Below are 206,238 nucleotides of genomic sequence, written 5' to 3'. Positions count from 1 at the left end.
TCTCCAAACAGCACAATGACACATGTCGCCCTTTAAACAGACAGACTGACTGAGGACAAGTTTGAAGAACCTGTGATGCAGATTAGAGACACACCGAAGTTTAACATGTCCCTATTGTCCAATCTTTTCTAGGGGAACCATCATTTCTGTCCAGGCCAGTTTCACTAGTTTTTTTTATTTTTATTTTTATTATTATTATTATTATTATATTGATCAACAATTCAAAAAGTGTCTGATTTTCATTGGTTATTTTTCATGACATTTTTATTTATTATTTCTGTTATTTCAGTGACCATTATTGATTTTTCTTTCATTACCAGAGGGGTACCAACAATTTTTAACATGCTTTGTATGTATGTTTTATACCCTCAATGTAATTTTTTTCAAAAGGTGTGATTGAGGGTTAGTATAAGACCACAGAGTAATATTAAGAAAGTACCGTTATTTTGAGTTGATCTGTAGTTGAATTTACAGTAAGCTAAAAATTAAAAAAGCTACTATTTGTAAGTCTGATTTGTGGCATTTGTGAAACCTGTTCCCCCTTCCCCTCATTTTTATTTTCACTTTCACACAGCAAAGCAGAAGAAAAGACTCTCTGGTAAAGAGGCCGGAGTTTGTTTTTCATGGCAAATGCACATTTTTACCCCGTGGCATGAGCACCTCTTCTAGTCTGCTCCAGTGTAAATGGAACAGCTCTGGTTTTACAGGCATTTTAAAAAATGAGTTTAAACTGAAGTAGGCCAGTAAACGGTAGTAACCGTAATCAGACAGCAGTAACGTGGATACATCTTGTGGTGATATGTGAGAATACAACATGGCCATGTTGACCAGCTAATTACAGACAATAGCTTTAAAGTTCAAGTGCACTGATACAGTTCAAACTCCATTTCTAGACTTAGACATACAGTTGATACTTGATATTGATTTCTATATCACGGTAATAATGCAAAATATGCTGTGTTTTAAACATGTCATTTTCAACCAAAATCATAATAATAATGTTGCTTATACCATGTGGTCTTATTGTTCTGATAGAGCTCAAGATCAGTATTGATTATTATCAATATTTGCTCAAAACAGTTCCCAGTTTGATAGTATTAGTTTTGATTAGTATCTGATTTTCAATACTTTTGACAACTCTACTATGGATACACATATGTTTTGTTTTTGTTTGTTTGTTGTTTTTTTCTCACATAAATTTCATTTAATAGGTAAAAAGTGTAACTTTTCCTTAAGGTTGTGGGGATATTATGTGTCCAGCAGTGATGGGCCTGACAGATGATTGGTGCACACTGAGGTTTGTGTGGAATCCAAAGATGAAGGGTCCAAATGAACCCAAACATAGTGACACAGACAGATTAAGACTTAGACAAATTTAATCTGTCGGTGTCACAAGGGAAATGACTTGGACACAGTAGCTCACATATCACAATATATTATAATAAAAAAGAGCAAAGGTTATAGATGCTAATAATAAATTCTAAATAAGTAGCACAACAGATACCAAAAGACATCATTATATAAATGGATATAATAAATAATATATGGATATATAAATGATGTCAAATAAGACATCATTATATAAATGGATATGTAAATGTAAAATAAAATAGAAAAATAAGTAATAAAAAATGTCTTTTAAAAAATCTCTCTATATAAGAGGTCATAAGGAAGCCTATAGGATCTAATATTACAGTTATTATACATCATACATACATGTTTTGGAATGTTATAAAAGCATAATATTTGTTCTTTAAATATTTGGTTGTATTGCATACAATACAATTTAAATCTGTCATAAAAAATAAATAAATAATCTGTCAGACAAAAGTATCAAATACAAATAAATATTTATTGCTAAACGTTTCTGTTTATCATTCACATATTGGTGAAGAATAAATAAATATAAATGTATAATCATAAAGGTAGCTGTGATACACTTTACATTTGGAGATCTGACATTATTTGCATGCATGTATTGTGACAACTGAATTCACTTTTCAAGTTCAAATACTCTAGAAAGTGCAAAGTATAAAAGTTTATGGAGCACTTATATTCAATATTCAGTGTTTTGACAAAAGAGTAATGTTTTTGATAAATAAGTTCAATCCAAAGTTGGCTTGGTGAAGTGAAAGGCATTTAATTCTTATCATTCAAGAAAACCCTGTAATATGGTACATGCTTAGAGACTTTTAGAGATTTGCTGTCCCCTGCTGGTCAAACCGTCACATTATTTGTGCTTATATGTACTATATTAAAGTACTTTGTACCACAACAAAAAGCTTAACCATTTGATGAAGTGTTTATGTTTTTGTAGCCACAAGAGTCTTATCTTTTGTGCAGGAAAGTTAAGAATTGATGTACTTGCTTGTATTTAACAGAATGAATTAAATAAGATGTTCTTGATCAAATTTGGTGTATCTAAATGCCGTGGTCAGAAATAGCAAAATAACTACAATAAAATCTATAGCCATATATTGATACACCCAGTCTCCTATTGAACATTAGACAATCCTACTGTACTGCATACAGAGATGTTACAACACTGTGGAGAGACACAAAGAAGTAAAAAAAAGCAGAAAAAGTTGATGATCAACCTGAAGTAGTTTTGTGTTTACTCTAGCTTTAGCCATGTCTCACAGCACCCACTTGGAACTTGGAATTACTAAATCCCTTTTTATCCTGGTGGTCAAAACGTGACATTATTTCTGTTTCAGCAGAATATCAAGTGTTTAGAAACGTTGTGGGTTTAACTATAGCCACACTCCTACCTTTTCTCTATAGATCTCTCTAATTAGGAAAAATAGCAGCACGGAAATGATATTGACAACACACTAAACAACATAATCAGACCTTTTACAAAAAAAAGACTATTTGTGCTGAGGAATTATGTTTTGTTGTTTTGTTGAATAATTTAAGTTTGGACTTTTAAAATTGACTTTTAAAATTTTAAAAGTCTTTCAAATTGACATTGAGCATTTCATTTGAAAGTAAGCATCAAACAAATGTTTTGGTTTTTTTTTTACATCCAGAGATAAAATTCTGTGTTGAGCATACAGGTAAAACAAGCAGCCTTATCCTCATTGTCTTTTAGAGTATTCAAGGTTGCCGACCCCGTCCTAAACAGAATTGGAAAAATATATTAACCCATATATGTGTGTATGTGTGTGTGTAATGTAATATAATATAATGTAATGTAATGTGTTGTAATGTAATATAATACAATATAATATAATATAATGTAATGTGTTCTAATGTGTTATGTTATGTTATGTTATATTATATTATATTATATTATATTATATTATATTATATATTATATATATATATATTATATTATATTACATTTCATATAATATGTTATTTATATCGGCCTGAACAAAGTCAGGGTTACTCAATGGTTGGGAAGTATGACAAAATAATCATGGCCATAAGGGCCTGTTACACACACTGCCATGGCTAGACAAAGGAAATAAGCCGTTTAGTCTGACTCTCTAAATTAACCAATTTATGAAAAGAATAGTTAAATATATTCACAAGCGGCAACGATTGGCCCTTGTACTCGCCTACGCTGCGCCCCGCAAACGCCGCGCCCCACAAACAGGCACGCTGTAAACACTGTGCCCCTCAAAACAGTCCTTCCAAGCAAATTTTTATAATTTTAAATAATTTTTTTTTGAAAAATCATACCTTCATCAACAGTTCAAAGATGGAATAACACAAGACATGATGAAATACATCCATTTATTGACATGATTTGCAGGTCTGTGAAATTTGGGAAATAATTTTTGTTCCATGTTTCATACATGGTCTGTTTAATAAAACATATGGAACTTTAGAACCAAAAATGGTACAGAAAAAAGGTCAACAGTTTCATAAACTAGAGTACATATGTATCTGTTCAATACATTTTTATATCAGATGCATTGACTTGAATTTTTGGCCTTGCTGTTTACTTCTGCTTGACCGGGCCCCAATATGCAAATGTTAAAAGTGCACTGTGCGGCTCCATCTGTGGCTCCATCTGCAACTTCAACTTGTACCACTTCTCTGTCTCTCTTCTCTCTCTCTCTGCCCGTTCTAACTCCATATGGTGAATTTCAGCATCAGTATATTCAGGTTCATAAAGATTTCCCCTTGGCTTTGTGGTAAAGGCAAAGTCTTTATTGTCTGTGTCATAATCAGACACGTTGTCGCTAACATTCCGAGCAGTAAACAAAGTGGACCAGGTGCGGCTGTCACCTGGCGGCCGCGCGCAGTGATAAGAACGGAGAGAAAATAGTGCCAAGCGCTTATGAGGTCTAACTTTTTTGAGGGTGATGGTTTTGTGATGCAAATGTATCACTCTTTTGAACACAGATTGTTTTGAGAAGAAAAACGCTTTATTTTAATGTCCCCAGCCAACTTGCCAGACTACTTTCGTCAGCACCAAAAACGGCCAGTATCTAGGCTCACTGGACGCTGTCGGGGGTAAGTCAATGTTGATGCACGACACTGCTCATGGGGATGCCATACAGATTCATGTCAAAAAACCCGAACTATCCCTTTAACCCATCAGCTGCTTGGGCACTATTAATCATCGCCGAACTCTCAGGATTCGTAATACCTTTAGTTTTGGTGATAGCTTGCACTTGTTTAACAGCTTGGAGTTTGTGGCATCCAGCGTCAGAAGCTATCCCAGACCGCAAGAATTCACAATTTGAAAGTCAAATCAAGTCAAATTTTTTGGGCCAAATGATTCTGTTCTCAATGGTCATAATGTTTTGGTTGACGGGTGTATCTGCCACATGTATGTGAAAATAATATGGGAATATTATATTTATTTTAAGCATGTATTTTGTTGTACTTTCTGCATACTGAGCTTTAGAATTGAGCCAATATCTGCACCACTAAAATCAACAGGAAAAATGGTAACTATGTACAAAACTCTGCTTTGAAAAAGTCACTGCTTTATTTATATGATTACAATTATTAAAATGTCTTATAGCTCAAAATGCTGGAGCTGTATGGTGCAGCTTGATCTGTTTCAGACTTCCTGTCTCTTTTTTGTAATACCCAACTACAGAACGTTTAATAATACATACACTTTTTTTATATTTGGTTTAAAAATACAAAATGAATCATTTTGAAAAAAAACCCTTTTGCTAATCAGGATCATACATGAGACAAAATGGGTTTAAACATCTCATTTCAAGAGCCTGTGATCAAACGAGGTGTTTAATTTTCAACCAAAAAGGCGAGAGTGTCAAAGTGTTACTAATGTTGCTGTCCCATATGGAAAAAAACAGGAAAAAAATATAAGAATTTACCACTGTCTTTGTAGTAAATCTTTATATAAGGTTCATATGTGTCATGTGGTTTACTCCTGAAAGTGTCCCCCTTTTACATTTTTCTCAAACAACTATATTATGAAAAACTAGTAAAGATAAAGTGAACATTTTGCATGACATTTACAGGTAATGTGCATGATAAACTACATTTTCTTTGTGTGTTCCATGTAATGTTTGTATTCTTTAATTATATGTTGTAGTTAAAAACACATGAAATCTGAGACAGAAGGAAGATTTAAGCCCAGGTTGCCCATGTGAAAGTCCAGTGCCTTACCAGTTGAACTAACCAGCTGCTGCCTGTAGAGGGAACTATAGCAGATGTTGAGGACAGTTACAAGTATCCTGGTATCCCATAAGTAAATGGCTCCTTGAAGAGGCAACAAGGAAAGGAGCTACAAGATTTTGCAGAGTAAAAATCATTTTACAGCCTGATGTTTGTTCACTGTGACATCAGTGGAAGAGTGTGTGTCTTATGTGTTTTAAGGTTGTAATGCAATATTTGCATTACTGTGTTTACACCCATGCTGCTCAACACACACACACACAAACACACACATATAAACACACACAAACACACATATAAAACACACACACACACACACAAACACACACATAAAACACACACACACACACATATATAAACACACACACAAACACACATATATAAACACACACACAAGCACACACATGCATACAAACACACACTCACACACACACACACACACTCAAACACACACACACATACAAACACACACACATACAAACAGAGTCAGGTTGTCCACCAATGATTAAAGTTTGAGTGAAATCGGCCAAAGTTTGTGCAAATTATCAGGCGTCGAAGTTGGATGGTGAGCCCCAAAAACGAACCCGAAATTTGCACCATTGCCACGGCAACACCGTTTGACCTTTTAAAAAGCTTTTAACAACTTTTAATGTCGCACTTGTACAGAATGATTCTGGTGAGTCTGGGTCAAACGCCCTAGGACGTGTTTGTTCAAGTACGAGGAGAAGAAATTGCACCTTCGACGCCAGGTTGCACGATCAATCCAATATGGTCAAATTCCTGTTGGTTGTCTAGCAACCCCGTAATATACTTTTTTGTTCCTATACCCATGATGCAGCTGTGTACCAAATTTGGTTTGGCTACGCCAAAGTTTTTGTTGGACGTCCTATTGGCGAGGGCAAATATTTGGCCTGTCGCCATGGCAACATGATGGGAAATGGCATGGGGTCGTCAATGATTTTTTTGATCGAGACCATGTCATGAATCTGTGTACCAAATTTTATATGTCTACGACAAAGTAATTTTTTGCACTACCACGAAATTTCCTTAGGGGGCGCTATTGCGTCATTTTGAGATTTTCTTATATAAATCTGTTCAGGGTCGGGGTGTGAACCCGCGATTAAAATTTGAGTGAAATCAGCCAAAGTTTATGCCAGAACTTGTAGATTTTACCAATAGAGAGTTTATGTCCATCGCTATGGCAACGCCATAAAAAATATGACATGGGTGTCATTGAATTTTGGATCAGGATGCCAAAATGGAATTTTGTGCAAACTTTCTAAAATTTTTGAACAACTATTTGGGAGGAAATGATTTTCTCCCAAATTAAATTTTGTTTCAATCTATAGGGGGCGCTAATGCGCCAAATTCATAATTTTCACATTAAGTAGCTTCAGGGCAGAGAGTTTAACAAATGTTTCAAATTTCATTGAAATCAGAGTTCGTTTGAGTGAATGGGAGCAATTTGTAAATCTCCAAAATTGTGTGCGTTTTTTGTAACTACACTGTTCAGAGACTGTAAGACGTGTGTGAACAATTTGGATAACTTTTGATGTTCCACCTCTTGAGATAATGTGGACCAAATTTGAGCTCGTTCAGAGGAATTCGTAAAAGCATACCAAAATTCAAGCCAATATTGCTGCCCCCTAGTGGAGCGCTCGGTGTTGCCGTAATAATATTTTTTCCTTGTCTTGACATGATCGACTTCTGTATCAAATTTTATGATTGTACATGCAACGTTTTTGTGTGTGTCATTCGTATTCCCTAATGCATTTTTGAGTCGTTTGGTGGCGCTGACGAGCCATTTTACTTATTTGTGGAAAATGGAAATAGCCAAAAGTCAGAGAAGCGGACGTTTTACCAGATGGCAAAATTTCAGGACTTTTTGTCATTGTTCAGTGGGTGAAAAATGGGTGAGTTGGTTAGGAAAAAAAAAAAAAGAAAGAAAGAATAATTTTCTGATACGAGAACAATGTTCCGCTTTTTTTTTGACTGATTGAATTAAAATATTTACTAAGAGATACATCATCGGCAGTAAAACATGACGTTATATATATATAAATAAATAAATAAATAAATATATATATATATATATATATATATATATATATATATATATATATATATATATATATATATATATATAAAAAATATAATGTGTTTCTCACCTTCCACGGTGGTTGGTCTCTCACCCTCATTGAGCTCGGGTCGTCTACCAGAGGCCTGGGAGCTTGAGAGTTCTGCGCAGTATCTTTGCTGTTCCCAGTACTGCACTTTTCTGGACTGAGATGTCCATTGTTTTTCCCGGTATCTGTTGTAGCCACTCTTCCAGTTTGGGGGTTACAGCCCCGAGTGTCCGATCACCACAGGCACCACTGATGCCTTTACTTTCCAGGCTCTCTCCAGCTCTTCCTTGAGCCCCTGGTATTTCTCTAGCTTCTCGTGTTCCTTTTTCCTGATATTACCATCGCTTGGTATTGCGATGTCAACCACCACGGCTCTGCTCTGTTTCTTGTCCACCACCACTATGTCTGGTTGGTTCGCCATCACCATTCTGTCAGTCTGTATCTGGAAGTCCCACAGGATCTTGGCTCGGTCATTCTCCACAACCTTTGGAGGTGTTTCCCACCTTGATCCTGGGGTTTCCAGCCCGTACTCTGCACAGATGTTTCTGTACACTATGCCCGCCACTTGGTTATGTCGCTCCATGTATGCTTTCCCTGCCAGCATCTTACACCCTGCAGTTATGTGCTGGACTGTCTCAGGAGCCTCTTTGCACAGTCTACACCGTGGGTCTTGTCTGGTGTGGTAGATCTGGGCCTCTATTGCTCGAGTGCCCAGGGCCAGCTCCTGAGCAGCCAGGATCAGTGCCTCTGTGCTGTCCTTCAGACCAGCCCTCTCAAGCCATTGGTAGGATTTCTTGATATCAGCCACTTCAGTTATGTTCCGGTGGTTCGCCCCATGTAGGGGTTTGTCCTGCCATGATGGTCCCTCCAGCACCTCTTCCTCTGGACCCCACTGTCTGAGACATTCTCTGAGCACCTCATCTGCCGGGGCCTTGTCCTTGATGTATTCAAGGAGCTTGGATGTTTCATCCTGGACAGTGGTTCCCACACTCACTAGTCCTATATATATATATATATATATATATATATATATATATATATATATATATATATATATATATATATATATATATATATATATATATATATATATATATATATATAGTAGTTTTGTTCGGTTTGAGAATTTTTTTTAACCTACGCCTTTTAGGTTAATAGATAAGATAATGGATTAATAATTAAATCGAATGCAATTGCGTGAATCTGGTTTGTAATCTTAATCTTAATCTTACTCTTTTTTTCAGGATTTAAAGTCTAATAAAACATTGTAGAGAAGACGGCGCGGTAACTCCTCCAGTATATGTTAAAAGTATGTAGCTGCAGTTCACGCGAGACCTTTAAATAGTTTCTGTTAGACACATCTCGCGAGGTTTGCTCAGCTGTTTGGTCTGTTTTTTTAAGAATTGATGCTAGTCGGTCAGCACGTGGGAAGGAGAGTGACTTTCCACAGTTTCTACGGGGACACGGATTGAAAAACTTGCGTATTGATATTATTTCACTGTTGCTTTCATCGTGGCGGCGCCGAGGACCTTAAAACCCCGTAAGTGATCTGATACCTGTGCGTAAAAAGTGCTGCATTTTGCACAGAGCAGAGAGAATACACATCGTGCTAGTGTGTAGCAGCAACATGGGTACACGGCGTGACTTCATTCAAACATTGAATTTCTGTCCTCACATCTTATAATACTTATACTTAACCCACACTGTAGCACTGCCATTTCACGCTGTTAACACTTGACGATATGCCGTGCTCTTGGCTTCGTGCAGCAAAGCCATGTCATTGAACCGTAAGCCCATACATCCAACTTTAGCTAACCCTAGTGACGTTGTGTAACTTACTAACCACGCGTAAAGCAAATCTCCACCAACAATTTACTACAGCTACTGGTAATCAGGAATGTCAGTTTGCGAGTGAATGCAGGCATCTGTGGGCATTTACTTGTTTATTTTTTTATATAGTTAGGCAGCACCGGCTAAGTGGCTAACGTGAAGGTCTGAGGCCCGTGTCATTACCCGATTCGCGCCAGACCTGCTGCTTTCTTCAACATACATTTGCAATCACAATAGCATCTTTTCCCTTGTGATAATGTAACGGAGGTGTACTTCATTATTCTGTCGAAACGGTACTGTTTAAAACGTGCGTCCCTGGGTGACCTAATGGGTAGCCTGGACATTAGCATTATCCTGCTACTTTTGTTTACCACGTTTCTTTGCATGGCTGCTTTAGTCATTGCAACCATTTTAAGGCAAAATGCAAATCACTCATACCTAGATTATACGTTTTTTGCAGTGACTTTATGATGTTTGTCCGAGCGTAGTAGCCATATCCAACATGGCAGAGTGTTTCACGCATGTGTAGTGCACTTTTTGAGGCAAATCGGGCAGCGACTCAAATTGGGCAATGACAGTCCGACAAGGAACGTCCTTTTAACCCCTCCACTGTTGCTATCGCCGCATACAACTACAAGCTGTATTTATGTGTGCTCAGAACATTTTCAAGATTAGTAGTTGCCTAATGAATAACCTTTTGCTGCTGTCTGTCTAGGGCATGAATAAATTCTTTTAAATAGCTATTAATTTCAGCATCTTTCCATGTATGTTGTTGAAGTGTGCCCAACTTGTAGCTCTGTAATTGTATACAGCCTTGTAATCTTGCTATGGACACAGGCTATCGCTGTTCAGAACTTAGACAAACTTTATTGATCCACAAGGGAAATGATTTGGACACAGTAGCTTGCACATCACAATATAATGTAATCAAAAAGAGAAAAAAAATAGAAACGGTAATAATCAATTCTAAATAAGTAGGAAAAAAGATGGCAAAAGGCGGGTGTCAAATAAGACACAATTAAATAACTGTATACAGTATGTGCAAGTCAAAATAAAATTAGGGTTAGGCAATATGGAGCAAAAAATATATCGATATATTTTGCTATATCTCGATATACGATATATATCTCAATATCTGTATGTATCAAATATGCCAAATTCCACAATGTCTTTTTTTTATTGAAGTGCCAGTGGTAGACGGTGCTTCTGCCACATTTAAGATTACAAAAAATCCCTAATTACATAAATAATAATTTAACTGTAAAATAAAAGAAACTAGAAAAGCACTCAGAGAGCACAGACCTCCGCCAAGGACTACCCCCATTTTTTATATAAATTGCGATAAAATCAGTCTTCTGGATCAGATCCGGATCAGCCTTTGGAATATGAAAGAGGATCCCAACATTTTTGGCCCCATTTACCACAATGTTAACTAAAATTTCAAAGTGATCCAGAATCCAGGATTTCTTCCGGATCACCCCCAAAATGAAATCAGTTCTTCCTTTTCACATTTCCAACAAATCCTGAAAATTTCATCAAAATCGGTCCATAACTTTTTGAGTTATGTTGCTAACAGACAAACAAACAAACAAAACACCGGCAAAAACATAACCTCCTTGGCGGAGGTAATAATACATATTTCCTTCTTTTCATTCATAAATAAAACAACTCAACTCAAGCTCATCTTTGCATTAACACTATTAACCGTACAATAACCATGAGGTCCTTTAGCAGAAGAAGCTCAGGAGGTTCATTATTTTAACAGATCCATGTTCCTCACCAGCGTCAGGAGCTGTGAGGTTTCCCACAATCCACTGCAGATCAAACCCAACGTTTCCAAACCATGGATCTATTAAAATAACTGCCTCGAGTTAATGTTGTGGTCACTCACTGGTACTACAGCAGAAAAAAATCCCATGGGCCGAGAGAAGATTTTTGTCATAGAGCGCAAAGTAATCACAAACTGCTCGTTTTCGGCTGACAGGGCACCTACAACTTTCAAAAATGTCGGATTTTGTGGCGTTTTTTACCTATTTTTAGATCATACACTTTTTCTCCTTCAGTTGTCTTAAAAACGCTTTATAATCATTCGCTTCGGCTACGCTCCGCTCCAGCTCTTCTCGCTCTGATTGGTCAAAGCGATCACGTGATACACGAGCCCGTGCGTTCGCGTGCGTTCTCGCGTGCGTTCGCAGGAGAAAAGCGCACTACTTGCGCATGCTCGGTCGGGCCACAGCCACCGGAAGTACCTAGTCGGGCTAGGCTGATCTGGAATCATGCGCCATTGAGCTCAGCCCATTGACTTGAATGGGTGACCATTTTGGAACCCCGGGGCTTGGTAAGAAGCTGTGAGGTTTCCCCACAATCCACTGCAGATCAAATCCAACGTTTCCAAACACTATTGTGCAAGTGACACAGCAGCAGATTATTCATTAAAATCTTCCACATAAATAAACTTTACATGACTAAACTTTCCAATATATAAAACATAACAACTATAGAGCCACATCAGCCCGTTTGAGATTATAATGTGTTTAATGCAGTTTTGTACACATGTCTTTACAGAAACGAAACTTAAAAGTGCATGACAAATTTGCATAAACTGTGCGTTTCTTGTGCCCTGATGCGGTTTAACTTCTGTCGGACTAAAGGACAGGACTCAGTGTTCATATGAGTGTTCTCTCTGTGACAGAGGATGTGCTGCTGATGGTTTTGTCTGTAAATGGTGGAAAAGGTTCGTGGTGCTAGAAGTTTTTCACTGGCACCAACTTTAAGCGTTCGCGGTGGTAGTGACGAGTGAATGAGACACAAGCAGTAAAATCAGGGAGGCAGAGGTGCGACAAAAGAGAAGGCAAACAAGCGAAGCAGCGAAACCAGAATTGAATATAAGCATTATATCAATATATACGATATGTCAGAATCCATATCGAGTTTAAAAAATATCTATATATATTTAAAATATCAAGATATCGCCCACCCCTAAATAAAATATAAAATCACAGCTTTAAACTCCCAACCAGGACTTAAATGTGCAAAAAATGATGAATGCTTAGTTAATTTTGTGTGCCATTTCTGTTGTCCACTTTTAATGTTCAGTGTTTGGCAAAATCAACTCTTGTGAGCTTTAAGCCATGATAAAATGTTGTAAATGTCATCCAAAAAAAAAAAAAACCTACATGGAGTTGTGTTTAGTTTCATTCACATGTTTTAGTGACCCTTTGTTATTACACTGTCTGTGCTCTCTTCCACCTTGTGATGTCATAAAGTGGTAGTTTTCAAATTAACACCTACTCTGTATTTGTTCAGTAGTTCAGTGGCAATTCCAGGGTTGAAATGATCCAAATCATTCTTTTGTCTACACGAATTTAAAAACACAGTGGATCACTTCCTGTATTACCACTTGACATCAAATGGTGGAACGTTTGAGAGAAGAACTAAATATACAGGTTTTGTGTATTAAATGTATGAATGAAGCGAAACACAAAGTCAGGTATGTTTTTGATGAGGTAACATAGATCAGTAAATAACAGAATATTAAAAGTAAGCCTAGTAATAGTCTACTGGATAATGCCATCCCAAGATGCACAGCTATAGCCTGTTGGCCACAAGTTCAAAAGTAACATTTACTACACGTTGTTATACTTATTTTCCACAATTATTATCATTTGTAACATGCTTTGTGTTCTACCTGTTATTTTAAGAACTATCAAAATCTCAAAGATATTGCTAAATATTGTGGTTGCACTTATTGTAGAGAGTGCTTTGCCACAAGTGGTTTGGGAGTAAAGGTATTACTTCATAGATTTGTCTTGAGTAATCTCATAGAGTACGTGAGTATACATTCATAACCATGTGTGAAGAGCTATGAGGTTGCTGGTTATGTGTGTAGTAGTAAGCTGCTTAGGTCGGCCGCCCTCAGGAGACTGGGACATGTAAATATTGCCACTCCCCTAACTGACTGAACTGCAAGGTCATAGTCTGCAAACTAACATTGAGGTCAATAATAAATGCACCAGTCAACGGCAAAGTTCATTGTTAAGGAGGGTTTTCCAGTCATTTAGCTGCATTTCACCTTGATCAAGGTGAATCTACACTGCACCAGTTGTAGTCGAACATGCATTGTATTTATTTAATATCTGCCAGTGCTACTGATACTTTGCAGCTGATGTCATCAACATTCCCAGGACATGTGAAGCTAACGTTAGGCTCTGCTCTGTCTGAAGCGCTCTTACTCAAGTTCGACTTTAATCTGAGCTTTGTTTTGACAGAATCTGACCATAAACAAGTGACTTAGTTGGAGCTACAACAGGTGATCAGATTTGGTACTGTTAAACATGTCTCTCACATAAAATTAGTCAGTTATTTTTTCAGTTATTCACTCTGACCTTTTTGTTGAAAATCAAAGACTTAAACAGAACCATGAGCGTCTCTACCGATCACATTCATCTCAGAATGTGCTGTTTAAATCCATTCTGTTTCTTGAGTTTTCAGTCAGTTTAAAAAGTGTCCAGTGTGTCTCATTGTTAACTGCTGAATATGCCACCATAGAGATACATGTAGAACACCCCCAGCGTGGATGTCACTGCAGAGTATCAATTTTTTCTTTTTAATTTGGCTGCAATACAAATGAGTTTACTGACTTGTCAAGGGACCCAGTGATGACATGTATTCAGGTGAAGTTTGAAGTGTTGATCCTTTGATGGCCAAGCAGTTAAACACTCCATATTTCATTCTTTCAGTCCCAAGTACATATAAATAACTGTTGGCTTTTATTTAGGACACCACTTTACTCTTGTTTTTACCTTCCATGCCAAAATAGATAAATTACCATGGGCAATTTGACATATCTTTTTATTTAGGTAGATCTTTATGCAGTCTTGTGGAAGGTCCACCACCTGCTTGTCTCAGTGGATACGTTGTTTTTCCTGGAATATCCTGGAATATTCCACATTATGGCATTACACTTGTTTGTTGTTGGGATTTAAGTAAAAAAAGTAACATCATGGAGAGAAGCAGGTGGCAGACCCTCCATCATTAAAGTACCTTTTAATAGAACCTGCACCGTTGATGTGACAGTGTGTTAATGTTGAGGAAATTCTATTCTCTGCAAGACATTTCTGAAGTATCTCTTTAAAATTTCTATTTTGTCCATATAATGGCTTTATCATTTATCAGGGTTTATCTGATAAAGCAACTGGATGCACCACCAGTATTTTCAAAGTTTGATGCTCTAGTTAGCACTTCCATTAACTAATCCCTTTTTTGTCGAGGATGCATAATTTTGTTGTATTCAAAAATATTTAAGCAGTTGCGCTCTTGCACTTAAAGGTGCACTATAATCTTTTAGTTGGGAGTCAGTCACCTGCTTGTTTCTATGGATATGTCATTGATCTGCCTGGAATGTTCCACAGTATGACATTAAGCTCAGCTCTACCTCACATTTGTTAAATTACATGTGGGTGTTGTTTGTTTGTTTTTTTTTTACCTAGGACAACAGGCATTCTGAGGTTACATCTCCACAGATGTGACCTGACTTGGTCTGGTTTGGTCTCCATGAAGACAGAAAGGTTATACCATACTGTGAAACAATCCAGACAAAGCAATAACATCTCCATTTGACAGACCCTCCATTAGAGAAGTTACACAATGCACCTTTTAAAGTAAAATAAACAGAACTTTGCTTTAGTAATTATGACACATTTTTATACCCCTGTCAAACATCACAGCCCATAGAATGAGAATTACTGGTACCTAAAAGTCAGATATCTGGTCAGGCATTGAAACGATTAACACTTATTCTGTGTTGGTGTTAAACAGAATTTTGAGTACAGACCACACAACCAGTTCACAATAACATGCAGTCGCCACATTACGCCATTATTTGCAACTTGTAAATCTGAGTTATTTATGTTATTTGGTTCATAATAATGGTCCATGATACGTACTGGACCATTTTATTCACGCGATGAAGGTGACTGACTCTTAACTGTAGCATTACGAAAAAGATAAATTTCAAATGAGTTGTTTTTTGTAATTTAAAAATGTTGAAACTGAAGATGTAGCTTGAAAGGTTTTGCATTTTTTTTCCTCACTTTGTTCTTATGTTCTTTTAAAGGTGCTCTGTGTAACTTGTCTTACTTGTCTTTTGGTAGATGTGCTTAGAATGTTCCACAGTATGCACCGTAAATTTAAGAATCTCCATGGAGACTTGCAAGACAAATTACAGGTTATATTTGTGGAGAGGTGACCCCACTCACAGTGAGAATACATGTTTTTTTAAGATGTTTTTGAGCCATAAATAATACCTGTAGTTGAATAAATGCAAGACAGATTAGTTTAATACCATACTATAAATAATTTAGCATTAAAATCACCATGGAAACAAAATAAGTAAAATAAAAGTTAAGTTAAAGTTAAATAAAAGTTACACAGTGCACGTTTAGGTTGCAATCAACAGTTGGACAGAAACTTTCTAATGCGTTCCTGTCTTATCCAGTTGTCGCTACATTGGTGTTCTCTTTCCCACTACTTTGGGAATGAGTCATCGCATTTATCCATTATTCAGAGCAGGCTGCGACCGCTTCCACACCAAAGCCACAAGTGTCCTCATTGGAGAGTTGAGACGACGCATTCGAGGATTAGAGGAAACGCTTTGGTGTCTTCTCGACCTTAAACTTCTCTTCTTATTATTTGCTCTGCTTACAAAAGTAAAGGAGGTGGGAATTTTTGGGCAGCTCACCAAATTATGAAACGGAAATCCATGCATTTGAAATCGCCTTTGGATTGTGTTGCCTAGGAACTAATGTCCCCTGAATATTTGTAATGTTTTTTTATTCAGTGTACTGAAAATATGAAGATTCAGGTTTTAATGGGTAGTTAGTGCACTATTTGCAACAACAAAGACCGTTAAATGAATTAAATGTTTTTATAATATACTTTTCTATTCCAGTAAGGGGATCATTTTAGCATTTTTGTGTTTTTCTCCGCTCCTTCATATGATTTTAGTTTCTCAATTTTGTATCCTTTACCAATACTAGATACTGTATTTTTCGGACTATAAGTCGCACCAGCCAAAAAATGCTTAATGAAGAAGAAAAAAACATATATAATAATATTATATGTCGCACTTTTTTGGAGGAACTTTATTTTATAAAATCAGACAACAGTAACCGACATTTCCTGTGTAAAGTGAAGTTGTAGTAAAAACAATAGAGAGAACAACAGACTGTTAACGTCACATATGAACAGTCTTCAGATAAACTATAACATAAACAACAGAACAGAACAAGTTTACCAAACTCTCCATCTCACTCCAAATCACTAAATCCATTCAAGTCTTCATCCTTGGTGTCACTTCTGAGCACCTCGACCTCCAGAGGTAAACAGAGCGTCGCTTCCTCTTCTGTGTCGCTGTTGTCAGATTCAGCATCAGTTCCAGTTAGAATTATTCGGGCTTTTCTGAATCCTGACAGGATGGTTTCGGTGTCACTGAAGTCTATCCAATGACTTCCAGGAACGTTGCATGGTGGACCCGCCCAGTTACTGTGAAGCTGTGTTCTCCATACCCACTTTGTCCTTCAAATTACGTTAACTTCTAAATCAGATGTTATGTCCTGACAGTTACTCTTTAAATTACTTTTAGTACTTTTCCCAAGTTGCTCTTGCTTGATTTATTTCATGGACCACTACTATATTACTTAAGTAATATTATTTTAAAGTAACATTACTCTTACTCAAGTATGTTTTTTTGGCTGCTCTGCTCACCTCAACCAACTATTCCAAAAATTTCATCCATCCCTAAAACTTTGTATAAAACTTAATTCATGTTATAATGTATTAAACATATTGGATAGATATAAATATGAAAACAACAATTTAAAATCACCCACAAAATTGTAGAAATATTGGTTTATTTGGTTGTTTTTATTCAACAGTTTTTGCATTTCATTTTAAAGAATCAACACTACTTGACATTCAAAATAACATTTCTGACATACGTTTACATATTTTGATCATCTGCGCACCTCTGTATGTTCTCGTGTTTTCTCTGTAGCATTAGTAGCAGCCATAGTGAGGACTGGCTGCCCTTTCCTCGGAGCGTAATGAAACCTCCCTGACAGAGTGTATAAATATATAGGAGGCCGTTTGTGTGAGCAGCTGCCAGTCTGAGCCGTGACTGGGCCCTCTCCTCAGTCACATGTGGTGCATACCTCCTAATGCTGCTCTGTAAGGAAAGGCATGCACCCGCAACCTTTTTTTAACACCAACTACTCGCCGACACAAAGTTCAGAGGGCACTGTCGCTCTAGTTGGCAAAGCTTCATTCAGAGTGCACGCCAGGCTTTGTTTTAATGTTAGTGATGAAGCTGAGACGTCTTACTCACTCGGTACTGTGACTGTTAGACTTTTTTACTACATACACGATCTAATCTGTTTTGATAACTTTCACACAACATGAGCAGATCACTGAATGGCTGCTGATAAGGGTAATAAAGATAAGTAGGAGAATTTGATAGTTTATAAATCTTAAGTTTATATTCAACTATAGTAATTGTTTTATACCAGAACTTAAATCATTAATCAGAACAATATTGCATTGTATAGTCAAATTATTTTTATTTGTATTTATTGTATTTATGGCATAATCTTAAACTGTTTATTAACACAGTTCTTATAAATTATGTGAAGGTTTTTAAAGCTGGAGTAGTACACTAAAGGTTTACGTAACATTGGAGTGGTGTATACTAGAGCCCGACCGATATATCGGTTGCACGATATTATCGGCCTATATTGGCACCTGGAGACATATCGGCTATCAAAAGATATGCTTGCTGATAGGGGCCGATATTTCACGTGGGCATGTGATACGTTGTTAAAAATCTTAGACTCTCTACATTCTGTTCATTTAATCCAATTTACAGACAGATAATTGTCCTAATATGTGGCTTCACATCAGTATTTATCTGCGGAGTCATTTGTCAGTGTCTGTGTCCATACTGTCCCTGAACACACCACATAGATCCAAACATTGAGATTATATTCTTTTTACGGACAATCGGTTTGAGTCTGGATTAAAAGGACATTTATTAGTGCAGACTTATGATTTGAGGAGGAGCCTGTATGAGCGGTGAGTGTTGGAAATATGTCGACTTTGAAGCTAGTTTTGGTCATTTGTTATGGGTTAGCTGCTGTAGCTCCCGCACATAAACAGACTGTTTTCTATTGGTCTATTGTAAAGTGACTATATTGGCTGTATATTTGTTACTGGACCTGCATTGATATGTAAATGAGCTGTGAATAGATGTGTGAATTATGACATTTGCACATATAATTAATTACCGCGGCGCACACACATTTACGGCTAAAGGCTAAGAGCGATTGTTTATTTACTAGTTATGGGTCGGTCGCGAACGAAATGACTCTTAAAGCCGGCTCTTTGAAGCGAACGATTAGAGCCTGCTCCTTATTGGGAGCCGTGTTTTCTCTTTCTCTCACTTTTTTTCTCTTCACGCCACGTGCAGACTCGTGGTTTGACAGCGGCAGCGGCTAAAAACGAAACTTTGAGAAATTTGCGTGTACATAGGATAAAAAAACAAGCATATTTGGCTGTTGTTAAGCATAAAATAAATAAACCAGGACTAATCTTGGGCACGAGATAGAGCCCGAGTCCCGACACTCAGTCCTGGTTCAGTTTTGGTTTAGTTCTGTTTAGTTCTGTTTTACATGTGGTCTAGATCTGTTTTAGTCCTGGTTTAGTCCCTTTTCAGTCCTGATTCAGTCCTGCTTTAGACCTGCTTGCAACAAAACAATCTGAAGAGCCGCTTGGGAGCCAGAAGAACCAGCAGCTTTTAGTGAGCCATGCCAAAAGAGCCGGTTCTCTAAAAAGAACTGGAATACCCATCACTAGTGTCTAGAATGTGATGTAAAAATGCCACTAGGTCAACCTACTGTCTGTAAATATGATGTAAAGAGGCAGAATAACAATAAATGTTGCCTAAATAAACCCAATTTAAAATCCACCAGAGCCAAACCTAAGTTTTTTTAAACAATTCAACATTTACAGTGAATTTTTACATCACTAAATATATTGGCGATTATATCGGCTATCGGCAGCTCCAACTACCATTATATCGGTTTCATATCGGCCACAGCAAAATCCATATCGGTCGGGCTCTAGTGTATACGTTTGTGACATTTTTAGTATTTGCATTCAGTATTTGTATTTTTCAATGAGAGAAGTGTAAAATAATCAGTGTATGTTTATAGTTTAAAGATCCTGTATTTGACAGAACAGATTGTAGGGAGCTTTTAGCATTGCTACCTCAAGCTGTTACCTCTTCAAAAACATACCCGGACACTAGTTTGCGTAATCCTTTATTAGTCTGTCTACGAAAACCAGCTCGAGCGTCCCCCTGGCTTGAAAGTCCCAGCTCAAGCGTCCCATTCTGTCAGCAGGAATGCCCCCCTTCTCTTGGGTGGCACACTGGTACCTGCTGTGCCCAGGAGAGGGGGGAGACATTCTCGCTGCCGCGTCACGCACTGTGATGTATAGAGTTAGAAAATTAGCAGTGCGAAGCAGTGCGACACAAGAAACTTAAAGCTACAGGATTTGTTAAAAAATCATTCAGAATCACTTTTAGGAAGGTCTGAACTATGAATTTCATTGAAATATGTAAGATAAAATCTTAAAATGGTTGCAGCACAGTTGAGACCATATCATTTTTGCATGTTTTTTTTTTTTTTTTAGTGTGTAGGAACAAATGTGTTGAGCTATATTGTAATTTGCGTGTGTACAATGTATATAATGAAAACAAACGTTTGTTTTTTTTATATATAGATTAACTTAGTTTCATAAAGGGTGCAATTCAGTATTTTCCAGCCAACAGGTCTTTCTAGCTGGTTCCCGTCCCATTCTGTTGGCAGGAACATCCCCCTCCTCCCTCCGGGCACCCCTTTCACAGGGGGACGAGGGGGGACGTTATCTCTGGCCTTTAGTCGACCGCGTCATGCACTGTGATGTATTGATTTACAAAATCTGCTTCACATTTCATTTTATTATCATGCTGAAGGGATCCAGACCAAATGTCTGGCCTTGTTTGTCATTTTACAGGTTTTCACATTTTTTCAGTGTGTAGTACCAATCCTCATTTACTCACAGAACTTTAATATGAAATCGCATTTAAAATATTTTTTTCTTCAAATCAGAATACTTGCTTATGCTCAACAATTCACATGACTTTACATCTTTAACTATGGATATAGCAGGAGTTTCTTCATGCTTAGGATGCTGTCAGGCTGTTGTTCCAGGATTTCAGATATATTGTAACTTGCATGTGTAATTAATACTATATATTTAATGATTTTTAATTTATATGTATATAGAACTTCATTAAGGGTATAATTCAGGGGGACCTTCCAGTTTGGGGACCTTCCAACTGATTTTCCGGTCTACATCTCCATAGGTCAATATTAACTGTTCCAACCTGTGATGTCATGTATGTAGTGTGTGTTAACAGTTATCAGCTACCTTTTACCTTTCTTTTCAGTTAAGACTGGCAATTCCAGGGCTGAAATTATCCCAGTGATTCTGGTGAAGGTGTATGGAGTGTTTTTGACAGAAGAACTCTGCCTAAATACATAGGATTTGTGTGTTAACAGTGTGATTGAAAATAGTTTAATATGGGCCTTTTCATTCTAAACACCCTCAAAAAAGCATAATGTCTTCCTTAATTAAAAATTCTCTCGTGATTCATGTTTTGTTCTTTACATTCATTGTCTAAATTTTTTTCGTCTCCTGTTTTTGCATTTCAGATTTAGCTGCTAGTGTCCTGTGGAAATGCCGCTGAGGTTTCGCTCGGTCGTGTCCTACACACTGCCCGGAGTCCTCGCCCTGATCGGCTGGTGGTGGTACATCTCCCGAAAGAAAGATCGAATTTTGGGCCACAGCGAACTCAATCAAACCTCTTCCGCCAGCCTCCGAACTTCGCCAACAGAGGGCAGCAACGGCGTGATCGAAAATGGCACCAACTCTCCCACAGAAGACACCGCAAGAGCCGACAGCCCTTTGCACACGACTGCAAAGAGACTGGATCACGATATTAACTCACACGCTCAAGACAATGGAGACGCAACATTAAGAGTAGAAGAAAACTTAGATTTAAAGGATGAGACGCGGGATGAAGCGTGCTCATCTGAATTGGACATTTGCGAATCAAAACAGGAAGTTGTTTTGTCCGCGCAGCTTACCAAAGTTACACATTTGGATCCCAGTATTTCAGAGGGAGAGAGGCCAGAACCGGAGGGCGGAGTCGCGGGGGTGTGCACAGTTAGTCCATTGCAAAGAGTGGTGCAGCAGATTGACATAGAAACGCCAATTTTGTTGCAGGATTTCCACCAAAATGTCCTAACAAGCACACCATCTTTGCTAGTATGCACAGCAGAAATGGAAGAATTTACCTGTGAGAAGGTAGATCAACAGCCAAAAGAAGTTGAGCCAGATTTGGAGCTCCTAGCAGCTGGTTTGATAACAGAAGTGATCTCTGCAGCGAAGCAAGAAGTCATGGCCGATGCTAGCTGTCCATTATTGGAAAGTACAAGAATTTGCTCACAAGAAATAGATAAAACAGAGCATGAGTTACTTTCAAGAACAAGCTCTGATGTCCAAAAATCCGAAGAGGGAATTTCGAATGGATGTGACACAGATATAGTTATGGACAGATCAAATTGTTCAGGGCAAGCAATGCCAAAAGTTGAAGGGGTTTTGGAGGAGGACTTGGCTTGTAGTACATGCTACTCAGAGGTCAGCAGTGAGGACTTCCACCCAGCAGATAATATCCAAGTGACTGATTTGTCTGCGCCAGAGGAGACGACGCAGATGGAGGTGCTGGGGGTAGATGGAGCCGAGCGGAGAGCCCTGAGTGAGGATGGCTCTGTGGAGGGAGTGTGTGACCTGAAGAGACTGAACGGGATGAGCCCGGGCAACGGAGCTCACGGCACGGACGCAGAAACGGACCAGTCCGGAGGAGAGGGTCAGTACTGCACAGTCTATATACACTGTACTCTAGTGCTGGTGCGGTATGGTGATAAAAACTTAATAGTGCTGATGTAAGATCTCGCAAGATCAAATTGCATCAGGATTGTGCACACATGGGAAAAATGATCTCATGAGATGCTTTTCCATGTGTTTACATGTTGATTGGACAAGAAAGGTTCAATGCTAGTCGGTGAACATTTTGAGAGTTAAATACATTTTAGTAGTACGAGCCAAAATTGAGAGGTGGACCACACAATTTTACAGGGCTGGGCAATTTTGCCTGAAATATTTTAATTTTTTTTTTTGCAATCTATAGAAAACAAGATAAAACCAGCTACTGCCTTAAACATTTAGCCCCAACTTTAAATTTGACATCACTGACTCTAATTCATCAGTGCTGTCTGGCTCTGTTCTACACTCTGGTCACTGTGATTGCAGTGAGCAGCCTTTCTCACATTTGCAATTTCCAATGCAAGAAAGAGGGGGAATGAAACTATATTTTTTCTAAACAAATCGTTTTGAGCTTCATATTGCATTAATCAATTGAACTGCTTCTATTGGCCAGCCCTACAATTATCACTGACGTCAAAAAGTAATTTAGTCTCATTCTCGTGGAATCTCATGTGTTGTCTCGTCATGATCTCCCTGTGAAAATCTGTCATACTGGTCATACTGTGATTCATTCTCTATTTAAGGCCATGGGGTGGGCATTATTCACAGAATCAGGATTGGAATGTTCTAAAATGTGTTTTTAAAGGAATGTGTTACCCATAAAAGGAACAGCAAAAGAAATACACTACTATTAAATTTTTTACACTACACATTTCTGATATTTTTGGTAGATTTATGCGTCATTAGAATAAAAAGATTATTTCCAGAACAATTACAGTATACATTTTTTGATTCATCTTCTGCATAGATATTTATTGCCGCTGCTCAAATACTTTATTCCCACTCACTTCTCTTATTTTCAATAGGACAGAAACTACTGGCCCCTTCTGGGAGTATGACATTATCACTTACTAGGGTGTAGAAACCACCAGTAGATACTTTGCACAGGCTGTTCTACATGCATCTCTATTGACAAAATGATCAACAGTTTTTCAAGAGCCTGTGATCAATACAATACTTGTGGTCCTGTTTAGGTGTGAGGGACACTGTGTTCAAATAAAGCTCAGATTAAGTCTAACTTGAGTAACAGAGCTTCTAACACAGTAGTGCTTACAGTTAGCATCACTTCATCAGGTGAGGTTGATGACATGAGCTGCAGAGTATCAAAGGGGAATAATGTATTGTAGTTGTTTGTCAGTCTAACTCCTGTTTGTGTCCACAGGCTCAGATGTGAACAGTATGGACTCTGTGGACAGCGGCTGCATCGGAGAGAGCAACCACAGCTCGTCCAGTTCAGAGGTCATCATCTGGGAAATCGAGGTGCCAAAGGTAAGGTCGACCTGATGCTCTGCCGTGTACGGTTTGATTGACAGCAGGGCGACAGTAGCTCAGTTGGTAGTGTTTGTCCATTGATCTGAAGGTTGGCAGTTTGAATCTCACTCTTGACATCATTGGTAGAGAGGTCAGATTCACTGACCCACAGGTTGGCAGTGCCACTTTAGCTCCCACAGATGAATGCTGTCGTCACAGAATGAATAGAAAGAATGCCTTTCATTGTCACTATACATACGTACAATCCACACTATATACATGCACAATGAGATTAAAAGCAACTCACCCTCCAGTGCAGATGTGCATGTAGGACACTTACAACCCAGTACAAAAAAGAATAAAGAAGAGAGTAAATAAATAGGAACGTAAGTACTAGTGCCTATTTGTGTCCTTGGGTAAGACACTTAACCCACCTCGTCCCCAGTGTCGGTGTACACTGGTGTATGAATGTGTGTGTGTGAATGAATGAGCGGTTCCTTGATGTAAAACACATTCACAAAGTAGGATCGATATAATTAAGAGTTAGACATTACATTATTGATCCCACTGGGAAGATTGATTTTTTGAATATCATCTGAGCTCTGGTTGTCTGGACTAAAGTTTTAGTAAAATGATTAAGGAGACAAATAATCTGTAAAAGTTCTACCTGTTAGTTACCTGAGCAATATAGAGTTAAAACATAATTCATTACAAATGAACAATCAAACACAACATATGTTATGTGCAGTGTTGGGAATAACGTCGTTTAAGTATAACAGCGTTACTAACTCCATTACTTGTGCCAATAATGAGTACGGTAATCCAACAAATGACTCTGTCCTCTGTAGTGTAACGGGGCTTGTTATTTTACTGTGAGTCTCAGCAGTGGTGACAGATCACACCGTCTCTCGTTTCATTCGGAGGTGGTGTGAAGTTTTTTTCCTTTGTTTTGGGCAGTAAACAAGGCTAAGATGATGGGGTAGAGATGGAGATTAGCTAAAAAAAGGGATTGATCGTAAATGTGACCAATCAGAAGCAGCGTCATGCAACCTTGAGATTTTCCTGACTTTTCATTGGTTTAGCACTGAAAAGCGCTGAAATACTGTTTTTAACACATTTGGCGAAATATACAGCACAAGATGATTTTATGGATTTACATGTTTTTAAGCAACTCTTTTGTGATGGGAGCACAAAGAGAGGACTACAGCAGGAGAGACGCGTGCGTTTGAAAGATGACAAATCACTAAAAAGATGTAAAAAATAGTGGACCCAGGGCCAGGTCTCTGTTCACGCTACTTATCGTAAGTGCTGCTCATCTCTGTTGAGCGGTTCTCTGGTTTTACAAGCTGATGAGTGGTGTTTGGTCAGAGTCATGCTGTGTGAGGGGACAGCTGTTTGCCCTTGTGCTTTTGTGACGGTACAGTTGTTGTCACTGTTGGGTGTGAGTCCATTTTGGTGCTTTTGATCTGTGTGGATGGGAAGAACTTAAAACACAGGCTCTGGGGGCACTTGGTGATTTGCAGACAGAATAAAGGCCGAATAGAGCTCATTTTTACTGTAAAAACTGCAAGAGGTGTATTTTGAGTTGTTTATGTTGGTCAGTGCAGTTACTAATGCAATTACTGTGGAGGAAAAGCAACAGGTACCAGGTAGGTTGTGTTAGGATAGAATTTTCCTTGCTACTTGCTGCATTGACACAGAAGACTTGAAAGCATTCAGTCTTTTATTTGGTTCTTGTCAATTGAGATCTGTATGCATCATGTTTAGTGCCGTATTTTCCGTTCTGTTAGACGCGCTCTTAAGCCTCCAGTCCCATTAAAAAACGACTGCGTGCCCCACAATCCAGAGCGCCCTATACACGAATCCACTCACGTGTCCCAGCACGACTTCAGTAAACTACAAAGCCGCACCACCCGCAGAACACACAAACACACACGCAGCAGACAACGACCACGCAGCCAAAAACACCAACAGACACACTCATCACTCCACGCCGACGAGGAACGGAACGGTGGAATGAACCGAAAAAGCGAGTGCAATGTGCCACTTCTAGACACAACTGAACAACTGAGTCACTGCGAACATGCCGACAATCCAGCGACAGACAACACCCTCCCTACACGCCACAACTGAACAAAGCCCAGAGTCACCGTGAACGCACCAAACAAACAAAACCACTCACCCATCACACTGTTGTGTTTCCTTTAAAGTCCGGTGCGGTTTATTTATGAAAAAGTTTGAAAATAGACCATTTAATGACAGTGTGTTTATAATCCAGAGCGTCTAACAGTGCGGAAAATACGGTACATTGGAAAGTGAGTGACTGGCTCATAGCAAGAAGCAAATGCAAACGACAATAAATTGAACCTTTACAATCTACTTCTCCTTCAAATCAGAAATAATGTAATTGAAGTGAATGGTCAGATTTAAAGGTGCTATATTGTGCAAAATTTTTATTTTTGAATGCTGTTACCCTCTCAGAAATGTACCTGGAGTTGTTTTGTTTCATTCACACGTTTGAATAATCCTGCATTATTAGTCTGTCTACATCGCCAAAGATCCAAATGCTCTTTTCCACCTTTTGATGTCATGAAGCAGTAGTTTTAAAGTTAACAGCTCCTAACAACACCTTTAGGTAAAAAAAAAGTTTGGTAATTCATCCAAATTATTCTATTGAAAGAGCCTGGAGTTTAAAATCACAATGAAATACCTGTATTACATCCACACATGACATCACAAGGTGGAACAGAGAGTTTTCAGTTTGAGAGAAGAGCTCAAATTTAATCTAATCTCTAGCGTTTGTGTGTTAACCATGTGTGAATGAAACAAAACACAACTCCAGGTCTGTTTTTCATGAGTAAACAACATTATAACATAGATTAGAAAATGGCATAATCTGGGCCTTTTTAAATGTCTGTACTGAGCCGTGTGTTCGTCTCTTGCAGCACCTGGTCGGACGGTTGATCGGGAAACAGGGCAGATACGTGAGTTTCCTGAAGCAGAGCTCTGGAGCAAAGATCTACATCTCCACTTTACCGTACACACAGGAGTTCCAGATCTGCCACATCGAGGGTCAGTGTCTGCTCTGGGCTCCTTTTACGAAGAAATATGTCGATGCGCCTACGTCTGTGTTCATAACGTACACCCACAGACTGTATAAAGAAGTGGGACGTCACCTATAGCGTTTGGCTCCAGTCAAATGAAGCTCATGAGGCTATTAATAGTATTAGGGCAAATTTGGAGCCATGTTGGGAATACAAATTGATTTGCAGATTAAATAGTGAAATAAAAACACAAGGATCATTTAGAGCAGTTTAATACAGACCAAAAGAGCAAAATGAGGAGCCTGACAGCAGAAGTTATGAAAAGAGGGTGACATTTTTCCAATACAAAAAGTTAGTCTCACTTCTTATTTTAAATGTGGCAGCTAGCAGGTTGGCTATGTTCATTTACAGTCTGGGTGTACGCATCACTGTTTTTTGTTTTGCTCCATTTTAACTTTAGATTAATATGGAAACAATATTTGAATAAACAAATAATAATGTTAGAATACTAATTCTTTCTTTTTTTTCAGGAACGCAGCAGCAGGTCGACAAAGCCTTAGCTCTGATCGGGAAAAAGTTTAAAGATTTGGACCTGACCAATCTGTATGCGCCTCCAGCTCCTCCTCCTCTCTCACTGCCCTCACTCCCCATGACCTCCTGGGTAACAACTTACATCTGTTTTTCTTGACATTTTAAGCTTTGATTGGTTAATTGTTTGTGTTGAGATGAGTGTTACTGCAGTACTGAACCATTTTGGAACAAAGTCTAATTTCAGTTTTTCTGACAGGTATTAAATTAGATTAGAGATAGTCCAATGAGATTCATTTGGTCTTCCGATACTTTGTTATTAGGTTCTTTTTTCAGACCTAGAGTTTAGTGTCATACCTGACAGTTTCGACTGCTCACTAGCGCTCTTCCTCAGAGTGGTCACGTGATGTTGCTGTGACATGTCTGGTCAGCTGATTTAAACAGGTTTTGGCGCTGTCTTCCTACTGGTGGAGGCAGCAACATCACATGACCACTCTGAGGAAGACGCTAGTGAGCTGTCGAAACTGTCAGGTATGAAACAAAACTAGGTCTGAAAAAAGAACCTAATAATATATAAATCTGAGATATATTCATGAAGTAGGAATCTGTTGAATTGCTCATTAAATTAAACTAGAGCCCTGCACTCAATGACGCAAAACACATTTTGAAAGTGCATTGTGCGTGCAGGCGGGAGCGGGACTGCACAGTGCGAGAGCGGGTGAGATGATAAACTGCAGTCCCGCAAACTTAATATGAGAGTAAAGTAAAATATACAAATGATTAATGTTTGTCTATCATACATCATTTGTGCTGGATATTTTATTTGGCATTAATAAAAACATTTTAAGCAGCCTAAACCTGTGGTCTAATCTCACGCCACATTTTAGACAATTCCTTTCTCCATGTTTGATAGAGATTAAAAAAACAAACGTCCCCATCTTGCAAGGATTTGCAGGTGGGAGCGGGAATGGAAAATTACAATTCTTTGTGGGCGTGGGTGGGAGCAGGACTGAAAATTTGTGTCCTGTGCAGACCTCTATTATAAACCGCTACACCCCTTTACTAGATTCCCATGCATTTCAGAACATGTTTGTAAAATTCTAAACTATGGGTACAACACGATTTTTCTATTAGACAGGTTCTTTGCAAAGGACATTCTAAATGATTTTGTGATTTGACAGTTGCACCAATTTAAAATTTCGTCATTTTGATTTGATAACGATTACAATTTTCTGTTCATAGCAATGATGAATGGAAGTCCATCATTTGGACAACTAATCTGACCAGCAAAATGAATCCTGGTGATATTTGTTATGATTGGGCCCAAGCCATCAGTGGTTTGAAGATTAGACCAATCACAGGGCAGCATTGTGGTTTGGGTGGAAACCGATGTGCCCAAACCTAAACAAACATGGGAACAAAAGGGGAATGAGTCTTTATAATTAACAATGATGGCTGTAATTTTAACCTGTTACTCCAGTGCAAGTTGCTGTTGAACCCAAACTTATTTTACTGAATTTTAAACCTCTTTAGTCCAGTGAGTTCCATTTTTCAGACTAAAGTTTAGATTGTTTTCCTACCTGACAGTTTAGGAGGAAAGACAAGAGGAAAAACACTAGTGAGTAGTCAGAACTGTCTCGTATGAACACAAATTAGACCTTGATCTGAAAAAAGTTTGCTCATTTTGTTGCCTTAGACTGTCCAAGCCACAACAAACAAGAGAAGAGTAGATGGGCTGTCCAGTAGTATTCAAACTCTAATATTAATGACTTCTATTCATTCTATTTTATTGTCTTCTCAGCTGCTGTTGCCAAGCGGAGTCTCGGTGGAGGTGATTGTGGTGAACATAGTCTCTGCTGGGCATGTGTTTGTTCAGCAGCACACTCACCCCACGTACCACGCCCTGAGGAGCCTCGACCAGCAGATGTTCCTGTGCTACTCTCAGCCTGGGACGCCCGCCCTGCCCTCACCCGCTGAAGGTAACTATGGCAACAGGACACTGACGGTTAAACGGTTTCGGGAAAAATGATCAATTTCCCAAATCCAAAGTCTGGTTGTTCAGATATCTATACTGGTATTGGCAAAAGGTCCATTGCAGCGCATTTTTCATGATGCTTGCGGCACCTAGATCAGGTTAAATACAGGCTGTGGAGGCTCTGTACGTACTTAAAACACACGAATAAAGACAGGAAAGACATTTGTGTTACCTCTGATACCTCCATTTAGTCTTTGGTGTGGATGCTGAACTTGATAGAATAACTGCGCTATAGAGAGAACAGCCAAGAGCTAAAACGACTTTGTTTATTCTGCATAATTAGCCATGTGCTCCGAGGAGTGTCTTTTTTTTTTTTTTTTTTTTTTTTTTTACAGGCGCCACTGTTGTTTTTATCCACACAGTGCAGTAGAAAGTGACAAAGTAAAGTAAAAGTGCTTAAATCATTATACATATGACTCTACTACTTTAGAAAAAGGGCTAAAATATTAAGGTTGTACCATAAATTCCACACTATAAGCCGCTACTCTCTTCTCACACTTTGAACCCTGCGTCTAATAAAACGATGCGGCTAATATATGGAGGGATTATTTGTTTGGCACATTGTCCATTCATGTATACAGTCTATGATTTGGTAACACAGTGGATACTCGCAGCCTGAGTGCAGAAAACGCCGCTGTCTGTGCGGTTACACATGGATCTAGGGTTCATATGAAGTTGCTACACTAGCTCGCAATATTGTCAGCGCACTCAGATTGTTTAAAAATTAAGTTATGATGCTAAATGAACATTAGTGAGGGGGATATGTCTTACCCGTATGTGTAAATTACGAGAAACTTCAAACTTCAGTAGCTGCACATTAGGGGTGGGCGATATCTCGATATTTTTAATATATCGAGATTTTTTTTTAACTCGATATGAATTCTGACATATCGTATATATCGATATAATGCTTATATTCAATTTTGATTTTGCCGCTTTGCTTGTTTGTCTTCTCTGTCGCCCGCGCGCCCTCGCCTCCCTGATTTTGTTCACTCGTGTCTCATTCACTTCTCACTATCTCCGCGAATGCCGAAAGTTGCTGCCAGTGAAAAGCTTCTAGCGCCACGAAACCTTTCCACCATTTACAGACAAGGCCACCAGCAGCACATCCTCACATTCCACCGAGTCATGTCCTTTAGTCCAAAAGAAGCTGAACCGCAAGAGCGGCACATGGAGTGCGCTGTTTATGCAAATTAGCCATGCGCTTTTTAAGTTTCGTTTCTGTAAAACATAAACAAGTCTGTGCAAAGCTGCAAAAAAATAAAAAAAATAACATAAAATAAAATGATAACACTATAATCTCAAACGGGCTGATGTGGCTCTTGAGTCGTTATGCTATATATCTTGTAAAGTTTAGTAATGTAAATTCTATTTATGCAGAAGATTTTAATAAATAATCTGCTGCAGTGTCACTTGTACAAAAGTGCTTGGAATCGTTGGGTTTGATCTGCAGTGGATTGTGGGAAACCTCAGAGCTCCTTACTGCTGGAACATGGATCTGTTAAAATAAGGAACATCCTGAGCTTCTTCTGCTGAAGGAGCTCACGGTTATGATTATGGTCTGGATAACAGAGTTTATGCAAAGATGAGCTTGAGTTGAGTTGTTTTATTTATGAATGAAAAGAAGGAAATATGTTTTATTTCTTTTATTTGACAGTTAAATTATTATTTATGTAATTAGGGGTTTTTGTAATCTTAAATGTTCCTATATGAACTGCCTACCTCTTACACTTTAATTTTTTAAAAAAGGACCTTGTGGAATTTGGCATATTTGTTTTTGCAGTTTTCCGTTTTAGGGGGTTATTTTTTCCTGTACAGATATCGAGATATATATCGTATATCGAGATATAGCAAAATATATCGAGATATACTTTTTTTGATCCATATCGCCCAGCCCTACTGCACATCCACTCATACATGATTGATAGAATTAACCCCACTCCTGAGAGAGTCTGAAGTCTGCTGAAATCCTCCAAGACACTGACATGATACAGACAGGATATAGGCTCTGTCTGCAGGAGACATGTGCAGTAGAGCACAGGGAGAGACAGGGTCGATGCGCCAAGGAAGATGCTCTTTTGATTGTGTTTTGAACAGTTATTTTACACTTCATACACACACCCTCCTCATGGTAAACACACAAAGAAATGCAGATGATGTAGATTTTAAGTTGATGGAAGAAGGAAACGGAGCTGCTGCACTTGAACTCGACATCAGTGGTGACAACAGCGTGACAAACTAACTCATTGCAAAAAGACGACAAAAACTTTCAGAGGCGATAAAAGCACATGACCCTAACTTAATAACATTCTTGAAGATGTGAACACCTGCGGCTTCTACTCAGGTTCGGCCTATACAGTATATGTGCAGTTTTAAAATTTTGTTAAAATGTAGTTGATGCTGCGAATATTCAGGTGCACTCAATAGTCTGCATTTTACTGTAGTAGAGTAATTTTTTAGTTTTTTTACTGTTACAAAATTTACTAGCCTTAGTCTACTTCTTCCCACTATGCAGTATCGGTATAGGCAAGTACACTAAAGCCAAGTAATGGTATCGGTCCCCAAAAAAATGGTATTGGAACAACACTAATCCAAACCTCTGAGTAGTTTTACTGTCCTCTGGTATTATGTAAAAGCAACAGTCTGGAGCTTTCGTCTATGTTCCCTGTTCTAAAAATGTGAAAATGTAACTTTCCCCATGTCCCACCCACAGCTCTGTACATAGTAGCATTTTTAAGGCCTCAGTTTATATAGAATATGTTAAAAAAATGTTAAAAGCGTAAGGGAAAATCCGCTGCTTGGTGCCTCTCAGTTTTACAGTTTTGAAAATGAAGTGATTGGACCTTTTTTGTATTGAACTAACAACAAGTACGAGGGGAAAAATAGAACCCTGTGTATTTTGTGTGTATTTTGCAGTGGGTGTGATCTGTGCCGCGCCGGCTGGAGAAGGCGCCTGGTGGAGAGCTCAGGTCATCACGTTTTTCAAAGAGTCAAACGAAGCCGAGATTCGATACGTCGACTACGGAGGATACGACCGCGTCAAGATTGACACACTGCGGCAAATCAGGTCTGAACCTACAGCACCGTCACGGCGTTTGTGTTCACCGCCGTTCAAGGTTGTCAGAAGTATCAAATCACTCATCGGTATTAAAACTAGTATCAAAACTACTCATTTGAGCAGGGATCAATACTAAAATAGGGATGGGACGAGATGTCTTGCCATAAGACTGTGCACACATATGAAAATTGATCTTGCGAGATTTAATCCTATTTCTTTACAGCTGAATTTGAGTTGAATGTATTTATTTGAATGTATTTATTTGGAGCATAAGCCCCTTGAGATGTCTTGCCATCTCGTTTTTGAACGGGTCCTCATAAATACAACAACAAAAGACAGATACAGTAGGGCAGACAGTAGGATACATAAATTCAATAAAGCATCAAAACAACAAAATCAACACAACCACAAACACACACACACACACACTTGACTGTTTGACATATAGTAAAACAAGTTTGATAATTACAACAAAATGAACAACAAAAATTCTACAAAATGATCAAAAACAATGACATGGGTTATGCAAATATTGAACCAGAGCATTTTTAAACGAAGGGACTGAAGTTAAAACACGAATCAATGAAGGAAGATTGTTCCAATTAGGAGCTTTATATTTAAATTTGTGTTTTCCTATTTGTTTTTTGACTCTTGGGACAACAAAAAATATCTGATCTGCGTTACGTAAACTGTAAGAGGATCTGAATGGAATTAAATATTGTTTGAGATATTCAGGAAAACTGAGATTAATGCATTTAAAGAAAAATAATAAGCAGTGAAGTTGACGTGGGGAGGACAGAGTGAGCCAGGACAGTTGGTGATACATCGTACAGTGGTGAGTTCTGAAGGGACAGTGGATAATGAATCTGCAGACTGTTATAGATAACACTGAGTGGTTGGAGAATAGAAGTTGTAGTATTTTGATAAATAATATCACTGGCAGGGGCATGAAATGGTTATGCCTCACTCAAGCTCTGGAGAGCTGCCTATGTTTGAGCAGCTGCAGCTAAAAGACTCCTCCACATAAAGACGTGTAGCTCATATTCAGACAGAGAACACTTTCAACTCTGTCCCAGTTTTTATTTCATCATTATATTAGTTGAAATTGGTCTCAAAATGTCAATATTATCATTTATCGCAATAAATTCTTGGTCAGTTAATCATCCAGCAAAATCTGTTATCGTTACAGGCCTAAGTATTGTATCTCCAAATCAATTCTGAAATGTTATTGTCATGACCACAGAATGTCTTGTATTATTGTGAAGAGGGACCCTATTGTGCTTGTTTTCTGTGTGAAGAGGCTTGTGCACTTTATACATCTGGTTTTACTTTATTCAGTGTAATATAATGAAATTTATGTCCATATGAAATACATCTCCATTGGGGAGTAATTTGAATGGATTAAGACAGCTTCTGCAGTTTTCCCATTGATTTAGTTAAGATTATGGTGGCACAAACAGTTTTTATTTGAATAATTTAATCTCATTCAATGTCATGTTTATATTACATCTTTAAGCACTCATTTTTGACCAGTATGGCCTCTTTTATAAGTTTATTATTACACAGTTTTATTATGCCAGTAGATATTAGTAGTCCAGGTCGTTTTTAGAATTCAATGGGAAACAAAATTACCAAAATCTGATGTACATTGACATAAACTTGACACTGACTATTTAGTTTGGGGCCCTCTGGTGGTGGATTTAATGCACAACATTCTCGTGTAACCTTAACTCTTTTCTTTCTCCAGATCTGACTTCGTAACACTACCATTTCAAGGTGCTGAAGTTTTGCTCGACAACATAGCACCACTTCCAGGTAAAAAGATTTTATCCGTGCGATTATTTTTTTTTTTCTGTGATTAAAATATTCAACTTTTAAAATGTGTTTCAGGAGAGGACCGTTTTTCAGCTGAAGCCACGACTGTGTTAGAGGAGCTGACCAGAGGAGTAGCACTTCTGGCACAGGTGAAGCGTTTATTCAGTATTAACTAAAACTAGAAGATTGAACCTCTCCGGGGGGCGTCATTTAGTCTGACGTGGGCGTGCTGACATGATCTATTTTGATTAAATGTTGTGGTGCTGAAAAGACTGTCAAGAAATGAATGGGAGCACACACCAGACTATCCCTCTAAAAAGAACAACAATTAATTAAAAGTCCTATATTATGATTTTTCTGATCTATGTTATAATGTTGTTTCCTTCTCAAAAACCTACCTGGAGTTTAATGGTTAAACGTGTGAATCAAACACATCAGACACGAGTTCTTCTCTCAAACTGAAGACGCTCTGTTCCACCTTGTGATGTCATGTGGTAATACAGCATGTGCATCATAGTGTTTTTAAACTCCACACACCTTCATTAGACTCATTTGAATCATTTCAGCCTTTGATTAGGTGAGTTTCAGCTGACATCATTGTTATTAAAAGCCCGCGTTGCATGCTGGGAAATATTTTGGTCAGAGGCAAGAAACACGACAGCGTCAAACACAGTGCGTAACCTCGTGTATTTATCCCCGATAATGGTAAATTCCTGCTGCCTTATCAGATGCACAAATAGAAGCACAGAAGAAAGAAAATGTCTTTTTCGTATTCTGAGTGAAAAGAACCGCTAACGGTGAATTAAACGACTTTCAAACATCCGCAGAGCAAACGTAGAAGATCCTAACAAACCGTGGACTCCAACAAGTTCAACAACACATCGAGACTCTTGGAGGTTTTCATCTTTTCTGCTGTGAATGGCCCAGGAGTTTCCACCAAGTCATTGTGGATATCACCCAAGTGAATATTTGTCCAGGTAGTTGGTGATTCTGACCAGAAATTTGGTTTGGTCCACCTTTTGTCAGGGTTGAAAAGGGTGTTTTTTTTCGTCTGTCGATGCTTATGACCAATTTCTGGTCAAATGGTCTTGGGTCCTCTGCCGTTAGAGTGGATAAATAATCGGGATCAATGCCCTTTACGTGCTTTCTCGCTCCGTCCGTCATGTTGAATTAGTGTTTCTTGCCGCCGACCAAAATAATTCCCAGCATGCAACGTGCGCTTTTGTCAACAATGAAACTCACCTATAGCCCATCTCTACTGAGCTATAGGTAAAAGGAGATGTTCAATTGCAAATGACCACTACATGACATCACAAGGTGGAGTAGAGCATTTTGAACTTTGGAGATATAGACAGACTAATAAGTAGAAAAGCAGTCAGAGAGCGCAGACCTCCGCCAAGGACTACCCCCATTTTTTATATAAATTGCGATAAAATCAGTCTTCTGGATCAGATCCGGATCAGCCTTTGGAATATGAAAGAGGATCCCATTGTCCATCCCTGAGTCAAATTTCATGGGGTTTGGTCAATAATTAACCGAGATATTGAGAAACCAAATTTTTGGCCCCATTTACCACAATGTTAACTAAAATTTCAAAGTGATCCAGAATCCAGGATTTCTTCCGGATCATCCCCAAAATGAAATCAGTTCTTCCTTTTCACATTTCCAACAAATCCTGAAAATTTCATCAAAATCGGTCCATAACTTTTTGAGTTATGTTGCTAAAAGACAAACAAACAGACAGACAACAAACAAACAGACAAACGCCAGCAAAAACATAACCTCCTTGGCGGAGGTAATAAAGGGTTATTGGTTGTGTAGTTGTCTGTATTTTCATTCACATATTATTTTTAAGAAGGTAACAACATTATAACATGTTCTAAAGCTCACAAGAGTCTTTCTGTAATATAGGACCTTTAAAGACAATTTATTGATAAATATAACTTTTTTACATTCAAGATATCAATAAGTTTGGCCCTCGGATTGATAATATGTATTTATTTTGGCCCATCGAAGAAAAAAAGTTTGGGCTCTACTGATTGAAACATTCACCAGGTCAGGATAACCGTATAAACTCCCACTGAAAATAAAATGAAACTGGTTTAATGCCATTTCCCGGTGATGTTTATTGTGTTGTCTGACCCAATTTCAATAAAAAAATTAGTTTTTAATTAAAATATTGATTAAATAAGTGATGGTTAGTGTTAAATTATGTCTTATTACACTGAATTCGTCACTTTGGGCACCCATGCACTAAACGAGAACATAATGCATTTGAACTAGGGCTTGATATCGTTAAGAAGTTGCCGATACGATACATACCTCGATACATAGGCCACAATACAATACATATCGCTATACAGTGAGCTTTCGTTTCGATACGATATAGTTCAATAAAAAATAAAGGCTAAATCATGGCTGTGATACCACTTCTTGTGCAAAGTTCATAAGAAACACAAACATTTGAATCATCAAAACAGTGAAAATGTCAAATTGGTCGCATCAATCAAAGACCTTTAATGTGGCCCTAAGCTGATTTTCTACTAAAATATTTTAATTATATTTTCTGTTAAAACATTGTTAATTTTCTGCGGCGCTTTTCATAGCAGCGTCTCGAGCGCCTCTGTACGTGGCCCCTCCCACCAGAGCAGCACAAATGAAGACTTGTCTCTTTCCAAACGCTCTTAAAGGACGATCGTTTTGACTGTTGACCGTGACACCCTCATCAGAAAAATGTCCAACATGAGAAAAGTGGAGCCGAGTGCAGGATTTTCCAAGAAAAATTTACTTCTTTCTATTTGCATACAAGTTAAAACTTTGTGTTGAAATTGCATTTTTCTTAGTTTCAGGTTGTTCATAATATTATAATATTTTGTAAAAGAAAGAGTTCATCAATTAAAAAAGATTTCTGTAATAGATTTGTGTTTCTCTGCACAAATATTTGAACTTATTGCTATTTTTTGAGGTATATATGTCATGAGTTTTCTGATCCGGCCCCTTTGGGATCAACGGCCCCCGGACCAAAATGAGTTTGACACTCCTTTGTTTACATTGTAAACAGACAACAAAACTGTAGCTCTGTAACTAAATAACTTAGTAAAATCTGCCAAAAAATATTGTTGGCAATATATTGATACAGCAGCCCACGATATCAATACTGTATCATCACATTAATGATATTTCGATATTTTTGCGCACCCCTAATTTGTAAGTTAATCTTTATTTATATAGTGCTTTCACAGACATATTCTGTCCCCAAAGATGCTTTACAGAGCATTATTCAGCATTATTCTTTCAGCATTATTCATTCACTCTATACCCTGGTGATGGTAAGCTTCTATTGTAGCCACAGCTGCCCTGGGGCACACTGACAGAAGCGTGGCTGCCATGCCACTCGACACCATCAGTCCCTCCGACCACCACCATCACTCACACACACCACTTTCATACTAGGCAATGTAGGTGAAGTGTCTTGCCTAAGGACACAATGATTGAATTGATTGTATTTAACTGATACTATTAGTACTGTGTACTAATTTGTACACAGTAACTTCCCAATATTTGTTTGAGCGAAGGGACAGATCACTTTTAGCTCTTACTTTGGTAGGTTGTTTGGTGCGTTCAAAAAAACCTGTAAAAATATTGGTCTATGAAATGTAAAAGGGAAAAATTACCTCAGTTTCTCTAATTCTGTATTCTGTCTGTAATTCTGATCATGTCATATAAATAAATGTCTGTGTTTAGGTTTCAAACTATGACACCAACACCGGGCTCCCACTGGTCCATTTGTGGAAGATGGGCGGAGATGAGGTACGCTTTTCTGCTTCAGCTGGTTTGTTGAAGCAGTTTGCAGTGGTCCAAACTTAATCCTCACTTACCTTGTGCATTCTTAATGTGATGAGTCAACATGATGATTTTAGAAGCACTTTTCACAACCAGAGCAGAGCATGCTAACGTGCACTTCCTGATTCTCTTAACAATAAAACTTTTTATGATTAAAGGACCCATATTACTTTATTTTTTGATCTGTTTCTTCATCAAAAACATACCAGGAGGCTGCTACCTGTACTGCTGCCTTTAAATAATCATGCAGTTTTTACAGTAAAGCTCTATTCTGCCTTTATTCTGTCTGCAAATCACCAAGTGCCCCCAGAGCCTGTGTTTTAATTTATTCCCATCCACACAGATCAAAAGCACCAAAATGGTCTTAGTCAGTCTGCATTTTCAAACATGCTTGGATGAAACAAAACACAACTCCATGACTGTTTTTGAACATTATAACATGACTAAAAGCTCACAAGAGTCCATTTTGCGTAATATATGATCTTATTTTGACCTGAAGAGCTGCAGATCTGTAGAGAAGAAAAACAAAAAGCAGGTGCAGTCCCTTCTTAGTTAAAATCTTCTTTCTTGTTTTCCAGGTAGTCTCTGTGAACCGCACACTGGCCGAGCGCAGGCTGGGCGTTTGGGTGGACAGCTTCTAAACTTGCATCAAATTTGGACCCACCTTAATTTTTTGCAACACCACTGGATCTACGAGGAGATATTTTTTTGTTTCATTTTCGTTTTTTTTTTCTTTCACCATTTTGCCCTGTATATCCTTAAAACTTCAAAATATTAAAGTAATTTGCGGGCATAACCTACAGCAACATGGCACTGCTTCAGTCTAAGCGAGACCTCCCGGGTTTACTGTACAAAAGGACTGAAGTAAGAGGAGGCACTTGTACATTTTTAAAAAGAAAAATCTATATTGTAATTAAATAAAGGTTCGCCAATATTTTTTCCTCCCCACATTTTTCGACAATAATTTTGCTATGGGCCCTTTGCATGTAGACTCAATCCTAATGCAAAGTCAAAGGAATTCCCCCATCCCATAAAATCATGTTTTTTTTTCTTCAACATTTCATACATTTTGAGTTTTAAAACAGCAGAACCACTTCTTTTTTTGAGCCTGTTTCATTCACAACTGACCCGGTAACGCCACTACACAATTCATTCAGGAAAAGACGGGCCACTGAAACCAACGTACATCGGGGCATTTTGCAGCTAAGAAGCAGGAAAATATGAAATTGCACTAACGGAAGGATGTTTTAAACTGCCAGAAAAATGAATTGTTAAGCTTGAAGTCACTCAAATCGACACACTCCCATTTATCGTGAATCGGACAAGGTTTTGTTCATACTTTAATTGCGTTACGTAATTTCTGATATGTATTGGTGAGCAAAAAATGAAATCTACTTCCATTTTCAACCATATTTTCTTTGTTACAGTGAAAACGAAAAAATTTTTTGATGTATAAAATGTATAAAATATTCCGATTTTATTCAAAGTTTGGCAATTATGAATTTGGTGACAAAAATCTAGACCAAAAAAAGGAAATATCAGGAATTAAAATCTTGTTACGGTGTGTGTTCGTGCATTGATTTCAGTTTTGCTTCAGTACTTATCGTCTAGAGAGCAAAAATAAAGAGATGATTTGCTTTTTGCTCACTTTTGCGTAACATCGCATCACAATGACGTAGGGATTGTTTTTGTTTTAAAGGTGCATTGTGTAACTTTTCTGGTGGAGGGACCTTCAAATGCTTTGTCTGGAATGTTTCACAGTATGACATTAAACCTTTTCGATCTTCATTATCATTAAGAAGGTGCCGATATGATACATACCTCAATACACAGGCCACGATACGATACATACCTTGATACAGTGTACTTTCGATTCGATACGATATTTCAAATCGATTTGATACGGTTCAGTAAAAAAGCACTAAATCGTGGTTGTGTTAATCGATACAGCATCATCACATCAAACGCTACGATATTTCTGCTCAACCTTATTCTTCATGAAGACCAAACTAGGCTAAGTTACAGGTCAGATCTGTGGAGAGGCGACCCATTCACAGTCAGAATGCCAGTTTTTCTAGGTATTTTTGAGCTATAAAACCACTTGAAATTGAATAAACGTAAAGTAGAGCTGCTTAATGTCACACTGTGGAACATTCCAGACAAAGCAATGACTTACAAATGGAAAAAAAGCAGGTTTCTAGCAAGCAAAAAGTTACACAGTGCACCTTTTTAAGTTACTGAAAAAGTCCCAGGATCTAAAAATATTCCAACAGCGCCAAAGTCCGGACAGAAACAATCCAATCCACCAATAACATTTTTTTTCCAATTTCTCTCGTATGTCTCCAAATTTTTCAATACTTTTTCAACATTTCAGCAAATTCCTCAGTCGGTTCAAGGTAAACGGGAGTAACGTCGGTGTCATTAAATGCGTTGATATTATGAACTGTAAAAGCCTGTGTTTTGTAACGTCATGGGTTTTTGGGCACACGTGTTGTGAGAAAACTGACTTGAAATATGTATAAAAGAATGGAAAACGCGCTCGGAGACGTCCTGAAGTCTTGAAGGAAGAATTAGCTCTTTAAAGACACTATCGCGTACAAACGAAAGGGGAAAATCTCTATACAATGTACATTGAAGGCTACTGTATTTGAAATAGACCTGCCACGACTCTAGACATAGACGTGCTATTTGGACACTTTAAAGACGCGCTGTGTAACTTTCCTTCTCGTCCTTGGAGCCGCTGTCGCTTCGCCTGGAATGTTCCGCGGTACGACGCCGAACCGCTCCACCTCCACGCAAAAAGCCGCAAACTGACAAGCTCGGCCACGCTACGAATTTTTTCAGTGTTTTTTCGAGCAATAAAAACTTTCGGTTAGATCCGTTTTAATGCGATACTTCGGAACATTCCAGGTGACACACTGACGCTAACATCTCTGTGGAGACGAGCAGGCGGCGCGAACCCGACCCCTAACGTTACATAGAGCGTCTTTTTTTGTCTTTAAAACCATATTTGACAACAGAGCTCACACTAAATCAATAATCTGCTGCTATCCCTTTAAAAAAAACAAAAAAAAACTATTTATTCAAATCAATTTCTCCATTTCGTGTTTTGAGTTTTTGATAGCCAGTCCCTCTTATCGGACGAACTGCACTGTGTGTCTTGTCACTGTAGTCTTCATTATCCTAAACTTTTCAAGGGATTATTTGACTGACATTTTTTACAGTTTCTATATCGACTTCATTTTTTAAAATAATCATCGTTACTCTATTAGCAATAAGGCAGCTTTTTTAGTTGAAGGACAGTCTCCAAAAATGCAAAGGGAACTTGGAAGTCGGGGGTCACTCAACAGCTCGTAAAATAACTGTTATTTACTGTCATTCTTACACAAAAACAATACAAAGCGTCAATACTTTAACTCAGGAACGGTTGGAAGGGTTCGGGGTACATTGTGTGCCTGTTCGGGCAAAAGAATAGGAACGGAAATGCTCGAGTCACACGGGATTTTTTTTTTTTTTTGGTTTACTGTATTTGAAGTCTGTAAGGAAGGGGCTATATGTACACTGTTGAAGAAATTGGAGTAAACGGTTTCAAAAGCGAAAGTGAAGCTCCGCCCACAACCACATTTCAAACGGAGCTGCTAAACTGGGCAATGGCTGCGAACTAAAAAGAGTGAAGGAGGAGGAGGGGAGGCGGGGTCCGGAGCTTTAATGAACATCGCGATCGATCTAACAGGTCGCACTTTAAGCTCCGCCCCCTCTGCCAGGTGTTTGCAATAGGCTCTGTTCACACTTGCGTCGCAAACTTGGAAGACGTTTGGAAATATGCAACGACAACTTCCTTTGGGCTCTGTTTGCGGAAGCAAGTAAAAATTCAAAAATGTCCCAGTTTTCTTCATTTCCACGTCATTGTAGCTTTCCGTTACGTTCGGCGAATCAACAGTTCCAACCGTATGTCAGTTTTCATCGTTTCCCCACTGACGCACAACTCCGAGCGCACTGGGTACATGCGATTAGAAAAGATGAGGCGCCGACTTCCAGATGATTCCAAACATCACGTACGTCTGCGGTCTTGATTTTACCACTGAGCACATTTACTTCAGTGGGTTTGATCAGCCAGTCAAGCCCAGAGTCGGGAACTACACCAGAAGTCGCCGTCGCGTGTTTCCGAACGACCTCCTGGCGTGAACAGAGCCTATAGACGCGTCAAGAATCTCGGACTTCCGGTCATTGCGCAATGCACACTGGGAAGGATTTTCTGAAAAAAGTGAGCATCAAACCGCCATGTTTGTTTTCCCAGTGGGATGAGTCTATTGACAAAGTCGATCTTTTCAAGTCTTTTGAACCATATCACTTTTGTTTCTGGTTCTGATATTGTCATATTTTAGTTTTGGGATTCAGACATTGTAATTATGTGGTTGTTGGATCCTAACAGCAGAAAACAGCTCAAGAAATTTGTTTGTGAACTCCATAACTGCAAAAGGGAACCAGATGTGTGTGACTGCAAACCTCTGTTCAAACTGTTTCTCTTCCCAACGGAATTGAAAAATAGTGAAAGGTGAAGGTGATGGGCGGGATTGATCCACAGGAAGAACCAGAAAGAAAACCTCTGACTACCTAAATCATCCTGAGTTTACAGCGAACAGTTAGTATGTGGAGCGACAGCAAAGCGGGATCCCGTTTGTTAATCGAGAAGTGCAGAAGACAAACAGACTGAGGTGCTCTTTCTTGTTCTTGTGGTTTTGCAGTCACACAGATCTGATTCCCTTTTGCTTTTATGGAGTTCGCAAACAAATTTCTCGAGCCGTTTTCCGCTATTAGGATCCAACACCCACACAATTAACGATGTCCGAATCCCGAAACTAAAATATGACAATATCAGAACCAGAAAGAAAAGTGATATGGTTCAAAAGACTTGAAAAGATCGACTTTATCAATAGACACATCCCACTGTAATACAATCCTTCCCAGTATGCATTGCGCAATGAGTCTGAGATTCTTGATGCGTCTATTAGAAACACCCGACTCTAACCTGGGCAGTCTTTTGTGATGTCACCTACTACGAATAGTCGCGTTTTTGACCAGAAAGCTGCAGATTTGCTCTAAAATTGCCAAAACTGACTTGGAACAGTAGATAATGCTTTTAAAACATAATTTGCACAGTTAAGTAGCTAAAACAAAGTGGATTTAGTGTTTAGTTCCTCTTTAAGTAAATAGGACCTTGTACAAAATACTACTGCATATATGTGTACATGAAATTATACAAACAAAATCAAATAATCTGAACTTGAATCAGTCCATAAAAATAAAATATAAACATTATTGTATAAGACATATTGTAATGTATTTTTAATTACCATTGACTACCATGAAATGACTCCCCCTCGCTTCTACATAGGTCATAATAAGCAGTAGCCTATTATGAAGTGACACAAATGCTTTCTGGTGATACATTTAATCACCAATTTCCAAATTTTCACTCCCAAATCGTGTATTTTACTGATCACAGGCGGTTAAAAAGCTGAAAATACATATAGCCCCTTTGAGTCATCAGTAGTGTGTTGTGATGGTGCTGGATTGGGAGAATTAGCCATAATAACTTTAATTTGCTGTTTTGCTTTTTTTTTTTTCAATGGGTTGTCTTCCCTCATTTTAATCACTGTATTATCTGTACTGCAGCCGCCACGATTCTTGTCTCTGATCATGTAGAGTTTGAGTTTTGTTCGAGTTTGTTAGAGATATTTATGGACGACCTGGTGTTTTAAGATTGCCTACGTAAAAATACTAAAGTTTGGTACTGGTTTGGAGTGACCGACAGATGAAAGAACCTAAGAATTGTTTCATTTACTTTACAAAAAAACAACATCTTTTGCTTAAATCAAATGGACGACGGTGCGACTTCAGCTCCCGCCGATGAATGCTGTCGTTGTGTCCTTGAGCAAGACACTTAACCCACATCACCCCCAGTGTCTGCGTACACCGGTGTGTGAATGTGTGCGTGACGGTTCATTGTTGTAAAGCTCTTCGAGGCTTGAATTTTGAAACGCGCTGTATAAAAATGACGGAGAGCAGAGGCCTAATATATTGTAACTATGAAGAGATTTATATTTATTAGGTTCTTTTTTCAGACCGAGAGTTTGTTTTCATACCTGACCGTTTGTTCTGCTCCCTGCACTCTTCCTCAGAGTCTCGTGATGTTGCCGTGACGCGTCCCCTCAGCTGATTTATACAGGTTTCGACAGCGTCTTCCTACCGGTGGAGGCAGAAAGCAGAACGGGAACAACACAAATCGGCAAAAGAGAAGCCCGTTCTGGACCGGAGGAAAACGAACACCGTCGCTGGATTAAAGAGGCGGGAGGTAGGAAGACGGCGCCAAAAACGTTATAAATCGGCCGAGCGACACGTCACAGCGGCATCACGCGACTCCGAGGAAGAGCACGGGGAGCAGTCGAAACTGTCAGGTATGAAAACAAACTCTCGGTCTGAAAAACGAAAGCAAGATTTACCGTTGTTGGAAGAAATACACAAGATAAAAACACAGAAACGCACCTTATCATTTCTTTCGAATCGACTCCACAAACTATCTCACGGCTTAAAGTCCCTTCAACTGGCAACAATCACGTCTTCGGGGTCCGCTTTCCGACGTTATCGCGAAGAACTTGTGCCAGTTTTTGTCTTATGTGGATAGGAATTAGAAAGATGAGCTGTAAACCACGTCAACAAATCTGCAATCTGGCAATTAAACAGCAAAGTCCAACAAAGTGAGATTTCCAAAAGTAAGAATATAGCTTTAATTACTTTTAAAATAATAATGTATAGGTATTTGTACATGAATCACAGGAAAAATCTAATCTCTAATATACATTTTTACTACCCCAGCCTGTCAGAGTATAGCTTTAATTACTTCTCAAATATCATATAGTTCAAAATCATAATCGCAATCAAGGTTACAAGAAAACAAATTCTTTTTTGTATTGCCTACCTCGAGTCGCAGTTAATCTTGTAATATTAATCCACAGAAACGGTCACAGATGAAGTGAATTTAAAGTACTGCCTGCTACTCCAAGCCTTTCATATAAAACTTTCACTTCAAGCCGCATCAGTCGTCCATAAATATCTTGAGAAACTCGTCCGGACTGAGTCAGTCTTCACAAATCGATTTCTTTCAGCTTTGGTTGCTGTAAATAGGACTTTTCTATTTCACTGGGCAGATTTCAAAGGGAACATTACTGCATCGGTTCGGTCCATATCGCCTCAACCGTCTAAAGCGGCGCCGAGTAACTTTTCGTTTTGGGGTCTGTCGCCCGCTCGTCGCTACGGAGACGTCGTCACTCTGCTTGGAATGTTCCACAGTGTGACGTTAAACAGCTCCGCTTTACGTTTATTCAATCACAGGTGGTTTTATCGCTCAAAACTACTCGGAAAAACAGACATTCTGACTGTGAGCGGCGTCGCCTCTCCGCAGATCTGACCTGTAACTCTGTCCATTTTGGTCTCTGTGGAATTACAAAGGTTTAATGCCATACTGTGGAACATTCCAGACAAAGCGGAGAGAAGCGTTTGACAGACTCTAACAGAAAAGTTACTCAAAGCACCTTTAAGTCTTTTTTTTTTTTCAATGTTTTTTTTTTTTTTTTTTTTTTCAAGCCTTTGGACTGAAATGACTGAAGTGTTGTTTGCATAGCTCTAGACAAGTCATCTGATGATTATTTAAATGTGTGTATTTTTCGTTGTTTTTTGCCCAAAAGCATATAACGACATGTACAGATCATATTTTGCTATAGGCTCATCTCTAAAGTTTGATTTCTTGATTGTACAGATCTATTAGGGAAGAATAAAAAGATATGGAAAGTAAAGTCGCGTGATTTAGTCATTTTTAAATATTTCCACTCACATTAGAGAAAAGACTAAAGGCTAAAACTGTCCCACTGCTCACAAAATATTTTCAAGCCATAGCATGTCATTTTTTTTGCCCAAAAAGGAAAAAAAAACAACCAGAACTACAGAAAAACGTAAGTACAATAGCAAAAAAAAGATAACTGTGTCCTGGCTAAAACCACAACCTCCTCCTAAAGAAAACTGGTGGGAAAGAGTTAAAGATGTGATGGAAATGGAAAGAGTAACAGCAAGACTGCGATTTAAAATGAAGGACTTTGAGGAGTTATGGGCACCGGTAATACAAGAAACAAGATAGTATGTATCCTACCTTTGGTGTGTGTATGGGTGTATGTGAGTGAGTGAATATGTGAATGTGTATGTGTGTTTATGAATTAATATTATTTTTATTTATTTTGGTGAGGGATCACTAATTAATGGAAATATGAAGTGTAAAAGCGATGTAGTGAAATATATGTATAAAAGAAATATATATAAATAAACCATATAAAAATTAAAAATAAAACCTACAAAAAAGCATGCATCCATAATGTGAGCAGGCTTGCATCTCCACTGACCTGACTTGCTTGTTTCCATGGAAATGTTGTTCCTTTGGTTATGATGCTGCCCCACCAAGGCAAAAGAGCTTAACTCTCCAGACTGAAACTGAGAAAAATAACTTCAATGTTTCTGTTTTGTCCAGACAAAAGTATAATGGGTGGAGCTCCTGAAATTTGACAACTTCCGGTAGTTGCTCTAATGAAGAAAAATTTGTATGTGAAAAATACTGAGCTCAAAATTGACCTTTTTATTATTTGTCAGTTCCTGTTTTCTGTCTTTGAATCATGAGCCAAAAATAAGTTTTCGTGCAAAGACAAAAGGCAGAAACTGATCATTATTTGCTTGATTTTCTCCAGACTTTCATCCATTATAAGAAAAACACCTCACCAAACGTGATTGAAATGATCTAGACGGCAGTAGCTCAGTTGGTAGAGCATTCGCCCACTGATCTGAAGGTTGACGGTTTGATTCCAGCTCTTGACATAAAAAAAAAACCAAAAACACATCACAGGTTGAGCGGTCAGATCCACTCACCCACAGGTTGGCTGGTGTGATTCCAGCTCCCACAGATGAATGCTGTCATTGTGTCCTTGGGCAAGACACTTAGCCCACCTTTCCCACAGTGTGTGTGTGAATGGGTGAGGGGTTCCTTGTTGTAAAGTGCTTTGAGTGCCTTGAAGGTGGAAAAGTGCGATAGAAAAATGTGACCATTTACCAAGAGTTTTGGATTTTCTGTTTAGTGTTGATCAGGATCGTGCGGCGACACTTCCACAGTGAAACAGTTTGACACAAGTTTAGTAGAGTGTGTACAGTATGAATAAATACACACAATACTTTTACATTAAAGATTATTGAAGTATAATTGAATACAAAGGTTTATTTATTGAATGTGTTCAGACTCTGTGTCAAAAAGAAGAAAACAAGAGGTTGGATTTGAAATTAAAATACGTTTATGAACTAAATCACAAACAAAACAAACACTGTTTCTGCTTTTTGTCTTTGCACGAAAACTTATTTTAGCTCATGATCCAAAGGCAGAGAACAGGAACTGACAAATAAGGGTCAAAGGTCAATTTTGAGGTCAGTATTTTTCACATTCAAATATTTCTTCATTATAACAACTACCAGAAGTTGTCACATTTTGGGAGTCCTGCCTTACTTACTTTTACTCTTACTTACTTTTACTCTTACTTTTACTCTTACTTACTTTTACTCCTGCTTACTTTGACTTTCACATATTCACATGATAAATACCCCCAAAATGACATGAACTCATTTTTGACTAAACATGATGTGACTGTGTTCTGCCTTTGTAGGGCAGCACAGTGTCTCCATGGAGAATGTTCCGAGCAAGTTTTTTATACACATTAAAAATAGACTTCATCTAAACAGTAACAACAAAACTAAACAGTGGGGAGAGGAATACAGACACAACTATGTCGTACAAAGTCGGGCCTTTAGTTTAGTTTTATTTATTTATTTATTGAGACGGGGACAGTTCACAATCTACATCACATGTGGCAAGTCCCACGGGCCACATCCAGAATCAGAATTTATTTGTCATTTCAGTATAAAAAATACACAGAAATGAAATACTGCACTCAGGTCCAGGTCAATAGCAGCATAGATAATTTTTAAAAATTTATTTCAGTCAGGTGTATTTTGACATTAATTCACAGTCATATTTAACATATACAGACCGAAAAGGTGTAGGCTGAAGCTTAATCTTATTCTGCCTTTACCCTTTATTCCTTTGTCAGAGCTTCATCTTAACACCAGTTCATCTTCATAAATACAGCAAGAGGAAACAAATCGGAAACAAAACAACAAAGTTCTACAACACAAACTAAGTCTCATATTTCATGTGTCTGTCCAGAGTTAAACATTTAAACTTCTATATAAAGTGAAAGAGTTTGGTGCACAGTTTTAGATTTTCTGTACATTTGTCCCACAGCTCCAGCTCTTTAACAGATTTACAAAATTTCATAATGTTTGTTCTAATTTTCTTTTTGATAAACATGGTCGTGCCTCTGAGCTTGTATTGGCTCTTTCGGATTTTGAACATGTTCTGCAATGATTTTGACAGGAGATTATTGTTTACTTTGACCATGATTTTTAGAGTATAAAGGTCGACTAAATCATAAATTTCAGAGTTTAAAGGTTTATAAATAAGGCCTTGGTTGGTTCATTATAAGTTGATAATGTGATTGCTCTTATTGCCTTTTTTTGCAGGTAAAGACTGGATTTGTATTAGTCTGATATGTATTGCCCCAAATCTCAATACCGTAGGTTATGAAGGGCATTACCAGCGAGTTGTATATAATAAAAAGACTGTTTTGATCTAGGATATATCTATATTTGTATATAATTGCGATTACTTTGGATAATTTATTTCAAATTTTATTTATGTGTGATTTCCAGTTTAAATTATGGTCAGTGTTGGGAAGGTGACTTTTAAAATGTATTCTCCTACAGATTACAGATTACATACCCCAAAATGTAGTTTGTAACAGAATCCATTAAATTACTTAAAGTGAGTAATGTAATCTGAATACTTTGGACTACTTGGTTTGCTGTAGAGAAGCAAAGACTAGGATGGTTTAGACCTGGTTTAGACCTGGTTTAGACCTGGTTTAGACCTGGTTTAGACCTGGTTTTAGTCCTGGTTTTAGTCCTGGTTTAGATCTAGTTTAGTTTCCCACAATGAGTGGAATTGCTGAGAAAAAAAAAAAAGGGGGATATAGCCCAAAATGTGAAAACAGGAAAATACCGCCGTGTAATCCATTTATTTCAACAAAGTAACTGTAATCCATTTACCACTCATTGAAACAGTAACTGTAACTGAATACAGTTACTCATAATCTGTACTCTGATTACGTAACTCCAGTACATGTAATCTGTTACTCCCCGACACTGATTATGGTCTATAGTTACTCCTAAAAAATTATTTTCAAAGACTCTTTCTAGTGGTGTATTATTGAGCATAATTTGTACATGATTTTGTACTTTTCGTAATAATAAGAATAAATAGTTAAATTATTGTATGTCAAATAGAGTCTTTAAAAAACACAGGACCCACCTGCCCCAGTTTTCTAAAGTGTGTTCCAAGTCAGTGGTGTTTTGTAAGGAGCATTAGTGTCTGGGCTTTCTGACAGAATTGATCTGTCTCACAACATCAGTATAAAAACTGTTCTGTAGTCTGGTGCTTCTGGCCTGTAGGTGGCGCAATCTTCTGCCTGATGGGAGAGCTGTAAAAAGTCCATGTGCTGGATGGTGGAGTCTTCCATGATGCTGTGGGCTTTTGTCCTGCACCTGCTGGTGTAAATGTGTTCAATGCAGGGCAGACTGCAGCCGCAGATGCACCAAGCCATTTTATGTGGCCCACAAGGGGTTAAAAGGTATATTTTATTATTATGTTGTGACTCTGTGCCACTACTACATCTCCCATGATGCACCGCAGCTGTTTCCCGTGAAGTGACGGCATCTCTCCCCAAAAATGTCCAAGAAAAGAAAAATTGATGCAGAAGTACGGCTATTTCGTGAATGTTACTGAAGGAGTAATGTGAATGTTTTAACTTAAACCTTTAAATCAAATTCAATCCACTTATTTCTACAGCACATTTCATAAACAAAACAGATAAAAACATGTCCAATAGAAATATAAAGTAAAGCTCTACTTAACTCTACTAGTCCTCATTAAGACAATAAAACTAGTCAAATCAAATAAGAGCAAGAATATAATAATAAAAAGGTAAAAAACATATAAATAAACCAAATGAATAAATATGAAATGAAAAATCAAATACAGACTTTTACAGTTTTGTAACAGACTGTATAATATTACAGTTACAGTTTCAGTCTTAACTTTACAACCAGCCCTTTGATGACAAACATGAACCAAATGTGGCCCTTGGTGAAAATGAGTTTGACACCCTGATCTACACAAACCTGAACAGGAGAGATGTTTGTATCAGGTTGTGGCGCCAGTGTTCATTTCCACCTGTCGTCTCCGGGCAGGTTGATGTTATAGTTCATGAATTAGAGACATTTTCTTTGTATGTTTTTATGACCAGAGCATCATAACAATACATGCATCAAAACTTAGACTTTCCGTCATTGCGCAATACATACTTGGAAGGATTTTCTGAAAAACTGTTATTATAGAATAGAAATAGTTACTTTTTGTGTTATATCTATGTATTTATGTTTGTTTTTTATTTATTTATGTTCTATGTATTACTATTATAAATATTCATTCATTCATTCAAAAAAAAAAGTGAGCATCAAGGTGAGCTGTTCTTTTCTAGTCTTTTGAACCATATCACTTTTGTTTCTGGTTCTGATATTGTCATATTTTAGTTTTGGGATTCAGACATTGTAATTGTGTGGTTGTTGGATCCTAACAGTGGAAAACGGCTCGAGAAACGAGCTTCGGAAGTTTGCGAACTCCATAAGTGCCAAAGTGAATCAGATGTGTGTGAATCTATGTGAAACGTCCGTTCAAACTGTTTCTCTTCCCAACAGAATTGGAAAAATAGTGAAAGGTGAAGGTGATGGACAAGATTGATCCACAGGAAGAACCAAAAAGGAAACATTTGACTGTCTAAGAAATCATAGTTTAGTCTTGGTTTAGTCCTGGTTTAGACCTGGTGTAGTCCTGGTTTAGACTTAGTTTAGTCCTGGTTTAGACCTGGTGTAGTCCTGGTTTAGACTTAGTTTAGTCCTGGTTTAGACCTGGTGTAGTCCTGGTTTAGTCCTGGTTTAGACCTGGTGTAGTCCTGGTTTAGTTCTGGTTTAGACTTAGTCCTGGTTTAGACCTGGTGTAGTCTTAGTTTAGTCTTAGTTTAGTCCTGGTTTAGACCTGGTTTAGTCCTGGTTTAGTTTAGTCTTAGTTTAGTCTTAGTTTAGTCCTGGTTTAGACCTGGTGTAGTCCTGGTTTAGACCTGATATAGTCCTGATTTAGACTTAGTTTAGTCCTGGTTTAGTTCTGATTTAGTCTTAGTTTAGTCCTGGTTTAGTCCTAGTTTAGTTCTGATTTAGTCTTAGTTTAGTCCTGGTTTAGATTAAATTTGTCAACAAATAGAGACACGTGGGACATTTCTTGTATAAAATTGGGACAAATCAGTGGTTTTGTATAAATGTGCTGGGACAGAGGACACAAGCTCAACACTGGGACTGTCCCGGGGAAACAGGGACGTCTGCTCACCTAAATGAAGAAGAAACTGATTTGATTTTTATTTTTTTATTTTTAAACCACAAATGTCACTTAAATAGACCTGTACATTTCATTTCAATGTTGACACTTTCACTCTCACTCCTCACAAATGTCGTAAATGTGTTTTCCAGCATTAAACCTCTAGTATTTTCTCTCTTTAAATGATGTCACTGCTTTTCATTCATGGAGCAATCCGTCTGAAGTGATCCAATCTGGGTTAAAAAGCTGCACAAAGCCCGACAGGAAGCGAGAGCAAGACGTCTTCGAAATAAAACCCCCTGAACACGCTGGAGTTTGTGCTGATTGAAGAGCGTCTCCTTTGTTTGTGTGTATGTAGGTCACGCTCTCCTTTGTCCAGTAAGCTGCTGCTGTGACATGCTCTGCCGCTATTGTCCCGCACTAAAGGGGATTTCCACTTTGCTCCTCACTACTGAACACCGTTTATACCTGAGCAGATGCAGCGTGGGGTCAGGTGATCTCACCGGCGGAGAAGATGTTTTCATTTTGGTCACGAAATCGAAGGAATGTCAATAAATTCAGACTTTTTTGGTGTCTTAATTAGGAATATGAATAAAACTAAAACTGAAACTTACGCCACAAACGGTCAACAGTAGACAGTGTTGGGGAGTAACAGATTACAAATTATAAGTAACTATACTCAGTTAGTTACTGTTTCAATGAGTGGTAATTGGATTACTGTTACTTTGTTGAAATAAATGGATTATACGATGGTATTTTCCTGTTTTCACATTTTGGGCTATATCCCTTTTTTTTTTTTTTCTCTCGGTAATTCCACTCATTGCCGGACACTAAACCAGATCTAAACCAGGACTAAAACCAGGTCTAAACCAGGACTAAAACCAGGTCTAAAACTAGGTCTAAAACAGGGTTTAACAGGACTAAACCAGGTCTAAATTAGGTCTAAACCAAGTCTAAATCAGGTCTAAACCAGGACTAAACCAGGTCTAAAACAGGGTTTAACAGGACTAAACCAGGTCTAAACCAGGACTAAACCAGGACTAAACCAGGTCTATAACGGGGTTTAACAGGACTAAACCAGGACTAAACCAGGTCTAAACCAGGATTTAACAGATCTAAAGCAGGACTACAGCAGGACTAAAACCAGGACTAAACTAGGTCTAAACCAGGTCTAAACCAGGTCTAAACCAGGACTAAACCAGGTCTAAACCAGGACTAAACTAGGTCTAAACCAGGACTAAACCAGGACTAAACCAGGATTAAAACAGGATTGAACAGGACTAAATCCTGCTGTGTGGACCGTGTCTCTTCTTCTATCAATAATATTTTTAATTTGGTTAAATAAAGTCTGGGCTTTTTATTTTCTTTTAACAGACAAAACTTCTTATGTGAAGATTTCCTCGTCTTTGTTTCTCTACAACAAATCAAGTAATCCAAAGTATTCAGATTACATTACTCACCTTAAGTAATTTAATGGATTCTGTTACAAACTACATTTTGGGATAAGTAATCTGTAATCTGTAGAGGATTACATTTTCAAAGTAACCTTCCCAACACTGACAGTAGAATTACAAAACGAAACATACACAAACCCTGGAAAAACTAAGTCATTTTTAGAAGATGTTTTTAGAAAACACAATGTCACGTTTCACTGTTTTGCAGATGACGATTAGAGCACAATCAAAGCTCTGCACTTCTGTCTCAGGGACACACAGATTTCCCTGAGCGCAAACTTCCTGAACTGAAACCTAAACAAACACAGTCAGAGACGTCAACCTGGTCCCATGAGGCGTCGATGGGTCAGTTCATCAGCACAGAAACAGTTTATGAGGAGTCCAGCCCATATCACATCATCATTATATCCACAATGTAATGTGTGTATGTGTACAGACCCATGAACATGTGTGTGATGTTGGTCACACATGACAATGTCTGTGTTTACTAGTGTGGAACCAAAATGTCATTGTTCATGAGTTGTGTGTGTGTTAGTTGTGGGACTGTATCAGTGTGTTGTTTATCACCAGAAAAACAAGAAATGAAAATTATTTTTGTTCCAATTAGAATTTTAACGGCTACACTGAAAGAGAAAGGAACTGTTCTAGAGAACTACATAGACCATGATCCTTTGGTGTTGTCAGTGCAGACGACATGAAGAAATAACTGTTATTAAACACTTTTTAAACTTGATTCTTCATATTATAACAGGACCAAAGGATTGTCAAGGCTTTTAAAAAGGAAAAAGTAGTGTAGAATTTGTCTCAAAATCTGGACTTTTAATTGTCAAAAATACTTAGTGTCTCTCATAATGTCTTCTTAAATTAATAATTAACATAAAAGACAGTTGTAAATGTTTTTAATCTGGGCTCTGATATCACTCACATGTGTCTTTTTCATGAGTGTTTTTCATTCGCCACATTTCGCGTGATTTTTTAAATATCTTGAGATATTCTGAAGTTCATCCCAGTTTCCTCATTAAAATCACATTATTCCATTTCACTTTTGCTTCCAGTTGCCTCCATTCTAGTTTGACCAAACGCCCTGTTTCCCCGGGACACTCCCAGTTTTGAGCCAGTGTCCCCTGTCCCAGCAGATTTATACAAAACCACTGATTTGTCCCAGTTTATACAGGAAATGTCCCACGTGTCTCTATTTTGGCCCAATCTGATCCCTGACAACAGTAAAGAGAAATATAAACTGTCATTTGTTTCAGTAAAATACATAAAAGCTGCTTAAAAACGACCAAAACACAAAGAAGATGTGACTTTACTGACTCACATGTTTGTCATGAATTGTGAGTGCAAAACATTTTTCTTTAATTACAATCTCATTTCACAATTTTATTATTACCAACCACCACAAACCGGGAGTGTCTCAGTTTTTGATGTTGAAATTTTGATCACTCTACTCCATTCCAGAACTTTGAATGTTTTTGTTTACACATTTTGAAGGAGTCTATATTTGTCATAAACTGTCTGACAGCAGCTCGGCTCCTCACTGGTTTAACAAACATCAACACATGACCCTGTTTTTCTTCCTTTCACTGGCTCCTGTGTGTTTTAGAATCGATTTGAAGATTTGAATGATCACTTTTAAAGCTCGTGTAGGTCTTACACCAAGTTACATTTTAGAACTTTTAACCCCGGTTGAGCCTCCCACAGCCGCAGATCCTCAGGCAGGTCACTGTGGCTGTTCCAAAATCCAGACTCCGAATGAAGCTGATGGAGCCTTTTCAGTTCAGATGCCTCGAATTTGGAACGACCTGCCTGAGGAGATAAGACTCACACCATCACTATCATCTTTGAAATCACTTTTTAAAACCCATTTTTATCAGTTGGCCTTGTTTTAACTGGTTTTAGCTTGATTTTATTTCTTGGCCTGCGGTCATGAGCTCTGGGTAATGACCAAAAGGACAAGATCGTGGATACAAGCACTCAAAATGAATTTCCTCCTCAGGGTGTCTGGGCGCTCCCTTAGAGAAAGGGTGATGAACTCAGTCACATGGGATGAGAGAATGGAGCCGCTGCTCCTCCACGTCAAGAGGAGCAGCTGAGGCTCGAGCATCTGTTCTGATGCCTCCTGGATGCCTCCCTGGGGAGGTGTTCCAGTCATGTCCCACCGGAAGGAGACCTGAGGGAGACCCTGGCCTGGGAACACCTTGGGGACCCCCCAGAAGAGCTGGAGAAAGTGTCGGGGGTGAAGGAAGTCTAGGAGTCCCTGCGTAGACTGCTGCCCCCGCAACCCAGCCCCAGATAAGAAGAAGAAAATGGATGGATAATTAATTGGATTGTTTACATCACTGTCTGTTTTTGTTTCTGTTTGCTGGTGTTGTATTGTTCATTGCTGCTTGTACAGCACTTTGTAAACCTTGTTTTTAAAAGTGCTTTATAAATAAAGATGTATTATTATTATCATCATTATTATTATTATTATGTAATTTAAAATACATACATATATATATATATATATATATATATATATATATATATATATATATATATATATATATATATATATATATATATATATTTATATTTTGTACCTGTGAGTGTGTGTTATTGTGAAGGGCTCGCTGGTCTGCGTCACTTCCGCTGCTCCATGGCCGCTGCTGTGCGCTCTCTCCCCGGACGCTGCTCCTCTGGCTCCCGTTATGATCCGATCTGCCCCCTGTCCCGCTGCCTTCTCCCGTCTCTGCAACGATCTGTGCACTTGACCCGCTTCATCGGACCTTTTCCCTCTCTTTTCGTGAGTAAAATCTACCAAAAACATCACTTAAAGGCGTTTGTTTTACTCCGACATCTGACAATAAGCGTATGTTTCTGTGCTCGCTCTGTAAACACCTCGACGGAAAAAGTACTGTTTCCCGTCACGTTTTTGCGCTCTACCTCGCTCTTTAAAGCTTTCCCCCAATGTTTTGCACGTTTCTTTCTTTGCATATGTTGTTTTGTCTGGACGTTGCCGCGATCCAGACATCACCGAGGCCCTTCTCAATCAGTGCCCGCTAGAGGAGCCCCATCTTCGGCTTGCAGTGGCTGGGTTAACCCCCTAAAGGCCGCGGCTCACCCAGGCCATCTGTCCCCAGTACCACAGACCCGTTTAGTCTCCCGGCTCCTCTCAACTCACATTTGCACTTAGATTTTCAGAGGTTTGTTTGGAGAAAAATGTAAAAGTTGTCAGTGGAATGAAGGAAAATGAGAGTGCACTGGTCAAAAGTCAAACAGGTCCAGTTTAATAGATATAATTAATTAATAATTCACATTGGGGAACAAGATAAGGTTCTGTTGATCTTGCACATTGTCTTTATCGAGAGATAAGGTGGTCGGTTCTGGTTTTATGTATTATATATGCAGTGTTGGGAAGGTGACTTTTAAAATGTAATCTCCTACAGATTACAGATTACATACACCAAAATGTAGTTTGTAACAGAATCCATTCAGTTACTTAAAGTGAGTAATGTAATCTGAATACTTTGGATTACTTGGTTTGCTGTAGAGAAGCAAAGACAAGGATATTGCAATATAAGATGTTTTGTCTTCTAAAAGAAAATAAAAAGCCCAGACTTAACCGTATTAAAAACATTATTGATAGAAGACGAGGAGACACGTCCACGCAGCAAATCCTGGTTTAGTCCTGGTTTAGTCCTGGTTTAGACCTGGTTTAGTCCTGGTTTAGTCCTGGTTTAGATCTGGTTTTAGTCCTGGTTTAGATCTGGTTTAGACCTGGTTTAGATCTGGTTTAGAGCTGGTTTTAGTCCTGGTTTAGATCTAGTTTAGTCCTGGTTTAGACCTGGTTTAGACCTGGTTTAGAGCTGGTTTTAGTCCTGGTTTAGATCTGGTTTAGACCTGGTTTAGTCCTGGTTTAAATCTAGTTTAGATCTAGTTTAGACCTGGGGATATAGCCCGAAATGTGAAAACAGGAACATACCGCCCTGTAATCCATTTATTTCAACAAAGTAACTGTAATCCAATTACCACTCATTGAAACAGTAACTGTAACTGAATACAGTTACTCATAATTTGTACTCTGATTACGTAACTCCAGTACATGTAATCTGTTACTCCCCAACACTGGTTATATGACTGATGAGTGTGGACTGGCACGTTTATGATGCTCTTCTGATCGAATTATAACCAAACTGTGTAATAACTCCATTTTCTATAAGCATTAAACTTTAGACATTTAATATGTGAGTGTAGGTGTTTGACTGATGGTTCATTTATGCAGATGAACGCAATGGAAAATTGTAATTTCAAAAGACTCCAGTTATTTTGGCAATATATTTGAAATGTCATAAACTTGGCCGCTCTGTGCCCCTAGATATGAGTCAAATGTGTTCAAATGAAATCTAGCTTTTACAGAGAACAGTTATTGCTGATTTATTCTTAATTATACACACTGGGCCTGATGTTCTGTTTATTTCTGTTATAATTTGGTGATTTGCTGATCAATATCAAAAAACAATATCTCGGTAAATTAAAATGACTTAAATTAAGAACATTTGACTTTATTTGATTCAACTTGACAAATGATCTGCCGATGGAGTGTGTTTTTCTTAATTCAAGCAACATTCGATTTTGTTTCTTATTCTAAGTGCAAAAAGTTGTTGTTTTTCTTATTTTAAGTGTAGCAACATGAATTTTCGTATTTTAAGTACAAAAAGTCTTATTCCACTGGCATTATTATTTTACTTGTCAAGTGAAATTTACTGAAGTCATGATGAAACTTTCTTAATTCAAGTCATCTTAACTTGATTAGATTTAGTTTTTTGCAATGTGGGTTGCCATTTTCAGTGTTTAAACCTAAAATCACTGTCTCCATGAATGATTGTTATTGTTAAATTATGTCTTATTACACTGAATTTGTCACTTTGGGCACCCATGCACTAGACAAGAAAATAATGCATTTGTACTAGCACTGGGTATCATTAAGAAGCTGCTGATACGATACATACCTCACTACATAGGCCACGATACGATACTTATCTCGATACAGTGCACTTTCGATTTGATACAATATATTTCAAATCGATTCGATACAGTTCGGTAAAAAATAAAGATTAAATCATGGCTGTGATAGTAAAAGTCGTTGTTAAACCACTTCTTGTGCAAAGTGAATAAGAAACACACCCATTTTACTCATCAAAAATGTCAAATGTGTTGCATAAACGAGTTTTCTTCCTTTGACTAAGCAACAAAACTATAGCTGTAACAAAATAATTGAGTAAAATATACAAAAAAACACTCTTAGCGATATGTCAGTATTTTGATATTTCTGCACACCTCTGTTCTGGAGGTTGTGAGCTTTCACATGAGGCATGGTCTGTCCATACACTGACTGTGAGACACGTGGATGTGTCTCTGTCTGCAGGTGAAGTCTCTGGTCACACAGGTTTGGTTCATTTTTTGTGAACTTGTGATTGTAGAAGCTGTTCTGAAGAAAGGGAAGAGTACAGGCTATAGTTTGGTTTTAAAGCTGAACTGATACCAGCACAAGTACAAATTATTTTTAATGTTTCAGTGTTAATAATTTATTCTTGTTTTGTTTTGTGTTACTATAAAATGTGCACTTAAATGTAGCACTCAACATGATCTATTGTATTATTGATAACGTTAATGTTAATATCATTGTTCAGAGGCTGGACGGACGTCCTTTTGATTCCTTTTGAAAACAGGCAAAACACTAGCCAGACTGGCACCACCTAGTGCCTCTGCTTCATTTCATTTCTCTCCAGCGACTAGGTCAGGAATCAAAATACACTAGACAAAAACCCCAGAAGTGCAAGTCCAGGCACCAGCCAATCAGCGAAGAGCCACATATTCAGTGTTGTCAACAATTCCCAAGATCGAGGATTTAAAGCCGGAACTAAGAAAATGTTGAATTTTGAATGGTTAATTTTATCAGTTTCTATTTAGGCCGTCAGTTATTATTTTCATTCTGAAAAACTGCTTCCTTACTGGGATTGGGCTTGCACCTCCACAAACCTGACTTGCTCCTGCTTGTCTCCATGGTAATGTTGTTTCTTTGGCTCTGATATTCCAGCATGGCATAAACTTATCTATCTCCAATGAAAAAGTTCCAAAGTATGGTTCAACTTTCTGTTTCCGTGGTATCGTGCAGGTCTTGTAGCCAGACTGGCGCCACCTAGTGCCTCTGCTCAGTTTCATTTCTCTCCAGCAACTAGATCAGAAATCAGAATCCACTAGACGGTTTGCGAAAACCCTGGAAGTGTCAGCAATGATTTCTGAGATTGAGGATTTAAAGCCGGAATAAAGAGAATGTTTGGTGAATTTTATCAAGAGGAAAGACGTTATTGTCCTTCTTCCTACAGGATTTAGGAAAAGTTTAATATACCAGTTAGTCCCGTTAGTGGTGCAATACATAAGTGACGACCAAATAACAGCAATTGGTTAAATGATAAAAAGTACTCGCCTACTGTCGAGTGAATGAATTCTAACACTGCGAGGTCAGACGGTTTCTAATAAGTGAAACTGGCTGATGAATCAGGCTAGCAAAACACAGGAAATTAAATTGTTGACAAGTTTTGGGTTTGAAGTGCAATGTGTCCTTCAACCAATCTAAATATTAGATATTTTTCAATGTGGAAAAAACATTTTTAAAATATTGCATAAAACAAGGAAGCTGAAACTCATGAATAAAATAAAATTGTGCTAAAACTGCCAGGAAATGATGCCACAACCAGGATCCCAAATTTCAGATCTGAAGATGTCATTTTTTATCTGGTTTCAGTTCAAGTGTTCCTCCATGTTTTTAAAGCCCACTTACCTTCACCAAACTCATTCTAATATTGCAGTGATAAAATTGCCTTCAGTCCTGGACTCTTGTAATCCTGCTTTTACTTTTCTCTCTTACTTTTTTAGCTTTGTGTTTTAAATGTGAAAGCTTTGCAAATGTGTTTCCTAAAATAACATGACTTAACTACTTCAAATGCGTCTATAATGTCATCTCCACACCGTCTTAAATCCATTCTTCTCCATCTTCTCTTCGTTCACTCATCAAACCAAATCCATGTGTGAATGTCCCTGGTGTGGGCCCCTCTGTGTCTGAACGCTGCCGTCTGATTGGCTGATCCACAGGAAGCGCTGCCTTTTGTGGAGGCCCATGGCAGGGTTCAAACCATTCATCTCAATCATAAAATATGAAGCAGCTTCAAGTGCATCTGGTAAAGTCTTTAAAATGACGAGCAACACGATCCCCGAGTTTACAGACGCCACACTGAACGCATTACAAACACACACACTACACACACACTACACACACACTACACACACTACACACACACTACACACACTACACACACACACTACACACACACTACACACACACTACACACACACACACTACACACACTACACACACTACACACACTACACACACACACACACTACACACACTACACACACTACACACACTACACACACTACACACACACACACATACACACACACACTACACACACACACACACACACACTACACACACTACACACACTACACACACTACACACACTATACACACACACTACACACACACACACACACACACTACACACACACACACACACTACACACACACTACACACACTACACACACACACACACACACTACACACACACTACACACACTACACACACTACACACACACACACACTACACACACACACACACTACACACACACTACACACACTACACACACACTACACACACTACACACACTACACACACTACACACACACACTACACACACACACACACACACTACACACACACTACACACACTACACACACTACACACACTACACACACACACACACTACACACACACACACACTACACACACTACACACACTACACACACACTACACACACTACACACACTACACACACACACACACTACACACACTACACACACACACACACTACACACACACACACACTACACACATACACACACACTATACACACACACACACACTATACACACACACACACACTACACACACACTACACACACTATACACACACTACACACACACACACACTACACACACACTACACACACTACACACACTACACACACTACACACACTACACACACTACACACACACACACACACACACACACACTACACACACTACACACACACACACTACACACACACACACACACACTACACACACTACACACACACACTATACACACACTACACACACACACTACACACACTACACACACTACACACACACTACACACACACACACACTACACACACTACACACACACACTACACACACACTACACACACTACACACACTACACACACACACACACTACACACACTACACACACTACACACACTACACACACTATACACACACTACACACACACACACTACACACACACACACACATACACTACACACACACACTACACACACTACACACACTACACACACACACACACACTATACACACACACACACACTATACACACACTATACACACACTATACACACACTACACACACATACACACACTATACACACACTACACACACTATACACACACACACTATACACACACACTATACACACACTATACACACACTACACACACACACACACTACACACACTATACACACACACTATACACACACTATACACACACACTATACACACACTACACACACTACACACACACTACACACACACTACACACACACTACACACACTATACACACACTATACACACACTACACACACTACATACACACACACACTATACACACACTATACACACACTACACACACTACACACACACACTACACACACTACTATACACACACTACACACACTACACACACACACACTACACACACACACTACACACACACTACACACACTACACACACTACACACACACTATACACACACTATACACTACACACACTACACACACTATACACACACTATACACACTACACACACTACACACACACTACACACACTACACACACTATACACACACTACACACACACTACACACACACTACACACACTACTACACACACTACACACACACACACACACTACACACACTATACACACACACTACACACACACACACACTACACACACACTATACACACACTACACACACTACACACACACACACACTACACACACTACACACACACTACACACACACTACACACACTACTATACACACACACACTATACACACACTATACACACACACTACACACACTACACACACACTATACACACACTACACTACACACACTATACACACACTACACACACACTATACACACACACACACTATACACACACACTATACACACACTATACACACACACACACACTATACACACACACACACACACACTACACACACTACACACACTACACACACTACACTACACACACTATACACACACTACACACACTACTACACACACTATACACACACTATACACACACACTACACACACTACACACACACACACTATACACACACTACACACACTACACACACACTACACACACACACACACTACACACACACACACACTACACACACACTACACACACACACACACTACACACACACACACTACACACACACTACACACACTACACACACATACACACACTATACACACACTACACACACTACACACACACTATACACACACTATACACACACTATACACACTACACACACTACACACTACACACACTACACACACACACACACTATACACACACTACACACACTACACACACACACTATACACACACACACTATACACACACTACACACACACTACATACACACACACTATACACACACACACTATACACACACACTATACACACACTACATACACACTACACACACTATACACACACTATACACACACTATACACACACACACTACACACACACTACACACACACACTACATACACACACTATACACACACTACACACACACTACACACACTACACACACACTATACACACACACATACTACACACACACTATACACACACACTACATACACACACACTATACACACTATACACACACTACACACACTACACACACACTATACACACACTATACACTACACACACACACACACACACACTACACACACACACTACACACACTACACACACACTACACACACTATACACACACTACACACACTACACACACTACTACACACACTACACACACACACACACACACACACTATACACACACTACACACACACTATACACACACTATACACACACTATACACACACACACACACTACACACACACACACACTACACACACACACTATACACACACTACACTACACACACACACACACTATACACACACACACACACACTACACACACACTACACACACTACACACACTATACACACACTACACACACTATACACACACACTATACACACACACACTACACACACACTACACACACTACACACACACTACACACACACTACACACTATACACACACTACACTACACACACACACACACTATACACACACACACTATACACACACTATATACACACTATACACACTACACACACACTACACACACACATACACACACACTACACACACTACACACACACACACTATACACACACTATACACACACTATACACACACTATACACACACACACTACACACACACTACACACACACTATACACACACACACTATACACACACACACACACACACTATACACACACACACTATACACACACTATACACACTATACACACACACTATACACACACTACTACACACACTACACACACTACTACACACACACACACTATACACACACACTACACACACACACACACACTACACACACACTATACACACACACTATACACACACTACACACACACTATATACACACACACTACACACACACACACACTATACACACACTACACACACTACACACACACTATACACACACTATACACACACTACACACACTACACACACACACTACACACACACTATACACACACACTACACACACACTACACACACACTATACACACTATATACACACACTATACACACACTATACAACACACACTATATACATTACACACACACTACACACACACTATATACACTACACACACTATACACAAACTATACACACACTATACGCACACTATACACACACTGGACCTGATTAAGACCGGACTGTGCCAGGACTGTGCCGGGACGATACCAGGACTATACCAGGACTATACCTGGTCCAGGACTCTACCTGGACTATGCTAGGTCCAGGACGATACCAGGACGATACCAGGACGATACCAGGACGATACCAGGACTATACCAGGACTCTACCAGGACGATACTAGGTCCAGGACGATAGGAGGACGATACCAGGACGATACCAGGACGATACCAGGACGATACCAGGACGATACCAGGACGATACCAGGACGATACCAGGACGATACCAGGACTATATCAGGTCCAGGACTATGGCAGCACCAGTGGTGGAAGAAGTACACAATTTTGTTACTTAAGTAAAAGTACAGATAAAAAAAGTATATCACATGAAAAACTCTTCTAAATAAAATCTATTTAAGTCAAGTCTTAAAGCGCCCGAATCAAAATTTTGTTCAGATTTTGAGATGAAATAAAGCTTCAATTGTAGCAATTTTCATTAAGATTTGTTCAGAATTTTGCTCAACAGAAACAATGAAATCAATGTGTTTATTTGTATATTTCTTGCAGTGGAGTAGAAAATAAAGTTACTTGCTCTCAAATGTAGTGACGTAAGAGTAATAAGTAGATTTTAAAGTGTATACTTAAATTCAAATCTTAGGTATCTGTACTTTAGTATAGTACTTGACTACTTTTACTTTGTTACATTCCACCACTGACCAGGACTATACAACCATAAATGAGCTCTAGATTATTAGTTTAATTGATCCATGAGGAGTTTAGATCGTGAAAGGCCTGTGAGTGAGATGTTTCCTAAATAATACCCAGATGAAGCTGAAGTAAAGTCACTTAAGGACATCCTGATGGAACAGATTTACAGACACACGGTGGTTTAATCAATAACACTGAACTTAAACATTTCCGGTGTCGTTTGTTTGTCATTCCTGATGTGTCTGACTCATCAAAACTCTTCTCTTCACTCCTGACCTGCTCTGGAGTCTATGGAGACAATGACTAAACTACACAGAGGAGGACGAAGCCAGACCAGGACCTGAACCAGGACCTCCCAAAGTCTAAAATGGGACTAAACAAGGTCCAGATCTGTTGTCTGTTTATATAAATGAACATAGCTGACCCACTAGGCGCTGCGTTCCAAATAGGAAGTGAGCATGGGCACGCTTTGGGTCCATCGACTCCAGCTCCACGTCACTTTGTATTGGAAAATAATAAAAAAAAGCTTCGCCCCTTTTTCTGTTCCTGCTGCTGTCAGGCTACTCACTTTGGTCTTAAATTGTTCATATTAACTCACTCTACATGATCCTGGGGTTTTTATTTTGCTTTTTTGTCCATAAATCATTTCCAATTCCTGACATTTTTCAATCCATTTAAAATATTTTTGATTTCATATTTCAAAACTCCATGTTTGTTTTTCATTTATCTTATTTATTTGCGTTTTTCAGTTTGTTCTATTATCATTTTTCCATTTGTTTATAATATTCTTATATCAGGTATACTCCTATTTTTTTTGTTATAGATCAGGTTCTGTTGCAGAAGTTGGGAGGAGTGTATGAGGGAGCAAGTCTGTGTGTGTGTCTGTATGTCTGTATGTGTGTGTGTGTGTGTCTGTGTGTGTCTGTATGTCTGTCTGTGTGTCTGTGTGTGTGTGTGTGTGTGTGTGTGTATGTATGTATGTATGTGTGTGTCTGTATGTTTTGTAATGTAAACCTGTAAGTTTTGTCTTCTGTCTAGGGATGGGCATTCGATGAAATTTTCTTAATCGATCGTCGGAAGAATTAACGATCGATTATCGATTAATCATTAACATTTTTATATTAAAATGATCATCATTATTATTACTATCTGCACTAATCTGCATAAATAAATTCAACTTTACGACATATAAACTGTAACGACTCTAGAGCCACATCAATCCGTTTGACATTATAATGTGTTTAATTCAGTTTTGCGCAACTCTCACAGAAACAAAACTTAAAACCACATCGCTAATTTGCATAAACTAAGCAAAGAAAAAAAATCAGCTCTTGTGCACTGATGCGGTTCAACTTCTGTTGGATTAAAAGACATGACTCAGGTGAATACAGGTTAGTGTGACCATATTTGCATTTGTCAAAACCAGGACAGCGTACGGGAGGTGGAGACTCGTCATCGACATTGCGCGACTCTCACCTGGTAAAACTTTTTTCCACTGGACACAGAAACATATGTTCCTGCTTTATACACTGTGCACATGGACTCACACTTGTCCCGAACGCAACGGAAAGCCTGGAATTTCTTGTACAAATCATCGTTAAATACACATTTGTGCTTTAGCACGTTACAGACTGACCCACTGTTTGTGTCTCGCTCCTTCTGATGCAGAGACACATGTACAGACCCTGTTTGGTCAAACTACACACAGCAACCTACATTCGGTTTGTCGATTAAAATTAACGTAATCGATGAAATTCTTAATGATCAATTATCGATTAATCGACTAATCATGCCCATCCCTACTTCTGTCTATTGTATTTTATTGTATTGTATTATATCGTGTATTACTGTTAAGTGTTTTTTGGACCTTCAAAAACCAGTTGGCACATCTCAAGGGGCATTCCAATAATAAAATAAAATAAAATAAAATATGGTACTCAGCTCCAAATTTGCCCTGTAACTGCAGCCTCGTGACGCTTCATTTGGCTGGAGCTGAACACTGAGTGTGACGTCACACTCCTGTAGTCCACTTCTTTACACACTTCTGGTCTAAACTACAACAAACATGTGCTGAACTCATCCGACGAATGGCTTTTTAAAAATCACAACAGGATAAATAGTCTCGATCAGCAAATCACAGACAGACAGCATTTATGTGACAGAGTGGGCCGTTTTTGTTTAATTTGTTTAATTTCTCATTAGTTATTTGTTACCATATCCTACGAATACACTTACGAGCATTGTTAGTTTTGTTTAATTATCTCATAACCCATTGTTCATTTAAATATGCTTTATTTGTTAATTCATTTATCCATTCATCATATTTACCTGCAACTCCACATGGTCATTTTTAAAGCCTTAGGAGGAGGTCGTGGCCTGGACCATGTAGAGGAGAACTGCTTTAAATTCTTTTGATTTTGATTTTAAAAGAGACTTAGGCCCATGTAAATAAATTCTAGCTTGGAACTGGAAAGGAACTGTTCCTCACCTGGGGAGGTACTTCTTACTGAGACGGGGTTATAAAAACAAGCAGGTGTTGTCAGTTGTGGAGACTTGTGTGCAGATGGGTGTAAGGTCTTGGTGCTTTGATTCAGTTTAAGTTAACTTTTTTTCTGTTTATTTGACCAGATTATTTGTACTTTATTTTACTCTACACTGGAAGTTTGTTTTAAATCAATTTCAGCCTGCTCTAAGACACCTTATTCTTGTTTTTACTCTGCCTCTACTCTGAACACGTCTGGCCGGCTTTCCCACGATTTATTACATCATTTCCTCTGGTCTCTTCTTAAAACCAAAAATAATCCAGAACATAAACAATATAGACTTGATTAATAACTTCCATTTAACAGAAAAAATAGGACTGAACTCTGCACCGAGCCACATCCTTTTACTCACTGTAGACTAGAGCTGTGCAGAAATATCAACATATCGATATATCTCCAAGAGTATTTTTTAGTGTATTTTACTAAATTATTTTGTTACAGCGCTACAGTTTGGTTGTTTGTTCAGAAGAAGGAAACTTCACATTTGACATTTTCACTGTTTTGGTGAGTTAAATGTTTGTGGTTTTACAAAGACTTTTGGTTAAATCATGGCTATGATACTTTTATTTTTTAATGAACTGCATCAAATCTAAATCTAAATCTTTAAAATATATCGTACTGTACTGAAAGTGCACTGTACTGAGATATGTATCGTATCGGCAAAGTCTTAATGATACCCAGCGCTAGGGGTGGGCGATATCTCAATATTTTAAATATATGGAGATATTTTTTTAACTCGATATGGATTCTGACATGTCGTATATATCGATATAATGCTTATATATACTTAAAGTTGGTGCCAGTGAAAAACTTCTAGCACCACAAACCTTTTCCACCATTTACAGACAAAACCATCAGCAGCACATCCTCTGTCACAGAGAGAACACTCATATGAACACTGAGTCCTGTCCTTTAGTCCGACAGAAGTTAAACCACATCAGGGCACAAGTTGTTTATGCAAATGAGTCATGCACTTTTAAGTTTTGTTTCTGTAAAACGTAAACACGTGCACAAAACTGCATTAAACACATGATAATGTCAAACGGGCTGATGTGGCTCTAGAGTCGTTATGTTTTATATGTTGTAAAGTTCAGTCATGTAAAGTTTATTTATGTAGAAGATTTTAATGAATAATCTGCTGCAGTGTCACTTGTACAATAGTGTTTGGAAACGTTGGGTTTTGATCTGCTGTGGATTGTGGGAAACATCACAGCTCCTGACGCTGGTGAGGAACATGGATCTGTTAAAATAATGAACCTCCTGAGCTTCCTCTGCTGAAGGAGCTCATGGTTATTGTACGGTTAACAGAGTTAATGCAAAGATGAGCTTGTGTTGAGTCGTTTTATTTATGAATGAAAAGAAGGAAATATGTATTATTTCTTTTATTTTACAGTTATATTATTATTTATGTCATTAGGAATTTTTTTATAATCTTAAATGTGGCAGAAGCCCCGTCTACCACTGTCACTTCAATGAAAAAAAAAAGACATTGTGGAATTGGCAGATTTGTTTTTGCAGTAGTTTTGGGGGGTTATTTTTCCTGTACAGATATTGAGATATATATCGTATATCGAGATATAGCAAAATATATGGAGATATATATTTTTTGCTCCACATCACCCAGTTCTACCCAGCGCTACTGTGAACGTCTCCATTCAAAGGACTTGATCATTGACTGAATGTTGATCTTGATTTAAATGTGATGAATCGTACGGCCGCGCTTCAGACTGATGCCAACCAGCCATTATCTCCATCTAATGAAACGTCACATTTTGTTATTGCTCGTTCCATATTTTCCATTAGAGCGTCAGTGTTAAAAATGCGTCGGGCCCTCGCGTACATCAGGACTCCCTCTCTGCTATTGTTTAAGCCGGGCCCATCTGCTCCTCCTGCTCCGGGTTATGATCCCTTTTCATTTCACGACCTCCATCTTGGACTATATCCAGATGTGGAAATCCAGACCCAGATCTGAGTCTGGTCTGACAGATGGACCCTCCGCTGTCACTGCAGGTTGAGTCGGGTTCAGGGGAGGTGGGAAAACACAGGATCACGACTGGACCGTGAATGAAAGAAAACATGAACATAGAACAGGGCTGCACAGTATACCCTAATAAAATCGAAAACGCAATTTGAGGGATTGTTTGCTTTTTTTTTTTTTTTTTGTATCTTTATTTTTTTTTCCCAATATTTTTTTAATACATTTTCAGACAATAAAAAAATTCACATGAACAATTGACCAAATTGTTAACACAGGTCAACATATAACCGAAAAAAATAAAATAAAAAATAACAATAGGGTCCGGTCAAGCAGAAGTAAACAACAAGGCCAAAAATTCAAGTTAATGCATCTGATATGAAAAATGTATTGAACAGATACATACGTACTCTAGTTTATGAAACTGTTGACCTTTTTTCTGGACCATTTTTGGTTCTAAAGTTTCATATGTTTTAAACAAACAGACCATGAATGAAACATGGAACAAAAATTATTTCCCAAATTTCAAAGATCCTGCAAATCATGTCAATAAATGGATGTATTTCATCATATCTTGTGTTATTCCATCTTTGAACTGTTGATGAAGGGACATGATTTTTCTAAAAAAATTTATTTAAAATGATAAAAATTTGCTTGGAAGGACTGACATATCTTATAGAAATAGTTTCCTTTCATTTTGAAGTAATATTAAAGTATTCAGAAGAAAAAAGCAACAAATGATAAAATCCTGCACCTTCTACTTGTTTGTACAATTTTCCCTCCGTTACTTTTCCCTCCGTTACCATGACCTTTCTTAATAAAAAATCTCATGAGTCAAAAAGTAAGAGGTTTTTCAACCTAATCTTGTACCATATGGTAGAAAACTATATGAAGTAAATATTCAAACCAGTTTGTTAAGGATATGGAAGTGAGAACCAAGAGTTATCACTGTTTGGATTTATTGCCCAAAAAGTGCTGCATATTTCATTCCCTCCGTTACCGACATGAGTTTTTTAATTTTTTGTCAACAACTTGAAAGAATATCACAGGTTTAACTTGACCCTGTTGGAGTGTAACTCTTTCCTACATTCTGATACTTTACTTATTTCAATAGTTCCTCTAGTTTCTGAATAAGAGACATTTGAATGTCAAAAATCTGCCCCTGTTTCCCTCCGTTACCACTTGACCAGACCCAATAATATTAACGATAACAAGCCAGTTCACACACTCACACACTCATACACACATACACACATACACACATACACACATACACATACACATACACATACACATTCACATATTCACTGAACAATATTTGCACAATACAATTTATCAATCGCAGGTAAGTCCGAGATTTATATTCAGTGATCATACGTACTTAAAAAGGTTAGAAAATAAATAAATAAATAGAAAAATAATAAAATATAAATTAATTGATACAAAAATTAAATAAAGTAAAATAGGTAAATAAAAAAAAATAATAATAATAACAACAACAACAATCACAACAATAATAAAAATTAAGTATTATCATTGGTATCATCATCACCACCAATGTTGAACAATAACAATATTATACATAATTTCTATTGTATCTTTTTTTTTAATTTTTATAAAAAATCAGGTTGTATCTGTAGTTTCGATCTCTGCAAACCTGTTCTGAAATGCATGGAAGTTCTTTGTTTTAGCTTTGTTTAAGTTCAGTTCATATTTCAGTCTCTCTGATGTTCATGCGGTTTTCGTCTTTACATTATAATTTGGCGTTTTGGTCGTAATGTTTTAAAAATCACGGTGTTTTTTTTTGTTTTGTTTTGCTTTTTTCCAAACTCTGCGGCCCTAGTCTGTAATCAGAGCCTGTTGATGTGTGGGGAAGTTTAGAATTCTCTGGTTGAATAATTGTGGCTTTCTGTGGAGTGTTATGCTCTGGTTCCAAGGTTAGTGGTTCAAATCTCGCTTCCAGCATCAAAAAAAAAAAACATGGTTGGTAGAATGGTTGGTAGACCCACTTGCCCGCAGGTTAGTGTTGGAGCTTAACTTCAGTGTGTGACTAATGTTGTGTCTTTTGGCCAGATGGTTTAAGTTTTTTTTTTTTTTATGGGACAAGGGTTAAAAAAGTTCAATGGGCCTCAGTCATGAATCTTTTCTTAGTTTAGTAGATTTTTTGTTCTTAAGAGCTCCTGACTCCTCCCAGATGAACATTTTCAGTTAAGAAAACAGTTTATTAATGCCAAAAAATGTTCATAAGAAGACCTTAAGTACAAATTTGGTCGTAAGAACGCTTCATGAATGAGGTGTGTCCTTAAAATCCATCTGAAATATTTACGATTTGAAGAAAAAATTGAATTGCGATTTTTGTGGCAGATGTTGCGATTTCATTTTCATCCACGATTTTTTTCAAATCAGGTTTCAGTGCACATGAACATTTTGCAAACATCGCAGAAACTTACATCATATCAGAGTCCTGCACCGGGTCCCGGCGCGATGACGACTGTCAAAAACCTGTCATCACTTCACTGGCATTATTTATTGAACAGAAGAAACATTGATTGAGATGGCGGACTTTTGCACCACATGTGGACTGAACCAGGACTGAACCAGGACGAAACCAGAACTGAACCTGGACGAAATCAGGTCTAAACCAGGACTACACCAGAACTGAACCAGGACTAAACCAGGACTAAACCAGAACTGAACCTGGACAAAATCTGGACGAAACCAGGACAAAATCAGGTCTACACCAGGACTGCACCAGAACAGAACCAGGACTAAACCAGGACTAAACCAGGACTAAACCAGGACTAAACCAGGACGAAACCAGGACGAAACCAGAACTGAACCAGGACGAAACCAGGTCTAAAGCAGGTCTAAACCAGGACTGAACCAGGTCTAAACCAGGTCTGAACCAGGTCTGAACCAGGTCTGAACCAGGTCTGAACCAGGACTGAACCAGGACTGAACCAGGTCTGAACCAGGACTGAATCAGGTCTAAGCCAGGACTAAAAATTAAGTGAACCAGGACTAAACCAGGACTAAACCAGTGTTTAATGCAGCTTTGACACATTTGTTTACGTTTTACAGAAACAAAACTTAAAACCGCGTGACTCATTTGCATAAACTATAAGCACTGAAAAAAAAAAACAGCTCTTAGCTCGTGGGCTGATGTGCTCAACCTCTGTCGGACTAAAGGACACGACTCAGTGGAATATGAGTGTTCTTTCTGTGACAGAGCGGTGTTGGTGATGCTGATGGTGAGTCTGTTCTGTGTTCAGCAGGAAGGCGGCATAAATGTGTGAAATAGTTGACAAAACAAAACCTGAGTCAGTTAGGAGCACTGCAAAAAACACGGCTGTGACACTCCCAAAATCGCGTTGTCTGACATTGGGATTTTCGGTCCAAAACAATAGATCGTTCAGTCCTCCATGTAACCTACTGGGACCATATCTAAGATTTTCCAGACTATATGTTGCTCCGGAGTATAGGTTGCACCAGCCAAAAAATGCACAATGAAGAAGAAAAAAAACATATATTAATCGCAGTTTTTTGGGGAAATGTATTTTTATAAAATCAGAGACCAGGAACTGACATTTCATGTTGACAGACAAATTATAGTAATAACAACAGAAAAGAGAACAACAGACTGAATAGACGTTTATATGTTAACGTAACATATTAACAGTTATTCAGATAATTTGTAGCATAAACAACAGAACATAAGTTTACCAAACTCATGATCTCACTCCAAATCACTAAATGCATTGAATTCTTCGTCCTCGGTGTCACTTCTGCGTGACCTCCGGAGATAAACCATAGATCCATGAGGTAAACAGAGCGCCGCTTCCTCTTCTGTGTCGCTGTCATCAGACTCGGCATCAGTTCCAGTTAGAATTATTTGGGCCTTTCTGAATCCCGACAGGATGGTTTCGGTGTCACTGAAGTCCAGACTTTGTTGATTCATCCAGTGACTTCCAGGAAAGTTACACAGTGCACCCTCCTTGTTACCGTGAAGCTGTGTTCACCATCTCTGCTTTCTGTCAGTCCCTCACAAGTTTCTCACTCACTCCCAACTTTCTCTCTGTTGCTCGATTACCGTTTTCGGCTGCAGATTTCACTATTTGCAGCAAGACAGCGGCTTTTTCTACAGGAGACATGCGCAGTAGAATGTGAAGTGACAGTGGTACAGGAGTAATAGATACTGACACACAAGCCAAAAGCGCCCTCTCAAGGCTGTCAGTCTGAAAATTTTAATATATAAGTTGCACTGGAATATAAGTTGCAGGAAACACTCAAACCATGAAAAAAAGTGCGATTTATAGTCCGAAAAATACAGTAACCAGATAAAAAAAAAAACTAGAACTAAACCAAGACTGAAGTGAGGTGGGTTTAAACCTGAATGAACTGCAGTTTCATCTCAGGGCCTTGAAGCCTCAGTGTAAATTTTGACCTACTTCCTCCGTTTCTGCCTCAGGAAACGGTTAATTAGCCTATTTTTACCATACGAGCAAACAAGAATAATAACCAACGATAGTGACTACTGTAGCTTCCTCGCATTGTCCCGACGAGTGTGCACCGTACTGCTGAAAAGAACTTGTAAAGTGACCCACATTTGTGAATAAAAAATAGAGCATTTTCCAGTCCTTTTACCCAAAATTGCTTTAAAATTGTATGCATTATTCCTTGACTGTTCACTCAGTGGTTGTAAGATACATTCTTACAACTTCATATGCTGGTGAAGTGTCTTGTTTATGTACACAATCCAGGTTCCAGGTCCAGGTCCGGCCCTGCTTGGCTTCAGAGACCTGACGAGAGCTTTGGAGGTTTGGCCACAGCATTTGAAACTGCAGCTCGATCATTTGCAAACCACACAATTTTATTTCGTCGGATCAAATTTCTTCCGCTGAAGTCTGGACTCCAACCCACACACTTTTACGGACGGAAGATTGGCTGTAGACGTCCATTAAAAACACCCGAGATCATCAGGGACCATTAGACAGGCGTGAATCTCAACATTTCTTCCACCTTTTACAAGTTCAACAAATGTAAATAAAGCAAAAACGCACTGCTATAAAACAAAGTACTTCAGTTTAACGTTGAAAATGATGTTCTATGGTCTAAGTAGGTAATCTGTAACCGGTGTCGGGGAGTAACAGATTACATGTACTGGAGTTACGTAATCAGAGTACAAATTATGAGGAACTGTATTCAGTTACAGTTACTGTTTCAATGAGCGGTAATTGGATTACAGTTACTTTATTGAAATAAATGGATTACATGGCGGTATGTTCATGTTTTTCACATTTTGGGCTAAACCAGGTCTAAACCAGGTCTAAAACCAGGTCTAAAAGCAGGACTAAAACCAGGACTAAACTAGGACCTAAACCAGGACTAAACCAGGACTAAAATAAGGACTAAAACAAGGACTAAACCAGGTCTAAACAATATGACACCTAACAGTAGGGTGGACATAATTTAAGGCAGCAGTGATCAAAATAATGATAAAATGATAAAAATCATTTCTCTATCGATAATATTTTTAATATAGTTAAGGAAAGACTGGACTTTTTCTTTTTCTTTTAGCACATAAAACATCTCATGTTTTTCCTCGTCTTTGCTTCTCTACAGTAAACAAAAGTCTGTTCATGGAGACTTGGGCTCAACAGATAATTTGAAGAAAACAAACAAGAATTTTCAGGATGTGGTTGTTACATTCATGTAGTTTTAAAAAGCCTGACAATATCATGTAATCCAAAGTATTCAGATTACTTTACTCACTTTAAGTAATTTAATGGATTATGTTACAAACTACATTTTGGAGTATGTAATCTGTAATCTGTAGGGGAATACATTTTAAAAGTCACCTTCCCAACAATGTCCGTAACAAGTCTATTCCTTCGTACTGACATCACGTTTGACATTTTGCGTACGTTGACAACACTAATAATAATAATACGTCCTCTGTATATGTCTCCAGTGTTAAGTTTGAGTGTTAAAGTGCAGTCCCTGAGAGCACAGCGAGGCCTGGATTGAGTTCTAATTTTAGCGCGTTCTTGGGTGCAGATTAATATGATGTTGTTGGGAAGATCTGGGCTGGACTGAAGCTGCTGCCTGCCCACGGTCACTAAAAGGCTTTCAAATGGAGCGCAGAAATAACCCGAGTTCAACCCAAACTGTCAACAACAAAGGTTCAAATATAGTTCTGTGCTCTAAAAACGTTCTAAAGCTGTTTTAGGTGTGTTTTTCTGTTTCTTTTTGCCTAATTATTCAAATCTGTATAGGGTTGTTAACGGGATTCATCGTGACTAATTCATTTTTTATATAATGAGGTAACAACTAATCTTTAAAGGTGCACTGTGTAACATTTGTAGAGGAGGGCTGCTTTGTCTACAATGTGTCATGTAAATAAAAGTAATTTACTTCTGAATAAAAATGAATTCCGCTTTAAAAACACCATGTAAACACTTAATTCCTTATGAAAATGATTAATCGAACTTAATTCTGAAGTAAGTGGGTGGTTTATTCCAAATTAATTTATTCCTCGATCATGTAAACGTTTATTCTTCTTAAAAATAATGTCGGTTGTTCGGCGCATGCTCGTTGGGTCCTATTATGGTATATTGACCCCCCGCTATGAAAATCTATATTTTATTAAAAAAGAACTTGAATTCTGTAGAAAAACTTTGAATATTAATACTATATCTGCAAATTAAAACATACTGACATATTTAAAAGTGTTTTTTGAAGAACTTAGATGCATTTTTTATGTGGATTATAACTTTTGAATGTTACAAATGACTTAGTTCTTTCAACATATTTTCGAGAGATAAGTAGTTATTAATGAGTTAGGTAATTAAAGTGATGTATAATGATTTGGAATCTTGTTAAAATAGACAGGGCTGATTAATTGAGTAGTTAAATAGAGGAAACCTATGACTGTAGTAATCTGACCCCCAATATATTTATTATAACACAACATGACTAAATTCAAGGTCGTTATTCTTACAAACCATTGCCTAAATTGACATTATGATTAAGGATTATCTGAAAATAACAAACTAAAAACCATAACAATGTAAAATACAATATAAAAAGTGACATATATGCACATATATGCAATTTTAACAATACATTTACAGAAAATACCAAGTCGTTCTCCATCAAAACATTCCTTAAAATACCTTAAAAAAAAGGGAATATGTAGCAATATATAATAAAAGTAAATGACATGAGAAATAATGATCAGATAAGTAACTACTAAAGAAAAAGTAAGGGGAGTCAAAATCCTATGGGGGGGGGGGCACTTTACTATCAAAATACTATCTCACACTGACTCCACCAGTCCTGGCTTTGGACTTTCATCCATGTCTCTTTGGATTTGTGAGCAGGATGTGGGATGTGGGAGTGGGCTGAGGTAGAACAGCCGTTGACTCAGTTTGTCTTCTTCCTCCTTCTCCGACACTCTTCCCTTCTCCTCCTCAGCTGACAGACGTGAAGTGTGATGAGACAGTTCTCCAGCTGCTGTGCAATTATCATCGTTACCACTCCGAAAAAAGTTTGGATCACGTTTGTGTCCGTGGAGTAACGACAAGATGCTAGAGACAGACGCTGAGAAGAATTAAATAAAGGCGATTTTCCCATGTAAACTGAATTATTATTTCCATGTAAACTCAAAGGAGAATATTTAAATTCTTTAATTTACAATAATTGACCCGACCCAGGACTCTGGGTCGGGTCACGTGGTCGCGTGCGGTGATCGCGGTGGCCCAACATCCACCGAGGTGGGCCTCTTAGTACCGTGGTGATTCATTTTTGCAGTTATTGCGACAGCCCTAGATGGATCCTCCACTAGGAAAGTTGCGTGATGCACCTTCAAGTTATATTTAAAGGTTGTATGGAGGATTTTATTTTATTTTTTTCAAATTGTCAATGAAAGTTTAAAATACCATTACAGACATGCAGCAGCCTTGTAATTATGATGACAAAAAAATAAAAAAGAATGAAAATCTATCAACTGTGGACGTAGTGAGGCCAGATAAACATCAGCCAATAGATAACAAGGCTACCTCATTTTCTATTGGCTGTTTGGTTGTCAATCAAATTCCCTACATTTCTAGCGTAACTGACTTGCCGGCGTGCGGGGATTATGTGGTTTATGCGGCGGTTCTTAGAGGCTTTTTCAAACTGTTGCTTCCTCGCAGTTTGCACAAAGTTTGTTGTGATGGAGGACGAGAATCCACGACCGGTTCGCCGCAAAAGAAAGTCAGTTTTTTTGGTTGCTGAAAGAAGAAGAGAAGGGGAAAAGGAGCAAAGCCAAACTGAGGTGATTCTTGGAGATTCCTTCCAGCGATTGCGTGAATGAAGCACACAAAGGGTCTAAAAACTGACGTGTCGGTCGCTAAATTATTTCTAGACAGGAAACTTCAACAGTAATTCTGAACGCGCACTGGCTGTAAACAAGTGTGATTTCTAGAGTAAAGAGGCGGGAGGAGATGTTTCTACTGAGGCAGCGGTGTAAGAGGAAGGTGGTGTCATGCATGCACAACATTTGAAACAGGACTGTCGCTGTATTTATTTTCCCTTAAAAAATCCTCTATACAACCTTTAATGTTTGACACTACAAAAAAGTTTGATTTGGTGATGAAAAATATTATTTCTATTTAGGTTGTCAGTTGGCATATTATTTTCATTCTGACATTCTGCTTCCTTACTGGGAGGGGGCTTGCACCTCCACAAACCTGACTTGCTCCTGCTTGTCTCCATGTTCTCTCAGCTATAATATTCCACCATGGCATAAAGTTTATCTGTCTGAAAGGAGAAAGTTGCAAAGTATGGTTTAACTTTCTGTTTCCATGGAATCGTGCAGGTCTTGTTCCACCTCCAGAAAGTTGCATACTGTGCCTTTAATCTCTAAGCACTCATTTAGAACAGTGTAGTCAAGTTTACACGTTTTTTATTTAATCTTTCCCTTTGTTTTCTCCACAGCTCCACATGATGCAGCGATGAAAACCCCGTCTCTTCTCTCCTCCTGGTGACTTCAGAACTCACCTTTATTCGTTGGATTATTCTCTTTCTCTCCTCCGTCACCGTCAGCCATGTTGGACTAAGAGAAACTGTCCGATCACTGTGGATAAAACACTCCAGTTTTTGGAATTCCCGCCTGGCATGTTACGATGATGAACTGAGAGCACACGCAGTCCACACCGAGAGAGCAGAGAGTGTTGAAGTGGAGAGTGTTGAAGTGAATTTTAACGTTTGTTTGGGCTTGGCGCTGGACCAAAGATGACCAGTCTGTTCAGGAGGAGCAGCAGCAATGGAGGGTCCAGAGGAGGAGCCCATCTCAACAACAGCCGGCCCAACAGACAGGTGAGACGAACCAAACGCCCCACACTCAACTCAAACATCAAGAAATGGAAGTGTCACTGCTATTTAAAGCTACGCTGTGTAACTTTTCTGGTATCTGGCGGAGGGTCTGAGCCTGGCCTAGTCGTCATGGTGATGTTTGTTTGGCTGGAATGCTCCACAGTATAAAATGTAACTATCTCCGTACGTTGGAAGATGGAGATGTTTAAAGCTATATTGTGGAACATTCTATTAAACAATAATTCCTCAGAAAAGTGCCTGTGACAAGTTTGACATCTCATTTTACTAAAACATGGTTAAGATCATTATATTTAAGATTTTACTAAACTTACTTTACTAAAGATTTGCATTTTTTCCCAGTTTGGTCATTTTTTTAGGTTTCAAATGAAATTTTCATACCGATTACCCAGTAACCATGTAGAACACTGAGACAAAACTCCTCTAATGTACACAGAAATGAATATTTGACAGATAAAATGATATGAAAGCCAAAAGACAAGGAAAAGGACAAGATATAAACAGCTGAAATGAGTTTTCCCTGGAGAAGTGTTCTGGGCATGTCCCTCTGGGAAGACCCAGGACACACTGGAGGGACTATGTCTCTCGACTGGCCTGGGAACGCCTCAGGGTCTCCCGGAGGAGCTGGACGAAGTGTCCAGAGTGAAGGAAGTCTGGGAGTTCGTGCTCAGACTGTTGCCCCCCAACGACCCAGATAAGATAAGCAGAAGAAATTTGGATGGATGATATGAAAGCAGTTTTATTTTGTTGAAATCATGTTTGAAGTAGAGAAAAATGTGTTTGAAATGCTGCATTCTGTTGAATGTTGTAGTGCAGGGGTGTCCAAACTTTTTTCATCAAGGGCCACATATGTAAACACAGATGAAGCAGAGGCCGATCGAGGGACGCAGACTGGAGCTCAAAACAGTGAATAATTAAAATTTGGGCATGTTTAACAGCATGTTTAATGTTTAGAATGAGCCATCAGACTTTATTCACGCTAAGATCCTTAAAACCCAAACACTAAATGTTAAATATCGGCTTTATTCAGGTAGATTTTCAAAAAACTTGCAGTAAAAAATACATTTTTAATTGATGCAAGGTCATTTGGGCCAATTCACCTGGAAGCCTGAGAGCCAAGGAAAATTTGTCTGAGGGCCGCATTTGGTCAGTTCTCCCGACATCTGTTGTAAATGCATTCCATTGCAACAGGCTGGAAAATAATGATGCCTGAGAAAGAGTTTAATGTTTATTTTGTTACCTTATGTAGTTTTTGTTAGCTCGTGTAGTTAACTTCAGGTATCACTAGCTCCTGCTAATAAATCGAGTCTGATAGGTAACGTTAACTGTCTGCGACTCAATAATGGCAGTTTGACTTTACATGTTCAGAAATCCATCCCACTCGGTCTGCACTACTGGCTTGAGTTTGTGTTTTGGAACTCTGATTTGATTGGCCGTTCTTTGCACTTTCTTGAGGTGGAAGTTGGTTTTACCCAAGTCCCGAATACAAGAAAATGCAGCATAACTAGTGCCATACTTTTGGACAGAATTCAATATTGTGATGTCATTAATATGGGATTTTAAACATTTTTCAACTTTTCTTAAACAAATTGTTTCTGGACTGGTTTAAAAGTATCATTTATATTTACAACACGTATTATCCCACAAATTAAATCCAAATTAGAGAATCGCCATATGCACATTAACACAAACATCACTAACCCTCCCTATTTACTCCCCCAAAATCTGAACTCTGCTTCAGACCGTTTTCTTTCACTGACAGAGGATTGGCTGTGGACCTCTCCGTTCAAAATCTGATCACTGAAGGTTTGACATTGATTTATAGGAAATGTTTGTCTGTGGGTTTTGTTGTTCATGCTTCTTGGCCAGGGACTCCCTTGAAAAAAGATCTTTGAAACTAAATGGGACTTTTGTGGTTAAATAAAGGTTAAAGAAAAGAAAATAAAGACTATAGACATGACTGAATCATAATATTAATTTAAATTTGATGGATTTCTCAGTTAGGCATGGGGCGATACAGTGTAAAAATGTTACAGTTGGGTCTGGTCAAGTGGTAATGGAGGGAAACGAGGGGCAGATTTTGTACATTCAAATGTCTCTTATTCAGAAACTAGAGGGACTATTGAAATAAGTAAAGTATCAGAATGTAGGAAAGAGTTACACTCCAACAGGGTCAAGTTAAACCTGTGAGATTCTTTCAAGTTGTTGACAAAAAATTTTAAAAACTCATGTCGGTAACGGAGGGAATGAAATATGCAGCACTTTTTGGGCAATAAATCCAAACAGTGATAACTCTTGGTTCTCACTTCCATATCCTTAACAAACTGGTTTGAATATTTGCTTCATATAGTTTTCTACCATATGGTACAAGATTAGGTTGAAAAACCTCTTACTTTTTGAGTAATGAGATTTTTTATTAAGAAAGGTCATGGTAACGGAGGGAAAAGTAACGGAGGGAAAATTGTACAAACAAGTAGAAGGTGCAGGATTTTACATCATTTGTCGCTTTTTTTCTTCCGAATACTTTAATATTACTTCAAAATGAAAGGAAACTATTTCTATAAAATATGTCAGTCCTTCCAAGCAAATTTTTATCATTTTAGATACTTTTTTTTTTGAAAAATCATGTCCCTTCATCAACAGTTCAAAGATGGAATAACACAAGATATGATGAAATACATCCATTTATTGACATGATTTTCAGGTCTTTGAAATTTGGGAAATAATTTTTGTTCCATGTTTCATACATGGTCTGTTTAAAAACATATGGAACTTTAGAACCAAAAATGGTACAGAAAAAAGGTCAACAGTTTTATAAACTAGAGTACATATGTATCTGTTCAATACATTTTTATATCAGATGAATTAACTTGAATTTTTGGCCTTGTTGTTTACTTCTGCTTGACCGGGCCCATATATGAATAATTATAATTTTAACTTTATTAATAGGCAGGGCTATCGACAGAAATTTGGAGACGTGGGGCAACAAGACTCAATGGGCCCCCTGTAATATAAATTAATAGGAAGAAGGTCTAATTCTGGGCCCCTAACACCCTGGGGCCCAAGACAATAGACCCTTTGAATAGGTTCCATATTTAAACAACTATTAAATTATTTATTTAGTTGTAAGTGAAAATAACAATGATCTAGAAAAAAAACGTGATGGAGAAGTCGCTTTTTTCTGCACATTCTGGTGAAAAAGGCGATTCTTTTTGTTGCTGTTCTCACAATTATATAAATGTCCCACAAATTATTAATGTTTACCCTTTTGATTATTGTTTATTGTCCCGTCCCTACTATACTCCATCATATTCCAGTGCAGTCTGAATGTGTGTTTTGTGTGTGTCCCAGGTGCGTCGTCTGGAGTTTAACCAGGCCATGGAGGACTTCAAGACCATGTTCCCCACCATGGACTACGAGGTGATTGAGTGCGTCCTCAGGTCCAACAACGGGGCCGTGGACGCCACCATCGACCAGCTGCTGCAGATGAGCCTGGACGGACAGGGCTCGGACGACAGCTCCGACTCCGACGACAGCATCCCGCAAGAGGTGAGTGCAGCAGGAGAGCGGGGGAGAATCTGCCTGACCAGGAGGGCTCGGTATCATGAAGAAGTCGCCGATACAATACATACCTCGGTACACAGGAATCTGTGTATCATTCGTTCATTCGTTTTTCAATATAAAACCAAAAATAAGAAAACGAAAAAACAACAGTTTTCTTCGTTATTTTTCTCCAAAACCAAAATGAAAAAATGGATAACTATTAGTTTTTTCAGTTTTTGATTTTGTGATTAAATGAAGAATGGAAAAAAACGGATAACGGCCGTTTCCCGTTTGCGTGACTTCCGTGACTGTGATGCTGAACTTTTGCACTGCATACGGACTGAACCAGGACTGATCCAGGTCCGGGACCAGGGCGGACTCCGAGCTTTGACTCCGAGCCTCAGCTTTGAGCTCCGGCCCTGCTGTGGGCTCTGACCCTCCGGTCTGGTCCCGGCCTGGTCTCAGTCTCAGTCCCGGTCTCAGTCTCGGTCTGGTCCCAGTCTGGTCCTGGTCTGGTCTCGGTCTCGGTCTGGTCCCAGTTTCAGTTCTGATCTCAGTCTCTGTCTGGTCCTGGTCTCAGTCCTGCTCTGGTCTGTTCCTGGACCTGGATCAGTCCTGGTTCAGTCCGTACGCGGTGCAAAATCCGGCATCGCAGTCACAGAAGTCACGTAAACGGGAAACGGCCGTTATCCGTTTTTTCCATTCTTCGTTTAAACACAAAATCGAAAACTGAAAAAACAAATCCTTATCTGTTTTTTCATTTTGGTTTTGGAAACAAATAATGAAGAATACAAATGTTTTTTTCGTTTTCTTATTTTTGGTTTTATATTGAAAAAACGAATGGACGAATGATACACGGATTCACAGGCCCTGATACGATACAAATCTCGATACTGTGCACTTTTGATTTAGAAAATGTGACATCATTTTGCAGGTCAATAATTTTGGCAGTTCTTGTTGAAATAACCTCAAATTTTCACAGAATGTATAGAAACAGATCAAGATTTTAATTTTAATTCATGTTTTATTCTTGTTTTGTTTTCAGGTTCAGCCGTTCACTCCCAAAGAGAAGTCATTTTGCATTTTGTAATCTTCTCACACACACTCACCCAAGACTGTGCAGCTTCAATACAAAATCTCAAAAAACTTCACCAACTGGCAAATTTGGGCTTGGGACCAAAAATGTAAAGCGGAAGGTTCTTATGCAGGACTAAAGGATTACATATAATATGTGTGTGAGCAGATTCAAAGACGCAAAACGACTTCTCTTTGGGAGTGAACGGCTCAACCTGAAAACACAACAAAAATAAAACACTAAATATAAAATCTTAATCATTTTCTAAACATTCTGTGAAGATTTGAGGTTATTTCAACAAGAATTGCCGAAATTATTGTCCTGTGAATTGACAAATTTTTTGGGACACCCTGTATTTGAAATTGATTCGATACTGTTCAGTAAAAAACAAAGGCTAAATCATGACTGTTATACTAGAAATTCAAAGTGAATATGAAAAACAGCTCTTTTAATTATCAAAACAGTGAATTGTAATTGAAAATTGTAGCGTTATTACAAAATAATTTACACAAATGTACAAAAAAATACTCTTGGCAATATATCGTCAAGCACTTTGCTGTTGTTGTTAGTTCAGAACTCTGCTGCGAGGCTTTTAACGGACCAAAAAACAAGACATAACTTCAGTTCTTATGTCTTTGCAAGTGGCTTCCTGTTCATTTTAGAGCTGATTTTAAGATTTTAAAAGCTTTGAATGTTCTGCCCCCACGTTTTCTCTCGGACCTCATCCAGCGCTCTGAGGTTCAAGGGCCAGTTCCAGTTCCACTTCCCCACAGTGGAGAGTTTTAAATCTCATCTTAAAACCCACTTTTACTCTCTGGCTTTTAACGCTGTGTGAGTTTTATTGCTTCTGTTTCTTTTATTGTTTTGCTTTATTGATTTAATTCCTTTATTCTTATGGGCCTATTTGTTTTTATTGTATTAAATTGTTGAGCATTTTTATTTTTCTTTGCGCAGCACTTTGGAAACTGTCTTTGTTTATAAAATACGCTATAGAAATAAAGTGGATTGGATCTAATTAAATGATAAGATTTATGGATATTTCAGTATTTTTGCACACTCACTACTGACCAGCCAAATCTTTTTACATTCTGTTTGAATTCAGAAGGGACTGGGACTGGACAATAGAGCGTGAAAAACCTCTGTCCAAACTTGAGACGATCCAACCACAGCCACTGATATAGACAGTGTTGGAGAGTAACAGATTACATGTGCCGGCATTACGTAATCAGAGTACAAATTATGAATAACTGTATTCAGTTACAGTTACTGTTTCAGTGAGTGGTAATTGCATTACTGTTACTTTGTTGAAATAAATGGATTACACAGAGGTTTTCACATTTTTGTCTATATCCCATTTTTTAATTTAATTTCTTTTTTTTATTTTGGTAATTCCACTCATTGCCAAAAACTCAAACAGAACGCGGCAATAAGAGCTGCGTAAACGTCTTGTTAACGTTGGTGGTGTCAGTCACACAGTGGACGAGGTCGAGGAGCCAGTAGAACAGAGGCAGCAGAGCACGGGTAAAAACACATTTGTGTCTTGGAAATTCAGACATCACTTTGTATTTAAAGAAGAGAGGGACGGGCGTGTGGTGGGCGTGGTACGCGGGGGGTACGCCGACCACCCACTTCTCCTGACATGAGATATAAAAAAATATATATATAAAATCACCTACAAGTTAAATGGCAAAGCGGAACTAATGGCAACGGTGAAAACAACCTGCATATGCTCATGAAATCTGCACTACTGTCCTATAGTGACCTGAGACATGAGGGCCATGTCTCAGGTACACACACAAACACACACAAACACACACAAACACACACAAACACCCACAAACACACACCTTCATCATCGTAGATCAACCTGAGAACGTGCAGACCAGCACCACGTGTGGATCATGTTTTCTTGCATACGCTGCATAGACCACGCTTCCTCCTGTGAGCCTCTAAACCAGGACAGACACCGGGACTAAACACTGGGACTAAACACCGGGACTAAACACCGGGACTAAACACCGGGACTAAACACCGGGACTAAACACCGGGACTAAACACCGGGACTAAACACCGGGACTAAACACCGGGACTAAACACCGGGACTAAACACCGGGACTAACACCGGGACTAAACACCGGGACTAAACACCGGGACAGACACCGGGACAGACACCGGGACAGACACCGGGACAGACACCGGGACAGACACCCGGACCGACACCGGGACTGACACCGGGACAGACACCGGGACAGACACCGGGACAGACACCGGGACAGACACCGGGACACCGGGACAGAACAATATGACACTAACAGTAGTGTGGACATAATTTAAAGCAGCAGTGATCTCATATACAAATCATTTCTCTATCAATAATATTTTTAATATGGTTAAGGAAAGACTGGACTTTTTCTTGTCTTTTAGCAGAGAAAACTTCTTATGTTCAGATCCTCGTCTTTGCTTCTCTACATCAAACAAAAGTCTGTTCATGGAGACTTGGGCTCAATTGGAAGAGAACAAACCATGAATTTTCAGGATGTGGTTGGTGCATTCATGTCGTTTTAAAAAGCATGACCATATCAAGTAATCCAAAATATTCAGATTACATTACTCACTTTAATTGATTTAATGGATTACATCACAAACTATATTTTGGGGTATGTAATCTGTAATCTGTACATTTTAAAAGTAACCTTCCCAACACTGCATATGGATCATGTGATTTGATGTTGTTATGTTGTTGTTTTTTTTCCATGTAGTGAACCAAATAGAAAGGCAAACACAAGGGTATAAAAATATTCTATAAAGTCAAAAACATAATTTAACAAAAATCCGGGCCCAACTGGGTTTAACTGAACAGAACAAAACTAACCTGACCAGACAAAGAACCGGGCTGTTCAAATACAGGAGGACAAACTAAAACTGAACTTTGAACATTATAGGTTGATTTGTCGAGAAGGTTAAATCATATTTTAACAGCAAAACACGTCTCAAATTCTCCCTTGAAACGAAAAGGGATTCCTGCTCAACTGGAAGTGCCACCACAGCGAACGTGCGGTTTAAAGGCAATAGCGGGTGGGGCACAATAATGTCATAATGTAGTTCTGGGAAAATAACTATGCATGTGTTTTTGTTTCATTTTCTAGCAATAAAAAGCTCTGTAACTGAACAAACTCTAGTTAATAAAAACATTTCCATTGACTTCCTTTTCAAAACTAGATCTGAGAGGCCCCACTTCTCCATAGTGGCTTTTCACTGTCACGAGCTGCAAACTTTACACGTCCTATATTACACAAAACTCTTTAAGACTCTTAAAAGTGAGCTTTGAGCCACGTTAGAATGCTGTTAGCTTCTCAAAAACAGACCTGGAGTTGTTTTGTTTCATTCACACATGTTTGAGTAACTCTTTATTATTAGTCTCAGCAATATAAACATCTGTGTGAATGGCCACGTTTACATAATGTTTTTTAATTCCGCATTAATTGTTCTGAATAAAATAGTTTGGAATTCAAATATTCTCCAAAATATTAATTCTGAATTGAATTTTTCCGCACTATTAGACGCTCTAGATTATAAGACGCACTGTCACTGAATGGTCTATTTTTGAACTTTTTTCACAAATAAACTGCACTGGACTTTAAAGGAAACCAACAGTGTGATGGGTGAGTGGTTTTGTTTGTTTGGTGCGTTCACAGTGACTCTGGGCTTTGTTCAGTTGTGGCGTGTATGGAGGGTGCTGTCTGGGACCAACGGATTGTCGGCGTGTTCACAGTGACTCAGTTGTTCAGTTGTGTCTAGAAGTGGAACATTGCACTCGCTTTTTTCGTTCTAGGGATGGGCATTCGATAAAATTTTCTTAATCGATAGTTGGGAGAATTAACGATCCATTATTGATTAATCATTAATGTTTTTATATTAAAATGATCATCATTATTATTACTATCTGCACTACTAATCTGCATAAATAAATTCAACTTTACGACATATAAACCGTAACCACTCTAGAGCCACATCAGCCCGTTTGAGATATAATGTGTTTAATGCAGCTTTGTGCAAGTCTCACAGAAACAAAACTTAAAACCACATGACTAATGCAGGTTAGTGTGACCGTATTTGCGTTTGTCAAAACCAGGACACCGTACGGGGGGAGGGAGGTGGAGACTCGTCATCGACATTGAGCGACTCTCACCTGGTAAAGCTTTTTCCCACTGGACACTGAAAGACATGTGCTGCTTTATACACTGTGCACATGGACTCACACTTGTCCCGACCAGAACGGAAAGTGTGGAATTTCTTGTACAAATCATCGTTAAATACACATTTGCACTTCGGCATGTTGCAGACTGACTGAGTCTAGGGAGCTACATGTACGGACCCCTGTTTGTCCCCGGACACGGACGTTTGGTCACCCTGCACTACGCACAGTGACCTACATTTGGTTTGTCGATTAAAATGAACGTAATCAATGAAATTCTTAATGATCAATTATCGATTAGTTTACTGAAGTCATACTGGGACACCCGAGTGGATTCATGTATAGGGCGCTCTGGATTGTGGGGCACGCGGTCATTTTTTGATGGGGTTGGAGGCTTAAGAGTGCGACATACAGTGCGGAAAATACGGTACATGGAAAACACGTTAAATTGCCTTTATTTAATTTCCCTTAGTGTCTGGGATTGGACAGAGACACCAACATATGTACCTCGACCGGAAGAAAACACACACTTCAGCTGCTACCGGCTTTTCTGTCATCTCGGTTTGTCGTTACGCCACGGACACAAACACAAACTTTTTCCGCAGTTGTTTTTATGATAATTGCGCAGCAGCTGCAGAATTCTCTCATCACACTTTACGTCTGTCAGCTGAGGAGGAGAAGGGAAGAGTGTCGGAGAAGGGAGGCTGCTCTACCTCAGCCCACTCCCGCATCCCGCTCACAAATTCAAAGAGACGTGGATGAAACTCCGAAGTCAGGACTGGTGGAGCCGGATCGTCCGGATCGCGTCAAAAGGGCGACACAACGAGCATGAACGACCGAATAGAATAAATATTTACATGATCGAGGAATAAATTAGCTCGACTTTAAAACTTTACTTCGGAATCAAGTTTAATTCCTAATAATCATTTTCATTAGGAGTTAAGTGTTTACATGGTCTTTTTAAAGCGTAATTAATTTTTATTCAGAATTTATTTATTTTTATTTGGAATTAAAGCTCTTAAATGTTAAACGTGGCAAATGAAGTATGACTGAAACAAGACAGAACTCCAGGAATGTTTTTGATGAGGAAGCAACATTATAACATAGACATAAAACATCATATTGGCCCTTTAATGTTTGTGTTTTTACTGTTGAAAATAGGCGTGTGACATTTTCGACTCTTGTATCTATGTATTTAAATAACTGCAAGTGAATACAGAGCGGTGGGACAGGTTTAAATAATAATTCTCTGTCTCTTACTGCCTGTGTCGAGCTCTGTACCAAAATAAAGCCGTCACGAGCTGCTCTAATTTTAGCTGCTTGGTTGTGACTGAGGTGCGTTTTGATTTCAGATCCTGGAGCGCACCCTGGAGCCGGACAGCTCGGACGAAGAGCCGCCCCCCGTTTACTCCCCCCCGGCCTACGACATGCACATCTACGACAGGAAGTACCCCGAGGCCCCGCCCACACCGCCGCCCAGGTGAGAAAACCCAATGCACCGGACCACGACGAATCAAGTCAGGACCAACGGAAGTCCTCCTCTGTTTGAAACTTTATCTAAAGGTGCATTGCGTAACTGTCAAATGCTGTTATTGCTTTGTTTGGAATGTTTCGCAGTATGGCATTAAAGCTTTCTCTCTTCATGGAGACCAAACCAGACCAAGTTACAGGTCAGATCTGTGGAGAGGTGACCCCGCTTACAGTCAGAATGCCTGTTTTACTAGTTTGTTTGAGCTATAAAACCACCTGTAATTGAATAAAACTAAGGTAAAGAGCTGTTTAATGCCGTACTGTGAAACATTCCAGGCAGAGTGATGACATATACATAGAAAAGTTACATAGTGCAGCTTTAAAGGGTGGACTACGTTGTGCCAGGAACTGTAAAAGGTTCCTACAGTGTGAAATGTGATCACAACGTTTTTGTTTTTTTTTTATTTATGCTTTTACCAGACCTTTGGCACCCCCCAGGTTCAAAAATCCAGCTCCAGAAATGCATCATACACACCGTATTTTTGTTAGTCGCTCCAAAGTATAAGTCGCACCATCCAAAAAATGCGTTATGAAGAAGAAAAAAACATATATAAGTCTCATTTTTTGGGGGACATTTTATAAAAAAAAAAAATCAGAGACCAAGACCTGACATTTCCTGTGTAAAGTCAAGTTGTAGTAAAAACAATAGAAGAGAGAACAACAGATGTTAACGTCACATATGAACAGTTCTTCAGATAAACTATAACATAAACAACAGAACAGAACAAGTTTAACCAAACTCTCCATCTCACTCCAAATCACTAAATCCATTCAATTCTTCATCCTCGGTGTCACTTCTGAGCAACTCGGCCTCGACCTCCAGAGGTAAACAGAGCATCGCTTCCTCTTCTGTGTCGCTGTCGTCAGACTCAGGATCAGTTCCATTTAGAATTATTCGGGTCTTTCTGAATCCCGACAGGATGGTTTCAGTGTCACTGAAGTCCAGACTTTGTCCATCCATCCAGTTACTACAGGAAAGTTTCATGGTGCATCCTCCCGGTGTCACAAGTTTCTCTCTCACTCCAAACTTTCTTTCTGCTGCTCGATTATCGTTTTCAGCTGCAGATTTCACTAAAGGCAGCAGGACAGAGGCTCTTTCTGCTGGAGACATGTGCAGTAGAGTGAAGTGACAGTGGTACAGGAGGAACAGGAGCAGCACATACTCACACACAAGACTAGAACCTCTCACCACTTAAGTGTCAACATTTTAATATATAAGTCTCACTGGAGTATAAGTCGCAGGAAACACCCAAACCATGAAAAAAAGTGTGATTTATAGTCTGAAAAATACGATAATTCCTTCTTGGGACGGTCCACTGTGGATTATTTGTACCGAAATCTGATCATAATAACCATTATGTACATAACAAATAACCAAAATATCACAATGTCTTTTCATCAAAAGTCTCACAGTAATATCGGCGGCCCTCATGATATATCAAATTACAAATCTCTTTGCTTAAATCAATAGTTATGGTGATCTTAAAATCTTTCTTTAATAAACTTGGTACACTAACAGCTAAAAAACAGCGGGAACTACATAGACCATGATCCTTTTGGTGACTGTATGAACTAATAACTGTTATTTAGCACTTTTGAATCTTAATTCTTCACATTATAAACAGGACCAAAGATTTTACAAGGCTTTTAAAAGTACATTTGTAACCCTCCACAAAATATCCCAATAAATATCGAACCGTGAACATATCGTATCTAGGGATTGTGATATCATTACACCCATAATAATTTTGTCATTATCAATAAGATTTAATTTTTTTGCAGGACCCATCAGTTGCAGTAAAGATGTAGCTTTGTTCTCATGTGGTACATATAGTTTCAGAGGGTTTCATCTGGACAACATTTTTAAATCCACATGTTTCGATTCTGCTCCACAAGTCATTTTTGATCTATATTTACTAGTCTAAGGAGCTACAATTTATTTTGGTTCATCAAAAAATACTGTCTGTAGTTTTGAATATCTTTAGTGTCTCTGTGCAAAGAAGAAAGAAGTATTACATTACAAGTACGAGCCTGTAGTAGAGACATCCCCTACAACTGTGATGACTCACGACAGCTCTGGGAAAAAAACACATTTCACAGACATTTTAATTAGATTTCGGGTTTATTCTTGTTTGCAGGACACAGTGTACTACCTGAATGACTTTTTACACCCATTTCTGTTGACTGTGTACTCTGTCAGTCATCCAGGTATGATTATAAAAAAAATAAATAAAAAAACAATTCTGTTACTGGACTCACCCTTATGTAACAGATAATACTCCTTACAACTGTACAGCAACTCACCCTTATGTAACAGATAATACTCCCTACAACTGTACAACCACTCACCCTTATGTAACAGATAATACTCCCTACAACTGTACAACAACTCACCCTTATGTCATAGATAATACTCCCTACAACTGTACAACAGCTCACCCTGATGTAACAGATAATACTCCCTACAACTGTACAACAATTCACCTTTATATAACAGATAATACTCCCTACAAGTGTACAACAACTCACCCTTATGTAACAGATAATACTCCCTACAACTGTACAACAACTCACCCTTATGTAACAGATAATACTCCCTACAACTGTACAGCAACTCACCCTTATGTCATAGATAATACTCCCTACAACTGTACAACAACTCACCTTTATGTCATAGATAATACTCCCTACAACTGTACAACAGCTCACCCTGATGTAACAGATAATACTCCCTACAACTGTACAACAACTCACCCTTATGTAACAGATAATACTCCCTACAACTGTACAACAATTCACCTTTATGTAACAGATAATACTCCCTACAACTGTATAACAACTCACCTTTATGTAACAGATAATACTCCCTACAACTGTACAACAATTCACCTTTATGTAACAGATAATACTCCCTACAAGTGTACAACAACTCACCTTTATGTAACAGATAATACTCCCTACAACTGTATAAGAACTCACCTTTATGTAACAGATAATACTCCCTACAACTGTACAACAATTCACCTTTATGTAACAGATAATACTCCCTACAACTGTACAACAACTCACCCTTATGTCATAGATAATACTCCCTACAAGTGTACAACAACTCACCCTTATGTCATAGGGAAAATACGGTACTTAGCTCAAATTGCTTTGTTCCACCTCGTGATGTCATGACGCTATAGTTTTTCAAGTGAACAGTTCCTTTTACGTTTTGTTCAGTAGAGATTGGAAATTCCAGTTCTGAAATTATCCAAATGATTTTAGTGAAGATTTAAGGAGTTTAAAAACACAGTCGAGCACTTCAACAAATTTGATCATAAAATGGCCTAATATGTGTTCTTTAAATCACTGTTTGTTGCAGGTTCGAAGCCCAGCCGCCTCCAGGTCACCAGAAAGTCCGGAGTTACAAAAATTGGAATCCTCCGTTACTCGGAAATCTCCCTGATGACTTCCTGAGAATCCTCCCGCAGCAGCTTGACAGCATCAAGGTAACTGCGTCTTGTGTCTGTACTTTTATGGGATAGACACTTGGCTCAATAAAACTGCAATCTCATTATTTTATGTTTTATTATGGCAACAACACAGCAAATTTAGTTAAAGCCGACTGTTATTAAAAGTGTCTGGTAAAGTCGCACAGTGTAACTTTTCTGGTGGGAGAGTGGAATATCGTATCGTGAAAGGTCTCACAATAATATCGGTCATCACAACATATCGAATAGGGCTGGGTATCGTTAAGAAGTTGCAGACACGATACATACCTCTATACATAAGCCAGGATATGATTTTTGTACTGTGAGCTTTTGACTCGATACGATGCAAGATATTTCAAACTGATTCATTATGTGCAATAAAAAATAAAGGCTAAATCATGGCTTTGTTAAACCACTTCTGCAAAAGTCATAGGAAACATGCCTATTTTAATCATCAAAACAGTGAAAATGTCAAATGTGTTGCATAATCGAGTTTCCTTCCTCTAAACAAGCTACAAAACTTTAGCTGTAAAAAAAATCATTTAGTAAAATATACCATAAAATAGGACTGGGCGATATGGAGCAAAAAATAGATCTCTGTATATTTTTCTACATCTTGATTTACGATATATATCTCGATATCTGTACAGGAAAAATAACCCCCCAAAACTACTGCAAAAACAAATGTGCCAAATTCCACAATGTCTTTTTTTTATTGAAGTGACAGTGGTAGACGGGGCTTCTGCCACATTTAAGATTACAAAAAATCCCTAATAACATAAATAATAATTTAACAGTAAAATAAAAGAAATAATACATATTTCCTTCTTTTCATTCATAAATAAAACAACTCAACTCAAGCTCATCTTTGCATTAACTCTGTTAACCGTACAATAACCATGAGCTCCTTCAGCAGAAGAAGCTCAGGAGGTTCATTATTTTAACAGATCCATGTTCCTCACCAGTGTCAGGAGCTGTGAGGTTTCCCACAATCCACTGCAGATCAAACCCAACGTTTCCAAACTCTGTTATACAAGTGACACTGCAGCAGATTATTCATTAAAATCTTCTACATAAATAAACTTTACATGACTGAACTTTACAACATATAAAACATAACGACTCTAGAGCCACATCAGCCCGTTTGACATTATCATGTGTTTAATGCAGTTTTGTACACGTGTTTACGTTTTACAGAAATGAAACTTAAAACCATATAATATGACTCATTTGCATAAACTGTGCGTTTCTTGTGCCCTGATGCGGTTTAACTTCTGTCGGACTAAAGGACAGGACTCAGTGTTCATATGAGTGTTCTCTCTGTGACAGAGGATGTGCTGCTGATGGTTTTGTCTGTAAATGGTGGAAAAGGTTTGTGGTGCTAGAAGTTTTTCACTGGCACCAACTTTAAGCGTTCGCGGTGGTAGTGACGAGTGAATGAGACACAAGCAGTAAAATCAGGGAGGCAGAGGTGCGACAAAAGAGAAGGCAAACAAGCGAAGCAGCGAAACCAGAATTGAATATAAGCATTATATCAATATATACGATATGTCAGAATCCATATCGAGTTTAAAAAATATCTCCATATATTTAAAATATCGAGATATCGCCCACCCCTACTATAAAATACTTTTGTTGATACATCGATACCGCAACCAATGATATTAATACTGTAAGCGATACGATATCTTGATATTTTTGCACACCCCTAATATCGAATTACAAGTCTCTTCGCTTAAATGAATAGTTAGATAGACTCCATTCACGCTTACGTCACAAACCAGGAAGACGTTTGGAAACATGAGATGACAACTTCCCGTGGGTTCTGTTCGCGGTAGTAAGTCTGACAAAATGTAGGAAAAATGAGAAAATGTCCCCGTTTTCTTCATCTCTGTGTCATTGTAGAGTTCTGTTTTGTTCAGAGAATCAACAATTCCAACCACACCTCAGCTTTTATCAGTTTCCCACTGACGCATAACTCGTTTAGACCCGGTTTAGATCCGGTTTAGTCCTGGTTTAGTCCTGGTTTAGACCTGGTTTTAGTCCTGGTTTAGTCCTGGTTTAGACCTGGTTTAGACCTGGTTTTAGTCCTGGTTTAGGCCTGGTTTAGTCCTGGTTTAGTCCTGGTTTAGACCTGGTTTTAGTCCTGGTTTAGATCTAGTTTAGACCTGGTTTTAGTCCTGATTTAGTCTTGGTTTAGACCTGGTTTAGTTTCCAGCAATGAGTGGAATTACCAAAAAAAAAAAAAAAAAAAAAAATTTTAAATAAAAATAATGTGAAAACAGGAAAATAGCGCCGTGTAATCCATTTATTTCAACAGAGTAACTGTAATCCAATTACCACTCACTGAAACAGTAACTGTAACTGAATACAGTTACTCATCATTTGTACTCTGATTACGTAACTCTAGTACATGTAATCTGTTACTCCCCAACACTGACAATAGTGGAACTTTTAAGCTCTCTTAGGTTCATTGTTAGTGCAAATTTCCTTGTGTATTGTAATAAATATCGCCCAGCCTGAACCCTAACTCTACATTTTGTCTTATTTCACAGAGTTCTCAGAGCAGCCTGTCGCAGCCCTCTTCCTCCTCCTCGTCCTCAGTGTCTTCAGCGGGGCAGTGGACGGCGCCCCCCGGCTCTGCGCCCGGTACCGCAGGCTCAAACGGACTCTCGGCTCACAGTACGGGGCCCTCTGAACAGGACAAGAAGCTGAAGCAGTACCTGGAAGACGAACGCATCGCGCTTTTCCTCCAAAACGAAGAGTTCATGAGGGAGCTGCAGAGGAACAGGGAGTTTCTCATTGCCTTAGAGCGAGGTACCGCACACATGTATTCATTTATTTACACTATTTTACTGTTCATTTGAAAAAGGCATGTACAGTTCTATGTAACATTTTGGGTTGGGGGTCTGTCACCTACTTGTTTCTATGGAGATGTCATTGCTCTGCCTGGAATGTTCCACAGTGTGACATTAATCATCTACCTTTGCATTTATTCAGTTACAGGTGATTTTATAGCTCAAAAATCCCTAGAAAAACAGACATTGACTGTGAGTGGGGTCGCCTCTCCACAGATCTGACCTGTAACTTGGTCTGGTTGTTCTAAATGAAGATATGAAGATGGAAAGGTTTAATGTCATACTGTGAAACATTCCAGACAAAGCAATAACATCTCCACAGAGAAAAGTATTTGACGGACCCTCCGCCAGAAAAGTTACACAGTGCACCTTTATGTGGTGATGTCTTTTCTGGGTCCAGTCAACTTCACAGCTGATTTCAATCTCTGTGTTTCCTTTATTCTTTAAACAAGAGACAATTGCCTTTCCAAAGCGTGCGTTTAACTACAAATTGTATCAAATATGTAATAATAAAAACAGAGTAAATTGTTCAATGTCCATTATTTTTAAACAGCTCATACACCTGAGACCCGGAAGTGACATCACAGTCTACAGTCCTAGTAATTTACTTCAGTTTTATATATATATATATATATATATATATATATATATATATATATATATATATATATATATATATATATATATATATATATATATATATATATATAATTTGAGAGAAGACTGAAAGACAATATAGAAACTGAACAGTTACCGTATGTACCAAAGATGTTAACATGTTAAAAACATTTTATCATAAATTATACTTTTAATTTAATTTGTCATTATTTATTTATTTATTTAAGCCCCATTACTTTTTTTGGTATTCTGATTCTAGCGACTTTGATATTTTACATCTTTACTCTTCACAATCTTCTGAAACAATTTGGTCTGGACCTAGTTTACTCATGGTGTGGATCTGTCTTGGTTTAGACCTGGTTTAGTCCTGGTTTGGACCTGGTTTGGACCTGGTTTAAACCTGGTTTAGTTCTGTTTAGTTGTGGTTTAGTTGTGATTTATTCCTCATTTGGACCTGGTTTAGTCCTGGTTTAGTCCTGGTTTAGACCTGGTTTAGTCCTGGTTTAGTCCTGGTTTAGTCCTGGTTTAGTCCTGGTTTAGTCCTGGTTTAGACCTGGTTTAGACCTGGTTTAGTCCTGGTTTAGTCCTGGTTTAGACCTGGTTTAGACCTGGTTTAGTCCTGGTTTAGTCCTGGTTTAGACCTGGTTTAGACCTGGTTTAGACCTTGTTATCTGTGCTGGCTTTTCTCAGTATGCGACTGGAGCTTTTGGAATATGATTTGCCCAAGAAAAGCCTGAGTGTGCAGTGTGTGTTCTTCCACACTCACATAAAACTGTTACTTATTTCCATCTTGGCATTTTTATTGAAGTCAAAGTTGATGGAATTACAGCTGCTCCTGAAATGACACGGTTGTAAAATAGATTCTTTCTTGGACAAACATATTCCCACTCTCATTTGTTGATGTTCTCTTCAGATATCGACACAAGCTTTGGTGTTTTTGATCTTTATGCGTTACAGAAATGTGTGTCTATCGCTCATACAGATCTGAACAGTTGACACCAAAGTTTTTTTCTCTCAGATTGTTTGGTGATATCAAACAAAAGAGCAACGCATTTGACCAGCACCTGTTTTCAGACGGTGGCACAAAACTTAAAGATACACTGTGTCACTTTTCTATTGGAGGATCCGCTACCTGCTTGTCTCCATAAAGATGTTACTGCTTTGGCTAGGATGGTCCCGATTATTGCATCAAACTAACATTTTCTTAGCGTTTATTTCTTTGCGTGTTTTTATCACCTTGAAAAAACTTCCGTTCTTACTATGAGCGGGATCGCCTCTCCACAGATCTGACCGATAACTTCTGCTGCTTCACTCTGCGGCGATCGATGTTTAAAGCCCAATCATAAAACGTCTTAAAATCAATTTGCGGACCTTCCATCAGAAAAATTACATCGTATAACTTTATTATATTATGTATTTTGATGTTAAAATTTCCATTATTTCCATTTTTTAGAAAGAATCTCTTAAAAATATGTCTCCTATGTGAACTCAGCAGAGATCGATCATGATGGTTTTTTTCAGTGTTATTTTCTCGCACTGAATCTCTAGAATAAAATATTTAGTTTCTCAACAAAATGCAAAGTGCAAAGATATCTAAATATCGATATATCGTATCATTTAAAGTGATGATACAGTATCGATATCATGGGTTGCTGTATCGATATATCTCCAAGAATATTTTTTGGTATATTTTACTAAATGATTTTGTTAAAGCGCTACAGTTTTGTTGCTTGTTTAGAGGAAGGAAACTCATTTATGTAACACATTTGACATTTTCACTGATTTGATTAGTTCTGATTAAAAAATTGCCGATACGATACATACCTTGATATGGGCCATGATACAATACTTTTTTCGATACAGTGAACTTTCTATTCAATAGATTTGATACAGTATATTTCAAATGGATTTGTTCAGTCAAAATAAAGGCAAAATCATGGCTGTGAAACTAAAAGTCTTTATAAATCCACTAAGTTTGTTTAACTTTAATGTGGAAAACACCATTCTACTGTTGTGGCAAAAACTGTATATCTCTTGAAGATAAATAATGAATCCATTTGCAAAGCCTGATGAGTTTTTGGAATATAGATCAAGGTTTATTCTTGTTACAGCAGATATGGACAGGGACTAGACCTGTTCTGTTTCTCTCCCACCGTATCTCTCTGTATCTCCCATGTCTCCCCAGAACATTTGAGCTCTGAGTATTTCTACAGAAATACAGTTACATACATGTCAAAGCAGAGTGACTTTGGTTTCAGAGGCTGGTGCTAAATGAACATACAGTTGATGATAACAAAGGGCTTCCTAAAGGAGGAGACAGTTGTGCCTGATGAACATTTACACATGTTCATGACTGGTCTGAGTTTCAGGTAGAAATCACATTCTTTTACACAAGACAGACTGAGAGAAATCTTTCCACAATCTACATTTCTATCACACTACTCAAAACAGTCAAAATGTCACAATTGTAGCACTTAAACAAAATAAGTAAAATATACCTAAAAATACTCTTGGCGTTATATATATATCGATACAGCAGCACACGATATCGATACTGTATCATCAAATTAAACAATACAATATATCAATATTTCAAGTTTTTTAAATAGATTTTTTTATATTGACTGTGTTTCATATTCACTTTACACAAGAAGTGGTTTAACAAAGACTTTTAGTATCACAGCCATGATTTAACCTTTATTTGTATTGAACCATTTCGAATCAATTTGAAATATATCGTATCGAATCAAAAGTGTGCTGTATCTAGATGTGTATCGTATCGGGGCCTATGTATCGTATCCGCAACTTCTTAATGATTCCCAGCCCTACAATAAAAACAACAACATATTATTCTTTACAAATATTATTCGGTCCATTGTTGAAAAGAAAAACTGGACACACAAAAAAAAAACAGAAAACCATACCAAACATTCATAAAGTTCATTCAGGAGTGTGAGTTTGTGCCCAGTGCTTTGTCAGAGCAGAAGTGTAACAGCATCATGAACTCATCTGAGGATTGGTCAACAAAAATGAACAACAATGTCTGTATGGATGTACGGCGACACTTTTTCCATTGGTTTATGTGTTTTTAGTTTTCAGTGTATTTGGTTATGTTTTGAAATCTCGGGAGTTGTTTGGTGTGTTTGTTTTTTTTGCCCCCTGCAGACAGCCCGGGTCAAATGCGCCTCTGTAGCCTCATCTCACGCCGCTGCTCATTTTGTGCTCTGTCTGTTTTAGATCGGTTGAAGTTTGAATCAAAGAAATCTCGGTCTCATTCATCTAGTGTGGACAGCTCAGGTAGAGACTCACCTGCCTCCTCTGCTGATGCTCCTGCTGATGATGCTTTGTCCCTGTCTGCACCTGTCTGTCCCTGTCTGTCCCTGTCTGTCCCTGTCTGTGGTTCAATTTCATTCAGTTTTTTAAAGAAGTTTGAGGGGTTTTGATGGGAGAGCTGTAACTAATCTGCTTTCTAAATATACACTATGTTGTATAAAATCTCTGTTTAACATGCATCTAAATGAAAATAATAGGACACAAATATGCAAACATTTGAATAAATACTACTACTAATTGAATAATTAAAAGGTTCATGTTACGCTATTTTCTGATCTATGTTATAATGTTTCCTCATCAAGAAACAGAGCTGGAGTTGTGTTTTGTTTCATTCAAGTCCTAGTGTATTTAGGAGTTCTCTCAAACAGAAAACACTCTTTTCCACCTTGTGACATCATCAGTGTTGGGAGTAACAGATTACATGTGCCGGCGTTACGTAATCAGAGAACAAATTATAAGTAACTGTATTCAGTTACAGTAACTGTTTCAGTGAGTGGTAACTGGATTACAGTTACTTTGTTGAAATAAATGGATTACACTGTGGTATTTTCTGTTTTCACATTTTGGGCTGTATCCCTTCTTTTTATTTTTTTTATTTCAGTAATTCCACTCATTGTCAGAAACCCAAACAGACCGTGCGCAATAAGAGCAACATAAACATCTTGTTAACGTTGGTGGTGTCAGTCTCACAATGGACGAGGTCGTTAATAATCGTCGTTGTCAATAATCTGATTCTGCATCATTTTGAGTAAAAAACATCAAATATTACCGAGTTTTACTGGGCTAGTGCCTTTATGTTTGTACTGAAAGTGATTTTTTTTTTTTTTAATGAACAATATGACACTAACAGTAGGTGGACATAATTTAAAGCAGCAGTGATCTCATATACAAATCATTTCTCTATCAATAATATTTTTAATATGGTTTATTAAAAACTGGACTTTTTCTTGTCTTTTAACAGACAAAACTTCTTATGTTCAGATCCTCGTCTTTGCTTCTCTACAACAAACAAAAGTCTGTTCATGGAGACTTGGGCTCAACAGACAATTTGAAGAGAACAAACATGAATTTTCAGGATGTGGTTGTTATATTCATGTAGTTTTAAAAAGCCTGACAATATCAAGTAATCCAAAGTATTCAGATTACGTTACTCACCTTAGGTACCTTAATGGATTATGTTACAAACTACATTTTGGAGTATGTCATCTGTAATCTGTAATCTGAGAATACATTTTAAAAGTCACCTTCCCAACACTGGACGTCATATAGTAATACAGGAAGCAGTGGTGGAGTTAGCAGTTTGGGGGCCCTAGGTGAACTTGAGTTTGGGGCCCTCACTATAATGCACTGTTTTTTGGGAGTGTTTTTTGTATGTATACACACATCTTTATTTGAATTAGAGTCGACTGGAAACTTATTAGTTAGGAAGCCTACTAGATAACCAGAACTGAAAGTAGTTTATTTTTTTGCTAGTACAATTACGTTTTTGTTTACATTCATTACATATGATTATGATTATCTTCAAATTAGGGTCAAGCTGACTCGTCCATTCTAACGTGAAAGGTGGATACTATTTTGATTGTGTTTTCTTGTTTAAAAGTAAAACTACTCTCATTTAATATGTCATATTGAGAGAAAATCTAATTGCTCTGAGGCCTCGGTCATTAGTGGCACTGAGGGCAATTGGTTGGGGGGCCCCTCCAGGTTCGGGGTCCTAGGTGGCCACCGACTGTTGCCTAATGTTAGCACCGCCTCTGACAGGAAGTGCTCCACTGTGTTTTTAAACTTCATACAACTTCACTAGAATCATTTGGCCCTGGAATTGCCAATCTTTACTGAACTAAAGGTAAAAGAATGAAACAAAACACAACTCCGGTTATGTTTTTGACAAGTAACAACATTTTAACATGGTTTAAAGTTCACAATAGTAAATTTTGCGTAATATAGGACCTTTGAGCATTTATATTACAGAAGTGAACATGAGTGTGTAGAGATTTTAATCCAGGCAATGATTATAAACATCCGCCCATTGATCAGAACTACAAATCTTTGCGTTTTGGGACAAACGCTCTACAACTGTGTCACTGTGTCACCTCTCATGATGCACAGACATCTCTATATGAATCACGTTGTACAGCTCTACTCCAAAACTCCCAAACCTTCTCTTTTTGTGTCTCGTTTAAAGTCCGTTTGTGTTTCCAGGGGAACATTACTCGGCTGCTTCGATGGAGGCCGTTTCCGACGACGCTCTCTTCAGGGACAAACTCAAACACATGGGCAAATGTAAGAACTCTTCATATTGCATAAATTGTATCATGCCATTTTCTGGCTTTGTCAACTACTTTAGACAGTCACCTCAGTATTTCCCAAAGCTGTGTCATTTCTAGTAGTGAATGAAGTACTTAGTTTTGCTACTTAATGAAAAGTACAGTTACAGGGGCCAAAAGTTTCTCAAGTAAAAGAATCACATGAAAAAATCAGATCAATTAAAAGTATTAAAGTACCTGTTTAAAAAGTAAAAGTGTTTTGCATAGATTTTTAGAACAATTGAAGGATGAAATGTAGTGAGTTTGATCAAGAATTCAGCTGATTTTAAGTGATTTAAGTATTTGCTCAAAGTTGGGACAGAAACTCAAATAAAATATGCTAAAAAAACATCTCAGCCACCTTAAAGTACTTTTTACTTTTCAGTCCAGATTTAAAACGTAGTGGAGTAGAAAGTACAGATACACGTTCTCAAATGTAGTGAAGTAAAAAGTATCCACTGCAAAATGTACTTAAGTAATGTACAGATACCTAAAATTTGTACTGAAGTATTGTACTTGTACTTTTATACTTAGTTACTTTCTAACACTGGTCATTTTTAAGCTTGTGGTTTATTTCATGTTGGATGGTACAGAAAAGTTATAATGAAATGCGGTTTTATTTGTTCTTAATAAAAACAAAATATAATTGACAAAAAAATCGTCAGAATCAGAATCTGCAATGTATAAAATAATGTATGTGTTTTAGGACGACTTAAAGGTGCACTGTGTAACTTTTTCGTTTGGGGTTTGTCACCTGCTTGTTTCTATGGATATATCATTGCTCAGTCTGGAATGTTCCACAGTGTGACATTAAACAGCTCTACTTTACATTTATTCAATTCCAGGTGGTTTTAGAGCTCTAAAATACCCGAAAAACCCACAGATCTGACCTGTAACTTCTGGTTTGGTCTCCATGAAGATAGAAATATTTAATGCCATACTGTGAAACATTCCAGACAAAGCAATAACATCTCCATGAAGAAAATTGTTTGATGGACCATCCACCAGAAAAGTTACACAATGCAGCTTTAAGTCTTGGCTTGGTCTGGAATAATGTCAATGAATCGAAAACATTGCTTTACTATTTTTATTAGAAGATAAACTTTATTCACATGGAGTTTTCTGTCCTCAGCGACCAGGAAGAAACTTTTCGAAATCGCCCGAACGTTTTCAGAAAAAACGAAGAGAAGAAAATCAAAACGGAGAGCGCTCCTGAAACACCACTCGTATCCTTTCACTGTTATTATACACCTCCTCTAACCTGACGCTTTTTTTTTTTTTTTTTTTTTGCTTTTACAACTTTGTTTATTAAGCATTTACCAGACTAACAGAGTGTATTTTATTGGAGGGTAACAAAGGACACTGCCCCCACCTCCCACCCACTGCCCCAACATCCCAAAACAAAATAAAAAAATCTAATTAAAATAATAAATACTACTATTACAACGACGACTACTACGACTACTACAACTACTACTACGACCACTAATACAGCTACTACTATGACTACTACAAAGACTATTACTACTACTACAGCTATGACTACTACTACTACAACCGCTACTACCACCACTACTACGACTGTGACTACGACTACTACGACTACTACGACTATGACGACTATGACTACTACTATGACCACTACTATGACCGCTACTTTGACTACGACTGCAACGACTACTACTACAACCACTACTTTGACTACCACGACGACTATGACTACTAATACGACTAAGACTACTATGACTATGACTACTACAACTACTACTACGACTACGGCTACTACTATGACCACTACTATGACTACGACTACTACAACTATGACTACTACTACTACTACTACTACTACTACTTCTACTACTACAATTACAACTACTACTACTACGACTATGACTACAACTGCTAATACAAGTACTAATACGACTACTAGTACGACTACTACGACGGCGACTACGACTACTAATACAAGTACTAATGCAAGTACTAATGCGAGTACTAATGAGAGTACTAGTACGACTACTACTACGACTACTACTACGTTTACAGCTACTACGACGACTACGACTACTAATACAAGTACTGATACGAGTATTAATGCGAGTACTAATACGACAACTAGTATGACTACTACTATGACTACTACTACGACTACGACTACTAATACGAGTATTAATGCGAGTACTAATAGGAGTACTAATACGACTACTAGTACAACTACTACTTCTACTACGGCTACTACGACTACTAATACTAGTACTAATATGACTACTAAATACGACTACTACTACTACTACTGCTGCTGCTTCTATACTACTACTACTTCTACTTCTACTACTACTACTACTACTGCCACCACCACCACCAATACTTCTACTACTTCCACTACCACTACTACCACTACTACTTAATATATGTATATGTATAAAAAATACAATAAAAAATAAAAGAGAGAAGTAGGAATGTGAAGGGAGAAGAGCTCATAAAGTTGAAGAGTTACATGGATGAAGAAGAAAAGGAGGAGAAGAGAGAATTATTCCCTATATTTCCCTCGTCCTCCAGATCCCGAGGAAGAGTTTAAGAGTTTACGTGCCGTGAAAAGGGCTCCCAGGTGAGAACCTCAGTTTTTCAAGCACTTCAGGCATGACAAGAGGGATGAGGGAGTTTCCAATTCTGTCAGATCAGCCTTCGGGCCAGTGAGGTGGTTAATGCTACGGCCCGTTGCAGTTTATAACCTGACTCATTTTGAACTTTGATTTGTTGAACGGCGATATTGAAACTTAACCGCTTCCGTTGTCAGACTGGGCACGGCCAACTCCACAGCAAACCTCCTCGACGATGTGGACTCCAACCCCTGTGGTGAGTCAGGTCTATTCAGATGGAGGAGGGGCCTATAGAACTCTGTGGGAGGTTCACAGTTTTTTGAAAGATGCATCCAAACTTGTGATCCGGACACGTTGACCCTTATTGTTATTTCTTTGGGAATGGCTCGACAAATTTGCCATATTAATCTTCAATTTTCAACAATCACATCTTTGGTGTTACATAAGGTCACCACTTTCTGAAGCTGTTGTGTTAAAATCATTTCCCTTTTTTTTTATTTGTGAGTACAGAGATATTAAGTGTAACTCTTTCCCCCTTGGACGCCTACTAGGAACAACCCATACATGTATTACTAGGGCGACCCATAGAGCGTAACTGCATCAAAGAAAACAGACTTCCACGAGTGATTAGAAATGATTTTCACACTCATGAACTTAATTGAAACACAGACATGTTTGGTATTTCTGGAAACCTTAGACTCTGAACTCTTCATTTCTGGATGTTTAAATGTGATTCAACTCATTTACAGGTTTATAACAGCTCACTGAAAATGAGAGTTTACCTGATCAGGTGCAAAAAACTAAAACTATATTCAGCATCTGATATATGCATGTTCTGAGTACTATATTTATAAAAAATCATTTAAAAATATATTTGTCAAAGTATTTAAACAGATTTCATATCACCAGATACAGTATAGCCAAGTGTACACCTGTTTATACCTGTTGTACACCTGTGTGGACCTACTTCGTTTTTTTCCATTTAACTTATTCAACTTATTGAACTTATTCAACTCATTTAGCTTATTATAATATAATAATACAATAATAAAACTCTTCCCCGTCAGTGGGTGTCCAGTATTTGTCATCTTGGTTACTTTCTCGTGCGCAGAGCTCCGCATAAACGTTTGTTTCTGTAGCAATTCATTCATCACATCTTGGAAAAAAGACTGAAATATTTCAAAGGACTCGCCTGAGCAACATCCAGATTTCAAGGCAGTTTTGGTTCATAATCAAGTATAAAGTCCCTGATATTTTGTTTTGATATCGCCGGACTCCACACAGACACATCAGCGGCATTCTCATCTTCGTAAGTTTCACTCTCTGAAAGTCCGTCGCTATCGCTGTTTTCCACTTTATAATCAACTTCATCATCATTTTAAATCTATAAAGTCACTTTCTCTAAACGTATCCATAAAACACGTCCGCTCCTCATTATTTCTAAAACTGTGCACCACAGCTCCGCAATCTTTCCATTGTACGTGTTTTGTGTTGTGTTTTTTTCCGGAAGCTACAATCGTCACTACTTCAATTAACTTTGGAAAAAATCTGTGAAAACATATCCTTGAATCCTACTGGTCAGTCTTGTGTGGGTTGTAGTGGCCCCCACCTATCACAGTCTCTGTTTACATGTGAAAAACCAAAACCGTTTCTAATGGTCGTCAAATCACGTCTTTAGTGAAACAGCGGAGGAGTCAAAACACGTCATTAAGGAAACAAGGAGGGTTGTCAAATGTTGTCTTCATGGGGGAAAGAGTTAAACCAGGTCAACAAATCTACAATCTGACATTTACACTTTTTTTCTGTAATTTGCCAACAACAGTTATTTTTAGATATTTTTTCAAACATTTGACACTTAGCCCATTTTATGAGATGCACTAATCACTCAAATTACATTTTTCTGCTGGAATGAAAAATAATTTGCAATAGAAGCTTTAATAAAACTGTAAATGTAAACATGTTTTATAATCTGTTTCTGTTTTGTCCCAGAAGAGGGCGCTCAATCAAGACGAGCTGCAACTCAGGAAGAGACAGAGCCACGCGCCGAGCCGGAATCATGGTAAACATACAAAAAACATTACAACTTAAACATGCACTATGTCACTTTCCTGTTGTAGACTCTGCCAGCTGCTTGTGTCCGTGGAAATGTTTTGTCTTACCTGGAATGTTCTGCAGTGTGGCATTAAATCACCATGAAAATAAGCACTTACTCATGTTTTGAAAATACTTTATTCTCCAAAAACAACATATAAAGTCATTCTGTCACAACGCAATTCTACTAATGACACTACTCGACATCAGATCAGGTTTGTGAAGTTGTAGTGTATGTACATTTGCATGTTTGAAAATGCACTTAAAGAGTAAAAAGAAAGTATTTAGCTGAGATTTTTAGAACAATTAAAGGATGAAATGTAGTGATTTTGATCAAGAATTTAGTTGATTTTAAATGATTCAATTGATTTCTAAATTTTTCTTGCTGGTTTTGTGTATTTGCTCAAATTTGGGACGGAACTCAAATCAAATGTGCTGAAAAGGTCTCAGCCATCTCGAAGCACTTTTTACTTTTCAGTCCAGATTTAAAATGTAGTGGAGTAGAAAGTACAGATACACGTTTTCAAGTGTAGTGAAGTAGAAGTAAAAACTATCCACTGTGAAATGTACTTAAAGAACAGATACCTAAAATTTGCACTTAAATATTGTACTTTTACTTTTATACTTTGTTACTTTCCACCATTGGTGATTTCTAAGCTTGTGGTCTGGAGCAAACTTCAGATATTTGGGAAAGAAAAGTGGTTGATTTTATGTTGGATGGCACAGATAGGGCTGTTGCGGTTAGGGAATTTCTCCTGTGGTGCGGTATAGCGGCTCAACAGCGCGATATGCAGTGATACCCCTCCCCCACCCCACATTCTCTAGAGTTATAATATTTCCAGCAGCTCTGAAAACTCTCTGATGATGCGCTTGTTGCGTAGATGCACATGTACCTTGTTTGTTGTGTGGATATAGCGTGTGTAGTGGGAGAAGTAACATTTGGCTTTGGACAGCTGCATCTCTCCAGCTCTCACTGTGGCAGCTCGGGTCAGAGTCCTGCGCCAGGTCGGGTCAGAGTCCTGCGCCAGGTCGGGTCAGAGTCCTGCGCCAGGTCGGGTCAGAGTCCTGCGCCAGGTCGGGTCAGAGTCCTGCGCCAGGTCGGGTCAGAGCCCTGCGCCAGCTCGGGTCAGAGTCCTGCGCCAGGTCGGGTCAGAGTCCTGCGCCAGGTCGGGTCAGAGCCCTGCGCCAGCTCGGGTCAGAGCCCTGCGCCAGGTCGGGTCAGTGTCCTGCGCCAGGTCGGGTACCTGCAGACTTAAGAGAGAAAGAACCCCGAGCATGTGGAGCAGGTCCGTAAAGTACGATCGGGCAATGGACACACATACCTCCGTGCACCAGTCCTTTCTCCTGCGGTCACCCGACGGTCTACACAGGAGTACCTTAGTCCTGGGTTAGTCCTGGGTTAGTCCTGGGTTAGTCCTGGGTTAGTCCTGGGTTAGTCCTGGGTTATCACGGGCACAGGCAGTAACAGGTTGAATGTTTACAGGTCTGGACGGGTGTGGGTCTCAAAAAATGGACCCGTGCAGGACTCTGGGTCGGGTCACGTTGGTCACGTGCGGTGATCGCGGTGGCCCATCATGCACTGCGGTGGGCCTCTTAGCACTGCAGTGATTCATTTTTGTGGTTATTGCGACAGCCCTAGTACAGTAAAGTCATAATGAAATGCATTTTCATATGTTCTTAGTAAAAACAAAATATAATTAACAAAACAGTCATCATGATCAGAATCAGAATCGATGTATAAAATAATGTATGTGTTTTGGGAAGACTTAAAGACGCACTGTGTAACTTTTTTGGTTGGGGGTCTGTCACCTGCTTGTTTCTGTTGAGATGTCGTTGCTGTGCCTGGAATGTTCCACAGTATGACATTAAGCGTATTAATTATAGTATTTTCAAAACCCATGTGTTGAAAATACTATATTCACCAAAAACAACATTTAAAATCATTCTATCACAACATGATTCTACTAATGACATTACTCGACGTCAAATCAGGTTTTTGAAGTTGTAGTGTATCGTTTTCTATCATCCCTTTGTATATTTATGGAAAACGGGGGACTTATGCTTGTGGACCGAGGTCTGAACTGAAATGGAAAAGATCTCTAGATTACTTCAACATGCACGGATGACGTCTAAAGCTTCAGGCACGTTCTTGATGAGGGAACAACGTTATAACGAGGTAGAACGCTCCAAAAAGTCAGACACAGATCACTGAATTGTTGGTGCTTCTTTCTGTGTTTAGAATCGCAGCTTTTGGGTTATTTGTTTTTGTTGAGGTGGAGTTTTGCTGATGTAACTTCCAGTGTTTTGTAACTTGCACAAAGTTCTCCTCAGATTCCTTCCAGCAGAACCACCCTTTCCTTCCATATAATGACTGCCCTGCCCCTCTGCACTCTGCAAAATATACCTACAGAAACTCAAACGTGTTCACGATACGGAGCTAGTTTTGGTCGTTTTTACAAGTTGAGGCAATTTCAAGTAGTTGGTGACATCACAAAAGACTGCCAGACAGGTGTTTCTGATACAAACACCTGGCTCTGGGGGCGGAGTCTGAAGTGTGGAGACCTGTTAGACCAGTCCCTCTGTTCCTTATGTGTGTAGACACATATTCCCTCAAAATTTCACTTTTCTGTCTCTTTTCAGATCTTCTTGCTTCAGCATATCAGCGTTATGGACTGACGCCGCGAGGATCCATCGGGCTGTGTCTGAATCCACTGCACAATCGCTGTTTCAAGGGGTTGGTCTCTATAAGGCCAAAAAAAGAGAATAGAAAAACCTAGAACAAAAATATTTACCGTATTTGGTCTTCTGATATTTTATGTTATTAGGGTCTTTTTTCAGACCTTGAGTTTTGTTTCGTACCTGACAGTTTGGACTGCTCACTAGCGTCTTCCTCAGAGTGGTCACGTGATGTTGCTGTGACTTGTCTGGTCAGCTGATTTAAACAGGTTTTGCAGTCTGACCTGCAGTCCGACTTCCTCAGGACAGTATCCCAGGTGTATGAGAGTAAAAAAGCCCCCTTGTCCCGGTTTATCGTCCCGTAGGCACGTTTCTATATTTCAATTGCCTCTTTAATCCAGCGGCGATGTTTGTTTTCCTCTGTCCCAATGATGTTTGATCCATCCCAGTCCATAATGTGGTTCTCTCTTTTACAGTGGTCAGAAATGGACGATTTGAGTTGTTCCTGTTCTGCTTTGTGTTTTGTTGCTCGTGTTTCGCCTTTGCTGTTTCCTTCTCGCGTTCTGTTCTATGTTCCTTTTTTCGTATGAAACAAAACTCTAACACATATTTACCGTATTTTCTGGACTATAAGTTGCACCAGCCAAAAAAATGCAAAATCAAGAAGAAAAAACATAAGTCGCACCGGACTATAAGTCACATTTTCGTAAAATCAGGGACCAAGAACAGACATTTCATCTTAAAAGTCAAGTTCTAGTAATAACAATAGAACAGAGAACAACAGACTGTTAACGTCACATAAATCACGCAAATCACTAAATTCGTTCAATTCTTCACTCTCGGGGTCACTTCTGAGTAGTCTCCACCAACTCAAGCTAAATCTCGCTTTTAGTTCGAGTTTCCTCCACTTTTCTCCAGTCCCTCACAAGTTTCACGCTCACTCCAAACTTTCTTTCTGCTGCTCGATTACCGTTTTCAGCTGGAGATTTCACTCCTTGCAGCAGGACAGAGTCTCTTTCTGCAGGAGACATGTGCAGTAGAGTGAGGTGACAGTGGTATAGGAGGAACAGGAGCATCAGATACTGACACACAAGACTAGAGCGCCCTCTTGTGGCCGTCAACGTGAAAATAATGAACACGTGAGATGATATACTCAGGTGGGTGTTTCCTGTGATTTACATTTTAATACAGAAGTCGCAGGACCACCCAAACCATGAAAAAAAGTGCAACTTATAGTTCGAAAAATACGGTAATAAAAAAATCCTTTTTCGTTTTTTCCTGTGGATTAGTACAGACAAAATTCTAGTGCGTTCTTTTAGACAGTGTAAAAGCCAGATGCCCTGTCTGACACTAAACATTTCCAAAGTAATGAATAAGCCACAGTTGCCCTGGGGCAGACTGACAGAAGCGTGGTTGCCAATTCTTCACACAGAATTTGGCTGGAGTTGCAAGTAATGTTCCCCCTCTAGCCATTTAGGTAACTGCTGTATCCGTTTGTTTCTGAGTAATAAAAAAGTTCAAAACTAGTTCGAAACTAAATATTTTATCTTCTGAATGGTGAAAAGTACTCAAAATGGCGCCTATAAACCTGTAACTGAACCGTGAAGTTGCGCGAGGTTCCAGATTTTGATTTTGATCACACATGAAACTTGAACACTTTACGCAAATAAGCTGTCTTTTTTTTTTCTAATTTTAGTGACAAAACCTTTCTCAAATTCACCATTGAAATGTTTGATAAACTTGTAACTGAAACCCATGATTTGGTTTACTGTGTGCATCCTTTCTATTTGTCTGACATAGGACTGGAACAGGAATTAAAGCAGACACCATTGAGCCCTGACATTCGAAAAACATTTGATTAATTAACTTAAATATGACATAATTCTACCCTTAAATAATTGAACAGCTTTACGATTGTGAGTGGATTCAGAAAACCACAACCTGCCCGATCGCACCGGACGGGACGTTTTCCAGGGGCGATCGGTTGACCCCCCTCCCCTCCTGAAGGTTATCCCCGGCAACGGACCACCAGCGTTACCGTGGCGACAGGCGACGATGTGCGTTGCCGTGGCGACAGACGGGAGCGGCGCCGCTTCCTGTCTCTCCGAAATCCTGATCCAAAACCAGCCAAATGAGTTGGGAGCGTGCAAGGACCGGACTGATCCCTGATGGGTATATAAACGATATCTCTGTACTATATTAGTCTGTTATATATGATTTTAATGTAAAGGAAACGCAGTATTACCAGTATTTCTTAGTAAAGGGTTCCTACATGTTTGTTTTGTAGTCCTGAGATTTGACCCTAGGAGGCCACTGTAGTTGTAAAAAGCAATAGACTGGTGTTTAGTTGAGATATACGGCAGAGAATGCAGCAGACAGACTGGAGGAACAGACACGAACTATTATATATAAAAAATAATAATAATTGAGGAAAATGTTACTTGAGATTTACTCAGTTAGGTTACCTTAAAGTACTACAATCTTGGAACTGAACCTGTGTCCCCAGAACCTAGTCCTGCTTTAGTCCTGCTTTAGTCCTGGTTTAGTTCCTGCTTTAGTCCTGGTTTAGTCCTGGTTTAAACCTGGTTTACCTGTAGTTTATATCTGGTTAAATCCTGAGTTATAGACTTGATGTAGTCCTCGTTTAGACCTAGTTTAGACCTGGTTTAAATCTGGTTAAATCCTGGGTTTAGTCCTGGTTTAGTCCTGGTTTAGTCCTGGTTTAGTCCTGGGTTTAGTCCTGGGTTAGTCCTGGGTTTAGTCCTGGGTTTAGTCCTGGGTTAGTCCTGGGTTTAGTCCTGGGTTAGTCTTCGGTTGTACCTACATTAGACCCATAGACTATACATACAGTGTATGGTTTGACCAGGTTTAGTCCCAGGTAGACCAGGTTTAGTCCTACTCTTGGAACTGAACCTGAGTCCCCCCGAGGACATGTACAAGTGTTTCAAATGAAAAACTCTAATCATCTACAATGTTTTTGAAGCTATTACAGGTGTTATAAAATAAAGTCAAATCAATATTGGAATTAAACATGTTACCTCATATCTTGTTTGACATGTTTAGATAATGAAATGAAAAAAAAAAGTTCTGTCTTCACAAAGTGAGCAAATTGACACATTTTTATGTCCTAAAGCAAAATATGGAACAAATTGTATAATGCAACTGTTGAATTCATAGTTTAACCTAAATAGCTCTGCTCGTGTGACTGTCTGCTCCTCCAAAATGAATAAATGAGTAACATACAAAGCGATAACCACCGTCAAATCCCAGACTATCACTTTAACAGAAATGATCGGATCTCATTTCACTGTGTGTGGGAACCCTGTACTAGCCTCCTCCTGTCTCCTCTACGGGGACTTTAGCTGTATATTCAGAACTTGCCATTAAAAAACAACTTTCTTATTACTTTTTCCAACGGTGTACAGTAGCTTACAGACTCCAGTCTTTATAATAGAGGTCCTTCAGGCCTGAGAAAATAACAAATATTTTACATTTTTTAAAGCTGTTTTCTCATGAATATCGCTCAGTACGTGGCCATATCGTACAGATGTTGTTCGTCTCTACACTCGTCCGTATCCTGCGTTCAGACGGCAACGCTCAACAGTTTTTAAATTGCTCGTACTTTTTAATTAGAAGGAATCTCCTCCATCCTTGAACCAAAAAGTCACACCATTATTCATGAATCCTAACAACTAATCCATTACTGACATCTAGTGGCAAACATTTGTACCTCGCATTAGTGAAAATTATTATTATTTTTTTTACATTGAGTCCTGAATATGTTTTTATATTAATTATTTATTTGTAAATTTTTTTGTGTTTCTGGATGTTTTCTTATCTACATCCACTTTATTTCTTTAGCACATTTTGCAAACAAAGCAGTTTCCAAAGGCAGAGAGATCATAAAATGAAGACAACCAAAAGGTAAATTGATAAAACATTTGTCATACCAGTCCTAAAACAATAAAAAACAGTCAAATCAAAATAAAAGCAAGACCATAAATATCATAAAATAGCAGTAAATAAAGTAAGTAAAATGAATAAAAGACACAGAGAAGCACACAACTCAGGCGGTGTCAAAAGCCGGAGAATAAAAGTGGTTTTTAAGACGAGACTTAAAACTCTCCACTGTCGGGGCTGTTGGGACGTGGGGGGGCAGAGTGTTCCAGAGTTTGGGGCCAACCGCAGAGAAGGCCCTGTCCCCCTTGGTTTAAAGTCTCGTCTTAGGCACCACGAGCTGGAACTGGACCTCGGACCTCAGAGCGCACGGTGGAAAAAATCTGGATGAGGTCCGAGATGTATAAAAAACACCCCCCAAAAAAATGTAATTCTTTAGTTAGCGTATTTTTCAGACTATAAGTCACTCCGGAGTATAAGTCGCACCAGCCAAAAATACTGGAGAAGAAAAAACATATATAAGTCACACCGGACTATAAGTCGCACTTTTTGGGGCAAATTTATTTTATAGAATCAGAGACCAGGAACTGACATTTCATCTTGAAAGTCAGGTTCTAGTATTGACAATAGAAGAGAGAACAACAGATGTTAACGTCACATATGAACAGTTCTTCAGATAAACTATAACATAAACAACAGAACAGAACAAGTTTACCAAACTCTCCATCTCACTCCAAATCACTAAATCCATTCAATTCTTCATCCTCGGTGTCACTTCTGAACAACTCCTCGACCTCCGGAGGTAAACAGAGCGCCGCTTCCTCTTCTGTGTCGCTGTTTTCAGACTCAGCATCAGTTCCAGTTAGAATTATTCGGGTCTTTCTGAATCCCGACAGGATGGTTTCGGTGTCACTGAAGTCCAGACTTTGTCGATCCGTTCAATGACTTCGGTGCACCCTCCCGGTTACCGTGAAACTGTCCATCCCCACTTTCCGCCAGTCCCTCACAAGTCACTCCAAACTTTCTTTCTGCTGCTTCATTACCGTTTTCAGCTCAGATTTCAGGAGACATGCGCAGTAGAGTGAAGTGACAGTGGTACAGGAGGAACAGGAGCAGCAGATATTGACACACAAGACTAGAACCTCTCACAGCTGTCACCGTGAATATTTTAATATATAAGTCGCAGGAACCACTCAAACCATGAAAAAAAGTGTGACTTATAGTCCAAAAAATACTGTAATTCAGTTAGTTATTATGTAGTTAGTTATTTTCAGTCAGATGAGCCCCTAAGCCTCTTTCTTGCCATTCCAAAAATATAGTAAAAAAATAATATAAAGACAATTTTGACGAGTATACGCCTCAAAAACAATAAATTAACCGTTAACAGTTGGATTTATCACATGGGGTCACGTGCTGTAACAAAAAAAAAGACAACACAGCAACAGCGCCGAAAAACATCAACTATTGATCAAAAATAAATTTTAAAAAATAATCACCACTCTGTTAGTAATTATATAAGACCTAAAGCATCGAAAAAATCTACAAATTACACCACTGAAGTCATTTTGTGTTAAAGCTGCACTGTGTAACTTTTTGGTTGGGGCTCCATCACCTGCTTGTTTCTATGGAGATGTCATCGCTCTGCCTGGAATGTTCCGCAGTGTGACATTAAACGGCTTCACTTTACATTTATTCAGTTACAGCTGGTTTTATAGCTCAAAAATCCCTAGAAAAACAACATTCTGACTGTGAGCGAGGTCGCTTTTCCGCAGATCTGACCTGTAACTTGGCCTGGTTTGGTCTCCGTGAAGGTAGAAAGGGTTTTGACGGGCCATCCATCAGAAAAGTTACACACAGTGCACCTTTAAAGAATGCATAGTTGTGTTTCCGTTTGCATTCATCGATGATTCAGGATTTTCCACATTTTCTCTTTCTTGCCGTCTGAACGCAGCCTCTGCTAAAACCCTTTTTCAAATGCCAGTGATTTTTACTGTGAACCAGAATTCAAGAAAAGTGGGGAGAACTCAAGAGTGTCTGAGTATTTCTGTCCGAATCCACGAACTTTTGGTGCTTTTTCTACGTTTTCATTTAGTTTTGCATGACTGTAGGAACCAGAAAGGCTTTATAATCTAACAGAGATCAAAACAAATGTTATTGTCGTAATTAAGTTTGCCATGACAATTTGAATGAAAATCTTAAATGAATTAATCAGTTTGAAAAAAAAAATGGGCCCTTTAATGTTGCATGTACTTTGTATCAGCCCTGGTTTATGTACTTAAAGTTATAATCTGTTTATTTGTATTGTTTAGGACGAGGTCGGTATGAGTGACAGCAATTGATCCAAATGCTCCATGCGCAAATTAGTTTCATAGAACCCTACATTGAACATTAAAACGCAGATCTGACCTGTAACTTGGCCTGGTTCTGTCACCTGCTGCTTGTCTCTGTGGAGTTTAATGCCATACTTTATAAAACATGCCGGGCAATTTGTAATTTCACATTGTAATTTCCACATATAAAGGTTTATTTAGGGATGCACCGATCCAGCTTTTTCGGATCCGATACTGATACTGATATTATAGCTTTAAGTCTCTGCCGATACCTGATATTAGGACTGTCGCAGTTCAAAAATTTCCCTCGCTGTAACTTTAAGTACCTCTGCATAGCGGTGTGCGGTGTGTGGCGTGTGCGGTACAGTACAGAAGCAAATAATACATGTACACTGGGGATGTACTTGAAAAATATCTAAAATAAAACCACAGCCAGGCGTAAGTAACAGACACGTGCATGTGCCGTTACGAGAATATAATATTAGGATCCTTGAGTAACACGTAAAGGCCGTACACCCACGGTAACGCCCCACAGAGGTGCTGACAGGGGGCGCTGTATACTCTGTGCGTACCTTGAATGTTCCCATTGAATCTAAATGAAAGTCCCAAATTAGGCTTGGAGGAATGCCATAGTGATTAATGACCAAACTGTTCACAAAACCTGTGGTTTAACTGGGTTAACTGTTAACTTTTGTATTTGGATGTGTTACTTGCACAGAGATGACAGCTTTAGTCCCTATGCAATTATCGCCAAATGAAAAGAGTGAGAGATGGGAAAAAGGCGTCCGGTGTCCTGAGCACATGGAGCACACATGTTATGAATAGTTTTATATCCAGTGTTGGGAAGGTGACTTTTAAAATGTATTCTCCTACAGATTACAGATTACATACCTCAAAATGTAGTTTGTAACAGAATCCATTAAGTTACTTAAAGTGAATAACGTAATCTGAATACTTTGCATTACTTGATATTGTCATGTTTTTTAAAAATACATGAATGTAACAACTGCATCCTGAAAATTCTTGTTTGTTCTCTTCAAATTGTCTGTTGAGCCCAAGTCTCCATGAACAGACTTTTGTTTGTTGTAGAGAAGCAAAGACGAGGATATTTTAACATAAGAAGTTTTGTCTGTTAAAAGACAAGAAAAAGACCAGTCTTTACTGAACCATATTAAAATTGATAGAGAAATGATTTGTATATGAGATCACTGCTGCTTTAAATTATGTCCACCTACTGTTAGTGTCATACTGTTTATAAAAAAAAAAAAAAATCCCTTTCAATACAAACATAAAGGCACTAGCCCAGTAAAACTCAGTAATATTTGATGTTTTTTACTCAAAATGATGCAGAATCAGATTATTGACAACGACGATTATTAACAACCTCGTCCATTGTGAGACTGACACCACCAACGTTAACAAGATGTTTATGTTGCTCTTATTGCGTGCGGTCTGTTTGGGTTTCTCACAATGAGTGGAATTACTGAAAAAAAAAAAAAAGTGAAAACAGAAAATACCGCCATGTAATCCATTTATTTCAACAAAGTAACTGTAATCCAGTTACCGCTCACTGAAACAGTTACTGTACCTGAATACAGATACTCATAATTTGTACTCTGATTACGTAATGCTGGTACATGTAATCTGTTACTCCCCAACACTGTTTATAGCTGCTCAGTGAAACTACACAAGCGATGCTCCAGCGTGAACGAGACATGTCACGAATCATACACACGAACACGGTGCAAAGACAAAGCTCCTCACCTGGACGGAGACATCCAGAACACGTACACGCTGCGTCAGGTGCTCCTCGCTCCATGATCCATGTGCTTCAGTCCCAAACTCCTCTAAAAGCTTCTATGTGTGGTGTGTCCAATGGGTAAAATGTATATTGACATTATGGGCCAAATATGATCTTCAAACGTCTTATTACAGAAATGTATTTGTCCAATCAGGATGTCAGCTGAACTGATCACATCCAGCTAATTTTTCAGTATCTGTGCTGATATCTGATTCAAAGGATCGGTGCATCCCTAATTTATCTTATCCTGATCTATTTAACATCTCCATGGAGAATACACTCCACCTGAAAAGTTACATAGTGCACCTTTAAAGCAATATGAAGCTTTTAAGAGTGAAGAACAATATTGTAAGACTTGCTTTGTCATATTTCCAGTAATGCTTATCTGACTGTCCCATGTTGAACTGATGGGAAAGAGAGTGTTCCTTGTAATTGTCCACTGTCCTATTTTACATAATGGCCCATTCACACCTTCTGGTAACAGGATTTACCAACACTCTTCAAAAAGACTTACTGTGGCGGAACTTCTGTAACTTTTCCTTTCTACACATGGTTTGAAAAGTGAATTCCCTTTAGTTTAAAGATTCTTGAACAAGTTTTGTCCTGAAGACTGTTGAAATGAAACTTGATTTGAGCTCAGGGAGATTTTGTCCCTTTTTTTAAACAACTAATCTTCCGTGTACATAGCAGCAGCAGCAGCAGCGATGTAGGAACTAACTATGAAGTAATGTAACGTATTTAACATTTCATTGTGTTCTTAAGGTGCACAGTGTCAAAGAACAACATCCAAGTGTCCACTGCCATTTTATGAATAAGTGCACAGATTTGATCACCTATAATAACATCATAACCACACAGACTTCAGTTAGACCTGCTTTAGTGCTGGTTTAGACCTGGTTTACCCCTAGTATAGTTCTGGTTAAATCCTGGATTTTAGACTTAGTTTAGACTTGGTTTAGACCTGGTTTAGACCTGGTTTAGACCTGGTTTAGATCTGGTATAGATCTGTTTAAATCCTGATTTATAGACTTGGTTTAGTCCTTGGTTAGACCTGGTTTGGACCTGGTTTAGATGTGGTTTAATCCTGGTTTATAGACTTGGGTTATTCTTGGTTTAGTCCTGGTTTAGACCTGGTTTAGTTCTGATTAAATCCTGGATTATAGACTTGGTTTAGTCCTTGGTTAGACCTGGTTTGGACCTGGTTTAGATCTGGTTTAATCCTGGTTTATATACTTGGTTTAGTCCTGGTTTACACCTAGTATAGATTTGGTTAAATCCTGGGTTATAGACTTGGTTTATTCCTGGTTTGGACCTGGTTTAGATCTGTTTTAGTGCTGGTTTAGTCCTGGTTTACCCCTAGTATAAATCTGGTTAAATCCTGGGTTATAGACTTGGTTTAGTCTTGGATTTAGTCCTGGGTTAGTCCTGGGTTAGTCCTGGGTTAGTCCTGGGTTGTACCTGCGTTAGACCCATAGACTACATAGATCCAGTGTATAGTTAGACCAAGTTTAGTCCCGGGTAAGACCAGGTTTAGTCCTGGCTTAGACCTGGTTCTGTGTTGGTTTAGTGCAGCTTCATACGGGTGGATCTTTGTGCACAGTATAGTTCATTGTGTAATATTATTTTCACACAGGCTGTCATCATTTAGATTGTGTTTGCCCGTGGGGTCCATTGTCCACTTTATTAGACTCCATTTTTGTTTCTGAAGAACATATTTGTAATTTGGCATTATTTAAAACCATCTTAGTAACTCAAACGCACATTTTATACTATTTTGCTTTCATTGTAATTTGCTCTTATATGCAGTTGTCATGATGATTATGATTTTTTTTGTTTTGTTTGTTTTACCATCTACTTATTGACTATTTAGTAAAGTGTACCTAATGAAACGGACAAGAGACTATTGATGTAGCAATGCTGTATTCTTCTCTGTATGTTAATATGAATAATACTGAGTTTAAGTGTGATCGGTTCTTCTCTTGGAAAGAATGTCGGCCTTTGCCATACCCACACCACGTCCACGGTTTCACAAAATCAAAGCCAAAACCAACTAAAAACATTGTTATCGTTTCCATTCTGTGTCCAAACATGAAAGTGCGGTTCTCCCCACAGCGAAATGGTTGTGTGTAGTTTGTTGAAAAGCTCTCTTGTGTTGTATCTTCTTTTTTTTCTTTGTGAATTATATTTGTAAAAAAAATATTAACATGACAATTAAAGGTTTTTCTATAAACTGTAAAATTGTGGTTTATTACACACGGAAAAAGTGCAGTGTGTTTTTTGATTAACTTGTGTGTTAAAGGTAGTATGGAGGATTTCAAATTGTCAATGAAAGATTAAAATACCATTACAGAGATGCAGCAGCCTTGTAATTATGATGACCAAAAAAAAAAAAAAAAGAAAATTTATCAACTGTGGACGTAGTGAGGCCAGATAAACATCAGCCAATAGAAAACGAGGCTTCCTCTTTATCTATTGGCTGTTAGGTTGTCAATCAAACTCCCTACGTTTCTATTGTAACTGATTCGTCCGCGCGCAGGGATTATGTGGTTTATGCAGCGGTTCTTAGAGGCTTTTTCAAACTGTAGCTTCCTCACAATTCCCACATAGTTTGTTGCGATGGCGGACGAGAATCCACGACCAGTTTGCCGCAAAAGAAAGTCCATTTATGAGGTCGCTGAAAGAAGAAGAGAAGGAGAAAAGGAGCAAAGTCAAACTGAGGTGATTCTTGGAGATTTCTTCCAGCGATGGCGCGACTGAAGCAGACGAAGGGTCTAAAAACTGACACGTCGGTCACTAAGGCTGCGTTCAGACTGCAGCCTGAAGTGACCCTTCTATGTGACCTGTATCTGATCTTTTATTTATTTATTTTATTTATTTATTTTGCACATATAACATGACAATAAAAAGAAACATACTAGATAAAAAGTAGGTGCCGGAAGAGCCAAAAAACCCAATAGGGCTTATATTAAAGCCTCCACCTTATGAATACATTAAAACTTTTACATTATGCATAAAAATTTATATATATATATATATATATATATATATATATATATATATATAATATATATAAAATATAAATTATATTAAACACCATGCATTAAATTCCTTTGATTCAAACATGGATTAAAACACAATAAGAAAATCCACAATTAAAAGATTAATTTCAAACATTCACATGAAATATCAAACATTTTCTCAAACTCTTTTTAAACAACGCCTCTGATCTGCCGTCACGTTTTAATGACAGTCTGAATGACACAGATCCAATTTTTTCAAATGTGACCCAGGCCACTTGGATATGTGCTCCTGAAACTGATACATATCTGATCTTTTGACATGTGACTTCAGTCTGAACGGCCAAAGTGCATTCATCCACCTACACGTTATCAACAAGCCACAAGCGTCACTATTCTGAGCTGAAGTAGCGATAATTGTTAATGAACTCCATGTCACTGAAGCAAAGCACATCACCACTCACCACTCTTGGCTCCGTCTCCACATCCACACGTTCCTTTCAATGGACGTCGCTGCCGCTGTCCCACAAAACACCACGGCCAAAAACCTCGTCCTTCTCCTTCTCAATATCCTCCTTAAAACAAGTAAGTTGTTCATGTTCTGGCTCCAGTACGAGAGGAACTTTAAAATCTCCAGGTGCTCAATGCTGCGTCCATGTTTGGACAACTTCTGTAAACACAGAGACGCTCGCTGCAGGTTGACGTCGTCGTGTCTCCAGTGCACATGTGGGACACTTTCGGGCCATTTACTGTTCACACTGGAGACACATACAAGTTGCATTTAATTGGAAATGTGAACGACCTCACAAAAACATTGGATTTCACAAAAAACTCAAAATTGAGCGTTAAGCCCTGCAGTCTGAACGTAGCCTTAAATATTTCTAGACCGATCACTTCAACAGTAATTCTGAACAAGCGTAATTTCTAGTGTAAGGAAGCGGATGGAGGCGTTTCTCCAGAGGGAGCTGTGGAGAAGGAAGGTGGTGTCAAGCATGCACAACATTTGAAAAAGGACTGTCGCTGTATTTCACTTTCCTTAAAAAATCCTCTATATGAAGTCACAAAGAACAAATGCATTAACTCGTGCTGATATTAAAGTTATTATTATGTGTCTCCAAGTTACATACTTTTTATGTAATGCGTCACTCTTCAGATTTCATCACAAGGTTTGTTCTGTTGAGTCACTGTAATGATATTTTGTCACGTTTGTCTTCAGTCTAAAAGAATCTAGAGCACTACTTACTTCTTTTCCATGGGATTCAAATGAGGGCCATAAACAAACATTATTTTATTTTTTTTTTATATTTGTCACAGCCATTTTGACCCTCGCTTGTCCCGCTTATTTAGAGAATATTCCACTTTTTCACTGATGCTACATTAACTGTATCAAAAGTTAAGTTACATTGAAAATATAATCACATATAGACCCTTTTTTGTCACAAAGAAATGGAGAAAGACTTTTTTTTTTGGAGAGGCGACCCTGCTCAGTCAGAATGCCTGTTTTTCTAGATATTTTTGAGCTATAAAACCACCTGTAATTGAATAAATGTGAGATAGAGATGTTTAATGTCATACTGTGGAACATTCCAGGCTGTGAAATGACATCTCCATAGAAACAAGTAGGTGACGAACCCCCCACCATGAAGTTACACAATGCACCTTTAATGCAGTTATTAGTTGTGAGCTTAAATGTTCAAAGTCTGTCTCTAAACATTTAAAAATGTATTTAAAAACTCTTTTGGGAACATTTATTGAGTAACTTTTGAAAGAAAATCTACTTATTAAAAAGCAGTATCCTACTTGGTTAGTAGTATTTATTGAAGTAGTCTTATTTGAGTAAAAGTTGTACTTCCTCTTCCCACTGTGAATAAGAGTACAAGTGACAAATGATTTATTTTGACAGAAGTTATGTTGAACATTTGTATTTTTGCCACGCTCATTCAGAAAGCCTATGATTTGTCTTTTATAATATTTTATATATATTTTGCCTATCCTTCGTGCATTATTAATGTTTTCTCCATCACATTTTACATCCATCCATCAAATTACATTAACTTAAATGTATAAATCACCCGTGAGCAAGACCCTGAGATACCTGAATTCATCCACTTGAGGCAGGGACTCTCCACCCACCCAGAAAGGGCAATAGGGCACCTTTTTCCAGTCGAGAACCACGGCCTCATATTTGGATGACCTGATCTTCATCCCAGCTGCTTCACACTCGGCTGCAAACCTCCCCTCACCTACAGTCATGAGCTTTGGGCAATGACAGAAAAGAGAGGATTGCGGGTACAAGAGGATGAAATGAGTTTCTGGTGTCTGGGTGCTCCCTTAGATATAGGGTGAGGAGCTCAGTCACAGGAGGAGCTTGGAGTAGAGCCGCTGCTCCTCCACATCGGGAGGAGCAGCTGAGGTGGCTTGAGCAGCTGTAATGGATGTTTCCTGGGCGCCTCCCTTGTGAGGTGTTCTGGACATATCCCACTGGAAGGAGGCCCCGGGGAAGACCCGGGACACACTGGAGGGACTATGTCTCTGGGCTGGCCTGGGAATGTCTCAGGGTTCCCCCGGAGGAGCTGGAGGAAGTGTCCGGGGTGATGGAAGTTGTCTGGGAGTCCCTGCTTAAACTGCTGCCCCCCAGGTCCCCAGTGGAAGAAAATGGACGGATGGATAAATATATAAATCAGATGTTGTGTACTCTTACTTGAGTAGTAGCCTAGTTTTCCACTTAAAAAAAACAAAACAAAAACTTTTACTTGAGTAATTTCCTGGACCACTATTTTGTACTTCTACTTTATTTTGAAGTAACGCTACTCTCACTTGATATACTTGATGATATCATTATAAATGTATGTCTGTGACTCATCATGACTCTACCATAGACAGTGTAAAGAAGAATTTACATAAAGTCTTGAACACTACCCACCTCTGGCCACTGAAAATACCACGGCTATACTGCTTTTTAGTACGATTATACAATTATAACACGTTTAAAGCTAGAATATTTTAACCTTAGCTGAATTTAGGTCATTTGATACGTTTTATCCCCGCTAGATGTCAGAAATGTCTTGTTTTGTCTCTGTTCTGAATGAGGGGCGGGCCGTAGTAGTATCACTATGACAACCGCCCTGACGTCGCCCTGCGTAACGACGCTCCTCCCAGATTCGTACGTCGGCGGATTAAAACGGGAGCCACTCGATCAGAAGCTATTGTATTTCGACAACATTCAGCGCCGAGACGACCGAAAAGAGAGATTTTCCCATCAGAAACAACTCATCTATAAGTAATTGAAAAGATCACGAGTTTAGCTTAGCGACGAAGTGAGTTTGAACCGAGATCTTTGACCTTATTTTGTAGATAAAGAGAGCGATTGTTTTAGCACAGCCGACCTCAGTTTTGCATTTCGTGCTCGGATTTTTCTCTCAGGTCTCAGCCCTTATTTAGATGGCAAGCTTCCCAGACTCTGTAAACGAAAATGATTTAGGTAAGTAACGCTTTTTTAAAATTTGTTTTAGTATATTTAATCACAACAAACCCACTGCTACTTCAACAATTGCACGTTGTTGTCACGTCGGCATTTGTTCTTTTTTTTTTTTTTTTTTTTGCGCACCCACATTTACATGGCGTGGAAAGGCAAACACAGCGCTTGATCATTCATTTTATCGGGCGACAGCGAGTTTATTTAGTGTGTTTTCAATCTTACTTCATAATTCTACGCACATATTTCTCTTTTGTTCAATTTAATGCCTGAAATAGTTGAATATCTGGGTGTGCGCGTTCTCCCGGTGCCTGGGGGCTCTTGGCTGGCGTCCCACTTTCTTAGCGGTTAATTCTTCGCACGTTTTCTCGCGTTGTTTGCTCAAAAAAAAAGGACGTATACGGTGAGTGAATCATAGTTCTAGGCAGATAGTTCCTTTAACTGTCGATGTAACGTGTTAGTTGAGCGTTAACTTTGTCCAAATTGATTTTTTTTTCCCTGGTTAAAACCTTGTACCCTCCCCCACTGTGATTCATACAGCTGCGGGGAGTGGACGCCACGTAAAGCACGTACCATCCTCACGCCGCCATACGGAATATTTTCAACATCAAAACATGGAAGTTGCACTAAAATTAGTTTCAAAATGATGCCACACAAAGCACTGAAAGCAAACTGTTTTTTAATTCAACAGATGTGCAAATACATTTTACCACTTTGCACATATAAACAATTTCCATTACACCAAAACAACACAAAACGTATAACACAATGCAGAAGGGGTCCGTTACGTCATGTCTACCACATTCCACTTTTCAAAGAGCGCAATCGTTTTATTTAACTTCATATTTTTCAATTTTAAGTGTAAATACATTTTAGACTTAGACAAAGTGTATTGATCCACAAGGGAAATTATTTAGACACAGTAGCTCACACATCACAATATAAAATAATAACAAAGAGAAAAAATAGAAATGTTAATAATAAATTCTAAATAAGTAGCAAAAAAATAAAAAGAGACCGGTGTCAAATAGGACATATTTATATAAATGTACATGTACAAGTTTCCTTAAAATTACTCTCAATTCACTCAACTTGATTTAGTGATATTTTGATAGAATAATAATTCAATTGATTAGATATATTTCATTGGAAGAAAATTTAAAGTTATCAAATATAAGTCATATTTCAAATTTTGATATTGATAATATAATATTCTCGCTAAATAATCTTGCAAAACATTGAAGCAAGGGCTGTAATGATTAATCGTGACTAAACAAATTGTAATTGTGTATTTGAGGTATTACTGGGCTGTACAGATTGTACTCTAAAAGAAATGCCAAAAAGACTTTTTCAAACAAAGACAGACACTACTGATTTTAAAAAGTCCAAAAAATTATAAAACTGAAGGCTTCTTAAAATGGTTATTTGTTTCAAACTGTTTTTTAGGTAAAATGTATGTTAAAAAAAATGTAGATGTAATAATGGTTTGACTAGCCAAGTTGAAAAAATAATTGACTAGTCGACTACCAAAAAAAAACGTTAGTTGCTGTTTTGTAAAATATTAACCAAATGGTCGTTCATCAAAACAAACATAGAACCTTAGAAATTAAACTCATTCTCCAAGTAACCATGGAAAGAGAAAGGCCAAAAACTTGCTCTAATAGCCATTTATTTATTTTATATGGTATAGTAGCCCATTTAAAGTCTGTAGATGTGGGTTTCTGTGCATTTCTGTTGGATAAAGACATTAGAAGTATAAAAGTAGTAACAGACCGTAAACTTTGAGTATTATGTTTTCTATCCTTGGGTTTCAGACTGATCATTTTCCCTTAAACAGGATGTTGTAACCTTTTGATTGGGAGTCTATCACCATCTTTTTTTCTATGGGTTTGTCATTGGTCTGCTTAGAATGTTCCACAGTATGACATTAAACATCTCTACCTTACTCAATCACAGGTGGTTTCTAGCTCTGACTGTGAGTGGGGTCGCCTCTCCACAGATCTGACCTGTATCTTGATCTTGTTCGGTGTTCATGAAGATAGAAAGGTTTAATGCCATACTGTGAAACATTCCAGACAAAGCAATGAAGAAAAGCATTTGACGGACCCTCCATCAGAAAAGTTACACATTGCACCTTTAAAATAAATTAACAAACATTTAAAATTTAAACAATTTCTGTGCACAAATGTCTGAACTTGCAGAAGCACATTCTTTGGCTGCAAATGAATGTCCTTGCATGACTTCCTAGTTGAATAATTGACAGGCTGCTATTAATTGCTGTAATCTTTAAATAAATGTTCCTTTGCTTTGATATGTGATCGTATTCTTTGCCAAGACCTCAGGGTTTTCTGGCTGTAATTGCCTTCGATTTGTACTCCCACCAATATCGGCCAATCAGAAGCCTGCACTGGGACAAGTCTTTTCTAGTTTGTCATCGATAGTGTGGTTAAGAATGCCAAGGCCAAGAAGATTCATGACTAATGACTAATGTCGCCCCTTTGATCACCATAATCTAGAGTAGCTTCTACACATAATCGTTTATTGCACATCAGGAACAATCTAGGCGTATTTGTGCATTTAAATGTCACTTTCTTCATATAAATTCACTTTCACTTCCAGCCCTATGCAAAACTGAATAACAACGTAATCTGTTTGGTCCAAAGTTTGAGCAACATCGAGGCAGCCAAAAGTTTCTTGGGACTGAGTAAAAGTTTTCTCATGTTTTCCGAGGCGTTTACTGTAAAACCTGTTGTTGGGGTTTCCTTCAGCGAATCAGAACCCAGCGTTGGAGACAGGCCCTCTCCAGTCTGTAGGTTACTGTAGGATACCGCCTGACCCTGTTTAAGAGGGTGTGTGAATGACGACAGCAGCTCAAGTGACCCTGGGCATGTTGCTTCGTATAACATGAGGCCCGTGTCAAAGATCTGATCGCAGTTAATCATTGAAATGTGTTTTAGTCATCTTCAGGAGGCCACCAGTTGCATCCATGCTACAATTTTGACAGTTAGGATGACTTAGCATTTTCACAAGAGGGTTTTATGCAAATTCAACTTTTTAACCCCGTTCCCTCATCAGAAACATGCCTGAAGAAGTTTGATGTCATCCTTGCATGTTTGAGTAATTTATCAGTCTCTCCCAGGCACTGTCGAACACTACTTAGTCAACGGTACGAATTCATCCTAGAGTCAGCCAAAAGCCTACGTCGCATGCAAATTTTCATTAATGTTCAAAAGCAAAATGCCAAAAAATACACCACAACTTCACAAACCTGATGCGATGTGTAGTAGTTTCATTAGCTGAATCTACACCAATTGTGTTGCGACAGAGCGAAAATGAAACTTGTAAAACACGTTAATACAGTTTTTTGGTGACTATAGCATTTTTAAAACAATAAAAGGTAACATGGTGATCTGAATATGTTACATCTTTGCGTCTAACACCTCATTAAAGTGCGATACCCCCTCTTTCAATCATGTAAATACAAGAATACATGGTTCTTTTTGTTTTGATTTCCAGGTAAGGCTAAGTTCGTCGGTGAACTGCTGGTGCCGGTCGCTCCCTTTGACCAGAAGTCCGGGCGCGAGGCGTGGACCGTGGCCTTCGCTCCCAATGGTTCCTACTTCGCTTGGTCTCAGGGGCATCGAATCGTCAAGCTCGTGCCGTGGACAAAATGCCTGAAAGACTTGTAAGTATCCAAGACAAGCGAGGAACAGAACACGTTACTAGTATAATAGTTTTTAGTATTGTGATTAGATTTGTAACTGGAATTGGACTCTGGCGGCGACAGTAGCTCAGTTGGTAGAGCAGTCAAGAAGATTCATGACTCATCTTGACCACAGTTTGGCTGTACAATTCTAGCTCCCACAGATGAATGCTGTTGTTGTGTCCTTGGGCAAGACACTTAACCCACCTGGCCCCCAGTGTCTGTGTGCACTGGTGTGTGAGTGTTTGTGTGAATGGGTGAGTGGTTCCTTCTTGTAAAGCGCTTTGAGTCCCTTGACGGTGGAAAAGCGCTGTATTTTAATCTGAACAGAATCATATTAGGGGTGTAACAATATCAAAGTCTCACGATACAATATCGTCACCGTATGATATCATGGGAAAGTTCACGATATGGTGGGGAGGCTCACAATTAGAATGTAACAATATCCAAATCTCTTGGGACAATATTTTCACTATATACATTTCACTGTACGATATTTATTGTGATATTTTGAGGAGGCTAAACAGCCAAAACTGTTAATATGCTACTTTTTCCTCTTAAAATGCCTTGACAAGACTTAATCCAAAGGACTAAGATTTAAAAGTGCTTAGAACTGTTACTTCTTCTTGTAGTCTACACTGAAATGGAGCAAAGGATTATGGTCTATGTAGTTCCCTCTGTCTTTTTTTTAGCTCTTGCCGCACCATAACTCTTCATTTAAGCAAAGAGACTCATGATTCAATATATTGTGATGGTCCACGATATTATTGTGAGCACTATGACAATATTCACGATATTTCAATTATTGTTACATCCCTAAATCATACTATTGCGTACATACAACTCCAGTCCACTTTGTAACTTTCTGGGGTCAACCACCAGCTTACCTCCATGGAAATATTACTGCTATCTGTAATGTTTCACAGTGTGACATTAAACAGTTTATCTTGCATTTATACGACATGAGACTTGGACAAACTTTATTGATCCACAAAGGAAATGGTTTGGACTCAGTAGTTCACACATCACAGTATTAATGGTAATAATCTATTCTAAATAAATAGCAAAAATGTAAAAAAAAAAAAAAATACCTTGACAAACTATACATTCTTACTGTGGGATTGCTTCTCCATAGATCAGACCTGTAAGATAAATAAGATGGCATAGTGTGGAACCTGTGTGTGTAGAAAAGCATGCAGTAACAGCAGGTGATGGACCCTTCACCAGAAAAGTTACATAGAGCATCTTTAAAATGTGCGGCCAACAAGTCTTGCTTCAGTTTTTCTATTTTTCCACCCGAAAACTCGCTCACTTCTTTGCGTGTGGATACAGATCAATTGGAAACAGTGCAGTGACTATTCAGTGTTCAGTAAACAGTTTAACAATACAAGAGGGACTCATAGATCATAAGACCTTCTACAGTCTGTTCCAGTTATTTCTGCCTTCATTAAGTTGTTTTCCATCAGTTTGAAAAAAATCACAAGACTTTAATGTTATAAAGTGTGTTTACGAACATCTGCCGAGTTTGACTGTAAAAAAAAAAAAAACAGGCTGAAAGGAAGAAAGCAGAAAGAGAAGTGTGACTATCCTTGGGTTTCAAATTGAGGAGCAATTTACCATTTAAATCAAAATTAAATGGGAAAATCTTCATAATGTAGCATGTAACAGTACGCTGAAACCAAAGAATACTAATATACTGTTAAAACTGACCTGGAAGACGGGTCAGAATTCTGTGGTGGAGTTTGCTGTGTGACTGTCACATTGCAGATTTGTTGATCTGGTTTATGGATCATATCTCTAATGACAGGGCCAATCCACGAGACAAAAACTGGCACTGGAGTTCAATGTTCTGTCACTATAAATATACAAAAGAGGAATAATTTTTTCACAATAACTTCAGAAACTCCAACGATGTGATGGACTTGATACTAAGATGATTATGTCAAGTTTGGAGAGTCAGTCTTAAACATAATAAGTTTCTACATTTGTGGATCAAGTTTGGTTATTTCAAAATGCATTATTGCAGTCGCCTATAGAGTCCTACAGGCCCCTCCATCTTAAATGAAGACATCATCACAATTTAGACCGTGACCCAACCTTTTCACATCAGAGTTAATTTATAATTGCACAACATGTTTTGGCACTACCCGAAACATCTTCTAGAACATGAGGCGTAATGGTTTAATTGGCCAATAAAAAAAGGTAAACACAGGACGCTGTACAAGGACAAAGGACAGGTTTGTTTGTATGAACCTGAAAGTGCAATTACAGCAATGAGACGACATAAAAAAACATTATCTTACAACTGAGCTGGACTTAAAACTTACTTATTCCAACACTCCTGCCCCACATAACCACACACCATCACCTGTTGTGTTTTTAACTTGTCCTGTACAGTGTCCTTGAGTGTTTTTGAAAGGGGCTTAAAAATAAAATATATTATTATATATATTTAGGAGTTAACTATGCAACATTTTAGAAAGGAATGGTGTATAATTAAAATAATATTAAAAAGCTGTTTTAAGACCACATAAAACATGTAAAAATTAAATGTTCTGTTTAGTTTCTCAGCCTTTCCCAAGCACACTAAACCAACTTTGCAATCAACAAGGCAGCCTCAAGCAATTTCACAATGTTGTTTTTAATTGTGTTGTACAGTTGATTACAAAACCAAGTGTACTTGTTCTTACCAGAATGACAGGACAGTATTATTCAAATTAAACCCACATGTGTAATGAATGGGTGGATTCTAGTTATATAAATGTACATTATCAAAACATCTGCAGCTCTGTCTCTTTTGTAACTAAAATACTTTCACCATACTCGTCACCACATACCAGAAATATTCTAACTGGAATTTTCAACAATTTAACTCTGACTTGAACTTTTACGATTTGAGGAAAATTACCAGTAGCTAAGGCTTAAAAAATATATTATTATAACTGTACTACTTGCTTTTAATTGAAATCACTATTTACAATGATAATTGGTACAATTTCAAATGAGTTCCAGTTGTTGCAGTGATCAGCCAGTTCTTAGTAAAAGAAGTTCAGAAGTTGGAGGGATTAATTCAATTTGACTATTTATTTTCAGGAAATGAACATGGACTTTTTTGTTTTTAATAAGATCAAATAAAATCAAATGGAAAATATCTTGGACTTTTTTCAAAATTGAACCTGCAAGTTTAGACCAAATGTTTTATTAGTAACGTTTTGTTCATTTGAAAAGTTGTGATGGTCCGAACCAGTAATATTTTTGGAATCACAATATTAAATTCTATATTGTTTGCATAACCATACCAGTACTTGTAAAAACAAAGTCATGTGGACACTTCCTCAATGTTAAACAAAACAGTGTTGTGTAAACTTGGTGCTATAGTAGTTTCTGGAAGCTTGAAGTCAAGGACACTGTAAAAAAAAAAAAAAAAAAAAAAAAAAAAAAAAAAGGATTTCTCGACCTTGGAATTAATGGCCTGTTTCTGCAAATTTAGCCTTGTGACTGCTTCGAAACAGAACAGGGCTGCTCTGTTCCAAGAAGCTGCTGTTTAGAAATGTTTATCTAGCAACTTGTAAAACTGTATCTTGACTCTTGACCATGACGTGACTGAATTAGAAAGTCAATTCAGGTGAGGGTGGGTCTGAGGTAGTAGTTGATTCAGTAATGTCTTTTAGCGTAATGCATTCTCAGAGAAATTTAAAGTGCTTCACAAAACAAGTCGCGGAAGTTAAAATGACAAAACAATTCAAGGCAAAAGTAAAAAAAAAAAAAAAAAGTCAAGGTCAGATCCCAAGCTAAATAGAAAGACTGCAGTTATTTAAATGTCTGCAAACCACAAAATGTCCACTGGGTATGAAAAAAACAAACCGCAATGTGTGTTGTTTAAAAAAAAACAAAACTGGTTTAGCTATTAATATTTCAGTGTGTTCTCAAGTGTTCATGTTGGTGATTGAAATTACACCATGAACAGACTTGTGATTTTGATTTTGTTGGATTCCGTTTTTCCATAACCGTCCAACCCTACAGTGTTTCTAGAACAGGCAAAGTCTATCGTTTTATATTAATATAAATAACTGAATACAATGTAAAACATGAACAGTCTTTGGTTAGTTTTTATGTAGAAGTGCAGGAAACCAGGTGCAAAATGAGACTAAACTGTGAATCTAGTTTCATCATTATTCACATCATTATTTATTAAATTATCTTGGGGTTCTTAAAGTATTTTCAAAAGCTTCCATGCAATTGTCTTGAGTAGTTTGGGTCAAATATGTGGTCAGATCACAGTAATTTTGATAATTTTTGCCACGCCCCCCTTTTTATTCAATTAATTGGTTGACTGGACATCTCTAGTCGACCAAGAATTTCTTTAGTCGACTACACCCCTAATTTCAGCCTGTTATTATTATTCAATTCTTTTTATTGACTTTTATAAATGTTTAAACATACATAAACATAACACAAAAACAACAAGACAGCAGGCAATTCCAAAAGAAACAGAAAATAAATAAATACAATAATAATAATATTAACAATTAATAATATTATTATTATTGTTATTATTATTATTATTAACAAATAATAATAAAATACATTAAATTAATATGTAATAATAGTAATTATAACTAATAATATTACCAACAGCAATAATGACAACAGTAGTCACAACAATAATGTTATCACTAAATCAAATTAAAGAAAAGGAAAAATAAAAAGGGAATTTATTTCAGCATGTTATTTTCAACATTTTGAGTACCTTTTCCAATTCAAAAGCTAATAATTTGTTAATGACTACGGTAACGGTCCCAATTTTTCATCGTTCTAAAACCCACAAATAAGACTTTTAACACTCACTTTTAACAGTTCTCGTCATATCTCCCGAATCCATCTGTAACGGCGCCCCCTGTCTCGTTGCAGCGCTTTGGGGCAGAGCAGCCAGGGCACAGACGCAGGTCCCAGACGGCTCTCCAGGCAGAACAGCAGTGAGGCCCTGATCCCTCTGAACGAGCCCCGCGAGCGCACCATCGACTGCGGGGACATTGTGTGGGGACTGGCCTTCGGGTCATCGGTGCCGGAGAAGCAGAGCCGCTGCGTGAACATCGAATGGCACCGCTTTAAGTTCGGCCAGGACCAGCTTCTCCTCGCCACGGGCCTCAACAACGGACGCATCAAGATATGGGACGTCTACACAGGTGAGGGACTATTTAAACATGCATTGAGTTATTTTTCTCGTGGAGGATCCTTCGTCTGAAATGTTTCACAGTATGGCATTACACCTTTCTATCTTCATGGAGACCAAACCAGATCAAGTTACAGGTCAGATCTGTGGAGAGGCAACCCCGCTCACAGTCAGAAATGCCTGTTTTTCTAGCTGTTTTTGACCTATAAAACTATAAAATGTAATAAACGTAAGGTAAATGTTTAATGTCATACTGTGGAACATTCCAAGCAGAGCAATGACATATCTATGGAAGCAGGTGACGAAAACTAGAAAAGGTTACACAATGCCACGTTGCCTTTTTTTTTTCTTTTTTTTTTTTTATTAGACTGAGATAAACTTTATTGGACACAGCAGCTCACACTTCACAATATAATAATATAATACCAAAGAGCAAATGGTAATGTTACATCCAAAACAAGTAGCAAAAATTTGAAGAGACTGGTGATAAATGAGGCAGTTTGCTCATCTACAAGTTAAATATATTAAATACAAAAAATATCTAGGCTGTATCCAAGAGGTGGGGTAAGGAGAAACAGTGCAGAGATGACAATTACGGTATTGTTGTTATCTTCTCTTTAATAGTTGCCATATTTTTGGGACTATAAGGTGCACCGGATTATAAGGAGCATTAAACGAAACAAACGGATGACACTTGAGACTGATCCTTAGTCCAGGTGTCCACGATCCTTTGTCAGATCGTGGTGTAATTCGCCCGGCGTTGGCTCCCTGTCTTGGTGAATGTGTATTATGAATGTAAATGTGGGTGGATCATTTAAGTTTATTTTATTAACTACGAGGACGACTCAAATATACATTGAGTAATAATGTGTTTAAATGCAGCTTTGTGCACATTTGTTTACATTTTACAGAAATTATACTTAAAACTAGATTGCTCACTATAAGAACTATAAGCGCTGAAAAAAAAAACCTCAAACCCCAAAAAACTGCACACTCCTTCTGTCCTGATGCGGTTCAACTTCTGTCAGACTAAAGGACATGACTTATTCTGCGAGACTCCTGACTGGCAGCCGTAATGCTCCGACAATCCATCAGGCTTTGTAGTTTACTAAAGTCATACTAAAACATTTTGACAGATTTTTGAGTATTGTGTACCACATAAAATCTGTTGGAGGTTAATGAGCACAACCAGAATTAATACATAAGGTGCACTGTTGATTTTTGAGAAAAGTTTAAGGAAATAAGTGTGCCTTTTATAGTCCCAAAAATACTGTACTGCCTTGCCCGACCAACCAGTCCCTTTTTCATGCTGTTTGAAGGCACAAGGACCTGGAACTGGACCATAAATGCTGCGTAAGAGTCCACAGCTGCTTATTTGGAGCATGTGTCTCTCAAATGCAGTACACACCCCCTCTGAATATTCAAAATATCTAACTTGTATAACCTTAGATTACTGACTGCTTGGCTTGTTGGTTCCGCAGAAATCCACACCTTTTCTCAGTCGTGTTATTTATTTTTACCGTTTTTCTTTACCATTGTTGCCTGCAAGTCACCGTGTTTGTTTTGAACTGCTCAGCCGTGCATATCTTTGATTGGTTAATCTACCTGTCAATCAAAGCATGTGGCGTAGGTTGGCCAGGCGAGTCACTGCAAGCAAACATAATGTATTCATTTATATCAGAGGTCAACGGTTCAATCTAACCATTGCATACATTGCAGCCACTGGGCAAGACGCCTCGCCCTAATAGATTATGAGAAGGATTTCACTTCTTTGCTTGTCGTTTTTCTGCATTCAAACTGCTAATCCTGCACTTCAGATCTATATAAATGTGTTCTGAAATGTGATTCTTGTATTAGTTTGTCAGTTAATACTTCAGCCTTTTGGTCTGAAACAGAAATCGCAATCAAATCTCAATGCGCATCTGAAAAATTCCTAAAAAAAAAGTCCTAAATCATTCATTCCTGCACTAAAATAACTTTGAGCTGTAACCCTCAACATATTTGCAACCCACTCTTTTCTAAATGTTTGTTATTCCACGATGCAGTTTGTAAAAGTCGTACGCTGTAACCCGCCTCTCCTCCAGCTAAAGTTGGGGGGGAAAGCGAGGGCTGGGTGTAGTCCTGAGTACGTGAAGGAATCCAGAGGGAAAATGGCGGCTGGTTTGGATTCAGAACCCGACTCTGTGATGATTGATGATTCTGCACACTGGAGCGCATTGTTGAATCTTGCCCAAAGCAGCAAAACCATTTAAACTAGTTTTATGGAGAGGGTTTTAAACTGTTTTAACTGAGGGTTTTAAGCACTTCAAGGCTGTTTTATGTTATTTCTTTTAATAAGGTGTAAATGACTAAATACATGACGGCTATATGAAGTAAGCAATTAAACGTTTTCAATATAATTAATATTTTTCTCCGAAGCTTGAAATTTATTGTGTAAAACTGGTAAGAAAATGTACATGTTCTAAATTGCGTTTGTATATTTCTTGCATTATCAGATATTTTTACAGTGTAGACCAGTTTCTAGAAAAGTTCAAGAAGAGATTTCATACCAAAGTGGCACATTCCACATATTCCTGCCACTAAAATAACTCAAATGCTAATGAAATGTTAAAAGGGCTCTGAAAAGTGACAGGCTCCTATTATTGTTATGGTTTCATAACGTGGTACAATACACCTCTGTTGTAACTGAATGTCAGGGTGTGTCCTAATTAAATTGTTATTTTGTTTGGCAGTTGTATGCACTGACAAAAGTTAAAAGGGATATTACGTACTTTGGTAAACAGTTGTCAACACAAACCGTATCATAGGCAATTATTTTTTTAAAAATGGACGTATTAAAGTTGTATCATATATTTTTAATGTCTTCCTCCTTCCTCCAGCTGAACTTTTAAAGCTAAATTCTGCAAAATCAACCTGAAAGAGCCCTTCCCCTTCTCACTGACCATCTCAAAGTTGTATTTGGAGTGATTCGTGCATGTTTTGAGCAATTATTTATAGGGCTGTGTATCGTTAAGAAGTTGCCGATACGATACTTGCCTCGATACAGTGCACTTTCGATTCAATACGATATATTTCAAATCGATTCAATACAGTTTAATAAAAAATAAAGGTAAAATCATGGCTGCGATATTAAAGTCTTTGTGAAACCACTTCTTGTGCAAAGTTAATATGAAGTATGTCCAATTTACTCATCAAAAATCTGAAAATGTCAAATGTGTTGCGTAAGAGTTTAATTCCTCAAAACAAACAACAAAACTGCAGCGCTGTAGCAAAATAATTTTACAAAAAATACTCTTGGTGATATATACAGCAGCCCATGATAGCATCACATTAAATGATACGATATATTAATTATTATTTATTTATTTTCTCCACACATCCCTAATCATTTATTTACTCAAAACACCTTTACATGCCCTCTGCTCTCTACTTTCTCCTGTTTTATTTTTTTAAAATCAGGGACATACATTGATTTGTAATTTTTTGTAGTATTGATACTTTAAATGAATATCTAGAACTATTGCCAACAAGTTTACTCAAAACTACATTTAAGCGGTTGTTGTTGAGGACGAGTTTAGATTGTCATGGAAAGACAAACGGAAGCAAAAACGCCTCCAGTTGAGTTGGCTGGGGAGATGGAAGAGGATGCAGATGGTATGTTCAGGCAGCGGACCAAAAGACAAGACCATCCCAGACGCTGTAGTTGAAACATTAACTGGTGTTAGATAATGATGTTGTGTAAGAGTTAAGCACAGTAACGTGAAGAAGACCCAAGTGGAGCTGAGCTGGTCGACCTAAGAATAGAGGAGACAGGTGCTCTGAAATGTGACCCGTCTAAATATACAGAATAGATGATATCACAGGGAAGGTTTGGGCCACTACACCATTGGTTCATCTTGATATATTTCTAGAGCTCAGCAGTGACCGCCCCCAACTTAAATTTCAATTTAGTTTCTCATAAACTTTCTAGGAATGATAAATAAGTTTGAAAAGTTGCTTGCAGCTAATAGTTTTATGCCAGGATCTTTGGTTACCACATACAACTGTATTTAAAATCTATTTCTGAAACTTTATAAACTGCCAAGTTATCACCATTAACATTTACCAACAACACTGAAAACAGCCGTGTTATGGACGTAACCAAAAGTGCATTCTCTTAATATAATTCTTTTAGCAACACAATTAGGTCATCTAGACATATTGATAAAGATCAACAGTGACTGCCACACCATTTTAACATTTAAACATTGGACTTAACCAAACATGAAAATCTTAAAAATTTCAATTTGACAGTTTCCTAATTCCAGTTAACACTAGAGGTGTACAAAAATATTAAAATATTAATATATCGTATTGTTTAATGTGATGATACAGTATTGATATCGTGAGCTGCTGTATCGATGTATTACCAAGAATATTTTGTGGTATATTTTAGTCAATTATTTTGTTACAGCAACAGTTTTGTTGCTTGTTCAGAGGAAGGAAACATGTTTATGCAACACATTTTGATGATTAAAATGGGCCTGTTTCATATGAACTTTGCACAACAAGTGGTTTAACAAAGACCTTTAGTATCACAGCCACGATTTAGCCTTTATTTTTTTATTGAACTGGGACTTTTATCTGAATGGAACCTCAACTCTTTATTCTCCTTGTTAACTTGGTAAACTTTTGACAAATGGCCATTGACAGTATTTCTAATGGCTTAAAGCAGGGCAGCATTTTTTGTCATGTTAAAAAAAAAAAAAAAAGCACTCCATTTGTTAACAGCTTCATATCTTGATGCTCTATGTTTGACATCTTTAGAATTTCTATTAACATTGTTTCGGTTTTGTTTTCAGGAAAGCTCTTGCTGAACCTGATGGATCACACTGATGTGGTCCGTGACTTGACCTTTGCCCCCGACGGGAGCCTCATGTTGGTTTCTGCGTCTCGAGACAAGACCCTCAGAGTCTGGGACCTCAAGGACGACGGTAATTCATCCAAAATACCTTAGTTTTTTTGTATAGAAATGTTAGTATGCTGACAGTCTGTTTCTTAGACATTAGGCATTTTTAGCACTAAATAATTGGTCTGATACTAGTTCTGACCATTGAAGACTATTCTAAAGATTTACCTGATACTTTCTCAAATGAATATCTACTCTACTCTACTTTACTCTTTACTCTACTTTATTTTAATACACTTTTTTTTATCAAAATATCTTATGAAACTCAGCAGTGTTGTCACGATAGTACAGGTATGACTCAAAACTTTTCATTTTGTTTCAGTTTAATACCAATTTTGTTTCTCACGATGGAAAAATAACTCAGGAGATGGAATGTTCCACAGTATAGCATTAAACCTTATCTTGTCTTGCGTTTATTCCAGCGCTAGAAAACCTTGAAAAACTTTCATCTGACGTGTAACTCGGCCTTGACCTGCTTCTGTCTGCCTAGATACTTTAGTACCGTACTGTGAAATTTTCTTGGCAAGGCATTAGGTTTCCATGGAGATGAGCTAGTACCATACCCTCTATCTAAAAAGTTAGTCAAACAAAAGAAAAAAAAGATCCTATATGAATGTTTTACTACGTTAAGACTTCTTTTCGGATTATCCCCTTTTGTTTTTGCATGTGACCGGCTGTATGTGTTGGGATGGGGCCAGGGGAGCTGTTCTCTTCAACTGGCCACTATCTGTGACCTACATTCCTCAGTAGGGCCCTCACGTGTTGAATAATGGACTCCACATGTTGTTTTGGACTTAAACCTTGGTGTAAAATCAGATGGAATGGAAAACATGCTATCAAACATTAAAGGTTTTATGAAGAGATACTGGATGATTTCACACTCCATAAAGTCCAGTGAACTTGTTTATAGTCGAATTATCTAATTTGAATGACATTTGTTTTTAATGACCCTTTTCAAAAACAATAATGACGTTACCAGGAAAGTTCCACAGAGTATTTAGTGTATTTAGAATGTATTCGATTAGGAGTAAGGCTGCTTGATTTATGGAAAGAAAAAATTTTCACAATTCTTTTGGTCAATATTGAAATCACGATTATTCAAATTATTATTTTTTTAGTTACACAATGTGCAGCATTTCTCTCTAAAAAATGATAATTTATGCAAAACTTTCAAATTAAAAATAAATCTAGGTTACAAGTAGGGCTGGCTGGGTATCATTCAGAACTTGATACGATACATACCTCGATACACAGCCCAAAATACAATACATATTTCGATACAGTGAGCTTTCAAATAGATTAGATACGGTTCAAGAAAAAATAAAGCCCAACTCATGTCTGTCTTTAGTATCTTTGCACAAGAAGTGCTTTAATAATCAAAATGATGAAAATGTCAAATGTGTTGCATGAAAATTTTGTAAAATATACCAAACAATACTCTTGGTAATATATCGATACAGCAGCCCACAATATCGATACTGTATCATCATATTAAACGATACAATATATCAATATTTTGATATTTTTGCACACCTCTAGTTACAATTATGGACCTTAGAGCAGTTTTTTGATGTATAAAACATAAAATGAATAAAATATACTTTGAACATGAAATAAGGCATAGAAAAAAACATAAATGTATCCAAAATAAACTATATATCCAGCTCTTCTACAGTCTCTATATTTAAAATATAAAATATACTTATTTATATAAAAAATATCCCAAAATAAACTTTTAAGCTTTATCGTTTCAACTCATTTATGAGTTTGTGATTTCAATTTGTGTGTCAAACGATCTCCAATTAAAATTCAATTAATTACACAGACTTAATCAGAAGTTTTAATCAGCTTTTAAAAAAATACATACTAGAAGCGGGTTGCCTCTCCACAGATCGGACCTCAAACATAGGCCTGCTTGTCTCCATGGAGATGGATCAATTTAATGGCATACTGTGGAATATTGTAGGTGGTGAACTGTCCTCCAGAAAAGTTACTTGGTGAAACTTTTTAATAACTATAACAAAATGCATCAATGTTTTGGTTTGCAGTTTAATATTTATGCATTTTCACTGTATTTTTCTCTGGTTACTTTTAAAATTCTTACTATATATTGTTGCCAAAATAACAAATAAAGTACAGAAGTAAAAATCGATGTCGTTTTTGCGTTTCCTAGGTAACATGGTAAAAGTGTTGCGTGGTCACCAGAACTGGGTCTACTGTAGCGCCTTCTCTCCGGACTCCTCCATCCTGTGCTCGGTGGGCGCCGGCAAAGCAGTAAGCTCCTCGTTCCTCTTTAGTCCTGATTTCAAATGATACTGTTATATTTTGGTCTGCTAGCTCTTGTGTGTTTGCTTATACGGCACGTGACAGTTTTGCACAATCAACTGCCTTTATAATTTGTCCACATTGCTCTGTGTCATAAGAATCAATACTTTTAAGTCCACTGGTTGTTTGCAGTGAATGTAAACGCTTGTACTGTACTTACGTTTGCATGAAAACAGACTTGTAGACACTGTAAACTCAAACCAAATGAACCCATGTTTATTTATGTTAAGAACCCAGCCTTGTACAATGGTAAAATACACAAACTGTAGACAGAGTAGATTATTCCACTTCTGCTTATCGATTTTCAAAGACTTATCGCACTCTTATCGTTATGGCCAATGTCGGATATTGTTGACTTAAATTGTTAGAGCAATTTGGACTATAAACATCAAACAGCTGCAAGCCGCTACATTTCCGTTGTAAAGCTGTGTATAAAAAAGGTTGGATATGGTTCGGAATGTAATGGCAAGATGTAATTGAAATTTGGTAGTAGCAAGTCGCATACATTATTAGTAATTATAACAGTTAAAAACATTTAATCAAAGTAATTTGACACAAAAAATACACATACTGTATTTTCTGCACTATAGGGGCTCTGGATTATAAGGCACACTTTCATTGAATGGTCTATTTTTGAACTTTTTTCACATAAAAAACACACCGGACTATAAGGCGCATTAAACGAAACACAATTAGATAAGTCAGTCAGACTTTATTTAACACGTTCACAATAACACTCAACTTTGTTCAATTGTAACGTGTAAAAAAAAATACTGTTTGAGATGCTAAATTGTTAGAGTATTCACAATAACAGTTGGGTGATTCTGGCGTCCAGCACGCCCACATCCCTCTCGTCATTATCCGAGTCAGTGTGGTTACTGTTCCTTGGCAGTTCAGTGATGATTCTGGTCTTGGTGAAAGCTCGGACCACAGTTGATACTGATCCTTAGCCCAGGCGTCCACGATCCGTTGGCAGATCGTGGCGTGTTCACTTTATAACAGTCTTGAGTTTAAAGTGGGTGTTGTAAGCGTGTCTCTTGACAGGTGCATTTTGATATTAAAAGGAATCACAGTGTGTATTTCTCCTGATGCTCCTGACTACAGGAGCCGTAATGCTGCAAGTGGTGTGGCTTTGTAGTTTACTAAAGTCGTACTAAGACAAACCAATAAATTCATATATAAGGAGTTCTGGATTATAAGGCGCGCAGTCATTTTTGGATGAAATTGAAGACATTTAAGTGTGCCCTATAGTGTGGAAAATACGGTAGTTGTAGGGTAATGAAGTCTTGACTCTCTGCTTTTTTGGTACAGTTTAATATCAAAATGCAGTTGTATTAAAAAACAAATGTATTAAGAAAGGTACATGACTTTAAGATATAAACAACTCTTGCTGCGAAAAATTGTATGCGTCCATTTATGTAATTAGTTTGAGTGTTTTCTTCAAACGATGGACATTACTTTTATTTTAGTTTGTGAAATTATTCGTTGACCGTAATAAACCGTCATGTTGCCGAGCTTCCGAAATGACAAAGTTTCCAACATATAAAACGACATTTTGAACTTTTCGCACCAAAATCGATAAGCAGAATGTGAGCCAGTGCACTTGAATATTGACTGTGAACTTGTGTTGCGTAAACTCAGCTGAACGTCGCATTAGTGTGACCCAGTAGTGAACGGTGAATGTTATATTAGCCTACAGGTAGTCATATTAGCCTATTCCTAGTGATTGTAATAGGCCTGTGGTGATTTTAGGCCGTGTCCCTACAGTGTGCTCTCCTGTCGCAGGTGGAGCTCAGGCTCAACACGACCAAAGGCACCTGACCTGTACGTAGGTGCTCTGTGTCTGTCTACCTATACCTGTAACTACACCATATTACACTCAGTTACTGCACTTCTAGATCACATACTCAGTTTAATCTCCTTACACATCCTGTCACACTCAACAAAATGAAATGTTGACTTAAAGACGCTCTACCTGATTTTTAAAAACAGCCACAACTTTCTGCACTGTTAGCCTGATAATTAGATGCAGACACTACACAACAGACTTATTTTTTACCTCAAGACACATTTTGCTCAAATATGAAGCAAAGTCATTGTTTTGTGTCATGTTTTCAACCTAAATCTTATGTTAATTGAAAGTATATGTTTACACAAAAATAGCTTTGGATCAACATACAAAGATTTATGTGATTAAAATATAATCTAATTCATTTAAGTCAACATTTCTTTATTGAGTGCACTACTCCCTAACATACACATTTGTAACTGGACAAAAAGTAGTGATATAAATGAAAACGTCCAAAGTGCAAACAAAGCAGGGCCAAATATAGCCCACTATCTCTTCTTACTGACAAGCCAAACCACGCCCACGATCACATGAAGTACTCTAAACTTGAAACAAATTGGTTTTGCTTTACCAATGCAATTTCGATCACATTTTCAAATATTTATGCTACAATCAAATGTTTAGATGCAATCACTAACTATTTAACAATCAGCAGTTTTTAAGAAAATGACCATATGCATCAAAACTATACAACACCATATTAATAACTGCAATAATTATGTAATAGTATTAATTGCAGTAATAATTCTATCAAAATCAGACTGTATTTTCCTAGTCAAGGTCAAATCCATGATGGTAGTTGTAACAGTCTAACTCCAGCTCATATGATAGGCCTCAGCGTGTCCGTGGTGTGTGGATGTGTGAGTGGATGTATTGTGTACTTTGCCAGAGGTGTCAACCCTTTGGCCATAAAATATTCTTTTCTCTTGCAGTATCTGTCTCTCTTCGTAGGCTTCGGCCGGAGGTGCGAGCCTATTGTAAACAGAGCACTAAGACTCTGAAAGGGGAAACCAGTGGAGTAACATTATGTTACCTTAAGTTACTACTTGTTTTATTTTCTCTTTTGTGTAGACCTTTTGTTAAACTATTAGACTTGTATTTATAACTGATGTTTAAACATGTTTTAGTTGACACATAAATACACTATAATCACTTGTATATGTTTACACCACATTACATGCACTTAAGCACATTCTCATCCACACATAGCCTATTGTCTCTATACAGCTGCTGCTTGGTTAGCATGTGTCTTCTTTTGTTTGGCCTGATTTAAAGTTACCAAAGTGACACAGAGCATAAGCTGAACATAATTAAAGCCTGTGCTTAATTTAATTTGCATATGATTATTGAGTAGTTGTAGCTATATTCTTGGCTGTGCTCCTTCAGTGTCTATAACAGCGCTCTCTTCACGTTGCAGGTGTTCCTATGGAACATGGACAAATACACTCTGCTCCGGAAGCTCGAGGGACACCACAATGACGTGGTGTCATGTGAGTTCTCACCAGACGGGGCGCTGTTGGCCACCGCCTCCTACGACACCCGCGTCATCGTGTGGGACCACCACAAGGCCACCATCCTGCTCGAGCTCGGGTCAGTCTCATTTATTACACTCCTGTGTTATCTGCTCCTGTTTTATTGACATCACCAGTATTTTAAGAATCATTTTGACCATGTACTTATCCTCATACAGCACATCTATTAAAATATTTAAATTAGTGGGTTTCCTTATGTTCAGTTACAAGATGCATAAGGATTTCTTTGGATCTCTAGAAACATCCCAGTGAACATTCAGCTCAGTGCAGCTCAGTAGAAACACACTAAATCCTCTTGTGCTTGTTTGTAACGCTCTGTTCTGTGTGCAGACACCTGTTCCCTCCTCCCTCTCCCATTTTCGCGGGAGGTTCAAACGATCGTTGGGTTCGCTCCGTGAGCTTCTGTCCTGACGGTCGGCACATCGCCAGCATCACTGATGACAGGTCAGTCCTGCACTCCTGAGTTTAAACAGATGTTATGATCCCTAAAAAGCCGCCTTCTTATTTAAACAGTATATGACAAACAACTGTTACACAACTGAGCACGGGTCCGAAATGAAGCGTCAGCAGATTTCACATCCGCACTGTACCACAACTGAACCTTACTTTATAAAAGCAGAGGCTCAAAACAGTTTCACCTTTTGAACAGGAGCTGGTGTGTTTCCTGTGGCAAAGTAAGAGACCCACAGGCCAAGGACAACAGGAACACGACTACTGGAGTCAGCAGCTCTGTGCTCCTGCAGATACGGGCTGATAACGTTATTGAGGGACACTGCAAAAGCTACTTTTCCCAACTTTTAGCCATGTTATAATAGTTTGCCCTGCTCATTTACCCTCTTGAACTTGTATTTAGTGATTCGTGCATGATTCAGGGGCAATGGTCTCTTGATCACAGGAAAGTACAGTTTTCCTCAGAAATGAATTCACTTTAAATCCACAGTATGTATTTTAACCACAAAAATAGACCAAATCAAAAGCATGTTTTTTTTGTGTTGTTTTGGTTGTGTTTATTGGACTGAAAAAAAACTCATAAATCAAGATATAATCCAGTGTTTATTTGACTGGAGCCAAACAGTATGGGTGATGTCACACTTGGTCCACTTGTTTATACAGTCTATGGTTCTTACTTTGATTGAGCTTGCATCTCCACAAACCTGGCTCTTATTTTCACATTTACTCTTTCTAAAATGTAAAAAGGTTTAGGCTTGGTATTTTAGGCCATTGAATGTTGAACCCTTAATTCCATGTTTGAACACTGTGCTGCTGTCTCTTGTGAGTTCACATGGACCCGAGAGTAAACAGCTCCTGCAGCAGAAAACCTCCTGAGCGTTTTGTTTATTTGTCCTCTCCGGGTCACTGTACACACTCTGTTCAGATGGTCACGTGACTGTCACAGGATTAATCACCTCCTGTGGGATTCTGTGGAAAAGAAACATTTGAAAAGAAACAGATGCAACAAAATGGAGGCAAAACCAGTTACATCCAGTTTGAACAAATGAGACCTGTGCCAGAAAGACAAACACGCTTTCACTGAACAGGCAATTCACTCTGGATGGGAAAAAAAGTTGGATTCTATTTTAGCCAACTGGAGCTGCAACCTGGTATTATTTCTGTAGTGGATAATCACATTTTGGTTCCAATAATGTGAAAATACAGTAACTGAAGGCTTCTAGATGAATTATTAATGATGAAATTCAAAAATTGTGTTTTATTTTTGGAAATTCAGATTTGAATTATCTTTGATCTGTGCATCTCTTTTATAACAATTTGTTTTGGTTCCAATACCGATATCTGCAGACAGCAGATATTAACCGATACCAGTGTGAGGATGGAAAATGGCACATTATTTCCTTAAAGCACAGTTCACTTTCTAGTAGAACGTTTGCCACCTGCTTGTCTCCATGGAAATGTCCTTGCTTTGGCTAGAATGTTCCACAGCACAGGTTAAATCTATCACAAGGGAGACGAGCAGGTTACAGCACTACAATACATTACAGGTCAGATCTGTGGAGAGTCACCCCTGTTCACAGGAGGAATGATTGCATTTTTGAGGATTAGACACACCCATAATGAATAAATGCCAGATGGCTGTATTTGTCATACCATGGAATATTCTAGTTAAAGAAATAACATTTCCATGGAGACAAGCAGCACCCTTCACCAGAAAAGTTGCACAGTGCACCTTTAACATGAGATCCTTTTAAAAAATTACTGAAAAGCTTCATATAAATACAACTCTGGGCCTCCACGAATTACCAAAAAACAAACGACACTGGACACAGTGTCTGGCCTAAATGTGCCGTATCTAATGTTGTTCTTGTGCTTTTTGTTCAGGTTGGTGCGTTTCTGGAGCATTGAGCAGCGCGCCCCTCAGGCCATCGCGGCTCTGCCCAACGGCCTGTGCTGTGCCTTCTCTCCTGAAGGGGGCGTCCTGGCTGCCGGGTGAGTCCCAAGAGTTTACTATAGGTCATACAGTCATACAGGAAGAATTCATACGGTTTAGTGTTGGAGTCGCAGCTGCAGCAGCAGCAGTAGGGAGGGGCCCACTGAGCATGCTCCAACACACTATAAAAAGTGACAAGTCAAGCGGAGCTCTGCACCGCAGCCTGTTCAACCAGTTTGGAAGAGTCACACCAGGCACTGTGTTGACTTTGGGCTTTTAAGGGGATTTATATGAATAAAAGCTATATTGATTTCAGTCATGCTTTTATTCTGAAAGGGAAAGTGTTTTGTGGGGCAGAGTGGGGCAGAGTGGGGCAGAGTGGGGCAGAGTGGGGCAGAGTGGGGCAGAGTGGGGCAGAGTGGGGCAGAGTGGGGCAGAGTGGGGCAGAGTGGGGCAGAGTGGGGCAGAGTGGTAAAAATTTACTAAAATGTTTCTCTGTGACGACAAACAGACTGGTGGATTTTTGTTTGGGAATAAAGTCTCTCAGTTCACAGTGCACATTTTAACACCAGGAGTGTTGGGATTTGATAGAAGATAAAAAGTAGCCCTATCATGTCACTTTTTAGTTAAACTGACCAAAATATTTTTTAATTAAATTTTTTTTTTTATTGCACTGAATAATCTAGCAGAACATGTCTTTACTGAGCAGACTTGTACAAACCCTGTTCTTCTTTGGCTCTTCTTTCCATGGACATGTTCCTTTGGCTCTAATATTCACACTGTGGCAAAACACTTTTCCATCTCAACAGAGAATATTCACCAGTAGGTTTTCACTTTGTCCATGGAATTGTACTGGTGACTGCCCACCTCCAGAAAGTTAGTGATGCTCTAAACTAATACAGGTTTCACATTTGTAGACGTCTTAACTACAGAGTTTGCAGTTTTTATACACAACACCTCATAGTTTAAAGGTCCTGTATTAGTCTATTGTCTGATTTATGATTATAATGATGTTTCCTTATCAAAAACAGACCTGGAGTAGTGTTTTGTTTCATTCACACGTTTAACACACAAACACTGAACATTTAAGGAGATTTCTTTCCTCAAACTGAAACCCTCACGTGTTATCTTGTCATGTGATAATACAGCAAGTGCTCCATTGTATTTTTAAACACCATGCACTTTCACTAGAATCATTTGCATAATGTATTTCCTGGAATTGTCAATCTCTACTGAACAAACGGTTAAAGGTGGCTGATAATGTCATGACATCACAATGTGGAACAGAGCATTTAGAGCTTTGGAGATGTAAACAGACTAATCATAAAGGAATACTCAAATATGTGTGAATGAAACAAAACAACTCCAGGTGACACCATTTGAACACTGCTTAACCCTCTCAGGCTCAAATACATTTTTAGTAACAGGAAAAATCTGCTATTTGTGGAAAATGATCATATGGGGAGGTAATACACAATCCTGACTTTTTTTTGAGAGACCTTCACATGCAGTGTGTTCTGGGATGTTGCAGATTTGCAGCATTGGTCCAGTGTGGTAAATTAACACTGAAGACTGAAAATGATATGAACACTAACTTTATGTGTAAACCACTTTTCATAACAATGAAAACATAAAGCACAGTGTAACAGATTTACAGTGGCAGAACAACATCACTTTTTCGTGTGGTGCTCCAAGAAACAATTTTTATCCTTTGTAAACAACAAAAGTACTTTGCACTTCTGGCCGTTTGTGTGTAAACATTCTTGCACAGTCTGCATCGTCATAAAATATGGATGTGGAATAAGTAGGTAAATCTGCAACGCCTGCCTGGAGAGGGTTAAAACTCGCAAGAGTCAAGTTTATTTTTTTTAAACGTCTGGCCATGTTCTAATCTTTGTGTCTCTCATCCGTTGCAGCACCCGAGACGGCGGCGTCCACTTCTGGGAGTCCCCGCGCTCCGTGTCCAGCCTGCAGCACCTGTGCCGAATGACCCTGCGGCGGATACTGACCACGCAGCAGGTGGAGTCGCTGGCCATGCCCACCCCGCTGCGCGACTATCTCACCTACAGAGTCATCTGAAGACCGCCGCGCCCAAATACACACACAAACTGAACTCTCTCTGCTACCTTTTTGTATTTATTTTTCCACACGCGTCAACTGGAGCCAGCACTATCCAAAACTCTTAAGGTCAATGTTTTCACGGTTTTCACAGTTGCATCTTTTCCTCCTCTGACTTGAAAAGGCTGTTGCACTTACTGTATAATATATAACGGAGGCGGAAGTGGAGCTTGGGCCAAAGGGACGACTGCAGGGTTCATGAAAAAAACAGACACTGGTTTGAAGGGTCTGTAGCTCTGGGGCCGAACAGAATGAAGCAGGAACTTTTTTTATTTTTTTTTTATTTTGAAAGGCAGATTTTTATATTTTAATTTTTTGGTACTTTTTTTTTTTTTTTTTTTTTTTTTTTTTTTTTTTACAAAGTAGATCGCCATGTACTGCCTAAGTAGTTCTCAAAAACAATGTACAGATTATTTTTATTTTTTTTATCACCTTAATTTGCCTTGAATAATTTTCTTTTTGACGGAAATTCAATGAGAAACGCTCAACTTTTCTAACACAGTAGTCAACAGTGAAATGTACATTTACTCGTAGCAATCAGTAAAGTATTAATTTGATATTAAAGTCGGATTATGTAACTTTTCTTTCCGCTTGCCCTCATGGATGTGGTTTTGCTTTCCGTGAAAACATTCCAGACAAGCAATAACATCCATGGAAACAAGCGTCAGAAAAGTTCCATATTGTAACTTTTTTTTATAACTGTAGATTGATAAAATTTGAATAATCCCAATTTAGAAAAGGTTGTGATGACAATGAGAGATTCTGTGCAAAACACTAAAGCTGTAGCCATTTTTACGTGAAATACAACTCCCTATAGTCTTATAATAAAATAGTTTTGTGCTCAACATTTTAATAGCAAAGTTTAAAAAAATTAAAATAAAATAAAAACGCTTTTTTACCTAAATATATAAACTTTAATCCAATGTTATGATCCTGAAAAGTATTCCCTCTTGCAGTTGCCAATTAAACTACGGTTGACTTGTGAAAAGCTCAAAACTTCCAAATTTCTAGGTTCTTTGACTTAAAGCTGCACTGTGTCACTTTTCTAACGGAGCATCTGCAGTCTGGTCGTCTCCGTGGAGATGTTACCCCTTCGCCTGGAATGTTCCGACAATTAAACTTCGAGCAAAGTTTTACAGAGCTTTGAAAGAAAAAGTGACCCACAAAGTCTTTCTGAGCCGTAAAAAAAAAATTTGTCGTTTTAAAATTTCCAGAAAGACGATTTAATTTAATGCAATACTGCGGAACATTCCAGGCAGAGCAAGCGAGAAGGACGTTTCCCCGGAAAAGTTACACAGCGAAACTTTAACGATGTTATTGTAGAAAAACTTGACGACTGTTCAGTGCCTTACGTCTAGTTTTTTAAAATCGATCGTCAGAACTAAAACATTTTCCCATTTGTCCAAGTCTCGTCTTTATATTTCATTTCACCAATTCTGAAATCAAACGCTTCGTAGAAAGAAATGTTCAAAATCACCAGTGTTTTCGACCAATTTCATTTTGTACATAAAAAGCTTCCAAAACGTTCACATTCAAAACGTTCGTTTTTTTCCAGATTTTTATTTGATTTTGATTTCGTTTTTTTTTTCTACTTCGCTCACCTTGTCAATGTGAAACTTCTACAGACCGCACTGTTTTTGTCAAACACCGGCCTCCAATCAGCTCCTGAAGAAAATGAATGGACAACTTGCCTTTGAGTGATTCTGTGTGTAAATGTATGAATGAATAATGTTATTTCAGTGGGACATGTGAATACTGGCAATAACTAACGCTAGAAGCCAAAGTTTGTACAAAAATGGTCAGGTTTTCTATGTTTTTTTCAGTGTTTTTTTTCTCTAAAACTGGACATCAGTGTAGTTTTTTTTTTTTTTTAAAGGGCACGCCAGGTCCACGTTGGGTTAAATGCAGTACAGAGCGGTAAATATATTAGAGATGCTATATAAATATGAATGTAAAGTTTCTGCAGTTGTCATGTTTTTTTGTGTTTTTAGTTTGAATAAAGTTTTTTGGAGAAAATTACGTCCGTTTGCTTCCAGTTTCTTCAGTGTCATTTCTCCTCGAGATGATGTCATTTTAGTGCTGTTCTACTCAAATACTTCAGAGTTTTGGCAAGTTTTTCTTCACAAGTGTGTTTTTTAACTTGACAGGAGGTGAGGACTTGCAAGTTGTGACTTGGACTTGAGTCACTAGAATTAGGACTTGAGATTTGACTTCATAAAATGGACTAATGGTCATTTTTCTATAGCGCTTTTCCACCTTCAAGGCACTTTACAACAAGGAACCACTCACCCATTCATACACCAGTGTACACAGACACTGTTGTGTGTGTCTTGCCCAAGGACACAATGACAGCATTGATCTGTGGGAGCTGGAATCACACCAGCAAACCTGTGGGTCAGTGGATCTGACCGCTCAACTTGAGATGTTTTTTATGTCCAGAACTGGAATCAAACCGCCAACCTTCAGATCAGTGGGCAAATGCTCTACCAACTGAGCTACTGCCGCCCCCAAGACTGAGACTTGGGACTCGACTTGGGACTTGAGGAGCAGTTTAAATCTCAATTTGTTCAATTCTGACAGTAATGATTCATACTCGATCTTGTCAAGATATTTTAAAACTTCTATCCTCTATAAATACTAATTATAATATGACATGTTAAATACAATTTAGTTTAAAAGTCATTTAAATCGCAAAAATCTAAAATAATTTGTGACTTTTTTGGTTTAAAGACTTGAAATGACTTGAAGCTCAAAGCAGACAACTTGGACTTGATTTGGACTTGACTTGGACTTATGGACCAGTGACTCGAGACTCGACTTGGACTTTCCTGTATTTGACTTGGGACTTGACTCGGACTTGAAGTCAGAGACTTGCAAAACAAGGACTTGGTCCCCCTTCTGCTAGATCGTGTCCTACTTTACAAAAAACTTCATTTAAATCAATTAGTCCTGCAAATATTGTGTAAAAACTTTCAAAATAAAAGTATTATATTAGGGTGGAGGATATATATCGATTTTACACGTTTTACACAATTCCTGCTGCTTAAGCCGAGTTCCACCTTGTGATGTCGTGGTGATACAGGAAGTGCTCCACTGTGTTTTTAAACTCCATACACGTTCACTAGAATCATTTGGATCATTTCATTGATCAGACATTGATTGTCGTTAACTGACCTTGACTATCAACTGTTTATGGAGACCTGGAGCATGTTTTGGGTTGATGGGGGAAACCAGAGCACCCAGAGGAAACCCGTCCAGACATGTGGAGAAACATGCAGACTCCACACAGAAAGGCCCAGGCGACCCGGGGATCGAACCCAGAACTTTCTTGCTGGGAGGCATGAGTGTTAGCCACTCAGGCACCGTGCCACTGACTTACATATGGGTCCGGTCAAGCAGAAGTAAACAAAAGCCAAAAATTCAAGTTCATGCATCTGATATAAAAATGTATTGAACAGATACATATGTACTCTAGTTTATCAAACTGTTGACCTTTTTTCTGTACCATTTTTGGTTCTAAAGTTCCATATGTTTTAAACAGACCATGTATGAAACATGGAACAAAAATTATTTCCCAAATTTCAAAGACCTGAAAATCATGTCAATAAATGGATGTATTTCATCATATCTTGTGTTATTCCATCTTTGAACTGTTGATGAAGGTACAGGATTTTTCAAAAAAAAAAAAAGTATTTAATATGATAAAAATTAGCTTGGAAGGACTGACATATTTTATAGAAATAGTTTCCTTTCATTTTGAAGTAATATTAAAGTATTTGGAAGAAAAAACTGACAAATGATGTAAAATCCTGCACCTTCTACTTGTTTGCACAATTTTCCCTCCGTTACTTTTCCCTCCGTTACCATGACCTTTCTTAATAAAAAATCTCATGAGTCAAAAAGTAAGAGGTTTTTCAACCTAATCTTGTACCATATGGTAGAAAACTATATGAAGCAAATATTCAAACCAGTTTGTTAAGGATATGGAAGTGAGAACCAAGAGTTATCACTGTTTTTTTTTATTTTCTGTCAACAACTTGAAAGAATATCACAGGTTTAACTTGACCCTGTTGGAGTGTAACTCTTTCCTACATTCTGATACTTTACTTATTTCAATAGTCCTGAATAGTTTCTGAATAAGAGACATTTGAATGTACAAAATCTGCCCCTGTTTCCCTCCGTTACCACTTGACCAGACCCATGTGTTTTTTTCTTCTTCATTGTGCATTTTTTTGGCTTGTGCGACTTATACTCCAAAAAATACATACAAAATCTAAATCTCATGTAATTTTTTCTGTTGTGCTTTGCCAAGTTTTTAGCCCAGATGCTTTTCACACTGCAACCAGTCATTGTTCATTTGCATTTAATCATTAAAGTTCCACCATGTTGCTTTTCAAGAGGAGGGAACACCATCTTCTTGTCGCAATAACAACGCTATTGCCTGTAATGTTTCCAATGAATGAGAAATCCAGCGACTGTCGTTTTTCAAATGTTGCGCATGCGTGAAACCACCCCCCCTCCCCTGCAGCTCCTACGTAGAAACGCCTTCTCCCGCCTCCTCCTTACGCCAGAAACAGGTTTGTTTACAGCCGGTGCTGCACATGACTTGTAAACAACTAACTACAGTGTTGGTTAGGCAAGACGGAGAAGTGAGGAGCGGGGAGAAGAGCGGAGAAGAGCGGAGAAGAGCGGAGCGGGGAGAGGAGAGGGGAGAGGGGAGTGGTGCGCAGAGATTCCGTGCGCGGAGAAAAAGTGAGGAGCAGGGAAAGAGCGGAACAGGGAGCAGGGAGAGGAGAGGGGAGCGGTGCAGAGAGGGGTTTTCAGACACAGGATATCACATTCGTGTCCTGAAAAACGTTTGTCTAGCTCTTGGAAATAAAGTACATTTTCATAATAAGCAGAAGTTTCCTGTCCAGGAGTAATTTGTGGACCAGTGCGTCAGTCTTTAGACCCTGCGTCTGCTTCAGTTGCGCCATCGCTGGAATGAATCTTCAAGAATCACCTTAGTTTGGCTTCGCTGCTTTTCCCCTTGTCTTCTTCTTTCAGGCGACCTCAAAAACGGACTTCTCTTTTGCGGCGAACTGCTCCTGGATTCTTGTCGTCATTGCAACAAACTTTGTGCGAACTGCGAGGAAGATATAGGTAAAAAAAAGCCGCTAAGAACTGTTGCGTTGGTGGAGTAAACAGCGTCTGTGGACTGCGTGACAGTCGTACGTAAACCACGTAATGGCAGCGCGCAGGCAAGTCAGTTACACTAGAAACGTAGGGAGTTTGATTGACAGCCTGTCAGCTAACAGATAACGAGGCAGTGTCGTTATCTATTGGCAAATGTTTAGCCCCACCACGTCCAGAGTTGATGAATTTTTATTCTTTTTTTTGGTCATCATAATTACAAGGCGACTGCATCTCTATAATCACTGACTCCATACAACCTTTAAAGTATCCATCTTGCATTTACTGTATTTATGTTGAAAATATACCTTGAAAAATGCATTGTGTGTGCGCTTGCCCGTCCACAGATCTGACCTGCAAACTGACCTGCTTGTCTCTATGGAGCAAGTTTCAACATTCAGCAGACCACCGAGACATCAGCATGTGCACCTTTACAGTAAGAGCAGTAAGAACAATCCAAAACTGACCAAACATTCCAACTCTCTTGACTGTGAGAGGTGTGTTCACACCAAAATGTGTTGCTTGTTATAGTAGGATTTTTTGTTTTAACCACCACCCTGCCTAATAACAACGACTGGTGGGTGGATCAAACGTTTCTTGTATCTGAGGGAGACGGGAAATAGTGCCTCAAACTTCAAATGTGTGGATTCTCTTTGTGCAGTAAATGAATTCAGTGAACAGAGACAGCGGCAGAGGCACGCTGCTTTTGGGACTTAGTTGAAAGGTGTTTGAAACTCTGTGTGAATTTTGAAAAAGGGACTGAGTGCAGAGACCAGGAGTACCAAAGTTCTACTGGAACACAGGCACCGAATCTCTGTGGAACAAACAGACCGGTTTGTTCCACAGAAGTGACACTCAGCACCTTCACCCTTCACTAAGACACTTTAAACACCGCACATTTGAGAGCACACAGCACTTTCAATTTCAATTCAATTCAACATGAACGTATGAAAAGTTGAAATTATGTTCTCACTCTCAATCTTCTAAATTAAATAATAATAAAATAAAAGGGAAAGACTCAATTTGTTTAGGGAAATGCAGATTCCTGCTTCCTGGTGTGTAGAGAGGGGAGTGGTGTATATGTGAGTGAGGAGGGTGGGGTACATGTGAGTGAGGAGGGTGGGGTACATGTGAGTGAGGAGGGTGGGGTACATGTGAGTGAGGAGGGTGGGGTACATGTGAGTGAGGAGGGTGGGGTACATGTGGGTGAGGAGGGTGGGGTACATGTGGGTGAGGCGAGTGGTCCAGCAGAGCTCCTCACTGATGTACACCTCCAGGATTTTATTATTTTTTTTAAAAACTCATATTCACATTGTTGAGATTTATCAGGTTTATTTGTGTCAGTTTGCTGCAGCCACAAGTGTCGTCTTTGTGTTGGGGGATTTTAAACAGAACCAGCAGAAGTAGAACATCTTTTCTGTCATTAGGGGCAACAAACCTCTATCCCTCTGCTCGCTCTCCCACCACTCTCCACAACAGCATCAATCCATGTGCTGCCACAAGCACAACTCTACACAACTGTATACAACTGTACACATCTATACACAACTGTACACATCTGTACACAACTGTACACAACTGTACACAACTGTATACACAACTGTACACAACTGTACACAACTGTACACAACTATACACAACTGTACACAACTGTACACAACTATACACAACTGTACACAACTGTACACAACTGACACAACTACACAACTGTATACACAACAACTGTACACAACTGTACACATCTGTACACAACTGTACACAACTATACACAACTGTACACAACTATACACAACTGTACACAACTGTACACAACTGTATACATCTGTACACACTGTACACAACTGTACACATGTGTACACTGTACACAACTGTACACAACTGTACACAACAACTGTACACACAACTGTACACAACTGTATACATCTTTACACAACTGTACAAACAACTGTACACATCTATACACAACTATACACAACTGTATACAACTGTATACAACTGTACACAAATGTACACAAACTGTACACATCTATACACAACTATACACAACTGTATACAACACTGTATACAACTGTACACAACTGTACACAACTGTACACATCTATACACAACTATACACAACATACAACTGTACACAACTGTACACAACTGTACACAACTGTACACAACTGTACACATCTATACACAACTATACACAACTGTACACAACTGTACACAACTGTACACAACTGTACACAACTGTACACAACTGTACACATCTGTACACAACTGTACACAACTGTACACATCTATACACAACTGTACACAACTGTACACAACTGTACACATCTGTACACAACTATACACAACTGTACACAACTGTACACAACTGTACACAACTATACACAACTATACACAACTATACACATCTGTACACAACTGTACACAATCTGTACACAAACTGTACACATCTGTACACAACTGTACACAACTGTACACAATCTATACACAACTATACACAACTGTACACAACTATACACACAACTATACACAACTATACACATCTGTACACAACTGTACACATCTGTACACAACTGTACACAACTGTACACAACTGTACACAACTGTACACATCTGTACACAACTATACACAACTGTACACAACTGTACACAACTGTACACATCTATACACAACTATACACAACTATACACAACTGTACACATCTGTACACAACTGTACACAACTGTACACAACTGTACACAACTGTACACAACTGTACACATCTGTACACAACTATACACAACTGTACACAACTGTACACAACTGTACACATCTATACACAACTATACACAACTATACACAACTGTACACAACTGTACACAACTGTACACAACTGTACACAACTGTACACAACTGTACACAACTGTACACAACTATACACAACTGTACACAACTGTACACAACTGTACACAACTGTACACAACTGTACACAACTGTACACAACTGTACACAACTGTACACAACTGTACACATCTGTACACAACTGTACACATCTATACACATCTGTACACAACTGTACACAACTGTACACAGGGTTTTCACACTTGACACTGCTGAGAGTGGATCCATGGGGGATCTGGGGTGTATTGTGTTTAGTGTTTAAAGACATGAAATCACATTCCGTATGCACGTGTGTAAAATGACTGACAGGAAACAGGACATTTAAACACAGCTTCAAGTATGAAAATAAAGTGACTTGTAAATATGTTATTTTGAACCAGGACACTACAGAAACTGTTTTCAGTCCAGCCAGAACAGTACTGGTTCCTGCACCAGTTAAGTGAACCTGTGATGTGTCATCAACAGAGAGTGTGGATTTGCACCAAATAAAAACCAGGCCATAAGAAAGAAGATGTCACAGAGAGAAAAATAACAATCATGGATCACATCATTGACACCAGTGAGCGTTTGTACTCACACAAATTATTATTTATCTGAGCCAAACTCTGCTACAACATCTGATGTGGAGAAGGAGGCAGCGACGCCCGATCCAAACATGGAACCTCACCAGACGAACACAGATACAACAAGTATTTGGTCTCCTCCTCTGAACACTGCACAATCTTCATGTCACTTAAGTTCTCCTCCATGTTCCACACACACACACAGCACACGCACACGCACACGCACACGCGCACGCACGCACGCACGCACGCACGCACACACACACACACACACACACACACACACACCCCACACACACACACCCCACACACACGTGGACACACACGCTCACAAGTGCACCCCCACATGCACGTTTTCTTTGTTTATTTTCCAGTGTGTGACCTGGAGGACCCTGCTGACGTCTACTGTGTCGTCACGGTTCACTTCTCAAAATGAAACTCTAATTCAAGTCATTTTTATTTTTATATCACATTTAAAGGGATGATTCAGAGTCATTTCAACCTCGGGTCCTTTGCACCATGACCTCTACATTACACCTCTACTCTGCTGCTGGACAATAGGTCGGGTGTAACTGACGACCAAATTGGGAGAAATGGGGATAAAATCTGATGCAAACTGATGATAAAGGAAATGTGGGGACAGAGCCTAATTTTGGGGGAAAAAAAACAAACAAAAAACATAATGCTGAGGGAAATTAAGACTGCGGGAACATAGTCACACTCCCAACACTGCGTCAGTTGGGTCGAGATTAGGTGTGGAAACTGGAACTAGTACTGTTCTCTGTTCTCTGTTGGCCTGAACGCGATAAGAGAGCTTTTGTTATTTGTCCAAAAATAAGGAAACAGCAAAGCAGAAGTCTTGAAAATACTACAGTGTGCAATGATGTTGTAACTTCAGATATGATGCTATTATTATTTTAAATCACCAAAATGATTAAAAAAGAAAACCTGATAAAAGTAAAATATACTACACTATAAATAGTAAATGGACAGGGTAAAAGAACGCACACAATAATATCTCCATGTAAATACAGAGCAAAAACTAATATCTTGCCAAGTTAAAATGACCTGAATGAAGAAAATGTTCTGTTCATTTGAGCACATTTCACATGTCAAGTAAAATGATCTACCAGTGGAACCAGACTTTACGTACTTAAAACAGAAAAATACATCTTGTTACACAAAACAATTCTTTGGAATAAGAAAATAAATCTTATTTAGATTGAATAGAGAAAAAAAAAAAACTTATTCAAATCTACTGAAATCAAGTAAAATTGTCTTCATTTGAATTTACCTAGATATTACTAGGTTGACCACATGAGATTGGCTGAAATTCGGGACAGTGGTTTTTTTTTGTTCATGGTTTTGTTGTTTTTTTAATAGTTCCTAAACCCTCTCCTCCTGATGCTGCACTGACACTTGTTTTTAGCGGGATGTTGGGGTTCTGGTACGTCATGTCGAATGAATGAAAATTTGCTTATCGTCAGTGTGTATTTGTGCTTAATTATAGACTAAATACAGGGTAGCTGCGGGGTTTTAAAAGTCTTTAAAAGGTCTTAAATTTCATGTTCCTAAATAGACGCATCAAGAATCTCAGACTTCCAGTCATTGCACAATGCATACTGGGAAGGATACATACAAAATGTTCACTCCAAACTCGGGATGATTTAGGCAGTCAAAGTTTCCCTTTTCGTCCTTCCCGTGGATCAGTCCTGCCCATCACCTTCACCTTTCACTATTTTTCAATTCCATTGGGAAGAGAAACAGTTTGAACAGAGGTTTGCAGTCACACACATCTGATTCCCTTTTGCATCTATGGAGTTCGCAAACCAATTTTTCGAGCTGTTTTTCGCTGTTAGGATCCAACACCCTCACAATTACGATGTCCGAATCCCAAAACTAAAATATGACAAGATCAGAACCAGAAACAAAAGTGATATGGCTTAAAAGACTAGAAAAGATCAACTTTGTCAATAGACACATCCCACTGGAAAACAAACATGGAGGTTTGATGCTCACTTTTTCAGAAAATCCTTCCCAGTATGAACTGCGCAATGAATTTATTGATGAATGAGTCCAAGATTCTTGATGTATGTATTAAGGCCTTAAAAAGTCTTAAATTCTTATTTTTTATAAGTCTTATTTTTTAACAAAGGTCTTAAATTTCATTAGCCTATTATTTTGGATACTTAACCGGGCTGCAGTGCAATGTTAAATGGAGAGAGGAAAAAAAACAACAAACACGTAACGTGAATGAACGTCTAATCTGGAGTATGCGTAAATAAATACTTTACTCATTGCCACGGCGCCAGAAACCAAACAATAAGCAGAGTGGAGGAAGACGCTGGATGGATCATGGGGAAGTGTCGGTTTAATCCACAGTGGCTCTTAGATTCTAGATATATAGAATCATCAACTAAATTTGAACACATTTACACAACTACATTTTAACAAAATTTTAAAATTGTACATTTATAGGCCGCACCTGAATAGAAGCCGCAGGTGTCCATGTCTTCAAGAATGTTTTCAAGTTCAGGTCATGTGCTTTTATTGCCTCTGAAGTTTTTGTTGTCTGTTTGCGTTGAGTCAGTTTGTCACGCTGCCGTCACTAAAGTCTCACCATCAACTCACAGACATCGAGTTCACGTGCAGCAGCTGTTTCCTTCTTCCACAGTCACATCAATCGCATTAACTTCAAATCTGCATCATCTGTATTTCTTCATGTGTTTTCTATGAGTGTGTGTGAATGAAGCACAAAATAACTGTTCAAAACACAATCAGATGAGCATCTTCTTCGACGCAATGCTCATGTCTCCTGCAGAAAGAGCCTCTATTCTGTCTGTATCATGTCAGTGTCTCGTAGGATTTCAGCAGATGTCAGACTCTCGGGGACGGGGATAGGTGTATGGATCAGGTCTGAGTGGACGTTTGGCTACTGAAGTTTGAGACGTTTCTTCTTGTCATTTACACACACAGGTAAAACATATCGCCCCCTCACTAATGTTCATTTAACATCATAATTTATTTTATCACACGGCGATCAACAATCTGAGTGCGCTGACAATATCGCGAGCTCGTGTAGCAACTTCATGTGAACCCGAGATCCATGTGTAACCGCACAGACAGCGGCGTTTTTTGTTTTCTGCACTCAGGCTGCGAGTATCCACTGTGTTACCAAACCATAGACTGTGTACATGAATGAACAATGTGCCCAACACATAATCTGTCCATATGATAGACTGTATATATGAGTGGACATAGCGCGCTGGCATTAGGAAGTACAGCAGGAGGCTCTTCCAGCTCCTTCTGACTCTGGCTCCAATTGACTTACACTGGGGTCCTGTGGCTCCTCTCTCTGTACCTGCTGCTGTGAGCCTCGTCATTTTGGTCTTAAAATATTCATATTAACCTGCTCTACATCATCCTGAATTTTTTTTCTCGCTTTTTTGTCCATAAAAACGTTTGCGCTGTGCTTAGTCCACTTCTTTTATACAGTCTATGGTCCATATATTAGCCTCATTTTATTAGCTGCAGGGTTCAAAGTGTGAGAAAAAAGCAGCGGCTTATAGTTCATAAATGACAGTAGTTGGTTGGTCTTTATTAGAATTGGGTCTGGTGTTTTTCACTCACATAATGGGTGCGATGTTGGTCTTCATTTTCATTTAAGTGGTCTTAAAAAGGTCTTTAAAAAGTCTTAAATTTGGGGTAGTCAAACCAACAGACTGTATAAAAGTAAGACTAAGTGTGACCCACAGCGTTCAGTGCCGCTCAAATGATGCTCACGGTTAAAGGACTGAATCTGGTGCCAGGGTTTATGTTATGAATAGGATTTTTTTTTTTATGGACAAAATAGCGAAAAAAAATTCAGGATCATGTGAGCAGGTTAATACGAATATTTTAAGACCAAAATGACGAGATGCAGCAGGCACAGAGAGAGGAGCCACAAGATCCTAATGTAAGTCAATTGGAACCAGAATCAGAAGGAGCCGGAAGAGCCTCCTGGAGAACTTCCTATTTGGCACACGGTGTCTAGCACGTTAGCTACATCCACTCATATATACAGTCTGTGGTCAAACCTGGGGATACCCTGTACATAGAGACTGTAGCCGGAGCCGTATGCAGTCATTTAGAAGCCGTCAGGGTCTGTGCAGCCTGTCAGCAGGCGTCAGGTCCGTGTGCAGTCGACTCAACCTCTCCACCAACACTTTTTAATGTTTATCAGAAAATAACTCCTCAGTATTTTGTTTGAGAGTCATTTCTGGGACATTTAGGGCCGGATTCGGGATTAGGGACAACAACTTAGATTTTGGGACTGTCCTGAATTTTTTGGGGTGTCTGGTCAACCGAGATCAGGGGTCGGCAACCTTAAATCCTCAAAGAGCCATTTGGAATGTAACACACAGAAAAGAAAAACACCCAGAGCCGCAAAACCCTTTTGACATCTAAAATAAGGATAATGCTGCATATAATTTTTTTTACCTGTATGCTCTGTGTAACACACTGTAGTAGTGTGCTGCATTTATGAAATCAATGAAAGGCTACAGAGAATATTTGTCCATTCATATATACAGTCCTTGCATATGACCTGCAAATTTATAATCTGTGAAAAGTTTTCACAGAAGCACAGAACAGACTCACAGAACACCCCTCTGTCACAGAAAGAACACTCATATTCCACTGAGTCATGTCCTTTAGTCTGACAGAAGCTGAACCACATCAGCGACACAAAGAGAGCTTATAGTTTATGCAAATGTGACATATGGTTTTAAGTTTAATTTCTGTAAACTTAAACAAATGTGCGCAAAGCTGCTTTAAACACATTATTGCTCAATGTCTATTTGAGTTCTCCTTGTAGGAAATAAAAATCCAAACTTAAATTATCCACCCACAGCGAACCAAAACTGCTGTGTGTTTGTGTTCCGTCATTTTGTAGTTCCGCATGTACCAGTCTCATCAGCCGTGATAGAAAATGAATCTGCCCACGTAGCAATAAACACTGTTTTCTTCAGAAACATTTCTTTTCTTGGATTTATCCATCATTTACCTACCAGGGGTCGAAAAAGCTCAATAAATCATGCTGCTGGTGTCGGTGGTACATTTCTTTGAATGTTCCAAGATTACCATCATCTACAAATTCAGAATTACATGTAAAAACAAACAAATTAAATTAAAAATACATTGTGATTAAATACTGATTATTTATTTTCAAAAGTCAGGGAGCTGTCACAGAAGGATGAAAGAGCCACATGCAGCTCCGGAGCCGCAGGATGCCGAACCCATCCCTAGATATTTCTTTTTGCAGTGTAAACAGAACCAGAAAAATTACATAGTCCACCTTTAACATATCAGTTAGTTTTTCAGTTATTGATCAACTGAAAAAATTACTTTTTGTATGATCAGAGTGAGTTTTTGCAATGGTCCTATTATTTATGGGGTAAGACAAAAAGACAAAGTCAGTCAACAGCTCTCTCTTCAATATCTTAAAAAGACAATCCCTTCCACCATAGTGACTGTATTGACATGTTCATACTGTCCTTTCAAATCTGCGTTTTTTATTTCCTAATCTGATGAATAAACACACAGATATCAGATAGCGGGAGAACATTCAGCTGTTTGCAGAAAGCCTGAATGAGCATATTTGAGGAAATAACAGAAAACAAGTATCTGCTCTGATATTTGGCAAATACACTTCACTTCTTTGAAACGTGTTGAGGTGTGTGTTAGTTTTTTGTGCTTTAAAACAACAAACCAGATGCCGAAACAGCCGTACAGGGATGTGCAAAGAGGAACTCACACAATACACAGGCCGCTGCCAGACTGAGACAGATCCACAGAAGAGGATGCGGGACACAAGAAACTGACTTGTTTGAAATGTAAATGTCATCACAAAGTAGAACAGAGCAGTTTGAGTTTTGGAGATGCAGTGCAGGATTACTCAAACACATGTGAATAAAACAAAACAACTCCAGGTCTGTTTTTGACGAGGTTACAGCATTCTAACATGGCTAAACGCTCACAGGGATTTTGCATAATATATAACCTTTAAAGTTCACTACGTAACTTTTTGGATTTGACTTTGAATCTGAGAGAGAAAAGACAAACGAGGATGGAAAAAAGGGCCTGTGACAGAGACCAAAGGTTTAGGAAGAGCTCAAGGTTTGTCACTGGTTTGTGTTTTTGTTTTTGCCAGGACATGTTTTTGAACAATGTGGAGATGAAATATGGCTAACATGTTATACGTAACTACACTTTTAAAAGAAATCAATTACAGAGCTTTCAGTGTTCAAAAATACAAAAAAAAAGGAGAAATTCTATTTGTCATATGGACAAAAGTTTATTGTTTCCACCTGCATTTTGACCAGAACTGCAAGAAGCAGCTTGGATGATCTGCAAAACATATTCGAACAAAATAAACTTTTGTCCAGTTGACAAATTGAATTTCTCCTTTTCCCATGAATTCCTATAGTGAGTGAGCTTGCCTCTCCACAGATCTGACCTGTATCTTGGCCTGGTAGCATTATGGGCTTGTCTCCATGGAAACAGATAAGTTTAATGTTATACTGTGGGACTTTCTAGACAGAGCAATAACATCTCCATGAAGACAAGCAGGTGGTGAAAGGTTTCAGATCTCCCTGGAAGTGATCCATATGACAGCTTTTTAGAAGCTTGCAGTTGCACTGGGCTTATGGCAAGGAAAGAACAATTGCAAGGAAGAACTCTGATTGTTGTACATGTTGAGTAGGGGGACCTCTGAAGTTCTCACTTCCTCAGAAGGTGATATAACCTATTGTTTATATTTGAGTCATGCAGAGGCGAGAAAGGACACTGCTGAAGAAGGTTCAACTACAGGTGAGTAAATCGACTGAGTAAGTTTACAGTATCGGCCAATGATCATAGGTTTACTATAGTTAGCAGCAGTTGTGTGTGTATATAACTTTATCTTCATCGTGTGTGGTGCTTATATAGTTCTGTGCTAATATTGTAGATAGTAAAGATATTTATCATTCATAAATGCAGTTGTGCTGATGGCTCCTTCCAGTGCAATGCTTAAATAAAAACAGAACCGGTTTTTATATATAGATATTTACGTATCCAAGTATAAAGATCACTTTATGAAAACTAAGTAGTAACATTTCGACATTAAAATTGTAACTTCATGAAAATAAAGTCACGGTCAAGATGTAATTTACACACTTGATGTTTGGATTTAGGGACTGATGATGTATCAGAGTCAATGCAGACTGCATAAGAATGAGGCTTGGATGAGTTTAAAGCCAACATAAAAAAAAAAAAGTCTGTACAACAGATGGCAAAGTTTATAATGCTGCCCTTTAAAACTGCCCACATGTGTGCAGGTTATTAGACAGATCACTACTGCAGGTTACATGACACTTCCTGCTGTTTTGCATCAATCACAAACTGTTGAATCAAGTAAGCTACATTTCCCCATGGAGTAACCAAAAGTCTGCAGGCTCACTGGGCAGGACACCAGCCGCACTCGAGCCACAGAAAAGTAGAGGATTCTCAGTATCTCAGTGTCTTTTCTAAGCGTGGGCACTTTGCACACAGTCATTTATAGATGTGCTTATTGTATTACAGCATAGCCCCTTGCACTGGGCAATCCATAAATAATTCCAGAAACAGAGTGATGGATGTGGTAGAGATGTGTAAAACAGTACAGGTGACACTCACAACCAGCTAACAGAACACAAACACGGGGGTTCATATTTTGCTGTATCTTGCGTGTCCAGGTGGGGCTGTGTGTGATCACTGGGGGCTGGAGTGGGACTTTACAAGTACAAATACGATGATGGCATCTGAACCAATCTGACCACTGTGGCCATTACACAACAGACCAGCTGATCTCCTCTTTTCCCCTGGTCACACTCACTCCCGGTGCTCCACTCCCATGTCTCTCACCTGAGTTTCCACTGCTGCTCCTGCTCACAGTTCACATTCTCGTGTCAAGGGTGTGCACTGCATTTGGTTCCAAACACGTTGATGTGTGGGCGGATTTATAGACAAATAAATGTTTCTGATTTTACTGCTTTGCACACAGACATGTAACAGAGCAGGATGTGTCAGTGTGTGTAACAGAGCAGGATGTGTCAGTGTGTGTAACAGAGCAGGATGTGTCAGTGTGTGTAACAGAGCAGGATGTGTCAGTGTGTGTAACAGAGCAGGATGTGTCAGTGTGTGTAACAGAGCAGGATGTGTCAGTGTGTGTAACAGTGTGTCAGTGTGTGTAACAGAGCAGGATGTGTCAGTGTGTGTAACAGAGCAGGATGTGTCAGTGTGTGTAACAGTAGTGTTCATGTGCACTACGTCTCTTGAGCCGCTGTACAAAGCTCTGCTGATCGCTGGTGCTTAACAGAGCAGCACAAATGAGACGTGTGTCTTCTCACTCCACTGCCACAGCACTGGACTGTCAGTCAAAGCACAGGCCTGATTCCTGTCACTGTCTATAAGACCCAGCCTACTCCCCGGCTCATGGAAACCTCCCTACCGATGACTAAATTTATAAACTAACCAAAGTGGCACAATGGGAATAATTAGGTCACTAAATGAAAGAGCACGAGGATGTGAGGAAATGCAACACTGCAGCATTAGAACCACAGACAGACTAAGAAAAGACATTAGGACAGCGCAGTATTGCCAAATAAAAGAAGCCTTGAGCATGTTACATGTTGTGTTTTTCAGTGGATTAGTCCCATATTTATTTTTACAATTCTGGCAATTCATTAAACACTCCACACCACTCCCTCAGTCTGCTTCACTGCAGCTGATACTTAGACATGACACACCTCTTGTTAAAAGCTTCATGCCTCATGCTTGTGCTAGAGCTGAGACCAGGACCAGGGGCCCAGGGTCACACAGCACCAGAGCAGCTCCAACAACACACACACAAATCCACATACGCCTGACACCGGAGCACATCATGACAGCCAGTTCATTTTACACACATTTCAACTGTGGGACACCTCAGATTTACTCAAAACCAACAGAAACATTTCTTCATTTGCTTTTGAGAGGACTGAGGTAGTGCCCCCTCCATCTGCACTGTCCTGTTCTGTCTGTCTGCGGCTGGAGAACAGAAACTGGTTTAAGTCAATCATTTCTGTGAAACTGACTTTTCTAACAGGACATAGGGCCACTCCACGGGGGAAAACTTGTCTTACTCATAACTTTTTTGTGTTTTTTGTATTCAAATGATAAAAACATTATGCTTCCATATGTAGGAACAAATACAGTGTCCAGTGGAAACTTTCTGCATCTTATAATAATTCATTAGCAAAACACTTTTCTTGTTATAATGTAATGAAACATTGACAGTTTATAACACAACTCACAGCAAAGGGACGCCATTCAGCTACAGAATACTAACTTCTCCTTTTCTGTTCTAGGCGTGCAGTTGAAACCAACTTCCTCAAAAATGGACTCTACAATCATGAGATCATTTGTGATACTCTTTCAGATTTACTCACTCTTTTTGAGTAACTTTGGCCTCGGTGTCAGAGGGTTTTCACTCAGGAGTTGTTACCTTTTTGAAGATTCAGCCATTTGCTCCCAGAACCAACTGACACAGGTCCCCACAGACATCCCTCCCACTGTGACGAGCATCGATCTGAGGAACAACAACATTTCAAAGATACAACTTTTAAATTTTAGACATTTTCCAAATGTGACAAAGCTTGATCTGAATCAAAACTCCATTTCAAACATTGGTAAACACACATTTTCTCAGTTAATTTCCCTTAAATTGTTGATATTGAGCAACAATACCCTTGTCAAACTTGAGGATCAAGTGTTTGATGGTTTGTCCAAACTCATAGAGTTAAGGGTTAGCTTTAATCAAATTGATTCAGTGGCACCAAATGCCTTCAGATCCCTGAAGAGCCTTTCACTTCTTGACCTGTCCAGTAATAGACTCTGCTCCATTGCACAGCTCCGTTCATCCATACAGCACATGCCACAGTTAAGCAACCTGATCATTAAAAACAACAGAATTACAACTTTAAGGTCCCAAGATTTATCAAATTCCTCAACAATTTACTCTCTTGATGTGTCAGAAAATCCACTTACAAAGTTTGAGGTAACTACAGGTGCCTTTTCAAAACTGAAAAGGTTGATCATTGGAGATCCCACAGTTAAGGCCAACCTGTCGTGGTCTGTGCAGAAGCACAGTCTGCTGGCTCATGTGACGTCTGTGGACGTTAGCGGGGTGGAACTGGCATCTATGGATGAATGGAGAAAACTATTTGCAACTTTTCAGTCCTTAAATTATTTACAATTAAACTCAATGCAAAGCAGACTTAGTGACTTGATAAACATGTCCTGCTCCATGCGAAAATTATCAAACCTACAAATACAGAAAAGCACAGACTTTTCTATCAAGTCAAGTTTATTCCAAATGTGCAAAAAGGTAAATAAAATGGATCTGCAGGAAAACAAGATTAAACAAATTGAAAATGGTTCCTTTGCTCATTTTGATTATCTAAAGGAACTCAGTCTCAGCAAGAACAGCCTCCCAAGTGTCCCATTTGCAATTAGAAATATACACAAACTTCGAAAACTCAAACTCGCCTTTAACCAAATCACAGAACTTGGATGTCAGGACTTTTCAGGACTGACAAACCTCAAAGAACTGGATCTTCAAGGAAACCATATTTCAGCACTGAGCAATTGCTCCTTTGTTGGATTATTGCAGTTGGAAATTTTGAAACTACAAGAAAATGCATTATTGGAGTTGGGCACTGCTTTCCAAAACAGTTTATCAAATCTTAAAGTCCTGTACTTCAATCTGAACAAACTCACTGTTGTTCCTAAATGTGCATTCACTGGTTTACGTTCACTTACAAAACTGTCATTAGCCCAAAATCAGATTCAAACTCTAGAGGAGGACTGCTTCTTTGGTCTGACAAGTCTCATGGATTTACAACTGCATGAAAATAAACTAAAAAAAGATGCACTTGACAGTGCTCCCTTTAAGTATTTGGTAAATCTAAAACAACTTAATCTACAAAAAAATCATATCAAATATGGAGACGTTGATCCCTTAGAGGAGCCTCCATTTATGAACTTATCACATTTAGAGAATTTAATGTTTTCAGTCCAGCACTCTACTGGACGGGCCCTTTTCCCTTTGAATTTCCTTCAGGGTCTAACAAATCTCTTACATTTCTCATGCAATAACATTCAACTTCAGAAATTTCCTGATGAATTTTTCACCCACACACCTCATCTCATCTCCTTGGACTTTGGTGCTAATGATCTCTTTGATTTGTCTCCAAATCTGTTTGCTCCAATCTCAAATCTCACTCAACTCAGAGTTACAAGCACTAACCTTCGCTCCTTAGACTTTCTGATCCACGCCAACCTGACAAATCTGAAGATTCTCTTGGCAAAAAAGAACACATTTTCTGTGATCAATGAAGACACCATCAAGTCCTTACCTAGGCTGACCGGGTTAGATCTGGAAAAAAATAGCTTTACATGTGACTGTGACAACTCCTGGTTTGTGCAGTGGATTGTAAACAACAATCAAACTCAAGTGGTAGGTGCCCATAACTTCACATGCAGCTACCCGCCACAAAGTAAAGACTCAAAACTGTTGGATCTCAATGTACAGTCCTGTCTTGTGGACATTGGCTTTATCTGTTTCATATCCAGCTCATGTCTCACTGTTGTGACCCTTGTGGCCTCATTCATCTACCATTTCAGCCGATTTCAGCTGACCTACGCCTACTACATCTTCTTGGCCTGGCTGTTTGATTCTAAAAACCGTAAGAAGCGAGCGGCGTGTCGATATGACGCCTTCGTCTCGTACAACGCTAAAGACGAGGCCTGGGTCTATAGAGAACTAGTGCCACATCTGGAGCAGGAGCAAGGCTGGAGACTCTGCCTGCACCACAGAGACTTCCTCCCAGGTACATTCCCCTGTGTGATACATGAAACTGTCCATCATCACATACAGTGGCAGTCAAAAGTTTGGACACACCTTCTCATTCAATGTTTTTCTTTATGTTTAGACTTTTCCACATTAGATCCATACTGACCACATCAAACATATGGAATTAGAAGTATAGAAATATTCAGATTCCTCAAAGTAAACCGTCTTTGCCGTGTATGACTGCTGCAAACCTTTGATGATGAAGTCTAGGAATGCCAAGAGTTTGCAAAGCACTAATCAAAGCAAAGAGTGGCTATTTCACTCTTTTATGTTTACTAAATTCCATGTGTGTTCATTCATAGTTTTGATGGCTTCAGTGAGAATCTACAATGTATTTAGCCATGAACTAATTGATTTCACATCGAGGAATAAGATTAGCATTAAGTTAAACTAAACCAACTGGATTTACTTTGAGGTCGATGTTTGGCTACCAACCAGATCGCTTCATCAGAGCTTGTGTTGGTGACTGTGACTCCCACTAGATTTAGTGAAAATTAAGACAAAAGTGTATCCAAACTAGACTAAACTATTATAGTGTACATAGTCACTTAATAAAGATTGAACAACTACTTCATGTTCACAGGGAAACCCATTGTGGAGAACATTGCTGACGCCATTTATGGAAGCAGGAAAACCATCTGTGTGATCAGCCGCAGATATCTGCAGAGCGAGTGGTGCTCCAAAGAGATGCAGCTGGCCAGGTACTGCTGTTTAAACTGTGTAAAAGATATACATTCAGAACAGATTCTTATTTGGTCTTTGCTGTAGTTTCCGTTTGTTCGATGAGCGCGAGGACGTCCTGATCCTCCTGTTCCTGGAGGACATCCCTGTGTCTCACGTGTCTCCGTATTACCGCATGAAGAGGCTGCTGAGGGGACGCTCATACCTGAGCTGGCCCCGCGCCGCAGACAACCCACAACTGTTCTGGGAGAAACTACGGCAAGCCCTGAGGTCCACAACCACAGCAGAGGAGGACAGACTACGGCTCACTGTCAATCAGATGCACCGAGACAGTGTTCACCTTATTGACTAAATAAATGTTGTCTCACAATGGAGAAAGGTTTTTCATAGATGCTGGTTTGAAAACCTTTCATTCAAATGATAGAATATTTTGTTTTGAATTGTTGATTGCTGTGACTAGCTTGCTAATTTTTAACCTCTCCAAAACATAGGACCTACTATTGTGGGGTGTTTTGCAATGATGGCAGCAGAAAAAGACCACTTTAAGTTTCTGTAGATTTACACTGAAAAATATATAGAAAATATGACTCTGCTCTTGTTGTATTTGTATGTTTATGCTCATTGAATTTAGTTAAAATCCCAACCCCATTACTCCCAGAATTTTATCTGGCAATTTTCAAACCAATATGCTGTAGTAATTATACTTTGTTTTGTACTATCCATCCATCCATTTTCGTCCCCTTATCCGGGGCCGGGTCGCGGGGGCAGCAGCCTAAGCAGGGACTCCCAGACTTCCTTCACCCCAGACACGTCCTCCAGCTCCTCCGGGGGGACCCCGAGGCGTTCCCAGGCCAGCTGAGAGACATAGTCCCTCCAGCGTGTCCTGGGTCTTCCCCGGGGCCTCCTCCCGGAACAGATGCCCGAGCCACCTCAACTGGCTCCTTTCGACGTGGAGGAGCAGCGGCTCTACTCCGAGCTCCTCCCATGTGACTGAGCTCCTCACCCTATCTCTAAGGGAGCGCCCAGCCACCCTGCGGAGGAAACCCATTTCAAGCGCTTGTATCCGCGATCTTGTCCTTTCAGTCACTACCCAGAGCTCATGACCATAGGTGAGAGTAGGAACGAAGACTGACCGGTAAATCGAGAGCTTCGCCTTTCGGCTCAGCTCCTCTTCACCACAACGGTCCGATACAGCGACCGCATCACTGTCGAAGCTGCACCGATCCGCCTGTCAATCTCACGTTCCGTCCTTCCCTCACTCGTGAACAAGATCCCGAGATACTTGAACTCCTCCACTTGAGGCAAAACTTGTTTAGTACTAGGGTGACCAAATGTCCGTTTTTCCCCGGACATGACCGTTTTTTATATCCTGTCCTGGGTATCTGGGTTTTTTTTTCATAAAGTCATGGAAATGTCCAGGTTTTCATTATGTGGCAGAGAGGTAGATGGGAGGGTAAGAAAACCAACGTAATCCTAATTAACATAAAGCCAACAACGCCACTGGGCATAGCTCAGAAACTAAAACTCAATTTACTAAACTAAATTAAGGCTCACAGGTTCGTTAATTGACAGAGACAAGTGACTTACAAAACATGAAATAATTTATTACCATTATTCATATGTTCCCTCTTGTTAGATTAACTTTAAGAGTAGACTATTCACTGTTCACATCACTGCCGATTAAAAGCTTTTCTGGACTCAAAGACACTTTACAGTTTATTATTCATTCACTCCAGACCCAGTGGTGTAAACTATTATTGTAGCCACAGCTGCCTTAGGGGAGACTGATGGAAGTGAGGCTGCCAATCTGCACCATCGGCCCCTCCACCACCACCATCATTCACACACACACCACTTTCATACTAGACAATGTGGGTGAGGTGTCTTGCCTAAGGACACAACAACAGTTTTTATGACTGGCGCCCCCCTGTGGCTCCTGATTTTCCCAGTGGTGTCATATCCAAGTCCTGACCAGGCCCAGCCTCTGAGCTTCTGAGATCTGACAGGATCAGGCTTTGACAAGCTGGTATGGCCACTGTTGCCACGAAGCATCTGGACACCAGATTTGGTTTGGTGACACCAAAGTCTGACTATCTATTGTCTATTGTGGATCTGTTCAAATAACTGGAGCGGGTGTTGCTGCTTGCATCTGTCTTGAGTTGGCCTAGTGACCACTCACTAGTACTTTTTTTCAAAATTTGTTTACGTACTTTGTACAAAATTGACTTTACATCACAGAGTAAAATAAATTTAAAAAGCATTCCACACAATCTCCTTTTATATCAAAATGACAAATGAAAAAAAAAAAAAAACCTCTTATGCATCATGTGCCCAAATAAGAAAAAAATTGAATAAATAAAGTGAAAGCCCGTGAATCAAAAGAAAATAGTAGATTAAGTAAATAACTAGAGATACTTCTGTTTTTCTGTGTATGTATTTAAAGTGTTGAGTGAGCCTTATCTCCTCTGCCTGCTGCTGTTGTGTCTGTGTGTGGACAGTGGAAATGTACTGGAGTTTATCATTGACCACGACCTCGGGTTAAACATTACTGCGAGCTCGTCGATCTCACTCTTCTATTGCAGCTTTTATTGAAGCGGGTCAGACGTAAAAATACCAAGATCACAGTCATAATGTTAAGAATTCCTTGCATATTTTTATCATGTTTATGAGAGTGGAAGTTGTAAAAGTGTTTGTGTGTGTCATGTGATGAAACTGAGTTAAAAGGCGGCCTGAAGAGTTCCTTAGTATGGTGTAAAGGCAAAGATATTTCACTATAGTTCACCTCCTGATTGTTAAGTTTGAAGAGTTTCCCCGACGTGTAACTCCATAAACCCAGAGAATGTTTATCCTCATAACATACGCACCACAATTCCATGATATAGGCATGGGAAGACACTTTTTATAGGAAAACAAGCACCGGAACATAAAGCCCACTGCGCCACCTTCAGGCTAGGAGAGAAAGTACATTTTGGCTCCTACATGTGGCATTAAAGCGCCTCTGACAGGTTGGACTACTCATTTTACACAGTTAAGATCTTTATATTCAAAATTTGTGCAAAAAACATTCACTTTTCCTTTCTGTTTTTCCCAATTTGACCATTTTTTTGTTTTAAAAGTTTTAAAATATTACTTCTTGGTTTGGAAATTATAACGTCACACTAGGGATTTTCATAACTGTTACCTAGAAAAACTCTTTTGTACACGGAAATTATTATGTGACAAATACAAATATAAGAAAACACCTTCATTTGTTGAAATCATGTTTAAAGTCTCAGAAAAATACATTTCCTATGTGTAAAATGTGCTGAACTTTTGGATAGAATTCTCTCAGTCTGACGTCATCATTATGTTTGAACTCTTCACTTTTTCAAATTTTTCTACTTTTCTTTCCAAAATGTTTCTTGGTTGATGCAAAACTATAATTTATATTTACAACAGTTGTAATCCCACCAAATTACCATAGTTTTTGGACTATAATGTGCACTGGATTATAAGGCGCAATATCAATAATGTTGAATTCTCTCGTCTATTTTCATACATAAATTGCACTGGATTATAAAGAGCATTAAGTGAAACAAACGGATGACACTTGAGACTGATCCTTAGTCCAGGTGTCCACGATCTATTGGCAGATCCATTGGCGATGCCTTCCTGTCTTGGTGAATGTGGATTATGAATGTGAATGTGGGTGGATCATTTAAGTTTGTTTTTTTATTTCCTACGAGGACGACTCAAATACACATTGAGTAATAATCTGTTTAATGCAACTTTGTGCACGTTTGTTTACGTTTTACAGAAACAAAACTTAAAACCACATGGCTCATTTGCATAAACTATAAGATCTGAAAAAAACCCAGCTCACTCACTCTTAGTTCGCGAGGCTCCTGACTACAGCAGCCGTAATGCTCCGACAATCCATCAAGCGGTGCGGCTCGAACTAAAACACTGACAGTTTTTTGAGTGCCCTGTACCACATAAAATCGATTTGAGGTTAGTACGCACAACCAAAATTAATACATAAAGGCGCACTGTCGATTTTTGAGAAAATGAAAGGATTTTAAATGCGCCCTATAGTCCGAAAAATACGGTATGTCAAAATGAAAAGTTATGTCATGTACTTTGCATTTTTAGGTTTTTATATTGCTGGAAAAATACCTTGAAAAACATGCATGCGTACTCTGAGCGGGGTCAACTCTCCACAGATCTGACTTGTCACTTGGCCTGGTGGGTCACCTGAACATCTCCATGGACATTCCAGGAAAAAAGGCATCATCTACATGGAGACAAACAAAAAACAATATCGTGATATCGTATCGTCAAAAGTCTCACAATAATACCATGGACTATCACAATATATCAAATCACAAGTCTCTTTGCTTAAATTCATTGTTGTGGTGCAGTAATAGCTACAAAAACAGAGGGAACTACATAGACCATGATCCTTTGCTGTTTCAGTGCAGACTACATGAAGAAATAACTTATTAAGCACTTTTAAATCTTTATTCTTTCGATTATAACAGTACAAAAGGCTTATCATGGCATTTTAAAAGGAAAAAAGTATTAACCTCCTCTAAATATCGCATTAAATATCGTACTGTGAGAGGCATGTTGTGATAATATCGTAGTGAGAGATTTGGAGATTGTTACATCCCTACAACCTGACTGATGATGGCGCTCACTGCAACTTCTGGAATAAGAAAATATTAATTTTTATATCCTGTTCATGTTCTGAGAGATTGATAGGGTCTTGTACTTTTTCTTCGTTCATTTCTGTTTGTCCAGCTCCAGATAAGAGATAACTCTCAATCTTATGGACATGTTAAACATTCAAGACAATCTGTAACTCATTATTTTCAGTCAAACCAACCTGAATCTGGACCAGTTTGTACGCCAAACCCACAAGTAAAAAATAACCCTAAAAAAAAAAAAAAGTAACAGGACTTTTATATGAATTCTGCATGGACTTGTTTGCCTTCTTAAAAGTCCCTAAATCTAATTCTAAATCTAATTTTTTGTGAAATCTGCTTTAGTTTTGACTTGGGACTTCAAAACTTGGGTCAAAACCCAAGAAAAGCACAATCAACTTGTCATTCAGACCATCCCCAGAGACTCCAGCTATACTTATTCTAAATGTAGGCGGAATTTGAAATCTGACTTTCCTCATTGTAGAGCAGAGGTCTCCAACCTGTAACTTGGGAGCTGCCTGTAGCTTTCCACTCCCTTCCAAGCAGATCGCAAAGAGATTTCTGAATTACACGTATTGTTCTGAATAACTCAAATTGGATTGATTTAATGTACAATCTGGAATTTTGGACATAAGGCCTCATTTCCTAGTGAGACAGAGTGTTGGAGACGTGTGGAGACACTTTTTAAAATCTTCCATCCAGTCCTTGTATTTGCAGAGGTCACTGGTGCTAGACTAGTGCATGTCAATGGCCACAGTTCTCCTGCCACTAAAAACAGTCTTACCCACTCCACAAAACACCCAAAACAAATCTATTATTACACCAGACTGTCCATGTGAATGTCTGTGTTGATAGAATAATGTTGATGAAATAAAACTAACCTTGCATTTGAAGAATTTATGTGTGAGCAGCAGCAGCGAGTTGTACTTCCTGGTAGAAAGCTCGGCAGCGGCGGACTAATGTCACCTAGCACCTATCTTACCGGCAAAGTCAAATTCAACATGTGACAATTCAAGTGATGCAAGGTTCGTTTTATTTCAAACACTATTGTGTCAACACAGACATTCACATGGACAGTCTGGAGTAAGAATAGATTTGTTTCAGGTGTTTTGTGGAGTGGGTAAGATGTTTTAATGTTTTTAGTGGCAGGATAAAACTATGGCCATTGACATGTACTAGTCTAGCACCAGTGACCTCTGCAAATACAAGGACTGAATGGAATATTTTAAAAAAGTGTCTCCACACGTCTCCAACACTCTGGCTCCACTAGGAAATGAGACCCTATGTCCACAATTCTGGACTGTCCATTTAAAAGGCTATCAAGATTGTAAATGTGTCATTTTGGTGTTCACGTTGTGCATGTTGTAAACGTATAAACATCTAACTTTCCCCCATCTAAGGCTGTAGCTCTTAAATGTATTCAATTTCTTGTGACTGCTAAAGTGAGGGGCTCTGTGACGGAGCGCCTGTGTTGCCCCATCATCTCCCGACTGGCGCGTCTGCATCTGGCCAAAGAGCACGACGCTTCCTTCCCTCCCCGTCTTGCAGAGCCAAGCTCCGATAAACTATTTTATGCAGGACCGCTCGTGTGTCTCGCGGTCCTGTTTTTCCCCCAACATCTGAACGGTTTCCCGGCTTGTGCGTTTGAGGTGCACACTCGACGCTGACGCCGCTCTCTTACCTGCAGCAGCCTCCGCGCCGTTCTTGAGATTAGGGCCAAACCGACGCACTTCCTGGTTGTGCTTTAAATAGCGCATAGTGGCGCGCTCAAGGGGGACATGTGATCATGGACTCGACCATTGTGGTCTATTTGGGGTCATTTGTGGGTTTTTTGAAGTTGTTTAATGGAACAATCTTAACCTAATGAGGGGTTCTTTAAGTTATTTTTATTAGGTTTATTTCCAAGTTGATTTGGGTTCCTCAATTCAGTTCTGCTTATGTTAATTCCTCAAAACCCCATTTTCGTTAATTGGTTAGCCCGGGGGGAGGGGCTAAGGGGGTATAAAAGGAGGGAGCTCCAGTCATTTGGAGTTGGTATTTGGCCTGACTATGTGGGTGCTGCAACTGTAAGTGTGATTATTGTACATATTGTTGTAAATACTTATTTTTTTGGTCACTGTAAATATTCCACTCTGCACTTGGAGCTGTGGTGCAAATAAAAACCCACTTAAGTGAAGTTTTTTTGACTGAGCCATCATTTTTACATTTATTTTGGACGAACCTGTGACAGGCTCTTTGGCATTTTCATGTTGTAGTAGCTCGCTGGAAGAAAAAGGATGGAGACCCTTCATGTAGAGTTTGTTCCAGCTTAAAATGAGAGCGCAAAGAGAGGCCAAACTGTAGAGCCTCAGCTTCACAAAGAGTCCAACCATTTGTCTGAGCTACGAAGGCTGCAGAGACAGATTCAGTTTGAACTGAGGGTCATCTGTAGAAGTAAGTAGAAGTAAGTGGTTAAGTAAGAGGAAGAAAGAAGTAAGTAAATAAAGAGTAAGTAAGTAGTAAGCAAGTAAGAAGCAAGTAAGAAGCAAGTAAGAAGTAAGTAGAAGTAAGTAGTAAGAACAACAGCAAAAAAAAAAAAAAAAATGTGTGTTTCCATGATAATTACTCAATGAAAGTGATTACATGACTCTATAAAAATCTCTCACTCATTATCTCGAGAAGTCATATTCTATTACCCTGGGAGCGTGGTTAATATTTTCTAGGTCATATGATCCACACCGCGTTGGAAATGCATTCATCTGGTTACTGTAGAAAGTGCAAACATCGAGTCAGCTCTTTGCTCTCATATTTCCTGTCCACATTCCAATAGTGCAGTTCTCTGGTGATTTCTTCAGATTCCAGGAAGTGACTCAGGCCTGTGTGACCGGGGCTAAAGGACACGATGGAGAAACGCCAGCCAACTTCCATTACAGGAGATTTCATCAGATTTTCTGTGCCTGACCACTCACACAAACACACACACTTTTATTTATTTACTTACTTATTATTACATATTTATTTTTCCATTTTATTTTCATTTTTATTGTCTTTTTTTTTTTTTTTATAATTTGCAATTTATTCAGTGCTTTTTTGTCCACATAAATCATAATATACATGCTCTATCCCCCCCCCCCCACACACACACACACACACAAACTCCAAAAAAAAAAAAAAAAAAAGAGCAATAATAATGAAAAAGGATTATGTATGTATATAATACATACAACATATACTAAGCGTGTACTATATATATATATATATATATATATATATTAGTACACCGTATATACATACACCACATTTTATATATGCATATATACACACACACCAATATGTACACATACCTACATATATACATACAAGTATGAAGTAAATAATAAGTTAGTAACTAAAAAAAAAATCATTCATTTTTATTGTCTTAACTTTGTATTTGTATATTTTAAATTAATTATATTTAGATATAAAATTGTCTCCCTGTGAGTTTCAGGATTGATTTTAATTTCTTTTATTGGTTTTTAAACGTCTTAATGGTCTTGGGCCCTCTTATCTTTCAGAATTGCTTTTACCCTGCGCTCCTCTGGCAGCAGCTCCTGGTCATTCCCAAAGTCAGGACACACAATCATGGAGAGGCGTCTTTCCAGCACTAAGGATCTCGTCTGGATGGAATGGTATGGAACTGCAGCCGGTGGAGCTCAGGGCTGCAGAGAACGTTCATGTTTTTAAGAGCAGGCTCAAGACCCACCTTTTTAGTTTAGCTTTTGAATGAAATCTTATACTTTTACTTGCTGTTTTTGTACACATTATATTATATTTATTTATTTTAGGCATATTTTTTAGGATTTCTAGTGTTTCCCCTGTAGAAGCTTCTGCATCAGGAGCACAGATCGGCTGTAGTCATGTGGGCTCCTGGTGGAGAGTTGGTGTTTGGGCTTCATCTCTCCCCTGGCTCCTGTGGTGGTTCCTGGTGGTGGTGGACGTCTCTCTGCTCCTGGTGTAGACATCTCCTCTGATGGTGCTTTCTCAACTGGGTCGCCTGTGTTCAGCCTCACATTTTACTATGTGTCGTTTTATGTATTTTAACATGTTTGTTAGTGTGTGAGTGTGTGTGTGCGCGCGTGTGTGTGCGTGTGTGCGTGTGTGTGGGGGTGTGTGGGGGTGTGTCTGGGAGTGTGTCTGGGTTGTTTGGAGTCGGGCAACTCTGGGGTTGGGTTGGTTGGTGGGTGGAAGGAAATGTGGAATCACTGTAAAGCTCTTTGTTACATTTTTGTATGAAAAGTGCTTTATAAATAAAGTTTGATTGAGATATTATTTCTGATTTTTATTTTTAGATTGTGAGACAACCAGGTCCTTCACCAGGCCCTCCAATGGACTCTTTTAAAATCTTTTTGGTTAGGGATCTGTCACCTGCTTATTTCCATGGAGATGTCATTGCTCTTCTTGAAATGTTCCACAGTGTGACATTAAACAGCTCTACTTTACATTTATTCAATTACAGGTGTTTTAATAGCTCAAAAATACCTAGAAAAACAGACATTCCAACTGTAAGCGGGGTTGCCTCGCCACAGATCTGACCTGTAACTCTGTCTGGTTTGGTTTCCATGGAGATAGAAAGGTTTAATGCCATACTGTGGAAAATTCTAGACAAAGCAATAACATCTATGTGGAGAAAAGCAGGGGGGAGACCTTCCACAGGAAAAGTTACACAATGCACCTTTAAGAAGCAGCTGAAGACACTTGGGTTACGTTCAGACTGCAGGGCTTAACGCTCAATTCTGATTTTTTTGTGAAATCTGATGTTTTTGCGAGGTCGTTCACATTAACAATTAAATGTGACTTGTATGTGACTCCAGTGTGAACATTAAACGCCCGAAAGTGTCCCACATGTGACACTGGAGACACGACGACGTCAACCGCAGCGAGCGTGCTCTGTGTTTACAGAAGTTGTCCAAACATGGACGTGAGCATTGAGCACCTGGAGATTTTAAAGTTCCTCTCGTACCGGAGCCAGAACATGAACAACTTACTTGTTTTAAGGAGGAGATTGAGAAGGAGAAGGACGAGGTTTTTGGCCGTGGTGTTTTGTGGGGCAGCGGCAGCGACGTCCGTTGAAAGGAACGTGTGGATGTGGAGACGGAGCCGTGAGTGGTGATGTGCTTCACTTCAATCACACGGAGTTCGTTAACAGTTTTCACCTACTTCAGTGCAGAATAGAATAGTGGCTTGTTGATAACGTGTAGGTGGATGAATGCACTTTGACTGTTCAGACTGAAGTCACATGTCAAAAGATCAGATATGTATCGGTTTCAGGAGCACATATCCAAGTGTCCTGGGTCACATTTGAAAAAATCGGATCTGTGTGGTTCAGACTGTCATTAAAAGATCAGATACAGGAACATAGAGGCCAAAAAAATCGGATTTGGGTCACTTCAGGCTGCAGTCTGAACGCAGCCTAATTCAACATGACGGACGGAGCGAGAAAGCACGTAAAGGATATTGATCCTGGTTATTTATCCACTCTCTTCTATCAATAATATTTTTAATTTGGTTAAGTAAAGACTTGGCTTTTCACTGTCTTTTAGCAGACAAAACATCTTATGTTACGATATCCTGGTCTTTGCTTCTCTACAGCAAATCAAGTAATCCAAAGTATTCAGATTACGTTACTCACCTTAAGTAATTTAATGGATTCCGTTACAAACTACATTTTGGGGTATGTAATCTGGAATCTGTAGGGGAATATGTTTTAAAGTAACACTGCCAACACTGGTATTAGAACAATTAGGCGTCTTACATCTTTCTGAAGGATGGTGGCAGGGATTTTTGTTTTAACTTGCTGCTCTGTATGTTTCATTGGGACTGGATAGTTTGGGAAGACTTTATGCCGACATCTCTGACAATTTGACTTGACATTCTTGGTGAAGTCCAGTATAATTAATAGGAAAAAACGATTCTTGCCCCCATTTGGAAGTATGATATCAGTACATTCCAGAATCTGAAAACCACCAATCTGCTCGCACACTCATCCAAGACTGTGCAGCCTTCATTACAAAATTTTGAAAAATTTCACCAACTGGCAAACAAATCTGGACTTGGTAGCAAAAATGTGCAGAGTTCAGCTGCTTACGCTGGGCTAAAGGATTTGGTAGACCATCATCAACATCAGAAGAGAAGGTCGAGCAAGTTCATGAAAAACTTTTGCGAAACCCCAAGAAGTCTGTAAGAAGAACAAGTTTGGAAACCCGGATCCCTCGAATGACGCTTTGCAGTACCAGATCCTTTCCAATGTATCCATGTAACGCACAATGATTCTGATCTGTAAAAACTCGTACACAAACACAGTGTAGTTACTTTAAATGTGTGTTAACTTTTCTGGTAGAAGGTCCATCATCTGCATTCTCCTTGAAGTCGTGTTTGCTTGTTTTATTCTCTCTCTCTCTGGCAGCAGGAGACTATGGACCAGTGGACTCACTTTGTCACTGCATCCAACAGATCAGTGTGTGGAGGCAAAACAACTTTCTCCAGCTAAACTCTGACAAGACTGAAGTCATAGTGTTTGGTCCACATAAACAAAGGGACAGTGTCAGCATCACCTCCAGTCTCTCTCTCTAAAACCTTCAAATCAGGCAAGAAATCTCAGGGTAATAATGGACTCAGACTTGAACTTTAACAGCCACATCAAGTCAATAACATCTGCAGACTTCTACCATCTAAAAAACATAGCGAAAGGTTTACTGTCTAAATCAGACTTGGAGAAACTTATCCATGCGTTTGTCTCCAGTAGGTTAGATACTGTAATGTTCTGCTCACTGGTCTCTCCAAACGAGCTGTGAGACAACTGCAGAACATCCAGAACATCCAGAACGCTGCAGCTCGGGTCCTTACTCGAACTAGGAAGTACGAGCACATGCGTCCTGTGCTCAGGTCTCTGCTCTGGCTCCTGTGGCTCAGAGACTTTAAAGCAGCTCTGCTTGTACAAGTGTCTCCATGACCGAGCACCAAAGTCCATCTGTGACATGTTAGTGTCATATGAACCATCTCACACTCTGAGGAGCTCAGGGACCGACCTCCTGCTAGTGCCCAGAGTCACGACTAAACAAGGGGAGTCAGAGTTTCAGGTTCATGCAGCTAAAACCTGGAACAGTCTGAACATGTGAGACAGACTCTTCTGTGACGCTGTTTAAATCCAGACTCAAAACATTTCTGTTTAACTGTGCATAAAACTGAAAGGTTTTCATTCCCCACTCTTCTCTCCAATTTATGTCTCTCTTTTTTAAATTTTAATCTTTATGATTATGTTTTGATTTGTTTTTATTATGATTTTAATGTATTTCTTATTCTGTAAAGCACTTTGAATTACTTTGTGTACGAATTGTGCTGTACAAATAAACTTGCCTTGCCTTGATTGTTCAAAAATATCTTGAAAAATATCTTCCTCCTGTAAGCGTGGTCACCTCTCCATAGATCTAACCCAGGGGTCAGCAACCTTTAATCCTCAAAGAGCCATTTGTATCGTAACCCACAGAAAAGAAAACATCTGGAGCCACAAAACCCTTTTGACATCAAAAATGAGGATAACGCTGCATATCATTTTTTTACCTGTATGTTCTGTATAAAAGACTATAGTGTGCTGCATTTATGAAATCAATAAAAGGCTGCAGACAATATTTGTTCATTCATATATACGGTCTATGCATACAAGTTTCTTTTTTTGGATTTATCCATCTGTAACCAGGTGACAAATCCTGCCCAACGTCTGCCTCTCTCTATATACATCTGTGCCAGTCTCTCCTATCTCCGACTATGGAACTCAAATCTCGCGGTGTTTCAGTGTGTTCTCGCGGGATCTCCGTGTCACATTCTTATTTGCCAACTTTATGCCTGTTTCTGTCAAATACAAGTTACAAAATGAAACTACTTGAAAGCCGACTGTCTAGAGCTCATGATAAATGAGACTACGTTTGTTTGTTTACTTGTATCATGCATTTTTAAGTGTCTTTGCTAATCAGTGTTGTCCAGTTATAGTTGCAGCTACCTGAGCACTTAAGCTAAGCACTTTTTGACTTGAATAGCTTTGTAAAAGTATATTTATTTTACTGAATGACACTATTAATATTCATACAGACTATGAATCCAGTTTTGTATATTATTGTATTATTTTCCTACTGTTGAATTATCATATTGAAACTATTTGTAGTGCAACTAGTGCTATTTAACTTGTATTGTGTGCACACTGAATTTATTATTAGCCTTACTGTTAAAGGAACAGCTAATTGATTTGAAACTTTGGTCCTGTTGCCCAGGCTGGGTTTCTACCCCCCTGATGGTGAGCTGAAAGGAGCAGGCCTCAAGTCTACAGAGCCTCCTGAAACCTACCGAACTACTGCAGAGTCGCACCTCTCCTGCCGGGCCGGTAGGTGGTTCTTTGCAGCCCACAAAAACTCTCCCAACGCACCCACATGCCCATTGCCCACTGACTTCCACACATTCCCCTCACGAACATTTTATGCACTGGATATCCGGTCAAATCCAGATGTGGGTTCCAATGAACTGTGTGTGAGCTGGGTTTACTATTTTTGTGTTTATGATTGCACTCCTTAGTGTTGGACTCTCGATATATAGTGTGCAATCAAATACTGCATTTATCATTGATGGACTCTCGATATATTTTTTGCACTCAATAACCTATTGTTGTACCTTAACTGAACTGTTTATTGAACTGTTGTATATAACTGAATGGCCATTCGTACTGCACTGTCTATGTTTAATGTTTGTCTGTCAATCCACTATTTACTTATTTCTATAATATATGGTACCAAACCAAAAGCAACTTTCAGTCTCCTGTCACTCCCTCCTAGAGTCGAACACTAGTCTTCTGGTCACTAGCCCATATTAATATTACTACTGTGTCAAAAAGGGGGTCGAAAAGCTCAATAAATCATGCTGCTGGAGCCGGTGGTACATTTCTTTGAAAGTTACAAGATTACCATTATCTACAAATTCAGAATTACATTTAAAACACAAACAAATTAAAATAAAAATACATTGTATTTGTGACGGATGCCGTCCTCGTTTTATTTTTACCTTGCCTCCACCCACCTCAGATCACCCACCCCGGATCCACCCCGCTGATCAGCCTCACCTGGTCCGCCTGATCAGCGGGAATATAAAAGCCGGAGCCAACTCAAGAAGAGTGACCAGTGGGTCCTCCGCTGCAGAGTTCCTTAGTTATTTATTTTTGTATTACCTTTATTAACGTTTTGTACACCTTTTTAGCACTTTCTTTTTTGTAATAAATATCCTTCTTTTTTCACCTCACCAGGCTTCCCGTTTTGTTCCACACCCGGTTCATTTTAACATCTTTTTCAGTTACAGTGCCACCCCCTAGGCTCCCGTGGCACGTAACAGTAATTAAATACTGATTATTTATTTTCCAAAGTCATGGAGCCACAACAGAAGGATGAAAGAGTCACATGCAGCTCCGGAGCCGCCGGTTGCCAAAACCCAATCTAACCTGGCACTTGGTCTTTTGGTGTCACTTGTCTCTACGGCAGTGCTTCTCAATTATTTTCTGTCATGCCCCCCCTAGGACGAATAAAACATCTCGCGCCCCCCCGCGTGACTATAGATAGTATAATTTGTCTATAAAATTGTTATAAGTACACCTGTGCGTAACACTGCCACCTTATATGACGCCAACAACGCTCGCTGGTTTACTGAAGTAGCAGTCACAAAGCGGGATGATTGTCGGCAATATTCGGCACGTTTTCGCTGAAAAACCTCAAGCGGCTTATCAGAGTGATCGGGGTGTAATGTATTTAAGTGACGCCTTAATTTATTGGGCTTCATGCTGTCGGCTGCTGTCGGCTGCACTTTCTATGTAAAGTCTATGTGGATGCGCGACTAGTGCGTCCTGCGTTTTTGCGGCGCGTTTTCGGCGTCAGCGCGGCGCGAATCTGGCGTCAGCGCAGCGCGTCTTCAGCGTTTTGGCGTCAGCGGCCAAGACGCGCGTCCAAGGCGTCAGCGTCAAGAAGTTGAAAATGCTGAACTTTTCGCGTCAGACGCGCCGCGTCAACCAATCAGGGACGAGTATCCAGAGACGCAGCGACGTTATTATCAGGAAGCAAGACCCGAGAACCAGAACGAGAACCACAAACATGAGCGGAGAATAAATATATACGCCACAATCACCGAGCCGATCGGGAGGAATACACCAGGACCGGACCAGGACCAAACCAGGACTAGACCGAGACTAGACCGAGACTAGACCGGGACTAGACCGGGACTAGACCGAGACTAAACAAGGACTAGACCAGGACTAGACCGGGACTAGACCGGGACCAGACCGGGACTAGACCGTGATTAGACCAGGACTAGACCGGAACTAGACCGTGATTAGACCAGGACCACACCGGTATTAGACCAGGACTAGACCGGGACTGATCCAGTGTCATTAGTGGAGTATAAATATATGTACGCCCCAGTCGTCGACCCGATCTCCTCCGCTGATGTTTTATGTCATAAAAACACTCTCTCAGTCTGGTCTGACATTGTTTCGGGAAAAGACCGGGACCGGGCTCTTGTTTCCAGGGCAACGGACGCGCGTCAAGTATTTTTGTCCCGTTCGTCCACGGCGTCAAAGACGCGCGTCGGGGGCGTCTAAACTCAAATGCAAAGGCTCCAAATAGAGGCGTCAAGGCGTTTTTTGACGCTTTGGTGTGAACGGCCCTTAAGAAAGTAAACAAAAATCAAAATAAAAAAATAAAAAAGCATGTTCCCCGAGGTCAAACGCGCCCCCCTTGACGGAGCCGCGCGCCCCACTATTTGAGAAGCACTGCTCTACGGTGATAGATACTTTAACACCATACTCTGGGAAAAGCCTGACAAAGTAACACAACATCTCCACGAAGACAAAATACCTAGAAAAACAGAAGTACTGACTGTGAGCGGGGCTGCCTTTCCACAGATCTGACCTGTTTTGGTCTCCATGAAGGTTTAATGCCATACCAATAAAACATTCAAAGTAACATCCATGGACTCTCCACCAGAAAAGTTCCACAGTGCACCTTTAAGCAGGTTCTGTAGTGCATGTGTGCAGTGTGACTTTGCAGTAATAAAATATTGTTTTGGTGGAGTGATTAGTCAGTGTGACATGTCCAGTTTGCTGCCAGTGTTTGTGCAGTTCAAGGGTGGAGTTTGTTTTATCTCAAATAAAGCTCTCAGATGTTGACCCTGAGTATGAGCTGGAGATAGGCTGATAACTTTCTAAATATGAACAATGGCTAAAGGAAATATCAGGTCACGTTCCTGTAAATGAACATAACATGTGGAGTTTGAGATGAAAATGACGCTGCAGCTGTTACACAACTCTTTGATAATATTCTTTTTTGTTACTATTATTTAGTGTACATTTCATACTATATTATTTTTGTCTGTGTGGAGGTTCGTCTGTGCAGGGCCAACCTGTCAGGAGCAGTGTCGTGTGTTCTTACTGTGAGTGGGGTCGCCTGTTGGAAGATCCGACCTGTAACTTTGTCTGGATTGGTGTGGAGATGGATCAGAATGCTGTTCTGTGGAACACTCCAGGCAAAGCACGAGCATCTTCAGAGAAAAGTAGGTCTGGTCAAGTGTTGCACCCTCCTTGAGAAAAAGTTCAGAAAAAACACTTGTTAACTGCACACTGATATGAACACAGGGATTGTTCTGCTGTATTCCTGCACTTTTGAAAATCCATAAACTTGTCCTATGCTACTGCTTTTTCTGTTCAAAACAGGCACTTACTACACGTAGTAGTTGTAGTAGTTGTAGTAGTAAGTGTTGTCACAATACTCTGTGTATATACACGACAGAGTGGTTGGCTCTTGTGGCTGCCTGGCTCACCCACTGAGCAGCTGTTGAAACATTTTGTGTTTTGAGCTCAGTTTTTACTGTCAGTCATATTGTGGAATTTTAACCAAGAAGCACAGCATGTGCAGTTCAAAGGACACAAATAAGGGACTGTTGGATTTTGTAAAATGAGCTGTTTTTGCCGTATCCATGGAGACCATGCAAGAGGAGTTAGCTGAGAAACAAGCTATGGACATTTGAGCTGCTGCTGACCCTCCCTGACCAGACTCCTGTCAAACTGCACTCAGACCTTTGACTGACACACAAAGTCCACTGAGACGAGCAGTGGAAATGCTGCTGCAACAGCAAGAGTTTGCTGCAGCAAAACTCTTGCACTCTCTGGTCTCTTTCTTTACTCAATAGAGTGAGATTGTCAACATTACATTGTAGGTGTAGCCCTTCCTTTTCTAGCCACATGATATCAACATGTGACCTGATATGTGTGTGATCCTTCAGTGGTGCAGTAGGTTCATAGAGGAGGAGAGGGTGTGTACTAGTCTGTGCTCTTCTACTTGTTCTGATAAAAGCTCAACATCATTCTAAACACAATCAGGAAAGATTCATTTCTGTGAAATTCTTCTGAATATGACTTCTTCAGTATCGATACCTGCTCAAATGAGTCTAGTTTCTTTACTAGTTGTAGCATTAATTAGTATAACATTTGTAATACTTTTGACAATCTTAATTCCTATGCCTCCTCCAACTACCAGGCCTACTACCACTGATATCACCAGGCCTACTAGAGCTTTTACAGAGGAGTTATAGAAAAAGTCAAATAGCATCTGTGCAGAACGTGGGTGCAGGAGTTGAAGGTCGTGGTGTCAGTTGCACAATATTTTCTCCTCTGGTGTCACTCCCTGATCTGAACCGTCTGAACTGGCTCTAAACCAAATAAAACAGACTCTGTGGTTCTGTGCACATCAGGGGTGCGGTGTGGAGGCTCATCCCAGCCTGAGCGCTCTGTACACAGGCTCCCGGGGGTGACGGGTCATATTTCTGAAGCATGGACACCAAAATATTATTAAGGCTCTGCTCACATGGAAAACACTGTCTTTGTTGACTTTGGAAAGTTGAAATAAGGATGCAGTTTTGTTTGGGTCAGTGCTGCCACCTCGAGGTTAGGGTGAGGTATGACAAAGAAAGAACCGTAGTAGGATATTTATGCTGTATAAGGACAGTAGTAGTATTAGTAGTATTAGGATATTCACTCTGTATAAATAAAATAGTGTGATATATTTGAATCTATTGCCTAATAGGCTTCTGTCTCATCATATGTGTACCATATTAGTGTCGAGTGAACTTTGGGAAAGGCCTAGCTCAAACTCAAAACAAATCGACGGTAAAGTGTATTTATCTTGTTGACATGTTTCGACTGCAGCTGCAGTCTTCAGAACTGAACTTCAGATTTGGGACAATACATATAAGACTAATACAACTCCAATCTTTACCTTTCAAAAAAAAAGAGCATAATAAGAGCATCACACGATCAACTTGCAATGAACCAACCAATGCCTTATTTATAAACCTTCAAACTCTAAAATGTTATGATTTAGTCAACCTTTACACTTTGAAAATCATGTTCAAAGTAAACAACAATCCCCTGTCAAAATCATTACAGAATATGTTCAAAATCTGAAACAGCCAATATGAGCTCAGAGGTACGGCCACGTTTATCAAAAAGAAAATCTGAACAAAAACAAGCACAATCAGAGACATCAACCTGGTCCCCATGAGGCGTTGCTGGGTCAGTTTATGAGGAGTCCAGCCCATATGACATGATCATTATATCCACAATGTAATGTGTGTATGTGTACAGGCCCATGAACATGTGTGTGATGTTGGTCACACATGACAATGTTTGTGTTTACTAGTGTGGAACCAAAATGTCATTGTTCATGAGTTGTGTGTGTGTTAGTTGTGTGACTGTAGATCAGTGTGTTGTGTATCACCAGAGAAAAAAGAAATGGAAATTATTTTCGTTCCTGTTAGAATTTTAACAGCTACACTGAAAGAGAAAGGAACTGTTAAAATTGGTGATTATCTATGAATATTTGACTATACAAATGCATAGAATTATAAATAGATCATAATTTTTCTGAGATTTTGAGACACTCCCGTTGTACGAGCTCAATCCTTCCTGGATTTATGACCAAAAACGCATATTTGACCTTGGTTTCCTTGACCTTCAAGTGACCTTGACTGGTTTCAACCTGTAACATCCAGTGTACCCCGGTTATGTGTGTGCCAACTTGTGAGATGACTGGGTGAATATTTTAGGCCGCAGATGGTTCAGAAATTCGCAAAATTGCTGATCCTTTATAATGGCATGACGTTTCAATTGACCTGTGACCTCAAATGACCTCGGATTGTCACCAAACTTTTTTTGTGGCATCGGGCACGAGGGCTTGACCCAAGTACCAGATTTGGTGACAATTGGTCCATAAATGGTGGAATTATCGTGGGTGAACAGACACACACACAAAACCTGATCAGTCCTTCGGGGAACAGGTAATTATGAAATTTTGTAAATCTGTTAAAGAGGTGGAGCTCTGGAACAAGTGTACAGAAAACCTAAAATTGTGTACTGCTCTCTTCCAGTTTGTAAATAAGTTTAAATGTTTAACTCTGGGCAGATACATGAATTATGATACTTAGTTTGTGCTGTAGTACTTTGTTGTACTGTTACTGATCTGTTTGTTTCCTCTCGCTGTATTTATGAAGATGAACTGGTGTCAAGATGAAGCTCTGATAAAGGAATAAAGGGTCAAAGCAGAATAAACTCAAGCTTCAGCCGACACCTTTTCAGTCTGTGTGTGTTAAATATGTTAAATATGACCGTCTGTGAAATAATGTCAGAATAAACCTGTGGCCCAAATAAATAATCAATCAGTCAATAAATAATCAAACGGTCCCAGCAAGATGGCCTGCAACTATCAACCGAAACATGTCGTCAAAGTAAACACATTTTACTGTACTGTCTATAAAAAAAGAACCCAAGAAGTTAAAGTACATGAGACAAAATGAACATCCTTGGCTTAATACAGTGCTTCTCAAATAGTGGGGCGCGCAGGCTCCGTCAAGGGGGGCGCGTTTGACCTCGGGGAACATGCTTTTTTATTTTTTTATTTTGATTTTTGTTTACTTTCTTAAGGGCCGTTCACACCAAAGCGTCAAAAAACGCCTTGACGCCTCTATTTGGAGCCTTTGCATTTGAGTTTAGACGCCCCCCGACGCGTGTCTTTGACGCCGTGGACGAACGGGACAAAAATACTTGACGCGCGTCCGTTGCCCTGGAAACAAGAGCCCGGTCCCGGTCTTTTCCCGAAACAATGTCAGACCAGACTGAGAGAGTGTTTTTATGACATAAAACATCAGCGGAGGAGATCGGGTCGACGACTGGGGCGTACATATATTTATACTCCACTAATGACACTGGATCAGTCCCGGTCTAGTCCTGGTCTAATACCGGTGTGGTCCTGGTCTAATCACGGTCTAGTTCCGGTCTAGTCCTGGTCTAATCACGGTCTAGTCCCGGTCTGGTCCCGGTCTAGTCCCGGTCTAGTCCCGGTCTAGTCCCGGTCTAGTCTCGGTCTAGTCCTGGTTTGGTCCTGGTCCGGTCCTGGTGTAGTCCTCGCGATCGGCTCGGTGATTGTGGCGTATATATTTATTCTCCGCTCATGTTTGTGGTTCTCGTTCTGGTTCTCGGGTCTTGCTTCCTGATAATAACGTCGCTGCGTCTCTGGATACTCGTCCCTGATTGGTTGACGCGGCGCGTCTGACGCGAAAAGTTCAGCATTTTCAACTTCTTGACGCTGACGCCTTGGACGCGCGTCTTGGCCGCTGACGCCAAAACGCTGAAGACGCGCTGCGCTGACGCCAGATTCGCGCCGCGCTGACGCCGAAAACGCGCCGCAAAAACGCAGGACGCACTAGTCGCGCATCCACATAGACTTTACATAGAAAGTGCAGCCGACAGCAGCCGACAGCATGAAGCCCAATAAATTAAGGCGTCACTTAAATACATTACACCCCGATCACTCTGATAAGCCGCTTGAGGTTTTTCAGCGAAAACGTGCCGAATATTGCCGACAATCATCCCGCTTTGTGACTGCTACTTCAGTAAACCAGCGAGCGTTGTTGGCGTCATATAAGGTGGCAGTGTTACGCACAGGTGTACTTATAACAATTTTATAGACAAATTATACTATCTATAGTCACGCGGGGGGCGCGAGATGTTTTATTCGTCCTAGGGGGGGCATGACAGAAAATAATTGAGAAGCACTGGCTTAATAGGAGGGTTTCAGTCACGTGATCACAATGATGCGTAAATTTCAGGTGGAGGGCAGGAAGTGAAGACAAACACGACAAACAAACACGGCTCTGGAGAACACAGATATGGAGAAGAGTTCTTATTGTCAGGATTTAGAGCCAGTAGCGAGGCAAAAGTACGAGCAGTTAGTCGACAAATATATTGGGCGTGACCCTGATTTTATTGAAAATGAGAGAATTTTCAACTGAAGTAAAAGATTTGCCGACATTCGAGGCAGAGGAGATCATGAACTATTTAGCTCTTCAGACATCGTTCTACACCAAACAACAGATGAAGGCAAAGTACAAAAGTTTGGGGGCATATCACTTTTTTTGTCAGTGGATGGATCCTCAACCTTGGTGCAAAACGCCTAAATGACGATTATTGTTTGGTCTTCACCGGGGTGAGTGTTTCTCTTATTTGATGTGTATAGACTGTTATGGAAAAACTGCAGTGTATTGGCAGTGACCTATCTGAACTATTTAATCTCAACAAACGTCATTAGCCGTTAGTCGTTAATGATTTGTTTATGTTTAGGTAAACCACAAAAAACTATTTAGCTTTGTAACAAACCTTTGTTGAAGTGGTCACTGCAGACACGAGCATTAGCGAATTCTGCTCCTCCCGACCGCAAACAGGTTTGTAATCCACTTTTTACGGCGTTGTTCTGTCAGCTTTTCCCATTTCTGACCTTTGTGGACGACTATATTGGGTACTCTAAAAAAAATCCCTTTTCCTTCTCTCAGTTAGAACGATTGGCACAGCCGTAAACTACACAACACATCGGCATTTTCCTCCAGTCAGTTCACTTCCTGCCCTCCATCTGATTTTGCGTGCTGACAAACGTAGCCCTGTGACGTCACGTGAAACCCACCTATTAAGGCCTAGTTCATTTATAGTTTCATACAGTCTGTTGATAGTTGCCATGGTGATTCCTGCCCGGTGAGTGTGGGTCACGTGAGTACAGGAGGTGTATGCTGGGTACTTTTAAATATGTCACTCACCTGCACAGTTGAAATAGGAGGGTCTGACACCGGGATCACCACATCAGCACATCCAAGGAGTCCAAGGCCATGTCTCATTTCATTTCTCTTTCCTCGCTTCCTTCTCCTTGATTCTGCAGGAAATGGGTGAGGAAGTCCTGCCCACATAGGAGACAAAATGAGGAGAGAGGATCTAAACTTGGGTGACCAAACGTCCGTCTTTCACGTCCTGTCCTGACTGTCCGGATTTTATTTAATTTTTTTTTTATAAAGTGATGGAAATGTCCGGGTTTTCATTACCTTTTCATTAAGCTGACGGCACTAGAGCACTGTGTGCACTCGTGGAGGGGCATGTGATGTAATCCCTGAGCTCTTTCTCTGTGCTGGACATGGATCAAAAAAATAATCAAAACAAAAAAACGTGCTGGACCACAGTAGTTGCTAAAAAAAATTGGATTCCCTGATTTTGACTCAACGTATTACATTCATTTTTGAGGAGGACCTAAAATGCAGGACTGTTTTAAAGTATTTAATAACAAATCCAAAACTTGAAACTAAACTGCCATGACATGAGACAAGATGAGACAATGGACCAACAAAGAGCAGAGGAGAACACAGGGTATAAACGCACACAGACACAGGTGAAACACATTAGGGCGGGGCAAACAATCAAGACAGGAAGTAAAACTCAAAACTACAAGCAGACACAACAAACGTCAAAATAAAAACACCAAAATGAGCAAATACAACCACTACAAACATGAACCATGACAGTACCCCCCTCTGAAGGGACGCCTCCCAGACGTCTCAAAGAGTCACAATGAACACGCGAGGGTGGAGGGACAAGAGATCTGAAAACAGTCAGGACAGTCTGGGGTCATGAAGGTAAATGCAGTTTGAGGGGGTCAAGTGGCCATGGAGGCAGTCCAGGGAAGTTCAATGTTCTGGGAGCTTTTAACTACGTCACCAATGGCGATGGCAAAGACTGAGACAAGAAGCATCGATTGGAGCACACTTTGAGGAGGAGCAGGACTAGGATCTGGAGGCAAACTCCCTGTACAGAGAACAGTGTCCAGCAAAGCTGCAGCAAGGACACAGGGAAACAACCACCTCAGACGGACAGAAGTGTCCAGCAGTGGCTCAGGAACAGAAACAGGCAGGTCGAGGTCGGGAAGCTCCAATAAAGGCTTTAATGGAATAGGATCCAGGGATGGTGGGCAGTCTGGACTGGCATTGGGCTCCAGTGGCTCTTGTGAAACAGGTGGTGCTGAGGTGTAGGAAGGAGGGCTGAATAAGCAAGGCCGGGCTGCCACCTGCAAGTCCTGGGCGACAATCCACTTCCCCACACATTAAAAAATAAAAAAAGTAGAGCAGTCTGCTTGGGTCTGATCTGGTTGGTGCATTATGTCATGTAGAAACAGAGGGAGGACCCAAAATGCAGGACTGCTTTAAAGTATTTAATAACAAATCCATAAATCCAAAACTCAAAACTAAAACTGCCATGACATGAGACAAGATGAGACTCTGACAGAGACAATGGACCAACAAAGAGCAGAGGACAACACAGGGTATAAAACACATTAGGGCGGGGCAAACAATCAAGACAGGAAGTAAAACTCAAATTACAAGCAGACACAACAAACGTCAAAATAAAACACCAAAATGACCAAATACAACCACTACAAACATGAACCATGACAAAAGTATCTGTGAGTGTCATTTATATTGTTATTGAGAGTTGAGAGTTATTGTTGTTAAAGGGTTATTTTTTAATATAGGTGAGGTATTTTTTCATTTTTTATCATTTATTTATTTTTCTAATACAGATGAGACATTATTTCTTTCATTCACTACAGAAAGTGTAAAGCATCTTTGAGTAAAGTAACTTTGAGTATCATTTAATTTCATGATTGCCATTATTGACGGGCCTGACCACCGCCCCGCCCCCACTGAGGTGTCCTGGTTTTCACAAACGGAAATATGGTCACCATAATCTAAACTCCTCACTGAGATCAATAGAGTTTGATTGTTTTATCTGATGTCTGCTCCTGAAGCCTGCTCAGGTTTAGGTTCAGGATTTCTTTGGAACACAACTTAATATGACACGTTTGATTAACAGATGAAAAAAGGAGGATCAAGGGGAGGAATCAAGGAGAAGGATGCGAGGAAAGAGAAATGAGACGCGGCCCACCTGAGTCTTACCTTTGTTTGTGAATCCAGGATTATTACTGTATTGTAATGGATCATGAATGAACACAGTTTGACGTCTGTGTGTGAAGTTGCTCTGCGCTATGTCTGACACAATGTGATTTGTTTAATGTGATGCTGTGATGGAGTTTCAAATGACAATGCTGCAGTACTTTTGATGAAAGGAAGTGCTTGTTTATCTCACACTGCGCTTGTGTTAAGCACAATGGTTCACTGAAAAAGGTGGAATTTAAAAGGAAAAACTGAGACAAATAAATTGTGCATCCTCATGTTCAGAAATTCCATCCATCCATTTTCTTCTGTTTATCCAGGGCCGGGTCACTGGGGCAGCAGTCTAAGCAGGGACTCCCAGACTTCCTTCACCCCAGACACGTCCTCCAACTCTTCTGCGGGGACCCTGAGGTGTTCCCAGGCCGGTCCAGAGACATAGTCCCTCCAGAGTTCCTGGGTCTTCCCTGGGGCCTCCTCCCGGTGGGACATGCCCGGAACACCTCCCGAGGGAGGCCCCCAGGAGGCAACAGATGCCCGAGCCACCTCAGCTGGCTCCTGTCGACGTGGAGGAGCAGCGGCTCTACTCCGAGCTCCTCCAGTGTGAACTGAGCTCCTCACCCTATCTCTAAGGGAGCACCCAGCCACCCTGCGAAGGAAACTCATTTTGAGCGCTTGTATCTGCGAACTTGTCCTTTCGGTCACTACCCAGAGCTCATGACCATAGGTGAAGAAAGAAGACTGACCGGTAAATCGAGAGCTTCGCCTTTCGACTCAGCTCCTCTTCACCACATCCGATACAGCGACCGCATCACTGCAGACGCTGCACCGATCCGCCTGTCAATCTCACGCTCCATCCTCCCCTCACTCGTGAACAAGACCCCGAGATACTTGAACTTGAGGGTGTCCAGAAATTGTCCGATAAAAGTGAGCCACAGAAAGGCACAAACACAAAAGCTTTGTCATTAAAATAAACAAACTATTCCCGGAATGAACCCAAAATAAAATCTCTTGGTAATTGAATGCAATGTGTGAAAATTGCACCACTGCTCATGAGTCACTGCCATTTATGACAAAGAATCAAACTGTGAAAACATGAACTTCAAAAGCAATGAAATACAGTGAAAGATTGAAACATTTACACAGAGCAGAAACAAGAGTTGTATGAAATTAATAGAACTGTAAACTTGGAGGAAACAAATGAACACTTTTCAAACATGCATGATATAAAAGTCTGTTATAAAAATACACACTCACAGCTCCACTACTTTAAAAACTGAAATCGCAATTAAATGTATGGGTTTCAGGAGACTGCGTGGTCTCTTTTGAGTAAACAGTCGCCCTTCCTCCTGTGATTCAGCCTCATCCTCGTGATCCCCACTGCTGCATCATGCACAATCATTTCTGCCAAAACCAAAACACAATAGGCCTTTTAGCGTACATCTTTCCTGACATTAGACAGTAGTTGATTAAAAACGTTTATGAGATGTTGCTGAATTATTTACTTCTTGTGCCACTGCTGTCTGTGTGTCGTCACAGGTCTGCACATGATGATCTATCCACAAGAAGGAAAAGGCTGGATCCAGAGCTGCTGCTTTTAAGTAGACTGGATCTGAAAAAGGACTAGCCCTTTATTTATTTATTTATTTATTTGAAAAGGGGCAATGCACATTAATCAGCATCAAAACAATGTAAATGTGCCCGAGTTCACTGATAAGAGCTCATTTGCATCGGTCGTCCCTTTGCCAGATGTCAAAAAGGCATCCTAAAAGAAAATACACTTAAAAGTTACACATCAAAAATTACACAAATGTACAATAAGATTACAAAAATACAATAAAAGTTTTAGTGTTCACACATTTGCGTTTCTAAAAGCCACTTTTTAGCATTCTTTTTAAAAGCAGAGAATGAGGGAGATGTTCTGGTGGCTTCAGGCGCAGAGTTCCACTGACGGGATGTTCTGACGGAGAAGAAAGACTGATCAAATCCAGTTTTTCTATGAGGAATAATGCAATCTTCCCTCGCTGCTCCTCTGGTCACTCTGCCCTCACTAGATTTGAAATTAACAAAGTCATTCAGCGAAGGGGGAGCCGAGCCATGTTTAATCTTGTACATTAGGCCCTTCATCCTCTGGCATCATTTTTACGTTGATGAAGATTCCCTGAAAGGTTTTCTTCAGTGATGCTTGGAGACTTCGTAGCAGAATTCCCAGAAAGTAAACTTGGGCCTCTCAAGGTGGATATTTCGAGACAGGACAGAGGGAACAACAGCACTTATGGTTACTGTATTTTCCGCTCTATTAGACGCTCTGGATTATAAGACACACTGTCATTAAATGGTCTGTTTTCAAACTTTTTTTTACAAATAAACCACACCGGACTTTAAAGGAAACCCAACAGTGTGATGGGTGAGTGGTTTTGTTTGTTTGTGTGAGTTCACAGTGACTCTGGGCTTTGTTCAGTTGTGGCGTGTAGGGAGGGTGTGTCTGGGACCAACGGATTGTCGGCGTGTTCGCAGTGACTCAGTTGTTCAGTTGTGTCTAGAAGTGGCACATTGGAAGTGTTGGGAAAGTTACTTTTAAAATGTATTCGCCTACAGATTACAGATTACATAATGTAGTTTGTAACGTAATCCATTAAGTTACTTAAAATGAGTAATGTAATCTGAATACTTTGGATTATTTGGTTTGTGGTAGAGAAGCAAAGACTTCACTTAAGAAGTTTTGTTTGCTAAAAGAAAATAAAAAGCCCAGACTTAATAAAAATATTATTGATAGAAGAGGAGGAGACACAGTTTTAGACCTGGTTTAGATCTAGTTTAGTCCTGGTTTTAGTCCTGGTTTAGTCCTGGTTTAGTCCAGGTTTAGATCTAGTTTAGACCTGGTTTTAGTCCTGATTTAGAATTGGTTTTAGACCTGGTTTAGTGTTCGGCAATGAGTTGAATTATGGGGAAAAAAAAAAAGAGGGATTTAGCCCAAAATGTGAAAACAGGAAAATCCCGCTGTGTAATCCATTTATTTAAACAAAGTAACAGTAATCCAATTACCACTCATTGAAACAGTAACTGTAACTGAATACAGTTACTCATAATTTGTACTCTGATTACGTAACTCTAGTACATGTAATCTGTTACTCCCCAACACTGCACATTGCGCTCGCTTTTTCAGTTCGTTCCTTTGTTCTGTTCCTCGTCGGCGTGGAGTGATGAGTGTGTCTGTGTGTTTCGATGTGCGGTCACTGTCTGCTCCGTGTGTGTTTGTGTGTTCTGTGGATGGTGCGGATTTGTAGTTTTCTGAAGTCGTTCTGGGACACTCGGGTGGATTCGTGTACAGATGGAGTTGGAGGCTTAAGAGCGTGTCTAATAGCCTGGAAAATACGGTACTTTTTTGTCCTTGTGTCAAATCGGTTGCCTCTCCAAATGGCTTTAGGAGTTCTACCATCACCTTCAACATGATCCACTCCCATATTGTAAAGCATAGTTCTTCATGGCCTTACTCTTATCATTACATCACATAGGCTGCGTTCAGACTGCAGCCTGGAGTGACCCAAATCCAATTTTTTGGCTTCTATGTGACCTGTATCTGATCTTTTAATGACAGTCTGAACGACACAGATCCGATTTTTTTCAAATTTGACCCAGGCCACTTGGATATGTGCTCCTGAAACTGATACATATCAGATCTTTTGACATGTGACTTCAGTGTGAACGGTCAAAGTGCATTCACCCAACCTACACATTATCAACAAGCCACAAACATCACTATTCTGCGCTGAAGTGGGCGAAAATTGTTAATGAACTCTCAATCCACATGTTCCTTTCAACGGACATTGCTGCCACTGTCCCACAAAACACCACGCCCAAAAACCTCGTCCTTCTCCTTCTCAATCTCCTCCTTAAAACAAGTAAGTTGTTCATGTTCTGGCTCCGGTACGAGAGGAACTTTAAAATCTCCAGGTGATCGATGCTGCGTCCATGTTTGGACAACTTCTGTAAACACAGAGACGCTCGCTGCGGTTGACGTCGTCGTGTCTCCAGTGCGCATGTGGGACACTTTTGGGCTGTTTAATGTTCACACTGGAGTCACATACAAGTCACATTTAATTGGAAATGTGAACAACTTTGTAAAAACATCGGATTTCACAAAAAATTCCGAATTGAGCGTTAAGCCCTGCAGTCTGAACGTAGCCATAGTGTACCGTGATCACACTTCAGGAGACATATGACCTGCCTTAAGGAGGAGTTCCACAGGGATGCCCCCATATCCGCCTCAAAAAGGTCTTTAAAAGAACTAGTGTGCAAAAGCGTGCTTATTTTTGAAAGTTTTCAGAGGGTGGAAGGTTTCACTTTGGCCTCCTCCAGCCCATCGCCCACTACAAGCTGCAGTGTGTGGGCAAAACACTGCAGCCGCTCGGTTTTGCCAATAGTTTTGCCAACCCTCGCCTAGTGTTTTTAGACCATAACTTGCACAGGTTTCACTTGGGTTTGGAACCTTGTGTTGTTTTTGGTGTGGGACTACACTGGTCTAAATGTGGGCAGGAGCTGCACAGACTGGTAATGGTTTCAAATTGAGTTTGAAAACACTTGCGCACGTTAAACTGTTTTTAGTTTCCCTGATCATTTATAGTTTAAACCAGATCTGAGCTGGTTTATAGTGTGATGTCTCAGTCGTCACACTGAACTGAAATACTCCTAATAACTCAACTTCATTTTAACTTTAAATATGGAAAGGCAAGACAAGTTTATTCGTACACAAGGTAATTAAAAGTGTTTTACAGAATAAGCAATACATTAAAATCACAATAAAAACTAATCAAAACATAATCATCATCATCATAAAATTAAAAAGAAAGAGACATTAAATGAGAGAGAAGAGTGCAGAATGAAAAATAAAATCTTTCAGGTAACACTTTATAATAACTACACCTTATTTAGCCTTAAAAAAGCATGAACAAAGACTTAATTAATAATGATTCATGCTTAGTAACTACTTAATTACTACCTGAATTAGCACTTAACTTGCACTTAATTTGCCTGTGCTTTAAATAGTTACTCCTAAGTATTTCTTACTTAATTACTCATGAACTAACCATTTGCGTGTGCATTTGTAAATGTATATTTAAGTACAAATTTGAGCATTTATTAATGATTAATAAACCATGAGCGAATGATTTACTAGTAATGCATTATTGTTTCTCTGGAATTTGACCAACCTTAACAAATGCTTAATAAACATAATTAGTCTTCACTTTAGAAAAGCTCTCAGAAAGACTGGGTCATTACACATACACATACACATATATATACCTATATACACATATACATATACACATTTGGACAAAGTGTGTCTCAGTCAGAGGCACTAAGTTCTGGAACTGTCTCCTGTTGTCAATAAGAGAGACTCCAACACTGGACACTTTCAAATCCCATTTGAAACTGTGGTTAAAGTAAAAACTTGTGGACACTTTTAGTTTAGAACTGTCTCTATTGTCACTTGTTCTTGTTTTTTCTGTTAGATTAGTGGTGTTACCTGCCTAGGAACTACAGATGGAAATGAGCATTTTTGCTTTAATCTGGAATATTTACACTGCAGTGTTGTAGATGTTTATGAATATGCACTGCAAATAAATAAATATACATGGTGAATCCAAGTATATTGACAACATACCTCTAACACAGGCATGTCCAAAATATGACCTGTGGACCAAATGCGGCCCTCAGACCTTTCTTGGCTTCAGGCTTCCAGAAGAACTGGCCCAAATTACCTTGTATCAGTGAAAAATTAGCTTTTTATTGCAAGTTTTTTTTTTTTTTTTTTTTTTTTTTTTAAATCTACCATGATAGAGCTAATTTTGAATATTTAGTGTGTAGCTTGAAGGATCTTAGTATGAATAAAGGACTGATGGATCATTCTAATGTGTTAAACATGCACATATTTTAATTATTCACTGTATTGAGCACCAGTCTACAGCCCTCGATCGGCCTCTGCTTCATCTGTGTTTACATATGTGGCCCTTGATGAAAAAAGTTTGGACACCCCTGCTCCAACACAACAGACAAGAACCACTGTTTTGTGCAGGTTGGAGTACAGTTAACATTACATATTTCTCTTGGGTTACACAGCACTTCATCAAGAATTGTTTTAAGTTCACAGTATCACAAGTAGAAAACACCAGGAAATTTTGTAAGAAAAGTTTATCAAAAATACCCCAGTATTTGGTGTCCTGTTTTCAAGAAGAGGCATCTAGTCTCCTCTTAACAACACGATGTAGAGACATGATGTATCCAGACAGAGTAATAAAATATACTGAAATACCAATATATTGTATTGTTTAATGTGATGTTATAGTATCAATATCATGGGCTGCTGTATCGATATATCGTCAAGAGTATTTTTGGGCATTTTTTACTAAATGATTTTGTTAATGTGCTACAGTTTTGTTGTTTGTTTAGAGGAAGGAAGCTCATTTATGTGACATTTTCACTCTTCTGATGATTCAAGTGTTTGTGTTTCATATGAACTTTGCTCAGGAAATGGTTTAACAGGGACTTTTAGTGTCACTGCCTGGATTTCGACTTTATTCTTATTTAACCGTATCGAATCGATTTGAATTATATTGTATCAAATCAAAAGTTCATTGTATCGAGATATATATTATATCATGGCCTATGCATCGAGGTATGTATCGTATCAGCAACTTCTTAATGATACTCAGCACTAATGTAGTCTCAAAAAGACTTAACTAACAGATAACAGCTGCCTGAATTATCATTGCATTGCATTATTAGTAAATCATTCTGTCATAGCTTATTAATCATTAATAAATGTTCAAATATGAACTTAAATATGCATTTGTAAACATGCAAATGGTTAGTTCATGAGTAATTAAGAAGTATTGAGTTACTATTTACAGCACAGGCGAATTAAGTGCAAGTTAAGTGCTAATTCAGGTTATAATTAAGTAGTTACTAAGTGTGAATCATTATTAATTAAGTCTTTGTTCATGCTTTATTAAGGCTAAATAAGGTGTAGTTATTATAAAGTGTTACCAACTTTCAGTCATGTGCAGCTAAACCGAACTGTTCTGAGCCTGGATTTAAACTGAGTCAAAGTAGAGTCTGTCTCATATGTTCATGAAGACTGTTCCAGGTTTTAGCTGCATGAATCTGAAGTGCTGACTCAGAATATATTGACATTGGAACTTTGTCTTAACTTTGCAAAAGGTTAAAGCTCCAATACCAATGTTGTGGCTCAATACTGCCTTGTGTAAGTTGAAGTTGTTGAAATATGGGCCTAGTTATCCTCTTGAGTAATAATGATTGATTCTAACCCTAACTCTGTAACTCTGTCTTCTCGCTGCAGATCTAAACTGTTCTACGAAATAACCTTTAAACTAGTTTCCCCAGGTTTCAAAGGCTGCAGTTTGTTGTGAGTGTCTCTGCTTCACACTTACTAACGCATTAACTCTGTACACGCACGGGCGATGGGTCTGATCCAGTCACAGATGAAAAATGCTGCGTGCCCCTTTCTGCCAGTCCTCAGCCTGGACAAACAGAGAGGGTTACTTCAGCCTAAAACCTGCCTCTTGTAATCTGATCTTTAAGTGCATAAGACAGGTATTTATAATTATTACTTGGTTTAGTGGAATAGTACCTGTTGTTTCCTTGTCACAAACAGACGTGGACTTGTGATGAAAGAGGACGACAGAGGCAGAGACATTTCTGATTTGCACTTTGTTTATTTGTGGTCACGCCATCGCATTTCGACTAGTTCTGAGTTTTCATCAGGGCTGATAGAATAAGAAGCAGGTGTGACTCTATGGCTACGTTCAGACAGCAGGGCTTAAAGCTCAATTCCGATTTTTTTGTGAAATCCGATGTTTTTTCGAGGTCGTTCACATTTCTAATTAAATGTGACTTGTATGTGACTCCAGTGTGAACGTTAAATGGCCCGAAAGTGTCCCACATGTGCACTGGAGACACGATGACGTCAACCGCAGCGAGCGTGCTCTGTGTTTACAGAAGTTGTCCAAACATGGACGCAGCATTGAGCACCTGGAGATTTTAAAGTTCCTCTCGTACCGGAGCCAGAACATGAACAACTTGTTTTAAGGAGGAGACTGAGAAGGAGAAGGACGAGGTTTTTGGCTGTGGTGTTTTGTGGGGCAGCGGCAGCGACGTCCGTTGAAAGGAACGTGTGGATGTGGAGACGGAGCCAAGAGTGGTGAGTGGTGATGTGCTTCACTTCAGTCACACAGAGTTCATTAACAATTTTCGCCTACTTCAGCGCAGAATAGTGACGTTTGTGGCTTGTTGATAACGTGTAGGTGGATGAATGCACTTTGGCACTGTTCACACTGAAGTCACATGTCAAAAAATCAGATATGTATCAGTTTCAGGAGCACATATCCAAGTGTCCTGGGTCACATTTGAAAAAATCGGATCTGTGTCGTTCAGACTGTCATTAAAAGATCAGATACAGGTCACAGAAGCCAAAAAATCAGATTTGGGTCACTTCAGGCTGCAGCCTGAACGCAGCCTTATTTATAGGGGTCATATGACCAATTATCAAACATGTGATTATTCATAACAAAATACACATATACATATACATACATACATACATATACATATACATATACATATACATATACATATACATACTGTTATGGTCCCAGGCCTTTAGTTCTAATTTTTTTTGTGTGATTTTGCTGGAGTCCTGGTCTGTGATTGGTGGGGCATGTTTACGTCCACCTCACCTGCAGCCAACGCCCTCTACTTAAGGAGATTACCAACACCTGTTCAGGGCTGCTGGTCTTGGTGGCCAGTCTGCCATTTTGTGTTTGTTTGTGTGTAGTGTAGTTCTGTTTTGTGCCTTTTTTTTATTTGGTCACTCGATTCTGTTGGTGGGCTTATGTGGTTTAATTTGGGGAACTTGTGTTTTAGTTTAGTGTGTGTCCCCTTGTTAACCACTGGTTTTGTGTAAACCTGCTTGACCCTTTTAGTGGCACAAAGCTCAGTTTATTCTGTTGTTCTGTTTCTTTGTTTAGGTTATTTTCTGTATATTTTAGTCTTTTGTTAATTTACCTTTATGTTCCTGTTAATTAAACATTATTTAATTTATACATTTTTTTTCCATCTTGGCTATTTTTGTTACTTCCCTCACCCCCAAACAAGCTGGGTCGTTACACATACATATATATATATATATATACATATACATATACATATACACATTTGGACAAAGTGTGTCTCAGTCAGAGGCACTAAGTTCTGGAACTGTCTCCTGTTGTCAATAAGAGAGACTCCAACACTGGACACTTTCAAATCCCATTTGAAACTGTGGTTAAAGTAAAAACTTGTGGACACTTTTAGTTTAGAACTGTCTCTATTGTCACTTGTTCTTGTTTTTTCTGTTAGATTAGTGGTGTTACCTGCCTAGGAACTACAGATGGAAATGAGCATTTTTGCTTTAATCTGGCATATTTACACTGCAGTGTTGTAGATGTTTATGAATATGCACTGCAAATAAATAAATATACATGGTGAATCCAAGTGTATTGACAACATACCTCTAACACAGGCATGTCCAAAATATGACCTGTGGACCAAATGCAGCCCTCAGACCTTTCTTGGCTTCAGGCTTCCAGAAGAACTGGCCCAAATTACCTTGTATCAGTGAAAAAATAGCTTTTTATTGCAAGATTTTTTTTTGTTTTGTTTTGTTTAAATCTACCATGATAGAGCTAATTTTGAATATTTAGTGTGTAGCTTGAAGGATCTTAGTATGAATAAAGGACTGATGGATCATTCTAATGTGTTAAACATGCACATATTTTAATTATTCACTGTATTGAGCACCAGTCTACAGCCCTCGATCGGCCTCTGCTTCATCTGTGTTTACATATGTTTAATGTGATGATATAGTATCAATATCATGGGCTGCTGTATCGATATATCGTCAAGAGTATTTTTGGGCATTTTTTACTAAATGATTTTGTTAATGTGCTACAGTTTTGTTGTTTGTTTAGAGGAAGGAAGCTCATTTATGCAACAGATTTGACATTTTCAGTTTTGATGATTCAAATGTTTGTGTTTCATATGAACTTTGCACAATAAATGGTTTAACAGAGACTTTTAGTATCACAGCCTGGATTTAGACTTAATTTTTATTCAACCGTATTGAATTGATTTGAATTATATCGTATCAAATCAAAAGTTCATTGTATCAAGATATACATATATTATATCATGGCCTGTGTATCGAGGTATGTATCGCATCAACAATTTCTTAATGATACCCAGCCCTAATTTACAGGAGCAGAGGGGGGGAAACAGGAAGGGTGAAAAATCCACCTCTGTACCACCTCAAAGTATGAATCCAACACGTCTCTCTGGAGAAGAAGTTTTAAATGGTCTCCTCCTCGGGGGTCCTGGGGGATGCCTGGAGTTGTGTTTTGTTTCATTCACACATGTTTAACGCACAAGTCTGCACATTTAGGCTCTGAGTTCTTCTCTCAAACTGAAAACTAGGAATACAGGACTAAGTTTTTAAACTCCAACACAATCACTAAAGTCATTTGGATGATTGCAGCCTTCTCTCAACACAACTTTGGGTGTGTTTTTTCTTGAGATTACAGCAAGATTACAAACAAGGCCAAAAGGTCAGAAGAGTCAGGTTTGTTTAATACAGGACCTTTAAAGTGGAAGTTATAGACAAAAGGTGAAAAGGGAAGCGCAACATTACAAGACGCTGTGGCGAGTTCTGAAACTGAACACCTCTCACTTTTGTCAACAACACAGAGAATTGTCTTTCTCAGGGACAGTTTCACTATTGTGTGAGTTAATTTTGAGTCACATTTGAATCATGTCTAGTGAATATTGATTGTACCAACTCAAACTAGTCTTTATTTTTCAGCTTTAATGAATATTTTTTATAGCTTTCATTTGGTCAGTCATTACCAAAATGCCTCCTGCTGCTACAATAAAAGTTTGTAAAGGCACTTGGAAAACTGCCACCTGCCATTTCCTTTGTTGACTTTAGAAACGTATAAAAACGATGCTTCTATTTCGAGCTGATGCTGCCACCTAGAGGTCACTGTGAGCTATGACAAGGTAACTTCAGCAGGAGATAGAGATGAGATGTTTACATTGACAACTAAACATGATACGTTTTCGTATGGCCTAGTTGCTTTATAATTGTTGAAAAGTTAAAAAATGATTTGCCATACAGAAGAGATTGGAGATGATGGTGGTCACGGAAATGGACTCCTCTGCTTCCTCGCTCGCTTCCTCCGCTCCACCATCTCCCAGGACCTCAAGTGAGACCTGACCGTCTGCTCTCTCATCCAGAAGGTCTAACAGAGGATGGACTTCCTGCAGCAGCTGAGGGAAGCCGAGCTCTAGCGCAGATGAAGGTGCAGTTCTACACGATCTTCAGGGAGTCCATCCTCACCTCCACACTGCAGCAGAGCATTGTGGGTCTGCCGAGGAGGAGATCATCTGCAGCGTTCCTTAAGTCCCATCTCTCCATTTGTCCAGGTCTTGTCCACCTCCAGGACCCTCACCCTGGACAGAGACAGAGACCCTCTCCGCAGGCAGGAGACCACAAAACATCTCAACACTAAAACAGTTTCCTGCCCTTTGCTGTTACATAACCATGAGCTGTTGTATAGGTGTAGGGAGTATTATCTGTTCCATTAGCATGAATTGTTGTACAGTTGTAGGGAGTATTATCTGTCCCTTTACAGTCTGATGCAGTGGGTGAGTTGTTGTAGAGTTGTAGGGAGTATTATCTGTCCCTCTATAGTCTGGTGCAGCGGGTGAGTTGTTGTACAGTTGTAGGGAGTATTATCTGTCCCTCTATAGTCTGGTGCAGCGGGTGAGTTGTTGTACAGCTGTAGGGAGTATTAGTAGGGAGTATTATCTGTCCCTCTATAGTCTGGTGCAGTGGGTGAGCAGGAGTGTCCATGATGGAGAGCAGTTTGTTTAGTGTCCTCGTGTCCCTCACTGTGACAAATGTCTCCAGCTCAGAGTCGAGTAACAGTTCTGCAGGAGGCCCCGCTGAGAGCTGACGTCCCGACACAGACTGAACCGTTCGAGCTTCTGTGGACATCTAAAAACGTTTCAGTTTCAATTGAATTCATTCTGTGACAACAAACAATCACTTTAGGTTGAGATGCAGATATGTCTGTGCCAAACATGAAAACAGCTCAGAACAGTTGTCCATATGTCCATCTTTGTGGTTCACCCAATCACAGTTCTTGTGTTCGGTGGAAGTTCGATGTGTAGTAACTTTCTGGCTGAGGTAAAAAAAAAATGAACTCAAATTAAATATCAAATCTCTGAAATGTCAGAATGGACTTAAAGCTCAAAAAGTGTGTTCTTACATGTTTGAATTTCTCTTGGACTGAATGAACCCTACCCTCCTTGCTACAGTCCTCTTTTTCTCTTAAATGCACTTTTTATGTAGTGTTATTACTATATTATATTATTATATTATATTATATTATATTATATATTTATTACTCTATATTACTATACCGTATTGTTACTATATAATATATTGTGTTCATGTTCCCTCATCTGACATGTAACTGCTGACAACACACAGCCATGTTTGTTGAATCACATTTATGCACCCAGTTGTGTGTAATCTATTAAAATAACTGTGTTAAAATATAAAAATAATAACAAATAATAAATAAATAAATACAATATAATAAATAAATAAATACAATAATTG

The 206,238-nt window shown here is 38.9% G+C and overlaps 4 protein-coding genes across 5 annotated transcripts; all 4 read left to right on the top strand.

The window, feature by feature from the left end:
* The first annotated feature begins 9,135 nt into the window (after positions 1–9,135).
* Positions 9,136–39,148, top strand: akap1b (A kinase (PRKA) anchor protein 1b). Its single transcript, XM_020920490.2, has 11 exons — positions 9,136–9,279; positions 21,380–22,596; positions 23,935–24,041; positions 26,969–27,095; positions 27,598–27,728; positions 29,397–29,574; positions 32,547–32,697; positions 34,436–34,503; positions 34,579–34,652; positions 38,248–38,313; positions 38,925–39,148. The coding sequence occupies exons 2-11, from the start codon at positions 21,405–21,407 to the stop codon at positions 38,985–38,987; spliced, it is 2,157 nt and encodes a 718-aa protein (XP_020776149.1). The 5' UTR covers positions 9,136–9,279; positions 21,380–21,404; the 3' UTR covers positions 38,988–39,148.
* A 16,916-nt stretch (positions 39,149–56,064) lies between these two features.
* cuedc1b (CUE domain containing 1b) lies at positions 56,065–119,932 on the top strand. 2 transcript variants are annotated; one of them, XM_055166875.1, is made up of 12 exons: positions 56,065–56,215; positions 78,970–79,350; positions 82,717–82,914; positions 89,531–89,658; positions 93,076–93,202; positions 95,740–96,001; positions 99,898–99,957; positions 102,196–102,276; positions 103,432–103,525; positions 105,097–105,155; positions 106,892–106,958; positions 109,631–119,932. In XM_055166875.1, coding segments are annotated over exons 2-12 (1,161 nt in total). In that variant the 5' UTR covers positions 56,065–56,215; positions 78,970–79,266; the 3' UTR covers positions 109,632–119,932. The 2 variants fall into 2 exon arrangements, with proteins under 2 accessions (XP_055022850.1, XP_055022849.1); XM_055166874.1 differs by having other exon boundaries at positions 106,889–106,958.
* Positions 119,933–123,885: 3,953 nt separating this feature from the next.
* wsb1 (WD repeat and SOCS box containing 1) lies at positions 123,886–150,236 on the top strand. The gene is made up of 9 exons (XM_020920502.2): positions 123,886–124,192; positions 127,703–127,871; positions 132,801–133,075; positions 137,904–138,035; positions 140,184–140,284; positions 143,602–143,774; positions 144,047–144,160; positions 146,051–146,158; positions 148,016–150,236. The coding sequence occupies exons 1-9, from the start codon at positions 124,153–124,155 to the stop codon at positions 148,176–148,178; spliced, it is 1,275 nt and encodes a 424-aa protein (XP_020776161.1). The 5' UTR covers positions 123,886–124,152; the 3' UTR covers positions 148,179–150,236.
* Positions 150,237–163,594: 13,358 nt separating this feature from the next.
* LOC110156364 (toll-like receptor 13) lies at positions 163,595–170,053 on the top strand. Its single transcript, XM_055147804.1, has 4 exons — positions 163,595–163,679; positions 166,235–168,757; positions 169,364–169,481; positions 169,549–170,053. The coding sequence occupies exons 2-4, from the start codon at positions 166,264–166,266 to the stop codon at positions 169,811–169,813; spliced, it is 2,877 nt and encodes a 958-aa protein (XP_055003779.1). The 5' UTR covers positions 163,595–163,679; positions 166,235–166,263; the 3' UTR covers positions 169,814–170,053.
* Positions 170,054–206,238: the final 36,185 nt, after the last annotated feature.

This window comes from Boleophthalmus pectinirostris, unplaced genomic scaffold (assembly GCF_026225935.1).
Source record: "Boleophthalmus pectinirostris isolate CB_2022bp ecotype Guang Dong unplaced genomic scaffold, ASM2622593v1 HiC_scaffold_9, whole genome shotgun sequence".
In the NCBI taxonomy this organism is placed as follows: domain Eukaryota; kingdom Metazoa; phylum Chordata; class Actinopteri; order Gobiiformes; family Gobiidae; genus Boleophthalmus; species Boleophthalmus pectinirostris.
Note: the sequence above shows the minus strand (reverse complement) of the source record. Positions and strands in the feature narration are given on the sequence as shown.

Bases quoted from the DNA above. Each gene is read 5' to 3' on its own strand.
- akap1b (XM_020920490.2), top strand. From the start codon at position 21,405: ATGCCGCTGAGGTTTCGCTCGGTCGTGTCCTACACACTGCCCGGAGTC. The intron at 29,575-32,546 runs GTAACTATGGCA...TGTATTTTGCAG, and splicing joins CCTGCCCTCACCCGCTGAAG to TGGGTGTGATCTGTGCCGCG. The intron at 34,504-34,578 runs GTAAAAAGATTT...AATGTGTTTCAG, and splicing joins CAACATAGCACCACTTCCAG to GAGAGGACCGTTTTTCAGCT.
- wsb1 (XM_020920502.2), top strand. From the start codon at position 124,153: ATGGCAAGCTTCCCAGACTCTGTAAACGAAAATGATTTAG. The intron at 140,285-143,601 runs GTAAGCTCCTCG...TTCACGTTGCAG, and splicing joins CGGTGGGCGCCGGCAAAGCA to GTGTTCCTATGGAACATGGA. The intron at 144,161-146,050 runs GTCAGTCCTGCA...CTTTTTGTTCAG, and splicing joins GCCAGCATCACTGATGACAG to GTTGGTGCGTTTCTGGAGCA.
- LOC110156364 (XM_055147804.1), top strand. From the start codon at position 166,264: ATGGACTCTACAATCATGAGATCATTTGTGATACTCTTTCAGATTTAC. The intron at 168,758-169,363 runs GTACATTCCCCT...TCATGTTCACAG, and splicing joins CCACAGAGACTTCCTCCCAG to GGAAACCCATTGTGGAGAAC. The intron at 169,482-169,548 runs GTACTGCTGTTT...TCTTTGCTGTAG, and splicing joins AAAGAGATGCAGCTGGCCAG to TTTCCGTTTGTTCGATGAGC.
- cuedc1b (XM_055166874.1), top strand. From the start codon at position 79,267: ATGACCAGTCTGTTCAGGAGGAGCAGCAGCAATGGAGGGTCCAGAGGA. The intron at 82,915-89,530 runs GTGAGTGCAGCA...TTTTGATTTCAG, and splicing joins ACGACAGCATCCCGCAAGAG to ATCCTGGAGCGCACCCTGGA. The intron at 96,002-99,897 runs GTACCGCACACA...TGTCTGTTTTAG, and splicing joins TCTCATTGCCTTAGAGCGAG to ATCGGTTGAAGTTTGAATCA.